At 38.0% G+C, this 288,358-nt stretch overlaps 3 protein-coding genes across 4 annotated transcripts in view; 1 reads left to right on the top strand and 2 right to left on the bottom strand.

Annotated features, from left to right (window-relative positions):
* spz6 (Spaetzle domain-containing protein 6) overlaps positions 1-861 on the bottom strand; it is a 3,135-nt gene extending 2,274 nt beyond the window's left edge. The window contains exon 1 of the mRNA XM_073955564.1: positions 808-861. Within this exon, the coding sequence (XP_073811665.1) occupies positions 808-861 (54 nt within the window). The remainder of the gene's footprint in view (positions 1-807) is intronic.
* Positions 862-42,695: 41,834 nt separating this feature from the next.
* Positions 42,696-78,895, top strand: Or49b (Odorant receptor 49b). Its single transcript, XM_073991938.1, has 7 exons — positions 42,696-43,119; positions 62,737-62,875; positions 62,935-63,205; positions 67,119-67,218; positions 67,281-67,382; positions 71,850-71,957; positions 78,682-78,895. The coding sequence occupies exons 1-7, from the start codon at positions 42,826-42,828 to the stop codon at positions 78,781-78,783; spliced, it is 1,116 nt and encodes a 371-aa protein (XP_073848039.1). The 5' UTR covers positions 42,696-42,825; the 3' UTR covers positions 78,784-78,895.
* A 7,846-nt stretch (positions 78,896-86,741) lies between these two features.
* Usp15-31 (Ubiquitin specific protease 15/31) lies at positions 86,742-277,591 on the bottom strand. 2 transcript variants are annotated; one of them, XM_073991935.1, is made up of 8 exons: positions 276,212-277,532; positions 144,469-144,540; positions 137,047-137,271; positions 124,921-125,055; positions 124,712-124,846; positions 105,942-107,823; positions 104,861-105,879; positions 86,742-86,950 (listed from the first exon to the last, which is right to left on the bottom strand). In XM_073991935.1, the coding sequence occupies exons 1-8, from the start codon at positions 277,100-277,102 to the stop codon at positions 86,900-86,902; spliced, it is 4,410 nt and encodes a 1,469-aa protein (XP_073848036.1). In that variant the 5' UTR covers positions 277,103-277,532; the 3' UTR covers positions 86,742-86,899. The 2 variants fall into 2 exon arrangements, with proteins under 2 accessions (XP_073848036.1, XP_073848037.1); XM_073991936.1 differs by lacking the exon at positions 144,469-144,540 and having other exon boundaries at positions 276,212-277,591.
* Positions 277,592-288,358: the final 10,767 nt, after the last annotated feature.

The raw sequence follows: 288,358 nt of genomic DNA, 5'->3' as shown, positions 1-288,358 counted from the left end.
AATCTATGGGCAAACTCGAAAATCGATCATCATCGATTATGCGGTTTTCCCTCCAGACAAAACTCGTCTACAATTTTTAGACTTGGCTTGCAAATGTCGATTAATTGAAGGTCGACTTACCTATCCCTACAGTACATATAGGTCTTGGGAGGATGACAATGCAGCATCAGTTAGCAAAAGCTCTCGCCCACGTAGCAGCAACGTTGGGCCCCTAGCATTCCGCTGATGGCATTGACATCCCAACGCAATGTCAGTTAGGAATTTACAAGGAAACTGCTAAGGTGGAAGGCGTACTTGGAAAGCACAGGAGAATTTAGCATGGATTTTGACGACAAACTCCTTGAGAGCTTTGAATATAAGACCGTGGTCCTGAAGACTGAATGCAAATACATTAAGTTGGTTGCTCTCAAAAGATGGGAAAGCTCAAACAATTGCAGAAAGTCTTCAGAATATCTTAGATCTGTTCAACCTGTGGAGATCAATTGCTAAATGACAGACGTTGTAGTTCGACTACAGGAATTGTTCGAAGCGAAAAGACACCGCAAACACAAGTTGAGCATTATGTGCTGGATCGCGTTCTACGCGTTGCCATGAACGATGAGCTCCATGAGTACTTTTTGTGCACGATTTGATGAAAAGCTATGCCTTCAGCAATGGTAAAACTGAGATCAAGGAACTAGGCCGCTGCAGAGACAACATTAGGTTTCTCCTCCTTCACTTTACTGAGAGATGTGAGATCGCTTTTGTAAAGATCCTAAACATCTGCAATGCACACTAGAACTCTCGTGACATTCTACCTCTTCTTACGTTTATTCTGATGCCTGAAACCCGGAACAGGTTGCGTAAAATCTGTTCCTTCATTTCTTTCTCATGGACTGATCATTGATTTAGTAGTCAATTGTTCCTCACTAAAGATTTTGCAGAACTATCTATAAATCTAAATGAGTACCCAAAAGCTCTCAAATGGTTAAAGGCCCACTGGAATACAGATGAATATCCCATCAGCATTGTCTGAAGCAACAACATTAAAATCTTCTCATAGAATCTCTTCAAGTTCTTTTCATAGAAGAGGGTCTTCTCTTAGAATACCCCAAGACCTTCTAAATAAATACCTCAAAGTCTTCTCATAGAATAAGGCCTTTCCTTAGAATACCTCAAGATCTTCTCATAGAAGACTACAAAGTCTTGTCATAGAAAATCTCAAGATCTTCACATAGAAGACATCAGGATATGCTTGTATAAGACCCCAATGTATTCTCAAGACCTCAGGATCTTCTCATTGAAGACTTCAAAGTATACTCTTAAAAGACCTCAAAGTCTACTCATGGAAGACCTCAAAGTCTTATCATAGAAGATCTCAGGATCTTCTCAAAGAAGACCTCAACATCTTCTAATAGAAGACCTCAAGATCTTCTCATTGAAGACTTCAAAGTCTTCTCATAGATGTCTTCAGGTTCTTCTAATAGAATATCGCAGGATCTTCTTATAGTAGACCTCCAGGTCTTCTCATAGACGACCACAAGATCTTTTCATAAAAGACCTCAAGGTCTTCTCATACAAAACCTCAAGGTCTTCTCATAAAAGACCTCAAGATCTTCTAATAGAAGACCTTAAAGTCCTCTCATAGATACGCTCAAGGTCTTCTCATAGACGACCTCAAGGTCTTCTCATAGATGTTCCAAAATACTTCTGTTAGAACGTTTCATACTCTTCTAACAGAAGACCTCAAGGTCTTCTCATAGAAGACCTCAAGATCTTCTAATGGAAGACCTTAAAACCGTCTCATAGAAAACCTCTAGGTCTTCCCATAGATAAGCTCAAGGTATTCTCCTAGATAAGCTCAAGGTCTTCTCATAAGAGACCCCAGTCTTCTCATAGAAGACCACAAGTCTTCTCATAGAAGACCACAAGGTGTTCCCATAGAAGACCACAAGGTGTAATGAAAGACCTCAAAGTCTCTTATGGAACACCTCGATAACATCCCAACTTCCCAGGATCTGCTGAAAAAATACCTCAGGATCTTCTTATTGAATACTTCAGGATCTTTATAAAGAAGACCTCAAGATCTTTTAATAGAAAACCTCAAGAATTGTTCATAGAAAATCTCATGGTCTTCTTATAGAAGACCTTAAGGTCTTTTCATAGAAGACCGCAAGGTCTTCTCACAGAAGACCTCAAAGTCTTCTCATAGTAGATGGCCTCAAAGGCTCTCATAGAAGACCTGAATATCTTCTCATAGAATACCTCAGGATCTGCTTACAGAATACCTCTGGATCTTCTTATAGAATATAAATCCTGAGGTATCTTCTTATAGAAGACCTCAAATCACCTCAATGGTCTTCTCACAGAATATCTCAAAGTCTTCTCATAGAAGACCTGACGGTCTTTCCATATAAGACCACAAGGTCTTCTCATAGATGACCACAAGGTCTCATGGAAGACTCAGAATACCTCAGCATCTTCTTATAGAACACCTCAGGATCTTCTTATAGAAGACCTAAGGAACTTCTTATAGAAGACCTCAGGATCTTCTTAAAGAAGACCTAAGATCTTCTCATAGAAAACTTCAAGATTTTTTCATAGAAAACCTCATGGTCTTCATGTAGGTATTTTCATAGAAGACCGCAAGGTCTTCTCACAGAAGACATCAAAGTCTTCTCATATAAGACCTGATGGTCTTCCAATAGGAGGCTTCAATGTCATCTTATAGATGACCTGAAGGTCTTCTCATGTAAGTCCTTAAAGCCTTCTCATAGAAGACCTGAAAATCTTCTCATGAAAGTCTTCAAAGTCATTTCATAGAAGTCCTCAAGGTCTTTTCATAGAAGACCTCAAAGTCTACTCATCGAACACCTCAATGTCTTGTGATCTTCTCATAGAAGACCTCAAGGTCCTCTCATAGAAGACCTCAAAGTCTTCTCATAGAAGACCTCAAGGTTTTCTCATAGAAGACCTCAAGGTTTTCTCATAGAAGACCTCAAGGTCTTCTCATAGAAGACCTCAAAGTCATCTCATAGAAGTCCTCAAGGTCTTTTCATAGAAGACCTTAGAGTCTACTCATCGAACACCTCAATGTTTTCTCATAGAAGATCATAAGGTCTTCTCATAGAAGATCACAAGGTCTTCTCATAGAAGATCACAAGGTCTTCTCATAGAATACCTCAAGGTCTTCTCATAGAAGTCCTCAAGGTCTTCTCATAGAAGACATCAAGGTCTCCTCATAGAAGACATCAAGGTCTTCTCATATAAGACCTCAAGGCCATCTTATAGAAGACCTCAAGACCATCTCATAGAAGACCTCAAAGTCTTCTCATAGAAGACCTCAAAGTCTTCTCATAGAAGACCTCATAGTCTTCTCATAGAAGACCTCAAAGTCTTCTCATGGAAGACCTCAAAGTCTTCTCATAGAAGACCTCAATGTCTTCTCATAGAAGACCTCAAGGTCTTCTCATAGAAGACCTCAAGGTCTTCTCATAGAAGACCTCAAGGTCTTCTCATAGAAGACCTCAAAGTCTTCTCATAGAAGACCTCAATGTCTTCTCATAGAATACCTCAAAGTCTTCTCATAGAAAACCTCAAAGTCTTCTCATAGAAGACCTCAATGTCTTCTCATAGAAGATCTCATAATCTTCTCATGAAAGACCTCAATGTCTTCTCATAGAAGACCTCAAGGTCTTCTCATATAATGCCGCAAGGTCTTTGCATAGAATGCAGCAAGGTTTTCTCATAGAATTCCGCAAGGTTTTCTCATAGTATTCTCATAGAAAACAAAAAGGCCTTCTCATATGATATCTCAAAATCTTCTCATCGAAGACCGCAATGTTTCTTATAGAAGAAAATGAAAGACCACAAAATCTTATCAGACCCCATTTAATTCTTCTCATTGAAGACCTCAAAGTTTATTGATTGAAGATTTCAAGGTCGGTCATCTCATAGAAGACCTGCTAGTCTTCTCATTGAAGACCACAAAGGGTTCTCATTGAAGACCGTAAAGCCTTTTCATGTGATACCTCAAATGCTTCTTATTGAAAAACTCAAAGTATTCAGAGAAAAGACTTCCATCCCATAGAAGAACTCAAAGTCTTCTCATAGAATATCGAAAAGTCGTCTTATTGAAAACCTTAATGTCTTCTCATAGAACAACTTTAATACTAGAAGACTTAAGGGTCTTCTCAAGGTCTTTTCTTTTCAGAGGATACCAACAAATTCTCTCATAACAGATTAGAGTAGGAAAATATCGTTATTGTTTGAATAGTAACATTACAACGATTACGTTGGCTAGGTCATGTTATGGTAATGACTGATGGTTTCTGCGCTTAAAAAGCATGTGATAAGGGGCCTAATACCATGGCATGACATGGCAGGCCTACCTTCGACGGCAAAAGCAAGTGAAAAATAACATCTCAAGATTGCAGAATCAGAGTAATATATCAACACGTTGGGAAATCAATCTTAAGTATTTACTATTGAAATAACTTTCTGTCTCGGATTACCTCATTGAGTGTTATGAAATACAATAACATTTGATATCAGCAAAAAGCTCTTACAAACATCTCCAATATAACAAAATACAAATTGTAACCTACTGTGTTGTTTTTGGACACACATCCCCCCCAGAGCAATCAAAACCGAACCACTTGAGAGGTCACTTTTAATTTCATTTCTGCAGCAGCAGCAGTGAAATAAAAATGAAATTGAAAAATCACTGAACCGTGATGAGCTGTTGGCTGACTGCTGCTGTGAAATTTCTCTTTTTGTTTGTTTGTTTCACCATCATCATTTACGACCTTTTGTTAACAGGGAAAAAAAGAAGAAGAAGAAGAAATCAAAATAAACAAAAAGAAAGGAGTTGCTGCCTGTGGCATACCTTTTGGGAAATCCATTGTATGTATATTTTGTGAAGAAAAGGCAAAACAAGACCTAACCCAACCAGTAAGACCAGTGGAAGAAATGGAAATTTATTAGTTAATTATGTGATTTATGCGGGCGGGGGGCGCAACTAACATTCTTTGATTTGATTCATTTATTCATTTTGTACCCCCACAAACAAACAGACATACACATATTCACCGCTCACTAAGCTTCTTATAGTACCCAGTATCTTCTTATGTTAATGTCTTAGTTAATAGAGGGCCAAAGAGAAAGCTTTCTTTCTTCTCCATTTCCAATCGATCGATTGGATCTTCCTCAGCCAGAAGACTTCAGAAAAAAACATCAACCAGTCAATATTGGAATTTTAGGTTTCCATACTCTTGATAATGATGTTGGGTATTTATAACAATGTGACGTTGTTGTTTTGCTTATTTACAATTTTTTTTTTTATTTTTTGGTAATTTTTTTTGCCATTTTAGCATTGGTTTAACAACTTTCGCCATTACATTACGGTGAAAATGTATATTAAAAAAATTAACAGTAGCAAATTTATTGTTATTATTGGCAATAATAAATGATTTGACAATTTTTCATCTTCTTTTTTGTTAGAAGAAAGTATTTCATAATGTTGTATGAAAACAATTCCAGTAGTTGTTATGTAGTTGAGTATTGAAAGGGGGAGATAGAGAAAAAAATAATTATTACCTACCACCTGACGTAATTGATAAGATGGTGGGTTACGGTTATTTATTTATTTGTATTTTACTTGTAACAGTACCGCACGTTTATGTTTTTGAGTCTTTTCTTTGCTATGATTGAAATAAAGTGTTTGTGTCTTAAGTCTTTTGTTTGTTCTTTTTTCAAATATGACACAACGACAGCTTCAGTTTGTCTTTTTTTGGACAAACCATGTTATTGTTCTATTATATCAATGGAATACACTTCAGATTTATACTACAAGAGATTTATTGACAAGTTTTACATGAGGTAATGGCTAGTAATTATAATTATTACAGGGGACATTTTTAGAGAAATAATTATGCAATTATTCATAACTAGGGTTTGAATATTTAAGCAAAAACAATTAAAAAGGAATGAGACAGCTTTGTCGACAGTTAAATAAATTCAGTATATGACTATATAAGAAACAATAATGTAATAATCTAACTTCCTTGAACATTAGGGATATGACTTTTCGATTTTTTTTTCGAAATGTTTTTCTTGTAGCAGCAATGAATGAACATTTCCTTATTAATGACTAAAAAACGTTTATTCCATTTAAATGTTGAAAAAAGTCATTCACAAGCCACTTTGAAATAAAATTTTTGTGAAAAAAATTTGAGTAATTTTGAGTCGAATATATCTCTTTAGAAAAAATGCAGACGATTTTTTATGATTCTCATACTTGAAGGAATTTAGTGAGAAACGGATAAGCCATTTTTGTGATTGTGGTAAGAAAGTAATAAACTACCCTAAATTTATCCTGAATTGCTCTTTGCGTTCTTTTATGATATATACTCCGTTCACATTCCATTTGAGGAGGAAGAGGAAAGTGATTTTTTTTCCGTTTGCTACCTGTTGATACCAATACAAACTCCAGCAGCGAACCCATTCAAGCGAAAAAGGACAATGGCTGCGACTGTGTCTACGCTTATCAGCTTAGCGATACCTGATTGTACCGAAAGTAGCACTGACTGGTCCAACAACAGTACATGTATTCCTTGGGAGGATGACTATGCAGCATCAATGCTGCAACAGACATTGCAAGACGCTTTAATATCAGCTTAAAACCGTCATCCCACAATGCAACAACGGTTTACCATCAGCTTTCCGCTGAGGGCATTGAAATCCCAACCCCCTATCAGTCAGAATCCACAAGACAATCTTCAAGGAAGCTGCTCGTATGAAGGAGTACTTGGTCACGCTTTATCACATTGAGGCCTTTAAATAGCAAATGGTGATCCTCAAGAATGTATCTATAGAAATTAAGTTCGCTGCGCTAAAAGATCAAAAAATCGAATAATTAGATGTGTGGAAATCAATTGTGATGATTGTTGCGGATACTTCTGTAAATGTTCAAAGAGAAAGGCCACCCGACACCCATGTTCAGCATCATATGTTGGATCACGTTCTTCGTGTTGTCAGGGAAAGTTAGCTCCATGGATCGACTACATCACAAGAGAAAGTTCACAATATTTCAGATACAATTTTGATACTTGTACCAAATGAAAATTAACCATATAAGATCACCGTATAGTTAACATACAAAAAGTTCCGCCCGGTTTTCGGTATTTTGAAATGTTTAACCATATATGTATGTTCACGGCTTGGTACATATATATGTATATCGCAAAAATTTTTAACCACATTCGCTCTTTTACTAGACATTTAATGTTCTAATTCCCGCAGATAGTTGTCATTGTATCGCTATAGCAAGATTTCGAAGATCTTAAGCTATTTTTTAAGAACATCCGCTATAATATGGATTTTGGGATTCCTTTCGGTTTGCAGAATCTCAATCCAACCCCATATAAATCCATTCGCGAATATGCCGAGTAGAGTTATATATATATATATATATAAAAGTTCGGGGTTTCTTCTTTAAAGTTCATATCTAGTTATCATTCTTTAACTTCTGTATCTTCTTTCAAAAAGTTTTTAATTGAACAAATCTTCGACATTTAACCATTCTTACCATCTTATAAACCTTTTAATGGTACAGTAATCCGACTTGCAATTTTATTAACTCAGTATTTTTCTTCCTACAAACTACTTTTATAATATCTATCTGAATAGACTTTCCATTTGGCCGGGACGATATGTGTTCAAGGAAAAACACCTTAGCTTTTCCGATTTCTGGGATTGTACTGAGCAAAAAAGTCCACTAGACCATATGTCTACCGTGAAAATCGAGCCTCCGGATTTTGCGGTTTTTTATACCCTCAGCCTTTAGGCTATGAAGGGTATATGAGGAAAAGTCAAAATTTTTTAGTTTCCATGAAGCCAAGGTTTGCACTATTATAATACGCGAACTATTGTAGTTTACCAGTAACTATGACTATTTCTGGATTATTTTAGATGTTTTTGTACAAAGCTCAAAAATTTAGCAAAAAAAAATAATTTACGTGGTAGTTACGACCGCGTAAAGGAAAAAACATAGGTAAAACACGTTGAAGCTAAACAGGTTTTTTACATTGCTATTCGATTTCTGATTAAACCATTCAAATGACGGACATCTGTCCAAAGTAAAAGTAGGAGAATACAAAATGAAGATAACACTTCTAATGTATCACTTTCCAAAATTTCCACTGCATCCACCTTTTATGGATGCTGACATTTTGAAGCCGGATTTCAGGTGTTTTTTGTATTTTTTATGTAACTGGGGCGCGCATTCGGATATTTCGAAAAACCAATTATAGGATTAAATAACTCGCGATTTCGCATAATCTGATATGTATATTGAGTATGTAGCCCACACAGCAGCAATGTAATCTACTGCCAAAGGCCAAAATTTAGTGTGCTATTTTTTCTAAAAAACCTATGTTTTGGGTACAGTATTTACAATATCGTTTTGAGTGTGCTGGTACCCCGCGATATTTTAGTTTTTCGACGATCCGGATCATATGAATCACAGATCATAAAAATCCATTCACTAGAACGGCGGAAATGGCTACTGCAAAAATTGAAAAATTTGAGAAAAATGTTTTTCAAAATATCGCTGACTAATTCGCGTTTTATGTGGATCGTTTCCATTTCAATGAAGAAAGTGAATCATCACCTGCGTTTGTGCGAAAACAGCGGTTTGAAAAATTTAGTGGCGTGGGAGCTGTATCCGATTTATCCAAAAAATACTGTGTGATGCTACATCCACGGTTCTTGATGGATTTTATTGAAATATGTTTAGATCGATGTATTTTTTCAGGGTTGATAGTGAAATAGGATGCGCATAAAAAGTGTATGCACTTTGTGCAAAATATAAGCGTTATACAGTTTGTTGCACTCTAAACTGCAGACGATGCTACATCTTAGCGGCCAAAGTAAATCCTGGCAAATGTGTACAAATTAAAAGAGAAGAATTCGCTGTATTGGTAAACCGCATGCGCATCAAGTGATTTTGAGGATTTCGCGATTTACACGCATTTCAAAATGAACATTACCCAATACAATTTTATTTCAAGAGTATACCCCATTTAAAGGAACCCAACATTTATTTGAAAGATATCCATATCTTCTGCTAGATGTTAGCGTTGTTTCGAGAAGTGATTAGAATAAAAAATGTGATTTATTGCGTGAAATTTAACTAAAATAGAAGAAAAACTCCGACCTATTTTTCTTACATTTTGTTCAACTAACTCACAAAATAAATTTTAATAAATATTTTCTCTTACAAAAATTTTATAAATTTCCTCAATATATTTTTTTGTTTTCGCTATAATATGAAAACCACTAAACGGATTTGTATAGTTTTGGTTTCATTTGAATCTTCGCGATGTATAGATTACGTACATATTTTTTATATATTTTTCAGAGGCATAAGCAGGTTGAATTTTATTAAAACAAGTTGCAAACTACCAATTGTTTGGAATTCTTTCCTAATTTCCGCGAAAATTCACAACTTTTTCACTAAAGTTATGGGACCTCAGTAAATATATAGTATGCAGGGAGCCCCTAATTAAGATAGTTTCTCAATATAATGATTAGAGTCTTTAAAAGATTTTTTTCTTTTTATCAGAATTGAAACCGCCATAACTTTTGCGCGCAACAACCAAAATTAGTATCACGAACAGATTTAAGAATGGCATTTTTTCCCAATCTATGTACCAAAAATCTTTCATGTAGCTTAAAAAAAAAATTTAATATTTTTGTTTATGGAAATCTAAAAAATTTTGTCTTTTCTTCATATACACTTTCATACGGGCAAAATGTGCCTCATCGAAATAATGGTTTTAGACCCCAAGTATGTTTGGACGAAATGTGTTTCAGACAATTTGGAGTCGATTGAGCAATGTCCGTCCGTCTGTCTGTCTGTCTGTCTGTCTGGCTGGCTGGAGCGCACGATAACTCTCGAACGGATGAACCGATTCGGTTCAAATTTTGGCTTTCGTAATATTTTGCCCAAACTTAGTTTAAGTTCGAAGATGAGCTATATCGGTCCACTCCTTCCGGTACCTCCCCCACAAAAATTCGAAAATGTTCGGAAAATTTGTGCGCACGATAACTCTTGAAGGGAGTAACCGATATGGTCCATACTTTGCCCATCGTGGAGCGTGTACCAGACTTAGATCAGGTTTTAATATGGACTCAATTGGTCCACTCCGTCGGGTACCTCCCACACAAAAATTTGGAAAAGTTCAGTTTAGGACCATCTCTCGAATCGCTTTGATTTTTGCTTTAGCAACTTGTATTCACTGCCCTCAATACGACGGTATAAGTTTCATCAGGGGCAAGTCCATACTTCCTGAGAAAATAGCCTGAAAGTTGCAAAAAACCCCTATGACACCGTGTGAGGAGGTTGGAGGGCAAAATAACTCTCGAACAGGTCTGCCGATTCGGTCCAAAGTTTGGTCTTAGTAATATTTTGTCCAAACATAGTTTAAGTTTGAAGATAAGCCATATCGGTCCACTCCTTCAGGTACCTCCCCCACAAAAGTTCAAAAATGTTCGGTAAAATTGTGCGTACGATAACTCTTGAAGAGAGTGGCCGAATTGGACCATACTTTACACATCTTAATATATCTACCAGATATAGATCAGGTTCAAATATGGACAATATTTGTCCACTCCATCCGGTACCTCCCACACAAAATTTGGGGTACATGTTCACTTTAAGACCTGCTTTCGAATCACTTTGATTTTTGTTGAAGCCACTTGCATGCGCTGCCTCAATTGCGATGGTAAAAGTTGTTTCAGGGGCAAGTCCATACTTCTTGAGCAAACATCCCTGAAGTTGTAAAAAACCCCTATGGTATCATATGTAGTGGCTGGAGATCCATTCTTTTTAGTATCTCCTCCGCAAAACTTTTGATCTCTAATCCTAATCAACATTTTTGTCAGTTCAAACGCCCAAAATTCCCTAAATACATGCGTTTTTTGGGAAAAAATTGTTTCAATATACACAGGCTGAGGGTATATCTCTGTCGGCCAAGCCGACTGATACTTTTTTACTTGTTATTCACGATTTTTGGATATTTTTGCATATAACAGCCAAACCATTGACCAGCCAAGACAATAACAAAGAACTTTCTAGTACATCGCAAAAGCATTGGTACGCCTTTTAGCCAGTTTTGGCCTTGAGAATTAAAAACTTCAAGTCAAAATCGGCAGACTCAATTTCCACCGTGGTCTAGTGATTTTTTTTTTGCCCCAACCTACTCTGCATGGTTTGATTAATTCACGAGTGCAACCTAAACGACTTCTTTGAATTAGGTACCTCCAAAAATGTGAATAATTCGAATCCGCGAATGCAGATTGGACTTGTATCGAATATTTCCAATTCAACTATTATGTCGATAAGATAAGAAAACGCCAAGGCATTGCTATTTTACCAGAATAGAAAAAAAAATAGAAATTTACATTAAGAAAGTAGGAAAGTGTTTGTGCACGGAGTCGGGATATACAGACTACGTTTCATAGACTCCTAATTCTACTCGTAGTACTGTTTGACTCCATGATTTTTGTTCAGACAGCATTCTCTACTTTTCGCATAATGTTACAGAAGAAAAGTTATTAATTTCGTAATTATACGACTTTTTGGACTCGGTGACATTAAAAGCTTTGATTGATTAAAACCTTTGACTGTGAAGTTTCCGAATAGACGATTACGTTAATATATTTGATTTGGATTAAATGGCAAAAGGGTTGCACTTTTGCGGAGGAGGTACCTGAAGGAATGGACAGACATATCCATTTAGGAAGTCTATCTTATTTTGAGATCCTTTCCTTTAGATAGTTATAACGCCATATAACCAGCCATTTTAGTTGGTGACCATTGTGTCAGGAAGCACTTGGAGTTGATCAAAATGTCCAAAGGTTTCTCGAACAGCCCTTAAGCTGCAGTTATGTTGAACTCTTGTGAGGGAGGTATTGGAATAATCTAAAAAAAAATTGTTGAACCTGAAGGAGTGAACTGGTATCACTTTAACCTAGTTTGGACAAAATATTACGAAATCCAAAATTTTGACAAAATCGGTTGATTCGTTCGAGAGTTATCATGCCCTCCAGGCGGATTGGGCTGAATGACACCAAATTGTCTGAAACGGATTTCTCCTACTGTTTAACAAAACATTTGTCTTAAATAAGATTACAACATTTTGAAACAAATTTCTAATTAGTTTTCGAGATATACTTTACGAAACCCGATATATGGTACATTTTGTTAAATATATATTACATTCCATGCACTTTCATTCATAAAATTCTGAATGAGTAACTTTTTTTGGATCAAAGATGAGTATAAAGCCTCGGGACCTCTATAAAGATCCAATATTCCGGGTTCCTTTATTATTTGAAAATGGAATAAAAATACATAAAAAGTAATTCAGATTTTACTGTGAGAAATTAAAAAAGCGCATTCAAGCAAAAAATTTGAGAATATTTCTTACAAAACGCTAATGTTAATGAAGTACATTTTCGGTGCAGAAACTTCACCCTTCACAATAACAAAATAAATTTAAACAATGCAGTAAGTGCCTAAAGAGGTTTCTCTTAGGAAAATTCAACCCTTTATTAATATAGTTATAGTTAGTTCGGATGCATAATATAGCTAAAACCTTGAATATGCTGAAAACCGGAGGCATCGTTCTATGGAGGCTATATCAAAACTTGGTCTTGTGTACGTACCCCCAACGAAGACTAAACTCCTAATTTAAACTATTTTGACTTTTCTTGGTCCCTCTTTCATCTCAACTGGACAATGATCTCTCCGTTCTATAACCTGGGGAACATGTGCTTTGATGTCTTCTATGAGAAGACCGTTAGGCCTTATAGGAGAAGATATAGAGATCTTCTTTTATTATAAGACTTTAAGATCTTTTGTGAGAATTGAGGTCTTTTATGAACAGATATTTAAGTCTTCGATGAGAAGACTTAATGGTCTTTTATGTTGTTTGTATTTTCATAGGCTGATGGTATACAGCTGCATGATTCATTTTACCTCTTTTATTATATGATTGAAATCCCCACAATAGAAACAGACATATTAGCAATACAAATGTTGATAATATTTGGACCTTAATCGAGGAGTAAGAGTTCACGCCATTAATCAGCATTCCTGGTATTTATCCTTAAAAGATTGTCTCTATCATAAGGGTTTTGAGTAACATTATTATACCCTACACCACTATGTGGAAAGGGTATTATAAGTTTGTTTTGGTAAAAATTCATGTAACACCGCGAAATTGTATACCGATTGTCACGAAATTTGGTAAGGAGGTCGGTTTCACATCAGAATAGATCGCTATTTTAATTGGTGATGATCGTGAAATATTTAGCGGGTGAAATGGACCAAAAACATAATTTTTATCCAATTTTGTAGCTGCTCTGTAGGTCGCAATAATAGTCCGATCGCCTCGAAATTTTAAATTAGGTAAGAGAATATGACAAAGAAGAAGCTTGCAATTTGAGATGGCGATCAGTTAATATTTAGAGGTTAAATGGAACTTTTGTGTGATAATTGTGAACATTTTTAATTTACAGCTTATATCTTTATTCCTGGAAGAGCCATTCCGGGCAAGTAAGCTATACTTGTAAGAGGAACGCTTGACCTTTCTATTGATGTCAATTGTGTTGGTGTACATATGTATAAGATAACAGAGTTATAGCCTAATATACCCTGTTATTTGTGTGTAGTGTATTGATAAACACGCTATAGGTCGCAATTATAGCTCAATAATCACGAAATTTTGCACGAGGTAAGACTTTAGGTCGAAGTAGATGCTTACACCAAAATCCACAAAGTTACTTCTTACAATAAGTTCATTTGTTCCATAAAGACATTTTGATATGTGGAAAGCTAATTCGTAGGGGTAAAGGTGTAGGGTATCACATGATCTGCCCCGTCCGTCTATAGCCTTTTCTTACTTGTTTTTCTTTAAATATTTAAATATTTATTTATATTATAAATAAATATTATACTATACTTTAAAAACTGTAGTGTAGCGTATAAATGTTGCCAAAACTTATACGACATGATGCACTTGCTTCATTTCTTTACTTTAAAACAGTTTTTTTGTCTTCTATTAGAAGAACTAATGGTCTGCTATGAGAATACTCCAGGTATTCTATGTGAAGACCTTCAAGTCCGCTAAAGTTGGAATTTCACTAAACTTTGGTACCTGAGGAAAAATAAAATTGAAACGGTTCTTAAAGACAACAACCTACCTAACAAAAAAAAGAACACAATATCTGTTATAGTTTCCGAGAAATAGCTATTTATTTCTCGCGAAATTTGTGAAAAAATGGCCGTCATTAGGAGCACGCCACACATACACCTTCCAATATTTTGACCTATTTTTTTTTGTTTCCTTAGTTTCAATATGTTTACTATCAAATCCCATATAGAAATTAACAATCGGTGTCGACAAAAAATTTGGGTTTTGACCAGGACAATCGATTCCTGATCCACTGTGTGCCGATAAGCATGTTTTTCGCACGTCTTTCATAATCTGCCCGATGTTTGTTGTAATTTCGGAAAAAATTGTTGTACAGTGTAATCGGCTGGTTTATTTTATTATCAAAGGGTGAGACTAAATATGTATCTCAGAAATACTATAATTTGTACTTATACTGGAATATTGCGGATTTGTTGTTCACGTCTATAAAAATGACGAATATTTCGAATAATTACAGTCATGAGTTCATTAATTTTATAAAACTTCTAGCTTTACCTACTTGTTCCTAATATTGTCATATGCAAAAAAGTTTTAGTATTAAGAAGTCCCAACTTAAAACAAGTAATTTCCCTATGCAAATGTTCTACCCCTAAAAATGTATTTTTATCATTTAAGCTTTCTTTTAAAACAAACAAAAAATTAATCACATTTTTTTTTGTTAATGACTGAGTGGGAGTCTGGACAACAACAATGAAAATGAAACCGAAAGCAAATAAATAATTTCAAAATTTCTCTTTCATCCGAAATAGATTTCGTTTTCTTTTGCCTATATAAATATGAAAATTAGCTGAAGGTGAAAAAAAACTTTCAAATATTAATTTTAAAAAATTTCTAATTTTTTAGAATTTATGAGAAACACAAATATTTGACCAATTTTTTCTTTGGTGGCATTCGGAATTTATTAGCCCGCTACTAACATTTTTTTCGAATGTGCGTGTTCTTCACCAACTTCCCAACTAATCCAACAGAAACAACAAATAAATGAATTCTTTCTTTCGAATTGGGTTGTTGTTCCATCATAGCCACCTTGTTTGCCGGATGACTAATGTGTTGCGGTGGATATTTTAAAGCTTTGCACGACAACGGTAGTAAACTTTTTTCTACAACCGTAAACATATTTTGTTGTTATACATATTGAAATGAATCTGTTGTTAGTTTACATGCTTCTTCTTGTTGTTGTTACTTTTTAGCAGCACTGAAGAATAAAAAATCTCACTTTATTAGTTGACGGAATAAATGCTGTCAGCTGCTGCCGTTGTTGTTGTCATCAAATGTAGGTCAAGAAATCAACAACATTCTTTCGGGTGAATGTCAATTAAATTAATTTATTATTTTAACCGTTAATAAAAAATCAGAAAAGAACGTGATTGAGTAAACGCAATTTGATGCGATGCAAAAATTGATGTGACGGGAACACTTTATAGAGAGAATCGCACAAAAATAGAAGATATAATTGAAGAGAAAATAGTCTTCATGTGTTAAAAGAAATTGCCTCCTTATGTCTTCTAAGGGAGACAAAATCCTCATCTTCTGGAACATCAAGGGGTCTTCTATTAGAATATCAAGTTGTCTTCTTATAGAATACCAAGTTGTCTTCCTATAGAAGACCAAGTTGTCTTCTTATAGAATACCAAGTTGTCTTCCTATAGAAGACGAAGTGGTCTTCTTATAGAAGACCGAGTTGTCTTCTAATAGAAGACCAGAAGTCCAAGCAGCCTTCTTATAGAAGACCAGTTGTCTTCTTATAGAAGACCAACTTGTCTTCTTATAGAAGACCAAGTTGTCTTCTTATAGAAGACCATGTTGTCTTCTTATAAAAGACCAAGTTTTCTTCTTATAGATGTTCAAGTTGTCTTCTTATAGGATAACAAATTGTCTTCTTTAAGAAGGCCAAGTTGTCTTCTTATGGGAGACAAAGTTACCTGCTTATAGGGACCAAGTTGTTTTCTTATAGGAGACCAAGTGGTCTTCTTATAGAGACCACGTTGTCTTCTTATAGAAGACCAAGTTGTCTTCTCATAGAAGACCAAGTGGTCCTCTTATAGAAGACCAAGTGGTCCTCTTATAGAAGACCAAGTTGTCTTCTTATAGAAGTTCAAGTTGTCTTCTTATAGAACACCAAATTGTCTTCTTATAAAAGACCAAGTTGTCTTCTTATACAAGACCAAGTTGTCTTCTTATAGAAGACCAAGTTGTCTTCTTATACAAGACCAAGTTGTCTTCTTATACAAGACCAAGTGGTGTTCTTATAGAAGACCAAGTTGTCTTGTTATAGAATACCAAGTTGTCTTCTTATAGAACACCAAATTGTCTTCTTATAAAAGACCAAGTTGTCTTCTTATACAAGACCAAGTTGTCTTCTTATAGAAGACCAAGTTGTCTTCTTATACAAGACCAAGTTGTCTTCTTATACAAGACCAAGTTGTCTTCTTATAGAAGTTCAAGTTGTCTTCTTATAGAAGACCAAGTTGTCTTCTTATAGAAGACCAAATTGTCTTCTTATAGAAGACCAACTTGTCTTCTTATAGAATATCAAGTTGTCTTCTTATAGAAGACCAAGTGGTGTTCTTATAGAAGACCAAGTTGTCTTGTTATAGAATACCAAGTTGTCTTCTTATAGAACACCAAATTGTCTTCTTATACAAGACCAAGTTATCTTCTTATAGAAAACCTAGTTGTCTTCTTATAAAAGACCAAGTTGTCTTCTTATACAAGACCAAGTTGTCTTCTTATAGAAGACCAAGTTGTCTTCTTATAGAAGACCAAGTTGTCTTCTTATAGAAGACTAAAGTGTCTTCTTATAGAAGACCAAGTTGTCTTTATATAGAAGACCAAGTTGTCTTCTTATAGAAGAATTCTCGTCGTGAGTGGACGTGTTTGTTTAAGCTCTACCAATTTCCGCTGTTTTTAAAGCAAAGCCGGTATTACAAGAAAAATATTAATAACCAAATAATTTGTTTTCTTGTAGAAGACCAAGTTGTCTTCTTATAGAAGACCAAGTTGTCTTCTTATAGAAGACGAAATTGTCTTCGTACAGAAGGCCAAGTTGTCTTCTTATAGAATACCAAATTGTCTTCTTATAAAAGACCAAGTTGTCTTCTTATAGAAGATCAAGTTGTCTTCTTATGGAAGACCAAGTTTTCTTCTCATATAACACAAAGTTGTCTTCTTATAGAAGACCAAATTGTCTTCTTTCAGAAGGCCAAGTTGTCTTCTTATAGAAGACCAAGTTGTCTTCTTATAAAAGACCAAGATGTCTTCTTTTAGAAGACCAAGTTGTCTTTTATAGAAGTCCAAGTTGTCTTTTGATAGAAGACCAAGTTGTCTTCTTATAGAACACCATGTTGTCGTCTTATAGAAGACCAAGTTGTCTTCTTATAGAAGACAAATTTGTCTTCTTACAGAAGACCAAGTTGTCGTCTTATAGAAGACCAAGTTGTCTTCTTATAAATGACAAAGTTGTCTTCTTATATAAGACCAAGTTGTTTTCTTATAAAAGACTAAGTTGTCTTCTTGTAGAAGACCAAGTTGTCTTATAGAATTACAAGTTGTCTCCTTATAGAAGACCAACTTGTCTTCTTATAGAAGACCAAGATGTCTTCTTATAGAATACCAAGTTGTCTTCTTATAGAAGACCAAATTGTCTTCTTATAGAGGACCAAGTTATCTTCTTAAAGAAGACCAAGTTTTCTTCTTAAAGAAATCCAAGTTTCCTTCTTATAGAAGTCTAAATTGTCTTCTTAAAGAATACCAAGTTGTGTTCTTAAAGAAGATCAAGTTGTCTTCTTTTAGAAGACCAAGTTGTCTTCTTATAGAAGACCAAGTGGTCTGTTTCAGAAGAAGCATAAAAGACCAAGTGATCTTGTGATAGAAGAATAAGGGGTCTTATTCCGACATGACATTCTAAAATCAAGTTTTCTCGTTAAAGTTTGTGTCTTAAGTCTTTTGTTTTTGTTCTATGAAAATATGCAATTTTTCTTAACGCATATTCCTTGTTATTCAACATTATTTCCTATGTCAATGTTACCTCAAACACATTTTTTCAAAAACCTGTCAATCGACATTAATTCTAATACTGCCACTGGTTTTTCTTCACAACACATCTTTTCTTTCTCTCTGCTGTCAGTTTTGAGGTCGTGGAAAGAAAATCATGTTTTGCTGTTATAAGTTTAATGTTATTGTTGCTTTCATTATGGCCATATTTATGAAATGTGTTTGCGTGTGTGTGTGTTTTATTAACATTTACAGCTATTTCATTGCCAGTTTCCTTTTATTGGCAGCAAGTGGCAAAAGCATTTGCTACAGCGATGATTTGAATTGGTCTGGTAAAAGCAATTTTCTTGCTTTGTGCTTTTCATGAAAAACATTCTGGAAAATACTCTGCTTAACTGTTTGTCTTCTGTTCAAAAGAGTGTTGTAAGCATGTTTTGTTTGTCTTTTGTTCGCGTTTTGTGCAGCACTCCATGCAACAGCAACAACATCAACCATTCTATGACGTTATAATAATGCAAACAACATTCCCGTTAAGTCAGAATATGAATGTGGAACTTTGTACAGAAAATTTAACACCATTTCAGAAAGAAGAAAGTCTTGTTACTCTCCGAACAAACAATGACCACCACATGTGGTCGTGCGGGCCATGATATTTTTTGCTTCGTGTTGCTAAAGCGTTACACTTAAATCTAGGGTAACTTGAAATATTTATAGGGGTTTAACCATTTAGTGAAATTATTTTTTTGAAATTACTTGAATGCAACAACAAAAGGTCTGATAACCAGCATGTGAAGCAATTTTAGGTAGTTTGAAATTAAAAATGCACTTTACAATAAAATGATTTCTCTTTTTTTGTCCATCCCATGCAAATACCATTTGTTCTTCCCTGCGCCTATAATAACATAATTTGTGTCGCAGATCTTACTAATGTCTCTCTAGAATAATAAAAAAAACCTGAAATTCTAAGCATTAATACAACCAATTGCTTAATGAAATCAATCACTTCTAGTTCTATTTGGTGATTCTTTGGCAAAATCTACATCCTCAGATAAAATATGAACCAAAATACTGCAATTTCAATCCAAAAATCGTCCTCGAAATATTTTGAGTTTTCTGAATTAAGTCAAAATCTGCACCCCGTTGCATATAAGGTATTGCTTGGGATATTGTGTGAACGACTCCCTGATAAACACTTGCTAATGGATGGTTCCGAAGCCGAAGCCTGTTTGAGAGAAAAATTCTTCGAATGAACTACGTGCCAGTAAGAGTTTACAGTAAATACCGACAACGAGCTGTATCGGCTGTAAAATGACAGCACTATAGTGAAAATTATCGATATAAAATGGCCGCACGTAGAACTGGAACGCCATGGCTTCGATGGAATAAACAAGTGGATGGAGTGGAGTGAGTCAACCTGTGTAAGTTGAAACGTTCATCTATGGATAGATCGAATACCGGCTACACAACAAAAATTCCTTTTCCCTAAAAATTATGTATTTAGAGGATTTCCAGAATTTACTGGGCCTTTTTGGGCGCATGAACTTGCCGACAAAGATATAGATTTGGATTAAAGCTTAAAAGTGTTGTAGCTGAAGGGAATTGACCGATGGATATGTCGCTCACTAGTCATTTCAGTTGGTCGCCATATAATTTAGAGCTTTTAGATCATTGTGTCAGGTAGTGTGGACTTGTCCACGACCAAAAGGATCCTCGAAAAGATCTTAAACTGCTCTCAAACACAAAAATGTTGAACTGTTGTGATGGGGGTATCCCTACGGAGCGTATCGATATGTCCATTTTTCTAACATAAACTACGTTTCAACAAAATATTACCAGATCCAAAGTTCAAACCAAATCTGTTTCTCCGTTCAAAAGATATCGCGTGTACCATTTTATCAATTTTTTTCAACTATTGTGGAAGAGGTACCTAAAGGAGTGGACCGAAAAAAAAACATTTTCGAATTTTATCTAAGATTACTATATCCAGTATCCAGTTCGAGAGTTGTCTTGCGCTCCAGCCACTACTCATGGTGGTCGTAAGGGTTTTCTACAACTTTAAGGCCTACAGTTGGTGTCTTAGGACACGCCGTTCGGATTCGGCGATACACTGTAGTTCCAATATCATTGAGCTAATATGAATCGGGGTGCATTCATTAATATGAGGTAAGTCTCCCTTGTCCCTTATGGCATGTTTGTGGACCAATTATTATTATTTTATAAGGTCATTTTCTTAGGAAGTGTGTACCTTTGCCCCTGAAATAATGTGACCTTCGTAATAGAGCCCTCGGGCCCAAACTGTTGTAATAAAACCAAAACGACTCGAGAGGAGGTCTTAAACTGCACTGAACTGAAATTTTGTGTGAGAGGTACCCTAACATAGTCTATATTCGAACGTGATCTATGTCTGGTAGAAATAGTATTATGTGCAAAGTATAGATGAAATCGGGTACACTCTTCGTGAGTTACTGTGCACACCATTTTAACCAAAAATGTTGAACTTTTGTGGGGGGAGGTACACGATGGAGTGGACCAATATGGTCCATCTTCGAACTATGTTTGGACAAAATACTGCGAAGGTCAAATTTTGGAACAAATCGGTTGATCCGTTTGAGAGTTATCGTGCGCCCAAGCCATGCAGACAGACGGACCGACATCGCTTAATCGGCTCCAAGTTGTCTGAAAAGGATTTCGTCCAAACATACTTAGTCCACAAATGATTATTTTCGATGAGGTGATATCTCCGGAACTGTTTAACCTCTACCTCTCATGTCTTTCGCTTCCTCCATACGGCATCGGGATCGTAACGTATGCGAATGATTGCACGATCCTGGTGTCCGGTACCTTCCCTGATGACATCTGTGAGAGACTGAACTCCTATTTAACCGATCTTACCACCTTTTTCCACGCGAACAATATGCAGATTTCCGCCACAAAATCGACAGCCACTCTGTTCACCACATGGACAGCGTAGTGTGGAAGAGAATTGAATGTCGTGGTCGACCGTAGCAGAATTACGATCACAAACTGCCCCAAAATTTTAGGGGTCACATTCGACATTACATTGAAGTCATGCGCACACGCCACAGCTATCTGCGACAAACTGAAAAGCAGAAACAAGGTCCTCAAGTCCCTAGCTGGTAGCACTTGGGGTGCAGATAAAGAAACCTTGTTAACCACATATAACGCGATAGGTCGGTCTGTGGTAAGCTATGCGGCGCCAATTTGGTCCCCGAGATAATGGGATACGAATTGGAAAAAGATTCAAACCTGTCAGAATGCCGCCCTGAGAACAGCAACAGGGTGCCTCCTCAAGTCTTCAGTGGACCATCTACATCAGGAGGCAAAGATTCTTCCAATAAAGCAACACAATGAGATGCTTTCGTTGCAGTACTTGCTTGGGTGTTACCGTGAGAGCCATCCCAATCACCATCTGCTGGCTAGGCCCGACAAATTCAGTCATATCAGGAAAGATATTCATGCTCTAGAGAGGGAGGTCCCACAATATGGGAGAGAACCCCTAGATCAACAGGCATATCTAGCAGGTTTAAATAGTATTCACACGGATGCAGTTGCTAAGGCCATAAGCAAATATAAGCTGTGTTCCTTTACTTACCTGAGATTACCATTTTAACCATTTGTTACCATTTTTAACCTGCAAAGCGTTCCTTAACACCGAAAAGTGGCAAAACTGGAAGCAATTTTTAAGAGAGTGAGAGGGGAGAGAGAGCGAAAATGGCTTTCTCTTCTACCACAGGCTACCAGCAAAGTTTCTGCATTTAAAAATGGCAGAACTGATTTTTCGACTTTTGTTTGACGATTATTTCACAAAATGGACGAAAAACCGAAGAAAAAGTCGAACACTGACAACACTAAATTAAAAACTGTGAAATAAAAGACGAAAATTGATTTTTTATGATTTTTCTGACATTGCTGCCGGATCTACCATTTTTCCGTTCTTTTACTTTTCAGGTAAAAATGTTCATGAGAGAGCAATTTTGAACAATTTTTACACTTTTCTCTTTTACCACTCTTACCATTAAAAAAGTAAAGGAACAAAGCTATAGTGTGAATAAAGTCCTCGAAATAAATCCCCCATCTATCGCAGCTGAGGAACGTCAGCTGCCACGACAAACCAGAGTAATTTTGGCTCAACTACGCTCGGGATATTGCAGTCGCCTAAATTCGTATTGGGCGGAAATCGATCGCGCCGTGCAAGACATATGTCCAGTATGCGGCATGGGCCCGCACGACTCAAAAAACCTTTTAAAACTGCCCAGCCAAACCTACTCATCTAACTCCAGTGGATCTGTGGTTACATCCCATCGAAGCAGCCACTTTCCTGGAACTGGAGATAGACCCAGAGCCAGATTGAATAGGAGAAAGAACATACAAACATAATAAACACTGTTACAACAACAACAACAAAATATTTTTGACAAAATCGCGCGAATTTTTACAAAAATATTTTCACAGTATTCGAAAATACAAAGTTTTTCTAAAAAATTGTAGATAATTATAACCTCAGCCTTTAGGCTAAAGAGGGTATTTACACTTTGATACGACCAAAAATGTGCCTCATCGAAATAATGGTTTTAGATCCCAAGTATGTTTGTACGATATCCGTTTCAGACAATTTTGAGTAGATCTAGCAATGTCCGTCCGTCTGTCTGTCTGGCTGGCTGGTGCGCACGATAACTCTCGAACGGATCAATCGATTCGGTTCAAATTTTGGGTATCGAAATATTTTGTCCAGATTCGATTTAAGATGGACCATATAGGTCCACTCCTTCAGGTACCTCCCCCACAAATGTTCAAAAATAGCCGCAAAATTTGTGCGCACGATAACTCTTGTAGGGAATAACCGATTTGGTCCATACTTTGCACATCGTGTAATTTCTACCAAACTTAGATGAGGTTCCAATATGGACTCAATCGGCCCACTCCTTCGGGTACCTCCCACACAAAATTTTGGAAAAGTTCAGTTTAGGACCCGGTCTCGAATCGCTTTGATTTTTGTTTACGCAAGTTGTATTCGCTGTCCGCTATACGGCGCTATAAGTTTCATTAGGTTCAAGTCCATACTTCCTGAGAAAATAGCCTGAAAGTTATAAAAAACCCTATTACACCGTGTGTAGTGGTTGGAGCGCAAGATAACTCTCGAGCGGAGCTGCCGATTCGGTCCAAAATTTGGCTTTCGTAATATTTTGTCCAAACGTAGTTCAAGTTCAAAGATGGATTATATCGGTCCACTCCTTCCGGTACCTCCCCCACAAAAGTTCAAAAATGTTCGGAAAATTTGTGCGTACGATAACTCTTGAAGGGAGTAACCGATTTGGTCCATACTTTGCACATTATGAAATTTCTACCAGACTTAGATGAGGTTCTATTATGGACTCAATCGGTTAACTCCTTCGAGTACCTCCCACACAAAATTTCCGAAAAGTTCAGCTTAGGACCTGCTCTCGAATCGCCTTGGTTTTTGTTGTAACATCTTGTATTCACTGTCCCCTATACGAAGGTACAAGTTTCCTCAGGGGCAAGTCCATACTTCCTGAAAAAATAGCCTGAACGCTGAAAAACAAGCCCTATGACACCATGTTTATGGGTGGAAGCGCAAGATAATTCTCGAACGGAAATGCCGATTCCGGCCAAAATTTCACCTTCGTAATATTGTTTCCAAACTTACTTTAAGTTCGTAGATAAGCCATATCGGTCCACTCCTTCATGTAAATACCCCACAAAAGTTCAAAAATATTCGGAAAAATTGTGCGCACGATAACTCTTTACACATTCTCATAATATCTACCAAATATAGATCAGGTTCGAATATGGACTATATTTGTCCACTCCATCCCGTACATCCCACACAAAATTTTGGATCAATGTTTGGTCAATGTCGATCCATTCCTTTTAGTATCTCCTCCGCAAAACTTTTGATCTTAAATCCTAATCAAAATTTTTGTCGGTTCAAACGTCCAAATTTTTTAAAACCCCCTAAATACATACGTATTCTGGGAAAAAATTGTTTCAATATACACAGGCTGAGGGTATATCTCTGTCGGCAAAGCCGACTGATACTTTTTTACCTGTTTTTTTTTATACCCTCCACCATAGGATGGGGGTATATTAAGTTTGTCACTACGTTTGTAACTACTCGAAATAATCATTGTAGACCCCACAAAGTATATATATTCTTGATCAACGTGCAATTCTACATCGATATAGCCATGTCCGTCCGTCTGTCCGTCTGTCTGTCTGTCCGTCTGTGGAAATCACTCTAGCGTCCGAACGGATTGACGTAGGTTGATGAAATTTTGGGAAAATATGTTATATTTACGTAAGACTTTTGGTATTGAAAGCGGGCTATGTAGGTCCACGCTTTCGTATAGCCCCCATACAAAATGACGCGTGACGCGTCGTCGTTTTAAGGAATTTTTTAGATATTTGGCCCATTTTACCACCGAATTGGTTGTAATTTGGTACTTTGTGTCTCCAGAGGCCAAAAAAAATTCTTACCAAAGTTGGGTTATATAGGTCCACGTTTTGGTATAGCCCCCATATAAGGCCCCATATAAAGTACGCGTCATTTTAATATATTTTGAATGTATTAGAACCATTTGACCACAGAATTGGTTGTAATTTGGTATTTTGTGTCTTCAAAGGCCAGAAAACATTCCTACCAAAGTTGGGTTATATAGGTCCACGCTTTGGTATAGTCCCCACATAAGACCCCTTATAAAGTACGCGTCATTTTAATATATTTTGAATGTATTAGACCCATTTGACCAAAGAATCGGTTGTAACTTTGTATTTTGTGTTTCCAGAGGCTAAGAAACATTTCTACCATAAAATTTTTATATAGGTCCACGTGTTGATATAGCCCCCATAAAACAATATCTCCCGATTTTCGATATTTTGAACGTTTTAGCCTCATTATCACACCGATATGGCTGAAATTTGGTATTTAGTCTTCTTTAGGCGTATAAAACTTTCCCCCAGGAATTTGTAGGTATAGGTCCACGCCATCATATAGCCCCCATAGAACGGTACCTGCCGAATTTCGGTATTTTGAAGGTTGTGGCCACATTAATCCACCGAAATGGCTGAAATTTGTGGTGGAGGGTAGAAAAAGTTCGGCCCGACCGAACTTAACGCTTTTCTTACTTGTTTTTTTTTTTTAAATTTAAATAATTAATATAGTCGTATATACGAAATGTCTTTGTCGAATACCGTAGTCTAGTAAAATTTCTCCGAACTGCTACTGACAAATTCAGATATAATTTCATATGAAATCTGGAAGATTTTGTGGAGATTCGCTATTGTTTGGCACTTAAGTCTTCACAAATGTACAATTCCGCTTATAAACTAACTTCTTCTCTAAAATTTATAACAAAAAAATAACTTTGAATTAAGAAAAAAATCGTTGGGAGTTATGTCCGCGTTTTTTTGTAGTTATGTCCTTTGCTTCATGGACATAACTCTCAACGAATTTTGGGAGTTATATTCGTGGGTGTTATGTTCGGGCACCGATATTTTTTGTTTTTTCTTAATAATATTTATGAAATTTGAAATTACACCCTAATTTTTTCGTTTTCTTCATAATAACTTTCGAAAATTAACTAAAATTTATTTTTTCGGGTAAACACTGGATTGCATTTGGGCCCTAAATATGTGCAAAAAGGCCTCAATGTTGTCATTGCAATTAGACCCCAATATTATTTAGACCTCAATTTGATTTTCTAATTTTCGATTTACTTCTTGTGAAGACAAATTGGCCCCAACAGCTGAATGAAAAAAGGTCCCAAAAAGACGAAAATACCACCTTTTGTTGTTGTTTTCCATATAGCTGTTTGGGAGCTATTTTTATTTTCAATTTGAAGTGTTATTTTATTTCTGTACGCCCAATATTTAGGATTAAACCGTTGCCCGTTTGGTCCACGCCTTATGCAATCTGAACCCTTTATTTGTTCCTTAAATTGGGGGGTGCTTTAGTTTTGTCCACTTATATTTGAGACTTAAAATGTTTTTTGAATTTTAACCTTTTTTTATTAAATTCAGAATTCCTTAAGTTTCCGTTTTTTTTTTTTTCAATAATAAAGATATATAAAAATAAAAAGAAAAATACAAACAAAAATTTGCAATCTTGTTTTCTTAAAAAATTATCATTTTGAAAAAAATGTACTGTGGGGGTGCTTTAGTTTTGGCCAACACTATACTTTATAGAATCGCAAATGGTTATATCAATGCTTTACAAATGGAAAAACTAACTTAAAATTCCCTCCATATGGTAGAGGATATAAAGAAATTACCAAAATATTTCTAAAGTAAAAACAAACGACTTAAGACACAAACTAAAACGCAAAGCATCCCCCACTTCTCAGCATTGCCATAAAAAATGCTGCAATAAAACTTTCAGTTATAATACGACCTATTTCACACATTCTCGTCTGTAATATTTACAATTTCAACTCTCTCCAAAGAAAAGGAACAAGAAAACAACCAAAAAAATAAATAAAACAATAAAAATAATTCACACATCGTTCTTTTTCACCTACCAAAAGTAAACGTTTATCCATTTTGTATTTGTTTTTTTTTTTTCTGTAGCTTTAATTGTTGTTTTTTAGTTAGCCAAGCACTTGAGAATATTTCCTTTTTGTTGTTGTCGTCGGAATTTTTTACATAAATTTTCTTATTATGTTTTTGTTTTTTAAATAATCGTATAATTAACCGTTTTACACTTGACTTTTTTGTTTCCGTTTTTTGTGTGGTTATTTGTTCTTTATTTGCTTTGTTCTATTTTTCTTTCCCACACAAGTAAGACACTCAAATAAAAATTTCACCGTCTTCTAGGTAATATCCGTTTACAATATTAATTTAGGTTTTTTCCTGTTTTCTGGAGCACAGCAGCAAAACTGTGGACACGAACGGATACTGTTCAAGTATTGGGTATTACCATACTGGTGTGTTGTTGCAAAAGAACTGATTGGTGTAAAGCCATTGCTCTTACCAAGATACCTATTATTGGTATGCAACAGCATTTCTCCAACAAATGGTTGGTTTGTTGGACAAAAGCAAAGCAGACACCAACAGCAACAACAACAAGAGTAATGAAATGTAAAAGACAAGAAATGAACCACCACTCCAGCAAATGAATGAAAATTCACTTTAACTTGAGAGTTTTTTTTCTCGTGTTGGTCATTCATTTCTCCATTACCTATTCCAATGCCATGGTCAGGAATAGTTTGTTGTTTGTGGAACTCGTTGACCATTGAAAAGAAAAAAACACTAATTTCTTTGGGTTAACTGTTACTCATCTCATTTGGTTGTTTAAGTTGAGTGAAGTGGTTTTGGAGAGCTTTTCGCTCTCTCTCTGTCTCCCATACTTTTGGTTTATTTAAATTCTTTTTTAATTAACTTTCTTTTTGACTTTTGAGTGAAGTGTTCCATTTGTTTGCTGTGTGGCCGTTTTAAAGTGAGCACAGCATATTACCATTTAATGTTGGATAGTCCACATAATTACCATAATAAAAGTGTTGTTGACATCCATTAAAATTCTTTGTCTAAAAATGATGGAACCAACTGCAAATAAAAGAATTAATACTGAAACAGTAATGGCTTTAAATGTTATGGGAATTAATCTCTAAATGACAGATAAAAAAGATATGCGGGAAGGCTATTAGAAGTTGTTTATTCCCGAAATATTTAGACTTACCTTGTTTATTGTATTAATTTAAATTCAAAACAACTAAGTTGAGTGTCCATGAGGAGATTAGACAATAATAATTTCATATTCTACAGCAAATGTAAGAATAGCCTTGGCAATATTTTGTCTAAACTTAGTTTAATTTCGAAAATGGGCCATAACGGTCCACTCCTTCGGGTACCTCCCCCACAAAAGATCAAAATTGTTCGCTAAAATGGTACCCACTATAACTCTCGAAGGCAATAACTGATTTGGTCCATATTTTACACATCGCAATATTTCTACCAGGCATAGATCCCGTTCGAATATAACCTTCATTATGGTACCTCCCACACAAAATTTCAATTCAGATTCGACCTCTCGAATCGTTTTAATTTGTTTTGCAACAGTTTGTGCTCGAGGCCTCTATTACGTTTTTTAGGGGCAAGTCCATACTTCCCGAGAAAATGACATTAAAGCTGTAAAAAAGTCTACTGTGCTCGAAAACATTCTGACTGGATACTGTAAATAGTAATTTTTCTACGATTCTTAGATAAATTTCGAAGGTGGTTTTTTCGGTACCTCTCCCACAAAATTTCAAAAATATCCGGTAAAATGGTACACGTTATATCTATGTTCAAAGGAGTAACCGATTTGGTCTAATCTTTGGACCATCTAATATTTTGACCAAATTTAGTTTAACTTCGAAAATGGTCCACATCGGTCTCCTCCATAAGGTACCTCCCCCACAAAAGTTCAACATTCTTGTTTATGTGTGGAAATTATACCGACGCTACTCTTTGGGGTCCTGTTTAGAGCGATATTTTTTTCGGTTACAATCTGAAATGACTGGTGGGCGCGATAGCTATCGGGCGGAAGGACTTCCAAAATAATATCCACTTCCAAAATAGACTAGGTTAATCCATTCTTTCAAGTACCTCCCCCGCAACATATTTGACACGGTGTGCCTTAACCAAATTTATATGGAAGGTGCTTACACCTGGGAAGTTTTTGCAGATTCTGAAACTATAATGCTCATAGATGAGAAATATCAAGAAACAAAAAAAAATCGCTGGAGGGATTTTCAAATAAATCGCGATTTAAGTTCACATTTTTAGGGGTTCTTTATGTTTTCACGATTTTGCTTGGAAACCGCGAGTCCTATGTAAATGAACATAAAGAAAATGTTGTAGCTGTGAAAATTCTCCACAAGATTGGCCTTTATAATATTTTCGTAGGTTTAACCGTTTTTGAGATATAGAAGTTCAAATTGAGACAATGCACTGACTGTATCCCCTCCTTATAAAACAATATAATGCTCAGTGCGCCTTAACTAACTTTTGATGAAAACCGCTTAAACATGGGAAGATTTCGCTGATTCTGAAACAGCAATGTTCATAGATAAGAAAAATAAAAAATCAGAAAAATCGCCTGAGGGATTTTTAAATAAATCGCGATCAAAATTCACAATTTTAGGGTTTTTTTAGGTTTTCACGATTTTGCTTGGAAACCGCAAGTCGTATCGAAATGAGTCTAAACAAAATGTTTTGGCTGTGAAAATTCTCTACAAGACTGACCTTTAGGGTTTTTTTTCGTAGGTTTTACCATTTTTGAGATATAGAGGTTCAGTTCGAAATTTTAGGTTTTTATCTTAAGTCTTCAAGATTTTGCTTGGAAACCGCAAGTCATATCAAAGTGGGACTAAAGAAAATATTGAAGCTCTGAAAATTCTCTACAAGACTGGATGATTTATTTTATTCCTAGGTTTTACCATTTTCAAGATATATAAGTTTAATTTGGGAAATTGCAGTAATGACATTGTTTTATAAGGAGGCGATACAGTCAGTGCATTTTATCAATTTGAACTTCTATATCTCTAAAACTATAAAACGTACGAAAATATTATAAATGCCATTCTTGTGGAGAATTTTCACAGCTACAAAATTTTCTTTAGGCCCATTTACATAGGACTCGCGGTTTCGAAGCAAAATGGTAAAAACTTAAAGAACCCCTAAAAATGTGAACTTAAATCGCGATTTATTTGAAAATCCCTCCGGCGATTTTTTTTGTTTCTTGATATTTCTCATCTATGAGCATTCTAGTTTCAGAATCTGCAAAAACTTCCCAGGTGTAAGCACCTTCCATTTAAAATTAGTTAAGTCAAATCCATATTTTTGTCGCAAGTTAAAATATCCAAAATGGGCCACAAACTTCTAAAAATCCATAATTTTTGGGTAAGAGGATTGTGGTTGTGTACCCGGTATTCGATATGTCCTTATATGTAAGTTTTCAATCAAGCTGAGAAAAAGCCAACTGATACTTTTTTAATTTTTAAAAATGAATATTGAATTGAAAATTGAAAACAAGGAGGAGAACAAGGAAACCTGGATAAAGAAGGTAGTCTAAGCACCATCAAGAATAGGGAAAACGTCGACGGAGTCTCACGTTCCTGAAACACACGTCAAATTTCAAATTCTTTCACCTACTGCCAAAGGACTTCAAAGGAGAGTGAGGGTCGATCTAATTGCTAAAAATGTGTGCAACTTTTGAAACAAATCGTTGATTCATTGAAGGAACTACTTGAAATCACCACGTTGAAAGACGAATGAACGTGCAAAGTGGAAAACAAGTTCTACTAACTACATATTGAGAGCAAAGGCCGCATTGGTTACTCTAGCAGCAAACCTTCTGGTGCCAATACCATCCACCCATTCAATCCCACGGCGGCGGGTTCTTCGATACCAAATTAACCAGGAACTACTAAACTACCGTCTTCCGGCCAGCGGATACCACCTCAATGTACACATGTTTGTATCGTTTTTCTGTGTGTTGGGAGCAGCATATTTTGGTCCTCGCGGCAATAGAGAAAAACCAAGGACCAATATGGATGTGCTCCGATTGTCACAACCGCATCCATCACACTCATGCAATAGAGATGCAATAGATAACGCAAGCTACGTAAACGCAGCCCCTATTGAGTCGTCATCATCAGAATACGCAACATCGCCGCAGCCGCAGACGCAGCGCATAACACCAGCCGTTGCTGTTTCAATCACGGAGAATGAATCCTTTTTGCAATTTAATTGCAATGAGGTAAAATCGTGGAAATTTTGGATTTCAAGAGTCGGAAGAATATTATGGTCGCTTCAGGGTAGGAAATAAAGCTCAACAACAACTTACAGTGTTGTGACAACGTGCTGAGGATCGCACCAGAAGTGAGGGTGGGGGATTAGCTTTCCTATTGCAGCACTCTATTCAATACAGACCTGCCTCGCTTGAGTCTGGCTCTAATAAGTCGTACAAGGAATATATGGGCTAGCAGTCAGATGTGGAAATGCCGCTTTTGGAAGGTCATAATTGTCTGGTCATGGTGGCTTTACCCTGCGTTTACACAAGACAGGACAGTTGAGTACATGTATTGATTGTCAAAAACCCAAAACATGACTGTGTGACGTAGGCGTCCAGACAACTGCAAAAACAGTTGTAAAATTATGAATGAAGATCGTCGATTTCTTTTTGTTTTCCGGTCACATATTTTGTTTTTGTTCATATTCTTTTATTTTCAACACATTTCAATTATCGTTTCATTTCTTTTTTACAACAACTTCAAAAATTTGTTAAGCCTACTGTCTCTGAAAAAATGATGGACAGCTGGGAGACAAACGACAAATGTATGTATGTGTTAGTAAATCAGAGTTGTATTTGCAGACAGTCTGTCTTGTGTAAACGCCTAGTTAATGCTCATGATGAGTTGTGGCATTCGATCCTCGGCAATGACCACAGGGGTATAGTGCTAGATGAGCAGATTAATAGCTCTACGTTTAGCACGGTCAATGAGGACGTCCCTACCGAAATTAGCGGAATTCGTCAGATATAACTATCGTATCACCAGATCATTTCTCTTGGGTCAGACCATCTCCTCATAATTGTCCCCATCAGCAGACTGGCCTAGTATAAAAATCACCGCTTCAGAGATCTACTCAACCCTTCTGATGTTCGAATAGCAGAAAAAAATATACCTGCAAATATCGGTTGGAATAGCAAATGTGCGTGATGAGTTTCGTCGAGACAGCCCTATTATGGAAATTGGATTAAAGAAGATTGACCTCAATGCACTGTGGTTTAGCTTGTATGGCAGAGAGCGACAAAAATATGTATTTCTAATCAAGATATCGATCTGATCTGAACTCTTAGTGACTAGAAAATAATTTTCCCCAAAAATCGTCAGGATTGGTCCACTTTTAGGTATAGACCCCCATAACGGCACTCCCAATTTTTTTTTATTAATTTGAAGATTTTGTCTATATTTTCAAAGTGAATTCGCTGTAATTTGACATTTTGTGTTATTTGGTGGTATCAAACATCTTGCGTAGGTCCATGGTCGATACAGGTCCATATTTTGGTATATCCCCCATATAGACGTACCTCCCGTTTTTTAAAATTTCACGATTTTGGTCATATTTTCCTACTGAATGTACTGACAACTTAGAGAAATCATACCCGCAACATCCACCTGAAGGTTTTCTATAATTTCTTGGAATACCGTCCGTCCCATGCTGGCATTGACAAAGTTTTTTGAAAACTCTATTTCAAAAGCATACAAATGTGAAAAGACACATTCGTACTGTAATCCTAAAAACATCATTTTTTATAAAATAAGATCGAAACAAAATGCAAAACAACAACACCGATTGCTTGAAAATCACCCAAAAATCCCATACTAAACATTCACAAAACTCCGAGTACACTCAGTATAATGGCAACTGAATACCGCTCGGCAACTTTTGGCAGACAAGATAATTTTTTTCTAATTCTAGACACTTTCACGAACATTTTAATAAAAATAACGTGAGGATCCGAGGTACTAACCCCCAGTTTTTGTAAAAATTTTTATTCTTCTCACACGAATTGTCCAATTTTGTATGTCGATTTACTCGCTTTAGCGCAAATGCAGAGCGCTGATTTTTAAATGAGGAATCCTTAACGATATATGGAACGGGTATACGAAAAATTAGATGTGTATGTCATCTGGGGACTAAGCTATGAATGCCTAAATTATTACGAATATAGACGAACGAACAAAAATAAGTTACAAAAACTGGGGGTAAAAGTCTATTTCATTTCACAATATAAAAAAAAAACACTCACAAAAATAAATTTCAAAACAGATTAATTTTACTACAAAATATCCTAAATACAATACAAGAAGTGGTCGATTTGATTTCTTGTATAATGTCCCGGTGATTCCCACGTATTACTCACTTAGTTGGCCCATTACAGAACATTTGTTCCATAGACCGAACTAAGAAAAGATCTCCATTCCTCGCTGTTTTTCGCTTGATTTTTTGGAATACCGCGCCTTTCCATTTCTTCATCTACTTGTATGCTCCATCGAAGCTTAGGCCTGCCGATTCTGCGTGCACCGCCATGTGGCATGTATTCATACGCCTTTTTAGCGGGTTCATCATCGCTCATTCTCATGATATGGCCTAGCCAACGCAATCGTTGCATCTCGATACGTTTAACTATATTCATGTCTTTGTATAGCTTATATAGCTCGTGGTTCATACGACGTCGATATTCACTGTCAACGCAAATCGGCCCCTAGATCTTTCGAAGAATTTTCCTCTCAAACACACCAAGCACTGCCTTATCTGCTTGCTCAAGTACCCATGCTTCGGAGCCATACATTAGCACGGGTAGTATCAGCGTTTTTTATAGTGTTATTTTTGTTTGACGAGATGTGGCTTTGTTTTTAAATTGCTTACTTAATTCATAGTAGCATCTGTTGGCCAATACAATTCTTCTTCTTATTTCACAACTGATTTTGCTTGTTCTGTTTATGGCAGTGCCGAGGTAGACGAAGTCTTTAACTACCTCAAAATTGTAGGTACCAACTTCCACAGTTGGTCCGAGCTCTATGGACGCTTTGCGCGTCGACACCATCAATTTGGTCTTTTCGCCGTTTACCGCCAGACCCACTTTCGCAGATTCAGCTTCGACCTTCCTAAAGGTATCAGTTACTTCCTTTACTGATCGTCCCATGATGTCTATGTCATCAGCATAGGCAAGTAACATGTGGCTATTGGTGTAAATTGTGCCATTTCTTTTGACATTTGCATCTCGTATTACCTTTTCCAGCAAAATGTTGAATAGGTCACACGAAAGGCTGTCTCCTTGTCTGAAACCTCTTTTGGTACAAAATTCTTCGGAGAGGTTCTTTCCAATTTTAACTGAGGACCTAGTATCAGTTAAAGTCTTCTTACAAAGCCGGATGAGCTTTGCGGGGATACCAAGTTCAGACATTGCATGGAATACCTTTGATCGGAGGAGACTGTCGAATGCTGCTTTATAATCGACAAAAAGGTGAAATGTGTCGATCTGCATCTCTTGGGTCTTCTCTAGGATTTGCCGCAGGGTAAATATCTGGACAATGGTGGACTTGCCAGGTCTAAAGCCACATTGGTATGGTCCAATTATTTCGTTGACCATTGGCTTTAGTCGTTCGCACAATATCCCTGACACTATCTTATAGGCAATAGGGAAAAGACTTATGCCCCTATAGTTGGAGCATACAGTCTTATCTCCTTTCTTGTGGACGGGACATAGGATGCTCAGGTTCCAATCGTCGGGCACGCGTTCTTCCTGCCAGATGGTGCTAACTAGCTGATGCATACACCTTATCGGCGCGTCGCCTCCGGTTTTAAACAGCTCGGCTGGTAAGCCATCGGCTCCTGCTGCTTTATTATTCTTCAGCCGGTTGATTGCTGTTTTTACCTCATCTTGGCCGGGTGGTATACATTCTGGGATTGGATCTGTGGTATCATCGTCTTCGCTACTATTGGATACCAGCAGATTGGAGAAATGTTCCCTCCATATCCTGAGCACTCTATCTGTATCTGTTACCAGATTACCTTGCTGGATGTGCCTGTACCAAAGCCATCTGTATGATGTTTCACTCTTTGGTAGAATTTTCGGACTTCATTCTGGCTCCTGTACATCTCTATTTTTTCACACTCCCGCTTTTCCATTTCTCTCTTTTTCTTGTGGAAAAGACGTTTCTCTTCTCTCCTTTTCTCCCGATGTCTCTCTCGTGCGCTACGCGTTGCTACTGATTGTAAAGTAGCTCTATATGCCGCATTTTTATCTTCGGTAGTGGCACGACACTCCTGGTCATACCATGAATTCCTTTGTGGAGGTCTCTGGAATCCAAGTGTGGATTTTGCGGCTGTTTGCATGGAGTGGTCTATATTTTGCCATTGTGTTGTTATGTTATCGGGACAAGGAGTGCTCGCGTTAAGCAATTGGGATAGTTGAGTGGAATATGCTGTGGCTATCTGTTGTGTTTGCAGCCTATCGATGTCCAACTTCCGCTTTGTGTCTGTTCGTGCTTTATTTGCAACGTATAGACGGGTACGTACCTTTGCTGCAACAAGGTAGTGGTCCGAATCAATGTTTGCGCCTTGGAACGATCCAACACGCTGGATGAATGTCTTCCATCTATCACAACATGATCAATTTGATTACTTGTTCTTTGATCTGGAGACAGCCAGGTGCCCTTATGAATATCGAGATGATTAAATCTGGTACTGCTAACTACCATGTTTTTTGCAGCTGCAAAGTCTATCAGCCTCATACCATTGTCAGATGTTTCACTGTGGAGACTGAATTTCCCAACTGTTGGGCCAAAGATATTCTCCTTTCCAATTTTGGCATTAAAATCGCCTAGAATGATTTTAATGTCATGGGCAGGGCAACGGTCATATGTTTCTTCTAAGCGCTCGTAAAATATATCTTTGGTCTGTTCGTCCTTTTCTTCAGTGGGAGCATGAGCGCAAATGAAGCTGATGTTGAAGAATTTAGCTTTTATTCGAATTGCAGCAAGTCTTTCATTCACTGGGGTGAAGCTGGATTACCAGATGTTTTAGTCTCCGACTAACTACGAATCCGCAACCAAACTCATGCTTTACGTCATGGCAGCTATAATACAGTGCGTCACCTTTAGGTGTTGTTGTGACGCCTTTCCCAATCCATCGTATACGTATATTTATGGATATTTTTGTGCGGGAATTTAGTCCCACCTATAAAGAGCCGATGGCGTGCGCAAAGTCTTGCTCCATTATTATTTCTAACGTCTCCAAGGCCATGTTTCCCCATGACCGATTGCAGATTCTTGTTATCCTTCGAATCACCCATGCAAATTTTTATATCATTATTGCATCGTGTTGGTTGTAAAAGTAATCTTTAATGTCGTCTTCATCCGGTTCAGCGGGGCGTAACACTATACGATGCAAATATGTGAACTTGAATCTTGCTGAATGATTGTGTTCAATCAGGGCACTCCGAGCTTTAGGGAAATAAATAATCCTACACCTCTTATTTTTTAGTTTAAGTTGTAAGAGTAAATAAATGATTATCCGTTCTGTAATTTTACTGGTTCTGCTGACATATGTCGATATTATACGGACTTGCTCAAGTCTTGCTGGTTCGGGGAGAGTTCTTACCTTCCAGGTGCCAATCATAAATCGTTCCTTAACGCCAAAAGTCGTCATCATAGCACTGTTGTTGTTTGCTCAAGTCTTCCTGGTTCGGAGAGAGTTTTTACCTTCCAGGTGCCAATCATAAATTGTTTCTTAAAGCCAAAAGTCGTCATCATAGCATTGTCGTTGTTTGATTTTGTTAATGTTTCTGTAATATGATTAAATTAAGACCTAGTGTTGGGGCTGCCAACGAACCCTCTAGGCCGGGTCGCCTTCTCACTCTAGCTATCAACAAACGGTTGTCTGTTTGATATTACCAGGGAATACTTAATATAAAATTAGAAGTAGTCAGCTGCTTGGAAAATTCGAAAATGAATCATATCTGGACACTCCCAAGAGAGTGACGATCAGAGACTTTCCGTACCGAAGTACACATCTGAGAAGATCCCCATTGTTAGTTGTTCGTTATTTATTTTATCTGCAATCTGTCTATTTAAAGGCAATAAGCAAATCAGAAAATTTATTTTACAAACTACAGAAGTTTAATGGGTCCAATGAACCATCGACAATGAATATAACAAAATTTTAGTTACATCTAACAAATTATTTTAAACGACACTTTGTCGAGCTACCCGGTTGTGACAGGGTGGAGAGAAGAATATGTAGTATGTCACATTAGATCTCTTCCTGCTGAGAAGGATCCAACACAATTGTCCAACTTTTTGTCGGACGTAGCAAAGATTCTTGAGGCTTTACTCCTCTCCAGCATCAGAAGAACAAGCCGTGTAATAGGACAGTGGTGGTACTGCTCGACTTATCAAAAGCCTTTGATAATGTCAAGCCCTCCACGCTGTTTGATGACGTCGAGCGGACTATCCTCCGGCCAAGTTTGAAACTTTGAATAATCAACTATTTTTATACCCTCAAGAAATGTCGCCAACATTACTGAGGGGTATTTCTTGATTCTTGATCAGGGTAAAATTCTAAGACTAAAGAGAGCACCCAGATCATCAAACCTATAAAGCATACTGGGAAGTGTCAGTTGCCACAACAAGCGAAACAGGACATTTGAAGTAATCGCGTCCATGCTTACCAGCTCAGCGGGACCTAATTGTTCACTTAGACCCAATATAATATAATATGGTCCAAAACATGGACCAATATTTACAATTTTCCGAATTGAGCGAAATACATAAAATTGGGCAAAACCGACTAGACCTAAACCTGGATATTCTGGATTTGGATAGTTAACAATATCGGGAGCGCCGTTCTATGGAGGCTGTATAAAACGTTAACCTGTACAGATAAATTTCTGGAAGAAAGTTTCCTAACTCCAGCGAGTACAAAATGCCAAATTTCATTTATTCCCATTGAATATTGTGGCTAAAACTTTCAAAATACCGAAAATTGGGAGGGATCTTTCTATGGGGGTATATAAAAACATGGAACAATACCGGAAATTTTTAGGTGGGAAGTTTTATACCACCAACGGAGATTAAATATTAAATTTCATCCGTTTCGATAGGATATTGATAAGACAACCTTAAAATACCGAAAATAGGAATGTACACTTCTACACTGCAATATTTTATACACCCATGGTAATTTAAATACTAAATTTCAGTCATATCGATGGTATATTGAGGCCACAATATTCAAAATACCGTAAATCGGAAGGAAGGGGGTATTTGAGGACGTCGACCTATTCCGGCACATTTCGGCTGGAATGTTTCATACCTCTATCAAAAACTTAATACCAAATATCAGCTATTTTGGTGGAGAACGAGCTATATGTAGAAAATCGGGGGTATCGTTCTATGGGGGCTATATGAAGACATGGACCTATACCGACAAACTTCAGGTGGAAAGTTTTATACCCTCAACGAAGACTAAGTATTATCTTGCATCCATTTCCGTGTTATAATGAGGTTAAAACCTTCAATATACCGAAAATTGGGATATACCGTTCTATGGGGGTACCCCCCAAAACATGCACGTACTCGCATACCGACAAATTTCTGAGGGAAATTTTTGTAGCCCGGAAAAAGACTAAATACCAAATTTCAGCCACTTCGGTGGAATAATGAGGCTAAAACCTTCAAAACACCGAAAATCGGGCGGTGCCGTACTATGGGAGCTATATGAAGACGTTGACCTATACCGACAGGTGGAAAGTTTTATACCCACAACGAAGACTATGTACCAAATTTTAGCCATTTCGTTGTTATAATGAGGCTAAACCCTTAAAAACTGTTAGTATAGTATAGCTAAAACTCTCAAAAATACCGAAAATTGGGAGATATCGTCCTATGGGGACTATATGAGGTCGTGTGACCTATACCGACAAATTTCATATGGAGGGTTTTATACCCCAAGTGAAGACTAACCACCAAATTTCAGCCATTTCGGTGGAATATTAAGGCCACAACCTTCAAAATACAGAAAATCTGGAGGGACCGTTCTATGGGGGCTATATTAAGGCGTAGACCTATACCGACAAATTTCATATGGAATGTTTTGTACCCCAAATGAAGACTTACCACCAAATTTCAGCCATTTCGGTGGAATATTGAGGCCACAACCTTCAAAATACCGAAAATAGGGAGGTACGGACCTATGGGGGCTATATGAAGGCGTGTACTTATACCTACAAATTTCCGGGGGAAAGTTTTATACACCCAACGAACACTAAATACCAAATTTCAGCCATTTCGCTGCAATAATGAGGCTAAAACCTTCAAAATACCGAAAATCGGGAGATATTGTCTATGGGGTCTATATCAAAACCTTGACCTATATACACATTTTATGGTAGAAATATTTCTTAGAATAGAAACTTACAACCGATTCTGTGGTCAATTGGGACTAATACATTCAAAATATCTTAAAGTGACGCGTACTATATATGGGACGTTACATGGGGGCTCTACCAAAACGTGGACTTATGTAAACATTTTATGGTAGATATGTTTCTTAGCCTCTTGAAACGCAAAATGCAAAGTTACAACCGATTCGGTAGTCAAATGGGACTAATACATTCAAAATTTCTTAAAATGACGCGTACTATATATGGGGCCTTATATGGGGGCTATACAAAAACGTGGACCTATATAAACAAAATTTGGTAGAAATATTTTCTAGCCTCTGGGGACACAAAATACCAAATTACAACCAATTCGATGGTCAAATGGGACAAATATCCTAAAATTTCCTTAAAACGACGACGCGTCACGCGCAGTGTTGCCGAATTTGCTGATTTATCGTCATTTTGACGAATTTTTGGCCCAACATTGAAAAATGACGATTTGACGATTTTATGGTCCAAAATGACGATTTTTCACGTAAGCCAGAAATGCATGAAATAAAAGACGATAACTACATTTTCACCAATGTTTCACGAAAGATTTTAAGGCAATCAATGTTCCAAACTCGATTTTTTAGCTTTTTTAATGTTTTATAGCAATTTCCAGACGGATTGGCTATATTTAGGCACATATCTGGCATATCTAGGCACATGTTTTCATAGTTTTTGCCCCACATCCAAATTACATGAGCTGAAAATTTTCGTTTAGTTTTGGTAATGGATGAAAATCTTCCTTAAAAAGTTTTCGAGATAAAATATTAATTATATATTTTGTTATAGAAAAATATGAGTCCAGCTTTATTAACTTCCTACAAATGCCCTCTTTAAGCTATTAGTTTTGAATGAAAATTTTTATCGATTTTCGACTGCCCAACAACCAAAATGTACTTGTACGGACAAACATGGACCGGCACACTGTCAAGCAAGCGATATTTGAGCTAAGCTACCATTTAAAATGACAATGTGTACCCAGCTTTACCATGCTGCATTACTTCAAACTCCATAACCATATGAAAACTATCATCTTCTGAAAGCTGTTTTTATAGCAGTATTTAAGTGATATTGGGTTAGATTTATTGCTGTGGGTTGTATATCTTATGTTGTCAGTCTCATGCACAAAAATATCAGCGAAAATCGCATTAAAAGGTAATCAAACCGAGTTTTGGACCATGTTGACGATTTTTCAAATATTGTTGACGATTTGACGATTTTTTTGACGATTTCCGATCAAAAACTGTCGACAACGCTGGTCACGCGTCACTTTGTATGGGGGCTATACGAAAACGTGGTCCTACATAGCCCACTTTCAATACCAAAAGTCCTACATATATATAATAGATTTTACCAAAATTTCATCCACGTACTTCAATCCGATCGGAAGCTAGAGTGATTTCCACAGACGGACGGACATGGCAATATCGATGAAGAATTGCTGTTCAAGAATATATATAGTTTGTGGGTCTACAATGATTATTTCGAGTAGTTACAAACGGAATGACAAACTTAATATACCCCCATCCTATGGTGGAGGGTATAAAAAACTGTTTTCTTCTGAGAGATTGAAAAAAAAACAATTTTGGCGAGTTGTTTTGTGTTTATTGACTAACGACCACCACACACAACACCATCAACCAAACCAGAGACAAATTTTGCTACTTTTTATTAATTCTTTTATTTTCTATTATTGTAACTTACCGTTCTTCTAATGATTTTCACTGTAATTGTTATCGTCCTGTGAGCATAGCAGAACAGTATGAACCATATGTACGCACATGTTGAGATATTAGATGTTGCCTATATATTAAAGAAATTACAAAATTGTAGATGCGAACTATTTCGTACAGCCAATTACGTTGTTTTTCGACACCAAACACACTGTAGTTGTTTGGTTTATTAGTTGTGGTGGTTGTGGTGGTAGTTAAACGTAAAGCGTTTATTTGTATTTCAGTCGGGTTGTTGTTTGTTGATATAGTCTCAATGTGTAGGTGAGACGATGGTGGAGGTTGTGTTGTGGTTTGTGGTTGATGTTGATAGTGTGCCAATGTGGTGGTAAGACGATGAGACCATTCAAAAGGAGGCGAGAACAAAGTTGAGAGCATTTACCAAACAAAAGAGGAAATATGAAAGCAACGTAGGGGAAAATAGTAAAGTGATTTTACATCTCATGGAAATCTTACATATTTTTTTAAAAAATAGTGGCTTTCGGAACTGCCCATGTATCTTATCTGAGGTACATGTACAACATGAAAACACTACATCACGAACGAAAATATGTAAAAATTCTTGAACAATTTTTTGTTCTGTGTAGCATCCGACAGCAGAGGATGACAATGCTGCAATGAGCAAAGGGAAACATAACACAACAGGCATTGCAAGAAACTTCAATATGCGCTCAAAGCTGTTGTCCTAATGTCAGACAGGAATGCACAAGGTTATCTACCCTAAGAGGCTGTTCGGGTGAAGTACTAATTGGTAAGCACACTTTATCTGGAGTGGAGCATACACTTTGACGACAAACGCCTTGAGAGCTTTGAATGCCAGACCATAGTCCTCAAGAATGAATCTATGGAAATTATGTTAGCTGCGCTCTATATGTGTTCAACCTATGGGGATCACTAGTTATTATTGTTGCCGATAAAATAAGCGTCAATACCTGCTAAATTAAAGGCATTGTAGTTCGATTGTTGCAGATATTCGAGAAAGAGAAAGGCTACCCCACACCCAAGTTCAGCATTATGTGCTAAATCGCGTTCTTTGGGTTGTGATGCAAGATGAGCTTCATGGGTCGATTAAATTTTGATAAACAATTACGCTCAATTAAAAGCAGCCTTCACTAATGGTAAAACTGTGATTAAAGAAAACAGCTGCAGAGACGACATGAAGTTTATATTCCGTCACTACACTGAAAGAAGCTGGACCCCTTTTGCAAAGTTTAAGCCAGGATCGGGCAAAGTGAGCATATAGCCTGACCCTGGTTTAAGCAGAAAAAGTCATCACACACCTTAATGGTCAACTTTTCTCGGTGTTAAAAACTTCATTACCAATTATACTGTTACTGCTGTGTCATTTATCCTTTTTTATTTCGGGTCGTTTCCTTGAGGTAAAACAATTTTCTGACTGTTGGAAAAAAGAATATTTGGCTTTGCAATTTGCTAGCGAACAAAATATGCAGCTACGTTCACCTGTTTTAATCATATTTTATGCAAGCGATACATATTAGAAGAACTTTTACCGTACTTAATTGAAATAACTGCAATTACGAAATAACATTTCAAAAAATATGCCTATTCATCTTTAAATCAATTACAATTGGAATCTAATTGGACTATTACAATACGTGTAATACATTTGTTATCAAGGACATTGGAGTGAAAAAAGAATCATTTAAAAAGGCCACACAAAACTCAGAAGGATAACAGTTTTACAAAAGAAATCACAAGTGAAAAGTTCCGCGGAAATAGTTCGTTTTTTAAGAATTTTAATAAAAAAAATAAAAGTGTTCTACAAACCAGCATCCAGTTCCAGTTCATTTACCAAAAAAAAAATATGTTTGAAGATATTCCATTGATTTATATGAATGTGAAAATTCTTAAATTCTGGTCATTGCTGTACGACCATAATTGGCGACGTTATGTCACTGTGATACCACCAACATTTCTCGTCTTTACTCAATTCTATTATATGTTTATGACCGAAGAGGGTATCGATGCTATAATACGAAATTCCTATATGTTGGTGTTGTGGTTCAACACAATTTTGAGAGCTTATATTTTAATTAAAGATCGTGTACAATATCAAAGTTTAATACATGATTTGGAAACGTATTTCTATGAATTGGATGTAAGTGATATAATTGTTTTTGGATAAGTTTAGGATACATTTCTTAATTACCTATAATGAAGCTGGTCCACAGTTATTCTACGATATGCACGGTGCTCTTGAAGCAACTTTAAATGAAAATTCACTACAAGATTGGCTTTCGTTGGAAAATGGTTGTACCATTTTCGAGATATATAAGTTTAATTTGGGGAATTGCAGTCATGAAATTGTTTTATAAGGAGGCGATACAGTCAATGCATTGTCATATAACATTTTCTTTAGTGCCGTTTCGATAAGACCTGCAGTTTCCAAGCAAAATCGTGAAAATCTAAAAAACCCCTAAAAAGGTCAACTTGAATCGCGATTTATTTAAAAAGCGCTCCGGCGATTGTAAGCACCTTCCATTTAAAGTTGCTTCAAGAGCACCGTGTATAATATGGCCCAAATCTAGATAACGAATTATTTAAAAATCCTTCCAGCGATTTTTTCTTGTTTCTGGATTTTTCTTATCTATGAACATTGCTGTTTCAGAATCCACAAAAACTTCCCAGGTGTAAGCGGGTTTCATTTAAAGTTTGTCAAGGTGCAACGTGCATGACATTGTTTTATAAGGAGGCGATATAGTCAGTGCATTGTTCCAATTTGAACTTCTATATTTCAAAAATGGTAAAACCTATTAAAATATCCAACAGGTCAGTCTTGCAGAGAATTTTCAATGCTACAATATTTTCTTTAGTTCTATTTCTATAGGATTTCCGTTTCTAAGCAAAATCGTGAAAACCTAAAAACCCTAAAAAATGTGAACTTTCATCGCTCCGGTGATTTTTTATACCCTCAGCATTTATGCTAACGAGGGTATATACACTTTCATACGGGCAAAATGGACTCAATTGGTCCACTCCTTCGGGTACCTCCCACACAAAATTTCGGATAAGTTCAGCTTAGGGCCTGCTCTCGAATCGCTTTGATTTTTGTTGTTGCAACTTAAATTCACTGCCCCCCATACGGTACAAGTTTCATCAAAGGCAAGTCCAAACTTCCTGAGAAAATAACCTGAAAGTTGCAAAAAATCCCTTTAACACCGTGTATAATGGTTGGAGCGCAAGATACCTCTCGACGGATCTGTCGATTCAGTCCAAAATATGGACTTCGTAATATTTTGTCCAAACTCAGTTTAGGTTAGAAGATAAGCCATATCTGGCCACTTATTCCGGTACCTTCCCCACAAACGTTCAAAAATGTTGGGAAAAATAAATGCACGATAACTCTGGAGGAGAGTATCCGATTTGGTCCGTACCTTGAACATCGTAATATTTCTACAAGACATATATCAGGTTCGAATATGGACTACATATGTCAAGTCGTTCGGGTACCTCCCACACAAAATTCACAAAAAATGCAGTTTACGGCCTTCCCTCGAATCACTTTGATCTTTGTTGCAAAAACTTTTATTCGCTGCCGCCAATACGACAGTGCAAGTTTTTTTAGGGTGCAAATCCATTCATCCTGAGAAAATAGTCCTAAAGTTATAAAAAACCCCTATGGAACTAAGTAAAGTGGCTGAACGAAGCGCACGATAACTCTCGATAGGATCAGCCGATTCGGTCCAAAATTTGGCTTCCGTAATATTTGTCCAAGCTTTGTTTAATTTCGACGGTGCGCAACTTCCGGTATGGAAGGAAAAAAGTGTTAGCGGGCGCCTGGAGTTTTTGATTCTTGGGATCGTACTGAGCAAAAAAATCAACTAGAAAAGTCAACTATGGTGATATTGGGGTTATCTTGACAAATAACAACCAAACCACTGAGATTTTCTATCCAACACAAAGACAAAAATTGTAGCCAAGACAGTAATTAAGAACTCTCTAGTACATCGCAAAAGCATTGGAACGCTCCTTCAGGTAGTTATGGCCTCGAGAAGGTGCACATTTTTCGGAAAATATCGATAAATTACACTGTGCTACAAAATGGGACTCAAAGTCAGTGGGTGGAAAATTCCTTGCGGTGATGAAAGCCCTTAGTGAGTGTACTAAGAACCCAAAAGGAAATTTTCACCATAGGTCAAGTTTCCGAGATATCGCGTGATTAATGGTTTAATGGCCAATCGAATGGTGAATCTTTTTGTAGAATAGTTCATCCCTCTAACTCAATTCCTTCCATGTCCTTTTCGTCCTTTATTTTTTGAATCGTAGTAAAAGTACCACAAGACGAGATTTTACAGCTTCCAAATATTCTGCAAAAATGTTGTTCAGAAGATTTTAGGTACGGTTCTCATTGATGACCAATCGATATTTCCCCGTTTTCATGGCCCTTTTTGACATTTACCCGGTTTTTGTTCAGAAAACTATGTTTTGTTTTTTTGTATATTCGTTATTGGTCTGTGGTGCTTCTGAAATACTTACCATAACAAGGTGGCGCAAAAGTAATCCTCCTATCAGAAAATGCTATAATTTTTGCGATTGGCCCCTAATGTCAGTTCTGTTTTGACATTTGTATAGTAAACACATGTAAAATACACGTTAATAAACAATGTTACGCTACACTGCTCCAGATCGCGGAATATTGGTGACTATTTATTTGACCAATAATCGGTCGGTGACTTTAGCACAACGTGAATTTCGTCGCAGACGTTTAGCCGCTCGCCTTGAAGAGACTGGCACAACACGTGATGCTGCCATGCATGGCAGACCCCGGAGTATCCGTTCTGCAGAGAATATTGCTGCTGTAGCCGAGGATGTCATGGAAGCGCCGTCAACATAGGCCAGACGACGTGCCACACAAATGGGTATCAGTTGACGGTCTTTACAGCGAATTTTAGTACAGGATTTGAAGATGTTTCCGTAAAAGTCCAGACGGTGCATCAGCTGTTAGATGCTGAACGCCAATCCCGTCTAACATACGATCAAGCCATCCTTAATCACCACCAAGGGGAAGATGATTTTTCATCAAAAATAATCATGAGTAATGAGGCGCTCCAGACTTCTTTTTGTGGGGCTTTTTGAAGTCGCGGGTTTATGTCAACAAGCCTCAGACTCTTTCAGCTCTTAAAGACAATATCCGCTAAGAATGTGAGGACCTATCGCCGGAAGTTTTGGCCAAAGTGATGGAAAATGCCATAAAAAGGGCTCAAAAGACAATAAACTGTGGCGGCGGCCATTTATCTGATATCATATTCTCGACTTGATGTAAAAAAATTAAAAGACCTAATAAAAATAATCCACAAAAAAAATCAAAGTTTTTCATTTTTTTTAATTACAGCCAAAAAACATCGGAAGGTTACTTTTGCGCCACCTTGTAGCTCTTGTAATGACGAACACGTTAATAACAAATTTTATTGGAGGATAGATCCGGTTATCTAAATTTTTGAACCGGATATTCTGATATTAAAACCGATTTTGGAACCGGTTTTAAGTAACCGGTTAACCGTATAAGTATATCGTTAGAAAGCTAATAAATGGTCAAACAAATGACAGCAAGTAGCTGATTACAACTTTGTTGGTTCCGATGCTAGAACAAGAAAACCGCTTTCTTAAACCTCAGTGAGGGTATATCTCTGTCGGCAAAGCCGACTGATACTTTTTTACTCGTTATGCCCTCCACCATAATATGGAGGGTATAATTAAATTTGTCATTCCGCTTGTAACACATCGAAATATTCATCGGAGACCCTATAAAGTATATATGAAGAAAAGACAAAATTTTTTAGTTTTCCATAAAAAAAAAATTAAAAATTTTTTTTTAAGCTACATGAATGATTTTTGGTACATACATTGGAAAAAAAATCCCATTCTTAAATCTGTTCGAGATATTAATTTTGGTTGTTGCGCGCAAAAGTTATGGCGGTTTCAATTCTGATAAAAAGAAAAAAATCTTTAAAAGACTCTAATCATTATATTGAGAAACTCTCTTAATTAGGGGCTCCCTACATACTATATGGTTACTGAGGTCCCATAACTTTAGTGAAAAAGTTGTAAATTTTCGCGGAAATTAGGAAAGCATTCAAAACAATTGGTAGTTTACAACTTGTTCTAATAAAATTCAAGCTGTTTATGCATCTGAAAAATATATAAAAAATATGTACGTAATCTAAACATCGCGAAGATTCAAATGAAACCAAAACTATACAAATCCGTTTAGCGGTTTGCATATTATAGCAAAAAACAAAAAATATATTGAGGAAATTTATAAAATTTTTGTAAGAGAAAATATTTATTAAAATTTATTTTGTGAGTTAGTTGAACAAAATGTAAGAAAAATAGGTCGGAGTTTTTCTTCTATTTTAGTTAAATTCCACGCAATAAATCACATTTTTTATTCTAATCACTTCTCGAAAACATGCTAACATCTAGCAGAAGATATGGATATCTTCCAAATAAATGTTGGGTTCCTTTAAATGGGGTATAATCTTGAAATAAAATTGTATCGGGTAATGTTCATTTTGAAATGCGTGTAAATGGCGAAATCCTCAAAATCACTTGATGCGCATGCGGTTTACCAATACAGCGAATTCTTCTCTTTTAATTTGTACACATTTGCCAGGATTTACTTTGGCCGCTAAGATGTAGCATCGTCTGCAGTTTAGCGTGCAACAAACTGTATAACGCTTATATTTTGCACAAAGTGCATACACTTTTTATGCGCATCCGATTTCAGTATCAACCGTGAAAAAATACATCGATCTAAACATATTTCAATAAAATCCATCAAGAACCGTGGATGTAGCATCACACAGTATTTTTTGGATAAATCGGATACAGCTCCCATGCCACTAAATTTTTCAAACCGCAGTTTTCGCACAAACGCGAGTGATGATTCACTTTCTTCATTGAAATGGAAACGATCCACATAAAACGCGAATTAGTCAGCGATATTTTGAAAAACATTTTTTGCAAATTTTTCAATTTTTGCAGTAGCCATTTCCGCCGTTCTAGTAGATGGATTTTTACGATCTGTGATTCATATGATCCAGATCGTCGAAAAACTAAAATATCGCGGGGTACCAGCACACTCAAAACGATATTGTAAATACTGTACCCAAAAAATAGGTTTTTTAGAAAAAATATCGCACTAAATTTTGGCCTTTGGCAGTAGATTACTCTGCTGCTGTGTGGGCTACATACTTAATATACATATCATATTATGCGAAATCGCGAGCTCTTTAGTCCTATAATTGGTTTTTCGAAATATCCGAATGCGCGTCCCAGTTACATAAAAAATACAAAAAACACCTGAAATCCGGCTTCAAAATGTCAGCATCCATAAAAGGTGGATGCAGTGGAAATTTTGGAAAGTGATACATTAGAAGTGTAATCTCCATTTTGTATTCTCCAACATTTACTTTGGACAGATGTCCGTCATTTGAATGGTTTAATCAGAAATCGAATAGCAATGTAAAAAACCTGTTTAGATTCAACGTGTTTTTACCTATGTTTTTTCCTTTACGCGGTCGTAACTACCACGTAAATTAAATTTTTTTGCTAAATTTTTGAGCTTTGTACAAAAACATCTAAATTAATCCAGCAATAGTCATAGTTACTGGCAAACTACAATAGTTCGCGTATTATAATAGTGCAAACCTTGGCTTCATGGAAACTAAAAAATTTTGACTTTTCCTCATATATTCTTGATCAGAGTAAAATTCTAAGACGATATAACCATGTCCGTCTGTCCGTCCCTCTGTCTGTTGAAATCAAGATACTGCTCGCAATTTTAAGATAGAGCTTTGTAATTTGGTATAGAAGTTTCTATTACTCCAAGGATGTTTGGTATTGCAAATGGGCTATATCGGTATAGCCCCCATATAACGGTACAACCCGATTTTCGGTATTTTTAGGGTTTTAGCTTCATTATCACACCGAAATGACTGAAATTGTCTTACATAGTGTTTGTTGGGGGTATACAACTTTCCCCCTGAGTTTTGTCGGTATAGGTCAACGCCATCATGTAGCCCCCATAGAACGGTACCTCCCGATTTTCGGTATTTTGACGGTTGTGGCCTCAATATTCCTCCGAAATGACTAAAATTTGGTATTTAGTGTTCGCTGGTGGTATACAAATTTCAAGCAGAAGTTTGTCGGTATAGGTTCACGCTCATATAGCCCCAATAGAACGGTACCTCCCGATTTTCGGTATTTTGAAGGTTGTATCCTCAATAGTCTTCCGAAATGGCTAAAATTTGGTATTTAGTATTCGCTGGGGTTATACAACTTTTCCCCAGAATTTTGTCGGTATAGGTTCACACCTACATATAGCCCCCATAGCACGATACCTCCCGATTTTCGGTATTTTGAAGGTTGTGGCATCAATATTCCTCCGAAATGGCTAAAATTTGGTATTTGGTATTCGCTGGGGGTATAAAATTTTCCACCCAAAAGTTTGTCGGTATAGGTCCACGCCTACATGTAGCCGCCATAGAACGGTACCTCCCGATTTTCGGTATTTTGAAGGTTGTGGCCTCAATAGTCCTCCGAAATGTCAAAAATTTGGTGTTTAGTCTTCATTTGGGGTATAAAACTTTCGATATGAAATTTGTCGGTATAGGTCCTTGCCTTTATATAGCCTCCACAGAACGGTAACTCCCGATTTTCATAATTCTAAAGGTTGTGACGTCAATATCCCACCGAAATGACTGATTTTTCTTATTTTGTCTTCCAGGAGGTTAGGGCTAACTAATCAAAATAATTACAGTCGTGCTATCGAAATCAAGGTATTGCCATAAATGTACGATTACTTTAAAGCTATATCTTATAGAAAACTCAAAGAACTGACACAAAAATATCGACACAATCCGTATCCCAAGCCTCCTATAAATTGAAACTTTCATTTATGGACAGATCGAATACCGGCTACACTTTTTGGCTGTATGAACTTGCCGATCAAAATATGGATTAGACATAAAACTGTTGCGGAGGAGGGACCTCAGGGAATGGACCGACATCGTCCATTTTGGAAGAGGATATTTTTCGGAGTCATTCCATTCGACAGATATCACGCCCTCCAGTCATTTCAGTGGCTCACCGTATAATTTAGAGCTTTTGGACTATTATGTCAGGAATCATGGACGTAACCATGAAAAATATAATATCGATGTAAATAGGACCACAAGGTGTAGCTTCGGTTTAAATTTCCAGACCTTAAACTGCTCTAAAACAACAATTTTGACCTTTTATTGACCTTTTGCCGATATGGGCACATTTAAAGTTTTGGCAAAATATTTCGATATCAAAAGTTTGTTGTAGCAATGTAAATATGTTTTGTCGTGTATTATTTCAGTTATCAGGTTCTGGTTTCTCTGTATCCAGACTCAACTTGGACTGTTTGCGTCCATAAAGAATAGGGAGACAGGTGAGTGAGGTTAGCTGGGCAGCTAAAAAATGCAGCGTATCGTGTTATCCCAATGCACATGCAGGGTATGTGTTGGGTATCGTGGCATCAATTCGGATTGGGTATCGACTGCATCAGTGTGAATGCTGCCAAGCCTGCCTGATAGGCTCATTGGTATAGAGGTTGTCGTTTGTACCTTTGAGAGGTAGAGATCATGGAGATCTCTCTTGATGTGCATGGGTGGGAGAAGCCTGTACATTAATTAAATCGTGACAGGGATGCTCACTGCAAGAACATCCAAGCAGGTACTGCATCGACAACATCCTGTTGTGTTGATGCACCGGTAAAACCTTCGTCATCTCATGAAAATGGTCCACTGGTGTCACGAAGAGGCACACTGTTGCAATCCTCAGGTCGGCATTCTGGTAGGTTTGAATATTCTTCCACTGTGTAGCACTAACATTGCATACCACGCTGGTGCCACCTAGCTTACCACAGAACGGCCTATTGCTTTGTAAGTGCTCAATATGGTTTCTTTGTCTGCACCCAAAGTTCTGTCGGCCAGCGACTTGAGAACCTTGTTCCTACTTCTGTTCTTATCGCAAATAGCTGTAGCTTGCGCAGACGATTTAAACATGCTATCGAATGTTACACCCACAATTTTGTGGTAGTTAGTGGTCGGAATCAGTGCACCATCGACCACTATGTTCAGTGGGAGACTCATTTCAGCTGTCCAAGTGGTGAACAGTGTGGCTGTGAATTTAGCGGCGGATATTTTCATATTGTTCAGAAGAAAGAACTACACTAGGTCAGCTATGTAGACATTAAATATAGAAGGTTGATAGGTAGAGGTTAAACAGTTCCGGAGATATCACCTCGCCTTGGGGAACTCCTGTTTCAAAGAGGGGTTTTGGACTTCTTGTTTCTAAATTCCACAAACGACTCGTGTCCGCACATATTTGTAGTTTATTATCCAACGTTTCAAACACGGCTGGAGAGTGGTATTCTCTATATCCTCGAACAGCATGGCACAGTTGACATTATCGAAGGCCTTCGATAGGTTAAGTGCCACCAGGACTGTTTGGTTACACCCTCTGTTCTGGTTCAGTCCTCTACTGATTTGTGTGGATATGGCATGTAATGATGTTGTAGTACTACATTTTGATGTTCGGCAACTGGAAGACTGCTTTCATCGTGGAGATCAGTAGTGCCTCTAGAATATTTCTTACTGACGACAGGAGGAAAATCGGCCTGTACGATTTACCTCTGCTGTCATCCTTGCCGGGACCTCTGCTGTCATCCTTGCTGTCAGTGGCGGGACCACCCTGCCAACTTTCCAGGCTTCTGGTATAATATGGGTGGCTAACGATAGGTTGAGGACGTTTGATAAATACTCATCCAGTTGCTTAAGCCGGGGTGCTCTATGAACTGCCGGTTAAAATAACACGCGCACCTCTATGGGTCAGTTACTGTCACGCCGTTGAAAGTAACAACCGTTCTATCATCCTTCTTTTCCGGATTCGAGAGTGATTTAACCGTTGTCCACAATTTATATAATACTATGGTAATGTTTCATTGCTTTAGGTGGTCTATCCACTTTTTCCGCTTATGTTTGCCTACTAGCTGTAAGTTTTCCAACTCTTGGGTCTTAAGGGATCGTTCGACGAAGCCCATCACGCTCATTCACTAGTCCCGTCCCTTGTGCTGGAAAATTTGGTTAGATCTCGGGTATTCTACCAGCAGGTATGTAGGGAACGGCTGCTGCAGTGACGATGTCCCGGATTGTTCTCTCAGCTACACGAGGATCTGAGGGAATGGACAGCTCTCTGAAGCGATGGTATTGGTAAATTCTCTGAAGCCTTGCCAATCAGCTTTCTCATGGTTCCGAAAAGTACGGCGTTCAGAGATTATGAAGTCTGGTGGGCTTTTTGAGGAGGCGGACAGGTTATTTATCAGACCTTGTGCCACAATGGTGATATCTGGCGAGCTGTGTCAATTTCCTCTTTTCCTCGTAGGAGAGTCTTCATTCTCTGTGCAAAACGTGGTCCTATCAATCTGAGCTGCACCCCTTTGGTCATTACCTAGAACGGTATACCAAAGCACATGATTGGCACTGAAGACCACTAACACCAGACGGTTGTTGCCCTCTATAAGCGAACTAAGATCGGGCATATAACGCAGGGCACAACTTTTCATCGGCCGTATGTCACATTAAGCAGCTCTACCCCGGCAGTACCACATTTTACTGCTACCCCCATACATTCCATGTATGAGACACTAGAGTCAAGCGGCGACCATGATGTTTTTCCGACTCATACAGTCCACAATTTCGCTGACCTTATTGCGAAGACCGTTGTAATTGAATTGCAGGAATGATGCATTTCCGGGCCGCTGAACAAGAACTTGTGGTGTTAGATCCTGCATTTGTTATTGTTGGGGAGACTGCGAAGACGTCTCGTCTTCCGACGACGACGAAGTTGTAGCCACTCTGGGAGATGTTCTGGCGCAGTAATCCTGGGTGTGACTAAGGCCAGAGCACCCTCGGAAGTGCACCCATTCCCTTCAACCATTATATCTCATTATTGTTGACATGTGGTGGATGCGGATCTGGTAAACGGAACAGATCCATACTGGTCCGGGATTCATCTCTATCCTGGCACGGACCAAAAGTGCACGGAGCAGACATTCCGGGATAAATTGCCGCCCCATGTTGAAAAAACTGCACGTACACAAACTGTTGAGGTGACGTCCCCTGGTCGAAGATTTCTCGGAGTCAATCCAGTGCGGTGCATAGAACCGGCAGCCGGGGGATTGTGTGGTCACATTTGGTAAACTTTGCTGACAAAATCTGTGAAATAAATTCAGTCGAAACACAACTTGGCGGAAATGTGTATATCAGGAATATTGTCAATTATTTCATATTCCATTTCAGAAAAAAAGGATAATTTTTGTTCGTGCTACATCAACGATTTTTGGTATGTAGGTTAAGAAAAAAATTGCCAGTACGAATCTGGTCGCGAGCCAATTTTTGGCTGTTGCGGACAAAAGTTATGGCGCTTTTATTTCGATTATTAAGAAAGAAAATATTATAAAAACGCTTATTATTTTAATGAGCACCATTGTTACAAAAAAGTTCTCTCGAAGTGACTTCAGCGAGTAGATTGCATAATACCTGCAAAATGTTACACAGAATTCGCGGAATGTACATAAAATTGATAAATTATTGAATAAAAGTCAACTTTTTTTCAAAATTAAGGCCAATTTATTGGTCATAAAATTACATAAAAATTTGTTGTGGATCTAAACTTCACGGCGAATCAAATGAGACTACAATCCTACAGATTGGTGTTATATTTTCGATGTTGCAGCCAAAATAAGCATATATTTTGGTAAAAAAAAAATAATTTTTTGTTTGAAAAAATATTTTTCACATGCATTATGTAGTAGAAAATATTGTAAAAATCTATAGGAATATTTCCTTCGTTTTGCTTAAATCTCCCAGTAAAATAGACAGATTTTACTTTATTGACATTCATATTAAAGCTTTCCTATTAGGCAAGGTAATTGGGTTGATGAGGATATATCTCAAAGCTTCTAAAATGGAAACAGAGGTCAATTAACCCATTTTACTTTATATGCATTTTAAAATACGTGTAAATCGCGTAATTATTAAAATCATTTTGTCCGCATGTGATTTTCATGTACAGCAAGACTATACATATCTTTTAATTTATATATATTTTTCGAAATTTACATTGGAGGCTAAGATGTAGCATCGGCTGCATCCTAGCATTAAAAAACCTATAAAATATATCTAATTTGCGCAAAGTGCATACAATTTTTGTCCGCATCCGATTTCAGTGTTCACCATGAAAATCTATATCGATATATATCTATTTCAGGGCGATCAATCAAAAACTGTGGATGTAGAATCACACACTATTTTTTGAGATAAAATTAATGTAGCTCCCTTATAAGTGAAGTTTTCAAATCTCTGTTTCCGCTAAAACGAAGATGCTGTACTAGTTGTTTCATTGCAGTTGAAACGAACCGCAGAAAACGCGATAAAATACGCGATATTTCCAAAAACAATTTTAGACGATTTTTCTACTTTGGAATTTCTTGTAACTCGCGTTTTAGCAGATGGATTTTCACGGGGAATGATTTATTGGATCAGGAACGTAAAACACTAAAATGTGCAATCAAGTACGAAGAAATCGAATAACAATTGTTAAAATTAGGCCCGAAAAATATGATTTTTAGAAAAATGTTCGCACAAAATTTTCGCATTTGGATGCAGATTTCTATGAAGCTGTAGAGATTACATTCACAATATTCCTATCAAATAACTCAGAATCGCAAGTACTACAATCCTATAAATAGTTTTTATAAAAACCTGTTTGCGGAATGAAATTAGAAGAAAATTTCAAAAAACACAGTAAATCTGGCTTAAAATTGTCAGCATCATTTACTGGTAGAAGCAGACGAAATTTTGAAAAGTAATACATTAGTGAGATGATCCATATTTAGTTTGCTTCTTCTTTTACTTTGACAGGAAACTCGAGAGAAGTGTGGTTTACTCACAAATAGAGAGATAACAAAAAAAAGACATGGTGGCTTCAACCCATTTTCACCAATTTTTAACATAAATATAGCCACAGCTTCCTCGCAAATTATCTTTTAAGGCCAATATTTTTTGCCACGTCCAAAAACATTTCATTTTATCCAAAAATATTTAATTTGTATAATATATAATCACAAGTCGCGTGTTCTAAAAGGGTAAACCTTGGCTTCAGCTATGTTAAATTTTCAAAAATATTGGTGATATACACTTTCATACGGGCAAAATGTGCCTCATCGAAATAATGTTTGGAAGAAATGTGTTTGGAGTCGATTTAGCAATGTCCTTCCGTCTGTCTGTCTGGCTGGCCTCCCCCCCCCCCCCCCCCCCAAAGTTAAAAAATGTCACTAAAAAGCTACGCGATATATCTGTTGAACGTAGCAACCGTCCAAACTTTGGATCTCGAATCGCTTTGATTTTTGTTGTTGCAACTTGAATTCACTGCCCCCCATACGATGGTACAAGTTTCATCAAGGGCAAGTCCATACTTCCTGAGAAAATAACATGAAAGTTGCAAAAAATCCTTTTGACGCCGCACAATGGTTTAGGAATCGATTTTCCTGGCCAAAAATCTAAATTAAAGATATTTAATTCTATATGGGATTCGATAGTAAACATATTGAAACTAAGGAAACCAAAAAATGAGGCCCAAATATTGGAAGGTGTGGGCGTGGCATGCCACTAAAGACGAGCATTTTCCCCATTTTTGGGAAATACGTAATTTTTGCAAATTTCTGGAGAAAGACGAAGCTATTTCTCTGAAACTGTAACAGTTATTGTGTTCATTGTTCTTTTGTAAGGTAGGTAGGATTGTGGCCTTTAAAAATCGTTTTAGTAAATTACCGTAGCGTTTACACAACATGATCTATTTTATTTTTCCTCGGGTACTAAAATTTATGAAATTCCAAATTTAGTGGACTAGAACTTTTGTGGAACAACATGGAACAAAGTTCTGTTTTCACAGAAAGATGCCCGAAAGTCTCCTCTTCGAGCCCATATATACTTTTGTACCCGTCCCGTTCCGTCCGTTTAACACTTTTTTCAATTTATTGAAATTACATGGGTAAAAATGTGTGTTTTTATACCCTACACCACTATGTGGGGAGGGTATTATAAGTTGATTTTGGCCAAAAAGTTTGTAACGCATCGAAATAATGGTCGTAGACCCATACTTATATATACCAAAATTAATGTCTCGACGAGCTGAGTCTATGTGTGTCCGTCCGTCAGTCCGTCCGTCCGTCTGTCCGTCTGTCGGTCTGTCCATCTAAACCTTGTAATCACGCAATTTTGATCGGATCGTCACGAAATTTTGGATGTTGATGGGGGTTCCGGAGGGGAAGAAGCCTATTGATTTTGGTGATGGTCGGATAATATTTAGGGGTCGGAATGGGCAAAAAACTTATGTGGATAAAAAGACAACGTTTTTTCTAAAGCGAATATCTCAGCTTCTATACGGGGTATACCAAAAGCAAAACCTGACAATAAAAGTAGAAAAAGTATCACCTTTCTAATGATGTAAAGTAGGTTCTCGTAGGTGATCAAACAACGAAGATATCACAATAGTCGCAAATAAAAACCAAATTTTTATTTTTGCGATTTTAATTATAATGACGAATATCACAGCTTTGGTTGGGGACTTTCCAAAAGCAAAGCCTGGCTATCAAAGTAGGTGATCCCATCTTTACAATGATGTAAACTAGGTCGGCGTAGGTGACCAAATAACGGAGATATCGCAATAGTCGGTAATACATCCCATTTTTCCACTTTTTTGGAAATCACGCTACAGGTCTCAATATTGATCGGATCGTCACGAAATTTTGAGGGTTAATGGGGGTCACAGATGAAGAAGCCTATTGATTTTGGTTATGGTCGGACAATATTTAGGGGTCGGAATTGGCAAAAAACTTATTTGGAGAAAAAGTCAATGTTTTTTTCCAAAGCGAATATCTCAGCTTCAATATGGGGTATACCAAAAGCAGAACCTGGCCATGAAAGTAGAGAATATCGCCTTTCTAATGATGTAAAGTGGGTTCTCGTAGGTGATCAAACAACGAATATATCGCAATAGCCGCTAATAGAACCCAACTTTTTACTTTTGCGATTTTAATAATAATGACGAATATCACAGCTTCGGTTGGGTATCTTCCAAAAACAAAGTCTGACTATGAAAGTAGAAAATCCTATCTTTACAGTGATGCAAAGCAGGTTGGCGTAGGTATCCAAATAACGGAGATATCGCAATAGTCGTTAATACATCCCATTTTTCCACTTTTTTGGAAATCACGCTACAGGTTTCAATTTTGATCGGATCGTCACGAAATTTTGAGGGTTAATGGGGGTCACAGATGAAGAAGCCTATTGGGGGTCCCACAGAGGAAAAAAACCTTTTGATTTTTGATAATGGTCGGATATTATTCAGGGGTCGGAATGTGACAAAAAAATATTTGGAAAAAAGACCAACGTTTTACTTCAAAGTTAATATCTCCCTTTTGTAGAAGGTATATCGAAAGCAAAACCTGGCAAGTAAAGTAGAAAATATCATCTTTACAACGATGTGAAGTAGGTTGTCATAGGTGGTCAAACAACAGAGATATCGCAATAGTCGGTAATGCATCCCTTTTTCCATTTTTATGCAATCACACTACGAAATTTTGATCGGATCCTCACGAAATTTTGGGGGTTGATGGGGGTCTGACAGAGAAAGATGTCTATTGATGGTTGGCATACATCCCACTTTTCCATTTTTTATTTGGGTTGTAATGTGGTTGCACTTAAATGCGTTTCGAAAAAATTGACCTGTGTTAATGAAGACATTCAGAGCAAAGGCGCTAAGCTATCCCAATTTTAATATTTTGAATTTTATTAGTCAAAAGCTTATGAACAGGGGTAGTGGTGTAGGGTATCACATAGTCGGCCCCGACCCGACTATAGCCTTGGCTCACTTGTTTTTTGTATATTTTAGGTTTTAGCCACATTATCTTATCGAAATATCGGAAATTTGGTAATTCGTCTTCTCCGAGTCTAAAAACTTTCCGCAGGGATTTGTCGGTATATATCGACGAAATTTGCTGATATTTGGTAATTAGTCTTCTTCATAAACGAAAGGAAACTAATTGTTCCATTTTACTTCAATATAACTCGTGGTGGACGGTATAACAATTTCGGCCCGGCCGAACTTAACGCGGTTCTTACAGGTGTAAGCACCCTCCATTTAAAATTGGTTCAGGCGTACCGTGTGTAAGCACATATACGAGGTTTTCCAAAAAAGGAGTCTTATTTTGAGTTATCCGGTATTACGGTAGCTGTCACTTTTGAAGGTTTTATACGTTGTCATTTCGCATTACTAAATCGTGGCTCACCGTATAATTAGAGCTTTTGGACTTGCCAACGAAAAACATAATATCGATGTAAACAGGACCACAAGGTGTAGCTTCGGTATCAATTTCCAGACCTTAAACTGCTCTAAAACAAAATTTTGACCTTTTATTGACCTTTTGCCGATATGGCACATTTTAAGTTTTGGCAAAATATTACGAGATCAAAAGTTTGTTGTGGTTGTTGTTGCAACGCAAATATGTTTGGTCGTGTATTATTTCAGTTATCAGGTTCTGGTTTCTCTGTATCCAGACTCAACTTGGGCTGGTTGCGTCCATAAAGAATCGGGAGACAGGTGAGTGGGGTTAGCGTATCGTGTTATCCTAATCCACATGCAGGGTATGTGTTGCATCGTCCAGATCTTAATACTTTGCCTTGGTAGATGGTGTTCTTGTGCTGCGATGGATGGGAGGTGGTCCTCAAGTACGGCATTTACACTGTATCTCTGTACTGCCTGCGCGACTACATCAGTGTGAATGTTATCCAAACCTGCCTGATAGGCTCATTGGTCTAGAGGTTGTCGAGAGGTAGAGATCATGAAGATCTCTCCTGACGTGCATTGGTGGGAGAAGCCTTTACATTAATTATATCGTGACAGGAATGCTCACTGCAATAACATCCAAGCAGGAACTGCATCGACAACATCCTGTTGTGTTGATGCACCGGTAAAACCTTCGTCATCTCATGAAAATGGTCCACTTGTGTCATGAAGAGGCACACTGTTGCAATCCTCAGGTCGGCATTCTGGTAGGTTTGAATATTTTTCCACTGCGTAGCACTAACATTGCATACCATGCTAGTGTCGCATTGTTTACGACAAACCGGCCTATTGCTTTGCAAGTGCACAACAAGGTTTCTTTGCCAGCACCCAAAGTTCTGTCGGCCAGCGCCTTGAGAACCTTGTTGCTACTTCTGTTCTTTTCGCAAATAGCTGTAGCTTGCGCAGACGACATAAACATGTTACACCCACAATATTCGGGTAGTTAGTGGTCGGAATCAGTGCACCATCGACCACTATGTTCAGTGGGAGACTCATTTCAGCCGTCCAAGCAGATATTCATAAGGGCACCTGGCTGTCGCCATATCAAAAAACAAGAAATCAAATTGATCACGTTGTGATAGATGGAAGACATGCATCAAGTGTGTTGGATGTACGATCGTTCCGAGGTGCAAACATAGACTCGGACCACTACCTTGTTGCGGCAAAGGTACGTACCAGATTAAACGTAGCAAACAAAGTGCGAACAGACACAACACGGAAGTTTGACATCGGTAAGCTGCAATCACAACAGATAGCCACAGCATATTCCACTCAACTGGCCCAACTGCTTAATCAAAGCACTCCTCGTCCCGATAACATATCAGGACAATGGCAAAACATTGCCCACTCCATGCAAACAGCCGCAAAATCAGTACTTGGATACCGGAGACCTTCACCAAGGAATCCATGGTATGACCAGGACTGTCGTGCTGCTACCGAAGAGAAAAATGTGGCATATACGACTACTTTACAATCAGTAGCAACGCGTAGCGCACGAAAGAGGTATCGGGAGAAAAGGAGAGAGGTGAAACGTCTTTTCCGCAGGAAAAAGAGAGAGATGGAAAAGCGGGAGTGTGAACAAATCGAGATGTACAGGAGAGAGAATGAAGTCCGAAAATTCTACCAAAGAGTGAAACATCAAACTGATGGCTTTGGAACTGGCATATCCTCCTGTAGAGACACCTACCACCTTTTTTCGATTATAAAGCAGCCTTCGACAGCCCGCTGCGTTCAAAGGTATTCCAAGCCATGTCTGAATTTGGTATCCCTGCAAAGCTCATTCGGCTTTGTAAAATGACTCTAACTGACACAAGATCTTCAGTTAAAATAGGAAAGTACCTCTCCGAGGAGTTTTGTACCAAAAGAGGTTTCAGGCAAGGAGACAGCCTTTCGTGTGACCTTTTCAACATCCTGCTAGAAAAGGTTATACGAGAGGCAAACGTCAAAAGAAGTGGCTCAATCTACACCAATAGCCACATGTTACTTGCTTATGCTGATGATATAGACATCATGGGACGATCAGTAAAAGAAGTAACCGATACCTTTATGATGGTCGAAGGAGAATCTGCTAAAGTGGGTCTGGCGGTAAACGGCGAGAAGACCAAGCTGATGGTGTCGACGCGCAATGCGTGCATTGAATTCGGACCAACTGTTGAAGTTGGTTTCTATAATTTTGAGGTAGTAAAAGACTTCGTATACCTCGGCACAGCCGTAAACACAACAAACGACATCAGTTGTGAAATAAAAAGAAGAATTGTATTGGCCAACCGATGCTACTTTGGCTTAAGTAAGCACTTTAAAAACAAAGCCACAGCTCGTCAAACAAAAATAACGCTTTACAAAACACTGATACTAAGGCAGTGCTTGGCGTGTTTGAGAGAAAAATTCTTCGAATGATCTACGGTCCGATCTGCGTTGACGGTGAATATCGACGTCGTATGAACCACGAGCTGTATCTGCTATACAAGGACATCAATATAGTTAAACGTATCGAGATGCAGCGATTGCGTTGGCTAGGCCATATAATAAGAATGAGCGATTATGAACCCGCTAAAAAGGCGTAAAAATTCGAGCCACATGGCCGTGCACGCAGAATTGGCAGGCCAAAGAATAGATGGCGCAAACAAGTGGATGATGAGATCACAAGGCGTGGTATTCCAAAAAGCGAAGCACGAAACAGAGAGAATTGGAGCTCTTTTCTTAGTTCGGTCTATGGAACAAATGTTCTGTAATGGGCCAGCTAAGTAAGTAAGTAGTGAACAGAGTGGTTGTGAATTTAGCGGCGAATATTTTCATATTCCCCAGATGAAAGAACTGCAATAGGTCAGCTATGTAGACATTTAACCTATCATATATGTCATCGACGATAGGATCGTACAATGATAGAGGGTAGGTAGGTAGAGGTTAAACAGTTCCGGAGATAACATCCCGCCTTGGGGAACCCCTGACTTATTGTTTCTGAATTCCGCAAACGACTGGCGTCCGCACATACATACATATGTATATGCAGTTGATTATCCAACGTTTCAAACGCGGCTGGAGAGTGGTCTTCTCTATATCCTCGAACAGCTTGGCTTAGTTGACGGCATCGACAGCCATGGTCGCACACTCTGTTGTGGTTCAGTCCTCTACTGATATGTGTGGATATTGCATGTAATGATGTTGTAGTACTACGCATTTTCCGGAATCCATTTTGATGTTGGCCAACGGGAAGAATGATTTCCATGGTGGAGAGGAGTAGTACCTCTAGAATCTTTGTTACTGACGACAGGAGGGAAATCGGCCTGTACGATTTACCTCTGCTGTCATCCTTGCCGGGCTTCAGTGGCGGGACCACCTTGCCAACTTCTGGTATAATATGGCAGGCTAAAGATAGGTTGAGGACACTTGTTAAATACTCCACTCCGAGTTCACACAGTTGCTTAAGCGTTGCCATTGATATTCCGTGTGGGCCGAACGCTTTGGATGATTTCGCGCTTCGGATGACATCGTCCACCGTAAATTGTGGTTTTACCTCCTCGACTGGGAGGGCTTTTCTTATACGGCGCAGTACACTCCTCTTCACCCTATTACTCTTGGGGTGCTCTATGAACTGCCGGTTAAAGTAACACGTGCACCTCTTTGGGTCAGTTACTGTCACGCCGTTGAAAGTAACAACCGTTCTATCATCCTTCTTTTCCGGATTCGAGAGTGATTTAACCGTTGCCCACAATTTACTTAATCCTGTGCCAATGTTGCATTGCTTCAGGTGGTCTATCTACTTTTTCCGCTTATATTCGCCTACTAACCTGTTGACTTCCAGAGTAAGTTCTTCAACCATTGGGTCTTCAGGGTTCGTTCGACGAAGCTCAGCACGCTCATTTGTTAAGGCCTCGACACATAAGAAGCATGGCATTCTTGCTTAAGTCATATCTGGTGAATGAATAAAGATCAAGTTCGACCTAATTCAAATGTGATTCTGAAATCTTTTTATTAGGTCGAACTTGGTCTTTAGTCTTTTATCAGATATGACTTCAGCAAGAATGCCATGCTTCTTATGTATCGAGGCCTTTAGTCCATCGCCTGTGCTGGGAAATTTGGTCACAATTTGTTCCCCACAAACGCTGAAAACTTCCAAAACTCTGTGTTCGCCTACGAAAATGCTTAAAAGGGACCGACGGAATTGGTCGCTATAACCGATATGTCGTTATAAATGATGACGTTATAAGCGATTTCGACTGTAATTTAGACAACAATCTGCTTCTTAAATATATCAAAAAGTTTAACATTTTATTTGCAGAAATCCAATGATGCCTACGTCAGATCTCTGTTGAGCCATGTCAATTCAAATGGCAAAGTTATGGCTCGTGGTAATTTATTTTTGGGCCTACTGACATGCATTGGTTTTGGTCTATATCCATTACTTGCTACGGGAAAGGGTAAATAACTACTTGAGAGAATTTTATTTTCAATTAATTTTTCTGAATTTTATTTATAGTTCTACCCTTTGGCAGCATTATACCGGGGGTCAATGAATATAAATCCCCCTTTTATGAGTGTTGGTATATCTTTCAGATGCTTATCACTCCCGTGGGCTGTTGCATGTACATTCCCTATACAAGTTTGATTGTTTCGTTCATTATGTTCGGCATTGTTATGTGTAAATATCTGCAACATCGTTTGGCCACCTTGAATCGTTTTAAGGGGAATGCCGAGTGGATTCATAATGAAGTCATTGAGTGCATAAAATATCAGAAGAAGATTATTGAGTGAGTATCTATACAAATTCAATAAAAACAAGTAAAAAAGTATGAGTCGGCTTTGCCAACAGAGATATACCCTCAGCCTTTGTGAATTGAAACATTCATCTAGGGACAGATTGGATGTCTTTTCAGAATTTGGTGGATCTTTTTGGGCATTTTCACTTGCCGATAAAAATGTGAATTAGTGTTAAAAAGTGTTGCGGAGGAGGTACTTAAAGGAATGGAACATAGTCCATTATGGAAGTGGATCTTATTTTAGAGTCATATCTTTTTGATAGATGTCGCGCCCACTAGTCATTTCAATGGGTCATCGTATAACTTTTGGACCAGTATGTCAGGAAGCATGGACTTGCCCACGGAAAACATAATATCGATGTAAGCAGGACCACAACAAACAGCATCGGTATACATTTCCAAAGGATCTTCGAACAGACCCTAAAATGCCATTAGACACAAATGTTGAACATTTGTGGGGGAGGTCCCCTCGGGAGAATATCGATATTGACATTTTAGAAGTTAAACTTAATTTGGACAAAATGTTAGGAGATCCAAAGTTCGGACCAAATTGGTTGCACCGTGCACCATTTTAGTGACATCTTCGAACTGAAACTAAGTTCGGACAAAACATGACGAAGTCAAATTTTGGACCAAGTCGGTTGATCAAGAGTTATAGTACTCTATAGCGACTACATATGGTGCCATAGGGTTTTTTACAACTTTCCGAAAAAAACTATTACCGTCGTAATTGAGGCAGCGAATGATAGTTGCTTAAGCGGAAATCAAAGTGATTTAAGAGCAGGTGTTAAAGTGAAATTACCCGAAATTTTGTGTGGCAGGTACCCGAAGGAGTGGACAAATATAGTCCATATTCAAACCTAACATACATCTGATAGATATATTAGGATGTGTAATGTATGGACCAAATCGGTCACTTTTGAACTTTTGTGGGGAGGTACCTGAAGAAGTTGACCGATATGTCATATTTTCGAACTTAAACTAAGTTTAGACAAAATATTACGAAGGTCAAATTTTGGACCGAATCGGCAGATCCGTTCAGGCTATTATCTCAGGAAGTATGGACTTGCCCCTAATGAAACTGGTACCGTAGTATGGGGGGCGGCGAACACAAGTTGTTACAACAAAAAACAAAGCGATTCGAGAGCAGGTCCTAAACTGTACTTTTCCGAAATTTTGTGTTGGAGATACCCGAAGGAGTGGACAGATTGAGTCCATATTGGAACCTCATCTAAGTCTGGTTGAAATTTCGCGATGTACAAAGTATGGGCCAAATCGGTTACTCCCTTCAAGAGTTATCGTGCTCACAAATTTTCCGAACATTTTCGAATTTTTGTGGAGAAGGTATCGGAAGGAGTGGGCAGATATAACCCATCTTCGAACTTAAGCTAAGTTTGGACAAAATATTACGAAAGCCACTGACAAAAAAACAACTCCAAACCAAACACAATAATCATGCCGTGTAAAACAATGTGAGGCACCGTTCTATATGGGCTATTTCAAAACGTCAATCTATACCGACAAATTTCTGCCGGAAATTTTTAGACTCAAAGAAGACTAAATACCAAATTTACTATATTTCGGTAAGGGAATGTGGCTAAAACTTAAAAAATACCGAAAATCAAGAAGTACGCTTCTATGGGGATATAGGAAGACGTGGACCTATACTGATCATACTCTTCTGGAATATTTTATAACCCTTGGACGACTAAATAACGAATTTCAGCCATTTCGGTGGGATATTGACGTCACAATCTTCAGTATTACGAAAATCGGGAGGTACCGTTCTAAGTGTGCTATATCGAAACGTGGACCTAGACCGACGAATTTTAGTCGGAAATGGGGCAATATGAAAGCGTGGACCTGTACAGACAAATTTCTGGCGAACAGTTTTATATTACATTGAAGACTTAATACCAAATTTCAGCCATTTTGGTGGAATATTGAAGTCACAACCTTCAAAATACGGAAAATTGGGGAGGTACCTTTCCATGGGGGCTATGTGAAGCCGTGGACCTATACCGAAAAATTTAAAGGGGAAGTTTGAGTACCTCCAACGAAGTCTAAATACCAAATTTCAGCCATTTCGGTGGAATATTGAGGCCACAACGTTCAAAATACCGAAAATCGGGAGGTACTGTTCTATGGGGGCTATATGAGGGCATGGACCGATACCGACAAAGTTCTGGGGGAAAGTTTTTTACCCCTAAGGAAGACTACGTACCAAATTTCAGCCATTTTGGTAGGATAATGAAGCTAAAGCCTTAAAAATACCGAAAATCGGGAGGTACCGTTCTATGGGGGCTATATCAAAACGTGGACCGATATATCCAATTTTCAATACCAACCATCCTGCATGTAATAAAAACTTCTGTGCCAAATATTGACTCTCTATCTTCAAAATTGCGAGCAGTATCTGGATTTCAACAGACAGACGGACGGACAGACGGACATGGTCAAATCGACATAGAATTTTATGCTGATCAGTAATATACATTATAGGGTCTCCGACGAATATTTCGATGTGTTACAAACGGAATGACAAATTTAATTATACCCTCCATATGGTGGAGGGTATAAAAATTCAAAACGATCCAAGCGGAGCACTTAAACTTCACTTTATCCGAATTTTGTATGAAAGTACCCGAAGAACTGGAGCATATTCCAATCTGATACATAACTGGATGAAATAATACGATGTGCAAAGTCTGAACCAATCAGAAAATACCTGCAAGAATTATCTTGCGGATTTGTCATTTTGGTCGGTGACGTCAGCGTTTCTTATAGCTTTTAGGCCAATATCTCAGGAAGTATGGACTTGCACAGTAAAAAAATTGTACCGAAGGTACCCGAAGGAGTGGACCGATATAGTCCATATTCCAACCTGATATATAACTGGATGAAATAATACGATGTGCAAAGTCTGCACCAATCAGAAACTCCCCGCGATAATTAGTAGTTGTTCCACAAACATCCCAAATGGGACAAGGGAGACTTCTCTCATATCAATGAGTGCACGCCGATTCATATTGGCTCAATGATATGGGGCCTACTTTTTATTGCCGAGTCCGAACGGCGTGTCTTACGACACCACTTGTAGAGAAGTTTTTCATGGCTTAAATACTCAGGAAATGTCGCCAGCATTACTGAGGGGGAATTTTGCCACCGTTGAAAATTTGATGTTGCTTGGCCTAGGATTCGAACCGCAGACCTTCTGAGTGCAAGGCGGACGTGCTAACCATTGCACCACGGTGACCCGCGATAATTATCTTGCGGATTTGCCATTTTGGTTTGGTTTTTAGAGCTCTTAGGCCATATAGTGCATGAATGTGCAAAGTTTGGACCAAATGGATTGCTCCCTTCAAAAGTTATCGTTCACACCATTTTACAAATAATTTTTGAACATTTGTGGTCGAGGTACCCGAAGGAGTGGGCAGATATGGCCCATCTAAGTTTGGACAAAATATTACGATACCCAAAATGGTTCGAATCGGTTAATCCGTTCGAGAGTTGTCGTGCGCACAAGACAGACAGACGGACGCACATGGCTAAATCGACTCAAAATTGTCTGAAGCGAATTTCGTCTTGAATTGGATCGTTGTTTTTTGAACGCAGAAGCTTGAAAGAGCATGTATTTTAGCTTTATGTATCAGATTACGTCATTTTCATGTCGGTTACGTCTTCGGGCATTTATGGTGACGATATACTCTTTTTATCCTAAAGGCTGAGGGTAAGTATAACAATTGTTTACTTAAAGAAGAAAATAATTTTTGAGAAATAAAGTCGAAAATTCGTCACCCTAATATGCATCCAAAAATTTATTATTGAAAGAATACCTACTTTATATAATTTAATTTATCATACGCTCTCAGGTCTATTGATATATCCTGACATTTTTTTACAGATATTGTAATACCGTAAATCGTTTAACCACCTTTATGTTTCTTTTGGAATTTGTGGCATTTGGAACTCTACTCTGTGCCTTGTTATTTCTCTTGATATTTGTAAGTTAAGGCAAATGGGGTCATAGTTTCATTATTAAATACTTTATGTTATGCTTTTCTAGGTGGACTCTGCTGCCCAGGCAATCATTGTGTGTGCCTATATAACAATGATATTTTGTCAAATTTTGGCTCTGTATTGGTATGCCAATGAACTAATGGAGCAGGTAAGATGATTTGGATGACATTCCTTAGAAACAAAACAATTTGAAAAATAATAATTTTCTCAAATTAAAATAATAATAATAATAATAATAATAATAATAATAATAATAATAATAATAATAATAATAATAATAATAATAATAATAATAATAATAATAATAATAATAATAATAATAATAATAATAATAATAATAATAATAATAATAATAATAATAATAATAATAATAATAATAATAATAATAATAATAATAATAATAATAATAATAATAATAATAATAATAATAATAATAATAATAATAATAATAATAATAATAATAATAATAATAATAATAATAATAATAATAATAATAATAATAATAATAACCCCGCATGGGGCATTCCACACAAGGAATGACGGGCCTAACGACCCCGCGGACCCCAAGTGAATCCTGAGAGCGCCTGTCTCGCAGCGAGCGGCTTTCGGGTCAGCGTCTGTTTTCCATGTCAGGAACGGCTGCCCACCATACGTCTTTCGGGTAGGCAGACGTCAACAAAAATACCCACAAAAACCCACAAAAACAAATAATGGAGTCACAAAACAATAATGATAACACGAACATAACAAATCTACAAATTAACATAACTGGAGAAAGGACAACCCACACCAGAAGTTCACCTATCACTCGCGCTTCGTCTGTCCCTCGTGAGCAGACGACCGCCGAGATAGGGCTGCCGCGGCGCAGAATCAAATGGACACATGACATGAACGTGTCAGTCCTAAAGGCTTATTTCAAAGCTACTCGCGCACAAAACCCAATTGGTTACAGACAGCAGATGTACACTATATTCCTATCCGAATACCCCGAATTATCGCACCTCACTCAGCAAAATATAGCGGATAGAAGAGCTGCGATAGTTAGGAACAACCTAATTCCTATAGCTATACAGGAAGAAATACGACGAAACGTCGAACACGAGCTACAGCAAAATACCAGCAATCCAATACTACAAAATATAACAGAAACCGTTATAACAGAAACCAGGCAAAGCACACTTAATAACATTCCAGAAACTCATGAACCCACAGGAGAAACCATACACATACCACACCCAGCACAGCCCACAGACCCAGTCACTGATATTCCCTCAGCAACCATAGCTGCATTCAATGAGGCAAAGATTAAATTCTCAGAAATCAGCCCCGAAAACAGACCATATATCCCGAAACCAACATCCTCAAAAATACTAACCAAAATCACTTCAATAGTAAACAATCATATCCTACCTCAAGAAATAGCTGGACAAGTTATCACTTACAATCAACTCATCGAATTAATGTACTGTAGCGCAAACACAATAACCACCCTGGCGAACCAAATACATAAGTCCAATATAACAAAACGAAATAGTCCGACAAATAGTCATAATAATGGAAACACAAGACAAGTTAGTAACACAACGTCAAAACAGCAAACCACCCAAAAACCCCGTTGGCAATCAAGAATAGAGGGAAAGATAGACGAATATAGACGAGACTTAGGCGTAATCACAAGCCACATCAATGGAAAAACTGGAAAAAGATGCAAGAACAAGCTAAACAACATAAAACGTAAATATACTATCCACACGCAATTCGACCCAATAAATAATTCAATAGAACAGATCCGCGACACCATTAAACAAAGGCTTCTGAAATATACAAACCGACTACGAACATACATGAAAAGCTACCAAAGATCTACGCAAAATAAACAGTTTCACACAAACCAAAAACGATTCTATAACTCCATAACTGCACCCTCCACATGTAATTCAACCACCCAAAACAGCATTGATATTGATGAAATAGAATACTTCTGGAAAGCAATATGGAGCCATGAGGTCAAACACAATACACAATCAACATGGATAAGCACCCTACTTGAGGATATCTCAACAAACCCCGGTATGACCAACCACTTAATAACAGAGCCCATGTTCAAGAAAATAACACGGAAACTCCATAACTGGAAACAACCAGGACCAGATAAAATACAAAATTTCTACTACAAATATCTCACCACACTACACCCAATAATTATTAACATATTTAACAATATGATAACACAACCAGAAACCATACCACCTAGTATGAGCGCTGGCATCACATACCTAAAGCCCAAAACGGACAGCCCAGAATCCCCGGCCCAATACCGACCAATAACATGCCTAAATACGGCATATAAAATACTCACGGCATGTATAAGCCAACAAATTTCCGAACACTGCGAGTCACAAGATATAATGGCCGAAGAACAAAAGGGTTGTAGGAAAGGAACAAAAGGATGCAAAGACCAACTTATCATTGACAGCACTATCACAAGACAAGCTATCAAGAATAAAAAACATGTACGCTGCCTTCATAGATTACCAAAAGGCCTTCGACTCTGTACCCCACTCCTGGATAATTGAAGTACTAACACTATACAAAATTAACCCTGTGCTAATAAAGTGTATAAGTCAACTAATGACGCACTGGAAAACTACTCTCCACATAGGAAATGGAAAGGACAGTGTCACATCAAACCCAATCAAAATACTAAGGGGTATATACCAGGGCGATTCCCTAAGCCCACTACTTTTCTGTTTATCTCTTAACCCGCTCTCCACACTCCTAAAAAATAGCCAATACGGGTATAAACTTAAAACATCCGACAACCTCAGGATCTCACATTGTTTTTATATGGACGATCTAAAAATATACGCAGGGACCAAGCCCAATCTAAGTCAATTACTCAAAATCGTCGAAGTATTTTCCAATGATATAAACATGGCATTTGGGATTGACAAATGTAAAACACATAACATAACGAAGGGCAAATACAATCCAGGAGAATTATTCTGTACGTCCGCAGGAGAGCAAATAACCCCACTCTTAAGAGAGGAGCAATACAAATATCTGGGTATCCGACAAAACATAACCATAGACCATACTGTGCATAAAGCAAAGATAAAACAAGAATTCATATATCGCGTCCAAAATATTGGTAAAAGCAAACTTAACGGAAAAAATCTAATCAAAGCAATAAACACATACTCAATACCCCTCCTAACATATACATTTGGCATAATATCATGGTCTCCCACAGACCTTACTGACCTGGATAGAACGGTCAGGAGAATACTAACCAAGTACAACCAACATCACCCCAAGTCATGTATGGAGAGACTATATATTCCAAGAAAACTTGGAGGTAGAGGACTACTCAACATCCAGACCCTACATGATAAACAAATAAAAACACTAACGGACTACTTCAAAGCAAAAGCAACAACCTCCACACTCTACAACGCGATTGTAAATTCAGACGATAACCTAACGCCACTAAACCTGAAAAATAATAGTCAAAGAATCCCAGAAACCACACAACTGCTACTGCAAAAATGGAAATCCAAACCATTACATGGAAAATATCCCAATCAAATAAATCAAACATACGTCGACATAGAAAACACAACTAACTGGCTCAAGTACAGCAACATATATGCCGAAACCGAAGGCTTCATAATGGCAATACAGGACGGTGTAATACAAACAAGAAATTACAGGAAATATATCATGCATGACAACACGATCGCCGATGACAGATGCAGAAGATGTGGAGGAGCCTCAGAAACTATAGCACACTTGCTAAATAGTTGTACCTCCCTGACCAACAACCACTACACAACAAGACACAACAATATAGGAAAAATAATATATATAAACATAATCAAATTACTGAAAATTAACGAAAACACATCATATTACTATAAATTCCACCCAAAACCCGTAATAGAGACAGAATACTACACAATATATTGGGATAGATCAATCCTGGTAAACAATCCACCAGATATAACTATACCAAATAGACCGGACATGGTCATAATAGACAAAAAAGCACATACTGCAAAAATCATAGACTTCGCTGTCCCATTGGATATCAATATAACGGAAACAATCAACACCAAAAAATCTAAAATACCAACCGCTAGCACAATACCTAAAAAACTCACTATCCTTGCAGAAAATAGAAGTACTACCGATTGTAATAAGCTCATTAGGAACAATACCCAAGGAAACCACAAAAAGCCTGGAACAGCTGAATCTAAGCCACAAAACTCTCACAGAAATGCAGAAAAGTATTTTAATTAAAGCAACTTCTATAATAAGAGAAACTATTGGATGAGGAAGAATAATGGATATATAATATCCCAACTGAGCGCAACCTTTGGTCATAGACCCGGTGCGTAAATTCCAGCTGTCGCTGAGAATGTCACAACTCAGAAATAATAATAATAATAATAATAATAATAATAATAATAATAATAATAATAATAATAATAATAATAATAATAATAATAATAATAATAATAATCTAACCCCATTTTCTATTGCCATTACTTACATTTGTATTAACTACTTTCCTCTCATTATTTTTGTATTTTTCCTAATTTTTCTCAATTAGAATCTCTCCATAGCTGCTGCTGCCTATGCAACTGAATGGTTCACCTATGAAATACATGTTCAAAAGTTAATTTTATTGATGATAATGAGAGCACAGAAACCATGCACGGTAAGTGTAAGTTTAAAGTGAGCCATCGATCGGCAATTAGTTTTGACAATAATCATTATGTTGAACTGACACAAATGTCAATTCTATTAAAAAGAAAAAAGAATCGGTCAATTGGTCTTTTTCTTGGTCACGTTCAAATTAGAGTTAAACGTTTCTTTAATGGGATCGTTTGGTACTAAAAATTACAATAAAGTATGCCGTGTGTACCGTCTTGTGCTATGTGTCATGTCAGTTCGATTAATTGTCATTTTAGAAGAAAAGTGCATCAATGTCGCCTAGTGACATTGTATATTAGGGTTATGACTTTTTGACATTTTTTCTCAAAAATGATTTCCTGTAGTGAGAAAAAATGAACTTTTCCCTATAAATGCCTAAAATAACATTCATTCCATTTTATTAGAAAAAAGTTTCCGCACAAAGCACCTTGTACTATGAAATGAAAAAAAATTATATCCTGTTGCACGAATGAATGACACTTTGCGTATAAAACTATAATACATTTTATTCCATTTAAATATTGAACAAGTAAGAAAAGCGTTAAGTTCGGCCGGGCCGAACTTTTTATACTCTCCACGACGAACTGTATTGAAGTGAATAGGAACAATTAGTTTTATTTCATTTATCAAAGTACTAACTCTTCCTTTTATTGCAGGAGTAGTACATATATCTCAACTGATAATACTCCCTTCAAAACAGTTAATATGGGGGCGACATTTTTGTTCTATCCAAAACATGGACCAATATTTACAATTTTCCGAATAGAGCGAAATACATAAAATTGGGCAAAACCGACTAGACCTAAACGTGGATATTCTTTATTTGGATAGTTAACAACATCGGGAGCGCCGTTCTATAGAGGCTGTATAAAACGTTAACCTGTACCGATAAATTTCTGGAGGAAAGTTTCGTAACTCCAGCGAAGACTAAATACCAAATTTCAGTTATGCCCATTGAATATTGTGGTTAAAACTTTCAAAATACCAAAAATTGGGACGGATATTTCTATGGGGGGTATTTAAAAACATGGAACAATACCGGAAATTTTCAGGTGGGAAGTTTTATACTACCAACGGAGATTAAATATTAAATTTCATCCGTTTCGATGGGATATTGATGACACAACCTTAAAATACCGAAAATCGGTATTCTCTTCTGCAATATTTTATACACCCACGGCAATTTAAATACTAAATTTCAGTCATATCGGTGGTATATTGAGGCCACAACTTTCAAAATACCGTAAATCGGAAGGTACGGTCCTATGGGGGTATTTGAGGACGTCGACCTATACCGGCACATTTCGGCTGGAATGTTTCATAACTCTTTAAAAAACTTAATACCAAATCTCAGCTATTTTGGTGAAGAACGAGCTATATGTATGTAGAAAATCGGGTTGTACCGTTCTATGGGGGCTATATGAAGACATGGAGCTATACCGACAAACTTCAGGTGCAAAGTTTTATACCCTCAACGAAGACTAAGTACCATCTTGCAGCCATTTCCGTGTTATAATGAGACTAAAACATTCAATATACCAAAAATTGGGATATACCGTTCTATGGGGGTACCCCCCAAAACATGCACGTATACCGACAAACTTCTGAGGGAAATTTTTGTAGCCCGGAAAAATACTAAATACCAAATTTCAGCCACTTCGGTGGAATAATGAGGCTAAAAACTTCAAAATACCTATATGAAGACGTTGACCTATACCGACTAATTTCATGTGGATAGTTTTACACACACAACGAAGACTATGTACCAAATTTCAGCCATTTCGGTGTTATAATGAGGCCCTTCAAAACTGGTAGTATAGTATAGCTAAAACCTTCAAAAATACCGAAAATTGGGAGATATCGTACTATGAGGCGTGGGACCTATACCGACAAATTGCATATGGAGGGTTTTATACCCCAAGTGAAGACTAACCACCAAATGTCAGCCATTTCGTTGGTATATTAAGGCCATATGGGTGACGTAGGGGATGAAAGATACTAAGCAACGGTTCTGACTGGTTTTAACATGGCAAAGCCCAGGATTTATCTTGGTCCCTCTTTCATCTCAAGTGGACACTGACCTCCCCGTGGTGTCACCTGGGGAACTGCCTTTAACACCCGTTAAAGGTAGTGAGCTAACATGTGCCGCGCGTTCACCCATAAGAACGTTAAAAACTTGGGTTTGGGCGTCGGGTTAGTAACCCTCCCCTAGAAAAAAAACAGCCTACTATGAAAAAACGAAAGAAAAGAAAAACAAACCCCTCTAAAGTTGACGAACCCCGCAAACGTTTTAAGGACCATGATCTGCGAATCTGCACCTGGAATGTTCGCACTCTTTATAGAGAAGGTTCACAAGACCGATATTACTGTCATACAGGAAATACGATGGATTGGGAAAGGCGTCACAACACAACCTAAAGGTGACGCACTGTATTATAGCTGCCATGACGTAAAGCATGAGTTTGGTTGTGGATTCGTAGTTAGTCGGAGACTAAAACATCTGGTATCCAGCTTCACCCCAGTGAATGAAAGACTTGCTGCAATTCGAATAAAAGCTAAATTCTTCAACAACAGCTTTATTTGCGCTCATGCTCCCATTGAAGAAAAGGACGAACAGACCAAAGATATATTTTACGAGCACTTAGAAGAAACATATGACCGCTGCCCTGCCCATGACATTAAAATCATTCTAGGCGATTTTAATGCCAAAATTGGAAAGGAGAATATCTTTGGCCCAACAGTCGGGAAATTCAGTCTCCACAGTGAAACATCTGACAATGGTATGAGGCTGATAGACTTTGCAGCTGCAAAAAACATGGTAGTTAGCAGTACCAGATTTAATCATCTCGATATTCATAGGGGCACCTGGCTGTCTCCAGATCAGAAAACAAGAAACCAAATTGATCATGTTGTGATAGATGGAAGACATTCATCGAGCGTGTTGGATTTACGATCGTTCCGAGGCGCAAACATTGATTCGGACCACTACCTAGTTGCAGAAAAGGTACGCACCCGCTTAAACGTAGCAAACAAAGTACGAACAGACACAACACGAAAGTTAGACATCGGTAAACTGCAATCACAACAGATAGCCACAGCATATTCCACTCAACTAGCCCAATTGCTTAATCAAAGCACTCCTCATCCCGATAACATATCAGCGCAATGGCAAAGCATTGCCCACTCCATGCAAACAGCCGCAAAATCCATACTTGGATACCAGAGACCTCCACCAAAGAATCCATGGTATGATGAGGAGTGTCGTGCTGCCACCGAAGAGAAAAATGCGGCATATATGGCTACTTTACAATCCGTAGCAACGCGTAGCGCACGAGAGAGATACAGGGAGAAAAGGAGAGAGGAGAAACGTCTTTTCCGCAGGAAAAATAGAGAGATGGAAAAGCGGGAGTGTGAAAAATCGAGATGTACAGGAGCCAGAATGAAGTCCGAAAATTCTACCAAAGAGTCAAGCATCAAACTGATGGCTTTGGTACAGGCACATCCTCCTGTAGAGACCAGCAAGGTAATTTGGTAACTGATACAGATAGTGTACTCAGGATATGGAAAGAACTTTTTTCAAATCTGTTGGTATCCAATAGCAGCGAAGACGACGAAGATACCACAGTCCCAATCCCAGAAGATGGTATTGAATGTATACCGCCCAGCCAAGATGAGGTAAAGACAGCAATAAATCGGCTGAAGAATAATAAGGCAGCAGGGGCCGATGGCTTACCAGCCGAGCTGTTCAAAACCGGAGGCAACACGCTGATAAGGTGTATTCATCAGCTAGTTAGCACCATCTGGCAGGAAGAACGAGTACCCGACGATTGGAACCTGAGTATCCTGTGCCCCGTCCACAAGAAGGGAGATAAGACTGTATGCTCTAACTATAGGGGCATAAGTCTACTCCCTATTGCCTACAAGATCGTGTCAGGGATATTGTGCGAACGACTAAAGCCAATGGTCAACGAGATAATTGGACCATACCAATGCGGCTTTAGACCTGGCAAGTCCACCATTGACCAGATATTTACCCTGCGGCAAATCCTCGAGAAGACCCAAGAGATGCAGATCGACACCTACCACCTTTTTGTCGATTATAAAGCAGCCTTCGACAGCCCGCTGCGTTCAAAGGTATTCCAAGCCATGTCTGAATTTGGTATTCCCGCAAAGCTCATCCGGCTGTGTAAAATGACTTTAACTGACACGAGGTCCTCAGTTAAAATAGGAAAGAACCTCTCCGAAGAGTTTGGTACCAAAAGAGGTTTCAGACAAGGAGACAGCCTTTCGTGTGACCTCTTCAACATCCTGCTAGAAAAGGTTATACGAGAGGCAAACGTCAAAAGAAGTGGCACAATCTACACCAATAGTCACATGTTACTTGCTTATGCTGATGATATAGACATCATGGGCCGATCAGTAAAAGAAGTAACTGATACCTTTATAAAGGTCGAAGGAGAATCTGCTAAAGTGGGTCTGGCGGTAAACGGTGAGAAGACCAAGTTGATGGTGTCGACGCGCAATGCGTCCATTGAGCTCGGACCGACTGTGGAAGTTGGTTCCTAAATATTGAGGTAGTAAAAGACTTCGTCTACCTCGGCACCTCCGTAAACACAACAAACGACATCAGTTGTGAAATAAAAAGAAGAATTTTATTGGCCAACAAATGCTACTTTGGTTTAAGTAAGCAGTTTAAAAACAAAGCCACATCTCGTCAAACAAAAATAACGCTCTAGGCCATATCATAAGAATGAGCGATGGTGAACCCGCTAAAAAGGCGTATGAATACATGCCACATGGCGGTGCACGCAGAATTGGCAGGCCAAGGAATAGATGGCGCAAACAAGTGGATGAAGAGATTAAAAGGCGCGGTATTCCAGAGTGCAAAGCAACAAATAGAGAGGAATGGAGATCTCTTCTTAGTTCGACCTATAGAACAAATGTTCTGTAATGGGCCAGCTAAGTAAGTAAGTAAGTATTAAGGCCACAACCTTCAAAATACCGAAAATCGGGGGGTACCGTTCTATGGGGGCTATATGAAGGCGTAGACCTATACCGACAAATTTTATATGGAATGTTTTGTACCCCAAATGAAGACTAACACCTATACCTACAAATTTCCGGGAGAAAGTTTTATACACCCAACGAAGACTAAATACCAAATTTCAGCCATTCCGCAGCGATAATGAGGCTAAAACCTTCAAAATATCGAAAATCGGGAGATATAGTCCTATGGGGTCTATATCAAAACCTTGACCTATATAAACATTTTATGGTAGAAGTATTTCTTAGCCTCTGGAAATACAAAATACAAACTAACAACCGATTCTGTGGTCAAATGGGACTTTTACATTCAAAATATCTTAAAGTGACGCCTACTATATGTATACATATGGGGCGTTATATGGGGGCGGTACCAAAACGTGGACCTATATAAACAAACTTTGGTAGAAATGTTTTTTAGCCTCCGGAGACACAAAATACCAAATTACCACCAATTCGGTGCTCAAATGGGACTAATACATTCAAAATATCTTAAAATGACGCGTACTATATGGGGCGTTACATGGGGGCTATACCAAAACCTTGACCTATATAAACATTTGAAACGCAAAATGCAAAGTTACAACCGACTCTGTGGTCAAATGGGACTAATACATTCAAAATATCTTAAAATGACGCATACTATATATGGGGCCTTATATGGGGGCTATACCAAAACGTGGACCTATATAAACAAAATTTGGTAGAAATATTTTTTAGCCTCTGGAGACAAAAAATACCAAATTACAACGAATTCGGTGGTCAAATGGGACAAATGTCCTAAAATTTCCTTAAAACGACGACGAGTCACGCGTCACTATGTATGGGGGCTATACGAAAACGTGGACCTACATAGCCTGCTTTCAATACCAAAAGTCCTACAAATATAATAGATTTTACCAAAATTTCATCCACCTGCTTCAATCCGTTCGGAAGCTAGAGTGATTTCCACAGACGGACAGACGGACGGATATGGCTATATCGATGTAATATTGCACGCTGATCAAGAATATATATAGTTTGTGGGGTCTACAATGATTATTTCGAGTAGCTACAAACGGAATGACAAACTTAATATACCCCCCATCCTATGGTGGAGGCTATAAAAAGTTCCCACACAAACCACTTTTAATTTTTATGATATATGAAATAATTAAACATATAGTAGATGATATATGTATATGTAATATAATAATACGATGATGAAATTAGTGAGAAACAAACGGTCATGTCATTTTGTTTATGCCGTGTGCCCCTTACCTTGTTTGTAGTTAAATATCTGCTTACAGTAACTTCTAAAAATTTTCAAAAGTTCTGAAAAATAAAAACTTTAAAACCTTTTTGTACGGAAGTTTTTTTATCTAATCACTATATAATTAAGATTTTATGTAATCATACAGAGATACGAGGTTGTAAAAAAGTCATAACCCTATTGTATATATCGAATGCACATGTATTGTACAGTGGAGCGCGGTAGTATGAAACACTTTGGGAATACATTTTTCACTAAAAATGTTTTTTTTTTTTGTGGCGGCTATAAGTTTCCATTTTTTTGTGATAAAATTTTTGATATTCAAAAAAAGCCCTGCTCCACTGTACATTGCAATTGTTAGAAACTCAACAGAAAATTCAAAATAATGTAAATGATTATATTTCTCTTTCGCTTTTCTCTTCTTCTCCCACAGATCAAAGTTGGTAACATCTATCCAATGACATTGGAATTATTTCAGGCCCTGCTAAATGCTTCATATTCGTATTTTACTCTATTGAAACGAGTTTATGGCTAAAAAAATATTTACATATTAAACCAGCAGTAATATATTATTTATTATAATGCACTCAAACACCTACACCTTTTAAACCAGACCTCGTAGGAAGCAATAAATATAGCAAAAGTAATCCGAATGTGAGGGCTTATAACGAATGACAAAACCTTTGACTTTGAAGCAAATGGTCGCCACAAGATGACTTTTTTCAGCTTCGAAATGTTCTGCAAAAATGTCGCTCAGAAAATGTTAGGTACGGCTCTCATCGACAACTAATCGATTTAGTCGCGTTTTCATGGCCATTTTTGACATTTACCCTATTTTGGCTCAGAGGGCTTTCATCCCCAAAAGGAATTATCTCTGCCCCAGATTTTTAGTTCCATTTTGTGTCACAGTGATATTAGGAGATCCAAAGTTTGGGCCAATTGGTTAGTGACATTTTTTAAATATCGGAGGAAGTACTGAACTGAAGCTAAGTTTGTATAAAATATGACGAAGGCCAAATTTTGGACCAAAATTCGGTTGATCAGTTCGAGAGTTATTGTGCTCTCCAGCCATAGGGGTTTTCACATCTTTCGAGTTGTTTTCTCAAGAAGTATGGACTTGCCCCTGAAAAAACTTTTACCGTTGTAATTGAGGAAGCGAATGCAAGTTGCTTTAACAAAAATAAAAGTAATTCGAGATCAGGGGCTGGGGCTCAGTTCTGTTTCTATGAAAATGTGAAATGAAAACTTTTATAAAGGAGAAAACTGTCAAATGAAAAAAATTAAAATACCAGCCATACACTAACTGCCAAACTGCACTGCCAAATGAACCCCTTGTATACGTGTGTGATTGAATAGTGTGCGGCATGGCTTCAATCCATTTTTCAGAAATGATGAATTTTCCTCCAAAAGCACGATTCTGAGTTCAAATTTTCAACAATTTTTAATTTCTTCACAAGCAATATTTGTTATTTTCAAAGACTGTCTGTCGATTGCTTGGAAAATAAACAAAATTCATCGGATTGAAAGAGGTTCATCTACAAAATCAAAACTATTTTGATTTCAATCCTGCTTAAAATACTCACACATACATTGACAAAAACTTCAAAATTTACTAATACTATTACAAATGCTGTCCTGCATGCCCACAGTGTATGGGCCGCATAAAGGATATATTTTTCATTTCAAATTTTCTTTATAAATTTTTTCATTGACAGTCTTTTCCTTTATGTAACTTTTCAAATTTTCATAGAAACAGAATTGAGCCCCAGGTCTAAAAGTAAACTTATCCTAAATATTGTGGGGAAGGTATCCGAAAGAATGGACAAATAAAGTCCATATTCGAAACTGACCTACATCTGGTAGAGTTATCGTGCATACAATTTTTCCGAACACTTTTGAACTTTTGTGGGGGAGGTACCTAAACGAGTGGACCGATATGGTATATCTTCGAAATTAAACTCCAAATTTTGGACCGAATCCTCAGATCCGTTAGAGAGTTATCTTGCGCTCCAACCTCTGCACACAGTGTCATTGGGGTTTTTGCACCTTTCAGGCTATTTTCTCAAGATGTATGGACTTGCCCCTGATGAATACACGTTGTTACAACAAAAATCAAAGCGATTCGAGAGCAGGTCCTAAACTGAACTTTTCCGAAATTTTGTGTGGGATGTACCCAAAGAAGTGGAGCGATTGAGTCCATATTGGATCCTCATCTATGCCTGGTAGAAACTTCACGATGTGCGAAGTATGGGCCACATCGGTTACTCCCTTCAAGAGTTATCGTGTGCACAAATTTTCCGAACATTTTCGAACCGGAAGGAGTGGACCTATATAACCCATCTTCGAACTTAAACTAAGTTTAGACAAAATATTGCGAAAGCCAAGTTTTGGACCGAATAGGCTGATCCATTCGAGAGTTATCGTGCGTCCAGCTAGCCAGCCAAAATTTGGCTTTCGTAATATTTTGTCTAAACTTAGTTTGGGTTTGAAGATGGGCCATATTGGTCCACTCATTCGGGTACTTTCCCCCCAAAAGTTCGCAAAAATTATGCACACGATAACTTTCGAAAAGACTAACCGATTCGGTCCATACTTTGCACATCGTAATATTTCTACCAGGCATAGATCATGTTTGAATATGGTGAAGTGCAGTTTAAGACCTGTTCGAAGATTCTTTGGAAATTTTTACCGAAGGTACTCCTAGTGTCCGTGTTTACAGCGATATGTTTTTCGTGGGCAAGTCCATATTTCCTGATGACCAACTGAAATGAATGGACCCAATTCGAAAATGGACTATGTTGGTGTGTAGGTACCTCCCCCGCTAAACTTTTGAGCTTTAATACAAATCCATATTTTTGTCGGCAAGTTCATACGCCCAAAATTCGAAAAACACCCTAAATACATAAGTTGTTTGGGAATTGCCGACTGCCCGAATACCAAGAGTAGGAACATTGAATCTCCATTCAATCGTATTAGGAAGCATAAAATTCCCGACCATGCCCGAACAACGAATCATCGAGTTCCCGATTATCTTTAAAATCGTCTACTACCGAACAGCGAATGATCACCGAGCATCTACATCCGAACCAAGCAAAGATTCGTTAAAAGTACGAAGCTTTCAACTATTAATGCTCAAGTCAAGTTGCCCCAAGCGTCAATTATCCGATCTAGCTTTTGTTATTTAAGCACATCTTTTCGTATTTGAACAACAGTAGATTATAAACTAGTTTTACATCAATAAATATCCGATTTAACCACCAGAAAGAGAGATTACTGGTCTTTTCATTCCGTAAGGTTTAGCGGGTCCTTATGGCGACCCGGACACGACTTAACCTATTTGGTCCAAACTTTGTACAGTCTAATATTTCTTTTAAACTTAGTTTAGGTTCGAAGATGGATCATAACGGTCAATCGATTTAAACGATTTTCCGATAATTCGGGTTTTCAAGTCATCTGTGGATAGGAAAGCACCTCTCAAAATATTGTTGTCATTGCTGCATAGTTTTTTGGCTCAATGAGCAAGGTTTCTGCGAACAGCTGAGCTTCCCACTAACATTGGTAAAACCAATGTTCCGGCCAGCGTCTGCCACCTCAGTGTGTACATGTTTGTATTTGTTTCGTTTTTCTGTATTGGGAGCAGCATATCCTGGAATGCCTGCTCCGAATTCTATTGGTCCGAGCCGGGACGGAGGAAAACCCAGGACCAATATATCTGTGCTCAGTTTGTCACATCCGCATCTTCACCCACATCCAACCTTCGGTGAGATGCAATAGATGTCAGGAGTGGGTGCATCTAAGGGGTTGCTCTGGACTCGTCCACGTGAGGGACTACGACAGGGACTATGTTGCTGCATGCTGCGTGAACACAGTCCCCAGTGAGTCGTCGTCGGATTACGAGACTCCCTCGTCGTCTGATTACGAAACTCCCCCGCAGTCCCCTCGACAACAACCGCACACGCATCCTTTAACACCAGCCGTTGTTGTCCCAATCCCCGAAAATGCAGCCTTTTTGCAATTGAATTGTAATGGACTCCGAGGTAAGATCGAGGAGATAGTAGATTTTATGAGTCGGAAGAACATCAAGGTCGCGGCGGTGCAGGAAACCAAGCTGAACAACAACCACAGCTTAGAGCATTGTGATGGTTACAATGTTCTGAGGAAAGATCGCACCAGAAGTGGAGGTGGGGGATTGGCTTTCCTATTGCACCAGTCTGTCCAATACAGACCTATCTCGCTTGAGCCTGTCTCTAATGACCCGTACATGGAATGTATGGGGGTAGCAGTCAGGTGTGGAGCTGCCGAGATAGAGTCGCTGAATATATACATCCCGCCGAGAAATAGCTGTATCCCTGATTATAGGCCTGACATTAGCCCGCTCTTGCAAGGTCATAATCGTCTGGTCCTGGGGGATTTTAATGCGCATCATGAGATGTGGCATTCGGCCCTCGGAAACGACCAGAGAGGTACAGCGCTGGCTGAGCAGATTGATAGCTCTACGTTTTGCACGGTCAATGAGGACGCCCCTACCAGAATTAGAGGAGAGTGTCTCAGTTCGCCTGACATAACCATCGTGTCACCTGGTCTGACAAATGACGTTACCTGGCAACCCGTCATTTCCCTTGGATCAGACCATCTCCCCATAATTGTCTCCATTAGCAGACCACCCGACTTCATCACCTCTGAACGCCGCACGTTCGTCAATCATAAAAAAAACTGATTGGCCGAGTTTCTGAGAGTTCACCAATCACCACTTCAGAGAATTGCCCAATCCTTCTGATGTTCTGGTAGCGGAAAGGACGTTCCGGGACATCATAACTGCTGCAGCCGCTCGCCATATCCCTGCTGGTCAAATACCTGAAGTAAGACCAAATTTCCCAGCAGAGGCGACGGGATTAGCAAATGAGCGTGATGAGCTTCGTCGTATCAACTCGAATGACCCCAGAGTCAGGGAGCTGACACTGGAAGTTAACAGGCTGGTCGGCGAGCATAAGCGGAACAAATGGTTAAATCATCTGAAGAGCTGCAACATTGGAGCCGGTATAGGTGAATTGTGGGCAACGGTTAAGTCACTCTCGAACCCTGGAAGAAGGGAAGATAGGACCTCAGTCACGTTTGGCGACGTTACGTCGACTGACCCGAAGAGGTGCGCAAGTAATTTCAATCGACAGTTTGTCGAGCATCCCAAGAGTGACAGGGCGAAGAGAAGAGTATTACGTCGCATCAGATCTATTCCTGCCCGGGATGAACCACCACAATTTACAATGGATGTAGTTGCCAATGCCATTAGGAACGCTAAATCATCCAAAGCGTTGGACCCTGAAGGAATCTCCATGGTAATGTTGAAGCATGGTAATGTTGGGTCTGCGGTTCGAATCCCAGGCCAAGCAACATCAAATTTTCAACGGTGGCAAAATTCCCCCTCAGTAATGCTGTCGACATTTCCTGAGTATTTAAGCCATGAAAAACTTCTCTACAAGTGGTGTCGTAAGATACGCCGTTCGGACTCGGCAATAAGAAGTAGGTCCCATATCATTGAGCCAATATGAATCGGCGTGCACTCATTGATATGAGAGAAGTCTCCCTTGTCCCATCTGGGATGTTTGTGGAACAATTATTATTATATTATTATTATAATGTTGAAGCAGCTGGATGAGCCGGGAGTCGAGTATCTCACCAAAGTCTTTAACTTATCGCTAGCCACCCTCGTTGTTCCCGAAGTCTGGAAAATGGGCAGGGTGGTGCCACTACGGAAGCCAGGCAAGGATGCCAGCAAAAGTGAATCGTACAGACCGATTTCGCTTTTGTCGCCCGTAGCAAAGACACTTGAGGCCTTGCTCCTCCCCAGTATCAGAAATAGCTATCAAGTTGCTGACACGACAACAGCGCTGCACGCCATTACCACATATATCTGTAAAGGACTCAACCAGAGACGGCCGTGCGACAGAACAGTGATGGTGGCGCTTGACTTATCAAAAGCCTTTGATACAGTCAGGCACTCCACGCTGTTTGAGGACATTGAGCAGACAACCCTGCGGCCAAGCTTGAAACGTTGGATAGTCAACTATATGTGTGGACGCCAGTCGTACGTGGAATTCAGGAATAAGAAGTCCAAACCCCGTAGAGTGAAACAGGGAGTTCCCCAAGGTGGGGTGATATCTCCGGAACTGTTTAATCTCTACCTCTCCTGTATTCCACCCCCTCCAGACGGCATTGAGATCGTGACGTATGCGGATGATTGCACGATCCTGGCGTCGGGTACCTATCCTGATGACATCTGTGAGAGACTGAACAACTATTTAACCGATCTTACCACCTTTTTCCATTCGAGGAATATGCAGATTTCCCCCACAAAATCTACAGCCACTCTGTTCACCACATGGACAGCGCAGTTTGGACGTGAGTTGAATGTCGTGGTCGACGGTAGCAGAATTCCGTCGCAGCCCTAGAATTTTAGGGGTCACATTCGACACTACATTCACGTCGTGCGCACACTCCACAGCTATCTGCGACAAGTTGAAAAGTAGGAACAAGGTCCTCAAGTCCCTGGCCGGCAGCACTTGGAGTGCAGATAAAGAAACCTTGTTGGCCACGTATAACGCGATAGGTCGGTCTGTGGTAAGCTATGCGGCTCCAGTCTGGTCCCCGAGATTGTGTGATTCGAACTGGAAAAAGATTCAAACTTGCCAGAATGCCGCCTGAGAACAGCGACAGGGTGCCTCCTCAAATCTTCAGTCGACCATCTACATGAGGAGGCAAAAATTCTTCCTGTAAAGCAACACAATGAGATGCTTTCGTTGCAGTACCTGCTTGGATGTTATCGTGTGAGCCATCCCAATCACCATCTTGTGGGTAGGCTCGGCCCATTCAGGGAGATCAGGAAGGATATCCATGCTCTAGGGGGAGAGGTCCAACGATACAGGAGAGAACCCCTAGATCAACAAGCATATCAAGCAGGATTGAATAGCATTCACACGGACGCAGTTGCCAAGGCCTTAAGCAATTATAGTGTGAATAAAGTACTCGGAGTACATCCTCCATCTATCGCAGCTAAGGAGCGTCAGCTGCCACGACAAACCAGAGTAGTTTTGGCTCAACTACGCTCGGGATATTGTGGTCGCCTAAATTCGTATTGGGCGGAAATCGATCGCGCCGTGCAAGACATATGCCCAGTATGCGGCATGGGCCCGCACGACACACAACACCTTTTTAACTGCCCCGCCAAACCTACCCATCTAACTCCAGTGGATCTGTGGCTACATCCCATCGAAGCAGCCACTTTTCTGGAACTGGAGATAGACCCAGAGCCAGATTGAACAGAGGAACGAACAAATAAACATAACAAAAACACTGTTACAACAACAACAGAACAGTGACAAAGTATTGCCTAGCAATGTTCCAAAATCCACAAAAAAAAAAGAAAAGATAAGAAATTGGTTATAAAAAATAATTTATTGTATTCCAAACAATTGTACAATTAATACTTTTATTTTCCACGTGACTCTTATTTGCGTTAATTTAATTAAAAATAAAATAAATAGTTTGATGTATTTGGATTGAATAAAAAAATAAATTTAGGTTTCAAATATTGTATATTTTAGAAATAACAAAAATCTAATATCATTTCACAAATGTTTTGGAGAATTAAAAGGAGAAAACCCAAGGTATAAAAAATTTGTTGTTGAATATTTTGTTTTTGTGTCTCAGAGATTAAACAATTTTAGACGAGTTTAATATCATATCTATGGTTCGTACGTATCATGCAATAACAATAGCCATTTTTCCATACTTAATAAATAACTATTTACTTTTTTATTTAATTTTATAATTTTTGTTTTTTATTTTTAATATAAATATTTAGGAAATAACATGAAAAAGTTACATTTTAACTTACAAATATTAATATTGGGGAATATATAAACAGTTTTTTTCTTTTTGTTATTAATAGTAAAATGTATTCATTTGTTGTTGTTTTTTGTTTATCTATAAATCGTATTTTTTGTTGTTACTGTTTTTGTATAAATCGTATAAATCTGTTTCAAAAAACATTTATTAAACATTTAATAAATATTTATTGACTTAATATTTACGGGCCATGTATTTATGCTGGTATACTATATTTTATATGTCTTGTCTATATAAATGGTTATATTTCAAATAAATATTTTTATATATTTATTATAAATATGTATACAATTTTTTCATTATGTATTTCTTTATAACTTTATTTTCTTATACGCAATACATAGTATTTATGTAGAAAAAATGTAACGTGGTATATGCATTTGCTTTGAATATATGTATGTCTGTATATATTTAATAAATATGTAAATATTTATTATATAAAGTAATAATTATAAAGTATTTCTCATAATGAGCCTGTCTATCTGTGTCTTGTTAAAGTGAGTAAAAATTAAAAACAAAAACAAACAAAAAACATTATTCTTAATATACTAATTTGTTAATTGATATATTAGATCATATTTGTTTTAACAATTTTTTTTTATATGAAATCTTCATGCTTTGCTTTTTGGTTATTTTCTATCTATTAAATTGTTTAAAACTTAATAATAATTACACATACATATATACGTACACAACAATTTAGGTCGCTGTTTTCTGTTCTTCTAAATATATTTTGTTTTTCTTTTTTTTTAATTTTTCGGCGATACTGTTATAAGTTTATGCGGGGTTACCGGTGATATCTGCAAAAGAAATGAAAATCGGTTAGAAAATAAATTAGGTTAGGTTGTTATGGTATAAAAACAAAGCAAAAGGCTATCCAATCCATGATCATCACAGCAAAATGTTTTCGATGCAGTAGCTGCATGTGTGTTACCGCCCTGAGCATCCCTGCCACAATCTATTGGACAGGCTTCCCCCACCCAATTACATCAGAAGAGATCTTTATGAGAGAGAGAGTGTGTTCAAAAAATAACGTGCACATTGATGTACTTTCGCAGGTAAAGGACAAAGACCACCCCATCCATCTCGGCAGAAGAACGCAAGGATAACACTAGTGGCATTAGCCAGTAAAGATACGGACGATTCTATTCACATTGGCGTGGCAACGAAAAAAACAAAAGAAATGGTACTTCTCTAGAGCCTTTCTGAAAGAAAGGCTGCTTCTTTAGACCCTTTCTGAAAGAAAGGGTGCTTCTTTAGACCCTGCTGAAAGAAAGGGTGCTTCTTTAGACCCTTTCTGAAAGAAAGGGTGCTTCTTTAGACCCTTTCTGAAAGAAAGGATGCTTCTTTAGACCCTTTCTGAAAGAAAGGGTGCTTCTTTAGACCCTTTCTGAAAGAAAGGTTGTTTCTTTAGATCCTTTCTAAAAGAAAGGATGCTTCTTTAGACCCTTTTTGAAAGAAAGGCTGCTTCTTTAGACCCTTTCTGAACGAAAGGGTGCTTCTTTAGACCCTCCTGAAAGAAAGGATGCTTCTTTAGACCCTTTCTGAAAGAAAGGATGCTTCTTTAGACCCTTTCTGAAAGAAAGGGTGCTTCTTTAGACCCTTTCTGAAAGAAAGGATGCTTCTTTAGACCCTTCTGAAAGAAAGGGTGCTTCTTTAGACCTTCCTGAAAGAAAGGATGCTTCTTTAGACCCTTTCTGAAAGAAAGGATGCTTCTTTAGACCCTTTCTGAAAGAAAGGATGCTTCTTTAGACCCTTTCTGAAAGAAAGGATGCTTCTTTAGACCCTTTCTGAAAGAAAGGGTGCTTCTTTAGACCCTGCTGAAAGAAAGGGTGCTTCTTTAGACCCTTTCTGAAAGAAAGGGTGCTTCTTTAGACCCTTTCTGAAAGAAAGGATGCTTCTTTAGACCCTTTCTGAAAGAAAGGGTGCTTCTTTAGACCCTCCTGAAAGAAAGGGTGCTTCTTTAGACCCTCCTGAAAGAAAGGGTGCTTCTTTAGACCCTCCTGAAAGAAAGGGTGCTTCTTTAGACCTTCCTGAAAGAAAGGATGCTTCTTTAGACCCTCCTGAAAGAAAGGGTGCTTCTTTAGACCCTCCTGAAAGAAAGGGTGCTTCTTTAGACCCTTTCTGAAAGAAAGGATGCTTCTTTAGACCCTTTCTGAAAGAAAGGGTGCTTCTTTAGACCCTCCTGAAAGAAAGGGTGCTTCTTTAGACCATCCTGAAAGAAAGGGTGCTTCTTTAGACCCTTTCTGAAAGAAAGGGTGTTTCTTTAGACCCTCCTGAAAGAAAGGGTGCTTCTTTTGACCCTCTTTGACAGAAAGGGTGCTTCTTTAGACCCTCCTGAAAGAAAGGGTGCTTCTTTAGACCCTTTCTGAAAGAAAGGGTGCTTCTTTAGACCCTTTCTGAAAGAAAGAGTGCTTCTTTAGACCCTTTCTGAAAGAAAGGGTGCTTCTTTAGACCCTTTCTAAAAGAAAGGGTGCTTCTTTAGACCCTTTCTGAAAGAAAGGGTGCTTCTTTAGACCCTTTCTGAAAGAAAGGGTGCTTCTTTAGACCCTTTCTGAAAGAAATGGTGCTTCTTTAGACCCTTTCTGAAAGAAAGGGTGCTTCTTTAGACCCTTTCTGAAAGAAAGGGTGCTTCTTTAGACCCTTTCTAAAAGAAAGGGTGCTTCTTTAGACCCTTTCTGAAAGAAAGGGTGCTTCTTTAGACCCTTTCTGAAAGAAAGGGTGCTTCTTTAGACCCTTTCTGAAAGAAAGGGTGCTTCTTTAGACCCTTTCTGAAAGAAAGGGTGCTTCTTTAGACCCTTTCTGAAAGAAAGGGTGCTTCTTTAGACCCTTTCTGAAAGAAAGGGTGCTTCTTTAGACCCTTTCTGAAAGAAAGGGTGCCTCTTTAGACCCTTTCTGAAAGAAAGGTTGCTTCTTTAGACCCTTTCTGAAAGAAAGGGTGCTTCTTTAGACCCTTTCTGAAAGAAAGGGTGCTTCTTTAGACCCTTTCTGAAAGAAAGGGTGCTTCTTTAGACCCTTTCTGAAAGAAAGGGTGCTTCTTTAGACCCTTTCTGAAAGAAAGGGTGCTTCTTTAGACCCTTTCTGAAAGAAAGGGTGCTTCTTTAGACCCTTTCTGAAAGAAAGGGTGCTTCTTTAGACCCTTTCTGAAAGAAAGGGTGCTTCTTTAGACCCTTTCTGAAAGAAAGGGTGCTTCTTTAGACCCTTTCTAAAAGAAAGGGTGCTTCTTTAGACCCTTTCTGAAAGAAAGGGTGCTTCTTTAGACCCTTTCTCAAAGAAAGGGTGCTTCTTTAGACCCTTTCTCAAAGAAAGGGTGCTTCTTTAGACCCTTTCTGAAAGAAAGGGTGCTTCTTTAGACCCTTTCTCAAAGAAAGGGTGCTTCTTTAGACCCTTTCTCAAAGAAAGGGTGCTTCTTTAGACCCTTTCTGAAAGAAAGGGTGCTTCTTTAGACCCTTTCTCAAAGAAAGGGTGCTTCTTTAGATCCTTTCTCAAAGAAAGGGTGCTTCTTTAGATCCTTTCTCAAAAAAAGGGTGCTTCTTTAGACCCTTTCTGAAAGAAAGGGTGCTTCTTTAGACACTTTCTGAAAGAAAGGGTGCTTCTTTAGACCCTTTCTGAAAAAAAGGGTGCTTCTTTAGACCCTTTCTGAAAGAAAGGGTGCTTCTTTAGACACTTTCTGAAAGAAAGGGTGCTTCTTTAGACCCTTTCTGAAAAAAAGGGTGCTTCTTTAGACACTTTCTGAAAGAAAGGGTGCTTCTTTAGACCCTTTCTGAAAAAAAGGGTGCTTCTTTAGACCCTTTCTGAAAGAAAGGTTGCTTCTGTATACCTTCCTGAAAGAAAGGTTGCTTCTGTATACCTTCCTGAAAGAAAGGGTGGTTCTTTAGACCCTCCTGAAAGAAAGGGTGGTTCTTTAGACCCTCCTGAAAGAAAGGGTGCTTCTTTAGACCATCCTGAAAGAAAGGGTGCTTCTTTAGACCCTCCTGAAAGAAAGGGTGCTTCTTTAGACCCTCCTGAAAGAAAGGGTGCTTCTTTAGACCCTCCTGAAAGAAAGGGTGCTTCTTTAGACCCTCCTGAAAGAAATGGTGCTTCTTTAGACCCTCCTGAAAGAAAGGGTGCTTCTTTAGACCCCCCTGAAAGAAAGGGTGCTTCTTTAGACCCCCCTGAAAGAAAGGGTGCTTCTTTAGACCCTTTCTCAAAGAAAGGGTGCTTCTTTAGACCGCCCTGAAAGAAAGGGTGCTTCTTTAGACCCTTTCTCAAAGAAAGGGTGCTTCTTTAGACCCTTTCTCAAAGAAAGGGTGCTTATTTATACCCTTTCTGAAAGAAAGGGTGCTTCTTTAGACCCTTTCTCAAAGAAAGGGTGCTTCTTTAGTCCCTTTCTCAAAGAAAGGGTGCTTCTTTAGACCCTTTCTCAAAGAAAGGGTGCTTCTTTAGACCCTTTCTCAAAGAAAGGGTGCTTCTTTAGACCCTTTCTCAAAGAAAGGGTGCTTCTTTAGACCCTTTCTCAAAGAAAGGGTGCTTCTTTAGACCCTTTCTCAAAGAAAGGGTGCTTCTTTAGTCCCTTTCTGAAAGAAAGGGTGCTTCTTTAGACCCTTTCTCAAAGAAAGGGTGCTTCTTTAGTCCCTTTCTGAAAGAAAGGGTGCTTCTTTAGACCGCCCTGAAAGAAAGGGTGCTTCTTTAGACCCTTTCTCAAAGAAAGGGTGCTTCTTTAGACCCTTTCTCAAAGAAAGGGTGCTTCTTTAGACCGCCCTGAAAGAAAGGGTGCTTCTTTAGACCCTTTCTCAAAGAAATGGTGCTTCTTTAGACCCTTTCTGAAAGAAAGGGTGCTTCTTTAGACCCTTTCTGAAAGAAAGGGTGCTTCTTTAGACCCTTTCTGAAAGAAAGGGTGCTTCTTTAGACCCTTTCTGAAAGAAAGGGTGCTTCTTTAGACCCTTTCTAAAAGAAAGGGTGCTTCTTTAGACCCTTTCTGAAAGAAAGGGTGCTTCTTTAGACCCTTTCTCAAAGAAAGGGTGCTTCTTTAGACCCTTTCTCAAAGAAAGGGTGCTTCTTTAGACCCTTTCTGAAAGAAAGGGTGCTTCTTTAGACCCTTTCTCAAAGAAAGGGTGCTTCTTTAGACCCTTTCTCAAAGAAAGGGTGCTTCTTTAGACCCTTTCTCAAAGAAAGGGTGCTTCTTTAGACCCTTTCTCAAAGAAAGGGTGCTTCTTTAGACCCTTTCTCAAAGAAAGGGTGCTTCTTTAGACCCTTTCTCAAAGAAAGGGTGCTTCTTTAGACCCTTTCTCAAAGAAAGGGTGCTTCTTTAGACCGCCCTGAAAGAAAGGGTGCTTCTTTAGACCCTTTCTCAAAGAAAGGGTGCTTCTTTAGACCCTTTCTGAAAGAAAGGGTGCTTCTTTAGACCCTTTCTGAAAGAAAGGGTGCTTCTTTAGACACTTTCTGAAAGAAAGGGTGCTTCTTTAGACCCTTTCTGAAAAAAAGGGTGCTTCTTTAGACACTTTCTGAAAGAAAGGGTGCTTCTTTAGACCCTTTCTGAAAAAAAGGGTGCTTCTTTAGACCCTTTCTGAAAGAAAGGTTGCTTCTGTATACCTTCCTGAAAGAAAGGTTGCTTCTGTATACCTTCCTGAAAGAAAGGGTGGTTCTTTAGACCCTCCTGAAAGAAAGGGTGGTTCTTTAGACCCTCCTGAAAGAAAGGGTGCTTCTTTAGACCATCCTGAAAGAAAGGGTGCTTCTTTAGACCCTCCTGAAAGAAAGGGTGCTTCTTTAGACCCTCCTGAAAGAAAGGGTGCTTCTTTAGACCCTCCTGAAAGAAAGGGTGCTTCTTTAGACCCTCCTGAAAGAAATGGTGCTTCTTTAGACCCTCCTGAAAGAAAGGGTGCTTCTTTAGACCCTCCTGAAAGAAAGGGTGCTTCTTTAGACCCCCCTGAAAGAAAGGGTGCTTCTTTAGACCCCCCTGAAAGAAAGGGTGCTTCTTTAGACCGCCCTGAAAGAAAGGGTGCTTCTTTAGACCCTTTCTCAAAGAAAGGGTGCTTATTTATACCCTTTCTCAAAGAAAGGGTGCTTATTTATACCCTTTCTGAAAGAAAGGGTGGTTCTTTAGACCCTCCTGAAAGAAAGGGTGCTTCTTTAGACCATCCTGAAAGAAAGGGTGCTTCTTTAGACCCTCCTGAAAGAAAGGGTGCTTCTTTAGACCCTCCTGAAAGAAAGGGTGCTTCTTTAGACCCTCCTGAAAGAAAGGGTGCTTCTTTAGACCCTCCTGAAAGAAAGGGTGCTTCTTTAGACCCTCCTGAAAGAAATGGTGCTTCTTTAGACCCTCCTGAAAGAAAGGGTGGTTCTTTAGACCCTCCTGAAAGAAAGGGTGCTTCTTTAGACCCTCCTGAAAGAAAGGGTGCTTCTTTAGACCCTTTCTCAAAGAAAGGGTGCTTCTTTAGACCGCCCTGAAAGAAAGGGTGCTTCTTTACACCCTTTCTGAAAGAAAGGGTGCTTCTTTAGACCCTTTCTGAAAGAAAGGGAGCTTCTTTAGACCCTTTCTGAAAGAAAGGGAGCTTCTTTAGACCCTTTCTGAAAGAAAGGGTGCTTCTTTAGACCCTTTCTGAAAGAAAGGGTGCTTCTTTAGATCCTTTCTGAAAGAAAGGGTGCTTCTTTATATCCTTTCTGAAAGAAAGGGTGCTTCTTTAGATCCTTTCTGAAAGAAAGGGTGCTTCTTTAGACCCTTTCTGAAAGAAAGGGTGCTTCTTTAGATCCTTTCTGAAAGAAAGGGTGCTTCTGTAGATCCTTTCTGAAAGAAAGGGTGCTTCTTTAGATCCTTTCTGAAAGAAAGGGTGCTTCTTTAGACCCTTTCTCAAAGAAAGGGTGCTTCTTTAGACCCTTTCTCAAAGAAAGGGTGCTTCTTTAGACCCTTTCTCAAAGAAAGGGTGCTTCTTTAGACCCTTTCTCAAAGAAAGGGTGCTTCTTTAGACCCTTTCTCAAAGAAAGGGTGCTTCTTTAGACCCTTTCTCAAAGAAAGGGTGCTTCTTTAGACCCTTTCTCAAAGAAAGGGTGCTTCTTTAGACCCTTTCTCAAAGAAAGGGTGCTTCTTTAGACCCTTTCTCAAAGAAAGGGTGCTTCTTTAGACCCTTTCTGAAAGAAAGGGTGCTTCTTTAGACACTTTCTGAAAGAAAGGGTGCTTCTTTAGACCCTTTCTGAAAGAAAGGTTGCTTCTGTATACCTTCCTGAAAGAAAGGTTGCTTCTGTATACCTTCCTGAAAGACAGGGTGGTTCTTTAGACCCTCCTGAAAGAAAGGGTGCTTCTTTAGACGCTCCTGAAAGAAATGGTGCTTCTTTAGACCCTCCTGAAAGAAAGGGTGCTTCTTTAGACCCTCCTGAAAGAAAGGGTGCTTCTTTAGACCCCCCTGAAAGAAAGGGTGCTTCTTTAGACCCCCCTGAAAGAAAGGGTGCTTCTTTAGACCCTTTCTCAAAGAAAGGGTGCTTCTTTAGACCCTTTCTCAAAGAAAGGGTGCTTCTTTAGACCCTTTCTCAAAGAAAGGGTGCTTCTTTAGACCCTTTCTCAAAGAAAGGGTGCTTCTTTAGACCCTTTCTCAAAGAAAGGGTGCTTCTTTAGACCCTTTCTCAAAGAAAGGGTGCTTCTTTAGACCCTTTCTCAAAGAAAGGGTGCTTCTTTAGACCCTTTCTCAAAGAAAGGGTGCTTCTTTAGACCCCCCTGAAAGAAAGGGTGCTTCTTTAGACCCTTTCTAAAAGAAAGGGTGCTTCTTTAGACCCTTTCTAAAAGAAAGGGTGCTTCTTTAGACCCTTTCTAAAAGAAAGGGTGCTTCTTTAGACCCTTTCTAAAAGAAAGGGTGCTTCTTTAGACCCTTTCTAAAAGAAAGGGTGCTTCTTTAGACCCTTTCTAAAAGAAAGGGTGCTTCTTTAGACCCTTTCTAAAAGAAAGGGTGCTTTATTTATTTATTATTATTATAAACTTATAGTAAATATAAGAGTATTATATACAGTAAAAAGCATTAGCTACTATGGCCATCAGCTATATATATATATATATATATATATATATATATACAATATAAATTCGAAAGAGTTGAACATTTTTTTTAAATAGTTATGTTATTCTGCTTTATGTACTGAAATATATTATCAATATTTAGGTTGTTTATGTTTTGAAGCATATTTAATCCTTGGTTTTGTAAGAAGCGTCGTTGTTGTTGAGATAATAATCTGCATGTTTGGAGTATATGTTTAACGGTAACCACATCACCGCACTTCGGACATTTGTTATCTGCGTTTTTGTTGATTAGATATTGATGAGTTGTAACAGTGTGCCCCATCCGTAAACGAGAAAAAATTCTAATTTTCTTTTTATCAATATTTGTGGGGTAAATTGCAATTTGATTATGTGGATTGACATCTGTGTAGTGATAATGTTGGAACTGAGCTATATTGACTATGTGTAGCTTAAATAAGTTTGCTGATATGTGTGCTTTTAGATCCAGTCTTTCAATGATAATATCCTCGATAAGTGGTGCGATGCAGGCATTCTTTGCAGCATTGTCAGCGAAAACATTACCTGGTATTCCGACGTGACCAGGAATCCACGCTAGCTTTATCTTACCCATATTAGATATGAGTAGATCCCTTATTTTATTAATACCTGACCATTTAGTGTTGGATATATTAGTAATGCTCCTTATTGCCGATAGACTATCAGATAAAATCAGTGTTTTCTTTTTGGTTTCCAAAGCAATATTGATGGCTTCTAAGATACATGCAACTTCACCAGTGAAGATTGAACTAAAGTTTGATAAAACTTTAGATGCTAATAGCTTTCCATCGCAATCAACTACAGCATATGCTGTAGCGGAATTATTTTTAGAAGCATCTGTGAAAAGTTGATACCAATCACCATGTTGCGACATAAACTCATTGAAATGTGTTAAATAGATTTCATGAGGTGTATTATCCTTTTTGTGCAGGGATAGTGACATATTGCAAGAATTCTCCGAGAACATCCATACAGGGTACCTTGTAATATAATTTGTTATTCTACCCTTAAAATTCACAATATTATTGTTTATACATTCATAAAATACAGATGGCACCTTGGGCTTCCTCTTTGAGGATAATATTTTTTTAACATCTTCATCTATAATCGATGAATTTATGGAAAGAATTTTAGGTAATAGTCGATTCAGGATCTCAATATACCTTTCCTCCAAAGGCGGCAGTCCAGATTCTATAAAAAGAATTTTAATCGGCGTTGTCCGATAAGCAAATAGACTAGATCTTATGCATCCATGGTAAATTGATTTTATATATTTCAATGTGGAATTTGGACTGTTTCCAAATATGTAGAAACCATAGTCGATTTTGCTTAAAATAAGCGTTTTTACCAGGTAGGTGAGTGTATTAATGTGGGTATAACATTTGCTGGATAAATATTTGATTATGTTAGCTCTAGGAATAAGATCTTTTTTTAGTTTTAAGATATGTTTTTTCCAGCGATAATTTTTTTCAAATGTTAATCCAAGAATTTTTAGTTCATTTACGTATGGAAAAGTTATATTGTTGACTGTAAAGTTTTGGGGATGGCAAATATGTTTTCTGCAGATGTGTAGAATAGATGATTTTGAAGATGATATTTTTGCTCCAGAAAATTTACACCAATACATTATTTCAGCGATTATTCTTGAAAAGGTATCATTTGTACTATTGTTGTCTCTTTCTTGGCTTAATATGTACACATCATCCGCGTAAAGACAATGGTAAATTTTATTGTATTTGTTAATTATGAGGCTTATTTGATTAAAAGCTATTTGAAAAAGGATTACTGAAAGAGGTGATCCTTGTGGTATTCCATTTTTTAAGGTGAATCTCTGCGAGAGATAATTATTTATTTTAACTCTAAATGTTCGACCTGTTAAAAATGATTTAATAAAGTTTAACATCTTAGATCCACAGCCCCATGATGTCAATGTATCAAGAATAACATGAATGCCCACACGATCGAAAGCCTTTTCAAAATCTATTGCAAGTATAGATGTATGGTTTTTGGTTGATAGAGCTTTTGTTGCAAAGAAATCAATATGGAGTAAAGCGTCATCACATCCTTGTTTTGCCTTCAAAGCCACTTGTTTAACTGTTATGAGTTTCCTGGTTTTTAAGAACCATGCCAGGCGATTTGAAATTACGCGTTCGAGTAGTTTTGAAATACATGGCAACAATGATATTGGCCTATAGCTGGAAAAGAGGTTTTTGTTTTTGTTGGGTTTTGGGATCGCGACAACTATTGCTGATTTCCATGAAAAAGGTATAACTCCTGTGTTAAACACGAGATTGTACAACGAAAGAAGTTTTTCCTTACTGTAACTGGAAAAATTTTGTAGCATAGAATATGTTATCCGATCATGCCCGGGTGTATTTCCTTTAGCTTTATTTAAAGCTATGGCTAACTCAGAGCTGGTTATGGAGTTCTCTATAATCACTGCTTGTCTGTTCCTTGCATTATTAGAGAAATTGTTAGGAATATCATTTTTTGACAGCCGGAAATCCGTACAGAAATTAGAATCAGCAGATTCGTTAGACCATTGTTCACCAAATAAATTGGCGATGTCAATGGGGTCGTTTAGAATGCCATTATTGGTTTCCATTGCTGTAAAGGTCTGTGATGTGTTTCGGTTGGATATTCTGTTTACTTTGTTCCATATGTTAGATAGAGGGGAATCTCTACTGATGGTGCTGGTAAAGCGCATAAAACAGATAGCCTTCGCTTTCTTGGATTCGGATCTAAACTTTGCTTTAGATTTCTTATAGAGAACTAGAAATTGATTGGTACCAAAAACCGACCGCGTCCGGTCGTATTATCAACTACCACTCCAAACACCCAAAACAAATAATAGTAAATACCGCACGTAACCTCATAAACAGAGTCCTTAATGTAAGTGATGTCAAATTTCACGGAAAAAACAAGAATAAAATAAGGAAAATATTAACCAAAAATTGTTTCCCTAAATATCTTATTGAGAATTTAATAAATAACTATAAAATACGTCAGACGGAAACAAATTTGGAAGAACATAAAAACGAAATGATATATAAAACAATGTTGTATGTACCGGAAATTTCAGAAAGGTTCCAAAACTCCAACCTTTTTGACAAGGATAAATTAAATATAGCACCAAAAACTGGCAACACTTTGAAACGACTGTTTAGTCAAACCAAAACCAGCGTCCCTAAACTTGACAAACACAACGTAATTTATAAAATTGAATGTGATGGTAACGAAGAGGAAAAATGTGGAAAAATGTATGTGGGTACGACTAAGAATAAGCTGAAAACAAGATTATCAGCACACAAATCTGATATTAAATTACGAAATCAGAATACGGTCCAAAAAACAGCGCTTGCGGACCACTGTAAGCTTAACAACCATATGCCAAACTTTGACAATGTACGTGTACTGCAAGTAGAAAATAACTATAACAGACGACTTACATTGGAGATGCTGCATATCAACAATATACCAACAAATACGAAGATAAATTATAAGAGCGATACAGACAACGCAGCCTACTGTTATAGATATTTGACAAAAAAGAGATCGTGCAATACGTAGTCATTCCAGTGCAATATTTACAAGGAACAGACGATGGTAGTGAATCCACGATAGTTCTTAAGAAATACTTGACTGTTAATATTTTTACGTATTGTAAGTAAATAATAATCTCTTTTTGTATGTTTGGAAAATATTTTAAAAATACTGTGATACTCAATAATATACATACAATTATAATGTCGTTGTAGATCATCCCCTGAAGATGCAATTTCAAAAAATTGCGAAATATTGGGAAACATAAAATGAAACAATAAACAAATAAACAACAGTGACCTCAAGCTCAAAGAAGATTTTCATTTCTAAAATAGAGAACTAAATTGTCGCGTGTTGGACTTTTCCGGAATATACGAAATTTTCTGACCTTGTCTTGACGGTAAGTATGTAGGTTTAGGTTCCACCAAGGGACATAGTGTTTGTTGTTGGTTTTTTTCATTGGTATGTTTAATGCTGCTGCTTTTCTTATAGCCTTGGTTATTGTACCATTGATTTTATTTGGGTTTTTCTCAAAACATTTGTTTTCCAATTCATTGTCGACAGTAGTTGAATATGTCCGCCAATTTGCCTTTTTAAAGTTATATTTTGGGGTAAGTTTTACAGACGACCAATTGGAGTTTGTTAGGACAGTGGTCACTATAGGAAAGTGATCACTGCTATACAGATTATCAATTGTTTCACTGGATGCAATCGGTAGAAGATTTGCAGAATAGCATGTTATGTCTATATTTGTGAAAGAATTAAAGGTAGATAAATGTGTAGGATTGCCATCGTTTAATATACACATATTATGCATGTTCAGGTCATGTTCGAGAATGACACCCCTGGTATTATTTTTTGCTGAACCCCATAATATATTCCAGCAATTAACATCACCCATGAGCAGAACAGGTGTTGTAACATTATCGAAAAGTGACGTAATGTCATTAATATCGAACGATTCATTCGGATGTATATAAACCGAAATTATGGTTATCTTTATATTTAACACCACTTCCATAACAATATTTAAGAGTTTTGAAGAATTGTAAATCCTCTTGTGTGGGATATTATTTTTAATAAAAACAGCTAATCCACTTTTTGCATTGATGTTCGATGGGTGGTTAGCGGAGTAGGTGGTGAATGAATTTGGGCCTATTGGATGGCATTGATAAGGAATGTGAGTTTCCTGTAGGGAGATAAAGTGAGGCCGTCGATCCTGTATCAATAATTGGAGATCTGTATAATTGTTGATTAATCCTTTTATGTTCCACTGTAAGATGTTAAAATTAATCATTAGAGAGAAAAAAAAAAAAATAAAATAGTGTAAAACACTATTATGTCATTGAGACATCATCAGCGTCGTCAACAGCTGATCGTCTTGCTGTTATTTTTGCCGATATGTATTTATTTGTATCTATATCTGATAAGTTTGATGTTGTATTGCTCATAGGTTTTGAGATACTACATTTGGTGTTGTTGTTTTTTAGCGTTTCAATTTTTGAGTGAAATTTATTTATTAGTTCTTGGTGTTCTGCATTTATTGCTTCTGTTGTGGTGGTTTGTTTGTTTTCTTTTGTTTTTGGGTTCTTTTCATTTGGTTGTGCTTGGTTTGAGTTAGTGCTGTTTTACATTTAAGCGATTTGTCTTACGATTTTTTGTCTCCTCTTTGTGGTGGTTATTCTTGTTAGGCAGAGTTGCAAAACATAGTAAGAGAAATTGAAACAAAATTTAGTTTTGCAATGAATTTTGTGCATAAAAAATCATTTAAAGCATAAAATGATTATTTGTTATAAGCATTTTAAAATTTGTATAACATATTTTTATAAAATACCTTCTTTTTACATTAAGTATTTTTAACAAAATGTACACTTGGTACCATGTTACAAAAAAATGCAACCCTGTGTGTGAAATTTACGAAGATGAGCAAAGAGGAGACAAAAAATCGTAAGACAAATCGCTTAAATCTAAAACAGCACTTAGATTTGTTGTTAAATGTTATTTTCTTTTTTCGCACTTCCATTGCCTCTGAGAGACTTTCTGTTGGTATATCGGTTGGTGTTATTTTTGGGGTATTATTGAGGGCTTCTTTAAAAGAGCATTTGTTTTGTATTTTGTGCTTGAGTACCGTTTTTCTTTGTAGGAATTCTGGGCAGTTTTTGTTGGTGGATCTATGCTGGTGATTGCAATTGATACATTGAACTTTAGTACAGGGTGTTGGATCGTGAACAGCTGATGCATATACTTCACATGTAATAGAGTTCTTGCAGAATTTCTTGGTGTGACCTAATTTGAAGCAATTTTTGCACTGTATCGGATTTGGGATATATTCTTTCACCATACAAGTAATTATTCCAATTTCCACAGTTTTAGGCACTTCGTATAAGTTGAAACTCAGTATGTGTGAAGGGGTATTTGATACCACACCATCATTAAACCTCGTAATTTTTTGGCAATCGACAACACCTTGTGACTTCAGACCATTAACAATTTCTTCTGGGGAAAGGTCAGTTAGCAAATCGCAGCGTAAAAATCCTTTAACAATATTTAGGGTTGGATGATAGATGCATTTAACAGGACATAAACCAGCAAGATTTGTTGTTTTTATAAAACGATTAGCTTGAGCCTCATTTTTCGTCAAAAAGAGGAGATTTCCGTCTCTTGTGAAAATCGTTTTTAATGTTGGTTCAGCCGAAATTCCTTGAATAGCTTTGGAGATTAGGAAGATGTTGAATGATTTCAGGGTTTTTTCTGGATGTTTACTTTTCATCAGCACATATTTGGGACAGGATTGATATTTGGATTTTTGTTGAACTAAACCCGGAAAATCCAAAGACTTTCCCAAGGCTACAGTTCCTGTTTTTTGTTTTTTCCTTCTTGGGGAGGTTCCCCCTCCAGGATCTAGGATCCCGTAAAAGTTTCCTCCAGAGGAGGATGCCATGTTGAAACACTAGCAGATATCACTTATGAGTTCTTTTGTATGCAAGAAAAAATTACGAAAAAATAATAACGTTGTTGTTGTTGAAAAAGTTTAGACCCTTTCTGAAAGAAAGGGTGCTTATTTATACCCTTTCTGAAAGAAAGGGTGCTTCTTTAGACCCTTTCTGAAAGAAAGGGTGCTTCTTTAGACCCTTTCTGAAAAGAGGGTGCTTCTTTAGACCCTTTCTGAAAAAAGGGTGCTTCTTTAGACCCTTTCTGAAAGAAAGGGTGCTTCTTTAGACCCTTTCTGAAAAAAGGGTGCTTCTTTAGACCCTTTCTGAAAGAAAGGGTGCTTATTTATACCCTTTCTGAAAGAAAGGGTGCTTATATATACCCTTTCTGAAAGAAAGGGTGCTTATATATACCCTTTCTGAAAGAAAGGGTGCTTATATATACCCTTTCTGAAAGAAAGGGTGCTTCTTTAGACCCTTTCTGAAAGAAAGGGTGCTTCTTTAGACCCTTTCTGAAAGAAAGGGTGCTTCTTTAGACCCTTTCTGAAAGAAAGGGTGCTTCTTTAGACCCTTTCTGAAAGAAAGGGTGCTTCTTTAGACCCTTTCTGAAAGAAAGGGTGCTTCTTTAGACCCTTTCTGAAAGAAAGGGTGCTTCTTTAGACCCTTTCTGAAAGAAAGGGTGCTTCTTTAGACCCTCCTGAAAGAAATGGTACTTCTCTAGACCCATTCTGAAAGAAATGGTACTTCTCTAGACCCATTCTGAAAGAAAGGCTGACCCTCTTTGAAAGAATGGGTGCTTCTTTAGACCCTCCTGAAAGAAATGGTACTTCTCTAGACCCATTCTGAAAGAAAGGCTGACCCTCTTGGAAAGAATGGGTGCTTCTTTAGACCCTCCTGAAAGAAATGGTACTTCTCTAGATCCATTCTGAAAGAAAGGCTGACCCTCTTTGAAAGAATGGGTGAAAGGGTGCTTCTTTAGACCCTTTCTTAAAGAAAGGGTGCTTCTTTAGACCCTTTCTTAAAGAAAGGGTGCTTCTTTAGACCCTTTCTCAAAGAAAGGATGCTTCTTTAGACCCTCCTGAAAGAAAGGGTGCTTCTATAGACCCTCCTGAAAGAAAGGGTGCTTCTTTAGACCCTCCTGAAAGAAAGGGTGTTTCTTTAGACCCTCCTGAAAGAAAGGGTGCTTCTTTAGACCCTTTCTGAAAGAAATGGTGCTTCTTTAGACCCTTTCTGAAAGAAAGGGTGCATCTTTAGACCCTCCTGAAAGAAAGGGTGCTTCTTTAAAAGCACTGGTAGCCATGGAATGTATAGGGGTCGCAGTGACGTGTGGAACTGCTGAGATAGAGTTGTTTAACGTATACATCCTACCGATAGCTGTACTCCAGGTTATAGGGCCAACATTAGCCCGATTTTAGAAGGTCATAACATACAGAGTGCTGGCTGAGCAGATTGATACATCTACGTTTGGCTGCGTCAATGAGGACGCCCCTACCAGAATTAGCGTAGAGTGTCACAGTTCGCCAGATATAACCATTGCGTCACCTGGTCCAACAAATTACGTCACGTGGCAAACCGTCGTTTCTTTGGGTCATACATCACCCTATAATTATCTCTATCCGTCACAATTTTATCACCTCTGAATGTTGCACTATCATTAATCATTGGAATGCTAATTGGCGAGATCTGTCCAACTCTTCTGACGTCTGGTAGCAGAGAGGACGTTTCGAGACATTATCACCTGCTGCAGCCTCTCGCCATATACCTGCTGATCGAATACCGGAAGTGAGACCAAATTTCACAGCAGTGTCGGCGGGATAAGCAAATGAGCCCTATAAGCTTCGTCGTGACAACCCCAGTGACCCAAGAGTCAGGGAGCTGACACTGGAAGTTAACAGGTTGGTCGGTGAGCATAAACGGAACAAGTAGTTAAGTCATGGTAAGAGTTGCAGCATTGAAACCGGAATAAGGGAATTGTGGGCAACGGTTAAGTCACTATCGAAGCCGGTAAAGAAGGAAGATAGAACTTCTGTCACGTTTTGCTGACTGATCCGAAGAGGTACGCAAGTTATTTCAATCGACATTTTGTCGAGCACCCCGGAAGTGACAAAGCGAAGAGGTGTGTACTACGTCGCATTACATCTCTTCCTGCCAAGGAGGAACCACCACAATTTACAATGGATGATGTTGCGAATGCCACCACCTGGAACGCTAAATCATCCAAAGACTTGGACCTGATGGATTCTCCAAGGTAATGGTGAAACAGCTGGATGAGCCGGGAGTCGAGTATTTCACTAAACTTCTCAACATGTAGCTATCCTCCCACATTGTTTCCAATGTCTGGACAATGGGCAGGGTGGTCCAGTAAAGGTGAATCGCGTTTGTCGCCCCTAGCAAAGACCCTTGAGGCTTTAGCCTCCCCATCGTCAGAAATAGCTATCAAGTTACCAATTATAAGCAAGGGTTTCGTAAGCAGCACAGCACGACAACAGCGCTGCACGCCATCTCTACGCATGTTAGCCGAGGAATCAACCAGAGCAAGCCGTGCGACGACTTTAATATTGTCAAGCACTCCACGAAATTTGAGAACATTGAGCAGACTAACCTCCGGCATCGTTTGAACGTTAGATAATCAAGCCACGTAGAGTGAAATTGGAAGTTCCCTACGGTGGGGGTCATATCTCCGAATCTTTACCTCTCTGGTGTTCCACCGACTCCAGATGGCATTGAGATCATTATGTATGCGGATGATTGTACGAACTTGGCGTCAGGTACCATCCCTGGGGTTATTTCTGGCAGGATGAACTCCTATTTCACTGATCTTACCATCTTTTTTCCACGCGGGGAATATGCAAATATCCGCCACTAAATCTGCGGCCACTCTGTTCACCACATCGACTGCAAAGGTGAGCACTAAGATGAGTGTCATGGTCGATGGTAGCAGAATTCCGACCACAAACTACCCAAGATTCTAGGGGTTACATTGGGACAGCATATTCACGTCGTCCGCTCCTGACACAGTTATCTGCTACAAGCTGGCAGCACTTAGGGATGCAGATAAAGAAACCGTAAACACGGTGCATCCTCATGTCTTCACATGAGGTTCCGGTACCAGAGCTCCGATTTACTCGCGAGTGAAAATTTGGGGGTGAGCTGGTAATTTTCTTTGGGTGCAATATTTTTGGTTGGTTTGGGGCAACTTTATTTGAGGGTGGGATAAGTTTTTGTTTGGCGCTGGGGAGGGGGCAAGTTGCCCCCCTCAACTTGCTCAAATTTGAGAAGAGTTTCACTCGCGAGTGGAATTCGAGCGAGTATTCGGAGCTCTGTCCGGTACAACAACACAATGACAAGCTCTAGTTGCAGTACTTACTCGGGTGTTACCTTTAGGGCCATACTAATCACCATATGGTGAATAGGACCGCCATAACTAGGGGGAGGCCCGGTGTGGCCCGTCCACCATTACCTGGCAATTTTTTATGCATGGATTGAATAGCATTCACACAGATACAGTCGCAGATTCCAACTTTTATAAAAAAAAAAAAACAATTAAATGTTCCATCGGCAACAAGACTACACCCAATACAAATTTTCCAAATGATCTAAGATTTAAACTGGAAATCAATGCAAATTTTGAAAGGTTTGTGAGGGAAGTATCAGAAAAAGTGGACCTTCTCTTTCCACTGACTTATATATATATATATATATATATATATATATATATATATATATATATATATATATATATATATAATTGTTCCACAAACATCCCATAAGGACAAGGGAGACTTCTCTCATATTATGATATTAGCTCAATGATATGGTACCTACAGTTTATCGCCGAGTCCGAACGGCGTGTCTAAGACACCACTTTTGTAGAGAAGTTTTCCATGGCTAAAATACTCAGGAAATGTCGTCAACATTACTGAGGGGTATTTTGCCACCGTTGAAAAGTGTTTTGTTGTTGCCTGGCCGGGGAATCGAACTCACGACCTTATGCGTGCAAGGCGGGTGTGCATACCATTGCACCACGGCGGCACCCTTTCCACTGACTTACGTTATTAAAAAAATGACCAATATTCGACAACGGGATTTTTTTTTATTTTTTATAAAAACGATAGTTTGGTTGGTGGCTGTTTTGGGGGCTATACCTCAATTGAAAATATCTAATCAGAACTGTCTTAATAAAAAATTAACACCACCAATTAATATTGCATTTCATAACTTACCCACAACGATCGACTGCCCATAAATGCCGAATCATCATCATCTTCCATTAAACTATGATGATTCCGATGATGGTGATGATGATGATGGTGGTGATGATGATGATTGTGATGTTGTTGTTGATCCAAAAACAATAGTGTATCTTTACTGCAAGTATTCACCGAGTTACGCAACACCGACGACAGGGTATCACTGCATTCACGTAGACGATAATTGGATGCTGTTGAAAAGGAATGACGCAAATGCAATGAAGGATGTGCCGCCGCTGAACTACTACTCATGCTGCTGCTGGGATATATGGCATTTTCTACAGCCGAAACACTTGAACGACTACCATGCCAGGGTTGACGACATGTAGGGAAATGTCCCGCCAAAGCGGAACTAATAATACTGCTGCTATTGCTTTTTAAACTTGTCGAAAGTAAATGCTCTTTATCGTTGGGTGCTGAATTGGCAACGGGATGTGATGTGAAGCCATTGATTTTGTTTTGTAAGCTATTTGTGGTGATGCCACCACCATCACTTAAGTTGGCCGTCGCCACAGCCATGGCCGTGTGTTGTTGTTGATGGGGTTTGGAGGACGATTGTGTTGACGACAAAGAAGAAGATGATGACGATTTGGAGGTTGTTGGAGTTTTAGAGTTGATTTTCTCAATGCCATTTGATTTTTTGGGAGACAGTGGAGATTTTGATTTGATTTCATTGGTACCATGATGCTGATGATGGCCATTGGTAAGTAAATGATTTGTTGTGTTGGCATTTTCTTGAGCGTTTTCTTTTGTATGGTTGCAGGGGTTTTCTTTGATATCCTCGTCCAATTTACAATCTTCATCCATGGTGAAAATTTCAGTATTTTCCTCTGGCGTTAGCTTGGGGTCATTGCTGTCTGTTTTGTCGCTTAGATCGTTGGTGTCATGTACCACCTCAGCATCAGCAAAATCCAATATTTTTTCTAAAGCATCCAAATTTGAGCCATTGCAAGTGATTTCGTTTTCTGCAGGGCCAATGTTTTCAGGTGATTCTAAAAAAGAAGGCAAATTAAATATTTACTTTTAAGTTTTTAATCACATTTTAAAGACTTACCCTTTTCTTCCTTTTCGCCAGCTACTGGTGGTTTATTGCTCTGTATCTCCGGGCTGAGATGTTTTTCTACAATTACCTCAATTTTCTCTTCCTTCGAACTTTCTGCTTGAACTGCAACCGTTTCTGTTTTAAGCGTCTCCTTGGATTTACTTAAAACTGTTTGGATAACATTGGAGCTTGATGACGACGGCGGCGGTGGTGCGATACGTGATACCCAATGATCACTGGAATTCGAACTTGATCCCGAACATTCAGCATTCTCAGATGTTCTACGCTGATAGAACAACATATAAGCCTCATTATTGATAATTTCTTCAGGCATTGATTCATTGGGAACTTTGGTAACTCTTTGATCATCAAATTTATACCATTGACGATCATAGGGATTCTTACAGGCGGCAGTGTAATGACCAGTCTCAAGTGTGTCACCCTGATGATAACAGACGGCATAGAGGTCATAACGAGTTTCTCGATTATCACGAGAACTCAACGTGGAAGAACGTGAATCACCCGGCTTTGATTTGCGCCATGGACTTGGACGGGTATGCTGTTGTTGTTGTGAGCTTGCAGATAGCGTTGCCATCGTTTCATTAGCCTCCTTGGCTAAATGCGGTGACATATCAAACGAATGCAATGGAAACTTCACCATCGTGGTTAGTTTGGCGGCATTCGTACTTTTGCCATGATGCTGGCGGAAGCGTTTAAAGTGTACAACTAAAATATCAGGTAATGACCATAAACCTAAAGTTTTCACAACCGGTAAATATTCCTGGCAATGGGGACAACGCCAGGCATCTTCAGCACTCAATGTTTCTGCTTTGGTATAATGTTCCAGACATTGTTCCAAAGTTAATGTGGCCGTATCATTCGATTTGTTGGCCAGCAAGCGGGGTACACTTTCATGTTCCACCACGTGATCGGAGAGATCATTAAAATAAGCCTCTGGATCAGGCCATTCCAGTAGTAATTTAATGTGTGGTGGTCCAGCTTCTGCCGACAACACTGACAAAGCCAAATCAATCATTTCTGTGAGCAGTGGATGTTCAACTTGTTCTATAAAGGTGTCAGGATCTGCAGAGGGATCCTGTAAACGTATTTGAAACATTTCCTTGAGCGGTGTAGAATAGGAAAATACTTCGGGCTTTAAAATGCCAGCCATTTCTTTGAGTAGTTTCTTTTGTAGCTCAGCATAAGAACAATCACGTGGAATTTGTAAACAAAATGGAGCACCAAAACGTTCCAAACTAATATCTTCCTTTGAGGTTTCTTCATTCTTCAGCTTGGTTTTCTTGACATTTGCCACCAGCACTAACAGATTTGCTGATTGTGGATTATTGGTTGTTGATGCAGTATTGAGTGTTGTACTGCCTCCATTATTTGGCGTCGTCGTTTCATTCCCTTTATTGGAGTTACTTGTGGTCGTCTCCTCCACCTTTTCCGATGGAACTTCTATGCAATAGATAGTCTCTATACCTTCTAAAGTATTCACAGGTTGGGAATCATAAAAGACACGCATGAAGCCTTCCTTTTGTAAATCAACCAATACCATTTGTTCCGTTCGTATACCCGTGTCTTTGTGTAACTGTTCCCTTAAGGCCACAATTGGTGAACCGGCAGTAACTGTTAGACCCATACGCATTTGTCTCGGTTGCTTTTGCAAATAGACAACGGTGGCAAAGATTGTCTGTTGTGTTAGCTGTGGCAGTTGTACCGATATACAATGGAATGGATCAAAGGTATTCGATTGTTTTTTACAACGTGGACAGGTTAGAGATGAACGAAATTGTGCTTGGAAAACAGCTTGAACAAAGGAATTGTTACAGCGTATGTGATTGGCTAAGGTTTCGGCGGCGATTACTTCATCTGGACGGCCATAGTTGTTCTGAAAAATAAAATTGAAGAAAAACATTATTAATGTTTTCAAGTGTTTATAAAGTGGCAGTGTCAAAAATTAAAGCATACTTTTAGGCGCAAATATTTATTTATTTATTTATTTACAAAATACTTTATAAAATAAATTTATAAAATATAGAAAAAAGGCGCCGGGTAACTAAGACCTTATGCGCACGAGTAATAATCAAGGGTTATGTTTAATTCAATGTGAGGAATACAAATTTATACAATTTATACAATGTGAGGTATACAAATTTCTATGATAAAAAGTATATTATATTATTTAATACAAAAAGGCTCTGAATTAGATATCACTAATATTATGAATATTAAGGGCAGAGCGGATTTGGGGTAGAAATATTTTAGTGGAACAATCAAGTATCTTATCGATGCCCAAGTTAATTGCAGAAGAATGGCATTCAACAAGAATGTGTGCGATTGATATAAAGTCTCCACAGAATGAACACCGGGGAGGCATGACATTTTCGAAGTAGTGCTTTGTATTAAACAAGCATTTTCCAACTCTCAGTCGGGCCAGAAAAATGCATTCAGATCTACTAAAATTAGGGTTGTAGCGAGTCCTTGGTATTGTTGGATTAACAAGTCTAAGAAATGTAGATGATGACTGCCACGCAATAGAGTTTTTAGAGTACTGTGTCTTTTTGTAAAAATGCATTAAGGTGAAATAAAAACAGGGCATTTCTCCAATTTGAGAAAGATTCAATGCTTCTTTTGCCTTCTTATCAGCAAAATCATTTCCTTTAATATGTGAATGTGAGGGTATCCATAACACGACAACTTTACAGTTGTATGGAATTTTCATCATGTCACTGAAGATTCCACCTTTATTGTTTTGAAGAGCTCTTGCGACACTCAGATTATCAACACAGATTAGTGTTTTTTTGTTTTGTTTGGCGTAGTCTATAGCAGATTTTACACCACTCAGTTCCGCCGAAAATATTCCTGTTCTGTTTGGCAATCTAGATTTGGAAATTGTTATGAAACTATTATTTGTCAATTGTTTGATAACTGCGAAAGACGTGGAATGGCCATTAAAAGAACCATCTGTATAAAGGATAGTTTCAGGGTTAAATGAAGAAATTCTTTCGAGTAGGAGTTGTTGATAGCAAACTTCACTGGTATGACCTTTTTGAAATGAAGATAAGCTTGTATCAATCGAAACGAAATTACTTCCGATTGTTAGGTTTGGGCTAGGCTTTGAAGGCAAGGGAATTTGAAAAGTCGAAAATAGAGTCAAGATATGTCCAATGGGTGTCGTATTTGATGTGTTGTTAGAGTTAGCGTATTTCCAAAATGTGTTGTGGAGTCCATGGGCACATATAGTAATAGCTTTGCTGCTTAGACTAAAAGAAAATTTCTCCAGTAGGGTTTGGAAGTCGCTGTAATTTCCCTCTATATAAAGAGACTCTAGAGGTGTAGAGCGGAGAAGACCCGTGGCGGTTCTAAAACATTTGTTTATGGCAACATTTAATTTTGAAATATTTGCTTTGGAGGTAAATCCATAAATTGTAATGCAGTGAGCAATTATGCCATACACTAATGATTTACATATCGTCACCATAAATGCCGGAAGACGTAACCGACATGAAAATCGAAATTCGTTTTATGGTGGAATTAGATACATAAAGCTAAAATACTTGCTCTGGGAAAATTTCAAGCATCTACATTTAAAAATCACGATCCTATACAAGAAATGCCAAAAGACGTAACAACATACTGTAATTTTCATAAAGCACAAAAGGCGTAACCCTCACTATTTCAAAATGAAACATCAGTAGTGTTCAATGTATTCTTTGATTTTTCCAGAATATATTATGCCAAAAGTAGGGTTTATTGCGCTGATTACGAAAATGTATAATTTTCATGTGGAGCGGATCCGCTTATCCGGTTATTTGACCCGAAAGTCTGGATTAAAAAACCGGGTTAGACCCGGTTCTACTGAACCGATTACTACAAAATGAATATCATATGAAAGCTTATGGAAATACCTATCACATGGTGGGCTACTTTAACAGTTTTGGCTCTTAATCGGCTTATTTCTCCATATGTTTAATTTGACTCTAAGGTGACGATATCTCAAAAATGGTGGCTACTTTTAAAAATCACAAACACCATTCTTGTAGCTAATTTTTAAATCAACAACTTTTAGTTTAGATGGTTTTCAATATGCCTTACTGAAAAAAATCCATAATTGAAACAATTGAAGAGGATGACAGAAGACCTGTGCCCTGATTTAAAAAAACATCTAAAACGGCATATATGGAAAACAATATGTTAAACGGCCAAAAGGAAGTGGTTATTGGGAAGGCAATGCAAGACAAATGATGCCCGGATGTACATCATAATTTTGTATAGGCAGGTCGCTTCGAAATTGCTCATTTTTTCAAGAGCAAGAACGAACGGAAATACTCAAAATTTCTGACAGCAAAACGTACGTAACGAGAATATTGAGACGTTTATACGAAAACGTGTACATGGTCAAAATTCACGTCGTTCCAATACAAAGAAATTTTCTGTATTGGTTTACTTAGACAAAAAGACAGGGGTTCCTACAGTCAATAAACTGAGAATTGGCTTATGATCCTAGTGGTATAACCTGTTTTAAAACTGATATCAAAAACGACTACCAGATTCTACCATAGAGAAGTTCCGCAAATTTTGAAGCAGTGCATCCTCCATCCTACTTTTATGACAAAGTTCTTATGAGAATTAAAAGTTTCATTTAAATTATTACAGATCACTTAATTTATATTAACTACATTTTGTCGATAAATTGACATAAATACAACAATAAATATAATATTCTAAATCTGATGATTTAAATATAGTCTAATACAATTGAACTTATAAATAATTATAGTGATGTTATACTTATAAATAATTATAGTGATGTTCACCTAATTGTGGCCCATTGAAATATCACCGTTAAGACTGGGAATTGAACCCAACACCGTCAGATTGCTAGTTTAAAGTTCACTTAGCCGCGTAGGCCAATAAACTAATTCTAATTTAATTATAATTTTTCATTTATACTACTTTCTTCAAATGTATACTCAATAAATTGTGGGTTATGTCGTTTGGCATTTCAGAAAAATACAATACCAAAAGACGTAACCCACACAGCTTCTAACATTCTGGAAAAAAGTTAAATTTTTTTCCAAAAATATATTTCTTCTCTGTCTTAAAACCCAATACTAAAAATTTTCGATATTTTATAACACCGTTTTCATTTTATAACGTTTTTTGCTTCTCCTGTAAAGTTTTATTTTTGTGGGTTACGTCTTCCGGCATTTATGGTGACGATATATCTATAGCTATATCAATATGGGGACCTTTTGATTTGGAGCAGATTAAACGAAGTAGATTGTTGATTTTGCCTAACTTTGTCTGTAACATTTTTATATGGTCATTCCACAATAAATTTCTGCTGAATACAAGTCCCAATATTCTCATTCGTTTATGAATGTTGATGGTATTTTGATCGAGGCGTATTGAATTACATTGACATTTTCTCTTACGACAAACATGAAGAAGTTCTATTTTATTAGAAGGGATAACAGCACCTACATCTCTAGCCCAGCATTAAATCTATTTAGATTTTCTTCTACAAATTGTGGATCGCCTGATGATATTGCAAATATGTTATCTGCGAATACTCCTACAAAATCAATTCCTGAAACATTTTCTAAAGCTCTGCATAACGAGTTTACATATATATTGTAAAGCATAACTGAGATAGGCGAGCCCTGTGGTACCCCATTGTCCATAGGCAAAGAGTGCGAAAAATAACCGTCGACTCGGACTGACATTCGTCGAAATGATAGAAATGATCGCATCAATGATAGAAATTGACCTTGTACTCCCCAGTTGTGAAGTTCAGTTAGTATACTGGTGTATACTACCCGATCAAAGGCTTTTTCTAAATCCTCTGAGATAACCACGCTATGTTTTCTACGGGTTATGTTTTCACGTAATGTACATTCCAGGTTGTGACATAGTGTGTGCACCCCGTGATGAGGGAGAAAAGCGTGTTGAATTCTGGAAAAACGGTTCTGACTGTAACGTAGTAAACGTTTAGCTAAAAGTTTTTCAAAAACCTTCGAAAGAACGGGTAATAAGGAGATCGGTCTATAGCCCTCCAAAGAATTTGGATTTTTACCTTGTTTTGGAATTGGGCATAACATAGCCAATTTCCAATCATGTGGGAAGACACCGTTATGTATTATCTTGTTGTATAACTTACATATACGTTTTTTTACTAAAGCTGGAGCATTGCGTATCATTGAATACGTTATCTTGTCCATAGAAGGGGTGGAACCTTTGAGGGTTTGGAGAGTGGCATCGAGTTCATGGAGGTCGATATGTTCTGTAAGAAAAATGTTGTTACTATTTACAACATTAGGATGGTTAATGGAAAACGAATGCTTTGCTGAGCGAACTGAGAGATCAAATGATGCATCAGAACTTATGGAGCTCCAAAAGGACGCGAAAGCGTCAGCTATGGCTTCGGGGTGGGTAAGATTGCCATTGTCAAATCGAATGCTTGAAAATCTATCAAATTTGGGATTTCTTAGTTTGTTTACCTTATTCCATAGACAACGAACATCCAAAGATGGGTCAAGAGAATTAAGAAATCTGCTCCATGTTAATCTTTTGGCTCTCTTGCATTCACGCTTAATTAAAGCACACATTTTTCTGTAATACATACAATTTTCTGTACTCCTAACTCTTCTGAATGTTCTCCATGCTCTTTGCCTAATACGTATTAACCTTGAGATTTCATTATTAAACCATATAGGCCTTATTTTGTTTTTTGGTTGACGGCTAACTGGAATCGACTCATTAGCCGATTTTCTTAAAAGTCTTTTTATTTGCGCTGCCTCTTTATTGATATTATCCGATTCAGCGAAATCGGAGTTGAAACTTAACAATTTGTTTTGAAAAAGGGTCCAGTTTGCTTTAGTCTCCTGCAAACGGGAAATGAATTTCTTCTTTGCGACGGGAATGTTGTTAGTTATGAGAATGGGGAAGTGATCTCCTACTTCTGGTATGGGTAATGTTTCCCAAGACAGTGTAGGGGCCAAGTAAGAGGTGCACATGGACACATCTATAGCTGTAAGTGTATTACGAGTACTTAAAAGGGTAGGGGAACCGTCGTTAAGGATGACTAAACCGTGCGATTCAGCAAACTCTTCCCATATGAGACCTCCGGTAGAGGACCCAGATGAGCCCCATAGGGTGTTCTGAGCGTTCAAATCACCTAATAAAAGAGTTTGATGGGAAGTTGGTATGTTGATGGAATTAACTAGATCTGAGGATATAGTTATGTCATATTCCTTATATACATTAATAATGTGTAGAGGAAATCCATAATCTAATGTTATAGACTGGAATAGTAGATTTCCAGAAGATATGGTACTATTAGTAACATTAATATTATTCTTGACAAAAATAGCTATCCCTGACTTGGAATAGTTATAGGTTTTGTTGTGATGATACACATTGTATCCTGGAAGATACAGTAAATGCCTATTCTGGTCCGTGACGTGTGTCTCTTGTAAAACCAAGACACTTGGTTTGTGCAAAGCAATTATCATTTCTAATGCAAATTTGTGGCATATAAAACCTTGAATGTTCCATTGCAAAATTGTAATGTTCGAATTCAGATCCATATTATTAGATTAAATTAAAGAGAAAAGATAAATAATTATTGTTAAGAAATTAAGAGATAGTTGTGATGTGTTTAGGATGACATTGATATGTCGTCGTTGTCTTCAATTTCAGGTCTCCTAGAGGTGATTTTGGCTGGTTTCATAGATGTTGTCGATGTACTTTCTGGTGACGAATCAGTTGATATCTGAGAAAATCTTGGCGAACTTTGAGTGTTTTCTTTTATTGCGTTGAGTTGTGTGTAAAACTTGTTCAGTAATGTTTCTTTTTCTGTCGAATAATTTGATGACTTGTTATTGTCTTGATTTGTAGTGTCAGAGTTTGAGTGAGATATTGATGGTGATGTTTGTATTAAATTTGAGTTTGGCGATGATTTGTTATTTCCTTGATTTGCGGTGTCAGAGTTTGAACGAGATATTGGTGATGATGTTTGTACTGAAGTTGCGTTTGTTGATATTTTATGTGTGTTTTGAGAGGACGACGGAATCTGATTTGAATCAGTTGTTGGTGATGGTAGAGTGTTTGTGTGAGAACCTGTAGACATTTGGTTATTTTTATCATTGCCCATTGCTTGTGAATATAGCTGCTTTTTAGCTGGGGGTTTGATTAGGTAGGCGTCCGGATCACTTTTGAATATTTTCCACGCATCGCGGTTTGTGCACCTTTGCTTAATTTTTATTTTGTTCACTGATTTGTGTGTCAGGAAAGAAACGCAATTTTTATCATACGAAGCGTGTGTGTCAACGTTGCAGTTTACACAGAATTTACGACTGCAGGTGTTATGTGGAGGTGGGAAAGCACATTCTTTGCACAATTCAATGGATTTGCAGTGGTTCTTGGTGTGTCCAAGTTTTTGACAGTTTTTACACTTCAGTGGGTTCGGAATATAGTCGCGGACAGGAACAGTGCTCCAGCCAATGTCGATGTGATTCGGAGGTCGTATGCGGTCAAATGTGATCACAGCTCCGCATGTAGCAACCAATGTATCTCCGTCCATTTTCATGAATTTCCTTACACCAATTACTTGATGTTCCGCTAAATCTTTGAGTAAGTCGTCTTCGGGTATTGTCTTGATTTTGTCTGAGAATATTAAGCCTTGCGAGTAGTTGAGTGAAGGATGTGACACTATTTTTACAGGAACAACATCTATATATTTTGCAGCTAAAAATTTTCTAAAAGCTCTGACATTGTTAGCCTTTATTAACAAATCACCACTGCGCAGCTCAGATATTTCAGAGTATTCCCGGCTGATGTGTTTTATACCTCGGCCTATCTGGAAAACATTGTAAGAGGCCAATGGCTTAACTTCACTTGAGGAGTCCAAAGATATTGCGGAAGCAACTAAAAATCTGGGGACATCATCGTAATTTGGATTTATTGTTGGAAGAGGAACAAAGTCAGCAGCATCTAGTCGTGATCTTTTTTGGGAACGAGGATTTTTTTGTTTATCCCGGTCTGGGTCCAGGACAGCGTACCTGTTGTGATTTGGGGGGTACACCCCATTCATTTTGATTTAGTTTTAAAGCCGGTCAATTAACAAAACTTTTTATTTAAAACTATTTACAAAAAATAGCGCAAAAAGAGAATCAAGTGACAAAAAGAAAATCAGAAAAAACGTGCTCTCGATTAAGATCAGCTGTTTGAAAACAAACGGTGTTTGCTCATCAACCGTCTGATGAGAACTGGGGCGCAAATAATATTATTGGCGAAATGAGAATTGCATTGATAGGAGAGAAAATACAAAATATAATTAAATATAACGAGTTTTAAAGAAATCTGAGGTCCTTCAACTCAACATATACGAGGGCTGTACGATAACTATCTGGCCTAACAATGAAAATGCGAATATTTATTATCAATAATAGTTTTATTGTTTTCTTTAGCAGTCTCCAGCATGATTTATACACTTTTTTATGCGCACAAACCAATTGCTCCGGTTGAGGCACCAACAAAACATGTTTTGTGAACGATTTTACAGCATCTTTTGGCGACAAAAATCGTTGACCACGCCTTTCTTTTCTTTATGTGCTGGAATCAAATGAAGTCATTGGATTCCCAGTCAGGGCTGTACGGCGGATGACCCATCAATTCCAAGTTTTGTCCGGTCAAACAGGCTCTGGTTTTATTCGATGTATGAGAGTTCGCATTGTCATGATGCTGAATGATTCGTGTTCTCCTGTTCGTTTTTTTTCGAATTTCTCAGGAGACTTGAGACAAACAAATTGTAGTGTACCACTCAGAATTAACCGTGTAAAATTTCTGAAGCCGTATATTCGCCACACGGTCAGTTTTGCCGAAGAAACAGGTGACCATTTGCTTCGAAGTGCTTCCTACATGAACAACTTTCGTTGGATTTGGCTCGCTCCTTAACTGTGGATTCCTGTTTTGTTTCGGGCTCCTAAGCATAGATCCAAGCTTCGTCGTCTGTGACGATCTTGTAAATATCGTTTAAAGCACCGCTATCATTTTTACTCACAACTTCTTTGCACAAATCCATAAGACCCAATTTTTGAGCGATTGTTCAATTTTGCCGTATCTGACGAGAAAAATCCATTTTTTCGGCCATGGATTCATGGCGTAAGGGGCGACCCTTACGACCTTCGTTTTTTTTTTGCGAGTGTCGACCACGATTGAATTCATAGTGCTACAGGATTACCCTTTATCGACATACATACAAAGATTTAATTTGATGTGAAAATGATCGGAAGAAAAAATGTGTCAAACTTTTCAAAAAAAATTCAAATGGCGCCTGGAAACACGCGGTGTTGCCTAGGCCTTTGGGGAAAATTGTTGACATAGCTCAGTAGTGCGATCCTCTAACTCATTTTTTCAGTTACTGACAATTGTCGTCGACACCATCAATTTGGTCTTTTCGCCGTTTACCGCTAGACCCACTTTCGAGAATTCTGCTTCGACATTCCTAAAGGTATCAATTACTTCCTTTACTGATCGTCCCATGATGTCTATGTCATCAGCATAAGCAAGTAACATGTGGCTATTGGTGTAAATTGTGACATTTCTTTTGACATTTGCATCTCGTATTACCTTTTCCAGCAAAATGTTGAATATGTCACACGAAAGGCTGTCTTCTTGTCTGAAACCTCTTTTGGTACAAACTTCTTCGGAGAGGTTCTTTCCAATTTTAACTGAGGACCTAGTATCAGTTAAAGTCATCTTACAAAGCCGGATGAGCTTTGCGGGGATACCAAATTCAGACATTGCGTGGAATACCTTTGATCGGAGGGGACTGTCGAATGCTGCTTTATAATCGACAAAAAGGTAGAATATGTCGATCTGCATCTCTTGGGTCTTCTCTAGGATTTGCCGCAGGGTAAATATCTGGTCAATGGTGGATTTTCCAGGTCTAAAGCCACATTGGTATGTTCCAATTATTTCGTTGACCATTGGCTTTAGTCGTTCGCACAATATCCCTGACACTATCTTATAGGCAATAGGGAGAAGACTTATGCCCCTATAGTTGGAGCATACAGTCTTATCTCCTTTCTTGTGGACGGGACATGGGATGCTCAGGTTCCAATCGTCGGGTACGCGTTCTTCCTGCCAGATGGTGCTAACTAGCTGATGCATACACCTTATCGCCTCCGGTTTTAAACAGCTCGGCTGGTAAGCCATCGGCTCCTGCTGCTTTATTATTCTTCAGCCGGTTGATTGCTGTTTTTACCTCATCTTGGCCGGGCGGTATACATTCTATACCATCTTCTGGGATTGGATCTGTGGCATCATCGTCTTCACTACTATTGGATACCAGCAGATTGGAGAAATGTTCCTTCCATATCCTGAGCACGCTATCTGTATTTGTTACCAGATTACCTTGCTGGTCTCTACCGGAGGATGTGCCTGTACCAAAGCTATCTGTTTGATGTTTCACTCTTTGGTAAAATTTTCGGACTTCATTCTGGCTCCTGTACATCTCGATTTTTCACACTCCCGCTTTTCCATTTCTCTCTTTTTCTTGCGGAAAAGACGTTTCTCTTCTCTCCTTTTCTCCCGATATCTCTCTCGTGCGCTACGCGTTGCTACTGATTGTAAAGTAGCTCTATATGCCGCATTTTTCTCTTCGGTAGCAGTACGACACTCCTGGTCATACCATACCAAGTATGGATTTTGCGGCTGTTTGGGCATGGAGTGGGCTATATTTTTCCATTGTGTTGTTATGTTATCGGGACAAGGAGTGCTCGCGTTAAGCAATTGGGCTAGTTGAGTGGAATATGCTGTGGCTATCTGTTGTGTTTGCAGCCTATCGATGTCCAACTTCCGCGTTGTGTATGTTCGTGCTTTATACGGGTACGTACCTTTGCTGCAACAAGGTAGTGGTCCGAATCAATGTTTGCTCCTCGGAACGATCGTACATCCAACACGCTGGATGAATGTCTTCCATCTATTACAACATGATCAATTTGATTATTTGTTCTTTGATCTGGAGACAGCCAGGTGCCCTTATGAATATCGAGATGATTAAATCTGGTACTGCTAACTACCATGTTTTTTGCAGCTGCAAAGATATTCTCCTTTCCAATTTTGGCATTAAAATCGCCTAGAATGATTTTAATGTCATGGGCAGGGCTACGGTCATATGTTTCTTCTAAGCGCTCGTAAAATATATCTTTGATCTGTTCGTCCTTTTCTTCAGTGGGAGCATGAGCGCAAATAAAGCTGATGTTGAAGAATTTAGTTTTTATTCGAATTGCAGCAAGTCTCTCATTCACTGGGGTGAAGCTGGATACCAGATGTTTTAGTCTCCGACTAACGACGAATCCGCAACCAAACTCATGCTTTACGTCATGACAGCTAAATACAGTGCGTCACCTTTAGGTGTTGTTGTGACGCCTTTCCCAATCCATCGTATTTCCTGTATGGCAGTAATATCGGCCTTGTACTTTTCAAGTACGTCTGCCAATGCGAAGACTGCACCTTCTCTATTTACCACTAACATCTACGGAAACGCAAAAGGGAGTCTTAGCCACAGTTATTTTGTAACACAAAAAACATATCACAAGTCCCCAAAGACCTTTATGTGAGTCAATAGATATTTCCCGTTAATAATTCACCTGAAGTTCGAGCTATTTATTTGTTTATCATTCTTCGTAACCTATCAGATTACATGATAATAATTGTCGCCCCCAAGAGTAGAATAATTCATACAATATTACGCAAAAACAAATTGAAAGAAAGTGTTTGTTGTAGTTTCTCAATTATTTGTAGAAAATGTGTCGCATGTAATGCCGCCAAGAGAAGTGTACTTAAATTTGGCGTCTTTTCTGTTATCTTATCTTTCATTTCAGTAAATGTAAAAGTTATTTCATATCACAAAATTTTACAAAAAGCGCAACAACAACAATAAAAATAAAATAATTTACGTAAGTTTTTATTGTGCGCAAAATAATAAAAATAAAATATTTTTGCGATAATTTTCAAGATAAAGAGACACTTGAGAGTCTAGATGGGGGCATGATGTTAAACATGATAGATAATTTTTCCAATATTTTAATGGAATAATGTTACCAGGTCAGAAAAATAGTCAAGGAAACTATTGAAAGCAATCCAAAGACACTGAGAAATGTTCTACACAGGGTCGCAATTCTTTGCTCAATAGACATTTAGACGACTTCGTAAGATTCACTAATGAATCTAATCTACTTCGTTTAGGGAGCTTACGTCCTTTCTCAGTAACTGTTTATTGCTTCAAAGACTGTATCCGTGTACATGATATTAATTTATGACTGAAAGGCTTGTGAATCTAGTTGTTCTCACTTGTAATTTGGTCCCTTCGTCTAGGATTATAGAGATTTCTTTTCACATACCTGCTATGTACTGCATTAAAAGTACATATATCACGTATCAGGCGACTTACAAATGCTGTAAAATCTACTGCCAATGACCTCAGCATTTAGTGGTATTCTCATATCCGCACTCCATGCGTTAAACAGTGGGGTCGTAAATGTAGTTATCAACCACGGTATGGTGACATCATTCTCATCATACGTAACGATGTTTATATGGAATGGACACGCTGTCGGAAATTTTTGAGTGCAAACTTTTGTAACTCTACATGATTTTTGAGATCCAGTATAGTTTATAAATTTGTATGTACCCCGTTCTTACGGCTCATATTAATGCTGACAGCTAAAAGTGGTTCAGAAAATAACTTGAACTACATTACGACATTATGTGGTCTTTGCAAATTATAGCCAGATCGTAATATCTGAGCAGCTGCAGCGGCTCGCCAAATATGTACCTGCTGGCCATATACCCGAAATTATACCAAATTTCCCAGCTAAGGGGACGGGAATCTGTTGTTGTTGTAAAAAAATTTGATATGTGTGTATGTTTGTCTCTCTGTTTAAATTGGCTCTGGCTATATCTCCAGTTCTAGGAAAGTGGCTGCTTCGGTGGGATATAACCACAGATCTACTGGAGTTAGTTGAGTAGGTTTGGCAGGGCAGTTGGGCCTGAGCCGCATGCTGGGCAAATGTTTTGAACGGTGTCATCGATCCCTGTCCTATAGGAATTTAGACGGCTGCACCATCCAAGCCAAAACTACTCTGGTTTGCCGTGGCTGCTTACGCTCCTCAGCTGCACAAGAAAGGACCCAGACAAAAGGTGAAGGAAGGGGTTCCATGCGATGACGTGATTTTATGGTATCTTTTGCGTTGGTTCAAACGAAGTCGTGAAAGATCCGATCTTTTCATTAGCATTTGAACCAATGCAAAGGAAGTCGTGAAAGATCCGATCTTTTCATCAGCATTTGAACCCATGCAAAGGAAGTCGTGAAAGATCCGATCTTTTCATCAGCATTTGAACCCATTCAATCGATCCAATAGAGATGAATTTTGTGTTTTTATTTATAAAATTTTTTCTAAATATATAAGATTAATTATTTACAATAGGCTTGATGTTGTCGGAGACTCGAAATCACAACCAACATTGTTAAAACTCTCGTCGTAATGATAATGTCATTGCAAAGGGTTGGTGGAAATGACATGCCAAAGCATTGGTGAAAATGACATGCCAAAACTTTGGTGAAAATGACATGCTTTGGATCCAAAAATGAATAGCATCTTTTGGGGTCCACGCTCATATAAAATTCATCGATGAAGATGCTAAAAAGATGACATGCCAGATCACATTCACCCATGATTGAATGGCATCTTTGGCATCGAACATTGGATGGATGTTCTCCGAGGACCGCATTCACATGATAATTGATTATGACCTCTGCGACTGCATCTGTGTGAATGCTATTTAGACCTGCTTGATAATAGGCTTGTTGATCTAGGGGTTCTCTGTTGTAACGTTGGACCTCTCTTTCTATATTATGAAGATGCCTCCTGACATACCAGGGTGGGGGAGTCCTATCCACCATATGGCAATTGGATGGTTCAGATCAAGTACTGCAACGAAAGCATGACATTATGTTGCTGTACTGGAAGAATCTTAGTCTCCTCATGTAGATGGTTCACTGAAGACATGAGGAGGCACCCTGTTGCCGTTCTCAGGGCTGCATTCTGACAGGTTTGGTTGTTTTTCCATCGCGTTGTACTTATATTCGCGGTCCACACTGTCGCCGCGTAGCTTACCACAGACCGACCTATCGCGTTATATATGGTCAACAAGATTTCTTTCCTGAATTCCACATACGACTGATTATCCAAAGTTTGAAACTTGGCAGGAAGGTGCTTGACAGTGTCAAATGCTTTTGACAATCACACGGTTAGATCTGGTTCAGTCTTCGACTAATATGTGTGGAGATGGCGTGCAACGCTGTTGTCGTGCTGTACTGCTTACGAAAACCATGCTGATGATCGGCAACTGGATAGCTAATTCGAACGCTGGGGAGGATTAAAGCATCAAGGGTCTTTGCTACGGGCGATAACAGCGATATCGATATGTATGTTTCACCTTTGCTGGCATCCTTTCCTGGCTTCAGTAGCGAGAACACCCTGCATATTTTCCAGATTTCGGAAATGATATGGGTGGCTAGCGACCCTGGAGATTTCATCAGTCCCAACGTTTTGCATGGTTTAATGTTCCTGGTGACATTCGCAACATCATCCATTGTAAATTGTGATAGTTCATTCTCGGCAGGAAGAGGCCCGGTGCGACGTAATAATCTTCTCTTCACCTTTTCACTCCCGGGGGTGCTTGACAAACTGCCGATTAAAGTAGCTTGCTCACTTCTTCGAATCAATCTGCGTAACGTCTGACGTAACTGAGGTCCTATGTTCCTTATTTCCAGGGTTGGAGAGTGACTAACCGTTGCCAACAATTCACTTATGTCGTCACCAATATGCAATATCCTCAGATGAATTAACCATTTATTCAGCATATGTTTACCGACCATCATGTTAACTTCCAGTGTCAGCTCACTGACTTTGTGGTCACTGGGTTTGGCACGACGAAGCTTATGACGCTTATTTGCTAATCCCGTAGCCTCTGCAGGGAAATTTGGTCTCACTTCGGATATTCGACCAGCAGGTATATGGCGAGCGGTTGCAGTTGTCTCGGAACGTCATTTATGCTACCTGAACATCAGCAGCGTTGGGCAGATCTCTGAAGCAGTGATTAGTGAACTCTATTGAAATTTAGCCAATTAGCTTTCCGATGATTGATGAAATTACGGCATTCTGAGGTAATGAAATCGGACGGTCTGCTGATGAAGACAATTATGGGCCGATGGTCTGACCCAAGAGAAGCGACAGGCTGCCAGCTAACGTCATTTGTCACACCAGGTGACACGACGGTTATGTCTAACCAACTGTGACACTCTCCACTAATTCTGGTAGGGGCGTCCTAATTGACCGTGCTCAGCTAGCACTATACCACTCTGGTCGTTTCCGAGGACCGAATGCCACAGCTCATGATTAAAGTCCCCATGACCAGACCTTTATGACCTTGTAGAAGTGGGCTATTGTTGGGTCTATAACCTGGAGAACAGCTATTTATCGGCGGGATATATACATTCAGCAAATCTACCTCGGCAGTTTCACACCTGACTGCAACCCTCATACATTCCATGTACGGGTCATTACAGCCAGGCTCAAGCGAGATAGGTCTCTATATTAAACAGAATGGTGCAATAGAAAAACTAATCCCCCACCCACCTCAACATCTGGTGCGATCCTCCCTTAGTACGTTGTATCCTTTATTACGCTGTAAGCTGCAGTTGTTGTTGAGCTTGGTTTCTCGCACCCCCGGCCCCCTACCATGATATTCCTCCAACTCATGAAATCCACTATTTCCTCGATCTTACCACGGAGTCCATTGAAGTTAGGGCTTGCCGAAAAATTTGTTATAATCAGAACCACTTGAAATATCTGCGGAAAATGATTCAAAACAATCCGCAAGCAGGCTGCAGTTAAGAGTAATTTTTGAGGTTATGTGGGGGAGGCATGGTGTAATCGATCTTCGATATTGATGTAACGCAATACTCCTTCGTTATGCTAAGTTTGAACCTAATCGGGTACTACTTTCTGCGGAAAATGATTCAAAACAATCCGCAAGCAGGCTGCAGTTAAGAGAAATTTTTGAGGTTATGTGGGGGAGGCAATATTCCTTCGTTATGCTAAGTTTGAACCTAATCGGGTACTACTTTCGAGTGTTGTCGTGCTCACTATTGGAAGAAATATTATGATGTACAAAATATGGATCAAATTAGTTGCTGCCTTCGCAAGTCATCGTCCGTTATCAGCTAATCGCAAAGAAGACGGACGAAAAGGAAAAATCATGTCACAGAGAATCTTAAGCCATTATTACAATGAGACACTTTTATGATAGTACTCGTATCAATGTGTATGTGCCCTATTTAGCAATAAGGCTGCGATTATTAATATTGCAAAACCTGTCGCAAAATATCGAGGAACCTTCGTCTTTGGTTAAGGTGAGAACTCAAACTCACTCAAAACCCCAATACCATCATCCTATCACTGAATTTTCCACACCCCTACACAATGGCCATGAAAATGTCCCATACTGTTATAGAGAGCTAATTTGTCTTATTTGATAAGAAACAAGTCTAGATGACATTTGTCTATATGAACAAAATATATGTAATTGTCAAGATAATATATAATTTAGACATAATTGCTAGACATGTGTGAAGGGGTATTGTTTTAAACACTTGAAAATTGTAATTTATTGCATAAACAAAGTGTGACAGAGATCTGTCTGCAGTTTATATGTAATAGCTAGCTTTTTATCAAATGGCCAATAATAATAATAATAACAATTATAAGGTACAGTAGCAACAACAATAATAGACAAGATAATAAAACTCGTGTTGCCATTAATCTCCAAACAGTTATGGCGTAATGCGTTCGACTAAAATAAAAGGTGCATGCATATTACTGGAGATTAGGACTCCTTATACTGGGCAATTCACAAGGGCACCCCAACAGAAACTCTCTCTCTCACTTTTTCAAAGTTGGAAAATAAAAGTTTTATATTAAAATAAAGACGTATTAGAAGATTATACGTATATCAACATACATATCGTCACCAGAAATGCCCGAAGACATAACCGACATGAAAATCAAAATTCGTTTTTTGATAGAATCTGATACATAAAACTAAAATGCATGCTCTGGCAAAATTTCAAGCTTCTATGGTGAAAAATAAAATAATGATCCTATTCAGGAAATGGCATTTCGAAAAATGGCATAAAATTTCAGATTTTTTTGTAATGGAGGATCCCAAAACTATACTTTTCAACGGGTTTTGATTTCATTACTTACTTCCATTCTTACATGATTGAAATGTCCAAAATATTCTCCCCCATAAGATTGATATTTTATAAAAACAGTTTTTATTTTCTAACGTTTTCGCTTCTCCTGTAAAATTATGTTTTTGAGGTTTACGTCTTCGGCCATTTTAGGTGACGTTATATACATGTGTGTCTAAGTCTTGTTCTCTCTAATCTGCTAGCTTATAATATGGGTGCTAATGAAAATGTTTAGTTATTTGTCATCATATAATTTCAATGGCGTTTTTTTTTCATTCCGACCTGACACTGATGTGGCAAATCTGTCACACTTAAATCAGGAAGAAACGAGACGAGTGCTGTATTTGTCTCTAATGGCTTTTTTATGTAAAGCCACAAGTTGTCACTTATCACTGTGCTGCCACCATGACACAGTTCATGTGGGGGATATGAGGACAATAAGTCTTACCTTGACACTTTTATAGCGTCGCTTTGTGGCGGTATTTAAATCTTCATGAACCTTATCTAATAGCCAAAATAGAAATTCTTGAGCATCATGTTGTGTTGAACTGCGAAATTGTGAACCATAACGATCGACAACAGCCTGTAAATAGAAAGTGGGAAAAAGTGAAAAGATAATTTAAAAGATTTTTTTTTAGTTTAACAATTGAGACTTACCTTAAAACTAGTACTGTGATCACTTTCATTTTTACACGTCCACAAGGCTTTCAAAACATTGGCCAGCTGTTCGGTTAGCTCACCTTTGGTTCCAAATTTACGTGAATTGATTTTATTGCGTCGCTTCAAATCAGCCTAGAAGTAAAAAAAATAAAAATGTTTTTGCTTTTGTGTGTATCTAAAATATTAATATTTGACCAGTTTTATCAGTTAAATCGGTTTCTACAGATATATTACGTAATTCAACGTCTATTCAAAGCGTAGTATATAATTAATTATTTATAATTTTAAATTAATTATTATACCAATTAGAATTGAGTATATTTCATTGTCAAAATAACAAATTATATACATATGTATGTATATGTACAATGTATATATTTTTAAGATTATGATTTTGATTATTCTGACTCAATTGTGCGGTCAACAGATTTAGGAGGATACAGAAAATTTCTCGTTCTGTTTAATTTTCTGGTCACTCTTATTGACCTGTTTATTGATACAGAGTCAGCGGTTAAGAGAACTGATGAGGAAGTTTGGCTGCTTCCGAAACTATAGTATTCTCTGCCTCCGCTCGTAGTAATCAATTTCAATACCCACTGTTAAACATTTTGTTTCTTCAAATTTTGAAGCAACAAAGTATGGACTTTAGCTGAAATAAATACACAACAAGTATTTTTAAGAACATTTATTATTTTTATATTTTTTTGTGGTCCCCCACATTTTGAACCCTAAATGTGCTCAGTTTGTCAAATCCGCATTCACCACAATAAAACTTCAATGAATTATAATAGATGCCGTGCATAGTTGTATCTAAAGGTGAGAACACAGTCAGCTTAATTTTCCTGCTTAGCGTAAAATTCATAATTATTTCAATATATCAAATATAATTCAATTTTTTAATATGAATTGTTCGTAAATAATTGGTCCGGATTGACCCGGAACAACACAAAACCAATGTTCCGGCCAGCCGCTGCCACCTAAGTGTGTACATGTTCGTATTTGTTTCGTTATTCTGTGTTGGGAGCAGCATATCCCGGAATGCCTGCTCCGAATTCTATTGGTCCGAGCCGGGACGGAGGAAAACCCAGGACCAATATATCTGTGCTCAGTTTGTCACATCCGCATCTTTACCCACATCCAACCTTCGGTGAGATGCAATAGATGTCAGGAGTGGGTGCATCTAAGGGGCTGCTCTGGACTCGTCCACGTGAGGGACTACGACAGGGACTATGTTGCTGCATGCTGTGTGAACACAGTCCCCAGTGAGTCGTCGTCGGATTACGAGACTCCCTCGTCGTCTGATTACGAAACTCCCCCACAGTCCCCTCGACAACAACCGCACACGCAGCCTTTAACACCAGCCGTTGTTGTCCCAATCCCCGAAAATGCAGCCTTTTTGCAATTGAATTGCAATGGACTCCGAGGTAAGATCGAGGAGATAGTAGATTTTATGAGTCGGAAGAACGTCAAGGTCGCGGCGGTGCAGGAAACCAAGCTGAACAACAACCACAGCTTAGAGCATTGTGATGGTTACAATGTTCTGAGGAAAGATCGCACCAGAAGTGGAGGTGGGGGATTGGCTTTCCTATTGCACCAGTCTGTCCAATACAGACCTATCTCGCTTGAGCCTGTCTCTAATGACCCGTACATGGAATGTATGGGGGTAGCAGTCAGGTGCGGAGCTGCCGAGATAGAGTTGCTGAATGTATACATCCCGCCGAGAAATAGCTGTATCCCTGATTATAGGCCTGACATTAGCCCGCTCTTGCAAGGTCATAATCGTCTGGTCCTGGGGGATTTTAATGCGCATCATGAGATGTGGCATTCGGCCCTCGGAAACGACCAGAGAGGTACAGCGCTGGCTGAGCAGATTGATAGCTCTACGTTTTGCACGGTCAATGAGGACGCCCCTACCAGAATTAGAGGAGAGTGTCACAGTTCGCCTGACATAACCATCGTGTCACCTGGTCTGACAAATGACGTTACCTGGCAACCCGCCATTTCGCTTGGATCAGACCATCTCCCCATAATTGTCTCCATTAGCAGACCACCCGACTTCATCACCTCTGAACGCCGCACGTTCGTCAATCATAAAAAACCTGATTGGCCGAGTTTCAGAGAGTTCACCAATCACCGCTTCAGAGAATTGCCCAATCCTTCTGATGTTCGGGTAGCGGAAAGGACGTTCCGGGACATCATCACTGCTGCAGCCGCTCGCCATATCCCTGCTGGTCGAATACCCGAAGTAAGACCAAATTTCCCAGCAGAGGCGACGGGATAAGCAAACGAGCGTGATGAGCTTCGTCGTATCAAACTCAATGACCCCAGAGTCAGGGAGCTGACAGTGGAAGTTAACAGGCTGGTCGGCGAGCATAAGCGGAACAAATGGTTAAATCATCTGAAGTGCTGCAACATTGGAGCCGGTATAGGTGAATTGTGGGTAACGGTTAAGTCACTCTCGAACCCTGGAAGAAGGGAAGATAGGACCTCAGTCACGTTTGGCGACGTTACGTTGACTGCGCACCTCAAGTAATTTCAATCGACAGTTTGTCGAGCATCCCTAGAGTGACAGGGCGAAGAGAAGAGTATTTCGTCGCATCAGATCTCTTCCTGCCGAGGATGAACCACCACAATTTACAATGGATGATGTTGCCAATGCCATCAGGAACGCTAAATCATTCAAAGCGTTGGGCCCTGATGGAATCTCCATGGTAATGTTGAAGCAGCTGGATGAGTCGGGAGTCGAGTATCTCACCAAAATCTTCAACTTGTCGCTAGCCACCCTCGTTGTTCCCGAAGTCTGGAAAATGGGCAGGGTGGTCCCACTACGGAAGCCAGGCAAGGATGCCAGCAAAAGTGAATCGTACAGACCGATTTCGCTTTTGTCGCCCGTAGCAAAGACACTTGAGGCCTTGATCCTCCCCAGTATCAGAAACAGCTATCAAGTTGCCGATCATCAACATGGATTCCGTAAGCAGCACAGCACGACAACAGCGCTGCACGCCATTACCACATGTATCTGTAAAGGACTCAACCAGAGACGGCCGTGCGATAGAACAGTGATGGTGGCTCTTGACTTATCAAAAGCCTTTGATACAGTCAGGCACTCCACGCTGTTTGAGGACATTGAGCAGACAACCCTCCGGCCAAGCTTGAAACGTTGGATAGTCAAATATATGTGTGGACGCCAGTCGTACGTGGAATTCAGGAATAAGAAGTTCAAACCCCGTAGAGTGAAACAGGGAGTTCCCCAAGGTGGGGTGATATCTCCGGAACTGTTTAACCTCTACCTCTCCTGTATTCCACCCCCTCCAGACGGCATTGAGATCGTGACGTATGCGGATGATTGCACGATCCTGGCGTCGGGTACCTATCCTGATGACATCTGTGAGAGACTGAACAACTATTTAACCGATCTTACCACCTTTTTCCATTCGAGGAATATGCAGATTTCACCCACAAAATCTACAGCCACTCTGTTCACCACATGGACAGCGCAGTTTGGACGTGAGTTGAATGTCGTGGTCGACGGTAGCAGAATTCCGACCACAAACTGCCCTAAAATTTTAGGGGTCACATTCGACACTACATTCACGTCGTGCGCACACGCCACAGCTATCTGCGACAAGTTGAAAAGTAGGAACAAGGTCCTCAAGTCCCTTGCCGGCAGCACTTGGGGTGCAGATAAAGAAACCTTGTTGGCCACGTATAACTCGATAGGTTGGTCTATGGTAAGCTATGCGGCTCCAGTCTGGTCCCCGAGATTGTGTGATACGAACTGGAAAAAGATTCAAACTCCTCAAATCTTCAGTGGACCATCTACATGAGGAGGCAAAAATTCTTCCTGTAAAGCAACACAATGAGATGCTTTCGTTGCAGTACCTGCTTGGATGTTATCGTATGAGCCATCCCAATTACCATCTTGTGTGTAGGCCCGACCCATTCAGGGAGATCAGGAAGGATATCCATGCTCTAGAGGGACAGGTCCAACGATACAGGAGAGAACCCCGAGATCAACAAGCATATCAAGCAGGATTGAATAGCATTCACACGGACGCAGTTGCCAAAGCCTTAAGCAATTATAGTGTGAATAAAGTACTCGGAGTACATCCTCCATCTATCGCAGCTGAGGAGCGTCAGCTGCCACGACAAACTAGAGTAGTTTTGGCTCAACTACGCTCGGGATATTGCAGTCGCCTAAATTCTTATTGGGCGGAAATCGATCGCGCCGTGCAAGACATCTGTCCAATATGCGGCATGGGCCCGCACGACACACAACACCTTTTTAACTGCCCCGCCAAACTTACCCATCTAACTCCAGTGGATCTGTGGCTACATCCCATCGAAGCAGTCACTTTTCTGGAACTGGAGATAGACCCAGAGCCAGATTGAACAAAAGAACGAACAAATAAACATAACAAAAACACTGTTACAACAACAACAACAAGTTAGTTCAATACAGATCTATCTCGCTTCAGCATGGCTCTAATGACCTATACATGGAATATATGGGGTTAGCAGTCAGGTGTGGACCTGCCGAGGTATAGTTGCTGAACTTATACATCCCGCCGATAAATAGCTGTACTCCAGGGTAGATTGAACAGAAGAACGAACAAATAAACATAACAAAAACACTGTTACAACAACAACAACAAGTTAGTTCAATACAGATCTATCTCGCTTCAGCATGGCTCTAATGACCTATACATGGAATATATGGGGTTAGCAGTCAGGTGTGGACCTGCCGAGGTATAGTTGCTGAACTTATACATCCCGCCGATAAATAGCTGTACTCCAGGGTAGAGACCCAACGTTAGCGCGTTTTTTGAAGGTCATAATCATCTGGTAATGGGGGACTTTAATGATCGTCATAAGTTGTGGTATTCGGTTCTCGGAAATGACCAGAGGGGTATAGCGCTGCCTGAACAGATTAATAGCTGTACGTTGTGCACGGTTAATGAGGACGCCTCTATCAGAATTAGCGGAGAGTTTCACAGTTCTCCAGACAAAAAAATCGTGTCAAATGGTCTGACAAATGACGTTACCTGACAATCCGTTGTTTCTCTTGGGTCAGACCCTATTCCCCTCCATCCACCGCCCAATTTCATCAACTCCGAACGCCGCACTTTCATCAATCATGGGAAAGCTAATTGGCCTATTTTCAGAGAATTCAATAATCACCGCTTCAAAGATCCGTCCAACGCTTCTGATGTCCTGGATAACAGAGAAGACATTCGGTGACATCATTGCTGCCACTCGCCATATACCTGCTCATCGAATACCCGAAGTAAGACTAAATTTTCCAGCAGAGACCACGGGTTTAGCAAATGAGCGTGATGAACGTCGAGCCACCCCCAGTAACTCCAGAGACAAGGAATTGACACTGGAAGTTAACAGATTAGTCGGCGAACATAAGCGGAACAAGTGGTTAAATCATCTGAATAGTTACAAAATTGGAGTCGGAATAAATGAATTGTGGGCAACGGTTAAGTCACTCTCGAAACCTGGAAAGAACGAATATAGGACCTCAGTCACGTTTGACGACAATACTCTGACTGGTTCGAAGAGATGCGCAATTTATTTCAATTGACAGTTTGTCGAGCACCCCGTAAGTGACAGGGTGAAGAGAAGAGTACTACGTCGCATTAGATTTCTTCCCGCCGATGAGAAAGCACCACAATTTACAATGGATGATGTTGTATATACCATCAGGAACGCTATATCATTTAAAGCGTTAAGCCCTGATACAATCTCCATGGTAATGCTGAAACAGCTGGATGAGCCGGCAGTCGAGTATCTCACCTGAGTTTTCAAACTGTTGCTAGCCACCTACATCGTTCCCAAAGTCTGGAAAATGGACAAGGATGTCCGTAGCAAAGACCCTTGAGGCTTTCATCCTTCCCAGCGTCAGAAATAGCTATCCAGAGCAAGCTTGCGTTCCGTACGCAGCACAGTTCGCTCTGGTCGTGTGACAGAACATTGATATTGTGGCGCTCGCCTTATCAAAAGCCATTGATACTGTCAATCATTCCACGGTGTTTAAAAACATAGAGCTGACTACCCTCCGGCCAATTTTGAAACGTTAGATAATCAATTATATGTGTGGACGCTAGTACTACGTGGAAATGAGGAAAAAGAAGTCTAAGCCCCGTAGAGTGAAACAGGGAGTTTCGCAAGTTGGGATGATATCTCCGAAACTGTTTAAGCTGTACCTCTTCTGTATGCCAACCCCTCCAGGTGGCATTGCGATCGTAACGTACGGTACGTTAGGTACCTTCCCTGATGATATATATGATAGGCTGAACTCTTATTTGACTGATCTTATCACCTTTTTTCATGCAAGGAATATGCAAATATCCGCCACTAAATAAACGGCCACTCTGTTCACCACTTGGGCGGCAGAGGTAAGAAAAGAGTTGAATGTCAAGGTCGATGATAGCAGAATTCCGACCACCAACTACCCAACGATTCTAGGGATCACATTCGACAGCATGATCATGTCGTCACAGCTATCTCCGACATGTTGAGATGTAGGAACAAGGTCCTCAAGTTCCTAGCCGGCAGCACATTTTTGAAGATGTATCAAGCGATAGCTCGGTCTGTGGTAAGCTATGCGGCGCCACCGTGTTCCGCAAATATAAGAGCAATGCGATGCAAAAATATTCAGACTGGTCAGAATGTCGCCCTGAGAACTGCAATTGGGTGCCTTCTCATGTCTTCGGTGGGACATCTATATGAGCAGACAAAGACGTAATGTCAGGAAGGATCTTCATGACTTAGAAAGAGAGGTCCAACGTTGCAAGTGAGAACTCGTAGATCAACAAGCTTATCATACAGGTTTAAATAACATTCACACAGATGCAGTCGCAGAGACCATAATCAGTTATCGTGTGAATGCGATACTCGCAGAATATCCCCCAACTATCGCAGCTGAGGAGCGTCTGCTGGCACGATAAACCAGACTAGTTTTGGCTCAACTACGCTCGGGATGGTGCAGCCATCTAAATTCCTATAGGGCAAAGATTGATGACACCCTGCAAAACATCTGCCCAGCATGCGACACAGGTCCGCACAACACACTGCACCTTTTTGAACTTTTGTTGGGAAGTTAACCGATATGGTCAATACTCAAAGTATATATTATTTTAGAGGAAATAATACGAATGTTATAGGCAGAGCTCCGCTTTACTCGCGAGTGGAAAATGAGGGTAGGTGGTAAGTTTTTTTGGTTGCAATTTTTTGTTGGTGGTGAGGAAAGTTTTTGTTTTGTTGCTAGAATTCGAGAAGAGTTTCACTCGCGAGTGGAATTCGAGCAAATTCAAACAAGTATTCGAATGTCTGGTTATAGGGTACATCTAATTGCTAAATCCACTCCAAACTGTTTGAAACGGATCATCTCTTAACTTACATATGTGCAATGAAGCTAATACACCACTCTCCTTATCCATAAAACTGAAGGTATATGAAAAAACCTCGTAATGTTATACACAAAGCGGAAAATATCGAAAAACATAGTATTCAAAATTAGAAAGGCGATAATATAAATGATTGAAGGGTCTGAAATCTATTTTTATTACGGCTTATGAAACAAATGTTCTTCTGTATAGTAATTAATAAAATATTAAGTAAGTATTAATAAATTAATGACATTGAAATGCACACAGCTTTAAAACAGTGTTCAGCACAGCAGATACCAGACCACAACAGATTTCAATATAATGCATGTTTTATATTTATTCTTTTTTTTTCTTTATATTTATAAGAAAAAAATTATAAAACCAAATATGAAATCATCAATTTATTGTTATAAGCACATGTACACTAGGGTGTCCCAAAAAAAAAGGAAAATGTTTTTTAATGCAACGCTCACCCTCCAAATATTTTTCATTTGATCCAGAAACCTTAAATATGAAATTTTGTGGCGATCGGTTAACGTTATCCCGTGCCCCCTGAGAGATCTTTATTTCAATAATAATTTGTATGGGACCAAAGGCGAATTATCACGAAATTGCCTAAAAGCCGCAATTATGGCCCAATCGATGAGAAAGTTGTACCAGGGGGTACAATCAAATCGATCAAATTTGAGTTCAGCATTTTACAAATACAATTAGGGTAGGTACCTTCCCTAATGTACGCCAAAATAGTGCAACCATGTCGTCTGGAGGCCTTGTGGAATACTGAGAACAGATTTAGAGTCAAACAGTTTCGGAGATATCACTCCACCTTGGAGGAGAACTCCCTGTTTACCTCCACTGGGCTTCGACTTCTTGTTTCTGAATTCCACGTACGACAGGCGTCCAAACATGCTGGTTGAGGACATCGAACAGACTACCCACCGGTCAAGATTGTAACATTGGATAATCAATTAATCCAATGTTACAATCTTGACCGGTGGGTAGTCGGTTCGATGTCCTCAACCAGCATGGAATGGTTAATAAAGACTTTTGAAAAACCAAAGCCAGCAACTCTGTCCATCGCATGGCTTGTTCTGCTTATGGAACCCATGTTGATGGTCGGCAACAGTATAGCAAAAGGCTTTGCTATTGGCGACAAAAGCAACATCGGTCTGTACGGCTCATCGTTGCTGGCATCCTTGTCTGGCTTCAGTACCGGGACAAGCCTGCCCATTTTCCAGATTTCAGGCACAATGCAGTGGGCTGGCGACAAATTGAGAACTTTGTTAAAATACTCAACTCCCGACTCATCTAGAGGTTTCAGCATTACCATGAAGATACCGTCAGGGCCCTAACGCTTTGTATGATTTAGCGTTCCTGAGGGCATTGGCCTTAGGGCATTCACATGGATAATCCATTGTAAATTGTGGTGATTTCTCCTCGGCAGGAATAGATTTGATGCGACGTAGTACTCTTCTCGTCGCCCTCTCACTCTTGGGGTTCTCAATCAATTGTCGATTAAATAACTTTGGTAGCTCTTGGGATCAGTCAGCATAATTTCGCCAAACATGATTGAGGTCTTATCTTTCTCTTTTAAAGGGTTCGAGAGTGCCTAACCGTTGCCCTCAATTCATTAATTCCGGCTCCAATGTTGCAACTCCTCAGATGATTGAGCCACCTGTTCCGTTTGTGCTCACCGAACCAACCTATTAATTTCCAGTTTCAGCTTCCTGACTCTGAGGCCACAAGAGTTGGCCCGACAAAGCTCATCACGCTCATTTGCTAATTTCGCCGCTTCTGCTAGGACATTTGGTCTTACTTTGATGACGAGCGGCTTCAACTGTGTTGATGTTAAGAAAAAATCCTTTTTGCAAACCGAACATCAGAAGGGTTGGGGAGTTCTCTGAAGTGGTGATTGATGAACTCTGTGAAACTAAGCTTTCGAATGATTGAAGAAAGTGTGGCGTTCAGAGGTGTCGAAATCGGGCGGTCTGCTGATGCAGACGATTACCGGAGGATAGTCTGAATAAGATTAACGACTGGTTGCCAGGTGACGCCATTGGTCAGGCCAGATGGCACAATGATTATGCCTGGCCAACTGTGACATTCTCTTTGGCCTTTGCACGGAGATATGATAATCTGCCTAACCACCGCTACCCTCTGGTTATTAAGTAGGACCGAATGCAACAACTCATGATGAGCATTTGGTTATATCCTTTCAAAAGCGATCTATCAATCGGCGGGATGTACATGTTCAGCAACTCTATCTCAGCATTTCCAACCCTGACTGCTATCCCCATAAGCTCTCCATGTATGGGTCAATAATGCCAGGCTCAAGCAGGTAGGTAGGTCTATAATGAAAGGACTGCTGCAAGAGGAAATCTAGTCCACCATCTCCACTTCTAGTGGTAATCTTCCTCAGTACATTGTAACCATCACAACCCTCTAAGCTGGAGTTGTTATTGAGGTTGGTCTTCTCCACCACCGCGATCGTGATTCCTTGCACTCATAAAGACCACTATTTCCCCAAACTTCCGAGGTAAGTTGCTTTGCAATTTAAATGCAAAAATTATGCATTTTCAGGGATTGGAAAAGAACCGATCGGTATTCATTGTTGGGTGTTCGTTTGATGTTTAGTGGACTGTAGGGCGAAGTCTCGAATTCTGATGACGAAGTCCCTTACATGGACGAGTCTAGAGCAACGCTTGAGATGCACCAGCTCTCAACATCTTTCCGTGTTATGGATACGAATGTACCAACCGAACACATACAAATTGGTTCCGGCACGGAGCAAAAGTATCCGGAGCAGGCATTCTGCCCCCAAAATACATTGAGGCAGTACCGAATGTCGGATCTCCGACGAACAATTTCGGAACCATCCTCCGAAAAAATCGTTCCAATATTTATTAGAATTTTTAAAGGGAAATATATGAAATAAATTTCCCTTCGGAATTTCGCAAAATTTTCTTTCCGATTTCGTTTCGAATCCTGCCGAATTCGATCCGATGTCACTCCAACATTTCTTTCCCATATTATATCAACCATTCTTCAACGTTCGTTATGATCGTAGCATCAGAAATTCGTGCCGATTCCACATTGACTGATTTTCCGGGAGTCGCTGGCCAGAACGCTGATGTAGTCAGATCCTGAGTGAATGCGGAGAACCAACAGCAGGATTGTAAATTAGTTGTAAATAGATACTTAGGATCCCATTAGGGTCGAAAAATTCTCCTCCAATATTTGTGGGAATAGGTCTAGGTTTTGTTTTTGGTACCGGCGATTTCGTGTATTTTAAAAATTGTGTACCCTCAGCGTAACGAGGGTTGTACACTTTTACACGGGCAAAATGTACCCCAAGTATATTTAGACGAAATCGGTTTCAGACAATTTGGAGTCCATTCAGCCATGTCCGTTCGTCTATATAGCTGGTGCGCACGATAACTCTCGAATGGATCAAGCGATTTGGTTCAAAATTTGGCTCTTGTAATATTTTGCCTAAACTTATATGAAGTTCGAAGATAGACCATATCGGTCCACTTCTCCGGGCACCTCCCCCCACAAAAGTTCAAATTTTTCCATCATAACTCTCGAAGGGACTAACCGATTTGGTCCATGCTTTTCACATCGTAATATTTGTACCAAACATAGATCAGGTTCGAATATGGCCTATATCAGGTCCACTCCTTCGGATACCCCCCACACCAAATTTCGGAAAAGTGCAGTTCTAGACCTTCTCTTGAAACGTTCTGATTTTTTTTTTTTTTTTTGAAACAGGTTGTTCTCGTGGTTCCAGTTATTTCAGGGGCAAGTCTATACTTCCTGAGAAAATGGCACGAAAGCTGTAAGTACCCCCTTCTACGGCCACCCTGTGTAGTGGCTGGTGCGTAGAACAACATTTGGTCCAAACTTGTATATTTTAATATTTCTGCGAATCTCAGATAACATTCGAAAATGGTTTTTATCGGTCCACTCCTTCTTCCGCTACCTCCCTCACAAAAGTTCAAACAAATGTTGCTAAAATGGTATATCCGATATCTCTTTAACGGACCAATCTATTTGGTTCAAACTTGGGATCTAAAAATAATTTGTCCATACATAGTTTAAGTTCGATATGACCCGGTCCATTTCTTAGGGTATCTCCCACACTAAACTTCGTCATTCTTCTTTAAGTGCAGTTTAATGTCTGTTCGAGTATTCTGTGGAAATTTTTACCGAAGGTACTATTTGTGGTCCTATTGACAGCGATATTATGTTTTTCGTGAGCAGAGAAATAACGACCAATTAAAATGACTGCAGGACGCGATATAATAATTGTTCCACAAACATCCCAAGCGGGACAAGGGTGACTTCTCTCATATCAATGAGTGCACCCCGATTCATATTAGCTCAATGATGTGGGACCTACAGTTTATCGCCGAGTCCGAACGGCGTGTCCTAAGACAAAACAGTAGATCCCATATCATTGAGCTAATATGAATCGGGGTGCACTTATTGATATGTGAGAAGTCTCTCTTGTCCCTTCTGGGATGTTTGAGGAACATTTGTATATTCTAAATTCTATAAAGTTCATGTAAGGATCCCTCTGTAAATTGTTGCTTTAATAAATTTTCTAATATAGTTTTTTTTTTCGTTTTGATTATATCGTTTAACATTTTTTCTGCCTTCTCAGTTTTACTTCTTGTCAATAATAACATCATTATCAAGTCATTATAAGAGTATTATTACATACCTTGTATTGATCCAAAACAAAATATTCAGCCAATATATCCGTATGGCTAAGGCATTGTAAGACGGCATTCATAAAACAGGTATTGCCATGATTTTTTAGACCCATAACACCAGGTGTTTGATCCGTTGGCCATTGATAGCCACCAATGGGCGGTACTCGATCACCGCTTGATGATATTATATGATTGCCTCCATTGGCAGTTGTTGTTGTTTGTGGTTTATTCGACTAGAAAAGAAAAAAATAAATAAAATGAAAGAGATTATTTTATATAAAACAAAAAAAAAACAAGAAGTGAGTCAAAACATTGCCGCGGCTAACAATAATTATAGAGCAGAAGCGATATTTATTAGAAAACAACAAAAAAAGTAAAATATCTTATTTTTTAATCATCTACAACAACCACACAACGACGTAACGAAAACAAAAATTAAGGCTGAAATAATGCAATCAAAAACAAAATTATTTCATAGCTTTTTTTTGAAAACAAAAACAAGAAACACTAATAGCCGGAAAATAACAATTTCTTATTGTTGTAATGTTGAGTCAAAGAGGAAAAAATACAAAAACAACAAAACAAAAGTGTATGAATTGATTTTCATTCAGCCTGACATTTAAGTGTCCAAAAGTGAACAACAAAGCCAAGAAACCGAAAATCCCATTGAAAATCGCAATGAAAAATCGTTAGTCGGTCGAATCAATATTCCATCATTTGGAAAATTGCAACAAATTATGCTTGAGGTTAGAAAATGCCGAAAAACTTGTGAACATACTCGTATATATGAATATGTAGATAAAATGCAAAAAGAATTAACGACCGTGTTGTACAAAATCGAAACAGCAAAGTGGTATACATGTTAAATGATGTGGGATACTGTCGAGTGCAAAAATGCTAAATCGAAATTATAATACAAACATGAGCGGATTATCGATAAACAGATCTGACTACCCAGCAAACCATTTAGCGCATATTTTGGATTTGGATTATTTAAGGAATATTTTTTCAAGGACCACCAAAGTGTGGATTATTTAAATAATATTTTTTCAAGGGTCACCAAAGCGTGGATTAGTTAAAGAATATTTTTCCCAAGGCCACCAATGCCTGGATTATTTAAAGAAAAATTTTTTCCAAGGGCCACCAAAGCGTGGATTATTTAAAGAATATTTTTTCCAAGGGCCATCAAAGCGTGGATTATTTAAAGAATATTTTTTCCAAGGGCAACCAATGCCTGGATTATTTAAAGAATATTTTTTCCAAGGGCCATCAAAGCGTGGATTATTTAAAGAATATTTTTTCAAGGGCCACCAAAGCTTGGATTATTTAAAGAATATTTTTTCAAGGGCCACCAAAGCGTGGATTATTTAAAGAATATTTTTTCAAGGGCCACCAAAGCGTGGATTATTTAAAGAATATTTTTTCCAAGGGCCACCAAAGCGTGGATTATTTAAAGAATATTTTTTCCAAGGGCCACCAAAGCGTGGATTATTTAAAGAATATTTTTTCCAAGGGCCACCAAAGCGTGGATTATTTAAAGAATATTTTTTCCAAGGGCCACCAAAGCGTGGATTATTTAAAGAATATTTTTTCCAAGGGCCACCAAAGCGTGGATTATTTAAAGAATATTTTTTCCAAGGGCCACCAAAGCGTGGATTATTTAAAGAATATTTTTTCCAAGGGCCACCAAAGCGTGGATTATTTAAAGAATATTTTTTCCAAGGGCCACCAAAGCGTGGATTATTTAAAGAATATTTTTTCCAAGGGCCACCAAAGCGTGGATTATTTAAAGAATATTTTTTCCAAGGGCCACCAAAGCGTGGATTATTTAAAGAATATTTTTGCCAAGGGCCACCAAAGCGTGGATTATTTAAAGAATATTTTTTCCAAGGGCCACCAAAGCGTGGATTATTTAAAGAATATTTTTTCCAAGGGCCACCAAAGCGTGGATTATTTAAAGAATATTTTTTCCAAGGGCCACCAAAGCGTGGATTATTTAAAGAATATTTTTTCCAAGGGCCACCAAAGCGTGGATTATTTAAAGAATATTTTTTCCAAGGGCCACCAAAGCGTGGATTATTTAAAGAATATTTTTTCCAAGGGCCACCAAAGCGTGGATTATTTAAAGAATATTTTTTCCAAGGGCCACCAAAGCGTGGATTATTTAAAGAATATTTTTTCCAAGGGCCACCAAAGCGTGGATTATTTAAAGAATATTTTTTCCAAGGGCCACCAAAGCGTGGATTATTTAAAGAATATTTTTTCCAAGGGCCACCAAAGCGTGGATTATTTAAAGAATATTTTTTCCAAGGGCCACCAAAGCGTGGATTATTTAAAGAATATTTTTTCCAAGGGCCACCAAAGCGTGGATTATTTAAAGAATATTTTTTCCAAGGGCCACCAAAGCGTGGATTATTTAAAGAATATTTTTTCCAAGGGCCACCAAAGCGTGGATTATTTAAAGAATATTTTTTCCAAGGGCCACCAAAGCGTGGATTATTTAAAGAATATTTTTTCCAAGGGCCACCAAAGCGTGGATTATTTAAAGAATATTTTTTCCAAGGGCCACCAAAGCGTGGATTATTTAAAGAATATTTTTTCGAAGGGCCACCAAAGCGTGGATTATTTAAAGAATATTTTTTCCAATGGCAACCAAAACGTGGATTATTTAAAAAATATTTTTTCAAGGGCCACCAAAGCGTGGATTATTTAAAGAATATTTTTTCGAAGGGCCACCAAAGCGTGGATTATTTAAAAAACATTTTGTTCAAGGGCCACTAAAAAATAAACTATTTTCTTAAAAAATCGCAAACGAGCGGGCGAGATTGCTGTTAAACTCAATGATATGAAAAATACTTTGTACAACCGAGTCGTCAGACATGTCTGCACAAAGTCTGATGTTTTTCCACATGCCTGACAGATTGTAGTCCAAATTAGTTTGATTTAACTGAGATAATTTTAATCGCTCAGCAAGTAGAAATCAAATAAATGTGCTAATTATATTGTTTTGCAATTAACCTCACCACATTGTATGTATGTATGTATGTATGTATATCTGAACAGCATTAACCAGGCATTAGGTCAATTGTAAAAAAACACATGTAATTTAACAAAACCAAAGCAATAGTTTTGTTATTCTAATACTACTTTTCAAGACTTATTGACAACAAAATATTTCTAACAAAAAAGCCGACACTTTGTAATTTGTAATAGATACACAAGTATTATGGAGGAGCGTTTTTATATCATCCACCATATTAAGCAGGGCATATTAAATTTGCCATTTCCTTTGTAACTCGTGGAAATAATTATTTAAGAAAAAAGTCTGAAGTTACTTTTGTGTATAGAAAAAATTCTCAGTTGTGTGAGCAGAACGTTTCTATACAAAAAAATTTTACGGAAAAAAGTTCCTCAGTTGTCGGAGTAGATTTTTTTCTATTGACAAAAATCCTCAGTTGCCTAACGAGACATTTTTTTCTATAGAAAAAATGCCACAGTTTTCTGAGCAGACATTAAGAAAAAATCCCCAACTGAATTTTCCCTATAGAAAAAATCCTCAGTTGCCTGGAGGAGGACACCTTTTCTATAGAAAAATTACCATAGTTATCTGGAGATACTTTTTCTGTAACAAAATGCATGCCCTCAGTTGCCTGAGGATATTTTTTCTATAGAAAAAAATGTTCCTAAGTTGTCTGAGGAGACTTTTTTATAAAAAAAATGCTCCTCAGTTGTATTAGGAGACTTTTTTTATAGAAAATGTTCCTCAGTTATATGGGGAGACTTTTTTCTATTAAAAAAAGGTTTCTCAGTTGTCTGACGAGACTTTTTCCTAAAGAAAAAAATTTTCCTTAGTGTTTTGAGGAGACTTTTTGCTATAGAAAAAATGGTCCTCATTTCTCATAGAAAAAATATTGCTCAGTTATCTAAGGATACTTCTTCCGCAGAAAAAATTAGGAGACCTTTTTGTATAGAAAAAAATCCTCAGTAGTATGAGGATTCCTCAGTAGTCTGAGGACATAGAAAAATTCCTCAGTAGTCTGAGGACACTTTTTTCTATAGAAAAAAATTCCTCAGTAGTCTGAGGACACTTTTTTCTATAGAAAAAAATGCCTCAGTTGGCTGAGGACACTTTTTTTCTATAGAAAAAAAATCCTCAGTAAACTGAGGACACTTTTTTCTATAGAAAAAAAAATTCCTCAGTAAACTGAGGACACTTTTTTCTATAGAAAAAAAATTTCTCAGTAGTCTGAGGACACTTTTTTCTATAGAAAAAAATTCCTCAGTAGTCTGAGGAGACTTTTTTCTATAGAAAAAAATCCTCATTAGTCTGAGGACACTTTTTTCTATAGAAAAAAATCCTCATTAGTCTGAGGACACTTTTTTCTATAGAAAAAAATCCTCAGTAGTCTGAGGACACTTTTTTCTATAAAAAAAAATCATCAGTAGTCTGAGGACAGTTTTTTCTATAGAAAAAAATTCCTCAGTAGTCTGAGGACAGTTTTTTCTATAGAAAAAAATTCCTCAGTAGTCTGAGGACAGTTTTTTCTATAGAAAAAAATTCCTCAGTAGTCTGAGGACAGTTTTTTCTATAGAAAAAAATTCCTCAGTAGTCTGAGGACACTTTTTTCTATAGAAAAAAATCCACAGTAGTCTGAGGACACTTTTTCTATAGAAAAAAATTCCTCAGTAGTCTGAGGACACTTTTTTCTATAGAAGAAAATTCCTCAGTAATCTGATGACACTTTTTTCTATAGAAGAAAATTCCTCAGTAATCTGATGACACTTTTTTCTATAGAAAAAAATTCCTCAGTAGTCTGAGAACACTTTTTTCTATAGAAAACAATTCCTCAGTAGTCTGAGGACACTTTTTTCTATAGAAAAAAATTCCTCAGTAGTCTGAGGACACTTTTTTCTATAGAAAAAATTCCTCAGTAGTCTGAGGACACTTGGTTCTATAGAAAAAAATTCTTCAGTAGTATGAGGACACTTTTTTTCTATAGAAAAAAATTCCTCAATAGTATGAGGACACTTTTTTTTATAGAAAAAAATCCTCAGTAGTCTGAGAACACTTTTTTCTATAGAAAAAAATTCTCAGTAGTCCGACGACACTTTTTTCTATAGGAAAAATTTCTCAGTAGTCTGAGGACACTTTTTTCTATAGAAAAAATTCCTCAGTAGTCTGAGGACATTTTTTTCTATAGAAAAAAATTCCTCAGTAGTCTGAGGACACTTTTTCTATAGAAAAAAATTCCTCAGTAGTCTGAGGACACTTTTTTCTGTAGAAAAAAAATTCCTCAGTAGTCTGAGGACACTTTTTTCTATAGAAAAAAATTTCTCAGTAGTCTGAGGACACTTTTTTCTATAGAAAAAAAATCCTCAGAAGTATGAGGACACTTTTTTCTATAGAAAAAAATCCTCAGTAGTCTGACGACACTTTTTTCTATAAAAAAAAATTCCTCAGTAGCCTAAAGACACTTTTTTCTATAGAAAAAAATTCGTCAGTAGTCTGAGAACACTTTTTTCTATAGAAAAAAATTCCTCAGTAGTCTGAGGACACTTTTTTCTATAGAAAAAAATTCCTCAGTAATCTGAGGACACTTTTTTCTATAGAAAAAAATTCCTCAGTAGTCTGAGGACACTTTTTGCTATAGAAAAAAATTCCTCAGAAGTATGAGGACACTTTTTTCTATAGAAAAAAATTCCACAGTAGTCTGAGGACACTTTTTTCCATAGAAAAAAATTCCTCAGTAGTCTGAGGACACTTTTTTCTATAGAAAAAAAATCCTCAGTAGTCTGAGGACACTTTTTTCTATAGAAAAAAATTCCTCAGTAGTCTGAGGACACTTTTTCTACAGAAAAAAATTCCTCAGTAGTCTGAGGACACTTTTTTCTATAGAAAAAAAAATACCTCAGTAGTCTGAGTACACTTTTTTCTATAGAAAAAAATTCCACAGTAGTCTGAGGACACTTTTTTCTATAGAAAAAAGTCCTCAGTAGCCTGAGGACATTTTTTTCTATAGAAAGAAATTCCTCAGTAGTCTGAGGACACTTTTTCTATAGAAAAAAATCCACAGTAGTCTGAGGACACTTTTTTCCCTAGAAAAAATTCCTCTGTAGTCTGAGGACACTTTTTTCTATAGAAAAAAATTTCTCAGTAGTCTGAGGACAGTTTTTTCTATAGAAAAAATTCCTCAGTAGTCTGAGAACACTTTTTTCTATAGAAAAAATTCCCCAGTAGTCTGAGAACACTTTTTTCTATAGAAAAAAATTCCTCAGTAGTCTGAGGACACTTTTTTCTATAGAAAAAAATTCCTCAGTAGTCTGAGGACACTTTTTTCTATAGAAAAAAATTCCTCAGTAGTCTGAGGACACTTTTTTCTATAGAAAAAAATTCCTCGGTAGTCTGAGGACACTTTTTTCTATAGAAAAAAATTCCTCAGTAGTCTGAGGACACTTTTTTTTATAGAAAAAAAATCCTCAGTAGTCTGAGGACAATTTTGTTCTAAAGAAAAAAATTCCTCAGTAGTCTGAGGACACTTTTTTCTATAGAAAAGAATTCCTCAGTAGTCTGAGGACACTTTTTTCTATAGAAAAAAATTCCTCAGAAGTCTGAGGACAATTTTTTCTCTAGAAAAAATTTTCGGCTGTCAAAGGAGAGTTTACTTAAATTGTCCTCATATAAATACCTCCATTTACTTTTGGCAAACTTATTTAATAGGTTCCTAATTTACATTATTTGTAATTTAAAACCAATGCAGCAAATAAATCCTCGATAAAGTTTATCCAAATCGCATATTTACCCAAAAAGACACTCCTCTTTTCCGGCTTTCATTCATGATTTGAAATTGAATATAGAAAAAACAAACAAAAATACACCCAAAAGTGGCTAGCAAAGATAGAAGCAAAAATGTATGTACGTGTGTGTCATTTAAAGTCATTTGATGACCCGGCAAAAATTGCCAGAGTGTGGGTAGGCGCTTAAGCCTACCACAAAAAAAAAAAAAATAAAGGAGAAATGATAATAACGCCAAACATTGTGGGAGGGATGTGAAATTTAATTCCAAAAGAACAGAGAAACAACCAAACTTTTACAAAATGCTTGTTAGGGTGCAAAGTTGTGAGATAAACATTAGGATGGATCGAAAGAAAAAAATAAAAAATACTAAAAGAATACTGAGGAAAGTGAAATGAATATTGGATTGTATTGTACATACATATCTACCCTGATATCTTTAAATAAGCGTTAAATTAATACATATTGTTTAGCTTAGCACGTTTGTGTGTAATAAAGCCAAAAAGGTAGCAACAACATAGCGGGGTATAAAAATTGCAAAGATTAAGAAAAGTATTCAAATATTTATAGAGCATCATCTACATTGTTGTTTAACATATTTGTTACATTAATTAATTAATAACTGTGATGACTGTACCTTTTTTCTACGCCAGCATCCGGTATAGAAAGGCACTATTTCAATTAAATTGGCCTTCTCTGGCATGGAAGACTTTTAGAAGTGGGTTGGGCATGCATGCATTGTTATCAAAATTGGAAGAGAGAGAAGAAAACAAAAAGACAAGAGAATTTTATTTTTTTATTTTTATTATTTTTCTTCAATTAATAACATTGTCGTCATCATCATCAGATATAACAATTGAAATGTTTTCTTGAGATGCTGTAGATAAAAGTTGTGTTTATTTTCTCGAATTGTTTTTATTTTGAGATATTGACACGATCAATTTCTAAATTGATTTGAACTAATCAATAATTAAATGAATGAATGACTAAGGAGAAAAGCTGAATAATGTTTTGAAATGGATTGTCACAAAAGGAATGAAGTGTTTCAGTATTGTCACAACAAGAAATAACAAGTAAAAAGTCGTTAAGTTCGGCCGGGCCGAACTTTTTATACCCTCCACCATAAAATAGTCTTAATTAAAATGGAACAATTAGGGCTTTTCACAATTTTAGGTGGAACAACTTTTCGACAATGGATAGACTCCTACTGGCTCCCACTATTGCTTAAATTACACTGTGAACACAAATGTTGGGGCAGAGATAATTCCTTTTGGAGATGAAAGCCCTTGGTGTGTGTATATTAAAAACCCCGAAGGACAGATGCGCCGTAAGTCGAACTTCCGCGTTATGGCGTGATGAAGTTGTCCTTCGGGGTACATAATATACTCACCAAGGCCTTTCTTCCCCAAGAGGAATTTTCCGTGCCCCAGACTTTCACCTCCATTTTGTTGCACAGTGTTATCTAATCTAATCTAAAAAATGTGTTCAGCTAGGTGAAAGGTACCACCTAAGGGGCTATATCAAAGAGTCAACCTATCTTTAAATTTTTTGGCGGAAAAGTTTTATAGCTGCAGGGAACTTCAAGAGTCAAATTGAGGGTAGTTTCATCAAAACAATGTAGACCCTCAAAAATGGACCCATGTTGACTAATTTTAATGAAGAAATTTCGTGACCACTGAAAATTCCCGAAAATCGGGAGGTACAATTATATGGGGGGATATACCAAAACATGGACCTATATTGACGATTATTTTTGAATAGACAAAATTGTAACTAAAATTCTCAAAATACCGATCATTACAGCTAGTTCGGTTAAAAATTGCAGCCAAATTTCTCAAAATACCGAAAAGCAGGAGATACCGTTATATGGGGGCTATACCAAAACATGGACCTATGTTGACGATGTTTCGTTGGAGATGTTTTATGACCACTGATACCTTCAAATGTCAAATTACAGCTATTTCGGTTAAAAACTGTAGGTAAAATTCTCAAAATACCGAAAATCGGGAGGTACCGTTAAATGGGGGCTATATCAAAACATGGACCTATGTTGACGATGTTTGGTGGAGATGTTTCATGACAACTGGGAACCTCAAATGTCAAATTGCAGATAGTTCGGTTACAAATTGTGGCTAAAATTCTCAAAATACCGAAAATCGGGAGGTACCGTTAAATGGGGGCTATACCAAAACATGGACCTATGTTGACAATGTTTGGTGGAGTTATTTCAAGACGACTGAGAACCTCAAATGGCAATTTACAGTTAGTTCGGTTAAAAATTGTAGCTAAAATTCTCAAAATTCCGAAAATCGGGAGGTACCGTTAAATGGGGGCTATACCAAAACATGGACCTATGTTGACAATGTTTGGTGGAGATATTTCAAGACGACTGAGAACCTCAAATGGCAATTTACAGCTAGTTCGGTTAAAAATTGTAGCTAAAATTCTCAAAATATCGAAAATCGGGAGGTACCGATATATGGGGGCTATACAAAAAAAAGAAAAAAATGTACCTATATTGACGATGTTTCGTGGAGATGTTTCATGACCACTGAGAACCTCAAATGTCAAATTGCAGATAGTTCGGTTACAAATTGTGGCTAAAATTCTCAAAATACCGAAAATCGGGAGGTACCGTTAAATGGGGGCCATACCAAAACATGGACCTATGTTGACGATGTTTGGTGGAGATGTTTCATGACAACTGGGAACCTCAAATGTCAAATTGCAGATAATTCGGTTACAAATTGTGGCTAAAATTCTCAAAATACCGAAAATCGGGAGGTACCGTTAAATGGGGGCTATACCAAAACATTGACCTATGTTGACGATGTTTGGTGGAGATATTTCAAGACGACTGAGAACCTCAAATGGCAAATTACAGCTAGTTCGGTTAAAAATTGTAGATAAAATTATCAAAATACCGAAAATCGGGAGGTACCGATATATGGGGGCTATACCTAAACATGGACCTATGTTGACGATGTTTCGTAGAGATGTTTCATGACCGCTGGGAACCTCAAATGTCAAATTGCAGATAGTTCGGTTAAAAATTGTGGCTAAAATTCTCAAAATACCGAAAATCGGGAGGTACCGTTATATGGGGACTATACCTAAACATGGATCTATGTTGACGATGTTTGGTGGAGATGTTTCATGACAACTGGGAACCTCAAATGTTGCAGATAGTTCGGTTACAAATTGTGGCTAAAATTCTCAAAATACCGTAAATATCCTTTGGGATATAAGTTTTCTGATCACTAGGAACCCTAGGTGCCAAATTATAGCTATTATTATTCGGTCTGCAAATGTGGCGAAGAACGTCAAAATACCTCAAATCCGGAGGTACCGTTATATGGGGGCTATACCAAAGAGTGGACCATCTTCGAACTTGACCTGCCTATAGAAAAAAGACCCTCGGGTGCAAAATTTCAGCACTCTATCTCAATTATTGTGGACGCTAGAGTGATTACAACAGACGGACAGACGGACATGTCTAGATCGTCTTAGAATTTTATCCTGATCAAGAATATATATACTTTATAGGGTCGCAAATGATTAGTTCGATGTGTTACAAACGGAATGACAAACTTAATATACCCTCCATACTATGGTGGAGGGTATAAAAAGATACATTTTGAAAGAGTGATAATAATTAGAAACTTATTGCATAAAATCTCTGAACTTGTTTGTTTCCACAATAAAATACATATTTTATAGTAAAGTCCCAGTTTTTCCTATCCTTCCTATTATACACAAAACTCAAACAAACAGTAATCGAAATATAAAGACATATTTTGACATTTGGTCTGATTTTGAGCAACTAGTGGAACTACCTTATTATTGCACCCTGTTCTACAAAAAAGAAAAAAAAACATTTACCCTTCTATGGAATTCATAGTTCCTGTCATTGCTGTTGTACAATATTGCCTATTGTCAATTAATTAAATCATTACATCGGAGGGTAATGTTTTTTTTTTTCTTCGATAAGTTTATTGACTCAATTCTTATCGAGTACTTTAACCCTTAAATCGTATCAACAACAAGAATACAATGTCTAACACAACAATAAGGGTCCAAATGTATTTACATATGAATCAGAATCAGAATGTGAGTGTGTTTTGTGTTAGGGGGTTGTGTTTGCAGAAGTGTTTACTGGTGATTGCCCTTCCCTCCCCTCCTACCGCCTTTTCTAAATTTCTAATTGTTTATTAATAACTTGTTGCACCAAAAGTGTTGAGGAGGACGAGAGCAGTAGCAATAGCGAGGCAATTGAATTGTTATTGTTTATTATTTGATAAAAAAATATACATTGTTGCTGTAGAATATTTAGACGAAAAAAATGAAATTCGACGAGGGACGTATTATCAAGAAAGGATAACTTATTGTTTGTAAATTAATTCAGCTTAATTTATATTTTGTTGTCTTAAATTAAAAAATACCATAGATTCGAATATCGCCACATAGAAACCTGATTAATTTTTTCTACAGACAAAACCTGCCAAGTGACCTGAGATTTTTTTAATAGAAAAACGTTTTGCCCTTGACATCAGTATTTTTTTTTTTCTATAGAAAAAAATATCCTCAAGGACCTGAGTAATTTTTTTCTCTATAAAAAAGTTCCTCTGGGATCCCTGAGGAGACGTTTGTCTATTGAAAAAGCTCCTCTGGGATCTGATGGCCTTTTTCTATAGAAAAAAGGGTCCTCAAGGGCATCAGGAATTCCTATAGAAAAAGTATCCTCGGAGACTTGTGGAATTTTTTAGAAAAAAGTATCCTCAGGGACCGGAGTATTTTTTCTATACAAAAGTCTGTTCAGAGAAAAGGTAGAAAAGGCTGGTAAGTGACCTGAGGATTTTTTCTATAGAAAACAGTCTCCTCAGCAACCTGAGGAATTTTTTTCTATATTTTTTTCTATACCAAAGTCTCCTCAGGAATATTTTTCTATAGAAAAAGTCTTCTTATTGACCTGAGGAGTTTTTCTATAGATAATTGTTCTGAGGGAACTAAAGATTTTTTTCTATAGAAAAAAAGTCTTCTCACGGACCTGAGAATTTTTTCTATAGAAAAAGGTCTTCCTCAGGTTTCTTAGGAGACTTATTTTAAAGAAAAAAGTCTCCTCAGGGACCCGAAGAATTTTTTCTATCGAAAAAGGCCTCCTCAATGATCAGAGGATTTTTTCCTATCGAAAAAGGTCCCTTTGTTTCATGGATAAAAGTATTTTTCTATAGAAAAAAATTTCCTCAGAGACCTGATGATTTTTTTCTATAGAAAAAGGTCTCCTCAATAACCTGAGGATTTTTTTCTGTAGAAAAATTCTCCTCAATAACCCGAGGATTTTTTCTGTAGAAAAAATTCTCCTCAGTAACCTGAGGAATTTCTTATATAGAAAAGTCTACTCAGGGACCTGAGGATTTTTTTTCTATAACAAAAGTTTCCTCAGGGTCCTGAGAATTTTTTTTTTTTATAGAAAAAGGCCTCCTCAATAACCTGAGGATTTTTTTTTCTATAGAAAAAATTCTCCTCAATAACTTGAGGATTCTACTCAGTAACCTGAGGATTTTTTTCTATAGAAAAATTCTCCTCAGTAACCTGAGGAATTTTTACTATGGAAAAGTCTACTCAGGGACCTGAGGATTTTGTTCTATAGAAAAAAGTCTCCTGAGGGACCTGAGGACTTTTTTCTCTCCTCTCCTCAGAGACCTGATGAATTTTTTTCTATAGAAAAAGGTCTCCTCAATAACCTGAGGATTTTTTTCTGTAGAAAAAATTCTCCTCAGTAACCTGAGGAATTTTTTTCTATAGAAAAATTCTCGTCAGTAACCTGAGGAATTTTTTCTATAGAAAAAAGTCTCTTCAGGGTCCTGAGGAATTTTTCTATAGAAAAAAGTCTCCTCAGAGACCTGAGGATTTTTTTTTTCTATAGAAAAAATTCTCCTCAATAACATGAGGATTTTTTTCTATAGAAAAAATTCTACTCAGTAGCCTGAGGATTTTTTTCTATAGAAAAATTCTCCTCAGTAACCTGAGGAATTTTTACTATGGAAAAGTCTACTCAGGGACCTGAGGATTTTGTTCTATAGAAAAAAGTCTCCTGAGGGACCTGAGGATTTTTTCTCTCCTCTCCTCAGAGACCTGATGAATTTTTTCTATAGAAAAAGGTCTCCTCAATAACATGAGGATTTTTTCAATAGAAAAATTCTCCTCAATAACCTGAGGATTTTTTCTGTAGAAAAAATTCTCCTCAGTAATCTGAGGAATTTTTTTCTATAGAAAAATTCTCGTCAGTAACCTGAGGATTTTTTACTATAGAAAAGTCTACTCAGGGACCTGAGGAATTTTTCTATAGAAAAAAGTCTCCTCAGAGACCTGAGGATTTTTTTCTATAGAAAAAATGTCACTTTATGGACCTGAGGAATTTTTTCTATAGAAAAAAGTGTCCTCAGGGACTTGAGGAATTTTTTTATATAGAAAAAGACTCCTCAGAGACCTGAGGAATTATTTTCTATAGAAAAGTCTCTTTCGGGACCTGAGGAATTTTTCCTTTCCTTTTCCTTTATATAGAAAATAGTCTCCTTAGTGAACCGAGCATTTTCTTCAATTAAAAAAGTCTCCCCAGGGACTTGATGATTCTTTTCTGTACAAAAAAGTCTCCTCAGAGCCCGGTGGAATTTTATCCATAAAAAGTCTCCTCAGGACTTCTTCCATAGAATAAAGTTTCCTCAAAGACCTAAGAATTTTTTATCGAAAAAGTCTTCTCAGGGACCTGAAGAATTTGTTCTATAGAAAAAGTCTTCCCATTGACCTGAGGCATTTTTCTATTGAAAAGTGTTCTCAGGGACCTGAAAATTTTTTGTATAGAAAAAGTCTTCTCAGGTCTCTGAGGATTTTATCTATAGAAAAGTCTTCCTCAGGTCCCTTAGGAGACTTATTTTATAGAAAAACGTCTCCTCAGGGACCCGAGGAATTTTCTATAGAAAAGTCTCCTCAATGGTCTGAGGATTTTTTCCTATCGAAAAAGTTCCCTTTTTTCATGGAAAAAAAGTGTTTTTCTATAGAATAAGTCTCGTCAGAGACCCGAGAAATTTTTTCTATAGAAGAAGGTTTCCACAGACACCTGAGGATTTTTTCTATAGAAATAGGCCTTCTCAGATGTTTTTTTATAGAAAAATGGACTCCTCAGTCTATTTCTATAAAAAAGGCTGCTCGGTGACCTGAGAATTTTATTCTATAAAAAGTCTGCTCAGTAACTTGAGGAGTTTTTCCTATAGAAAAAGGTCTCCTAAGGGAGCTGGAGATTTTTTTATAGAAAAAGTCTCTTCTTTTTCTTAAGAAAAAGTCTCCTCGGTGGCCTGAGGATTTTTTCAATAAAAAGTCTTCTCAGTGACCTGAGGATTTTTTTATATAGAAAAAAGTCTCCTCAGGGACCTGAGAAATCTGCGTAAAGAAAAGAGTGCCCCATGATTTTTTCTATAGAAAAAAGTCTCTCAATGACCTGAGAATTTTCTTCTATATAAAAAGTCTCCTCAATGACCTGAGGATTTTGAACCGAGCATTTCCTTCAATTAAAAAAGTCTCCCCAGGGACTTTATGATTCTTTTCTGTACAAAAAAGTCTCCTCAGAGCCCGGTGGAATTTTATCCATAAAAAGTCTCCTCAGTAACCCGAGGACTTCTTCCATAGAATAAAGTTTCCTCAAGGACCTAAGAATTTTTTATGGAAAAAGTCTTCTCAGGGACGTGAGGAATTTGACCTGAGACATTTTTCTATTAAAAAGTGTTCTCAGGGACCTGAAGATTTTTTGTATAGATAAAGTCTTCTCAGAGACCTGAGGATTTTATCTATAGAAAAGTCTTCCTCAGGTCCCTTAGGAGACTTATTTTGTACAAAAACGTCTCCTCAGGGACCCGAGGAATTTTCTATAGAAAAAAGTCTCTTCAGGGTCCTGAGGAATTTTTCTATAGAAAAAAGTCTCCTCAGAGACCTGAGGATTTTTTTTCTATAGAAAAAATTCTCCTCAATAACATGAGGATTTTTTTCTATAGAAAAAATTCTACTCAGTAGCCTGAGGATTTTTTTCTATAGAAAAATTCTCCTCAGTAACCTGAGGAATTTTTACTATGGAAAAGTCTACTCAGGGACCTGAGGATTTTGTTCTATAGAAAAAAGTCTCCTGAGGGACCTGAGGATTTTTTCTCTCCTCTCCTCAGAGACCTGATGATTTTTTTCTATAGAAAAAGGTCTCCTCAATAACATGAGGATTTTTTCAATAGAAAAATTCTCCTCAATAACCTGAGGATTTTTTCTGTAGAAAAAATTCTCCTCAGTAATCTGAGGAATTTTTTTCTATAGAAAAATTCTCGTCAGTAACCTGAGGATTTTTTACTATAGAAAAGTCTACTCAGGGACCTGAGGAATTTTTCTATAGAAAAAAGTCTCCTCAGAGACCTGAGGATTTTTTTCTATAGAAAAAATGTCACTTTATGGACCTGAGGAATTTTTTCTATAGAAAAAAGTGTCCTCAGGGACTTGAGGAATTTTTTTATATAGAAAAAGACTCCTCAGAGACCTGAGGAATTATTTTCTATAGAAAAGTCTCTTTCGGGACCTGAGGAATTTTTCCTTTCCTTTTCCTTTATATAGAAAATAGTCTCCTTAGTGAACCGAGCATTTTCTTCAATTAAAAAAGTCTCCCCAGGGACTTGATGATTCTTTTCTGTACAAAAAAGTCTCCTCAGAGCCCGGTGGAATTTTATCCATAAAAAGTCTCCTCAGGACTTCTTCCATAGAATAAAGTTTCCTCAAAGACCTAAGAATTTTTTATCGAAAAAGTCTTCTCAGGGACCTGAAGAATTTGTTCTATAGAAAAAGTCTTCCCATTGACCTGAGGCATTTTTCTATTGAAAAGTGTTCTCAGGGACCTGAAAATTTTTTGTAAAGAAAAAGTCTTCTCAGGTCTCTGAGGATTTTATCTATAGAAAAGTCTTCCTCAGGTCCCTTAGGAGACTTATTTTATAGAAAAACGTCTCCTCAGGGACCCGAGGAATTTTCTATAGAAAAGTCTCCTCAATGGTCTGAGGATTTTTTCCTATCGAAAAAGTCCCCTTTTTTCATGGAAAAAAAGTATTTTTCTATAGAATAAGTCTCCTCAGAGACCCGAGAAATTTTTTCTATAGAAGAAGGTTTCCACAGACACCTGAGGATTTTTTCTATAGAAATAGGCCTTCTCAGATGTTTTTTTATAGAAAAATGGACTCCTCTGTCTATTTCTATAAAAAAGGCTGCTCGGTGACCTGAGAATTTTATTCTATAAAAAGTCTGCTCAGTAACTTGAGGAGTTTTTCCTATAGAAAAAGGTCTCCTAAGGGAGCTGGAGATTTTTTAATAAAAAAGGTCTCTTCTTTTTCTTAAGAAAAAGTCTCCTCGGTGGCCTGAGGATTTTTTCAATAAAAAGTCTTCTCAGTGACCTGAGGATTTTTTATATAGAAAAAAGTCTCCTCAGGGACCTGAGAAATCTGCGTAAAGAAAAGAGTGCCCCATGATTTTTTCTATAGAAAAAAGTCTCTCAATGACCTGAGAATTTTCTTCTATATAAAAAGTCTCCTCAATGACCTGAGGATTTTGAACCGAGCATTTCCTTCAATTAAAAAAGTCTCCCCAGGGACTTTATGATTCTTTTCTGTACAAAAAAGTCTCCTCAGAGCCCGGTGGAATTTTATCCATAAAAAGTCTCCTCAGTAACCCGAGGACTTCTTCCATAGAATAAAGTTTCCTCAAGGACCTAAGAATTTTTTATGGAAAAAGTCTTCTCAGGGACCTGAGGAATTTGACCTGAGACATTTTTCTATTAAAAAGTGTTCTCAGGGACCTGAAGATTTTTTGTATAGATAAAGTCTTCTCGGAGACCTGAGGATTTTATCTATAGAAAAGTCTTCCTCAGGTCCCTTAGGAGACTTATTTTGTACAAAAACGTCTCCTCAGGGACCCGAGGAATTTTCTATAGAAAAAAGTCTCCTCAATGATCTGAGGATTTTTTCCTATCGAAAAAGTCCCCTTTTTTCATGGAAAATAGTATTTTTCTATAGAAAAAGTCTCCTCAGAGACCTGAGGAATTTTTTTCTATAGAAAAAGGTTTCCAGACACCTCAGGATTTTTTTCTATAGAAAAAGGCCTTCTCAGATGTTTTTTTTTATAGAAAAATGGACTCCTCAGTAAACTGAGCAATTTTTTTTCTGTAGAAAAAAGTCTGCTCAGTGACCTGAGGAATTTTTTTCTAAAGAAAAAAGTCTCCTCTGTAACCTATGAATTTTTTTCTTTAGAAAAAGTCTTCTCAGTGACCTGAGGACTTTTTTCTATAGAAAAAGTCTCCTCAGTGATCTAGGATTTTTTTCCTTTAGAAAAAAGTCTTCTCGGTGGACTGAGGATTTTTTTATAAAAAAGGCTGCTCGGTGACCTGAGAATTTTATTCTATAAAAAGTCTTCTCAGTAACTTGAGGAGTTTTTCCTATAGAAAAAAGTCTCCTCAGGGAGCTGGGGATTTTTTTCTTATAGAAAAAGGTCTCCTCAGGAAGCTGGCGATTTTTTATAGAAAAAGTCTCTTCTTTTTCTTAAGAAAAAGTCTCCTCGGTGGGCTGAGGATTTTTTCAATAAAAAGTCTTCTCAGTGACCTGAGGATTTTTTATATAGACAATTTTTCTACTGAAAAAAGTCTCCTCAATGACCTGAGAATTTTCTTCTATATAAAAAGTATCCTCAATGACTTGAGGATTTTTTCTATAGAAACAAACTTGTTCCTCAGTTTACTCAAGAATTTTTTATGGATAAATAGTGACCCGATAATTTTTTATAGAAAAAGTCTCCCCAGGGTCCTGAGGATTTTTTCTATGGCAAAAAGTCTCAGGTACCTGAGATATTTTTTCTTTAGATAAAAGTCTTTTCTGTTACCTGAGGATTTTTTTCTTTAGAAAAAAGTCTACTCAGTTACCTGAGGATTTTTTATAGGACGAAGTCGGTTCGCCGACCTGAAGATTTTTTAATACATAAAAGTCTCCTCAGGCACGTGAGGAATTTTTTCTGTAGAAAAATTCTTTAGGTCTCTGAAGAGACTTTTTTCTATAAAAAACGAATTCTCAGGTCACTGAGAAGTTTTTTTCTATGAAGACTCCACAATGACGTAAGCAATTTTTTCGATAGAAAAGTCTCCACAGTGACCTGAAGATTGTTTCTATAGAAAAATTCCCTTATGTGGTCTGAGGGGTTTTTCTAAAGAAAAAAAATACTCCTCTTTGGCCTAAGGATTTTTTCTATAGAAATAGATGTTAATTTTGCGTGAGGAATTTCTTCGGCAAAACTAGTGAATTTTGTAATTGCTAACGGAAAATGTTTCTATAGAAAAAGATGTCCTCAAAACCCAAGGAATTTTTATATAGAAAAGTGTCCACTGGAGCAAAGTGGAAAGAGAACCCCTTGTGGAAACTATTTCCCATAATTATTACACCATCCACCTGTTTTCCCTCTACTAACCCTGACTGATATCATATCAATAAATGTTTTGTAGTGTTTTTCAATGTTCAGTGCACCACGTGCCATTGTTGTTGTAAATGATGATGGTAATACACCATCCATTTGGCATTTGTCCCCTACATGTTAGCCCTTGAGCCCCGCATTAAATCAACATCACTATCATCATTAGCGTTAAACATTGTTCAATTACAATACGGAAAAAGAAGGGAAAACACATTTTGTTGTAAATGAAACTAACAGAGATATAAATGTGATTTGAGATTTTCAGGTCATAGGCCGAAGAACCCACATTTTATGGAGCGGATAAAGAATGTATGTATGTTTGAGTCAATGGTACATACTATTTACAAATTGATAACTGGACAAGTGTTTTGAACTTGAAAACAAAGGACAGCAACAAATGTGTGACATATATTGTTATTTGTTTATTTTTCTAACAATGAAGGAAAAAACATGGTATTTGAATGGTTTTATTGTACATGCTGATAATTACATTATTGTAGACAATTTTGGTCAATCGAATCAATAGGTTTGAAGCTAGTCGAGTTATAAAACCGACTAATGATATTATGGAGATAACAATTTGATTCGGAGCGGCTTTTGGAATAAAATCACTTCTTATGGAGCCTTCTAGATGAAAAATAAAATACACGAAATCTTCTTCTTTTTAAAAATTATGATATATTATACTTATTAGCCAATACAGTTCAATATTTTATTAATTTCCCACAGTGGTTATTTCCAATTTTATATTATTGACATTCTAGTCACAACAACATCTCAATATGAGTGATGCGACCTATACAAATTCCTCAATTCATCACATAATAACAATGGCAGCAGCAGCAACAACAACAATAACATCACAATGAATGAACTGTCATGTATAACAAACATTTTTAAAATATTTGCCTTAATTGAAGAATAATTTATAATAATTTTTTTTTGTTTAATACTTGTTACACATACATTGTTACACTGCTCGGCTTCGGATAGAAAAATGCCGTACACAGTTCAAGTGTGCACCTACCACCGCCGACAGACCGACAATACTTGGGCAGTTAGGTTCAATTAAAAGCGAAGAATTTGTTTACTAGAACTGAATCATGACACAGTACTGTGAGAATTTATCACGTTCCCCAATAGAAGAAGAACAGCAACAACAACAAGTTAAGTTCGGCCGGGCCGAACTTTTTATACCCTCCACCATAAAATAGTCTTAATTAAAATGGAATAATTAGGGTCCTTTCACAATCTTAGGTGGAACAACTTTTCGACAATGGATAGACTCCTACTGCCTACCAATATTGCTTAAAGTACACTGTGAACACAAATGTTGGGACAGAGATAAAAAACCCGAAGGACAGATGCACCGTGAGTCGAACTTCCGCGTTATGGCGTGATGAAGTTTTTGCAAGAGACCCTGTAAGCCATCATGAATTAGCAGTATATATTTATTAGTTGTTTTAGTAGAGCACTTAAGCAACAGTGAAAAAAGATATAACGCTAATTCCTGATGGCCCACAGGGTCGCTAACAAAAATTTCATCACGCAATAACGCGGAAGTTCGACTCACGGCGCATCTGTCCTTCGGGGTTCATAATATACTCACCAAGGCCTTTCTTCCCCAAGAGGAATTTTCCGTGCCCCAGACTTTCAACTCAATTTTGTTGCACAGTGTTATCTAATCTAATCTAAAAAAATGGGTTCAGGTAGGTGAAAGGTACCACCTATGGGGCTATATCAAAGAGTCAAGCGATCTTTAAATTTTTTGGCGGAAAAGTTTTATAGCTGCAGGGAACTTCAAGAGTCAAATTGAGGGTAGTTTCATCAAAACTATGTAGACCCCCAAAAATTGATCCAGGAATTTTAGTGAAGAAATTTCGTGACCACTGAAATTTCCCGAAAATCGGGAGGTACAGTTAGTTATATGGGGGGATATACCAAAACATGGACCTATGTATATTGACGATTATTTTTGAATAGACAAAATTGTAGCTAAAATTCTCAAAATACCGATCATTACAGCTAGTTCGGTTAAAAATTGCAGCTAAAATTCTCAAAATACCGAAAATCGGGAGATACCGTTATATGGGGGCTATACCAAAACATGGACCTATATTGACGATGTTTCGTTGGAGATGTTTTATGACCACTGAGAACTTCAAATGTCAAATTACAGCTATTTCGGTTAAAAACTGTAGCTAAAATTTTCAAAATACCGAAAATCGGGATGTACCGCTATATGGGGGCTATACCAAAACATGGACCTATGTTGACGATGTTTCGTGGAGATGTTTCATGACCACTGAGAACCACAAATGTCAAATTACAGCTAGTTCGGTTAAAAATTGTAACTAAAATGCTCAAAATACCGAAAATCGAGAGGTACGGTTATAAGGGGGCCATACCAAAATATGGACCTATGTTGACGATGTTTGGTAGAGATGTTTCATGACCACTGAGAACCTCAAATGTCAACTTGCAGATAGTTCGGTTACAAATTGTGGCTATAATTCTCAAAATACCGAAAATCGGGAGGTACCGTTATATGGGGGCTATACCAAAACCTGGACCTATGTTGACGATGTTTGGTGGAGATATTTCATGACCACTGAGAACCTCAAATGGCAAATTACAGCTAGCTCGGTTAAAAATTGTAGCTAAAGTTCTCAAAATACCGAAAATCGGGAGGTACCGATATATGGGCGCTATACCAAAACATGGACCTATGCCCATATCCTTTGGGATATAAGTTTGTTGATCACTATGAACGCTAAGTGCCAAATTATAGCTAGTTCGGTCTGCAAATGTGGCGAATAACGTTAAAATACCTCAAATCCGGAGGTACCGTTATATGGGAGCTATACCAAAGAGTGGACCGATATAGCCCATCTTCGAACTTGACCTGCCTATGGAAAAAAGACCCTCGCGTGCAAAATTTCAGCACTCTATCTCAATTATTGCGGACGCTAGAGTGATTACAACACACGGACAGACGGACGGACAGACGGACAAGGCTAGATCGTCTTAGAATTTTATCCTGATCAAGAATATATATACTTTATAGGGTCTCCGACGAATATTTCGATGTGTTACAAACGGAATGACAAATTTAATTATACCCTCCATACGGTGGAGGGTATAAAAATTGATGCAGACCAGAGATCTGCAAGAGCTGATTCACACTTACAGCATATTCACATATTCATTGCTTTGTGGTACTTGCGCTATGGCTATGATAAGCAACAGTATTTAAAACCTAGGGTTGGGTAGCCTGGTTGTCTGAAAAATCGATGTTGAGTGGACCTTTCCTCTAAAGGAATTAGTCATTAGCCCTCCTATTAGCGAGAAAGTCCCTTTGGCGGCATGTAATGTATTCCAAGTGACATCTCAAGTGGACACTGACCTCCCCGTGGTGTCACCTGGGGTACTGCCTTTAACACCCGTTAAAGGTAGTGAGCTAACATGTGCCGAGCGTTCACCCACAAGAACGTTAAAAACTTGGGTTTGGGCGTCGGGTTAGTAACCCTCCTTTAGAAAAAACATCCCACTATGAAAAAACGTAAGAAAAGAAAAACTAACCCCTCTAAAGTTGACGAATCCCGCAAACGTTTTAAGGACCATGATCTGCGAATCTGCACCTGGAATGTTCGCACTCTTTATAGAGAAGGTGCAGTCTTCGCATTGGCAGACGTACTTGAAAAGTACAAGGCCGATATTACTGCCATACAGGAAATACGATGGATTGGGAAAGGCGTCACAACAACACCTAAAGGAGACGCACTGTATTATAGCTGTTGCGGATTTGTAGTTAGTCGGAGACTAAAACATCTGGTATCCAGCTTCACCCCAGTGAATGAAAGACTTGCTGCAATTCGAATAAAAGCTAAATTCTTCAACATCAGCTTTATTTGTGCTCATGCTCCCACTGAAGAAAAGGACGAACAGACCAAAGATATATTTTACGAGCGCTTAGAAGAAACATATGACCGTTGCCTTGCCCATGACATTAAAATTATTCTAGGCGATTTTAATGCCAAAATTGGAAAGGAGAATATCTTTGGCCCAACAGTCGGGAATTTCAGTCTCCACAGTGAAACATCTGACAATGGTATGAGACTGATTGACTTTGCAGCTGCAAAAAACATGGTAGTTAGCAGTACCAGATTTAATCATCTCGATATTCATAAGGGCATCTGGCTGTCTCCAGATCAGAAAACAAGAAACCAAATTGATCATGTTGTGATAGATGGAAGACATTCATAGAGCGTGTTGGATTTACGATCGTTCCGAGGCGCAAACATTGATTCGGACCACCTTGTTGCCTACAAAGTACGAACAGACACAACACGAAAGTTAGACATCGGTAAGCTGCAATCACAGCAGATAGCCACAGCATATTCCACTCAACTAGCCCAATTGCTTAATCAAAGCACTCCTCATCCCGATAACATATCAGCGCAATGGCAAAGTATTGCCCACTCCATGCAAACAGCCGCAAAATCCATACTTGGATACCAAAGACCTCCACCAAGGAATCCATGGTATAATCAGGAGTGTCATGCTGCTACCGAAGAGAAAAATGCGGCATATAGGGCTGCTTTACAATCCGTAGCAACGCATAGCGCACGAGAGAGATATCGGGAGAAAAGAAGAGGGGAGAAACGTCTTTGCCGCATGAAAAAAGAAAGAGATGGAAAAGCGAGAGTGTCGAAATCGAGATGTACAGGAACCAGAATGAAGTCCGAAAATTCTACCAAAGAGTCAAGCATCAAACTGATGGCTTTGGTACAGGCACATCCTCCTGTAGAGACCAGCAAGGTAATTTGGTAACTGAAACAGATAGGGTACTCAGGATATGGAAAGAACATATTTCAAAACTGTTGGTATCCAATAGCAGCGAAGACGACGAAGATACCACAGACCCAATCCCAGAAGATGGTATTGAATATACCGCTCAGCCAAGATGAGGTAAAGACAGCAATAAATCGTCTAAAGAATAAAAAGGCAGCAGGAGCCGATGGCTTAACAGCCGAGCTGTTTAAAACCGGAGGCGACGCGCTGATAAGGTGTATTCATCAGCTAGTTAGCACCATCTGGCAGGAAGAACGCGTACCCGACGATTGGAACCTGAGCATCCTGTGTCCCGTCCACAAGAAAGGACATAAGACTGTATGCTCCAACTATAGGGGCATACGTCTTCTCCCTATTGCCTATAAGATAGTGTCAGGGATATTGTGCGAACGACTAAAGCCAATGGTCAACGAAATAATTGGACCATACCAATGTGGCTTCAGACCTGGAAAGTCCACCATTGACCAGATATTTACCCTGCGGCAAATCCTGGAGAAGACCCAAGAGATGCAGATCGACACCTACCACCTTTTTGTCGATTATAAAGCAGCATTCGACAGTCCCCTCTGATCAAAGGTATTCCATGCAATGTCTGAATTTGGTATCCCCCCAAAGCTCATCCGGCTTTGTAAGATGACTTTAACTGATACTAGGTCCTCAGTTAAAATTGGAAAGAACCTCTCCGAACAGTTCAGAACCAAAAGAGGTTTCAGACAAGGAGACAGCCTTTCGTGTGACATATTCAACATTTTGCTGGAAAAGGTAATACGAGATGCAAATGTCAAAAGAAATGGCACAATTTACACCAATAGCCACATGTTACTTGCTTATGCTGATGACATAGACATCATGGGACGATCAGTAAAGGAAGTAACTGATACCTTTAGGAAGGTCGAATCAGAATCTGCGAAAGTGGGTCTAGCGGTAAACGGCGAAAAGTTCAAATTGATGGTGTCGACGCGCAATGCGTCCATTGAGCTCGGACCGACTGTGGAAGTTGGTTCCTATAATATTGAGGTAGTAAAAGACTTCGTCTACCTCGGCACCTCCGTCAACACAACAAACGACATCAGTTGTGAAATAAAAAGAAGAATTGTATTGGCCAACAGATGCTACTTTGGATTAAGTAAGCAATTTAAAAACAAAGCCACATCTCGTCAAACAAAAATAACGCTCTACAAAACACTGATACTACCCGTGCTAATGTATGGCTCCGAAGCATGGGTACTTGCGCAAGCAGATAAGGTAGTGCTTGGTGAGTTTGAGAGGAAAAATCTTCGAAAGATCTACGGGCCGATTTGCGTTGACGGTGAATATTGACGTCGTATGAACCACGAGCTATATCAGCTATACAAAGACATGCATATAGTTAAACGTATCGAGATGCAACGATTGCGTTGGCTAGAGCGACGATGAACCCGCTAAAAAGGCGTATGAATGCATGCCACATGGCGGTGCACGTAGAATCGGCAGGCTTAGCTTCGATGGAGCATACAAGTGGATGAAGAAATGAAAAGGCGCGATATTCCAGGAAGCTAAGCGAAAAACAGAGAGAATTGGAGATCTTTTCTTAGTTCGGTCTATGGAACAAATGTTCTGTAATGTGCCAGCTAAGTAAAGTAAGTAAGTAAGATATTCTTAGGGAGTAGAGTCATACGATTCCTTGCATTCGCGTATGTTGTGAATACTTGCCAAAATGCAACGAATCATTTTCTAAATTGAGAAACATCTTTACATAACTCATTTGTATTTTTTTTTCATTCGTTTTTTAGGAGAAAACACGCATGTACCTTTTTTGTCATTCTTACAGAACTCTGATAGATACATAGATGATAGCTTACCACAATTTGTTATTTTCAAATTAATTTGCATTTTTTTTTCAGTTAACTTACCTGAAAAGAGAGAAAAGGAAATAAACATTGATTTAAAAATCTTTTGAAATTGTTGTTCATATATTCTTGAAAAGAAATATATAAATAATAGACAAAATTGTATACCTAACGGATTCATAGGACTAATGGGAATAATTTTACATAGACTTCTAAAAATGTTTGAAAAAATCCATTCTCTTCAGCCTGAGAATAATAGATTACGGAAAAATACATCAACAAGAAGAATGTCAAAGCTGTCACAATGCCGCTCTGAGAACTGCAACAGGGTGTATCCTCATCTCTTCAGTGGAACATATACATGAGGAGACAACGATTAATCAGTATAACAACACAATCGTATGCTTTCCTTTAAGTACTTGCTCGGGTGTTAAAGTGAGAGCTATTTCAATAACCATGTGGTGGATAGTACTCCCCCACCCAGGCATGTCAGGAGAAATCTTCATGATCTGGAAAGAGAGGTCCAATGTTAAAAGAGATCCCCAATCTATCACAGCTGAGGGCGTCAGCTGCTACGACAAACCAGAGTAGTTTTGGCTCAACTACCCTCGGAATGTAGCATCAGTCTAAATTCCTATAGGGCGATGATCGATGACACCATGCAAAACATCTGGCCAACATGCAGCACACTCTGCAGCGTTGTTTGTTAAAAAATCCAGTTTTATTGTGGTCTTCGGTTGTTCCTAAAAATCTGATAACTAGAATATTTTCATAGTCCAGGGGCACAAAAGTAGGCATTGTATTCTGGCACACGGTGCTCTTGAAATAATTTTAAATGGAAGGTGCTTACACCTTGGAAGTTTTTGCGGATTCTGAAACTACAATGTTTATAGATGAGAAAAATCAAAAAACAAAAAAAATCGCCGGAGCGCTTTTCCAATAAATCGCGATTTAATTTGAAATTTTTAGGGGTTGTTTAGGCTTTCACGATTTTGATTAGAAACCGCAAGTCCTATCGAAATGGGACTAAGGAAAATGTTGTAGCTATAAACATTCTCTACAAGATTGACCTTTATTTTAATCTCGCCGATTTTACTGTTTTTGAGATATAGAAGTTCAAATTGGGACAATTCAAATTCAATTAAATTCTGTATCGCCCCCTTATAAAACAATGTCATGACTGCAATTTCCCAACAAACTTATATTTATAAAAAAAATGGTACAACTTAGGATAAGTTACCTAAGGCAGTCTTGTAGAGAATTTTCACAGCTTTAAGATTTTCTCAGGTCCCATATCGATAAGACTTACCGTATTCAAGCAAAATCGCGAAACCCTAACAAAAAACCGAAAAATGTAAACTGAGCTTCTTTATCTCAAAAATGGTACAGGCTAGGAACAAATGATAAAGGTCAATCCTCTAGATAATTTTCACAGCTACAACATTTTCTTTACCTCCATTTCGATTGGACTTGCGGTTTCCAAGCAAAATCGTGAAAACCTAAAAAACACTTAAAAATGTGAATTTTGACCGCGATTTATTTAAAAATCCCTACAGCGATTTTTTTTGTTTTTGGATTTTTCTCACCTATGAACATTGCTGTTTCAGAATTCACAAAAACTTCCCATGTGTAAGCGGTTTTCATCAAAAGTTATTTAAGGCGCACCCTTCATGGCATTGTTTTATAAGGGGCGATACAGTCCATGCATTGTCCCAATTAGAACTTCTATATCTCAAAAATGGGAAAACCTACGAAAATATCATAAAGGTCGGTCTTGTAGAGAATTTTCTTAGCTACAACATTTTCTTTAGTCCCATTTTGATGGAACTTGCGGTTTCTAAGCAAAATCGTGAAAACCTAAACAACCCCTAAAAATGTCAACTTAAATCGCGATTTATTTAAAAAGCGCTCCGGCGATTTTTTGTTTTTTGATTTTTCTCATCTATAAACATTGTAGTTTCAGAATCCGCCAAAAATTTCGAGGTGTAAGCACCTTCCATTTAAAATTATTTCAAGAGCACCGTGGGCAAAGAGTATGTCCAACCCAATTCAAATGAATTTCTGGCAGTTCTTTATTTTTACCAGAAATGACTTAAGCAAAAAATGACATTCTTACTTACTTAGCTGGCCCATTACAGAACATTTGTTCTATAGGCCGAACTAAGAAGAGATCTCCATTCCTCTCTATTTGTTGCTTCGCACTCTGGAATACCGCGCCTTTTCAACTCATCATCCACTTGTTTGCGCCATCTATTCCTTGGCCTGCCAATTCTGCGTGCAGCGCCAAGCGGTCCGTATTTATACGCCATTTTAGCGGGTTCATCATCGCTCATTCTTATGATATGGCCTAGCCAACGCAATCGCTGCATCTCGATACGTTTAACAATATTGATGTCGTTGTATAGCAGATACAGCTCGTGGTTCATGCGACTTCCATATTCACTGTCAACGTAGATTGGTCCGTAGATCTTTCGAAACATGTGACTATTGGTGTAGATTGTGCCACTTCTTTTGACGTTTGCCTCTCGTATAACCTTTTCTAGCAGGATGTTGAAGAGGTCACACGAAAGGCTGTCTCCTTGTCTGAAACCTCTTTTGGTACCAAACTCTTCGGAGAGGTTCTTTCCTATTTTAACTGAGCCGGATGAGCTTTGTGGGGATACCAAATTCAGACATGGCTTGGAATACCTTTGAACGCAGCGGGCTGTCGAAGGCTGCTTGGCTGGGCGGTATACATTCAATACCATCTTCTGGGATTGGGACTGTGGTATCTTCGTCGACTTCGCTGCTATTGGATACCAACATATTTGAAAAATGTTCTTTCCATATCCTGAGTACACTATCTGTATCAGTTACCAAATTACCTTGCTGGTCTCTACAGGAGGATGTGTCTGTACCAAACCCATCAGTTTGATGCTTGACTCTTCGTAGAATTTTCGGACTTCATTCTGGCTCCTGTACATCTCGATTTTTTCACACTCCCGCTTTTCCATCTCTCTCTTTTTCCTGCGGAAAAGACGTTTCTCCTCTCTCCTTTTCTCCCTGTATCTCTCTCGTGCGCTACGCGTTGCTACGGATTGTAAAGTAGCCCTATATGCCGCATTTTTCTCTTCGGTGGCAGCACGACACTCCTGATCATACCATGGATTCCTTGGTGGAGGTCTCTGGTATCCTAGTAAGGATTTTGCGGCTGTTTGCATGGAGTGGGCAATGTTTTGCCATTGCGCTGATATGTTATCGGGATGAGGAGTGCTCGCGATAAGCAATTGGGCTAGTTGAGTGGAATATGCTGTGGCTATCTGTTGTGATTGCAGCTTACCGATGTCTAACTTTCGTGTTGTGTCTGTTCGTACTTTGTGTGCTACGTTTAAACGGGTGCGTACCTTTGCTGCAACAAGGTAGTGGTCCGAATCAATGTTTGCGCCTCTGAACGATCGTACATCCAACACGCTCGATGAATATCTTCCATCTATCACAACATGATCAATTTGGTTTCTTGTTTTCTGATCTGGAGACAGCCAGGTGCCCTTATGAATATCGAGATGATTAAATCTGGTACTGCTGACTACCATGTTTTTTGCAGCTGCAAAGTCTATCAGCCTCATACCATTGTCAGATGTTTCACTGTGGAGACTGAATTTCCCGACTGTTGGGCCAAAGATATTCTCCTTTCCAATTTTGGCATTAAAATCGCCTAGAATGATTTTAATGTCATGGGCAGGGCAACGGTCATAAGTTTCTTCTAAGCGCTCGTAAAATATATCTTTGGACTGTTCGTCCTTTTCTTCAGTGGGAGCATAAGCGCAAATAAAGCTGATGTTGAAGAATTTAGCTTTTATTCGAATTGCAGCAAGTCTTTCATTCACTGTGGTGAAGCTGGATACCAGATGTTTTAGTCTCCGGCTAACTACGACACCGCAACCAAACTCATGCTTTACGTCATGGCAGCTATAATACAGTGCGTCACCTTTAGGTGTTGTTGTGACGCCTTTCCCAATCCATCGTATTTCCTGTATGGCAGTAATATCGGTCTTGTACTTTTCAAGTACGTCTGCCAATGCGAAGACTGCACCTTCCCTATATTAGGAGTGCGAACATTCCAGGTGCAGATTCGCAGATCATGGTCCTTAAAACGTTTGCGGGGTTCGTCAACTTTAGAGGGGTTTGTTTTTCTTTTCTTTCGTTTTTTCATAGTAGGCTGTTTTTTTTCTAGGGGAGGGTTACTAACCCGGGTGTTAAAGGCAGTTCCCCAGGTGACACCACGGGGAGGTCTATGTCCACTTGGGATGAAAGAGGGACCAAGATAAATCCTGGGCTTTGCCATGTAAAAACCGGTCAGGACCGTTGCTTGGTATCTTCCATCCCCTACGTCACCCAAAATGACATTCTGGTTATGATTATTCGTGTTAGGAATCATTTCCAAATACATACATTAGAGTACAGGTCTCAAACAAAAAAAAATCTTCCATGGAATCTCCCATATCGATTTGTCACATTTGCGTACGTATGTACGTACGTCTATTTGCAGAAAGTGCACAAGTAAATGTGGCGATTCATTGTAAACGAAATACTTGTAGTAAATATTTAAATAAAATAACAACCAGAATGACAACAACAAGAACAACAAAATAGTACGTTAAAGTAGCTTTATTAGCATCATTGTGTGGATTATCTTTGAGGGCAAAATTTGTATTTAAGTAATGATCTACAAAAAACGACAAGCTACAACATATACCAACATACATTGTATATCCATCATCCTCAGCCTCATCGTCCAGTTGAATTAAGTAAGCACATTCAATGTAAAGATTACGCCTTAACAAATTGGCATGACGGGGCAGGCAGTCCGAAGAGAGTTGGTAGGTAATGTTGCTGCGGCTATGGAAATGAACGAACGAATGGATGAATGAATGAAAGATTAGATGTTAGAACAATGTCTTTGTCTCAAATTACTAATAGTTATGGTCATCATGTAGCTGTGGGTAGAAGCATTAGTAGCTTTGACTTTTCAGACTCTCGTAATTTTATTCTCTGAAGTAGGTAATGGGAAGAATGTTAGGTATCCAAATGTATGGCGGCATAGGCCACCCATTGTTTTCTTTTTAATAAATCATTGACCATTTAATGATTAATTTTGATGAACTTCTATTTGGTATGGTGAGCAGAAGATGTTCTTTTGTACATAAATATTTAATACTATTATGATGATGTAGTTAATGTTATAAATCTCTCAGTGTGTGTGTGTGTTTGTATACACAACAGATATTGTAAAACCCAAAAAGTGAGGTTAAATCTTATTAAAATTTATAATAAATTTGAATGTCTACTTAGAAATTCTATCGCCACATGAAATGTAAGATTATACGGTTATTTGCTTGTTAAACTTGGGTTGTTAATTTAATGAGAAATGCTTGAAGTTTTCAAAAAAGTTTGATTAGAAACAATAGAAGGGTTACTAACATTATTTGGCAGTATTTGGAAAACTAAGGCCAATACAAAGGATAATTTACAAATTAATAATGCACATTCTAAACAAGGAAACAAGCTTTACTTATTTTTGGTATAGCTGCCATGGAAATATGTACCTCACAACATCATAGGGAGATTCATTCCTTGACATAGAAGAGTAACACCTGCCAAACACTAGTATATTTTGCATATATACCTCAGCAGCATATTAAGATGAAATCTTTCTATACCCTCAGCATTTATGCTAACGAGGGTATATACATCGGTTCACTCCTTCGGGTAACTCCCACACAAAATTTCGGAAAAGTAGAGTTTAAGAACTGCTCTCGAATCCTTTCGATTTTTGTTGTAACAACTTGTATTCGCTGCCCCCATTACGACGGTGCAAGTTTTTTCAGTAGCAAGTACATATTTACTGAGAAATTTGCTGTAAAAACCCGCTAAGGTTGTGGTTGGAGTGCGCGGTAATTCTCGAACGGATAAACCGATTCGATGCAAAATTTGGCAATCGCAATATATTACCCAAAGTAAAATCAAGTTCTAAAATGGGCCTTATTGGTCCACTCCTTTGGGTACCACCCCCACACAAGTTCAAAACTTTTCGCTAAAATGGTCCACGGCAGCGGGTTCTTCGTACCGGATTGACCCGGAACAACACAAAACCAATGTTCCGGCCAGCGGCTGCCACCTCAGTGCGTACATGGTCGTATTTGTTTCGTTTTTCTGTATTGGGAGCAGCATATCCCGGAATGCCTGCTCCGAATTCTATTGGTCCGAGCCGGGACGGAGGAAAACCCAGGACCAATATATCTGTGCTCAGTTTGTCACATCTGCATCTTCACCCACATCCAACCTTCGGTGAGATGCAATAGATGTCAGGAGTGGGTGCATCTAAGGGGTTGCTCTAGACTATGTTGCTGCATGCTGTGTGAACACAGTCCCCCGTGAGTCGTCGTCGGATTACGAGACTCCCTCGTCGTCTGATTACGAAACTCCCCCGCAGTCCCCTCGACAAACAACCGCACACGCAGCCTTTAACACCAGCCGTTGTTGTCCCAATCCCCGAAAATGCAGCCTTTTTGCAATTGAATTGCAATGGACTCCGAGGTAAGATCGAGGAGATAGTAGATTTTTATTAGTCGGAAGAACATCAAGGTCGCGGCGGTACAGGAAACCAAGCTGAACAACAACCACAGCTTAGAGCATTGTGATGGTTACAATGTTCTGAGGAAAGGTCGCACCAGAAGTGGAGGTGGGGGATTGGCTTTCCTATTGCACCAGTCTGTCCAATACAGACCTATCTCGCTTGAGCCTGTCTCTAATGACCCGTACATGGAATGTATGGGGGTAGCAGTCAGGTATGGAGCTGCCGAGATAGAGTTGCTGAATGTATACATCCCGCCGAGAAATAGCTGTATCCCTGATTATAGGCCTGACATTAGCCAGCTCTTGCAAGGTCAGACTATTGGTCCTGGGGGATTTTAATGCGCATCATGAGATGTGGCATTCGGCCCTCGGAAACGACAGCGCTGGCTAAGCAGATTGATAGCTCTACGTTTTGCACGGTCAATGAGGACGCCCCTGCCAGAATTAGAGGAGAGTGTCACAGTTCGCCTGACATAACCATTGTGTCACCTGGTCTGACAAATGACGTTACCTGGCAACCCGTCATTTCCCTTGGATCAGACCATCTCCCCATAATTGTCTCCATTAGCAGACCACCCGACTTCATCACTTCTGAACGCCGAACGTTCGTCAATCATAAAAAAGCTGATTGGCCGAGTTTCCGAGAGTTCACCAATCACCGCTTCAGAGAATTGCCCAATCCTTCTGATGTTCGGGTAGCGGAAAGGACGTTCCGGGACATCATCACTGCTGCAGCCGCTCGCCATATCCCTGCTGGTCGAATACCCGAAGTAAGACCAAATTTCCCAGCAGAGGCGACGGGATTAGCAAATGAGCGTGATGAGCTTCGTCGTATCAACCCCAATGACCCCAGAGTCAGGGAGCTGACACTGGAAGTTAACAGGCTGGTCGGCGAGCATAAGCGGAACAAATGGTTAAATCATCTGAAGAGCTGCAACATTGGAGCCGGTATAGGTGAATTGTGGGCAACGGTTAAGTCACTCTCGAACCCTGGAAGAAGGGAAGATAGGACCTCAGTCACGTTTTGCGACGTTACGTTGACTGACCAATGTTGCCAATGCCATCAGGAACGCTAAATCATCCAAAGCGTTGGGCCCTGATGGAATCTCCATGGTAATGTTGAAGCAGCTGGATGAGCCGGGAGTCGAGTATCTCACCAAAGTCTTCAACTTGTCGCTAGCCACCCTCGTTGTTCCCGATGTCTGGAAAATGGGCAGGATGGTCCCACTACGGAAGCCAGGCAAGGATGCCAGCAAAAGTGAATCGTACAGACCGATTTCGCTTTTGTCGCCCGTAGCAAAAACACTTGAGGCCTTGATCCTCCCCAGTATCAGAAATAGCTATCAAGTTGCCGATCATCAACATGGATTCCGTAAGCAGCACAGCACGACAACAGCGCTGCACGCCATTACCACATATATCTGTAAAGGACTCAACCAGAGACGGCCGTGCGATAGAACAGTGATGGTGGCGCTTGACTTATCAAAAACCTTTGATACAGTCAGGCACTCCACGCTGTTTGAGGACATTGAGCAGACAACCCTCCGGCCAAGCTTGAAACGTTGGATAGACAACTACATTTGTGGACGCCAGTCGTACGTGGAATGCAGGAACAAAAAGTCCAAACCCCGTAGAGTGAAACAGGGAGTTCCCCAAGGTGGGGTGATATCTCCGGAACTGTTTAACCTCTACGTCTCCTATATTCCACCCCCTCCAGACGGCATTGAGATCGTGACGTATGCGGATGATTGCACGATCCTGGCGTCGGGTACCTATCCTGATGACATCTGTGAGAGACTGAACAACTATTTAACCGATCTTACCACCTTTTTCCATTCGAGGAATATGCAGATTTCCCCCACAAAATCTACAGCCACTCTGTTCACCACATGGACAGCGCAGTTTGGACGTGAGTTGAATGTCGTGGTCGACGGTAGCAGAATTCCGACCACAAACTGCCCTAAAATTTTAGGGGTCACATTTGACACTACAGTCATGCGCACACGCCACAGCTATCTGCGACAAGTTGAAAAACAGGAACAAGGTCCTCAAGTCCCTGGCCGGCAGCACTTGGGGTGCAGATAAAGAAACCTTGTTGGCCACGTATAACGCGATAGGTCGGTCAGTGGTAAGTTATGCGGCTCCAGTCTGGTCCCCGAGATTGTGTGATTCGAACTGGAAAAAGATTCAAACTTGCCAGAATGCCGCCCTGAGAACAGCGACAGAGTGCCTCTTCAAATCTTCAGTGGACCATCTACATGAGGAGGCAAAAATTCTTCCTGTAAAGCAACACAATGAGATGCTTTCGTTGCAGTACCTGCTTGGATGTTATCGTGTGAGCCATCCCAATCACCATCTTGTGGGTAGGCCCGGCCCATTCAGGGAGATCAGGAAGGATATCCATGCTCTAGAGGGAGAGGTCCAACGATACAGGAGAGAACCCCTAGATCAACAAGCATATCAAGCAGGATTGAATAGCATTCACGCGGACGCAGTTGCCAAGGCCTTAAGCAATTGTGAATGTGTGAATAAAGTATTCGGAGTTCATCTTCCATCTATCGCAGCTGATTAGCGTCAGCTGCCACGACAAACCAGAGTAGTTTTGGCTTAACTACGCTCCGGATATTGCAGTCGCCTAAATTCGTATTGGGCGGAAATCGATCGCGCCGTGCAAGACATATGCCCAGTATGCGGCATGGGCCCGCACGACACACAACACCTTTTTAACTGCCCCGCCAAACCTACCCATCTAACTCCAGTGGATCTGTGGCTACATCCCATCGAAGCAACCACTTTTCTGGAACTAGAGATAGACCCAGAGCCAGATTGAACAGAGGAACGGACAAATAAACATAACAAAAACACTGTTACAACAACAACACGATAACTCAACTTTTACTTTAGCCGATTTCTGATAGGCCTTACCGTTTTTGAGAAAAATCAAAAAACCTAAATAAGGCCTCCAAAAAATGACCTTTGACCCTGAATAACTTTGTTTGCACACATGTGATCGATGGGGACTTTTAGGACGTTACATCTAATGACAAACCCCTGGGTTTCCAACAAAATTCAGTTTTGTGAAAATTTTTGCTATTTACCCTTTATACGCATGTGTATTTTGACTGGACTATACTACTCAACTAACGCAAGTAGATTTGTGGTAATAACCTATCAAAGCAGTCACATTCCTAGAACTGGAGATAAAACTTTCAATAATATTGAGAAATATTTCTAAATATTAGTATCGCAGTACCGGCAAATATAAATTTTAAATTTTGATTTTTTTTTTTTTTAATTTTCACATTGACAGAACTTTGGTCAACATAAACAGTTCCTAACGAAAATATGCTTGGTATCTGATTCTCTAAAGCCTACAACAAGCATACAAAAAAATAATAACAGGCTTCAGAGTTCCACAGAATTGTTGATACGGAAAATATTCAAAAATAATATGCCTCTGAAACCACTGTTCGTCATTCCTCTATAATTTGCCATACTATAGATTGCAGCGGCATTTTGACACACTAAAAATTGCAAAATTTCCATTTTTTTATGTTTATTATGAATGCATGAATGTTTTACAGAACAACAACGACAACGACAACAACAACAAACAAACAATAGTAGTTGTATTTGTAATGCCAAAATGCAAAGTGAAAATACTGCAAAAAAACAATGTTAAGCTTTAAAAAATGTGTATGACAAAAATGTACCGCATTTTTTTGCTGTTTACAAAATTGTAGTTAATTCAGAGTCTCAGTCAGCAGGTTGATTTCATGATGATGATGACGACGAAATACAAAAATATGTATAGCCTAGCTTTATATTTGAGTGCATGTATAAATGAATTATAGCGCTCCATACCTCCAACACTGCAGTGTACAATGTGTGCAATTATAAATTATTCAATTATCACTCGTGTGTTACATCCGCTGTTTTTTGTTGTTGTTGTTTTTTTACGAAAAAGGTGAGTGAGCAGTAAGTATTCTTAACAAAAATGGTCATAACAGTTCATGTTTTACAATAGTCCCGTCGCCGGCAAATAATGGTAGGCCCATCCAAAAAGAAATTAAAACCCAAAAGTGGTTTTTAATGCCCATTGGTAAGAAGGGTGGTGGTGGAATTTTTCAATAGAAGCATAAAACTCATAGACCATGCCGACACTTTTTTGCCGGTGGTGCAATGTTCGGGATTATGGCCAATAATTGTTGCTGCAAGTGTGAGGAAATTTCAGGAAAATTTTAAGTTAATGGTCATTTAAAAGGTAATAACATTTTCTGCAGCGGAAATAGAGTGTGGTTTATGGCTACATCCATATCATCCTCACCTCTGGCCAAAAAACAAAAAACAAATGTAGAGTAATGTGGTGCAATCAGATTAAAACTTGTTCAAAACTAACCATTAAATATTATATATTTTTTACGCATTTATTTGTGATTCTATAACGGATTTGCACCATGTAAAGAAGTAACACCCCTAATACTGCACTTCTAATAATTGGTTGGATGCGACCATAATTCACTATTCCTTAGGTTATTATACTAAAGATTCTATAAAGAATATTTCTAAGGTTACTGAGGAGACATTTTTCTATAAAACAAATTTTTTTTATAGAAAAATCTTCCTCAGTTCACTAAGACAACATTTTTTTATACAAAACTATTCATAAGACAACTGAGGAGATTTTTTCTATAGAAAAATATTAATCCAATTACGGAGGAGATATTTTTCAAGAGAAAAATATTCCTCAGTTTACTGAGAAGACATTTTTCTATAAAAAAAAACATTGTTTCACAACATCCCATACGGGACAAGGGAGACTTCTCTCATATCAATGAGTGCACCCCGATTCATATTTAGCTCAATGATATGGGACCTACAGTCCGAACGGCGTGTCTTAAGACACCACTTGTGGAGAAGTTTTTCAAGACTGAAATACTCAGGAAATGTCGCCAACATTACTGAGGGGTATTTTGCCACCGTTGAAAAATGTTTGATGTTGCTTGGCCGGGGAATCGAACCCCCGACCTTCTGCGTGCAAGGCGGGCGTGCATACCATTGCACCACGGTGGCAGCGGTGACATTTTTCTATAGAAACAAATTTACATCAGATTACTGGTGAGACATCTTTCTATAGAAAAACTCCTCAGTAGCCTGAGGAATATTTTTCTATAGAAAAATGTCTCCTCAGCAAACTAAGGAATATTTTTCTCTTGACAAATATCTCCTCAGTAATCGTATTAATATTTTTCTATAGAAAAATATCTCCTTAGTTACCTTATGAATATTTTCCCATCTGAGGAACAGTTTTCTAACAAAAATTTCTCTTCAGACGCCTGAGGAATATTTTTCTATAGAAAATGTCTCCTCAGTAATCTGCGAAACATATTTCTGTAGAAATATGTCTCCTATGCAAACTGAGGAATACTTTTCTATAAAAGAACGTCTCCTCAGAATACATTTCTATAAAACAATGTCTCCTCAGTAGTCTGTGGAATATTTTTCTATAGAAAAATGTCTCCTCAGTAGTCTGAGGAATATTTTTCTATAGAAAAATGTCTCCTCAGTAGTCTGAGGAATATTTTTCTATAGAAAAATGTCTCCTCAGTAGTCTGAGGAATATTTTTCTATAGAAAAATGTCTCCTCAGTAGTCTGAGGAATATTTTTCTATAGAAAAATGTCTCCTCTGTAGTCTGAGGAATATTTTTCTATAGAAAAATGTCTCCTCAGTAGTCTGAGGAATATTTTTCTATAGAAAAATGTCTCCTCAGTAGTCTGAGGAATATTTTTCTATAGAAAAATGTCTCCTCAGTAGTCTGAGGAATATTTTTCTAAAGAAAAATGTCTCCTCAGTAGTCTGAGGAATATTTTTCTATAGAAAAATGTCTCCTCAGTAAACTGAGTTATATTTCTCTATAGAAAAATGTCTCCTCAGTAGTCTGAGGAATATTTTTCTATAGAAAAATGTCTCCTCAGTAGTCTGAGGAATATTTTTCTATAGAAAAATGTCTCCTCAGTAGTCTGAGGAATATTTTTCTATAGAAAAATGTCTCCTCAGTAGTCTGAGGAATATTTTTCTATAGAAAAATGTCTCCTCAGTAGTCTGAGGAATATTTTTCTATAGAAAAATGTCTCCTCAGTAGTCTGAGGAATATTTTTCTATAGAAAAATGTCTCCTCAGTATAGAAAAATGTCTCCTCAGTAGTCTGAGGAATATTTTTCTATAGAAAAATGTCTCCTCAGTAAACTGAGTTATATTTCTCTATAGAAAAATGTCTCCTCAGTATTCTGAGGAATATTTTTCTATAGAAAAATGTCTCCTCAGTATTCTGAGGAATATTTTTCTATAGAAAAATGTCTCCTCAGTATTCTGAGGAATATTTTTCTATAGAAAAATGTCTCCTCAGTAGTCTGAGGAATATTTTTCTATAGAAAAATGTCTCCTCAGTAGTCTGAGGAATATTTTTCTATAGAAAAATGTCTCCTCAGTAAACTGAGGAATATTTTTCTATAAAAAAATGTCTCCTCAGTAAACTGAGGAATATTTTTCTATAGAAAAATGTCTCCTCAGTAGTCTGAGGAATATTTTTCTATAGAAAAATGTCTCCTCAGCAGTCTGAGGAATATTTTTCCATAGAAAAATGTCTCCTCAGTAGTCTGAGGAATATTTTTCTATAGAAAAATGTCTCCTCAGTGGTCTGAGGAATATTTTTCTATAGAAAAATGTCTCCTCAGTAGTTTGAGGAATATTTTTCTATAGAAAAATGTCTCCTCAGTAGTCTGAGGAATATTTTTCTATAGAAAAATGTCTCCTCAGTGGTCTGAGGAATATTTTTCTATAGAAAAATGTCTCCTCAGTGGTCTGAGGAATATTTTTCTATAGAAAAATGTCTCCTCAGTGGTCTGAGGAATATTTTTCTATAGAAAAATGTCTCCTCAGTGGTCTGAGGAATATTTTTCTATAGAAAAATGTCTCCTCAGTAGTCTGAGGAATATTTTTCTATAGAAAAATGTCTCCTCAGTAGTCTGAGGAATATTTTTCTATAGAAAAATGTCTCCTCAGTAGTCTGAGGAATATTTTTCTATAGAAAAATGTCTCCTCAGTAGTCTGAGGAATATTTTTCTATAGAAAAATGTCTCCTCAGTAGTCTGAGGAATATTTTTCTATAGAAAAATGTCTCCTCAGTAGTCTGAGGAATATTTTTCTATAGAAAAATGTCTCCTCAGTAGTCTGAGGAATATTTTTCTATAGAAAAATGTCTCCTCAGTAGTCTTAGGAATATTTTTCCATAGAAAAATGTCTCCTCAGTAGTCTGAGGAATATTTTTCTATAGAAAAATGTCTCCTCAGTAGTCTGAGGAATATTTTTCTATAGAAAAATGTCTCCTCAGTAGTCTGAGGAATATTTTTCTATAGAAAAATGTCTCCTCAGTAGTCTGAGGAATATTTTTCTATAGAAAAATGTCTCCTCAGAATAGAAAAATGTCTCCTCAGTAGTCTGAGGAATATTTTTCTATAGAAAAATGTCTCCTCAGTAAACTGAGTTATATTTCTCTATAGAAAAATGTCTCCTCAGTATTCTGAGGAATATTTTTCTATAGAAAAATGTCTCCTCAGTAGTCTGAGGAATATTTTTCTATAGAAAAATGTCTCCTCAGCAGTCTGAGGAATATTTTTCCATAGAAAAATGTCTCCTCAGTAGTCTGAGGAATATTTTTCTATAGAAAAATGTCTCCTCAGTGGTCTGAGGAATATTTTTCTATAGAAAAATGTCTCCTCAGTAGTTTGAGGAATATTTTTCTATAGAAAAATGTCTCCTCAGTAGTCTGAGGAATATTTTTCTATAGAAAAATGTCTCCTCAGTGGTCTGAGGAATATTTTTCTATAGAAAAATGTCTCCTCAGTGGTCTGAGGAATATTTTTCTATAGAAAAATGTCTCCTCAGTGGTCTGAGGAATATTTTTCTATAGAAAAATGTCTCCTCAGTGGTCTGAGGAATATTTTTCTATAGAAAAATGTCTCCTCAGTGGTCTGAGGAATATTTTTCTATAGAAAAATGTCTCCTCAGTAGTCTGAGGAATATTTTTCTATAGAAAAATGTCTCCTCAGTAGTCTGAGGAATATTTTTCTATAGAAAAATGTCTCCTCAGTAGTCTGAGGAATATTTTTCTATAGAAAAATGTCTCCTCAGTAGTCTTAGGAATATTTTTCCATAGAAAAATGTCTCCTCAGTAGTCTGAGGAATATTTTTCTATAGAAAAATGTCTCCTCAGTAGTCTGAGGAATATTTTTCTATAGAAAAATGTCTCCTCAGTAGTCTTAGGAATATTTTTCCATAGAAAAATGTCTCCTCAGTAGTCTGAGGAATATTTTTCTATAGAAAAATGTCTCCTCAGTAGTCTGAGGAATATTTTTCTATAGAAAAATGTCTCCTCAGTAGTCTGAGGAATATTTTTCTATAGAAAAATGTCTCCTCAGTAGTTTGAGGAATATTTTTCTATAGAAAAATGTCTCCTCAGTAGTCTGAGGAATATTTTTCTATAGAAAAATGTCTCCTCAGTAGTCTGAGGAATATTTTTCTATAGAAAAATGTCTCCTCAGTAGTCTGAGGAATATTTTTCTATAGAAAAATGTCTCCTCAGTAGTCTGAGGAATATTTTTCTATAGAAAAATGTCTCCTCAGTAAACTGAGGAATATTTTTCTATAAAAAAATGTCTCCTCAGTAAACTGAGGAATATTTTTCTATAGAAAAATGTCTCCTCAGTAAACTGAGGAATATTTTTCTATAGAAAAATGTCTCCTCAGTAGTCTGAGGAATATTTTTCTATAGAAAAATGTCTCCTCAGTAAACTGAGTTATATTTCTCTATAGAAAAATGTCTCCTCAGTATTCTGAGGAATATTTTTCTATAGAAAAATGTCTCCTCAGTATTCTGAGGAATATTTTTCTATAGAAAAATGTCTCCTCAGTAGTCTGAGGAATATTTTTCTATAGAAAAATGTCTCCTCAGTAGTCTGAGGAATATTTTTCTATAGAAAAATGTCTCCTCAGTAAACTGAGGAATATTTTTCTATAAAAAAATGTCTCCTCAGTAGTCTGAGGAATATTTTTCTATAGAAAAATGTCTCCTCAGCAGTCTGAGGAATATTTTTCCATAGAAAATGGTCTGAGGAATATTTTTCTATAGAAAAATGTCTCCTCAGTGGTCTGAGGAATATTTTTCTATAGAAAAATGTCTCCTCAGTGGTCTGAGGAATATTTTTCTATAGAAAAATGTCTCCTCAGTAGTCTGAGGAATATTTTTCTATAGAAAAATGTCTCCTCAGTAGTCTGAGGAATATTTTTCTATAGAAAAATGTCTCCTCAGTAGTCTGAGGAATATTTTTCTATAGAAAAATGTCTCCTCAGTAGTCTTAGGAATATTTTTCCATAGAAAAATGTCTCCTCAGTAGTCTTAGGAATATTTTTCCATAGAAAAATGTCTCCTCAGTAGTCTGAGGAATATTTTTCTATAGAAAAATGTCTCCTCAGTAGTCTGAGGAATATTTTTCTATAGAAAAATGTCTCCTCAGTAGTCTGAGGAATATTTTTCTATAGAAAAATGTCTCCTCAGTAGTCTTAGGAATATTTTTCCATAGAAAAATGTCTCCTCAGTAGTCTTAGGAATATTTTTCCATAGAAAAATGTCTCCTCAGTAGTCTGAGGAATATTTTTCTATAGAAAAATGTCTCCTCAGTAGTCTGAGGAATATTTTTCTATAGAAAAATGTCTCCTCAGTAGTCTGAGGAATATTTTTCTATAGAAAAATGTCTCCTCAGTAGTCTGAGGAATATTTTTCTAAAGAAAAATGTCTCCTCAGTAGTCTGAGGAATATTTTTCTATAGAAAAATGTCTCCTCAGTAGTCAGAGGAATATTTTTCTATAGAAAAATGTCTCCTCAGTAGTCTGAGGAATATTTTTCTATAGAAAAATGTCTCCTCAGTAGTCTGAGGAATATTTTTCTATAGAAAAATGTCTCCTCAGTGGTCTGAGGAATATTTTTCTATAGAAAAATGTCTCCTCAGTAGTCTGAGGAATATTTTTCTATAGAAAAATGTCTCCTTAGTAGTCTGAGGAATATTTTTCTATAGAAAAATGTCTCCTCAGTAGTCTGAGGAATATTTTTCTATAGAAAAATGTCTCCTCAGTAGTCTGAGGAATATTTTTCTATAGAAAAATGTCTCCTCAGTAGTCTGAGGAATATTTTTCTATAGAAAAATATTCCTCAGACTATTTGACTATTTTTCTATAGAAAAATATTCCTCAGACTATTTGAGGAGACATTTTTCTATAGAAAAATATTCCTAAGACTACTGAGGAGACATTTTTCTATAGAAAAATATTCCTCAGACTACTGAGGAGACATTTTTCTATAGAAAAATATTCCTCAGACTATTTGACTATTTTTCTATAGAAAAATATTCCTCAGACTATTTGAGGAGACATTTTTCTATAGAAAAATAGTCAAATAGTCTGAGGAATATTTTTCTATAGAAAAATGTCTCCTCAGTAGTCTGAGGAATATTTTTCTATAGAAAAATGTCTCCTCAGTAGTCTTAGGAATATTTTTCTATAGAAAAATGTCTCCTCAAATAGTCTGAGGAATATTTTTCTATAGAAAAATAGTCAAATAGTCTGAGGAATATTTTTCTATAGAAAAATATTCCTCAGACTACTGAGGAGACATTTTTCTATAGAAAAATATTCCTCAGACTACTGAGGAGACATTTTTCTATAGAAAAATATTCCTCAGACTACTGAGGAGACATTTTTCTATAGAAAAATATTCCTCAGACTACTAAGGAGACATTTTTCTATAGAAAAATATTCCTCAGACTACTGAGGAGACATTTTTCTATAGAAAAATATTCCTCAGACTACTGAGGAGACATTTTTCTATAGAAAAATATTCCTCAGACTACTGAGTAGACATTTTTCTATAGAAAAATATTCCTCAGACTACTGAGGAGACATTTTTCTATAGAAAAATATTCCTCAGACTACTGAGGAGACATTTTTCTATAGAAAAATATTCCTCAGACTACTGAGGAGACATTTTTCTATAGAAAAATATTCCTCAGACTACTGAGGAGACATTTTTCTATAGAAAAATATTCCTCAGGCTACTGAGGAGACATTTTTCTATAGAAAAATATTCCTCAGTTCACTGGGGATACATTTTTCTATAGAAAAATATTCCTCAGTTCACTGGGTATACATTTTTCTATAGAAAAATAATCCTCAGTTCACTGGGGATACATTTTTCTATAGAAAAATAATCCTCAGTTCACTGAGGATACATTTTTCTATAGACAAATATTCTTCAGTTCAGTGAGAAGACATTTTTCTATAGACAAATATTCTTCAGTTGACTGAGGAGACATTTTTTTATAAACAAACATTCTTCAGTTTACTGAGGAGACATTTTTCTATAGAAAAATATTCCTCAGTATACTGCGGAGAAATTTTTCTATAGAAAAATATTCCTCATTTTACTGAGGAGACAATTTTCTATAGAAAAATATTCCTCAGTTTACTGAGGAGGCGTGACGTAGGGGATGGAAGATACCAAGCAACGGTCCTGACCGGTTTTAACATGGCAAAGCCCAGGATTTATCTTGGTCCCTCTATCATCTCAAGTGGACACTGACCTCCCCGTGGTGTCACCTGGGGTACTGCCTTTAACACCCGTTAAAGGTAGTGAGCTAACATGTGCCGCGCGTTCCTCCCCTAGAAAAAAACAGCCTACTATGAAAAAACAAAAGAAAAGAAGAACAAATCCCTCTAAAGTTGACGAATCCCGCAAACGTTTTAAGGACCATGATCTGCGAATCTGCACCTGGAATGTTCGCACTCTTTATAGAGAAGGTGCAGTCTTCGCATTGGCAGACGTACTTGAAAAGTACAAGGCCGATATTACTGCCATACAGGAAATACGATGGATTGGGAAAGGCGTCACAACAACACCTAAAGGTGACGCACTGTATTATAGCTGCCATGACGTAAAGCATGAGTTTGGTTGCGGATTTGTAGATAGTCGGAGACTAAAACATCTGGTATCCAGCTTCACTCCAGTGAATGAAAGACTTGCTGCAATTCGAATAAAAGCTAAATTCTTCAACATCAGCTTTATTTGCGCTCATGCTCCCACTGAAGAAGAGGACGAACAGACCGAAGATATATTTTACGAGCGCCTAGAAGAAACATATGACAGTCGCCCTGCCCATGACATTAAAATCATTCTAGGCGATTTTAATGCCAAAATTGGAAAGGAGAATATCTTTGGCCCAACAGTCGGGAAATTCAGTCTCCACAGTGAAACATCTGACAATGGTATGAGGCTGATAGACTTTGCAGCTGCAAAAAACATGGTAGTTAGCAGTACCAGATTTAATCATCTCGATAGATTTAATCATCTCGATATTCAGGGCACCTGGCTGTCTCCAGATCAGAAAACAAGAAATCAAATTGATCATGTTGTGATAAATGGAAGACATTCATCGAGCGTGTTGGATGTACGATCGTTCCGAGGCGCAAACATTGATTCGGACCACTACCTTGTTGCAGCAAAGGTACGCACCCGCTTAAACTTGGCAAACAAAGTGCGAACAGACACAACACGAAAGTTAGACATCGGTAAGCTGCAATCACAACAGATAACCACAGCATATTCCACTCAACTAGCCCAATTGCTTAATCAAAGCACTCCTCATCCCGATAACATATCAGCGCAATGGCAAAACATTGCCCACTCCATGCAAACAGCCGCAAAATCCATACATGGATACCAGAGACCTCCACCAAGGAATCCATGGTATGATCAGGAGTGTCGTGCTGCCACCGAAGAGAAAAATGCGGCATATAGGGCTACTTTACAATCCGTAGCAACGCGTAGCGCACGAGAGAGATACAGGGAGAAAAGGAGAGAGGAGAAACGTCTTTTCCGCAGGAAAAAGAGAGAGATGGAAAAGCGGGAGTGTGAAAAAATCGAGATGTACAGGAGCCAGAATGAAGTCCGAAAATTCTTCCAAAGAGTCAAGCATCAAACTGTTGGCTTTGGTACAGGCACATCCTCCTGTAGAGACCAGCAAGGTAATTTGGTAACTGATACAGATAGTGTACTCAGGATATGGAAAGAACATTTTTCAAAACTGTAGGTATCCAATAGCAGCGAAGACGACGAAGATACCACATTCCCAATCCCAGAAGATGGTATTGAATGCATACCGCCCAGCCAAGATGAGGTAAAGACAGCAATAAATCGGCTGAAGAATAATAAGGCAGCAGGAGCCGATGGCTTACCAGCCGAGCTGTTCAAAACCGGAGGCGACACGCTGATAAGGTGTATTCATCAGCTAGTTAGCACCATCTGGCAGGAAGAACGAGAACCCGACGATTGGAACCTGAGTATCCTGTGCCCCGTCCACAAGAAGGGAGATAAGACTGTATGCTCTAACTACAGGGGCATAAGTCTACTCCCTATTGCCAACAAGATCGTGTCAGGGATATTGTGCGAACGACTAAAGCCTATGGTCAACGAGATAATTGGACCATACCAATGCGGCTTTAGACCTGGCAAGTCCACCATTGACCAGATATTTACCCTGCGGCAAATCCTGGAGAAGACCCAAGAGATGCAGATCAACACCTACCATCTTTTTGTCGATTATAAAGCAGTCTTCGACAGCCCGCTGCGTTCAAAGGTATTGAATTTGGTATCCCCGCAAAGCTCATCCGGCTTTGTAAAATGACTTTAACTGACACGAGGTCCTCAGTTAAAATAGGAAAGAACCTCTCCGAAGAGTTTGGTACCAAAAGAGGTTTCAGACAAGGAGACAGCCTTTCGTGTGACCTCTTCAACATCCTGCTAGAAAAGGTTATACGAGAGGCAAACGTCAAAAGAAGTGGCACAATCTACACCAATAGTCACATGTTACTTGCTTATGCTGATGATATAGTCATCATGGGCCGATCAGTAAAAGAAGGAGAATCTGCTAAAGTGGGTTTGGCGGTAAACGGTTAGAAGACCAAGTTGATGGTGTCGACGCGCGTCCATTGAGCTCGGACCGACTGTGGAAGTTGGTTCCTATAATATTGAGGTAGTAAAAGACTTCGTCTACCTCGGCACCTCCGTAAACACAACAAACGACATCAGTTGTGAAATAAAAAGAAGAATTGTATTGGCCAACAGATGCTACTGTGGTTTAAGTAAGCAGTTTAAAAACAAAGACACATCTCGTCAAACAAAAATAACGCTCTACAAAACACTGATACTACCCGTGCTGATGTATGGCTCCGAAGCCTGGGTACTTGCGCAAGCAGACATGGCAGTGCTTGGTGTGTTTGAGAGAAAAATTCTTCGAAAGATCTACGGACCAATCTGCGTTGACGGTGAATATCGACGTCGCATGAACCACGAGCTGTATCTGCTGTACAACAACATCAATATTGTTAGGCTAGGCCATATCATAAGAATGAGCGATGATGACCCCGCTAAAAAGGTGTATAAACACGGACCGCTTGGCGGTGCACGCAGAATTGGCAGGCCAAGGAATAGATGGCGCAAACAAGTGGATGATGAGATGAAAAGGCGCGGTATTCCAGAAAGCGAAGCAACAAATAGAGAGAATTGGAGATCTTTTCTTAGTTCGGCCTATAGAACAAATGTTCTGTAATGGGCCAGCTAAGTAAGTAAGTAAGTTTACTGAGGAGACATTTTTCTATAGAAAAATATGCCTCAGTTTACTGAGAAGACATTTTTCTATTGAAAAATATTCCTCAGTTCACTGGGGATACATTTTTCTATAGAAAAATATTCCTCGTTCAATGGGGATACATTTTTCTATAGAAAAATATTCCTCAGTTCACTGAGGATACATTTTTCTATAGAAAAATATTCCTCTGTTCACTGAGGAGACATTTTTCTATAGAGCTTGCTGAGGAGAAATTTTTTATAGAAAAATATTCCTCAGATTACGGAGGAGACATTTTCCTACAGAAAAATATTCCTGTGTACTGAACAGACTTTTTTCTATAGAAAAATATTCCTCAGTTTGCTGACATTTTTGTATAATAAAATATTCCTCAGGTTACTGAGGAGTTGTTTTTCTTTAGAAAAATATACCTCAGTTTACTGAGGAGTTGTTTTTCTATAGAAAAATATACCTCAGTTTACTGAGGAGGCATTTTTCCATAGAAAAATATTACTCAGTTTACTGAGGAGACATTTTTCCATAGAAAAATATTCCTCAGTTTACTGAGGACACATTTTTCCATAGAAAAATATTGCTCAGTTTACTGAGGAGACATTTCGCTACAGAAAAATATTCCTCAGTTTACTGAAGAGACATTTTTCTATAGAAAAAAATTTCTCAGCTCCACGAGGAATCTCTTCATTCACACATCCCTAAAAAATTGCCTTTCTTTTTAATATTCTTTGTTTAAATTTCCTTCACATCTGTCACATATTATTTTATTATTATTTATTATTTTTTTGTGTTCAATTAGATTTTTTATGGTTTTACAAGCAATTGTTTCACCTCAATTGGATCCGCCTACAAACAATCATGTGAATTGCTTGCTGGTCACACAATACGCCGCCTATCAATCATTTGTTGGTTCACTTGTATATCGTGTTGAATTTTTAACGGTTGTTTATTCAGTCGTGTAATCAGTCAAGCGTTTTATTGGACTTTAAAATAAAGTTCAATGCCAATTTTAGGTTTGTCATTTTCCAAAAAACAAAAAAAAATCATTTAATTATGTGATCATCTTTTATTCTTAGATGTCTGTTTTAAATGCGACGGTTTAAAAGTTAAATTTTATTTTATTTTTTTTGAAAAATATAGAGCACGTAATGAGTTTGAGATGGGATCAAGGTCAATAAAATATTTTTGTGGTTAATTTATTTTAATATTACGGTTTAATGTTGACTCAACGTCGTTTTGCAATGACGAAGTTATTTTTTGTCTACTGACTTTTTATTCTAATTAAAGTTGTTATTAAAATATATTGAATAATATTCCAATGCGAATATAAATCTACACCGCGCCACTCGTATATTGTGGTACAAAAAGTTTATAAGCCCTAAAAGGCACCCATGGTATAGTGGGGCTTATAGTAACATGCTGCATTGGCATAGATACATGTTGCAGTGACATAGCAACATGTTGCAGTGACATAGCAACATGTTGCAGTGACATAGCAACATATTGAAATGTTGATTCAACATTGTAGTCTACTATTTCCTCCAATATAGTTTAATATTCTCATACACACATCATGGTTAGCCCTGAAACATTATTTTTACCCATGGGAATTTTAATAGTTTGATGTCACACCAACATGTTGCAATGACGAAGCAACATGTTTTCTGTTTTCGTGTTAAAGGACCTAGGATAGTCCTTTATGGTTTTCCAGTTTGTGATGTGGCTATTTGAAGATGACAGTGGATAATTAATTTATTTTATAGTTTGAAAATTAAGACAATATTGATTTAATGTTATCTCAACATGTTGCAATTATAAAGCAACATGTTTCAACTTTTGTGTTTATTAAAGATTTCCCTCGAAATGCGTAATATAATATTCTCATTTTGAATGTGGATCCACACCACGCCACTCCTAAGGAATAGTACGTTAATCTATATACCAATATAATCATATATTGGTTAGATGATATTGAATAGACATGTTGCGGTGGCGAAGCAACATATTTCAATGTTGATCCAAGATTCCAATATACGGTATCCCTTGAATAATATTCTCAATGTGATACCATTCAATACCACAACAATTCTTTAAAAATAGAGTGACGAACCGGCCCATATACCGATTTTAAAAAATTTGTTAAAACTATTCTGCACTATGTGTCCCATGAGCCAAGTACAATTTTTTTCATTCTGGAACGGCTGCTTAAGTAGGGATCCAACTATGTACTATGGTAATCCTACTACAATTTTGTGATTGATTCACTTATTTTCATATTAAAGTGGATATTCTTTTCTTTTTTATTCATTAACAGCTCGAACTTTGTTCTATTTAAAGTGGATATTCTTTTCTTTGTTTTTTCATTAACATCTCGAACTTTGTACTATTATTTCGACAGCCTTATCCGACGAAGAACGTTTACAAAACACTTACTCATCTATGGTATGACGTGTCTTGAAAATTTTATTTGCATTATTTATTTTTGCCAAATCAATGCAAATCAATTATACTGTCCCTGACCTTTAAGTGTTGGCAGTTTTCAACATTTTCAAATCAAATCAAATATATTCATCAAATATATTTTTTGTTGTGGCTTTTTTTCTAAAAATAATGAAAGTGAATTGAAAATTAATGCAAATAGCCAAAACAAAATGCAAAAATTGTACAGACAAATGAATGGAAAAATAAATAAAAATTAATTTCATTTTCATTATTACGAGGGTAATTCTAAAAAGAACATCATAAGCTATAATCATTATGATATTCCTATGTGTGCCTCGATTGTCGTTACTTACAGATTGAATTCAATCTTGTCGATGGATCGCAGAGAAGGAATAAAGTTGGAGCAAACATATTTTGAAAAAAAAAATATGATATTGTAAATATGTAAAATTTAATATTGTACGGGTTAACACGTATTATGTTGTCTAACACATTGTATATGGTTGAAGCAACAATTTATAATTTTACAAATTTACCATAGCGCATTTTGGTCTCAAAATCAGCTTTTTCTGGCCATATTGATCGAGAGCATTGGAAAGAATTCAGTTTTGTCAGAACTACACTCCTTGCTTCTATGGAAATTAAATATAAAGTAGACATTCTTACTTACTCTTATATATAAAGAGTCAACCTTAGATAATGCTGAGGACTTACCTAAAAATACACAACAAAAAAATAAATTGAGATTAGTTAATATTTCATTTCAAGTATAAGTATTGTATTGTATCTATAATACATGTAGAGCTAAATTGTGATTTGAATAATATTATTTTCGTGAACACCAAGACATGTTTGTGGAGATCATTACATGTTTCGGGCGGTCATGCAAGTTATAAATTTGATCATATTTTGCTTCATTTTATAATCGTGGATTTTTAAACAATTTTTTGAGAAAATTTCAGAGCCATAATCGTAGATTTTTAAAGAATATTTTTGAGAAAACATCACAGCAACTATCGTATATTTTTTGAGAAAATTTCAAAGCCATAATCATGAAATTTTTAAAGAATATTTTTTGAGTAAATATCAGTGCCATAATCGTGGTTTTTCTAAAGAATATTTTTTGAGGAAATATCACAGCCATAATCGCGGATTTTTAAAGAATATTTTTTTGAGAAAATATCAAAGCCATAATCGTGGATTTTTAAAATAAATTTTTGGGAAAATATCTGAGCCATAATCGTGGATTTTTAAAAAATTTATTTTTTTTAATATCACTGCCATAATTTTTAAAGAATATTTTTTGAGAAAATATCAAAGCCATAATCGTGGATTATTTAAAGAATATTTTTTGATGCCCAGCCATCATCGTGGAATTTTGAAAGAATATTTTTTGATGCCCAGCCATCATCGTGGAATTTTGAAAGAATATTTTTTGATGCCCAGCCATCATCGTGGAATTTTGAAAGAATATTTTTTGAGAAAATGCCATAATCGTGGATTTGTTAAAGAATGTGTCTTTAAAAAATATCACAGCCATAATCGTGATAAAATATCAAAGCAATAATCTTGGATATTTAAAGAATATTTTTTGAGAAAATATCAAAGCCATAATCGTGGATTTTTTAAAAATCCGGTGAACTTTTGTATTGGAAAAGTCATCTCCGGTGAACTTTTGTATTGGGAAAGTCATCTCCGGTGAACTTTTGTATTGGGAAAGTCATCTCCGGTGAACTTTTGTATTGGGAAAGTCATCTCCGGTGAACTTTTGTATGGGAAAAGTCATCTCCGGTGAACTTTAGTATGGGAAAAGTCATCTCCGGTGAACTTTTGTATGGGAAAAGTCATCTCCGGTGAACTTTTGTATTGGGAAAGTCATCTCCGGTGAACTTTTGTATTGGGAAAGTCATCTCCGGTGAACTTTTGTATTGGGAAAGTCATCTCCGGTGAACTTTTGTATTGGGAAAGTCATCTCCGGTGAACTTTTGTATTGGGAAAGTCATCTCCGGTGAACTTTTGTATGGGAAAAGTCATCTCCGGTGAACTTTTGTATGGGAAAAGTCATCTCCGGTGAACTTTTGTATTGGGAAAGTCATCTCCGGTGAACTTTTGTATTGGGAAAGTCATCTCCGGTGAACTTTTGTATGGGAAAAGTCATCTCCGGTGAACTTTTGTATTGGGAAAGTCATCTCCGGTGAACTTTTGTATTGGGAAAGTCATGCCCGGTGAACTTTTGTATTGGAAAAGTCATCTCCGGTGAACTTTTGTATTGGGAAAGTCATGCCCGGTGAACTTTTGTATTGGGAAAGTCATCTCCGGTGAACTTTTGTATTGGGAAAGTCATCTCCGGTGAACTTTTGTATGGGAAAAGTCATCTCCGGTGAACTTTTGTATGGGAAAAGTCATCTCCGGTGAACTTTTGTATTGGGAAAGTCATCTCCGGTGAACTTTTGTATGGGAAAAGTCATCTCCGGTGAACTTTTGTATGGGAAAAGTCATCTCCGGTGAACTTTTGTATTGGGAAAGTCATCTCCGGTGAACTTTTGTATGGGAAAAGTCATCTCCGGTGAACTTTTGTATGGGAAAAGTCATCTCCGGTGAACTTTTGTATTGGGAAAGTCATCTCCGGGGAACTTTTGTATTGGGAACGTCATGCCCGGTGAACTTTTGTATTGGGAAAAGTCATCTCCGGTGAACTTTTGTATTGGGAAAGTCATCTCCGGTGAACTTTTGTATTGGGAAAGTCATATCCGGTGAACTTTTGTATTGGGAAAGTCATGCCCGGTGAACTTTTGTATTGGGAAGTCATCTCCGGTGAACTTGTGTAGTGGGATAGTCATCTCCGGTGAACTTTTGTATTGGGAAAGTCATCTCCGGTGAACTTTTGTATTGGGAAAGTCATCTCCGGTGAACTTTTGTATTGGGAAGTCATCTCCGGTGAACTTTTGTATTGGGATAGTCATCTCCGGTGAACTTTTGTATTGGGAAAGCCATGTCCAGTGAACTTTTGTATTGGGAAAGTCATCTCCGGTGAACTTTTGTATTGGGAAAGTCATGCCCGGTGAACTTTTGTATGAGAAAAGTCATCTCCGGTGAACTTTTGTATGGGAAAAGTCATCTCCGGTGAACTTTTGTATTGGGAAAGTCATCTCCGGTGAACTTTTGTATGGAAAAAGTCATCTCCGGTGAACTTTTGTATGGGAAAAGTCATCTCCGGTGAACTTTTGTATAAGAAAAGTCATCTCCGGTGAACTTTTGTATTGGGAAAGTCATCTCCGGTGAACTTTTGTATTGGGAAAGTCATCTCCGGTGGACTTTTGTATGGGAAAAGGCATCTCCGGTGAACTTTAGTATTGGGAAAGCCATCTCCAGTGAACTTTTGTATTGGGAAAGCCATGTCCAGTGAACTTTTGTATTGGGAAAGTCATCTCCGGTGAACTTTTGTATTGGGAAAGTCATGCCCGGTGAACTTTTGTATGAGAAAAGTCATCTCCGGTGAACTTTTGTATGGGAAAAGTCATCTCCGGTGAACTTTTGTATGGGAAAAGTCATCTCCGGTGAACTTTTGTATGGGAAAAGTCATCTCCGTTGAACTTTTGTATGGGAAAAGTCATGCCCGGTGAACTTTTGTATTGGGAAAGTCATCTCCGGTGAACTTTTGTATGGGAAAAGTCATGCCCGGTGAACTTTTGTATTGGGAAAGTCATCTCCGGTGAACTTTTGTATTGGGAAAGTCATCTCCGGTGAACTTTTGTATTGGGAAAGTCATCTCCGGTGAACTTTTGCATTGGGAAAGTCATCTCCGGTGAACTTTTGTATTGGGAAAGTCATCTCCGGTGAAGTTTTGTATTGGGAAAGTCATCTCCGGTGAACTTTTGTATTGGGAAAGTCATGCCCGGTGAACTTTTGTATTGGGAAAGTCATGCCCGGTGAACTTTTGTATTGGGAAAGTCATCTCCGGTGAACTTTTGTATTGGGAAAGTCATGCCCGGTGAACTCTTGTATTGGGAAAGTCATCTCCGGTGAACTTTTGTATAGGGAAAGTCATCTCCAATGAACTTTTTATTGGGAAGTCATGCCCGGTGAACTTTTGTATTGGGAAAGTCATCTCTGGTGAACTTTTGTATTGGAAAAGTCATGCCCGGTGAACTTTTGTATTGGAAAAGTCATCTCCGGTGAACTTTTGTATTGGGAAAGTCATATCAACGCCGTAATCGTGGACTTTTTAATATTATTTGAGCAAATAAATAGCCACAATCGTAGATTTTTAAAGAAAATTTTTGAAAAAATATCGAAGCCGTAATCATGGATTTTTTAAGAATATTTTTTGAGAAAATATCAAAGCCATAATCGGGGACTTTTTAAAGAATATTTTTTGAGAAAATATTAAAGCCATAATCGTTGATTTTTTAAAGAATATTTTTTGAGAAAATATTAGGGACATAATCGTAGATTTTTAAAGAACATTTTTGAAAAAATATCGAAGCCATAATCATGGATTTTTTAAGAATATTTTTGAGAAAATATCAAAGCCATAATCGTGGACTTTTTAAAGAATTTTTTTTGAGAAAATATCAAAGCCATGATCGTGGATTTTTTTAAGGGTTTTTTTTAAGAAATTTCACAGCCATATTCATGGATTTTTTAAAAAATATTTCTTGAGAAAATATCAGAGACATAATCGTGGATTTTTTAAAGAATATATAACCGTGGATTTTTTAAAGAATATTTTTTGAGAAAATATCAGAGACATAATCGTGGATTTTTTAAAGAATATATAACCGTGGATTTTTTAAAGAATATGTTTGGGTAAATATTTGGGCCATAGTCGTGGGTTTTTAACGAATGTTTTTTGAGAAAAATGTATTTTTAAATATCGCCATTTTACCTATTTTTTTATAAAATCCTTGAGGTGGATTGCCTCCACCCTAACTTGTTTCAATTTGACTTTATACTTGTATCCAACAAATTCTAACTAATTTATGTCAGTCCGCATTGTTGACTAAATCCAAAACACCATTGTTAATTGAATTCTCAAAATATTTGCTACGAGTCAACGAACCAAGGCAACACACGAGTTGGACGGCCAGCTTATTGGTCTCCAGTTGGCTTTTATGAAAATTATTTTGCCTAAATGTTGTTTTCTGTGTCATGACACCCATCATCAAATGTCAAAATACTGGTGAGAGGAGGGGGGTCATATCATAGGCATTTAGTGTGACTTTGTGTTTATATGACACTTAATTGTCGGTGGCTTAGACACCCGTGTATGATATGATAGGATATGACAAGCGAAAAATGCCTATTTACCTGTTGTTATTATTGTTGTAGACATTACATTTTTATTGTTGTTCTTTTTTAACATTGCATTTATTTTAATATTTAATTACAATTAGACTATCCCCTTAGCACACATACACACACAGCCGCTTTTACGAAGCTTCTTTATTCAAACTCATCATCATTACCATCGCCCATGTGTCTATGAATTTGTTTTGTTTTTCTTGTTGTTGTTGTTGTTCTATTATTATTGTTTTAATAGGTATTTAATTTTGTTCATGTGCCGGTGTTAATGTTTTATTAGTTTATAGAATGTTGTTTTTTTGCTACAATTTTTCGTTTGCTGGTACCTCCACCGCTTTTTTGTATGGTGCGAATAAACAAATCTAGAAAACAAAAAACACGACCCACATCATGCCACCATAATGACTTGCAAATGAACTCATCATCACCATAGTCGAGTCGTCGTCACAGCTCCCGCAACATCGTCGTCGTCATCATCATCAACGTGCTACCTATTTTTATTTAAATAGCAGCAGGTGACGCTAGAGGGGGCCGAGTGGTGAGGGGAAAAGTGGTATTCTTTAAAAATTTGCCAAATATACAATATAAAAAAGCAATATTTCCGTCATTTTGGCAAACATTTGCAAGAATGAATATACTCTTTACAAAATAACACACACATCAAGTTGATAATGCAAAATAAACATTCAATATTTCACCTTGCAGCGAGATATTCCAAAGATAAGTACATTTATTTTATTGGAATATTATCTTGAAATAATCAAATAAAATTCCATATGGTCGATGATCTATTTGGAAGAGGTTTTGCGAGCCATCCATAATCGTGGATTTTTTAAAGCATATTTTTTGAGAAAATATCGAGCCATAATTGTGGAATTCTAATTAATATTTTTTGGGAAATATCAAAGACATCATCTTGGATTTTTAAAATAAAAATTTATGAGAAAATATCAGAGAGATAATCGTGGATTTTTTAAAGAATATTTTGATTTTTTAAAGAAAATTTTGAGAATATAACGGAGCCACAATGGTGGATTTTTTTAAATACTTTTCGAGAAATTTTGGAGACATAATTGTCGATTTTTTAAAAAATGTCAGAGACATAATCGTGGACTAAAAAAAATAAAAAATATCAGATCGTCGATTTTTGTAAAGAATATTTTCTGAGAAAATATCAGAGACATAATCGTGGATTTTTTAAAGTATATTTTTAGAAAAAATCACAGAAAATATCACAGAAATAATCGTAAATTTTTTAAAGAAAATTTTTTGAGAAAATATCGGGGACATAATCGTGGATTTTTAAAGAATATTTTTTGGGATAATCGTGGATATTTTTAAAAAATATTGTTTGAGATAATCGTGGATATTTTTAAAGAATATTTTTCTGAGAAAATATGAAAGCCTTAATCGTGGATTTTTTAAAGGATATTTTTTATGAAAATATCATAGACATCGTGGATTTTTAAAGAATATTTTTGAGAAAATATCACAGTCATTATCGTGGATTTTAAAAGAATATTTTTGAGAAAATATCACAGCCATAATCGTGGATTTTTTAAAGAATATTTTTTACGAAAATATCATATTTACGAAAATATCATGGATTTTTTAAAGAATTTTTTTTTGAGAAAAAAATCAGAGACATAATCGTGGATTTTTTAAAGAATATTTTTTGACAAAATATCAGAGACATAATCGTGGATTTTTTAAAGAATATTTTTTGACAAAATATCAGAGACATAATCGTGGATTTTTTAAAGAATATTTTTTGACAAAATATCAGAGACATAATTGTGGATTTTTTAAAGAATATCGTGGATTTTTTAAAGAATATTTTTTGAGAAAATATCAGAGCTATAAGCGTGGATTTTTTAAAGAATATTTTTTGAGAAAATATCAGAGCTATAAGCGTGGATTTTTTAAAGAATATTTTTTGAGAAAATATCAGAGCTATAAGCGTGGATTTTTTAAAGAATATTTTTTGACAAAATATCAGAGCTATAAGCGTGGATTTTTTAAAGAATATTTTTTGACAAAATATCAGAGCTATAAGCGTGGATTTTTTAAAGAATATTTTTTGACAAAATATCAGAGCTATAAGCGTGGATTTTTTAAAGAATATTTTTTGACAAAATATCAGAGCTATAAGCGTGGATTTTTTAAAGAATATTTTTTGACAAAATATCAGAGCTATAAGCGTGGATTTTTTAAAGAATATTTTTTGACAAAATATCAGAGCTATAAGCGTGGATTTTTTAAAGAATATTTTTTGACAAAATATCAGAGCTATAAGCGTGGATTTTTTAAAGAATATTTTTTGACAAAATATCAGAGCTATAAGCGTGGATTTTTTAAAGAATATTTTTTGACAAAATATCAGAGCTATAAGCGTGGATTTTTTAAAGAATATTTTTTGACAAAATATCAGAGCTATAAGCGTGGATTTTTTAAAGAATATTTTTTGACAAAATATCAGAGCTATAAGCGTGGATTTTTTAAAGAATATTTTTTGACAAAATATCAGAGCTATAAGCGTGGATTTTTTAAAGAATATTTTTTGACAAAATATCAGAGCTATAAGCGTGGATTTTTTAAAGAATATTTTTTGACAAAATATCAGAGCTATAAGCGTGGATTTTTTAAAGAATATTTTTTGACAAAATATCAGAGCTATAAGCGTGGATTTTTTAAAGAATATTTTTTGACAAAATATCAGAGCTATAAGCGTGGATTTTTTAAAGAATATTTTTTGACAAAATATCAGAGCTATAAGCGTGGATTTTTTAAAGAATATTTTTTGACAAAATATCAGAGCTATAAGCGTGGATTTTTTAAAGAATATTTTTTGACAAAATATCAGAGCTATAAGCGTGGATTTTTTAAAGAATATTTTTTGAGAAAATATCAGAGCTATAAGCGTGGATTTTTTAAAGAATATTTTTTGAGAAAATATCAGAGCTATAAGCGTGGATTTTTTAAAGAATATTTTTTGAGAAAATATCAGAGCTATAAGCGTGGATTTTTTAAAGAATATTTTTTGAGAAAATATCAGAGCTATAAGCGTGGATTTTTTAAAGAATATTTTTTGAGAAAATATCAGAGCTATAAGCGTGGATTTTTTAAAGAATATTTTTTGAGAAAATATCAGAGCTATAAGCGTGGATTTTTTAAAGAATATTTTTTGAGAAAATATCAGAGCTATAAGCGTGGATTTTTTAAAGAATATTTTTTGAGAAAATATCAGAGCTATAAGCGTGGATTTTTTAAAGAATATTTTTTGAGAAAATATCAGAGCTATAAGCGTAGATTTTTTAAAGAATATTTTTTGAGAAAATATCAGAGCTATAAGCGTGGATTTTTTAAAGAATATTTTTTGAGAAAATATCAGAGCTATAAGCGTAGATTTTTTAAAGAATATTTTTTGAGAAAATATCAGAGCTATAAGCGTGGATTTTTTAAAGAATATTTTTTGAGAAAATATCAGAGCTATAAGCGTGGATTTTTATACCCTACACCACTATGTGGAGAGGGTATTATAAGTTGGTTTTGGCCAAAAAGTTTGTAACGCATCGAAATAATGGTCGCAGACCCATACTTATATATACCAAAATGAATGTCTCGACGAGCTGTGTCGATCTGGCTATGTGTGTCCGTCCGTCAGTCCGTCCGTCCGTCCGTCTGTCCGTCTGTCCGTCTGTCCATCTAAACCTTGTAATCACGCTACAGGTCGCAATTTTGATCGGATCGTCACGAAATTTTGCATGTTGATAGGGGTCCCGGAGGGGAAGAAGCCTATTGATTTTGGTGATGGTCGGATAATATTTAGGGGTCGGAAAGGGCAAAAAACTTAGGTGGATAAAATGACAACGTTTTTTTCCAAAGCGAATATCTCAGCTTCTATATGGGGTATACCAAAAGCAAAACCCGACAATGAAAGTAGAAAATATCACCTTTCTAATGATGTAAAGCAGGTGCTCGTAGGTGATCAAACAACGAAGATATTACAATAGTAGCAAATAAAACCCCAATTTTCATTTTTGCGATTTTAATTATATTGACGAATATCACAGCTTTGGTTGGGGACTTTCCAAAAGCAAAGTCTGACTCTGAAAGTAGAAGATCCCGTCTTTACAATGATGTAAACTAGGTCGGCGTAGGTAACCAAATAACGGAGATATCGCAATAGTCGGTAATACATCCCATTTTTCTATTTTTTTGGAAATCACGCTACAGGTCGCAATTTTGATCGGATCGTCACGAAAATTTGAGGGTTAATGGGGGTCTCATAGATGAAGAAGCCTATTGATTTTGGTGATGGTCGGATAATTATTAGGGGTCGGACTGGGAAAACACTTATTTGGAGAAAAGTCAACATTTTATTTTAAAGCCAATATTTCTGTTTCTTTAAGAGGTACATCAAAAGCAAGACCTGGTAAGGAAAGTAGAAAATATCACCTTTACAACGATGTAAATGTAGGTTGTCGTAGGTGGTCAAATAGCAGAGATATAGCAATAGTCGATAATGCATCCCATTTTCCGATTTTTTTGTAATCACGCTACAGGTCGCAATTTTGATCGGATCGTCACGAAATTTTGGGGGTTAATGGGGGTCCCAAAGAGAAAGAAGCCTGTTGATTTTGATGATGGTCGGATAATATTCAGGGGTCTGAATGGGCAAACACTTATTTGGGGAAAGGTCAACGTTTTATTTCAAAGCCAATATCTCTGTTTCTTTAAGAGGTATATCTAAAGCAAAACCTGACAAAGAAAGTAGAAAATATCATCTTTACAAGGATGTAAAGCAGGTTGTCGTAGGTGGTCAAATAGCAGAGATATGGCAATAGTAGATAATGCATCCCATTTTCCGATTTTTTTATAATCACGCTACAGGTCGCAATTTTGATCGGATCGTCACGAATTTTTTGAGAGTTGATGCGGGTCCCACAGAGGAAGAAGCCTATTTAGTTTGGTGATGGTCGGATAATATTCAGGAGTCGGACTAAGCGAAAAGCTTATGTAGAGAAAAGTCAACGTTTTTTTATGCGAATATCTCCGCTTCTGGTTGGAGTATTCCAAAAGGAATACCCGTCAATGGAAGAAGAAAATATCTCGTTTATATTGATGCAAAGTATGTTGGCGTAAGTGAGCAAACCGAGATATTGCAAAATTCAGTAATATACAAAATATTTCCATTTTTTGTAATCACGCTACAAGTTGGAATTTTGATCGGATAGTGACGAAATTTTTGGCGGTAGATGGGGGCCCCACAGAGGAAGAAGCCTATAGATTTTGGTGATAGTCGGATAATATGTAGGGGTCGGAATGGGAGACAAATTCAAAGTTTTATTCTTTGTGAATATATCGGCTTCTAGTAGGGGTATTCCAACGGCAAAGCCTGTCAATGGAAGAAGAAAATATTACCTTTACATTGGTGTAAAGCCGGTTGGCGAAGGTGGTCAAACAAGGGAGATACCACAATAGTCGGTAATGCATCCAATTCTTCCATTTTTTGCAATCAAGCTACAGGTCGTAATTTTAATCGAATGGTCACGAAATTTTGGTTGCTTATGGGGGTCTCAGAGAGAAAGAGACATATTATTTTTGGTGGTAGTCGGATTATATTCCCTAAAAGAAATGTTTACCAGTGAAAAGTTTATGCACAGGGGTAGTGGTGTAGGGTATCACATGGTCGGCCCCGTCCCGACTATAGCCTTTGCTCACTTGTTTAAAGAATATTTTTTGAGAAAATATCAGAGCTATAAGCGTGGATTTTTTAAAGAATATTTTTTGAGAAAATATCAGAGCTATAAGCGTGGATTTTTTAAAGAATATTTTTTGAGAAAATATCAGAGACTTAATCGTGGATAATTTTAAAGAATATTTTTGAGAGAATATCACTGCCATAAACGTGGATTTTAAAGAATATTTTTGAGAGAATATCACAGCCATAAATGTGGATTATTTTAAAGAATATTTTTGAGAGAATATCACAGCAATAAACGTGGATTATTTTAAAGAATATTTTTGAGAGAATATTACAGCCATAAACGTGGATTATTTTAAAGAATATTTTTGAGAGAATATCACAGCCATAAACGTGGATTATTTTAAAGAATATTTTTGAGAGAATATCACAGCAATAAACGTGGATTATTTTAAAGAATATTTTTTGAGAGAATATCACAGCAATAAACGTGGATTATTTTAAAGAATATTTTTGAGAGAATATTACAGCCATAAACGTGGATTATTTTAAAGAATATTTTTGAGAGAATATCACAGCCATAAACGTGGATTATTTTAAAGAATATTTTTGAGAGAATATCACAGCAATAAACGTGGATTATTTTAAAGAATATTTTTGAGAGAATATCACAGCCATAAACGTGGATTATTTTAAAGAATATTTTTGAGAGAATATCACAGCCATAAACGTGGATTATTTTAAAGAATATTTTTGAGAGAATATCACAGCCATAAACGTGGATTATTTTAAAGAATATTTTTGAGAGAATATCACAGCAATAAACGTGGATTATTTTAAAGAATATTTTTGAGAGAATATCACAGCAATAAACGTGGATTATTTTAAAGAATATTTTTGAGAGAATATCACAGCCATAAACGTGGATTATTTTAAAGAATATTTTTGAGAGAATATCACAGCCATAAACGTGGATTATTTTAAAGAATATTTTTGAGAGAATATCACAGCCATAAACGTGGATTATTTTAAAGAATATTTTTGAGAGAATATCACAGCCATAAACGTGGATTATTTTAAAGAATATTTTTGAGAGAATATCACAGCCATAAACGTGGATTATTTTAAAGAATATTTTTGAGAGAATATCACAGCCATAAACGTGGATTATTTTAAAGAATATTTTTGTGAGAATATCACAGCCATAAACGTGGATTATTTTAAAGAATATTTTTGAGAGAATATCACAGCCATAAACGTGGATTATTTTAAAGAATATTTTTTGAGAGAATATCACAGCCATAAACGTGGATTATTTTAAAGAATATTTTTGAGAGAATATCACAGCCATAAACGTGGATTATTTTAAAGAATATTTTTTGAGAGAATATCACAGCCATAAACGTGGATTATTTTAAAAAATATTTTTGAGAGAAAAAATCGAAGACAATATCTTAGATTTTTTGAGAAAATATCACAGCCATAATTGTGGATTTTTTAAAGAATATTTTTTGTAGAAAATGTCAGAGCCATAGTCGTGGAATTTTTTAAAGAATATTTTTTGAGAAAATATCATAGAAATAATCGTGGATTTTCTAAAGAACATTTTTTGAGAAAAAATCAGAGACAAAATCGTAGATTTTTTGAGAAAATATCACAGCAATAATTGTGGATTTTTAAAGAATATTTTTTGAAGAAAATATCAGAGCCGTAATCGTGGATTTTTTAAAGAATATTTTTTGACAAAATATCAGAGACATAATCATGGTTTTTTGAGAGAATATTTATTGAAAATATCACAGCCATAATTGTGGATTTTTTAAAGAATATTTTTAGGAAAAATTTTACGTCCATAAACGTGCATTTTTGAAAGAATATATTTTGACAAAATATCACAGACATACTTGTGGATTTTTTAGGAAAATTAGGATGATTTTTCGTGGATTTTTTTTTAAAGAATATTTTTGAAAAAATATCACAGCCATAATTGTGAATTTTTTAAAGTATATTTTTAGAAAAAAAAATGTGAGAGCCATAATCGTGGATTTTTTTAAGAATATTTTTTTAAAAAGAGAAAAAAAAACGCCACAATGTTTCGAATATTTTTTGGCAAAATATCAGAGCCATAATCGTGGATTTTTTAAAGAATATTTTTGAGAAAATATCAGAGACATATTCGTGGATTTATTAAGAATATTTTTTGAGAAAATATCAACACCATAATTGTGATTTTTTAAAGAATATTTTTAGGAAAGATATCACGCCCATAAACATGGATTTTTGAAAGAATATATTTTGACAAAATATCATAGCCATAATCATGAATTTTTAAAGAATTTATTAGGAAACTTACGATGATTTTTTGAAGAATATTTTTTTCTTGAGAAAATATCAGAGCCATAACCGTGGATTTTTTGCAGAATATTTTTTGAGAAAGTCGTAGATGTTTTAAAGAATATTTTTTGGGGGAAATATCAAAGCCAGAATAATGGAGTTTTTAAAAAAATATTGTAGAATAAAAAAGTTCATTTCTTTATCTTCAACGGTATAGCTTATTCGTTGTGCTGTAAGCTTTATTCATTGCCATATTATATTTGAAACTTATTTATGTTTTATTTCTAACCTCCCATTAAATAATCACAAAATTTTAATTAACACAAATGTGGTTCATAATAAAATCATTCGCACCCCAATAACAAAACAACGGAAAATCAACCAAAACGAAGTTACAACACCAAAAAAAAAAAAAACGAAAAGGAAGTTAGAATAAAATTATTGTTCTTGTAGTTAAAAGGAAATTTTAGTAATTAAAAGAACTGTATTTTCAACAACGACACATGCCAAATCGACGACCATATAACCATGTTGTCATGTGGAAGGTACCACCACACATCAGAATGACTCCAACAGCAACAACAAGAGCATGACGAGGTTGAATGATAAAAATATTTGTGTGGTTCTCTTTTGCCGGAAAGATATATGAATGACCTACCGGCGACCATCGGATGTATGGCAAAATTCAATTTAAAGCATTGAAATGTTTCAATCCCCAAATTAGACAGTCAAATAAATTATTTATTTTCAAAGGTTTGTGGTTTAGCTATATTATGTTTGTGTGCAGTAAGTGGCAAAACAATTGGAAACTAAATTATACAAAGTTGTTGTTGTACCAATATTTTTTTTTATATTTTGGTAAGTTCGTCTTTCTGCTTAATTTGGGTCTATCTCCAGTAAAAGGAATGTGGCTGTTTTTATGGGTTCTAGCTACAAAGCTACTGGAGTCAATTGAGTACGTTTCGCAGGGCTGTTGAAAAGGTACAGTGGGTCCTACGGGCCTGTGCCGCATGCTGGGCAGATGTTTTGCACGGTGTCAGCGATTCTTGTCCTATAGGTATTTAGACGGCTGGCCCATCTCGAGCGTAATTAAACCAAAACAACTCTCGTTTGTCATTGCAGCTGACGATCTCCAGTTGCGATACATGGGGGATGTTCACACGATAGTTGTTTATCGCATCTACGACTGCATCTCTCCGAATGCTATCCAAACCTGTTTGATAGGCTTGGGTTCTCTCCCACTCTCTAGTAAAGTTCTCTCACGTTAACACCCGAGTTGAAACGGTGGCAAGACAAAACTCACGGGGAATTTTCGTTCAGAATAACCCCCAAAAGTATGGAACTGTCCACTAAAAAAGATCAAAACGATCCGAGACATGTCCATATAACGCTAAAGATTTTTTCAATTATTAAAAAAAAAAACAAGTAAAAAAGTATCAGTCGGCTTTGCCGACAGAGATATACCCTCAGTCTGTGTATATTGAAACAATTTTTTCCCAAAATACGTATGTATTTAGGGGGTTTTAAAACTTTTGGGCGTTTGAACCGACAAAAATGTTGATTAGGATTAAAGATCAAAAGTTTTGCGGAGGAGATACTAAAAGGAATGAATCGACATTGACCGTTATGGAAGTGGATCTCCAGCCTCAACATATGGTGCCATAGGGGGTTTTTACACTCTTCGGGCTGTTTGCTCAAGAAGTATGGACTTGCCCCTAAAAAAACTTTTACCATCGTAATTGAATGCAAGTTGCTTCAACAAAAATCAAAGTGATTTGATATTAGGTCTTATAGTGAACTTATCCGGAATTTTGTGTGGGAGGTACCGGATGGAGTGGACAAATATAGTCCATATTTGAACCTGATCTATATCTGGTAGATATATTAGGATGTGTAAAGTATAGACCAATTCGGCCACTCCTTTCAAGAGTTACCGCACGAACAAATTTTCCGAACATTTTTGAACTTTTTTGGGGAGGTACTTGAAGGAGTGGACCGATATGGCTTATCTTCAAAGTTAAACTATGTTTGGACAAAATATTACTAAGGCCATATTTTGGACGGAATCGGCGTTGGAGAGTTACCTTGCGCTCCAACCACCTCACACGGTGCCCTATGACACCGTTTTTTGCAACTTTCATGCTGTTTTCTCAGGAAGTATGGACTTGCCCCTGATGAAACTTGTACCGTCGTATGGACGGCAGTGAATACAAGTTGCTAAAAGAAAAATCAATGCGATTCGAGAGATGGTCCTAAACTGAACTTTTCCGAAATTTTGTGTGGGAGGTACCCGAAGGAGTGGACCTACTGAGACCATATTGGAAACTCATATTACTCTGGTAGAAAGTTTACGCTGTACAAAGTATGGACCAAATCGGTCACTCCCTACAAGAGTTATCGTGCGCACAAACTTTCCGAACATTTTCGAACTTTTGTGGGGTAGGTACCGGAAGGAGTGGACCGATGTAGCTCATCTTCGAACTTAAACTAAGTTTGGGCAAAATATTACGAAATCCAAAATTTGAACCGAATCGGTTTATCCGTTCGAGAGTTATCGTGCGCTCGCTCAAGCCAGCAGGACAGACAGACGGACGGACATGGCTAGATCGACTCCAAATTGTCTGAAACACATTTCGTCCAAACCTACTTGGGGTCTAAAACCATTATTTCGATGAGGCACATTTTCATCGTGTCAAAGTGTATATACCCTCCTTAGCCTAAAGGCTGAGGGTATAAAAAAACAGAAATCACAAGTACGATTTTTTTTGTCATTTTCATCATAATAAATGTTATGAGTTTTAGTCACTGCTGTTGTTGTTGTTGTTACTGTTCTACGCTAATTCGTTTCGGCATTTTTTCATTTAGTCACTGATTTGAACCTCAAATAAAGTTGAAACGAAAAATGTAGAAGGGAGAGACAGACAGATGGAGAGACAGAGAAAGAAAAAAGTACCGCCAGTTTTGTATTGTGTTGGACAGTTTTTCAATTCTTTTCAATTAGTTTCATTTCAATTGATTTTACCTTGAAAATGAATTTGAATCTAACCATAACAACAACAACAGAACACACAAATTGCGGCAAAAATTCACAAAATGAACAAAACAGATAAGCGAACGAATGAACAATAACAACAATAGATACAACAAATGAATGTTAACCAATCGCAATAAGATGCGGAGATTATAGCTTGTGTTGGGAGGAACAAAAAAAAGGGAAGCGTTGAAGCAAAGCTGGGCGAAAATTGCGAAAACTCAAACACTTAGAAGTAGTGAAAAATTCAGCTTAGCAAAAATTTGTGATCCACATAAGCCGAATAACGCATTACACATCTCAACCCAATGGCCAAACATATCTTCCAGCAAAGCTTAGCCTATTCATGTTCGTATGTACATGAATCCTCTATGAAAAAACTGTCATGACCTACCTTTGATTTTATCTATTACATTCCATTCCACTTCTTTTTGTTATAAGAAATTAATTTTTCCCATCAAATCTTAGCTGCAATTCCAGTTTACAATATCTAATCTAACCAACCTAATTATCGAACTAACCTCTTTTTCATCTGCAGTTCTAGTGCCAGTTAGGCATCCAAACAGGCTGCACAGAGAATAACAAAGAAGAAAGCACTGATCAAAAAAAAATGATAAAAGGAAAATCAGTACAAAAAGTGACTAAATGAATACGCTGCAACAACCTGATATCAATGGCAAGTAAAAAGACGTTCGTAAAAGTTGGAAATTGCAATAGCTTTCTTTGGAAGGAAATAGGAAAATAGAACTCAACAAGTGTGTTCAGATGAGCCACAAATGCGGTTTATTCAATTAAAAAAAAAAAAAAAAAAAAAAAACAAATAAAAAGTCGTTAAGTTCGGCCGGGCCGAACTTTTTATACCCTCCACCATAAAATAGTCTTAATTAGAATGGAATAGTTAGGGTCCTTTCACAATTTTAGGTGGAACAACTTTTCGACAATGGATAGACACCTACTGCCTCCCACTATTGCTTAAATTACACTGTGAACACAAATGTTGGGGCAGAGATAATTCCTTTTGGAGATGAAAGCCCTTGGTGTGTGTATATTAAAAACCCCGAAGGACAGATGCGCCGTGAGTCGAACTTCCGCGTTATGGAGTGATGAAGTTTTTGCAAGAGACCCTATAAGCCATCATGAATTAGCATTATATCTTTGTTTGTTGTTTTTGTAGAGCAATTAAGCAACAGTGAACAAAGATATAACGCTAATTCCGGATGGCCCACAGGGTCTTTAACAAAAATTTCATAACGCCATAACGCGGAAGTTCGACTCACGGCGGATCTGTCCTTCGGGGTTCATAATACACTCACCAAGGCCTTTCTTCCCCAAGAGGAATTTTCCGTGCCCCAGACTTTCACCTCCATTTTGTTGCACAGTGTTATCTAATCTAATCTAAAAAAATGTGTTCAGCTAGGTGAAAGGTACCACCTGCGGTGCTATATCAAAGAGTCAACTTATCTTTAAATTTTTTGGCGGAAAAGTTTTATATCTGCTGTGAACTTCAAGAGTCAAATTGAGGGTAGTTTCATCAAAACAATGTAGACCCCCAAAAAATGGACCCATGTTAAATAATTTTAGTGAAAAAATTTCGTGACCACTAAAAATTCCTGAAAATCGGGATGTACAGTTATATGGCGCTATACCAAAACATGGACCTATGTTGACGATGTTTCGTTGGAGATGTTTTATGACCACTGAGAACTTCAAATGTCAAATTACAGCTATTTCGGTTACAAATTGTGGCTAAAATTCTCAAAATACCGAAAATCGGGAGATACCGTTATATGGGGGCTATACCAAAACATGGACCTATGTTGACGATGTTTCGTTGGAGATGTTTTATGACCACTGAGAACTTCAAATGTCAAATTACAGCTATTTCGGTTACAAATTGTGGCTAAAATTCTCAAAATACCGAAAATCGGGAGATACCGTTATATGGGGGCTATACCAAAACATGGACCTATGTTGACGATGTTTCGTTGGAGATGTTTTATGACCACTGAGAACTTCAAATGTCAAATTACAGCTATTTCGGTTACAAATTGTGGCTAAAATTCTAAAAATACAGAAAATCGGGAGATACCTTTATATGGGGGCTATACCAAAACATGGACCTATGTTGACGATGTTTCGTTGGAGATGTTTTATGACCACTGAGAACTTCAAATGTCAAATTACAGCTATTTCGGTTACAAATTGTGGCTAAAATTCTCAAAATACCGAAAATCGGGAGATACCGTTATAAGGGGGCTGTACCAAAACATGGACCTATGTTGACGATGTTTCGTGGAGATGTTTCATGACCACTGAGAACCTCAAATGTCAAATTGCAGATAGTTCGGTTAAAAATTGTGGCTAAAATTCTCAAAACACCGAAAATCGGGAAGTACCGTTATATGGGGACTATACCAAAACATGGACCTATGCCCATATCCTTTGGGATATACGTTTGTTGATCACTAGGAACCCTAAGTGCCAAATTATAGCTAATTTGGTCTGCAAATGTGGCGAAGAACGTCAAAATACCTCAAATCCGGAGGTACCGTCATATGGGGGCTATACCAAAGAGTGGATCGATATAGCCCATCTTCGAACTTGACCTGCCTATGGAAAAAAGACCCTCGGGTGCAAAATTTCAGCACTCTATCTCATTTATTGCGGACGCTAGAGTGATTACAACAGACGGACAGACGGACATGGCTAGATCGTCTTAGAATTTTATCCTGATCAAGAATATATATACTTTATAGGGTCGCAAATGATTAGTTCGATGTGTTACAAACGGAATGACAAACTTAATATACCCTCCATACTATGGTGGAGGGTATAAAAAATAACAGCAGAAAGAGATAAAGATGCAGGTGAATATAAGCAAGGAGCACAGGAGCTCATATACCTTTAAGATTTTAAGAGCAAGGCTTATCCATTAGAACTTCGATTGATTGATTATGATTATATTGATTATGCACGGGTCTGATGTACCAATTCGGATTGTTTGTAGTCCATAGAAAACGAAAATACCTTTGATAAACTCTTACAGGGGGTGAAAAGAGATAAAAATGTTTTTAATCAGGCTCTGCCAATTCTGCGTGCACCGCCAAGCGGTCCGTGTTTATACGCCTTTTTAGCGGGGTCATCATCGCTCATTCTTATGATATGACCTAGCCAACGCAATCGCTGCATCTCGATACGTTTAACAATATTCATGTCTTTGTACAGCAGATACAGCTCGTGGTTCATGCGACGTCAATATTCACCGTCAACGCAGATTGGTCCGTAGATCTTTCGAAGAATTTTTCTCTCAAACACACCAAGCACTGCCATGTCTGCTTGCGCAAGTACCCAGGCTTCGGAGCCATACATCAGCACGGGTAGTATCAGTGTTTTGTAGAGCGTTATTTTTGTTTGGCGAGATGTGGCTTTGTTTTTGTTCGTTCGGTCCCACGCCACTCTTTCCCGCCCCACCCGACCGAGGGGGCCACCTCCCTATATCGTAGGGAACGCGTACACCCCATAGACCGGACTATGGAGGGTTAGTAGAATGATGGGATGACCGGCTACATATTAAATCAGCCGGCATACAGTAAAAGTAAACAAGTATTAATACACTAAAACTAATTTTAATAAGGTTGGATGAAGAAGTACTAAATCACAAATCATGCATACGTGTCTGGCACTCACTACATACGCATAATAGCATTTTTTATCAAGTTTAAAGGGTCAGTAAACGATATACTATTATATATATTATTAAAGGATTCACATAAAGCTCTCATGGGATTATTAGCTTCATAATTGGTTCTAACGAGGGGCAAATTTATTGGGATAAAATTACGAGTTAAACGAGACGGGAAATTAAAATTTATTTCACCTAATAAAAATGGAGAATCAATTAATCCACGAGTCAGTTTTATAATAAACATTGATTTCAACATGAAACGTCTTCTCTCGAGTGTAGGCAGGTCAATTAACATAAGACGACTTTCATAAGGGGGGAGCGGTACAGATGTATTCCAATTTAAGCCGCGGAGAGCAAACAAAAGGAATTGACTTTGAACAGATTCAATTTTATCTGAATAACACTTATAAGAAGGACTCCATATAATACAGCCGTATTCTAAGACCGGACGAACCAAGCTAACGAATAGACGTTTGGTGACGTAAGGATCCTGAAATTCTTTGGACCATCGCTTAATAAATCCCAATAATGACTTGGCTTTATTAACACAGGAATCAATATGAAGATGAAATCGTAGTTTATTATCCAATATTACACCAAGATCAACGAATGACAAAACATTTTCTAATTTGTATGAACCAACATGGTATTCAGTGCAGATATGTTGAGTCCTAAATAGTGAAAGCTTTTTACATTTTTTAAGATTTAAGGACATTCCATTGACGCCACACCAGTTAGCTAAAGAATGTAAATCAAATTGTAATTGAAGTGAATGGCTTGAAGTTTTTATTTGATGGAACAATTTAACGTCGTCAGCGTACATCAACATTTTAGAAAAACGTATAACAGAAGGGAGATCATTAAGGTATAGTACGAACAGAAGAGGTCCTAAGTGACTACCTTGTGGAACACCAGACGAGACAGTAACATTTTTCGATAAGCAACTATTAAATAACACATTCTGTGTACGACCTTCTAAGTAAGTGGATATCCAGTTTAAGAAAACGCAAGGAAACCCCATTACGTTAAGTTTGTAAAGCAACAGTTTATGTACAACCGTATCGAAGGCTTTACTAAAGTCAGTATAAATAACATCAATTTGATTCTTATTACTAAATGCCTTATGCACATGCGTAACCAATTCTAAGAGATTTGTGGTTGTTGATCTTCCTTGAATAAAACCATGTTGAAGAGGTGAAATTATTGATTTCATGAAATGTTTTAATCTGCGAGATATTAATAGTTCCAATAATTTAGGAATGGCGCTTAATTTTGCTATGCATCTATAATTATCAACCAAAGATCTATTTCCAGACTTATGAAGTGGAATAATATAGCTAGACCGCCACTGGAGTGGAAAATATCCTTGGCGTAAAGATTCGTTAAAAATCCTAGTAAGTGGTAAATAAAATTCATTCGCACAAGATTTAAGAATTGATGTGGGAACCCCATCCGGTCCAGGTTTATTTGAAATACGTAATGTATTTAAAGCCGCTAAAACCTCTTTCTCAGTTAAAGTGATACAGGGAAAATTATTAAATGTTTCAATAGAAAAGTTATATTGACCATTAAATCCTATAGAGGAATAAGATGATTCAAAGAAATCAGCAAACATATTTGAGATGTCTACACTATCAGAAGATTCTCTACAACCATATCTCATACAACTGGGAAACGTTTGAACTTTACGTTTAGAGTTCACAAATTTATAAAAACTTTTAGGATTCTTTTCTAAATCATATTTGATTTTGGTGAGATAAATCGAATACGATTTTGAGTTTTCAATATTATATTCATTTCTAGCAATTAAGTATTTTGAGTAATTGATTGAGCTGTTGCATTTCTTAAACTTCTTGAAGAGTCTGTGCCGAGGTAGACGAAGTCTTTGACTACCTCAATATTATAGAAACCAACTTCCACAGTCGGTCCGAGCTCAATGGACGCATTGCGCGTCGACACCATCAACTTGGTCTTCTCACCGTTTTCCGCCAGACCCACTTTAGCAGATTCTCCTTCGACCTTTATAAAGGTATCAGTTACTTCTTTTACTGATCGGCCCATGATGTCTATATCATCAGCATAAGCAAGTAACATGTGACTATTGGTGTAGATTGTGCCACTTCTTTTGACGTTTGCCTCTCGTATAACCTTTTCTAGCAGGATGTTGAAGAGGTCACACGAAAGGCTGTCTCCTTGTCTGAAACCTCTTTTGGTACCAAACTCTTCGGAGAGGTTCTTTCCTATTTTAACTGAGGACCTCGTGTCAGTTAAAGTCATTTTGCAAAGACGGATGAGCTTTGCGGGGATACCAAATTCAGACATGGCTTGGAATACCTTTGAACGCAGCGGGCTGTCGAAGGCTGCTTTATAATCGACAAAAAGGTGGTAGGTGTCGATCTGCATCTCTTGGGTCTTCTCCAGGATTTGCCGCAGGGTAAATATCCGGTCAATGGTGGACTTGCCATATCTAAAGCCGCATTGGTATGGTCCAATTATTTCGTTGACCATAGGCTTTAGCCGTTCGCACAATATCCCTGACACGATCTTGTAGGCATTAGGGAGTAGACTCATGCCGCTATAGTTAGAGCATATAGTCTTATCTCCCTTCTTGTGGACGGGGCACAGGATACTCAGGTTCCAATCGTCGGGTACTCGTTCTTCCTGCCAGATGGTGCTAACTAGCTGATGAATACACCTTATCAGCGTGTCGCCTCCGGTTTTGAACAGCTCGGCTGGTAAGCCATCGGCTCCTGCTGCCTTATTATTCTTCAGCCGATTTATTGCTGTCTTTACCTCATCTTGGCTGGGCGGTATACATTCAATACCATCTTCTGGGATTGGGGCTGTGGTATCTTCGTCGTCTTCGCTGCTATTGGATACCAACAGTTTTGAAAAATGTTCTTTCCATATCCTGAGTACACTATCTGTATCAGTTACCAAATTACCTTGGTGGTCTCTACAGGAGGATGTGCCTGTACCAAAGCCATCAGTTTAATGCTTGACTCTTTGGTAGAATTTTCGGACTTCATTCTGGCTCCTGTACATCTCGATTTTTTCAGCCTCCCGCTTTTCCATCTTTCTCTTTTTCCTGCGGAAAAGACGTTTCTCCTCTCTCCTTTTCTCCCTGTATCTCTCTCGTGCGCTACGGATTGTAAAGTAGCCCTATATGCCGCATTTTTCTCTTCGGTGGCAGCACGAGACTCCTGATCATACCATGGATTCCTTGGTGGAGGCCTCTGGTATCCAAGTATGGATTTTGCGGCTGTTTGCATGGAGTGGGCAATGCTTTGCCATTGCGCTGATATGTTGTCGGGATGAGGAGTGCTTTGATTAAGCAATTGGGCTAGTTGAGTGGAATATGCTGTGGCTATCTGTTGTGATTGCAGCTTACCGATGTCTAACTTTCGTGTTGTGTCTGTTCGTACTTTGTTTGCTACGTTTAAGCGGGTGCGTACCTTTGCTGCAACAAGGTAGTGGTCCGAATCAATGTTTGCGCCTCGGAACGATCGTACATCCAAAACGCTCGATGAATGTCTTCCATCTATCACAACATGATCAATTTGAATTCTTGTTTTCTGATCTGGAGACAGCCAGTAGCCCTTATGAATATCGAGATGATTAAATCTGGTACTGCTAACTACCATGTTTTTTGCAGCTGCAAAGTCTATCAGCCTCATACCATTGTCAGATGTTTCATTGTGGAGACTGAATTTCCCGACTGTTGGGCCAAAGATATTCTCCTTTCCAATTTTGGCATTAAAATCGCCTAGAATGATTTTAATGTCATGGGCAGGGCAACTGTCATATGTTTCTTCTAAGCGCTCGTAAAATATATCTTTGGTCTGTTCGTCCTTTTCTTCAGTGGGAGAATGAGCGCAAATAAAGCTGGTGTTGAAGAATTTAGCTTTTATTCGAATTGCAGCAAGTCTTTCATTCACTGGGGTGAAGCTGGATACCAGATGTTTTAGTCTCCGACTAACCACGAATCCACAACCAAACTCATGCTTTACGTCATGGCAGCTATAATACAGTGCGTCACCTTTAGGTGTAGTTGTGACGCCTTTCCCAATCCATCGTATTTCCTGTATGGCAGTAATATCGGTCTTGTACTTTTCAAGTACGTCTGCCAATGCGAAGACTGCACCTTCTCTATAAAGAGTGCGAACATTCCAGGTGCAGATTCGCAGATCATTGTCCTTAAAACGTTTGCGGGGTTCGTCAACTTTAGAGGGGTTTGTTTTTATTTTCTTTCGTTTTTTCATAGTAGGCTGTTTTTTCTAGGGGAGGGTTACTAACCCGACGCCCAAACCCAAGTTTTTAACGTTCTTATGGGAGAACGCGCGGCACATGTTAGCTCACTACCTTTAACGGGTGTTAAAGGCAGTTCCCCAGGTGACACCACGGGGAGGTCAGTGTCCACTTGAGATGAAAGAGGGACCAAGATAAATCCTGGGCTTTGCCATGTTAAAACCGGTCAGGACCGTTGCTTGGTATCTTCCATCCCCTACGTCACCCGGTATGAAACTTTACACCCGAAATTTGTTCGCATGGGTCCACGTCTTCATATAGCCCCCTCCCGATTTCCGATATTTTGAAGGTTGTGGCCTAAACATCGCACTTAAATGGCTGAAATTTGGTATTAAGTCTTCCTTGGGGGTATAAAACTTTCCACCTGCAATTTGTGGGTATAGGTCCACGTCTTCATATAGCCGCTTGAGTACGGTACCTCCCGATTTCCTGTATTTTTAAGGTTGTGGCCTCAATATCCCGCCAAAATGGCTGAAATTTGGTATTAAGTCTTCCTTGGGGGTATAAAACTTTCCACCTGCAATTTGTCGGTATAGGTCCACGTCTTCATATAGCCCCCATAGGACGGTGTTTAGAAGGTTGTGGCCTCCATATCCCTCCGAAATGGGTGAAATTTGGTGTAAAGTCTTCCTTGGGGGTATAAAACTTTCCACATGAAAGTTGTTGGTATAGGTCCACGTCTTTATATAGCCCCCATTGTACGGTACCTTGCGATTTCCGGTATTTTGAAGGTTGGGGCTGTGGTTATGCATTTTTCTATTTTATTGACTTGTCTGAAAAGCTTTCCTGTTGCAAGTGTCTCTTTAATACATACCTATCTCGCTTGAGCCTGGTACTAATGACCCGTATATGGAATGTATTGCGGTACACTGTGGTTCCGCCCGTGGACAAAAATCAAAAAATTTATGTCGACAAATTTGATTGCGATTGAAATAAATATTCTCTAAACACATTAAATTTTTATTATCTAGAATTATTTTTGCCAATTTACAGCGGTAATATGCCAAGTTAAGTCGAAGAAGTTGAAATTTGTATGTTGTACTTAAAAACGAAAAAAAGATCCGCAAAGCATTCGTAGCTTATGAGTGAAGTTATACAAAAATAAGAGGTAAATGCACAATTTCCAAAATTAAGTTATAGTTGATGGCATTGACAATATTCTTACGAAAAAACAAATTCAAAATTCGTTTTCTAAGTTCCTTAAAAATAAATTTTTTGTAAATGACTTTTTGTGCTATTTTTAATATCATTGCTATAAATTTATGTTGAGTTTTACTAATGTTGGCCCCGTAAGGGCAAGTTCATTTTTTTTAAATACAGAGGCAAGTCTCTAGTTTACGATAAAAAGAAATCCAGCTGCCACCATCTGCCACCCTGTAAGTTATTCCCCTTATGCCACGCCTGTAAAATCGCCAAAATTCCGAAAATTGGGAGGTACGTTTATATGGGAGCTATACCGAAACGTGGACCTATATTGAACATTTTTTGCAAGGAGGTATGGTGTTCCCTCAGAACTTAAATTGCAAAATTACAGCCGAATCGGTTGGAAAATTTGGCTAAAATCGTCAAAATACCGAATATGGGGAGGTACGTTTATATGGGAGCTATACCTAAACGTGGACCTATATTGAACATTTCTTGCAAGGTGGTATGTTGTTCCCTCAGAACAGAAAATGCAAAATTACAGCCAAATCGACTGGAAAATTTGGCTAAAATCGTCAAAATATAAAAAATCGGGGGTACCTTTATATGGGGGCTACAACCAAATGTGGATCTACATCCATTAAATTTGTTTTTCTCACTTTTGGGCTCGTTACAAAACTATGTTTAAAATTTCGAGGCGTTAACTCGATTAGAACTATTTTTGGCACTCGTTTCCATACAAGTGGGACCACTGTGCGGTAGCAGACAGGTAGAGTTGCTTAACGTATACATACCTCCGAAGAATAGATGTACCCCAGGTACTCATAACAGACTGGTCTTGGGTGATTGTAATGCTCGTCATGAGTTGTGGATTCAGTCCCCGGAAATAACCAGAGGGTATAGTGCCGGAGGAGCAGATTGATAACTCTTTGCATGGCCAATGAGGACTGTTCTACCAGAATTTTCGCCAGATATAACCATCGTCTCAAATAATTTTCTCTTGGGTCAGACCATCTCCCAAAATTGTCTACCTCAGCAGAATTAGTCTAAATTCGGAAAAGAGCTCACTAATCACACCACTTCAAAGATCTGCCCAACACTTCTAATGTACGGGATATAGTGCTGGCTGAGCAGATTATTTGCATGGTCGATGCAATAAGGATGCTCCTATTAGAACAAGCGGAGAGTGCCACAATTCGCCAGATATAACCACCGAGTCACCTGATCTGACAAATTACGTTACCTGGTAATCCGTCGTTTCACTAAGGTCACATCATCTCCCCACAATTTCATCCCCTCTGAACGCTGCACTTTCATCGATCATGGAAAAGCTAATTGCCCTAGTTTCAGACAGTTCACTAATCATCGTCCAACCCTTCTAATGTTCGGGTAGCAGAGAGGACGTTCCGGCACATCATCACTGCTGCAGCCACTCCCACCTGGAAACCCGTTGTTCGCTTGGATCAGATCATCTCCCCATAAATGTCTCCACAAGGAGACCGGGTAGTAGAGTGGACGTTCCGATATACAATTACTGCTGCATCCGCTCGCCATATACCAGAAGGTCGAATACCCGAAGTGGGGCGAAATTTACGAGCAGAGGCAACGGGATTAGCTTAATAAACTTTGTCGAGCCAACCCCAGAGTCACGGAGCTGAAACTGGAAATGGAGCGTAAGCGGAACAAGTTGCCAAATCATCTGAAAAGTTGCACCATTGGAGGCGGAATGAGTGAATTTTGGACAACGGTTAAGTTACTCTCGAAATTTATGCCGCGTACCTACAGATTGCGAGTACAGCTAATTAGGCCATTGGGTCCACTATAAGAAAATAATAATTTGATTACAGGTTGATTGTATAAATTTTGAAATATCGACATTTTATGAAAAACCTTCATACCACCTAGCCACTCACCTCGTACCCGAAGTGGAAATAGGAAAATGAGTGATCCCGCTACTGAAGCATGCCAGCAAAGGTGTATTGTGTAAATCGAATTCGCTTTTGTTGCCAGTAGCAAAGACTCTTGAGGCTTTACTCCTCCCGAGCGTCAGAAAGATCATCAGCATGGGTTCCGTAACAGCAGGCCGTGCGACAGGACAGTGTTGGTGGAACTTGACTTATAAAAAGCCTTTCACACTGCCAAGCACTCCACGCTGTTTGGGGACATTGAGCAGACTACCCTCCGGCTTTGAAATGTTGCAATTCAGGAACAAGAAATTCAAGCCCACGTAGAATGAAACAGGGAGTTGCCCAAGGTAGGGTGAAATTTTTGGAACTGTTTAATCTCTACCTCTCCTGAATTCCACCAATTCCAGACGGCATTGAGATCGTAACATAAGCAGAAGATTGTACAATCTTGGCGTCAGGTACCTTCCCTGATGCCATTTGTGAATGGCTAAACGCCTGTTTATCTGAGCACTGTCATGTGAAATGTCATGGTCGATGGTAGTAGAATTTCGACCATAAACTACCCCAAGATTCTAGGGGCAACATTCGAGAGCATATTCACGTCGTCCGCGCATACCACAGCTATATGCGACAAGCATTGATGTAGGAACAAGGTCCTCAAGTCCCCAGCCGGAACCACTTGGGGTGCCTATAAAGAAACCTTAAGGTCGGTCTGTGGTAAGCTATGTGGCGCCAGTTTGGTCCGCGAATATTAGTGCAAGATTCTTCTAGCAGAGCAACACAAGCATGCTCTGGTTGCAGTACTTGCTCGGATGTTACCGTGAGATCCAGCCTAATCAACATATGGTGGTGAGAAGTAAAAGCTGCCACGACAAACCAGTTTAATTTTAGCTAAATCCACTCCCACATTGTTCACCCACTGAACATAGTTGTCGATGGTGCACATACTCCGAACATGTTTAAGTCGTCCGCCAAACCACAGCTATTTGCGATAAGATCTGAAGTAGGCAGCACTTGGGGTGCTGACAAAGGAAGCTTGTGGACCTCTTACAAAGCAATAGGCCGGTCTGTGGTAAGATACGCGGCACCAGCGTGGTATGCAAATGTTAGCGCTACGCAGTGGAAGAATATTCAAATCTGCAAGAATGCCGCCCTGGGACTGCAACAAGGTGCCTCCACATGACACCAGTGAACCATCTTCATGTGGAGACGAATGTTTTACCGGTGCATCAACACACCAGGATGTTGTATATGCAGGGTGTTATCGCAGTGAGCTACCCACTCATGGACAGGCTTCGCCTCTCAGGATCGTCAGGAAACCTCTTCGTGATCTAGAGAGATGACCAAAGCTATAAACGGGAACCTCTAGACCAACGAGCATATCAGGCATGCTTGGATAGCATTTACACTAATGCAGTCGCGCAGGCAGTTCAGAGGTACAGTGTGAATGCCGTACTTGAAGACCAACCCGCATCGATCTCAGCAGAAGAGCGCCTGCATACATTTGTTTAGCTTCCCAGCTTATCCCACTCACCTGCTTCCTGTTTCTTTATGGACGCAACCGGTCCAAGTTCCATAATTTTTGTGTCTGAATACAGATGATCCAGAACCTGATAACAGAAGTAATACACTATCGAACATATTTGCGTTGTTACGAAAACAACAACTGATGAGAACGATGGCTGGCTTGCGAATTGAGTATCCGATTTGGCCAAAGCATCGCATATCGTAAAAGAAGGTCTGTTTTGGGTCATGCTTTCGGGTAACACTTTCGCAAAAGTTTTTGAATTGGCGCCCAACGTGGGGCCTTAAAAGTTTAAACCAATCCCTTTCTAATCAACTGCTTAAAACCAGTTTAAATGAGGGTGGAAGAGCACAAATCCGCGAATTTATCTTAAGCTTCAAAAAAAAAAATATGTAATATCCCCCACTGTTTTAAAGTTACACTAAAAAAGTAGTTTGTTTACATTTCAAGCAAAAAAAAAAGAACACACATACAAGCCACACTTACAAATGTACAACAACATTTGAAGAACAATTTGTAGTTTAAACCAAATATGTTGTAGTGACTGACTGACTGACCGTTGTTGTGTCGTTGTCACGCAGCAGTCAGTCAGGAATCATATCAAAACCGTAATGAATGTACCGAGAATAGTAGTTGTCGGGTCGGTACAATATGAATGGTACAAATTTTATTCGTGCTTTCACATGCGATACGTCTGTGTCTGAAATTTGTTAGAGTGTTTGTGTGTGTGTGTCATGCGGCCACAGGAGATTTGTAGTGTCACTGTCAATTACAAGCACTTTTGGGGGGAAAAAAGAATGAATAAAAGGGGAAAGAACACTTGAAATACTTGTTAGACAGGAAACCTAGTTTCGCTCTCTCTTGTGGCTTGTTTTGCAACTTTGGCTGTTTTGTTAGTGATTTTCTCTTGGCTTTATTTGCAGCCACTATTGTTGATGCTATGGTGTGGCAGACACACATCACTTTGGCTTATATCCCAAACAACCAAGCAAGTCACCAGGTGATGACGGCCTCATAATAATACCAATGATGGTGATGATGATGTCAATGTGTTTGTGTGTGTGTTGGCCATTCATGACGACGACTATGGCAAACTGATGACGTTTTTTGTTTAGAAACAAAAAGGTAGTTTTTTTTCTTCTTCATAGTAGAAACGTGTGTTATTATTGTCGGTTGTTAGTATTTTCATTTGTATTTATAATGTTTTACTTGTGTTGTTGTGATTGCTTCCATTGTTGTTGTTGTTCATTTATTATTTTGTGTGAGTGGTTTTTTTCTTCATTATTATTTATTATTATGGCAATGACTTCCGCAGCTTTAGAAAAATAAACGTATGCCACCAAGCAGCAGCAAACATGGGCGGCAAGGTAGCGGATAGTTTTTCCCCTCTTTTTAAATTAACATCCGATATAGACACGCTTGATTATTGAAATGTGTAACACATTTAAAACGTGTGTATTTCTGATCAACAATTATGAAAAATATTAATACTACTAAATGTGATGAGATGTTTTCTGATGATTTTTTTTAATCTTATAATTAGCGCCAAGCGGCAAGCTTTGTGTTTTGCCCTAAGGCATTCTTTTACCTACAGTATGTAAAAAAGTAATTAGAAAAATGGATATTAGCTACAAAATTATTTTATTTAATTAATTTTAATTATTTAATTAAACTATTTTATTAAGTTCAATTTTTAATTGGCGCCCAACGTGGGGCAATGTGTTTTATACGAAGATGTTACCCATATGCCTATCTGTGTACTCGATAATTTGTAATAATAATTACAAATATTTTGTTTTTCAAAATAGTCCGGCTTAAACCCATAGTCGTTGTTTTAATATTTTATTAAAACAACATTAATTTATTAGTGGGAAAAAATTGGCAATGTTTACCAAGGGGTAAGGCAGGGAAGACTATAGTTTCAGAACTCGCCACAAATCTTCATCAGTTCCCTTGTTTCTTGTTTTTCAACAAGAAACTTTTTATATCCAAGTGTCAATTGCTCGCTCAAATAGATACGTGTGCAAAGAAACACTCTGATCGACACTACCTTGCCAAAGAAATTCTCGATCAAAGTGTTTCTTTGCACACGTATCGATTTGAGCGAGCAATTGAAACTGTAGTCTTCCCTGCCTTACCCCTTGGTAAACATCGCCAATTTTTTCCCGCAAATAAATTAAAGTTGTTTTAATAACATACTAAAACAACGACTATGGGATTAAGCCGGACTATTTTGAAAAACAAAATAGAAGTCGTCATCCCAAATAAAAAACGCCAACCCTCCTAATTATTACAAATGTTTCTAAAACTGACAGTTGTATAAAGAAAAAGTTGCTGAAAAATGTGTTTCAGCAACATTTACTAAGTACGAGGAGAAACCCAATATAAGCTATTAAAAATTAGAAAGACAAATGTGTACAAAACACTGCTATTAAAGCGATTTGCGGTGTCGGCTCTAGCTCGAAACCAATCTAATCTTCAAATATACGTACAAATTAGACTTGCTAGTGCTACAAAAATGTTGAGATTTGAGGCACAAATCAGGTTGCTTGAAAAATATTCAGCGTCAAGGGTCACCAATTTCTCGGCGGAGGAGAATTAAAACACAACCGATAATTTCTAAAACTGAATAATGAGTTTAATTTAAGATTCACAATACTTATATTATTTTCAATGTAAACTATGTTATTTATGTATATATATAAAGAGTAAAGTACGTTTGGCTAAAGTATACTCCTTCAGCTCCAATATGAATATTTGGCTGATTTAAGTTTTTCCGGGACCTATATATCTATGGCCGATTTATGACCAAAATTTTTTCATTAAAATCTAAATATTTATCCTGATTTTCCTTTATTTTATATAAAATTGATTATTTTAAATTAACTTGTTAGCGCTCTATTCGTTTTCGTAGGCGTCCATTTGTCACAAGCGATGAAATATTTTTCAAAGAAAAAAAACCCAAGCGAAAACAAATCAAGAAGTGTCCTTTCAGATAAAAAAAAGCCTATAAAAACCGATTGTTTTCTTGAAAAAATTATGAAAATGCATGTTTTGGACTTGGCAACTAGGGGTAACTCCTTATTTTTTTAATTGGCGCCCAACGTGGGTCTTCGTGTATTATGCAAAGACGTTAATAAATTTATTTAAATTTAAAGCTGTAATAATTTTCATTTTAAACAAAGATACTTTCTTAACATTATAATTGGCGCCCGAGGTGGGGTTTTGTGGTCCTTTAATACTTACTTAGCTGACCCTCTACAGAACATTTTTCCTATAAGCCGAACTAAGAAAAGATTCCATTCCTTTCTATTTGGTTTTCCAATTTGGAGTAACATTGGCATTGGCGTTTCAGTCCTGCGTTTACCGCCATGCGGCACGTATTTATACGCCTTTTTAGCGGGTTCATCATTGCTCATTCTTATGACATGGCCTAACCAACGCACTTGTTGTATCTCGATGCGTTTTACCATACTGATGCCGTTGTATAGCCGATGCAGCTTGAGGTCCTTACGACGTTGATCATTCGAAGATTATTTTCTTTCAAACACACCAAGCACCGCCTTATTTGCTAGCGCAAGTACCCAGGGTTCGGAACCATGCATTAGCAGGGGTAAAATCACTGTTTTGTAAAGTATTAGTTTTGTGTGACGAGATGTGCCTTTTTTATACTGTTTACTTAAGCCAGCACTATTCTTTTTGTCACTACTATTATTCTTCTTATTTCACAACATATGTTTTTTGTTGTGTTTAATACGGTGCCGAGGTAGACGAAGCCTTTAACTAACTCAAAATTATGGGCACCAACTTCCACAGTTGGTTCTACTTCTGTGGATGCATTTTGCGTCGATATCATCCGCTTGATCTTGTCGCCGTTTTCTGCCTTGGCAGCTGGCGTTCTTCTGCTGCAATAGATGGGGGTGGTCCCCAAGTACGACATTCACACTGTATCTCTGTACTGCCTGCGCAACCGTCTCAGTGTGAATGCCATCCAAGCCTGCCAGATTGGCGCGTTGATCTTTAGATCACGAAGATCTCTCCTGACGTGTCTGGTTGGAGGAAGCCTTACACATTAAATCGTGACAGGGATGCTAACGGCTATAAAACCCAAGCATGTACTGCATCGACATTATGTTGTGCTGATGCACCGGTAAAACCTTCGTCTCCTCATGAAAATGGTCCAGAGCGGCATTCTGACAGATTTGAATATTATTCCACTGCGTAGCGCTAACATTTACATACCACGCTAGCGCCGCATAGCTTGCCACAGACCGATCTATTGCTTTGAAAGAGGCCAACAAGGTTCCTTTGTCAACACTCCAAGTGCTGCCGGCCAGCGACTTGAGGACCTCGTACCTACTTCTGATCTTATCGCAAATAGCTGTGGCTTGCGCGGATGACATAAACATGCTATCGAACGCCCAATATTTTGGGGTAGTTAGTGGTCGGAATTAGTACAACATCGACCAATATGTTCAGTGGGAGCCTCATTTCAGCCTTCCAAGTGGTGAACAGTGTGGAAGTTGATTTAGCGGCGTATATTTTCATATTCACCTCTACAGTCATCCTTGCCAGGCGCTTCAGTAGCGGCACCACCAACTTTCCAGGTATTTATGACACTTGTTCAATACTCAACTCCATGTTCATCCAGTTGCTTAAGCATTACCATCCATATTCTGTATGGAGCAAACGCTTTGAATGATTTCGTGTTTCGGATGACATCTGCAACATCGCCCATCGTAACTTGTGGTGGTACCTTCTCGGCTGCGAGGGCTTTTCTTATACGGCGTAGCAAACTCCTCTTCGCCCTATCACTCACATGGTGCTCTATGAACTGCCGGTTAAAATAACACGCGTACCTCTTTGGGTCAGTTACTGTCACGCCGTTGAAAGTAACAGCCGTTCTGGCATTTCCCGTATTCGAGAGTGCTTTAACCGTTGCCCACAATTTCCGCATATGTTCGCCTACTAGCCTGTTGACTTCAAGAGTAAGCTCTCTATTTCTTGGGTTCGTACGACGAAGCTCATCACACTCATTTGCTAGTGCCGTCGCCTCTGCAGGGAAATTTTATTTCGTGTATTGGACCAGCAGGCGTATAGTGAGCGCGGCTGCTGCAGTAATGCTGTGCCGGAAAGTTCTCTCAGCTACCCGAGGATCTGAGGTGATGGGCAGCTCCCTAAAACGGCAATTGATAAAATTTCTGAACCCTTGCCAATCAGCTTTCCCATTGTTCAGGAAAGTACGGCGTTCAGAGACTATGAAGTCGGATTGTCTATTTACGGAGACGATGATAGTCCCAATTTACATTAGGCGAGTTTACTTGCGGCAATTGTCAGTTTGATGAAGAGAGGGGTGAGGAATATGGTAACCCTTTGCCTCTAAACACCCTCTCTCACCGACAAACTGACAATTGCCGCAAGTAAACTCTCCTAATGTAAATTGGGACATAGGAAGGCTGTCTGAGCAAAGGGAAATGACAGGTTGACAGGATGCGTCATTTATCAGACCTGGTGCCACAATGGTGATATCCGGCTGTGGCAATCTCCTCTAATCCTCGTAGGAGCGTCCTCATTTAACGTGCAAAACGTGGAACTATAAATTTGCTCGGCCAGAGTTGTGTTTGTGTTCGTGGCTATCTGTTCTGATTGTAGCTTACCGATGTCCAACTTCAGTGTTGTGTCTATTCGTACTTTATATGCTACGTTTAATCGTGTGCGTACTTTTGCTGCAACAAGATGGTGGTCGGAGTCTGTGTTTGCTCCTCGGAGCAATCGTACATCCAACACGCTCGATGAAGGAATGTCTTCCATCTAACACAACGTGATCAATTTGATTTCTTGTTTTTTTGGTCCTGAGACAACCAGGTGACCTTACGAATGCCTAAATCAATACCACATTTTTGCCGCTGCGAAGTCTATCAGCCTCATTCCATTATCAAATGTGTCACTGTGGAGCCTTAATTTCCCGACTGCTGGGCCAAAGATATTCTCCTTTTTTGTTTTGACATTTAAATCGTCTAGAATAATCTTAATGACATGGGCAGGATATGTTTCTTTTAGGTGCTGGTAAAATATATCTCTAGTCTCTCTGTTCTGGTCTTCAGTGTGGGCGCAAATAAAGCTGATGTTGAAAAATGTGGCTTTTATCCGTATTGTATCAAGTCTTTCATTTCCGACCAACTACAAATCCGCAACCAAATTCATGCTTTATGTCGAAATCAAGTATAGAACTTTTTGAAAATAAAATACCTTCCGCTATTCAAATTTCTAAACGGTCCAAAAAGTGGCCTTAAACTGGATATAAACACAAAAGTGATGAACTTTTTTGGGGAGGAATTGACCGACATAGTTCATTTTGAAACATGATCTAATTTCGATGAAAATTTAATATTTTTTTGGCGCCGAAAGTGGGGATTGCAGTAAATTTTCATTGAAAACTATGTATCGAAACATTATATCCTTTCCCAATTTAATGTTGATTTCAGCTTTTAAAGAACTTTATTTCTGATACGTATGAAGAACAATTTTCGAGTTCAATAGAAATTTATTATTGGCGCCCAATGTGGGGATGACAATAAATTGCCATTAACATATTAGAAATTCGACAAAATGTTAATCCAAACAGTTTTTTTCCTTCTTCTCCTATAGAATATTTTTCACTTCACTGTCCTCAGCTCATTTGCCAATCATATAAACATATACTCAATGAACTACACTGATTGGCAGCAACTGTCTAAACAATATGTACGAGTATGTAGTATAAGGCCAATAATTGTGCACAAGTGAATAGAAATAGAATTGGCTAACGGATAGCTAGCCAGTCAGCTAGCTAGTAACGAGACGGCAATTGACAAACAATATAAGTATGACGACAATTTGACAAGATGATATTTTAGGAAGGTTGTCCAACAATCATATCATGTGAATGCAATTGGGCCACCACCGCCGCCAATACCTTCACCTCCAACGTTGCCGCCACCGCCATCAGCGTCAAAATATCTTGTTATTGTTAGACTATTTGGCAATGACAGTGGCAAATACAACATCTAGACATATGTATGTTCAAGTGACACCAAGGCAGCAGACAAACAAACCGCAACAAAAATGACAAGAAAAATAATAACACAAAGCCAGCTACATGGCTGGCCATAAAGCAACAAAATATACACTTGCTATATATGGCGGCTATAAAATTTTTACAGCTTTGAGGATAACAATAAAATAGACTAGAAAACTATGTCAGTAGAGGCAAGGTCGTAAGAGAAGATAAAAACGGGAATATATATCACATGTTTGGTATTAAGTTTATTAATTCACCAGCAATTTAATAGTTCCTCAACTTATGTTGTAATTGGTGGCCAACGCTAGGTTGGGCAAAAACATAATCCTTTCCTTCTTCTTTATTTATTTCTTAGCTGGCCCATTACAGAACATTTGTTCTATAGGCCGAACTAAGAAGAGATCTCCATTCCTCTTTATTTGTTGCTTTGCACTCTGGAATACCGCGCGATATTCACCGTCAACGCAGATTGGTCCGTAGATCTTTCGAAGAATTTTTCTCTCAAACACACCAAGCACTGCCATGTCTGCTTGCGCAAGTACCCAGGCTTCGGAGCCATACATCAGCACGGGTAGTATCAGTGTTTTGTAGAGCGTTATTTTTGTTTGACGAGATGTGGCTTTGTTTTTAAACTGCTTACTTAAACCAAAGTAGCATCTGTTGGCCAATACAATTCTTCTTTTTATTTCACAACTGATGTCGTTTGTTGTGTTTACGGAGGTGCCGAGGTAGACGAAGTCTTTTACTACCTCAATATTATAGGAACCAACTTCCACAGTCGGTCCGAGCTCAATGGACGCATTGCGCGTCGACACCATCACTTGGTCTTCTCACCGTTTACCGCCAGACCCACTTTAGCAGATTCTCCTTCGACCTTTAGAAAGGTATCAGTTACATCTTTTACTGATCGGCCATGATGTCTATATCATCAGCATAAGCAAGTAACATGTGACTATTGGTGTAGATTGTGCCACTTCTTTTGACGTTTGCCTCTCGTATAACCTTTTCTAGCAGGATGTTGAAGAGGTCACACGAAAGACTGTCTCCTTGTCTGAAACCTCTTTTGGTACCAAACTCTTCGGAGAGGTTCTTTCCTATTTTAACTGAGGACCTCGTGTCAGTTAAAGTCATTTTACAAAGCCGGATGAGCTTTGCGGGAATACCAAATTCAGACATGGCTTGGAATACCTTTGAACGCAGCGGGCTGTCGAAGGCAGCTTTATAATCGACAAAAAGGTGGTAGGTGTCGATCTGCATCTCTTGGGTCTTCTCCAGGATTTGCCGCAGGGTAAATATCTGGTCAATGGTGGGCTTGCCAGGTCTAAAGCCGTATTGGTATGGTCCAATTATCTCGTTGACCATTGGCTTTAGTCGTTCGCACAATATCCCTGACACGATCTTGTAGGCAATAGGGAGTAGACTTATGCCCCTATAGTTAGAGCATACAGTCTTATCTCCCTTCTTGTGGACGGGGCACAGGATACTCAGGTTCCAATCGTCGGGTACTCGTTCTTCCTGCCAGATGGTGCTAACTAGCTGATGAATACACCTTATCAGCGTGTCGCCTCCGGTTTTGAACAGCTCGGCTGGTAAGCCATCGGCCCCTGCTGCCTTATTATTCTTCAGCCGATTTATTGCTGTCTTTACCTCTTCTTGGCTGGGCGGTATACATTCAATACCATCTTCTGGGATTGGGACTGTGGTATCTTCGTCGTCTTCGCTGCTATTGGATACCAACAGATTTGAAAAATGTTCTTTCCATATCCTGAGCACACTATCTGTATCAGTTACCAAATTACCTTGCTGGTCTCTACAGGAGGATTTGCCTGTACCAAAGCCATCAGTTTGATGCTTGACTCTTTGGTAGAATTTTCGGACTTCATTCTGGCTCCTGTACATCTCGATTTTTTCACACTCCCGCTTTTCCATCTCTCTCTTTTTCCTGCGGAAAAGACGTTTCTCCTCTCTCCTTTTCTCCCTGTATCTCTCTCGTGCGCTACGCGTTGCTACGGATTGTAAAGTAGCCTTATATGCCGCATTTTTCTCTTCGGTTGCAGCACGACACTCATCATACCATGGATTCCTTGGTGGGGGTCTCTGGTATCCAAGTATGGATTTTGCGGCAGTTTGCATGGAGTGGGCAATGTTTTGCCATTGTCCTGATATGTTATCGGGACGAGGAGTGCTTTGATTAAGCAGTTGGGCCAGTTGAGTGGAATATGCTGTGGCTATCTGCTGTGATTGCAGCTTACCGATGTCTAACTTTCGTGTTGTGTCTGTTCGTACTTTGTTTGCTATGTTTAAACGGGTGCGTACCTTTGCCGCAACAAGGTAGTGGTCCGAGTCTATGTTTGCACCTCGGAACGATCGTACATCCAACACACTTGATGCATGTCTTCCATCTATCACAACGTGATCAATTTGATTACTTGTTCTTTGATCTGGAGACAGCCAGGTGCCCTTATGAATATCGAGATGATTAAATCTGGTACTGCTAACTACCATGTTTTTTGCAGCTGCAAAGTCTATCAGCCTCATACCATTGTCAGATGTTTCACTGTGGAGACTGAATTTCCCGACTGTTGGGCCAAAGATATTCTCCTTTCCAATTTTGGCATTAAAATCGCCTAGAATGATTTTAATGTCATGGGCAGGGCAACGGTCATATGTTTCTTCTAAGCGCTCATAAAAAATATCTTTGGTCTGTTCGTCCTTGTCTTCAGTGGGAGCATGAGCACAAATAAAGCTGATGTTGAAGAATTTTGCCTTTAATCGAATTGCAGCGAGTCTTTCATTCACGGGGGTGAAGCTGGAGACCAGATGTTTTAACCTCCGACCAACTACAAATCCGCAACCAAACTCATGCTTTGTATCATGGCAGCTATAATACAATGCGTCACCTTTAGGTGTTGTTGTGACGCCTTTCCCATTACATCGTATTTCCTGTATGGCAGTAATATCGGCCTTGTACTTTTCAAGTACGTCTGCCAATGCGAAGACTGCATCTTCTCTATAAAGAGTGCGAACATTCCAGGTGCAGATTCGCAGATCATGGTTCTTAAAACGTTTGCGGGGTTCGTCAACTTTAGAGGGGTTTGTTTTTCTTTTCTTTCGTTTTTTCATAATAGGCTGTTTTTTCTAGGGGAGGGTTACTAACCCGACGCCCAAACCCAAGTTTTTAACGTTCTTATGGGTGAACGCGCGGCACATGTTAGCTCACTACCTTAAACGGGTGTTAAAGGCAGTTCCCCAGGTGACACCATGGGGAGGTCAGTGTCCACTTGAGATGAAAGAGGAACCAAGATAAATCCTGGGCTTTGCCATGTTAAAGCCGGTCAGGACCGTTGCTTCGTATCATCCATCCCCTACGTCACCCGGGACTTTGTACTACAAATAGACAATTCTAATGCTTCTATTATAATTCATTTTCTAAACGCTCAAAATACCGTCTTTGCAAAGAAGAGCTTGCCTGGTTTTGACGGATACATACATTTACTGCAACAAGGTAGTGATACGAGTCGATGTTTGCTCCTCGGAACGATCGTACATCCAAATATAACCTAACTAAAGGGAAACTCATGTGATTAATGATTTTGGGAAGTTTACCAAAATTTCATTTGAAAACGACATAAAACTTTTTTTGGGAATTTTTCAAGAGTTTGTTGCACTTGGCGCCCAACACGGGACTCCGTACTCAAAATATAATAAATTAAAAGGAAACTTACGTGACAATGATTTTGGGGCATTTATCAAAACGTCATTTAAAAGCAACCTACCTACAGATTGATATTTTGGGGCTTCTTCATCAAGACTATATTGGTTTTGGCGCCCAACATGGGACGCAGTTCAACATATTTTATTGAAAGAATTTCACAAAACAATGACTTTATTGATTTTACCAAAAATTTGTTTAAAAGTAATCTAATCTTAGCTATAGATTGATTTTTTTACTTTTTTAAGAGTTTATTGCAATTGGCGCCCACCATGGGACTCTGTACATCAAATATAATTACTTGAAAAGAAACTTACGTGACAATGATGTTGTGTAATTTACTAAAACCTTATTTGAAAGCAAACAAATCCTACCTGCAGATAGATATTTTTGGTACTTGCTCGTCAGGAGTCTTTTGCACTTGGCGCCTAACATGGGACTCTGTATTAGACACATATCTAATTGAAAGCAAACTCGCGCGACTTGAATTTGGGGAATTAAAATTTTATTTAAAAGGAATTTAACCCAACATACTGATTGATTTTTGGGGGCGTGTTCTTCAAAAGTTTATTGCACTTGGCGCCCAACATGGGACTCTATACTGCAAATATAATTAATTGAAAAGAAACTCACATGACAATGTTCCATGATTTTTTAGGAATTTTAAGTTTTTTTTTCAAGATTTGTAGATCTAAATGACGACCAACTTGGCTCCAAAACTATTTTTTTTATTATAATTTATTTTCTGCTTTTCTCACGTGTCTTCTTTTTTGTCATGCTTACATTGAATCTACCACATTCATTTAAAAAGGTATTGGTGCAGCTTGCGTTTCTGCGACCTTCACAGCAATTGTGTGTAAAAATAACGATTGTTTAATAATTTATGATAATTTCAATTGCATTGCGAATGTGATTATGTGTAGGTGTTTAGTAGGTAGATGCGACGATGATGGTAGTGGTGTAGGATGTTCGGCGACGTGACTAACTAATTTCGAATGCCAAAAAGGTAGAAGGATATAAGGAAAACAATAGTCCGTAAATATGTAATCATCATATGCAATCTTGAATTTTACACTGGGCAGCAAACATTTTTTCAAAGTAATAAGAAAAATGGGGGAGGAGTGGAGAAATTGTTTGGCAATATTCGGAAAACACAAGGAGGAACTTTTTTGCGGAAAACTTTAATCTTCTAGCGTCTGACTTATGTGGAAACTATTTTCTATATTTCATTAGAAAAAAGTCTCCGCATAAGTCAGACGCTAGAAGATTAAAGTTTTCCCCAAACAAAATTTCCTCCATGTGTTTTCAGTAATATTGCCAAAAAAAATTCTCGACTCCTTCATTATCTCCTCGATTTTTGTTATTACTTTAAAAAAAAATAACTTTATCTTATTCGGATGCTTATAGTAAAAGCAACCTAATACTACCCTTACAGTTTTAATTTTTGGAGGCATGTTATTCAAACGTTTCTTGCACTTGGCGCCCAACATGGGGCTCGGAACTACAAATATATCTGATTTAAAGGAAACTCATGTGACAATAATTTTGGGGAATTGATCAAAATTTCATTTAAAAGCAACTGATTAATTTTTTTCGGACTTCTTCCAGACTTCATTGCACTTGGCGCCCAACATGGGGAATTAATTAAAATTTCATTTAAAGGCAACATAATCCGCCTTGCACGCTAAAAGACCGGGATTCGATTCCTAGAACAGACAACATCTCTTTTTCAACGGTAACAAACTTCTCCAAAAGTGGTGTCTTGAGACACGCCATTCGGACTGGGCAATAAAAAGTAAGTCCCATAGGGTATCTTCCCTGACATATGGAAGGTACAAAAACTGGTCCTAATAAGCAAGGGAAAGGATAATCCTTCATCAGCTGGATCATATAGGTCATTATGCATGTTGGATACAGCCGGTAAAATGTTTGAAAGGCTAATAAAACCAAGAATCGGAGACGCAATAAACGCAGCATGTGGGCTCTCCAGAAGGCAGTATGGCTTTCGTCCCGGAAAGTCTACTATTGGTGCCCTGAATGAAGTCATAAGTACTGTAGAAAGCACAGAACAAGGAAATCACTATTCAAGACCGATTATCTTGCTAGCAACGTTAGATGTCAAGAATGCTTTTAACAGCTTGCGATGGGTGGACGTGTTAGAAACGCTGAGCAAAAACTTCAAAGTTCCGAAGTACCTCATGAATATTATGCGAGACTACCTCAGGAACCGCATATTAATTTATGAAACCAATCAAGGCACGAAAAATGTGCAAATTGGGATATTGGGACCTGATCTGTGGAATGCGACATATGACGAAATTCTAAAAATAGAGATGCCAGACGACACCTTCCTCAACTGCCCAACTCAGTAGATTGATGGCAAATATTGGTGGCCCCCTTGCCTAGCAGGAGAAAAATATTAATGGATGTGATCAACAGTATACACATGTACCTCTCCTGTATTCCACCCACTCCAGACGGCATTCAGATCGTGACGTATGCGGATGATTGCACGATCCTGGCGTCGGGTACCTATCCTGATGACATCTGTGAGAGACTGAACAACTATTTAACCGATCTTACCATCTTTTTCCATTCGAGGAATATGCAGATTTCCCCCAAAAAATCTACATCCACTCTGTTTACCACATGGACAGCGCAGTTTGGACGTGAGTTGAATGTCGTGGTCGACGGTAGCAGAATTCCGACCACAAACTGCCCTAAAATTTTAGGGGTCACATTCGACACTACATTCACGTCGTGCGCACACGCCACAGCTATCTGCGACAAGTTGAAAAGTAGGAACAAGGTCCTCAAGTCCCTGGCCGGCAGCACTTGGGGTGCATATAAAGAAACCATGTTGGCCACGTATAACGCGATAGGTCGGTCTGTGGTAAGCTATGCGGCTCCAGTCTGGTCCCCGAGATTTTGTTATTCGAACTGGAAAAAGATTCAAACTTGCCAGAATGCCGCCCTGAGAACAGCGACAGGGTGCCTCCTCAAATCTTCAGTGGACCATCTACATGAGGAGGCAAAAATTCTTCCTGTAAAGCAACACAATGAGATGCTTTCGTTGCAGTACCTGCTTGGATGTTATCGTGTGAGCCGTCCCAATCACCATCTTGTGGGTAGGCCCGGCCCATTCAGGGAGATCAGGAAGGATATCCATGCTCTAGAGGGAGAGGTCCAACGATACAGGAGAGAACCCTAGATCAACAAGCATATCAAGCAGGATTGAATAGCATTCACACGGACGCAGTTGCCAAGGCCTTAAGCAATTATAGTGTGAATAAAGTACTCGGAGTACATCCTCCATCTATCGCAGCTGAGGAGCGTCAGCTGCCACGACAAACCAGAGTAGTTTTGGCTCAACTACGCTCGGGATATTGTGGTCGCCTAAATTCGTATTGGGCGGAAATCGATCGCGCCGTGCAAGACATATGCCCAGTATGCGGCATGGGCCCGCACGACACACAACACCTTTTTAACTGCCCCGCCAAACCTACCCATCTAACTCCAGTGGATCTGTGGCTACATCCCATCGAAGCAGCCACTTTTCTGGAACTGGAGATAGACCCAGAGCCAGATTGAACAGAGAAACGAACATATAAACATAACAAAAACACTGTTACAACAACAACAACAACAGTATACTTCTGTATGGCTCAGAAATCTGGGCAGCAACATTACAGAAGCAGACTCGAGCAAAAAAAAACAATGTCCGTCCAAAGAACAGCAGCGCTCTGAGTGACGTCGGCGTATCGTAAAGTTTCCTCAGAAGCAATTCTAGTAATAGCAGGTATGATTCCTATAGACTTACACTGGAACGAAGACTGGAACGAAGGAAGGCTTTCATGACCAGATCGCAGAGTCCAGTCTACTCCGAGCCGATGTCACCGATAAGAGGGGAAACAATGGAGACTTGGCAACGCCGGCGATCAAAGGAAACAAAAGGCAGATGGCCGCATAAACTTATTCCAGAAGTCCAAAAATGGCACAACAGGAAGCAAGGAGATGCTATGTGGACACGGCTACTTCCGAAAATACTTGTACCACATGGGGAAATGCAGTTCGCCGTATTGCATCTATGAAGAAGAAGAAGTTCTTGATAATGCTGAACATACTTTTTCCACTGTGCACGCTGGGAAAATAGACGGAATACTCTAGAAGCTGAGATTGGTTCACTTACTTGTGCAAATGTCGCTGAAAAGATGATACAAAACGAAAGAAACTGGGAGCTGATAAGAGCATTTGCTGAAAACGTACACCCTGAAAAGAAGAAAGACCTTGACGCGAGTGCATAAAAGTAAAGCGGGGCCTGGACACAGGCAGTAATCGTAGCAGTTTTGGTTGAAACAAACACCGATTAGGGGATCCACCTCGAAGTAATGCGAAAGTGGTTCCTTGGTGGTTTCATATCCCCGGAGTGAAAGGAGGTCGGTTTTAGCCGGTATGAAGATCTAGTACGACATAAGGCGACTGTGACGACTTCGTGAAATGCGTAAGGCAATGTCCCATCTCAAACCGCAAAAAAATATTATTATTTTTATTATTCATATTTAATCCTACCTTCAGATTGATTTTTTTGAGACTTGTTCTTGTTCTTTCTCCCCAATTTTTCTTGTAATAATTTGTTTGCGTTGCACAGTGTTGTTTGTGACGTAGGGTACATGGAAAGCGTGGGATAGAACAAAAAGATAATGACAAAAGCACAACATAAAGGCCAAGTTATATTGAAATATAATTCAAAATTTTCCAATGAAGAAATCATTGAAATATTTTTAATGCTTTATAATATTTGCAATATTTTATGGTTTCTTCTTTTTCATTGATTATGACGCCAATGACATTTTCATAAAAATAGAACAACAAATAAAACCCAATATTCTATTGATTTTGAAAAACAAACAGCATTTTATTGCCTTTGAATATGAATACGAATGCAATTAAATACTAAAGTAATAAAACAAAAACAAAAAAACACTCAAGACAATTGTTAAAATTGTTTCATTTTTTGGGGGGTTTTATAATTAAGCTGTCAAACAATATGATATTTAATGATGCCATTGTCGACATTTTTAATAAAATAATTAAATTCAATTTAATTTGCTACGTATCATCTTCTGATCTCCCAATATGATGCTATATAAAATTACATGATTTTGGTGGAAATTTAGTTGAAAAAATTTAAGGGACATTTAACATATTTATTTATAAAAAATAATTGGGTGATGTAGGGGATGGATGATACCAAGCAACGGCCCTGATAGGCTTTAACATGGCAAAGCCCAGAACTTATCTCGGTGCCTCTTTCATCACAAGTGGAAACTGACCTCCCGTGGTGTCACCTGGGGAGTTGCTTTTAACACTCCTTAAAGTTAGTGAGCTAACATGTACCGCTTTCGCCCATAAGAAGGTTAAAAATCTTGGGTTGGACGCTGGGCTAGTAACCCATACCTCCAAACAATAATATACTGTAAAAAAGAAACAAAGAAAAACAAAAACCTCTCTAAAGTTGACGACCCACGCAAACGTTTGAAGGTTCATGATCTGCGAATCTGCACCTGGAATATTCCAACTCTTTATAGAGAAGGTGCAGTTTACGCATTGGGTGTACTGAAGAGTGCAAGCCCGACATTACTGCCATAGATACGGCAACCCACCGTACTCTATTATAGAGTACAGTACTCTATTTTAGGTATCCGTGCTCGATTTTTTTAATTACTCTATTTGTCCTCTATTTTCATTGGGCGTACTCTATGACACCTATTTTTGTGAATATACCTAGTTAATCCAATGAAATGAAGAAACCCTAGGCAGAAACAGGTGTTCCTGTGTCTTTAGAAGATCTCCAAAAGTCTTCTGTTGTCCATATAAGACCTCGAGAAGTTTCTATGTTGTTTTTAGAAGATTTCCAGAAGTTTCCTGATGTTTTTAGAATACCTTCAGAGGTTTTCTATTGGCTTTAGAAGACAACAAAAGTATTCTGTTGTCTTTAGGAGACCTCCAAAAGACTTCATCTGGCTTTAGAAGAACTCCAAAGATCTTCGCTGTAGAAGAACGCCAAAGGTCTTCAGTTGCCTTTAGAAAACCTCCAAAGGTCTTCTTCTGTTGGCTTTAGAAGACCTCCAAAGGTCTTCAGTTGCATTTAGAAAAACTCCAAAGGTTTTCTGTTGGCTTTAGAAGACCTCCAAAGGTCTTCAGTTGCCTTTAGAAAACCTACAAAGGTCTTCTGTTGTCCCTATAAGACCTCTAGAAGTTTTTCTGTTGTTTTTAGAAGACCTCCAGAGGTTTTCCGATGACTTTAGAATTCTTCCGAGGTCTTAGGTTGTATATAGAAGACCATCGGAGGTCTTCTGTTGCCATTAGGAGACCTCGAAAAGTCTTGTTTTGACTTTAGGAGACCTCCAAAGGTCTTCTATTGTCTATAAAAGACCTCCAAAGGTCTTCTGTTGTCCGTATAAGACCTCCAGAAGTTTTTCTGTTGTTTTTAGAAAACCTCCAGAGGTTTTCCGATGTCTTTGGAATATTTCCGAGGTCTTAGGTTGTATATATAAGACCATCGGAGGTTTTCTGTTGCCATTAGGAGACCTCGAAAAGGCCTCTAGAAGTTTTTCTGTTTTTCTGATGTCGTTAGAATACTTTCAGAGGTTTTCTGTTGTCTTTAGAAGACCTCCAAAGGTCTTATGTTGTATATAGAAGACAACCAGAGGTCTTCTGCTGGCTGAAGAAGACCTCCAAAGGTCTTCAGTTGCATTTAGAAAAACTCCAAAGGTCTTCTGTTGGCTTTAGAAGACCTCCAAAGGTCTTCAGTTGCCTTTAGAAAACCTACAAAGGTCTTCTGTTGTCCCTATAAGACCTCTAGAAGTTTTTCTGTTGTTTTTAGAAGACCTCCAGAGGTTTTCCGATGACTTTAGAATTCTTCCGAGGTCTTAGGTTGTATATAGAAGACCATCGGAGGTCTTCTGTTGCCATTAGGAGACCTCGAAAAGTCTTGTTTTGACTTTAGGAGACCTCCAAAGGTCTTCTATTGTCTATAAAAGACCTCCAAAGGTCTTCTGTTGTCCGTATAAGACCTCCAGAAGTTTTTCTGTTGTTTTTAGAAAACCTCCAGAGGTTTTCCGATGTCTTTGGAATATTCCCGAGGTCTTAGGTTGTATATATAAGACCATCGGAGGTTTTCTGTTGCCATTAGGAGACCTCGAAAAGTCTTGTTTTGACTTTAGGAGACTTCCAAAGATCTTCTGTTGGCTTTAGAAGACCTCCAAAGGTCTTCTGTTGGCTTTAGAAGACCTCCAAAGGTCTTCTGTTGGCTTTAGAAGACCTCAAAAAGTCTTCTATTGTCTATAGAAGACCTCCAAAGGTCTTCTGTTGTCCCTATAAGACCTCTAAAAGTTTTTCTGTTGTTTTTAGAAGACCTCCAGAGGGTTTCCGATGTCTTTAGAATTCTTCCGAGGTCTTAGGTTGTATATAAAAGACCATCGGAAGTCTTCTATTGCCATTAGGAGACCTCGAAAAGTCTTGTTTTGACTTTAGAAGACCTCCAAAGGTCTTCTATTGTCTATAAAAGACCTCCAAAGGTCTTCTGTTGTCCGTATAAGACCTCCAGAAGTTTTTCTGTTGTTTTTAGAAGACCTCCAGAGGTTTTCCGATGTCTTTGGAATATTTCCGAGGTCTTAGGCTGTATATACAAGACCATCGGAGGTTTTCTGTTGCCATTAGGAGACCTCGAAAAGTCTTGTTTTGACTTTAGGTGACTTCCAAAGATCTTCTGTTGGCTTTAGAAGACCTCCAAAGGTCTTCAGTTGCCTTTAGAAAACCTCCAAAGGTCTTCTGTTGCCTTTAGACCTCCAAAAGTCTTCTATTGTCTATAGAAGACCTCCAAAGGTCTTCTGTTGTCCCTATAAGACCTCTAGAAGTATTTCTGTTGTTTTTAGAAGACCTCCAGAGGTTTTCCGATGTCTTTAGAATTCTTCCGAGGTCGTAGGTTGTATATAGAAGACCATCGGAGGTCTTCTGTTGCCATTAGGAGACCTCGAAAAGTCTTGTTTTGACTTTAGGAGACCTCCAAAGGTCTTCTATTGTCTATAAAAGACCTCTAAAGGTCTTCTGTTGTCCGTATAAGACCTCCAGAAGTTTTTCTGTTGTTTTTAGAAGACCTCCAGAGGTTTTCCGATGTCTTTGGAATATTTCCGAGGTCTTAGGTTGTATATAGAAGACCATCGGAGGTTTTCTGTTGCCATTAGTAGACCTCGAAAAGTCTTGTTTTGACTTTAGGAGACTTCCAAAGATCTTCTGTTGGCTTTAGAAGACCTCCAAAGGTCTTATGTTGTCCCTATAAGACCTCTAGAAGTTTTTCTGTTGTTTTTAGAAGACCTCCAGAGGGTTTCCGATGTCTTTAGAATTCTTCCGAGGTCTTAGGTTGTATATAAAAGACCATCGGAGGTCTTCTATTGCCATTAGGAGACCTCGAAAAGTCTTGTTTTGACTTTAGGAGACTTCCAAAGATCTTCTGTTGGCTTTAGAAGACCTCCAAAGGTCTTCAGTTACCTTTAGAAACCCTCCAAAGGTCTTCTGTTTGGCTGTATAACACCTCCAAAAGACTTCTATTGTTTATAGAAGACCTCCAAAGGTCTTCTGTTGTCCGTATAAGACCTCCAGAAGTTTTTCTGTTGTTTTTAGAAGACCTCCAGAGGTTTTCCGATGTCTTTGGAATATTTCCGAGGTCTTAGGTTGTATATAGAAGACCATCGGAGGTTTTCTGTTGCCATTAGGAGACCTCGAAAAGTCTTGTTTTGACTTTAGGAGAATTCCAAAGATCTTCTGTTGGCTTTAGAAGCCCTCCAAAGGTCTTCTGTTGCCTTTAGACCTCCAAAAGTCTTCTATTGTCTATAGAAGACCTCCAAAGGTCTTCTGTTGTCCGTATGAGATCCCTAGAAGTTTTTCTGTTGTTTTTTAGAAGATCTCCAGAGATTTCTGATGTCGTTAGAATACCTTCAGAGGTTTTCTGTTGTCTTTAGAGGACCTCCAAAGGTCTTCTGTTGACTTTAGAAGACCACCAAAGGTCTTCTGTTATCTTTAGAAGACCATCGAAGTATCAAAGTTCTCTCAGTTTTCTTTAAAAAACCTCCAAAGGTCTTCTGTTGGCTTTAGAAGATCTTCAAAGGTCGTCAGTTGCCTTTAAAATACCTCCAAAAGCCATCTGTTGGTTTTAGAAGACTTCCAAAGGTTTTCTGTCCTCTTTTTTGGCAGAGAACAGAGATGAGAAACGTCTTTTCCGCAGGAAAATGAGAAAAATGGAAAAGCGGGAGTGTGAAAAAATCCAGTTATACAGGAACCAGAATGAAGTCCCAAATCATCAAGCTGATGGCCTGCAGAGGACAACAAAGTACAAATAGTGTGCTCAGAATGTTGAGGTATAATTTTTCCAAACTGTTACCTCCAATACTAGCGAAAACGACGAAGATACCACAGATACAATCTCAGAAGATGATATTGTAATTATATGATGAGGTAAAGACAACAATAAACTGGCTGACGAATAACAACGCAACATGAGGCGATGACCTACCAGCCGAGCTGTTAAAAACCAGAGACTACACGCTGATGGGGTGTGTGCATCAGCTAGTTAGCACCATCTGCCAGGAAGAACCCTTACCCGACGTTTGGAACCTGATCATCCTGTGTCATCCTGTGCTCTATTTATAGGGTCGTAATTCTGCTCCCTATTGAATAAGATAGTGAGCAAGTTATAATGCGAACGGCCAAAGCCTATGATCAACGAAAGCATTTGGCAATACCAATGCGATTTTGGGCCTCGTAAATCCACCATTGACCATATCGCAAATCCTGGAAAAGATCCAAGAGATGAAGATCGCCACTTAAAATTTTTTGGTCGATTATAAAGCAGCTATTGGCAGCCCCCGTTCAAAGGTATTCCAAGCCATATCAGAATTTGGTATCCCCGAAAAGTTAATTTGACTTTGTAAATTGACTTTAACGGATATTCGATCCTCAGTTAAAATCGGAAAGAACCTCTTCGAACAGTACACTACCAAAAGAGGTTTCAGACAAGATGACAACCTTTCTATGATCTCTTCAACATCCTGTTAGAAAAGGTTATACGAGATACAAACGTCCAAAGAAATGGTACAATTTACACCAATAGCCACATGTGACTTGCTTATGCTGACGATATTGATATCATGGGTCGCCGCAAAGCCTCATCTCGTCAAACAAAAATAACACTTTCGAAAGCACTGATACTACCCGTGCTAATGTATGGTTCCGAAGCCTGGGTACTTGCGCAAGCAGATAGGGCTGTGCTTGCTGTGTTTGAGATAAAAATTCTTCGAAAGTTCTACGGGCCAAAATGCCTTGACGGTGAATATCGACGTCATGTCCATGGTTCGAGATACAACGATTGCGTTGGCTAGACATGGCGTTACACACAGAACTGAAACGTCAAGGCTTCGATGGCGTAAACAAGTGGAAGACGAGATCCAAATTGGAGAAATAAAGCAACAAATAGAGAGGAATGGAAATCATTTCTTAGTTCGGCTTATAGGACAAATGTTTTGTAGAATGCCAACTAAGTAAGTGAGATCGCTTCAGATTTATATTTCTAAAACTATCTAAATATAAAATCTACCCACAAAGAACAATGACAATTTCTTGAACATTTTTTTATTTTCCAAAATATTTTCGAGGTTCATTCTAAATTCAAATTTTTTATTTTATAATTTTTTATTGTTCTACTTTCTTTTTTCCCCATCCCTTTGTTTATTTGGCATTTTCTTGTAAAATGAACTTGTCAATAACCTGATTAGCATTTATTTGTTTTTGTTTGATTTTGCGACATGAACTTGTTTGACAAAATACAGATAGCCAGCCATTCATGTATGACCAGCGAAACTATTTGTAGAATCTATTTTAAGCTGAAAACTGCTGTCATAGTTTGCTCCATTTAGATGTGATTGTTGTTCTGGGTAATGTTTTGTGTTGCTGACCGACCAATGACTATTTGCCAGTTATTTAACATTCCAATTAACATTTGCTAACAAACAATGTTTGTTGTTTTGTATGTGGTGGGAAAGACAGGTAGGAAGAGTATGGGGAATAATAGTTTATCCGATATGTTGTTGAATGTGTGAAAAAGTTCAACCTTGTATGGTGTCAAAGTGTATTATAGTTAAATTGTTTATAAGAAGCTAGCAAGAGCCCGCAATTTGTTAGCAGGAAGTGTTTGTTTGAAAAGAAAATTTCGGTATTACAATATACTAAAAGGAACCATGTCGTACCCAAAATTGAACGTTGTCATAATATAAAATAAAATAATTTTGTTCGGACTGTGGATGTCGTCTTTACAGAGAAGGCATCCAAAGTAATCTCAATTATTTTGGTATAGAAATGTTTCAATTACAGATATCATAGTTGACGACTAACAGGGGCCCAATATTAGATATCGGTTTACTAGTGTGATTTGTGAAAGACGAAAAATTTCTTTAAAATTAAAGTTGGGCCAATCTGGTTCAATGGACTCCGGTAGTTTGTATGACAAAACTACGTATACTTAATTTCAAACGTTGGTTTGTATGATGTTACTCATACGTTTTTTAACGAGGACAGTGAACGAAGAATGGGATTGCCCAGCTCTACTTAAAATTAATATGTAGGCAGGGTTACAGATTGACTTTTTTACTTGTTCAAGGTTTTGTTGCACTTGGCGCCCAACATGGGACTCTGTAGTACAAAACTTTTCTAAACGGTATTTCTTACATACTAGTTGAGGCTATAAAGTACATCCACCACGTAAACTAAGTACAAAAGTAATGGGGGTTATCATGAACGGCAATTCCCCGTGATTTTTTTTACTTTCTCCCTTAAGTTGCAACGGCGGAAAGACGAAACTCACGCGGAAATTTCATTCATGATAACACCCAATAAATTGAAAGGTAACTCACGTGACAATGTTTCCATGATTTTGGGGAATTTATTACAATTTCATTTAATAGCAACCTAACCCTACCAACATATTGATTTTTCTGAGACTTCTCCAGAGTTTAATGCATTTGGCGCCCAACATGGGACTCTGAAACAACATTAATTACAAGACGTAGATGATTTTGAAGAATTTACAGAATCTTAACTGAAGAGCAACCTAACCCTACTCACATATTGATGTTTGGGAACCTTATTTGCACTTGGCGCCCAACGTGGGGCACTACACTTTTACAAATATAACTAATAGGAAAATCACATGACAATATTTTCTTGTTTTTGGGAATTAAAAATTTTTAAGCAAGAGCTTGGAATAAAAATGACACTAAACGCGGATCCAAAACAATATTTTTATTAAAATAGAGAGGTTAGGTTAGTTTGAAAAGAGGGGTGATTCAATATCACCACATGTCCTTAAAAAGAAAGGGCATACACTGAAGCCAGAAGAGGCCTGTTGTGCGCTCTAATTTTATGTGTCCTGGAAGTTGTTGTTAGTTTAGGAGTTCCTTCCCATTGACGTAGTCCCTCAAGTTTTTGAACCCGATGTCCTTGATATGGTCGAGTCCTGTAATTATGTCGTTTCCCATTAGTTGAGATCTCAAGTTTGTGAAAGCCTGTCAGTGGCAGAGATAGTGTTCCAACGTTTCGTTGTCCTCGCCACATGCCCTGCATTCACTATTCTCTGCACAGCCTATCCTGTGCAGATGCGCTTGTAGTCCTAGATGCCCTGTGAGGACACCGATCAGTCTACTGATATCCTTTTTACTCATCACTAGGAGGTCACTTGTTTTGTCCTGGTCTGGGTTTCCCCATAGGATTTTTGTAGTTTTCCCTTTTCCTTGTTATTCCATAGGGATACATGAGCATTCTTTGCCCAAGCTTTTAGTTCTATACGCACCGCCTTTAAAGGTTTGGCATTGTCTAGACTTACTGTAGGTAGCTCCCTGGCTAGTTTTGCTAAGGAGTTTGATACTTCGTTTCCCGTAATCCCTATGTGTCCTGGTACCCATATAATGTTTACCGAGCCATAATGGGAATAGTCGTTAATTGCATTTTTACACTCTAAGACAGTTTTCGATATTGTTGCCTTACTTGTTATAGCTCTAATCGCTGCTTTACTATCCGTAAGGATGTTAACTGTGAGTGGCCTTGTATTTGTTTTAAACCAGTTCAGACATTCTGTGATCGCTCGGATTTCGGCCTGGAGGATCGTGTTATGATCCGGCAGACGAAGGGAGATCCTCGTTTCCGCGTCTACGATATAAAGACCCAGTCCCGTTCTCCCCTCTAACACAGCCCCGTCCGTAAACCCGCAGCTTCCAGCGGGAATCTGTGCAAGGGTTCCATCGATCCACATATCTCTGTCCGGTATTAGAACTTCACACAGAGCTACTTCACTTGATTCTGGTATCCGGTCCGATACTATTTGATTTATAGATTCACCTGTTGTGAACCGTAATATGCATTGGTGGTATGTTTGGTGGTCTCTTTCGATCCACTCGCTCATCGCTTTCAGTCTTATAGCCGCGATGGCTGCTTCATACCTTATCTGTATTTCTATCGGGTGGACAAATAGAATTGTCTCTAAAGCCCTAGTTGGTGAAGTCCTCATCGCCCCGCTAATGCCTAGGCAACACATTCTTTGGACTTTTTGCAATGTTTCCACATTGTACTTTTTGTCCATAGCTGTCCACCATACAACAGATGCGTAAGTAAGAATCGGTCTTATTACGCTTCTGTATAGCCAGTGTATCATTCTAGGATTAAAATTTTGATTTGATTTTTGAGCCAAGTTGACCAACATCTGTGTGCTTTGGCAGCCATTTCCTGAATATGGTTTTTCCATTTGAGTTTCCTATCTAGGATTACCCCCAGATATTTAACTGTTGGAGATATAGTTAATGTCTTATTCAGGAAAACTGGTTCCTCGACGGAGCCCAATTTCGTTTTCATAGTGAAAAGTCATAACTCTGTTTTTTCCGGGTTAACATTAAGACCTCTTGGTCTAGCCCAGTTGTAAGCTATATTTAGAGCCTCTTCGGCTCTCCTGCAAATTGGATTTGGATTCTTTCCCCTTAGAAGTATTATAACGTCGTCTGCATAACAGACTGGTTCAAATCCTTCCTTGGTTAAGGACCTTAGTAGACTATTTATGGTAGTGACCCACAGAAGCGGCGATAAAATCCCCCACCTGTGGCGTTCCCTGCCCTACTTTGTCTCTTCTTGTTATGTCATGTAGCGCGCAGCTTATCCATCTGTTCCTTAGCATGTCGTCTATCCAGTTCCTCAGCGTTCTGTCTACACGAAATTCGTCTAAGGAGTGGATCAGCGTTTTCGAGAGTAGTTATTATATAGATGTTTTTGGAAGTGCTCTTGGTCCTATGGGCTGGGTTATTGTAATTGTAATGAATACAAAAATAAAACTTAGCTTTTATGCTTTTCTCACGTGTCATCTTTTGTTAACCCTACTTATAGATTGAATTTGGCGCCCAACTTGGGACTCTATACTAACATATAAATAATTAAAAGCACACTCACTTGAGAATACGAGGGCTGAACGAACGATAACTATCTGGCCTAACAATGAAAACGCGAATATTTACTGATTGAGACACCTCCAAAACATGGGTTTAGAACGCTTTTATAACATCTTCATGACCACGCCTTTTTTCTTGATGTGCAGGAATCAAAGGAAGTCATTTGGATCCCCAGTCAGGGCTGTACGACGGATGACCAATCAATTCCACATTTTGTCCGGTCAAACAGGCGCTGGTTTGAATCGATTTGTGAGAGCCCACATTGTCATGATGCAGAATGATTTGTCTTCTCTTGTTCGTTTTTTCGAAAATCTCAGGAGACTTCAGATAAAAAAAATTATAGTGTATCACTAAGAATTAACCGTCCTATATTTCTCAAGCCGTATAGTCGCCACACGGTCAGTTTTTCTGAAGAAACAGGCAACCTTTTGCTTCGAAGTGCTTCTTACATGAACAACATTCGTTTGATTTGGCACGCTTTCGAAGAACCAAACGGCCGATTCCTGTTTTGTTTCAAGCCCCTAAGTATAGATCCTAGAATCGTCGTCTGTGATCATCTTATAAATGTCGTTTGAAGCACTGCGATCGATTTAATGCTCAATTTCTTTGAACCAATTCACAGGAGCCTTTTTTTTTGAGCGATTGTCCTTTTACTGGATCTAACGAGAAAAATCCATTTTTGCGGCTAGGTATTTATGCTATATCAAATGTTAGTTGGTGAAAGAAATGTCCAAGGATGCCTCTATCTCACGGTATTTAACGTGGCGATCTCGCATTATCCGTTCACGCACGGCATATTTTTTTCTGGCACAACGACCGATTATTGGCGACCCTCACGATCTTCGTTTTTTGGCTAGTGCCGACCACGGTTGAATTCATTAAACCAGTTTTTCATAGTCCTATAGGATGGTCCTTTATCGACATTCAAAGATTTAATTTGATCGATACATTCTTGCGGTGATTATCTACGTCAAAAGTTGTGAAAAATTCTAGGACGAAAATGTTCACAGGCAAATTCCATTTTTTGCCAAGTGATTTTTTCAAGTCACTGTAAACAACACATAACATGCTCGTACGCCAAACTTACTTGGGTAAGTCAAGGCTAAAAAAGGTCAAACTATCCAAAAAAATTTCAAATGGCGCCTGGCAATACGCGGTGTTACCTAAGCCAAAATATGAACATTTTATTTAACAGATTGATTTTTTAAAAATTTCAAGAGTTTATCACACTTGGCGCCCAACATGAGACTCTGAACTTCAAATGAAGTTAATTAAAAAGAAATTCGCCTGACAATGTTTCGATAATAATAATAATTTGGGGATTTTAAGGAAGCTTTATTTAAAAGCAATCTAATCCTATCCGCATATTGATCTTTGAGACTATTTCCTGGGTTTATTGCACTTGGCGCCCAATATGGGACTCTGTACTCCAAATATAATTAATTAAACAGAAACTCAGCGGACAATATTTCCATGATATTGGAGAATTGATCAAAAAGCATTTTAAATGGAATATAACCCCAGATACAGATTGATTTTCTGAAACTTTTCAAGAATTTATTGAACTTGGCGCCCAACATGGGGCTTTCAACTCTAAACAACATTAATGATTTTGATGATTTTGAAAATTTAAAAAAAAAACTCAATTTTAAAGCAACCTAACCCTACCTACATATTATTTTTTATATATTTTTTCTACTCTTTCCCGGGTTTATTGTACTTGGCGCCCAACATGGAAAAAGAAAATCACTTGACGACATTTTGGTGATTTTTGGGAATTTAAAATTATTCCAAGAGCTTCAAATATAAATGACACCCAACGTGGGTTCAAAACTATATTTTTATTATAATTTGTTAGCCAGTTCTATTCTTCTTCTTATTTCACAACAGGCATTTTTTGTTGTGTTTATGGCGGTGCCGATGTAGACAAAGTCTTTAACTTCCTCAAAATTACAGCAACCATCTTCCACAGTTAGTCCGAGTTCTATGAACGATTTGCGCGTCGACACCATCAATTTGGTCTTTTCGCCGTTTACCGCTAGACCCACTATCGCAGATTCTGCTTCGACCTTCCTAAAGGTATCAGTTATTTCCTTTACTGATCGTCCCATGATGTCTATGTCATCAGCATAAGCAAGTAACATGTGGCTATTGGTGTAAATTGTGCCATTTCTTTTGACATTTGCATCTCGTATTAGCTTTTCCTGCAAAATGTTGAATATGTCACACGAAAGGCTGCCCCTTGTCTGAGATCTCTTTTGGTAGTGAACTGTTCGGAGAAGTTGTTTCCTATTTTAACTGAGGATCGAGTGTCAGTTAAAGTCATTTCACAAAGCCGAATTAGCTTTGCGGGGATACCAAATTCAGACATGGCTTGGAATACCTATGAACGTAGGGGCCTGTAGAAGGCTGCTTGGTAATCGACGAACAGGTTTTAGGTGTCGATCTGCATATATTGGGTCTTGTGCATGATTTGCCGCAGGATAAATATCTGGTCAATGGTGGATTTGCCATGTCTAAAGCCACATTGGTATGACTCAATTAATATGTATTACTATTATTTATTACCATATATGCTTTAGTCGTTCGCACAATATCCCTGACTATCTTGTAGGGAATATGCCCCTATAGAAATGTATATGTTTGCTATTTCATAATCTTCCAGGACGGATTATAATGTAGCACCTGTTCAGCAAAATTTGCAAATTTGTTACTGGAATATTTAAATTACCGACCCAACGTGAGGCCTAACATCAAAAAACTTGGCAACTCCACATCAAAAGTGATGCTTATGAACAATTTCAAGAATCTATCCAAACTAAACTATTTTTCACTATATTTGGTACGGGAATGTTTGAATTGTCAACATTTTAGTTGGCGCCCAACGTGAGGTCCAATATCAAAACTCTTAAGATTTTTATAATTTTTTTATTAATTGGCGCCCGACGTGGGGTCCAGCATCAAAACCCTTAAGATTTTTATCATTTTTCTATTAGTTGGCGCCCAACGTGGGGTCCAATACCAAAACTCTTGAGATTTTTATCACTTTTTTATTAGTTGGCGCCCAACATGAGGTCCAACACCAAAACTCTTAAGATTTTTATAATTTTTTTATTAGTTGGCGCCCAACGTGAGATCCAATAACAAAACTCTTAAGATTTTTATAATTTCAGGTATATTTGGCCATTTTGCACACTTCCATGATGAATTTCCAATATTCTACAATTGTACAAATTCGTAATCCTTTCACAATGATTTCAACGCTCATTATTTCTTCTTTATCCAGCTTTACTTTGAAACGAATATTAATAATTGCATTATAACCTCCACCATAGATTATATTTATATGTAAACCTTTATAAATTCACTCGACTGTAATTTTCTTGGAAATATTAAAAAAATAGATTTTCACAATAATCATGACTTGGACATTGTATTGTATTTCCTGCAAATTGCAATTAAATTAGTTTGCTAATAAACTCACAAAGTTAGTGCATTATAATCTACATTTATTGTTGACATCTACTTTATAAACTTAGCGCATTCATCATACGGACATTTATAAATATTTATCCAGCAGTGTAATTCCATTGTTTTTGTTATAAAAATAGAAAAGAAACCAAGAAGGAGAAGTAGAAGAAGAGTAATAGTAAATAAACTATTGACGTTTATAATTTCATTTTATTCACATGCTAAGATAATAGTTTTGTAATGTAGATGATGATGACGTTGATGAATCATGCGAAAAACACTTGCGATTTTACATAATAATGATTATAGAGAGTAATACGATATGGCATATGGTGTTGTTTTGCTAAATCATTTTAGGCTCAAAGAAAAATATTTATCTTTTCGCTAATCCAGGGATTTTTTTTGGTTTCGAAAATAATAAAAAATATATAATATACACAATTTAAAAAAAAAATTACTTTATCAACAGGATATGCTAATCTTTTTTTTAACAATGTCTTCAATCAAGTTTTGGAAAATAGTGAAAATTAATTGTACCATATCTATTCCTTACCATTTCCGAAGTTAAATATAAAAAGAGGTTTCCCTACTTACTCTTATATACAAAGACTGAACCTTCCAAAAAATGCAGAGGACTTACCTAGAAATAAAAAAACATATTGATATTAATTAGCTTTTAAACTAAAGATAAATAGAAATGAAGAGAAAATATTTCTCATTTGGTTGTGGGAATAATATTAGCATCATAATATGTTTGTTTCACCATATAACCGGTAGATAACCATATTATTTTTGCAATGTAAAAATACCACAGTAAGAGAATTGGAATTGATGATTGGAACTAGGCATAGGTAATGGACAGGAATAATCGATTTTTCGATTAAAAATGCGATTTTTCGATCTGGTAATTATTTCAGTTGTCTTAAAACTCGACTTTCGACTTTATCATAACGGCAGAAAATCGATTATAATCGACTATTCTTCAATTTTCGAGTTTTTTTTTTTTTGAAAGTGTAAAATCGCCAAGTCAACAATCTATGGGCAAACTAGAAAATCGATTACGCGATATTCCCTCCAGGCAAAAGTAGACTACGATTTTTAGACTTTTGACTGCAAAAAGTCGATTAGTCGACTTACCTATCCCTAATTGAAACCGAAGTATTATATGTTCAAAGCATAACACACAAGACAAGACAATGTATTTCAATTGTAGAGGAAAAAGTCTTCTTCCTTGTACAACACTTTTTTCTTCGAGTGTATATTGTGGGTATCGCATTAACGTGCGTATTGAATAAATATTTTATTTGTAACAACAAACTAATGTAAAAACCAAAACAACTCAATTAAAAACTCTTCAATCAAAATAGATAAATATCTACATATATCGCGCCTACAAAATCAGGCAAGGCAAATTTGCCTCGCCCATAAATACAGGATACCTTCCTATAAGGCTTCCCATAGAGGACCAGAGGACTTCTATTAAGAGATCAACCTTCTGGTCTAAAAGTAAAATAAAAAATGTGATATAAACAAGTAAAAAAGTATCAGTCGGCTTTGCCGACAGAGATATACCCTCAGCCTGTATATATTGAAACAATGTTTCCAAAAAAAAATGTTGGGAATTTGAACCGACAAAAATGTTTATTAGGATTAGAGATCAAAAGTTTTGCTAAGGAGATACTAAAAGGAATGGATCTACATTGACCATTATGAAAGTGGATCTCCAGTCACTACATATGGTGCCCTAGGAGGTTTTTACACCCTTCGGGATGCTTGCCCCTGAAAAAACGTTTACCATCGCAATTGAGGCAGCGAATGCAAGTTACTTCAACAAAAATCAAAGTGATTCGGTAGCAGGTCTTAATGTGAACTTATCCGAAATTTTGTGTGGGAGGTACCGGATGGAGTGGACAAATATAGTCCATATTTGAACCTGATCTATATCTAGTAGATATATTAGGATGTGTAAAGTATGGACCAATTCGGCCACTCCCTTCAAGAGTTACCGCATGAACAAATTGTCCGAACATTTTTGAACTTTTGTGGGGAAGGTACCTGAAGGAGTGGACCGATATTTTATTTATTTATTTATTCAATTCATGATATGGCTTATCTTCAAACTTAAACTATGTTTCGACAAAATATTACTAAGACCAAATTTTGGACCGAATCGGCAGATCCGTTCTAGAGTTATCTTGCGCTCCAACCACCTCACACGGTGTCATAGGGGTTTTTTCAGGCTATTTTCTCAGGAAGTATGGACTTGCCCCTAATGAAACTTGTATCGTCGTATGAAGGGCAGTGAATACAAGTTGCTAAAACAAAAATCAGAGCGATTCCCGAGGTGGTACTAAACTGAACTTTTCCGAAATTTTGTGTGGGAGGTACCCAAAGGAGTGGGCCGATTAAGTCTATATTGAAACATTATCTAAGTTTGGTACACATTTTACGATGGGCAAAGTATGGACCAAATCGGTTACGCCCTGCAAGATTTATCGTGCACACAAATGTTCCGAACATTTTCGAACTTTTGTGGGGGAGGTACCGGAGAGAGTGGACCGATATAGCCCATCTTCGAACTTAAACTAAGTTTGGGCAAAATATTACGAAAGCCGTTCGAGAGTTATCGTGCGCTCCAGCCAGCCAGACAGACAGACGGACGGACATTGCTCAATCGACTCCAAATTGTCAGAAACACATTTCGTCCAAACTTACTTGGGGTCTAAAACCATTATTTCGATGACGCACATTTTGCCCGTGTGAAAGTGTGTATACCCTCGTTAGCATAAATGCTCAGGGTATAAAAAAATAAAATAGAACAGGTAAAAAAGCATCAGTCGGCTTTGCCGACAGAGATATACCCTCAGCCTGTGTAAATTTAAACACTTTTTCCCAAAAAAAAACTTATGTATTTAGGGAGTTTCAAAATTTTGGGCGTATGAACCGACAAAAATGTTGATTAGGATTGAAGTACCCGACGATGTTTACCGATTAAGTCCATATTGGAACCTCATCTATGTCTGGTAGAAATTCCACGATGTGCAAAGTATGGACAAAATCGGTTACTCCCTTCAAGAGTTATCGTGCGCACAAATTTTCCGAACATTTTCGAACTTTTGTGGGGGAGGTACCTGAAGGAGTGGACCGATTTGGATTATCTTCGAACTTTAACTAAGTTTGGAAACAATATTACGAAGGCCAAATTTTGGACGGAATCGGCAGATGCGTTCGAGAATTATCTTGCGCTCCAACCACTACACACGGTGTCGTAGGGTTTTTTGTACCTTTCAGGCTATTTTCTCAGGAAGTATGGACTTGCTCCTGATGAAACTTGTACCTTCGTATGGGGGACAGTGAATACAAGTTGCTACAACAAAAATCAAAGCGATTCGAGAGCAGGTCTTAAACTGAACTTTTCCGAAATTTTGTGTGGGAGGTACCCGAAGGTGTTGACCGATTGAGTCCATATTGAAACCTCATCTAAGTCTGGTAGAAATTTCATAATGTGCAAAGTATGGACCAAATTGGTTACTTCCTTCAAGAGTTATCGTACGCACAAATTTTCCGAACATTTTCGAACTTTTGTGGGGGAGGTACCGGAAGGAGTGGACCGATATAATCCATCTTCGAACTTGAACTAAGTTTAGACAAAATATTACGAAAGCCAAATTTTGGACCCAATCGGCAGATCCGTTCGACAGTTATCTTGCGCTCCAACCACTACACACGGTGTCATAGGGTTTTTTTTTGTACCTTTCAGGCTATTTTCTCAGGAAGTATGGACTTGCCCCTGATGAAACTTACAGCGTCGTATGGGGGCAGTGAATATAAGTTGCTACAACAAAAATCAAAGCGATTCGGGAGCAGGCCCTAAACTGAACTTTTCCGAAATTTTGTGTGGGAGGTACCCGAAGTTGTTGACCGATTGAGTCCATATTGAAACCTCATCTAAGTCTGGTAGAAACTTCACGATGTGCAAAGTATGGACCAAATCAATTACTTTACAGACAGACGGACGGACATGGCTAAATCAACTCCAAATTGTCTGAAACACATTTTGTCCAAACATACTTGGGGTCTGAAACCATTATTTCGATGAGGCACATTTTGCCCGCATGAAAGTGTATATACCCTCGTTAGCATAAATGCTGAGGGTATAAAAATAAAATATAAAATCTAAAATATAAAATCTAAAATCTAAAATCTAAAAAATAAAATATGAAATATATAATTTAAAATATTAATGGCCTGTTTCACTAAGACGATTCGAATACAAACTCGCTCGAACTACTACTAAACTTCTGTTTTTTTGAAAAATATCTGAATTGTTTTTATTTCCTACAACAACAGGATTTTGGTAGTAATTCTAACGGATTTCAATTCGAATCGTCTTAGAGAAACAGACTATAAATATAAAATATAAAATGTAAAACAAAAATGTGAAATATAAAATAGAAAAATAAAATATAAAACATAAAATATAAAATTTAAAATATGAAATATAGGATATAAAATGTAAAATATAAAACATAAAATATTAAATATAAAATAAAATATATGATATAAATTATAAAATATATAAACATAACATATAATTTTTATTTTATATGTTATAAAAAATATAAAATATAAAAAATACAAAATATAAAATGTAAAATATCAAATATACAATATAAAATATAAATTATAAAATTTAAGAAATAAAATATAAAATAAAAAATATTATATATAAAGTATAAAACATAAAATAAAAATAGTAAATATACAATATAAAATAAATTATAAGATATAAATTATAAAATATAAAACATAACATATAATTTTTATTTTATGTGGTATAAAAAATATAAAAAATACATAATATAAAATATCAAATATACAATATGAAATATAAAATATAAATTATTAAAATCTATATATATAAAAGAGCTTAGTGAGTGAGTGAGTGAGTTACTGAGTGACTGAGTGAGTGACTGACATATCATCGCCCAGACGAAACCGCTGAAGCTAGAAAGCTGAAATTTTGACTGTGGGTTGCTGTCGGTGTGTGGGGGTGAGATAAGGCTGGGTTTTTGGAAATTCGACCTAGAAGGGTACGAAAAGTACTAAAAGGTACTAAATATGGTACCCTTTGTATTAGGCAAACGGGAAGAGCTAGAATTCTGAAATTTGGAACGAGGGTCACTTATGGAGAGTTCGAGAGATATACCAAAGGGTTTTTGGAAATTCGACCTATAAGTGTACGAAAAGTTACTAAATTTGGTACCAATTGTATATTTTTAGCGGATATAGCTACAATCTTCATATTTGGTATGGGAATCAAGGTTGGGAAGTGGTGTTGATTTAAGGAAATGATTTTGCAAGATCGTACTTATGTGTACGAGAAGTACTAAATGGTACTAAATTTGGTACAATTTGGATTTAGATAGACATGGAAACCTGAAATTTGGAATTAAGATTACTGATGGAGTGAAGGATTGAGATAGTTTTGGAAATTCTTACTTATGGGTACGAAAAGTAGTAAACGGTACTAAATTTGGTACAAAATTGGATTTGGGTGAACGGAAAGCTGGAATCCTGAAATTTGGAATTTAATTACTTTTGCAGTGTAGGATTAAGTTAGTCTGGGAAATTCATACTTATGGGTACGGAAAGTACTAAATGGTACTAAATTTGGTACAATTTAAATTTAGTTGAACGGATAGAGTTGGAATCCTGAAATTTCGAATTAAGGTTACTGATAGAGTGTAGGATTGAGGTAGTTTTGGAAATTCATACTTATGGGAACGGAAAGTACTAAATGTTCTAAATTTGGTACAATTTATATTTGGGTGAACGGATAGAGCTGGAATCCTGAAATTTGGAATTTAATTACTTTTGCAGTGTAGGATTAAGTTAGTCTGGGAAATTCATACTTATGGGTACGGAAAGTGCTAAATGGTACTAAATTTGGTACAATTTAAATTTAGTTGAACGGATAGAGCTGGAATCCTGAAATTTCGAATTAAGGTTACTGATAGAGTGTAGGATTGAGGTAGTTTTGGAAATTCATACTTATGGGAACGGAAAGTACTAAATGTTCTAAATTTGGTACAATTTATATTTGGGTGAACGGATAGAGTTGGAATCCTGAAATTTGGAATTAAGATTACTGATGGAGTGTAGGATTGAGGTAGTTTTGGAAATTCATACTTATGGGAACGGAAAGTACTAAATGTACTAAATTTGGTACAATTTATATTTGGGTGAACGGATAGAGTTGGAATCCTGAAATTTCGAATTAAGGTTACTGTTGGAGTGTAAGATTGAGGAAGTTTTGGAAATTCGTACTTATGGGTACGAAAAGTACTAAATTTGGTACAATTTGGATTTGGGGGAACGAATAGAGCTGGGATCCTGACATATGGAATTAAGATTACTGTTGGACTGTAGGATTGACTTAGGCTTAGAAATTCGTACTTATGGGTACGGAAAGTACTAAATGGTACTAAGTTTGGTACATTTTGGATTTGGGTGAACAGATAGAGCTGGAATCCTGAAATTTATAATGAAGATTACTTATGGAGTGTAGGATTGAGGTAGCTTTGGAAATTCGTACTTATGGGTACGGAAAGTACTAAATGGTACTAAATTTGGTACAATTTAAATTGAGTTGAACGGACAGAGTTGGAATCCTAAAATTTCGAATTAAGGTTACTGATGGAGTGTAGGATTGAGGAAGTTTTGGAAATTCGTACTTATGAGTACGGAAAGTACTAAATGGTACTAAATTTGGTACAATTTGGATTTGGGTGAACGGGTAGAGCTGGAATCCTGAAATTTGGGATTAAGATTACTGTTGGACTGTAGGATTGAGTTAGCCTTGTAAATTCGTACTTATGTGTACGGAAAGTTTGGGTGAACGGATAGAGCTGGAATCCTGAAATTTGGAATTAAGATTACTTATGGAGTGCAGGATTGAGGAAGTTTTGGAAATTCGTACTTATGTGTACGGAAAGTACTAAATGGTGCTAAGTTTGGCACTGTTTGAATTTAGGTGAACAGATAGAGCTGGAATCCTGAAATTTATAATTAAGATTACTTATGAAGTGAAGGATTGAGGTAGTTTTGGAAATTCGTACTTATGGGTACGAAAAGTACTAAATAGTGCTATATTTGGTTCAATTTGGATTTAGGAGATCCTAATATTTGAAATTAAGATTACTGTTGGAGTGTAGGTTTGAGGTGGCTTTGGAAATTCGTACCTATGTGTGCGAAAAGTTCTAAATGGTACTAAATATGGTATAATTTGGATTTAGGTGAACGGATACAGCTGGAATCCTGAAATTTGGAAGTTAGATTACTGTTGGAGTGTGGGACTGGAATAGTTTTGGTAGTTCGTACTTGTGGTTACGAAAAATACGAAATGGTACTAAATTTCGTAAAATTTAGATTTGGGTAACGGATAGAGGTGGAATCCTTAAAAATTCGGAATTACTGTTGTAGATAGTAATTGAAATTCGTGCTTTCATGCGAAAAGTATTAATGGTATTATGAATAGAGATGGAATTCGGAAATTTGGTATTGTAGCCGCTGGTGGTGTGTATGGTTGAGATACGAATGTAGTTGTGGATATACGTACAATAAGTGTACGAAACTTATGAATTAAATGAAACTGACACAGAATTTGGTTCAAATTGTTATTGTGTAAAGGGGTAGATCTGACATTGTGAAATTCGGTATTAGTATAGCAGTTGGCGTTTTAGTGGAGATAGAGAGGAAGTTTTGGAAGTTATGTATACGGAAAATATTAAATCGCGGTTTGGATATAGTTTTGAATATGAGGAAGTAATTTTTTAAAACTTGTACATAGTATAAGTACTAAATTTGGTACCAGTTTGGTGTTGCATGAAGGGATATAAATGGAATTTCGAATTGATATATGAGGGTTTGTGTTGGAGTTTAGATAAGGATTTTTTGAAATGCATACAAATCCTGAAACGAGGCTGAAGGCTGGCAGATTTATTGAGAAATAGGAAATGTACTAAATGGTATTAAATTTGACGTTGGGTGTAGCATTGAAGCTGGAATTATAAAATTAATGTGTGAAAAGTACAAATTGTAATAAGTTAGGTATTGGGCTAAGGAATAGAAGTGGAGTTCCGATTTATTATTTATTTGTCAGGTTCATTATTGGAGGTGGTCGTACAATAAGTGTACTAGAAGTATTTAATAATACTAAATATTGAAGCACTGTTATTGGGTGAATCGATAAATGAAATTTGTTATGAGAATCACTGTTGAGATCGGAGGAGCAGGATCAGAATGTTTATTAAAATCCACCTTTAAATGTATGAAAGGTTCCTACATGTAATACCACTAGCATTTGGCGAACAAGTAGAGTTAAAACTGAACAAGTAGAGCTAAAACAAGTAGAGTTAAATTGTTGCCTGTTCTGAACGTTATAGTAAGTTCATTTGAAAAAGGAAAATCTATGGGGCTAATGTTTTACAAGAAGGTTCTTACACCCTGAGAACAAAAAGGCCTAAAATAAAATGTCTCAAAAATTAACTGTGATATATAGGGTAACATATTTTGAATAAAGGTTTTCTACATTTTGATATCACAAATTCCAAAATTCGGTTGGAATATGTGGATAAAATTTTCCAAATACCCATACCGTTCTATAAAACATGGACTGGAATTTAAAATCTAGGCCGCTGTTGAAGTGTAGAGGTCTTTGTTGAAATTCGAGCAAAACGCGTACGAACAGTACTTAAATAAAATTAAATATCAATTCAAACACGTATTAGTACATCAAAATTTTCACTGTTCAACATATTATATATTATTTATTGGTATATTATTCCTTTTCCGCATACGAAGTAGCGGGTATTTTGCTAGTATAAAATAAAATAAAATAAAATAAAATAAAATAAAATAAAATAAAATAAAATAAAATAAAATAAAATATATAATATATAAAGTATAAAATACAAAATAGAAAATGGAAAATGTAAAATAAAATATAGAAAATAAAAACTATAAAATACTAAATGTAAAATGGAAAATAGAAAATAAAAAATTAGAAGCATTGTGGCGTTTTTTATTGGGATAGCGTTTGCAATTTTGTTTTTTCAAAATAGTCTGGCTTAATCCCATTGTTGTTGTTTTAATATTTTAAAACAACTATTTTATTAGTGGAAAAGATTTGGCATTGTTCGCCAAGGGATAAGGCAGGGAATACTATAGTTTCGATCCACGCCACTGGATCTCATCAGTTCTCTTGTTTCTTGTTTGTGGATATTCTCCACCGAAGTTATTTTTCACTAACTTCTTCAACAAGAAACTTTTTATACCCAAACATCAATCGTCAGCTCGAAGTATAAAGGTAAGCAAAGAAAAAAGTTCAATGAGAAGTTTTTCCTTGGCAACCTCACACAACTCCGACGAAAGTGTCTGCGAAAACAATTCAAACCTCTTCCACTAGTATGTGTCGTCGAAATTCGACGAATGCACACACCAAAATTTGGTTGGTCTGCTTTACAGCAAAAACAACACACGTCGTGCCAGTGTCTTCAATTGTTTTCGCAGACACTTTCGTCGGAGTTGTGTGAGGTTGCCAAGGAAAAACTTCTCATTGAACTTTTTTCTTTGCTTACCTTTATACTTCGAGCTGACGATTGATGTTTGGGTATAAAAAGTTTCTTGTTGAAGAAGTTAGTGAAAAATAACTTCGGTGGAGAATATCCACAAACAAGAAACAAGAGAACTGATGAGATCCAGTGGCGTGGATCGAAACTATAGTGTTCCCTGCCTTACCCCTTGGCGAACAATGCCAAATCTTTTCCACTAATAAAATAGTTGTTTTAAAATATTAAAACAACAACAATGGGATTAAGCCAAACTATTTTGAAAAGACAAAATTGAAAATAAAAAATATAAAATATAAATTATAAAATAAAAAATATGAAGTTTAAAATATAAAACAAAAAATATAAATTATAAAATAAAAAATATAAAGTATAAAATATAAAATATTTTTTCATGTTTTATATTTATTATTTTAAATGTTATACTTTATCTATATATATAAAAATGGTGTAAAAAATGTATAGTAATTCATAAAATGAGAACGGCTAGGCCGATTTCTGTAAAATTTTTTGTCAGTTATTCGTATTTTCGAGGAGAAGGTCTTTACGGAAGAAAATTTTGGAAAATCTCTCTGGAAAAGTCGGAAAATTGGAAAAATCGAAAATTGAGTTTTTGTATGAAATTTTATTCCTTAATAGCGAGACGAAGTTCGCCGGGTCCGCTAGTAAGTATATAAAATTAAGTATTTAATGCATGTTGAGGTGATTAACAGTCATTTGTTGTACTTCTTATTAGAAAACTATTTAAGACAACAAAATTAGTAAGAAACTAATAATAACAAAAACAAAGACAAGTGGAAATATTCAAACAATTTTGTTGTAATTGTACAACAAAGGATGTAAACAAAGAAATGGAACAAAAGAAAAACTTTTTATGAGTAACCCAACAAAAAGGAAAACAACAAGAAAATGTTGATGAGAGAAAACAACGATGACAAGAAAAGTAGAAAAAGAGTTCAAATTGTTATGAATGAAGTCTACTAGCAAGACGACACGTTTTTTTTCTTCAAAAGAAACTTTGTGCAAAAATCACACAGAGACAGTTGTAAGTGGCAGAAAAAGATTGCATCAAACATCCATCAAGAACACAAGGATTCATAAGTTTCTAAACAGGGATGGAACATTTTTGTCACATATTTATGTATGTTTGTCCAGTTTTTTAAAGACCTCTGATAACCATCCCTAAAATGGTGTTATAATAGCTTTCTTCATTTACGTGCAAGAATCTTTAATTTTTACCACTTTTTACTCAAAAAGCGTTCCTACACTTCAGACACCAATAATTCATATGGGATCAGTTTACAACTTTTACTACTTTTGCTTTTGGTTTTACCATTTTCAATAGTAAAGGAACAGACCAAATAATCTTTTAAAGCAGTTGTGAAATCCCAGTAATTTCCTGACATTCGTGGCTTAAGCACTGCAAATAGTATCTGAAGAAATTACATCACATTTCCCATCTCTGGTTTTGTATCTCGAACCCAAAACATTTTTTGGGGGTGGTTGGGAGAGAGCCACGGCAAGAAACCCGTGCGCGTGAGTGTTCGCTGCACTTTGTTCTCCTCGTCAATTTCTTTTTATTCAAATATTATTGTTGTTTTTGTTGCTCTTTGCATTGTTGTGAGCAAAGTTCTGTCATTGTTGGTTGAAGTTGTAAAATGTGATTTAATACTCATACTACAACTACTGCTGCTGCAACTGCTAGTTGTTGTTGTACTATGTCTTGCATTGTCGTCTTATTTTCTTTAGTTTTTCTTTTAAAACTTTATTGTTGTTGTTATTGTTTGTCTTCTTCTTCTTCTGCTTCTTTGTCATTGTTTTCTTCTAGACTTGTTCCACATGTTCATTTTTTTTTATTTTATACATTTTGTTTTCATTTGTAATCTCTTACAATTGTTTTGTTTATGTCAACGGACAAAAACAAAGAAGAGAGACAAGAATCAAAGAATGGCAACAAAATAATAATAACAACAACAAAGGGGGAAAAGGGGTGCAGCAGACAGCCGACCAGTAGTAAGAACATAGTAGTAGTCGTCGTTGTTGTAGTCATCGTCAGACATTTATCGCGTGATGTGTTTTATTTTAATGTGCCAACCAAAAACCATGCACTCCCCTCCATTCACGCTAAAAAGAAAACATAAAGTTTAAGTGACAAGCAATGTTCGCGTAGTTGCCCTAATCACCGCATAAATGCATTCCCCCCATTCATGGTAAAGAGGGCAAAAAGGGTGAAGTCATGAAAGTATCTTTGAGATACATTTTGAAATAAAAGGGGAATGACACCATTTGAAGAAATCTTGTTATGAAAACTATTAATTCGGTAGAAGAGTTTAAAACCACTTGAAAACATTTTACAGATTTGCCCCCGTCTTAGCGCCTATTTTCTATTTAAACATTAAAATAACAATGAGTTGATTCATAAAGGGAGAATTGGGGGAATTAGAAAAACCAGGGTGTGACCATAAGGATATGTACAAAACACAAAGTCCGAAAATTTTACCAATGATGATTTTATTGAAGAAACATCCGTCAGCAGATGCAGACAGGAAAATCTTAGAAGTTGACATTGAATAACATTAAAGCGACAGTAAGAGCACAGACGACATCCTGAACTATGGACGCAATCCCAAACGAACGTAATATTTTAGTGCACAATCCGGAATGGAATGTTACTGTTGTTGTAATCTGGCTCCGGGTTGTAACCAAAAAGCTACTAGAGTTAGATGAGTAGATGAAAAGGTGCAGTGTGTCGGGCGTGTCTTAGCCGCATGCTGGCCAAATGCTGAACAGGGTGTCATCATTCCTTGCCCTATATGAATTTAGACAGCTGCACCATCCCGAGGGTCGCTTAGCCAGAACTACTCTGGTTTGTCGTGCCAACTGACACTCTTCTGTTATCCGAACATTGGACAGTTTCCATGATTGATAAAAATGCGGCGTTCAGAGATGATGGAATCAGGCGGTCTGCTGATTGAGACAATTATGGAGATGTTCTGACTCAAGAGAAACGACGAGTTGCCAGATGAGGTCATTTGTCAGCGGGCTAATGTTGGGCCTCTAACCTGGAGTACAGCTATTTATCGGCGGAATGTATACTTTAAGCTACTCTACCCCATCAGTTTCACACGTGTCTGTTCCCACATACATTCCAAAGCTAATGCCCTAAATCCACTACTGCACCATCCCGAGGGTCGCAATCCCACGGCAGCGGGTTCTTTCGTACCGGATTGACCCGGAACAACACAAAACCAATGTTCCGGCCAGCGGCTGCCACCTCAGTGTGTACATGTTTGTATTTGTTTCGTTTTTCTGTATTGGGAGCAGCATATCCCGGAATGCCTGCTCCGAATTCTATTGGTCCGAGCCGGGACGGAGGAAAACCCAGGACCAATATATCTGTGCTCAGTTTGTCACATCCGAATCTTCACCCACATCCAACCTTCGGTGAGATGCAATAGATGTCAGGAGTGGGTGCATCTAAGGGGTTGCTCTGGACTCGTCCATGTGAAGGACTACGACAGGGACTATGTTGCTGCATGCTGTGTGAACACAGTCCCCAGTGAGTCGTCGTCGGATTACGAGACTCCCTCGTCGTCTGATTACGAAACTCCCCCGCAGTCCCCTCGACAACAACCGCACACGCAGCCTTTAACACCAGCCGTTGTTGTCCCAATCCCCGAAAATGCAGCCTTTTTGCAATTGAATTGCAATGGACTCCGAGGTAAGATCGAGGAGATAGTAGATTTTATGAGTCGGAAGAACATCAAGGTCGCGGCGGTGCAGGAAACCAAGCTGAACAACAACCACAGCTTAGAACATTGTGATGGTTACAACGTTCTGAGGAAAGATCGCACCAGAAGTGGAGGTGGGGGATTGGCTTTCCTATTGCACCAGTCTGTCCAATACAGACCTATCTCGCTTGAGCCTATCTCTAATGACCCGTACATAGAATGTATGGGGGTATCAGTCAGGTGTGGAGCTGCTGAGATAGAGTTGCTGAATGTATACATCCCGCCGAGAAATAGCTGTATCCCTGATTATAGGCCTGACATTAGCCCGCTTGTGCAAGGTCATAATCTTCTGGTCCTGGGGGATTTTAATACGCATCATGCGATGTGGCATTCGGCCCTCGGAAACGACCAGAGAGGCACAGCGCTGGCTGTGCAGATTGATAGCTCTACGTTTTGCACGGTCAATGAGAACGCCCCTACCAGAATTAGAGGAGAGTGTCACAGTTTGCCTGACATAACCATCGTATCACCTGGTCTGACAAATTACGTTACCTGGCTACCCGTCATTTCCCTTTGATCAGACCATCTCCCCATAATTGTCTCCATTAGCAGACCACCCGACTTCATCACCTCTGAACGCCGCACGTTCGTCAATCATAAAAAATGTGATTGGTCGAGTTTCAGAGAGTTCACCAATCACCGCTTCAGAGAATTGCCCAATCCTTCTGATGTTCGGGTAGCGGAAAGGACGTTCCGGGACATCATTACTGCTGCAGCCGCTCGCCATATCCCTGCTGGTCGAATACCCGAAGTGAGACCAAATTTCCCAGCAGAGGCGACGGGATTAGCAAATGAGCGTGATGAGCTTCGTCGTATAAACCCCAATGACCCCAGAGTCAGGAAACTGACACTGGAAGTTAACAGGCTGGTCGTCGAGCATAAGCGGAACAAATGGTTAAATCATCTGAAGAGCTGCAACATTGGAGCCGGTATAGGTGAATTGTGGGTAACGGTTAAGTCACTCTCGAACCCTGGAAGAAGGGAAGATAGGACCTCAGTCACGTTTGGCGACGTTACGTTGACTGACCCGAAGAGGTGCGCAAGTAATTTCAATCGACAGTTTGTCGAGCATCCCGAGAGTGACAGGGCGAAGAGAAGAGTATTACGTCGCATCAGATCTCTTCCTGCCGAGGATGAACCACCACAATTTACAATGGATGATGTTGCCAATGCCATCAGGAACGCTAAATCATCCAAAGCGTTGGGCCCTGATGGAATCTCCATGGTAATGTTGAAGCAGCTGGATGAGCCGGGAGTCGAGTATCTCACCAAAGTCTTCAACTTGTCGCTAGCCACCCTCGTTGTTCCCTAAGTCTGGAAAATGGGCAGGGTGGTCCCACTACGGAAGCTAGGCAAGGATGCCAGCAAAAGTGAATCGTACAGACCGATTTCGCTTTTGTCGCCCGTAGCAAAGATACTTGAGGCCTTGCTCCTCCCCAGTATCAGAAATGGCTATCAAGTTGCCGATCATCAACATGGATTCCGTAAGCAGCACAGCACGACAACAGCGCTGCACGCCATTACCACATATATCTGTAAAGGACTCAACCAGAGACGGCCGTGCGATAGAACAGTGATGGTGGGGCTTGACTTATCAAAAGCCTTTGATACAGTCAGGCACTCCACGCTGTTTGAGGACATTGAGCAGACAACCCTCCGGCCAAGCTTGAAACGTTGGATAGTCAACTATATGTGTGGACGCCAGTCGTACGTGGAATTCAGGAATAAGAAGTCCAAACCCCGTAGAGTGAAACAGGGAGTTCCTCAATGTGGGGTGATATCTCCGGAACTGTTTAACCTCTACCTCTCCTGTATTCCACCCCCTCCAGACGGCATTGAGATCGTGACGTATGCGGATGATTGCACGATCCTGGCGTCGGGTACCTATCCTGATGACATCTGTGAGAGACTGAACAACTATTTAACCGATCTTACCACCTTTTTCCATTCGAGGAATATGCAGATTTCCCCCACAAAATCTACAGCCATTCTGTTCCCCACATGGACAGCGCAGTTTGGACGTGAGTTGAATGTCGTGGTCGACGGTAGAAGAATTCCGACAACACACAGCCCTAAAATTTTAGGGGTCACATTCGACACTACATTCACGTCGTGCGCACACGCCACAGCTATCTGCGACAAGTTGAAAAGTAGGAACAAGGTCCTCAAGTCCCTGGCCGGCAGCACTTGGGGTGCAGATAAAGAAACCTTGTTGGCCACGTATAACGCGATAGGTCGGTCTGTGGTAAGCTATGCGGCTCCAGTCTGGTCCCCGAGATTGTGTGATTCGAACTGGAAAAAGATTCAAACTTGCCAGAATGCCGCCCTGAGAACAGCGACAGGGTGCCTCCTCAAATCTTCAGTGGACCATCTACATGAGGAGGCAAAAATTCTTCCTGTAAAGCAACACAATGAGATGCTTTCGTTGCAGTACCTGCTTGGATGTTATCGTGTGAGCCATCCCAATCACCATCTTGTGGGTAGGCCCGGCCCATTCAGGGAGATCAGGAAGGATATCCATGCTCTAGAGGGAGAGGTCCAACGATACAGGAGAGAACCCCTAGATCAACAAGCATATCAAGCAGGATTGAATAGCATTCACACGGACGCAGTTGCCAAGGCCTTAAGCAATTATAGTGTGAATAAAGTACTCGGAGTACATCCTCCATCTATCGCAGCTGAGGAGCGTCAGCTGCCACGACAAACCAGAGTAGTTTTGGCTCAACTACACTCGGGATATTGCAGTCGCCTAAATTCGTATTGGGCGGAAATAGATCGCGCCGTGCAAGACATATGCCCAGTATGCGGCATGGGCCCGCACGACACACAACACCTTTTTAACTGCCCCGCCAAACCTACCCATCTAACTCCAGTGGATCTGTGGCTACATCCCATCGAAGCAGCCACTTTTCTGGAACTGGAGATAGACCCAGAGCCAGATTGAACAGAGGAACGGACAAATAAACATAACAAAAACACTGTTACAACAACAACAACAAATCCACTACTGGTTGGTGTTGGGTTTGGTTCTCTGCACCGCCGCGACCATAATATTCTTCCGACTCATAATATTCTCCTCGATCTTTCCTCAGAGTCCATTGCAATTGAATTGCAAAAATATGCTTTTTGGGGATTGTAACAGCTACGGCTGGTATGCGTCTGATGAAGACTACCCAACCTAATGTCCCATACATATCTCAAATCTAAATAATAAAATAAAGGTTATTGATTTCATATATTAAATTCACTGACATGCAAACTGAGTTCAATACTCCCAACACTTTCACATTGTTTATTGTTTGTGTATTGTCCAGTTTATCCAGGTATCACATTTGACACATTCAAACATGATATCTTGTCACATTTTATATAGTGGAAAGGTTTCAATTAAACAACACTCTACAATGGTGTAGAAAATATTTTCTTCTGAAATTTCATATAAACATAAAATATTTTGAATAAAATAAAACATTCCATATGCAATTTGTGGTGAATAGAATGAAGTATCAAAAATCACAACTATTTGTTGTTGTGTTAATATTGGTATATCCCTCTACTTTTTAAAATGGTAACAAGTTAAAAAGTGCTTTACATCATCCACCATGAAATATTCTGAACTTATGTGGAATACGTTTTTTCTGTTACGAAAGTACCAATTTTACCCGCAATTTAAGGCGAGGAAGTTTTTTGACCACTGGGAAGCCCGAACAAGTAAGTTTAGCTAATTCGGTCAGTTAAAAACTTGAAAATACCTGAAATTGGGCGGTACCGCTATACTACATTGTGGGCCTATGTCCACAGTATGTACCCACTGACTACCATAAATGTCAAAGGACATCCAATCTTGCCCGAAAATGTAGATAAAAACTAAAAAAAAATATCCTGAAATCGGCGGTTGACAATTTTTGTTGGAGTAGTCAAATGTCAAATTTAGTAGCCTCAAATGTAAAATTTAAAGGTGCTTCGGTCAAAAAATGTAGCAAAAATCGTCAAAATACAATAATATGGGGGCCATACCAAAACATGGACCTATGTTGACAATTTTTGGTGGAACATTTTTGTGTGCCAATGATCATTTCTTTGCGTTTCCCTCCATACCGCCCGATATAATTACCTCTGAACGCACCCTTTCATCAATTATGGGAAACCTAATTGGCTGAGTTAAAGAGAGTTCGCTAATCACCGCTTAAGGATCAGCCAAACTTTTCGGGCAGCAGAGATAACGTTCTAAGAATACCCAAAGTGAGACCAAATTTCCCAACGAAACCGGCGGAAATGGCAAATGAAAAGCTCACCACGCTTCCTCGAGTCAACAACAGTAACCTCAGAGTCAGGGAGTTGACACTGAAAATTAACAGGTTAGTCGGTGAGCATAAGCGGAACAAGTGCTAAATCATCTGAACGGTTGCAACATTGGAACCGAAATAAGTGGATTTTGGCAAGGGTTAGCACTCTCGAACCCTGGGATAGCACCTATCACATCATTTCGTTGAGTTTCTCTCCATACCGCCCGATATCATTACATCTGAACGCACCCTTTCATCAATTATGGGAAACCTAATTGGCTGAGTTAAAGAGAGTTCGCTAATCACCGCTTAACGATCTGCCAAACTTTTCGGGCAGCAGAGATAACGTTCTATGAATACCCAAAGTGAGGCCAAATTTCCCTGCGAAACCGGCGGGAATGGCAAATGAAAATTTCACCACGCTTCCTCGAGCCAACAACAGTAACCTCAGAGTCAGGGAGCTGACACTGAAAATTAACAGGTTGCTCGGTGAGCATAAGCGGAACAAATGCTAAATCATCTGAACGGTTGCAACATTGGAACCGAAATAAGTGGATTTTGGCAAGGGTTAGTCACTCTCGAACCCTGGGATAGGACCTAAATCACGGCGATGTTACCCTGACTGATCCGAACCACTGATTGTGCATGTGCATGTTATTTTAATAGACAGTTTGTCGAGCACCCCGGGGGTGACAGTGCGAAGAGAAGTGTACTACGTAGCATCAGATGTCTTTCTGTCGAGGATGAACCACTAAAGTTTACAGTGGATGATGTTGCGAATGCGATCCGGAATGCTAAATCATCCAAAGCGTTGGTCCATAAAGGAATCTCCACGGTAATGCTGAAACAGCTGGATGAGCCGTGAGTTGTGGATCGCACCTAAGTCTTCAACCTGTTTCCAGCCACCCACGTCGTGTCCGAAGGTTTCAAAATTGGCAAGGTGGTGCCGTTTCTGAAGCCAGGCAAGAATGCCAGCAAAGGTGAATCGTACAGGCCAATTTCGCTTTTGTCGTCCGTAGCAAAGACGCTTGAGGCGTTTAGCATCAGAAATAGCTATGCAGTTACCGATCATCAGCATAGGTTCCGTAACAAGCACAGCTACAACAATAGTGCTGTACACATATTAGTGGAGGACTCAACCAGAACAAGCCAGAACAGGCCTCAACCAGAACAGGCAGATAGTGCCGGTGGCGCTAGTGTTATCAAAAGCCTTTAATTGTGTCAAACACTGCACTCTGTTTGAGGACATCCAGAGGACTACCCTCCGGTCAAGTTGGAAAAATTAGATAATCAATTATATGTATGGACGCCAGTCGTGCACGGAATTCAAAAAAAGTCGAAGACCCGTAAAGTGAAACGGAGAGTTCCCCAAGGTGTGGTGATATCTCCGGAACTGTTTAACCTCTACAAGTCATGTGGTAGATATGCGGATGATTGTAAGATCTTGTCAGGCACCCCCCCCCCCCCCTGATTTCATTTGTGAAAGGCTGAACTCCTATTTGATCGATCTTTCCACTTTTTTCCGAGCGAGGAATATGAAAATATCCGCAACTAAGTCTACGCCCATTCTTTTCACCACAAGACTGTGGAGGCTGAATGTCATGGCCGATCACTAACTACCCCAAGATTCTAGAGTTCACATTCGACAGTCGTATTCAAGTCGTCCGCGCAATCCTCTGCTATTTGCGACAGGCTAAGCAGTAGGAAGAAGGTCCTAAAGTCCCTATCCGGCAGAATTTGTGGTGAAGACAAAGAAACCTTGTTGATCACATATAATGCGATAGGTCGGCCTACGGTAAGCTATGCGGTGCCTGTGTGGTCGAATATAAGGGCAACGCGATGGAAAAATATCCCAACCTGTCAGAATGCCGCCCTGAGAACTGCAACAGTTTGCCTTCGATTTGACTGATCTTACCACCTCCACTCTGTTCACCACATGGACTGCGGATGTAAGCTCTTAGAGCTAAATGTTTTGGTCGATGTCAGCAGAATTCCCACCACAAACTACCACAAGAGTCTTGGTGTAGCATTCGAAAGTATGTTTAAAAGTCTTTCACGCATGTCACAGCTATATGCGACAAGCAGAGACGTCGAAACAAGGTCCTCAAGACCCTGACCGGCAGCACTTGTGATGCAGACAAAGAAATCTTGTTGATCACATATAACGCGATAGTTCGCTCTGTGGTAAGTTATGCAGCACCAGTACTCAAGTCTGTCAGAACGCCGCCTTGAGAACAGGAAAAGGGTGCATTATCATGACTTCAGTCAACCATTTACACGAGGAGACGAAGATTCTTCCAATACAGCAACACAATGGCAAGCTCTCGTTGCAGTACTTTCTGGGATGTTACTGTGGGAACTATCCTAATCACCCAGCCATGCCAAGAGGGATATTTATGATCTAGAAAGAGAGGTCCAAGGTTACAAGAGGAAGAGAGAGAGAACAGATGTATCCAACAGGCTGATGAGCGTACAACCAAGGGGAAGCAATCGAGTACAGAGAAGGCATCTACCTCCTCTGGAATAGTTAACCCCAAGGCGCGCGGTCAAGGACGCAAGAAGCCATACAGTAGACCAGTTACAGTGGCAGATGATAAAGATCTTCATTTGGGAATCATCGACAGATCTGACCCGAACGGTAGAATCAGCGACAGTCACTGGTTGCTTTTTGAAATTGGTCTTCGTTCTGCCATAGTTTCTGGACCGGAAGATCAGGAAGACCGACAATTTGGCAGCGCCTTCTTACGAAAGGCTGTCAAAGTTATTAACTGTCTGAACAAGAAGTCACGAGACTTTTTTGTTCGGACAGTTGAGGGCTTTGGCGCTCTGTGGAAAGGAGCTGATCTTGCGGCGGTCCCCCTAACTGATATTCCATCCAGGAATGTTCTTTTAGCGTGGATTCCCCCACCTACTGTGGATAAGGAGCTCCTGCTGAAGATGCTTAGATTGCAAAATCCCAACCTCACTACATCGGGCTGGACTGTAATAAGTCTAGCACCCTGTAACGAGGATGGTGGTTTGGTTGCAAGAGTGGCGGTAGACCCCCCTGGTTAACAGAAATAAGATTAAATGGGCTGTCAACACTTTCAAGCCATATAAGTCACCTGGACCGGATGGTATAACGCCGGCGATGCTTCAATTTGCAGCGCCGCTTTTATATCAAATCCTGGAGGAGATCTATAGGGCGTGTTTGACTCTCTCATATGTACCGGATCTGTGGAAAGAGGTAAAAGTTACTTACATTCCCAAAGCGGGAAAACCTAGTCACTCTGCACCAAAGGACTACAGACCCATTAGTTTATCATCCTTTCTCCTTAAGACTCTCGAGAGACTGATCGATCTGGAGATAAGGAGCCATGTAGACACCGCCTCTATAAGCAGCTCACAACACGCCTATATTAAAGGCAAATCTGCGAAGTCTGCCTTGCATGAGGTGGTTGGCTTCATGGAGAGGAATATGGAAAACTCAAACTTTACCTTGGCTGCCTTTCTGGACATAGAAGGAGCCTTTAACAACGTAGAACTTGAGTCCATAAAACTCTCACTTAAGAAAGTTAACACACCTGAACCTCTAACTTGCTGGCTAAATAATATGCTAGAAAGCAGAATTATATACTCCAGCATTGGGGAGACAAAAATTAAGAAAACAGTAACTAGAGGTACCCCCCATGGAGGGGTGCTCTCACCGCTACTGTGGCTACTTTTTATAAACAATATTTTGACGGACCTGGACAATCAAGGTATAAAAGTTGTCGCCTATGCGGACGATGTTGTACTACTGATTTCCGGTAAGTTTCCGTCAACCATTTCGGAGCTTATGCAAGGAGCATTATCGACGCTGTCGGCCTGGGCTAAGGCCAATGGCCTTGGAGTAAACCCAACCAGAACTGGTAATGTTCACGAGAAAGCGTAAGCTCGGCGTATTTGTACCACCAACACTGGATGGAGTGCAGCTTCAGCTCTCGCCCGAGGCAAAGTACCTCGGCACTATCCTGGACTGTCAATTGCGATGGAACAGGAATGCTGAGGAAAGGGCGAAGAAAGGATTGACTGCACTTTATTCATGTAAGAATTCCATTGGGAAAAGTTGGGGCCTAAGACCATCGATTATACACTGGTTGTATAACACCGTGGTTAGACCCATTTTATCCTATGGTTCTCTTGTTTGGTGGCACTCACTACGGCAAAAATCGACATCCGGTAGGCTCGACAAGGTACAAAGAGCAGCCTCGATCCTCATAACTGGAGCCACAAGGAGCACACCACAGGCTGCTCTGAACGCAATGCTGAACTTAAAACCGCTGAGTCTCAGCATTAAGTGTCAGGCAACTCGCAGTGCCCTACGGCTGTATGAACAGGATCTCTGGCGCAGTTGTGCCTATGGGCATGGTTGTATCCTGAATGAATCAGGCATAAATGTGAACCAACGCGGAAAACTGAGCGAGATTTGACGATATAGACGTCGTTATACCTAGTAGAGATGACTGGAACCGCAGTAACCCCCCTCTGGACGGTCTGGCTTTCTATACAGACGGCTCCAAGATGGTAGAAGGTACCGGGGCTGGCGTCTACTGTGAAAGGCTATCTCTTGAGTACACCTACAGGCTAGACAGCAACTGTAGTGTCTTCCAGGCTGAAATCTTCGCGATTTGGAAGGCAGCGGAATTGATAAAAAGTTTGGATGCAGAAAACTTTGAACCGGTGACTATCTTTGTGGATAGCCAAGCGGCTCTTAAAGCCATCAAATCCTGCAACATCAAATCCGATGTCGTCCTTAAGTGTAGATCAGCCTTGGGAACGCTAACTAACGGCTTCCGCCTATGCTGGGTACCAGGACACCGCGACTATCTGGGTAATGAAAGAGCAAACGAATTAGCTAGGCGAGGATCGCAGTCCACAGACATAGCTATCGCTGACTCTATCAAACCACCCATTTGTCATTTCTTTTAAAATATTAAAACGTTCTCTGACGAAAGAGCCAGTGCATTGTGGCAAGATCCATATGGCCGTCTCTGTTAGTCAAAGAACGAACTCTCTGCTGATCCTGAGTAAAGCTGAAGTTAGAGTAACGACGGGAGTCATTACTGGACACTGCTACATCAGGGCCCATACCAACAAATGGGATGAGGATGTTACTGACTACTGCAGACTCTGTGAGGACGAGGAGGAGTTAGAGACGATTGAGCACATCCTCTGTCGTTGTCCAGCAATAACTGGTAGACGGCATAGGTTAGTAGGTGCTCACTTTCCACCGTGTGTAACTTTCTACTCAACTGTGGAACCTGCTGTGATCTACAACATCATCAAAAATCTGAAGTGGCTGGGACAGCGCAACCTGAACGCGTAAATAAATTCAACTATTCTGCGCTAACAACTTTCTCTTTTTATTTTTTCCCCTATCCTCCCTTTTTCCACCTCCTCTTTTCCTGCAGCTCTTATCTACTGGATGATCACAATGGACCGGAAGGTCTCCGAGTGACGCAGTCACAATTAGTGGCTGCACATCCCCTAACCTAACCTTGGATAGCATTCACACAGACGCGGTCGCAGATGCCAGTAACAACTGTTATGTGAATGCGGTCCTTGTAGAACATCCCCCATTTATCGCAGCTGAGGAGCGTCAGTTGCCACAAGAAGCCAAAGTAGTTTTGTCACAACTAAGATCGGGATGGTGCAGCCGCCAATATTCCTATAGGATAAGAATTGATGACAGGGAGCAAAACATCTGGCCAGCATTCGGTTCGGGCCCGTGACGCACGATGCACTGCCACCTTTCCAACTTCCCTGACAAACCTTCTCAACTAACTCCTGTAGTTTTGTGCTTTACGACCAATTGAAGCAGAGTTGGATTAATTCGAGGAGGCACATTTTTTATCGTCTCAAAGCGTATATATACGGGCGACACAAAAAAGTACTTTTTTTTTTTTGAAGCGCCTTTGTGATTTTGAAATCCCGATCCGATTTTCACAAATGTTTGTAGAGATCGTTTTGAAGCCACAATAATGAAATGGTAAAGCTTTTTCATCGATTGGGCTATAATTGCGCACTTTAGAGAATTTTCGTAAAAATGCACCTTTGGCTCCATACAAATTACTGAGAAAACAAAGGTCGCCCTGGTGGCACGGGTTAAAGTTAACCGATCGCCATAAAATTGCATATAAAAGTTTTTGGGATTAAATTTAATTTTTTGGCCGCCCTAGTATATCGTCACCATAAATGCCCGAAGACGTAACCCACAAAACCAAAACTTTACAGGAGAAGCAAAAAACATTATAAAATTAAAAACTGTTTTATGGAATATTAATCTTATGAAGGCGAGTATATGGGATATTATCGATCATATACGAAGGGGAATTAGTAGTGAAACCAAAACCGCTGAAGTGCTTCGTTTTGAGATCGTCCATTACAACAAAATCTGCAATATTATCCCATTTTTCGAAATGTCATTTCTTGAATAGCATCGTTGGTTTTGAAAGTAGAAGCTTGAAATTTTGCCAGAGCATGTATTTTAGCTTTATGTATCAGACAACGTCAAAAAACGAATTTCGATTTTCATGTCGGTTACGTCTTCGGGCATTTATGGTGACGATATATACCCTCCTTAGCCCAATGACTCAGGGTATAATTAAGATTGTAAATTCAATTAAAATGTGAAGCTTTCGACTTCAAAAAGTTTCAAAATATTTTTAATTTAATATTTTTCGAAATAACGATGAGAGAGAGAGAGATTCTGTGGAGAAGACTTTTCCGCTAGCGATGAAGTCAGCTGCAACCATCGGCCTGGTGTTGTTAACAAATTGGCCAGCTTTTTTTAAAGATTGGAAAATCGCCTTCATAGCTGCGATTAAGAATTTTCTGGTCAAGGTACTACAAAATTCTGTCCAAATCTCTTACTACTTGTACCGCCCATTTGGTGGCACATTTCCTTCCACATTATCTAAACTATGAACAATTCAGATAAACAATTCACAATAAATCAAAAAGGGGACAAGAATACTCAAGGATATCACTTTTGATTTCAAGGATTTAGTCATTCGAATGATGGTCATTTAAGTATAGAATGCTATATAAAATGTCCGTCATACGAACCTTTGCCCTTCTGTTATCTCTCCAACCATACTCCGCATGTTTATTCTAAACAACAAACAAAACAAAGAAACTAAGAATGGAGTCACAAATGGAAAAGACCCCAAACAAAAGTAAGTAAACAAAAACACAACAACAACTCAACACAACACAACTAAGAAAAGTAAGTATGGCCTGGCCACAAATGAGGCGCAACTCGAACGAGAAACGAAAGTGAAATAGAGTAACAATTCTTACTCGAACATCTGACTGGAAAAAAGAAGAAATTATTATTATTTGCTCAATCAGCCACAACGAGACAACGAATAGGAAGCAAATGGAAGACACTATGGCGACACTTTAATAGAAAAATAATTGGAAGCTGTTAGCATGATAATCATCATCATCGTTGTTGTTACTTTTTTGTGGCCACATTTCCATTCCATGGAGCCCAGAGACACAAACTAGTCAAGCCGAAACTCAATTGAGATCAAGTCAAATCATATGCATTTTTTCTGATTTGAATAAGACATAATAAATAATAAATTCAACGACATTTCCACTTTTTTCTTTCTTCTTTGCTGAGTCCAATTAGTTTAACAATTGGCGATTGGTACCGGACAATCTTTATAGGAAAAAAGAAAGAGGTAGACAATTTTTCGCAATTTGCAAAATGTGAAATATTCTCTTTTGTGTTAAAAAAAAAACAACAAGCTTCCAATAGTTAGCTCATGTAGTCCAGTAGCCTGTCTAGCGCTACTAGCGAAATATCATCTAGAGCCTAGTATTTATTTAAAATTGTTATTAACATTATAATTAATTATGATAATAAACTGACAAGTCATATGAAATTGCATTTGCAAATTTGCTAAACAAATAAAACAGGTCGAAGAGGAAGAAGTCTCCTCCTCTACACAAGTCGCTCGCTCGGGTTGGATGGTTGGTATCTGATTGACGTCAGCCGCAAACTATTAAACTTGAAAGATAAGATGTTAAAAGAACCCCTTTTTGTTGAAGATTAGAATAGAAACGAAGACCATAAAAAGTAGTATTCCTGCAGTACTCGTATGCAGGTAAAATATCAAATAAATTTAATTGCCTCAAAATGAGACATTCTGGTTTTTGTTTTAGAATTTATGGCAACCACTTCTAAACTTCAAATTATACAGTCTGGATTGGTTATTTATATTCGTTTTCATAAAAGCGGTAGAGTTTATCGAAGCAAGTTTAATGGGTCAGAAAATATGCTATTCTGCAAAACTACTTTCCTATTCAATTTTTCAAATTTTATACACTTTGAAGAATATGTTAAGTTAAAAATACATTTCAGACAATTTGGAGTCGATTTAGGAATGTTTGATTGGCTGAAGCGCATCATAACTCTCGATCGGTGTAAGCGACTTTATACAAACTTTGTACAGCCTAGTATTTCTTCCAAACGTAGACGAAATTCGAAGATAACAATTGTTATTATATTGTTAAGTAAAAAGGTATCAGTCGGCTTTGACGAAAGAGATATACCCTCAGCCTATGTAAATTAAAACTTTCATCTACGGACAGATCGACACAATTGTTGAACTTTTGTGGGGGAGGTAACATAAAGAGAAGATGGATTATCGGTAATTTTAGAAGTTAATCTAAATTTGGTCAAAATATTAGGAGATCCAACGTTTGGAAAAATTTGGTTGTCCGTTCAAGAGATATCGTGCATAACATTTTAGTGACATTTTTTAAATATTGGAGGGAAGTACAGGAAGTTGTTGCTAATCTTCAAACTGGAACTAAGTTTGGACACCGTTTCGACTGTTTTTTCAAGAAGTCTGGACTTGCCCCTGAAAAACCAATTACCGTCGTAATTGAGGCAGCGAATGCAAGTTGCAGAAATCAAAGTGATTCGAGAGCAGGTCTTAAAGTGAATTTACCCAAAATTTTAGGGGCCACCGTGGTGCAATGGTTAGCACGTCCGCCTTGCACTCAGAAGGTCTGCGGTTCGAATCCCCGGCCAAGCAACATCAAATTTTCAACGGTGGCAAAATTCCCCCTCAGTAATGCTTGGCGACATTTCCTGAGTATTTAAGCCATGAAAAACTTCTCTACAAGTGGTGTCGTAAGACACGCCGTTCGGACTCGGCAATAAAAAGTAGGTCCCATATCATTGAGCCAATATGAATCGGCGTACACTCATTGATATGAGAGAAGTCTCCCTTGTCCCATCTGGGATGTTTGTGGAACAATTATATTACCCAAAATTTTATGTGGGAGGTACCCGAATGAGTAGACAAATATAGTCCATATTCAAACCTGATATACATATGGCAGATGTATTAGCACGTGTAAAGTATGGACCAAATCGGTCACTCCCTTCAAGAGTTATCGTGCGCACAATTTTTCCGAACATTTTTTAACTTTTGTGGGAAAGGTACCTGAAGGTGTGGACCGATATGGCTTATCTTCGAACTAATACTAAGTTTGGACAAAATATTACGAAGGCCAAATTTTGAACCGAGTCTGCAGATCCGTCCGATCAAGACTTATCTTGAGCTCCAACCACTAAAAACGGTGTCATAGGGTTTGCACTTTTCATGCTATTTGCTCAGGAAGTATGGACTTGCCCAAGATGAAACTTGTACCGTTTGTTACAACAACAAGTAAAAAAAAGTATCAGTCCGCTTGGTCGACAGAGATATACCCTCAGCCTGTGTATATTGAAACAATTTTTTCCCAAAAAATGCAGTTAGAGTTGATTAGATTAAAGAGCAGAAGTTTTGCGGAGGAAATACTTAAAGGAATCGACATTGACCATTATGGAAGTCGATCTCCAGCCACTACATATGGTGCCACTAGGGGGGTTTTACTCCCTTCGGGCTGTTTGCTTAAGAAGTGTGGATTTGCCCCTGAAAAAAACTTTTACCATCATAATTTAGGAAGCAAATGCAAGTTGCTTCTACAAAAATCAAAGTGATTCGATAGCAGGTCTTAAAGTGAACTTATCCGATATTTTGTTTGGGAGGTACTGGATGAAGTGGACAAATATAGTCCATATTTGAACCTGATCTACATCTGGTAGATATATTGAGATGTGTAAAGTATGGACCAATTCGGCCACTCCCTTCAAGAGTTACGGTACGAACAATTTTTCCGAACATTTTTGAAATTTTGTGGGTGAGGTACCTGAAGGAGTGGACCGATATGGCTTATCTTCGAACTTAAACTATGTTTGGACAAAATATTACAAAGGCCAAATTTTGGACCAAATCGTCAGATCCGTTCAAGAGTTATCTTGCGCTCCAACCATCTCACACGGTGTCATAAGTGTTTTTTTGCAACTTTCATGCTATTTTCTCAGGAAGTATGGACTTGCCCCTGATGAAACTTTTACCGTCGTGTAGGGGGCGGTGAATAGAAGTTTCTAAAACAAAAATCAAAGCGATTCGAGAGCAGGTCCTAAACTGAACTTATCTAAAATTTTGTGTGGGAGGTACCAGAAGGAGTAGACCGATTGAGTCCATATTGGAACCACATCTAAGTCTGGTACATATTTCACGATGGGCAAAGTATGAATCAAATCGGTTACCCCCTTCAAGAGTTATCTTTCGCACAAATTTTCCGAACATTTTCGAACTTTTGTGAGGGAGGTACCAGAAGGAATGGACCGATATAACCCATCTTCGAACTTAAACTAAGTTTAGGCAAAATATTACGAAAGCCACAATTTGAACCGAATCGGTTCATCCGTTCGAGAGTTATCGTGCGCTCCAGCCAGCAGGACAGACAGACAGACAGACGGACGGACATGGCTAGATCGACTCTAAATTGTCTGAAACACATTTCGTCCAAACATACTTGGGGTCTAAAACCATTATTTCGATGAGGCACATTTTCATCGTATCAAAGTGTATATATATATAAAGGCTGAGGGTATAAAAATCAAAGCGATTCGAGAGCACGTCCTACACTGAACTTTTCCGAACTTTTGTGTGGGAGGTACCCGAAGAAGTGGAACGATTGAGTCCATATTGGAACCTCGTCTAAGTTTGGCAGAATTTTCACGATATGCAAAGTATGGGCCAAATCGGTTACTCTCTTCCAGAGTTATCGTGCACACAAACATTTTCGAACTTTTCTGGGGGAGGTACCGGAAGGAGTAGACCGATGTAACCCATCTCTAAGTTTGGACAAATATTACGAAAGCCAAATTTTTTACCGAATCGGTTGATCCGTTCGAGAGTTATCGTGCGCTCCAGTCAGACAGACGGACGGACATGCCTAAATCAACTCCAAATTGTCTGAAACACATTTCGTCCAAACATACTTGGGGTCTAAAAACATTATTTCGATGAGGCACATTTGCCCGTGTGAAAGTGTGTATACCCTCGTTAGCATAAATGCTGAGGGTATCAAAACTATGTAAATTGATTTCTTGTGGACACTTCCCTCACAAAATTTCAAGCATTTTAGCTTGAATGCGGTTAAAAAAAATATTTACCTCGGTAGTACTTGTGGTCGTATTTACAACGATATAATAGCTTTGATGTGAAAGTCCGTATTTGTCGAGATAATGGCCCTAAAGCATTTAAAAGCTCTACAGCCACCATTTTATTGGGTAGCTCACTCACTATCGGAACTCGTGCAAGGAGCTGTAGTCAAACTATCGAGATGGGCGCACAGCAATGGTCTTGGAGTGAACCCATCCAAGATAGAGCTGGTTCTGTTTACGAACAAGAGAAAAGTCAAACAATTCACCCTACCAACGGTTGATGGAGTCAGGCTAGAGCTCATTTTAGAAGCCAAGTACCTCGGTATCGTCCTGGGCCGCCAATTAACGTGAAAAGTAATGGCGAATAACGTGCAAAGACAAGTAAAATAGCCTTTAATTTATTTATGCAAGAATTCCATTAGTAAAAGTTAGGGACTGAAACCACAGATCGGTCATCCATTCGATCTTCACGACCATAGTACGCCCAATTCTTAGTTATAGCTCTCTGTTGCCGATCAGCACGGGTTCCGTAAGAAGCACAGCAGGATAACAGCGACGCACATTATCTCCACACACACATATTAGTCGAGGACTCAGCCAGAGCAAGCCGTGTTATAGAACAGTGATGGTGGCTTTTGACTTGTCAAAAGCATAGAGCAGACTACCCTTCGGTCAAGTTTGAAATGTTGGATAATATATTATATGTGTGGAATTTAGGAACTAGAAGTCCAGACCCCGTAGAGTGAAACAGGGAGTTCCCCAAGGTGGGGCGATATATCCGAAACAGTTTAACCTCTACCTCTCCTGTATTCCGCCCCCTCCAGACAGCATTGAGATCGTAACGTATACTAATGATTGTACAATCTTAACGATAGGAACGTTCCCTGATAACATTTGTGAAAGGCTGAACTCTGAATTCGAACGATTTCACCTTTTTTCCACTAGGAAAATGCAAATATTTGCCACTAAATCTACGGTCACCCCGTTCACCACATGGACGGCAGAGTGGAGAACAGAGTTGAATGTCAACAAACGACTCCAAAATTCTAGGACAAAGATTTGTTGCGGTACAGCAACACAATGACATGCTTTCGTTGCAGTATTTGCTCGGGTGTTATCGCGAGAGCCATCCTAATCACCATATGGTGGATAGGACCCCAGGCATGTCTGGAGGATCTTCATGATCTAGAACAAGAGGTTCAACGTTACAGGAGAGAACCTCTAGATCAAGCAGGTTTAAATAGCATTCACACGGATGCAGTCGCTGATGCCATAAACAACAAATGCGGTCTTCGGAGAAAATACCGCACGGATTTTCTTCGCATAAGAAGTGGATGTGGGGGATTAGCTTTCCTATTGCACCAGTCTGTTCAAAACAGACCTATCACGCTTGAGCCTAGCTTTAATGACCCGTACATGGAATCCATGAGAGTAGCAGTCAGGCGTGGTAGAATTGTTGAACATATACATCCCGCCAATAAATAGCGGTACTGCTGGTTATAGACCCAACATTAGCTCGCTTTTGGTAGGTCATTACCATCTGGTCTTTAGGGGACTTTAATGCTCATCATGGGTTGTGGCAGTCGGTTCTGGGAAAACTGCTGTTTGAGCAGATTCACAGCTCTACGTTTTGCATGGTCAATGATGGGGCCCCTGCAAGAATTGAAGGAAAGTGTCACAGTTCGCCAGACATAACCATCGTGTCACCTGGTTTGATAAATGACGTCACCTGGCAACCCGTTGTTTCTCTTGGATTAGAACATATTCCCATAATTGTCTCCATCAGAAGGCCGCCTGATTTCATCACCTCTGAACGCCGCACATTCGTCAATCATGGGAAAGATATTTGGCCGAGTTTCAAAGAGTTCACAAATAACCGCTTTAGAGATCTGCCCAACCCATTCTGATTTAAGGGTAGCAGAAATTACGTTCCGAGACATCGTCACTTCGGCTGTATAACTGCTGGTCGAATACCCGAAGTGAGTCAAAACTTCCCAGCGGAGGCTTGATGAGCTTCGTTATGGCATCCCCAGAGTCAGCCGATACTCAAGTTAACAGATTGTTCGATGAACATAAGCGGACCAAGTGGTTAAATCATCTGTTCAACGGTTAAGTCACTCTCGAGCCAGTCATATTTGGCGAAGTTAAGGCCTGGGTACATAAGCAGCCTCGCCTCTCATAGTCTTGTGCATAGACTTACAAAATTTACGTCATATATCAGTGGTTCTTGGATTATTGGTCTGAAGTCATCAGATTACCCTTGGAAATCTAAGCAGGACTCGACTTTTTCTAGGAGAAAAGAGGTTTCTAAGTTTGAGAAAACGTCTCTGAAGATTCTTTCCAAACTTGGTTGGCAGGTACACGAAAGAGTGGTCCGATGCACTCAATATTCGGGCATAATTCAAGTCCCTAAAAAATAATACGATATAGAACGTTTGGACAAAATCGGTTTGGTTATCTTACGTACTACCCTGCCGGCAGATTTTTTTGCAGCTGTTGGTCCATTATCTTAGGACCGGCATGTTGAACTTTTTGAAAAAAAAAACCGAACGGTCCGAGAAGAGCTGCTATACTGTACTTCTTACAAATGTTGTGTTATACTTTGTAAAGGAAGGTACCACAAGGAATGGACCGATATTGCCTATCTTCAAACTTTATATAAATTTGGACAAGAACGAAAACCAAATGTTGGACCAGATCGGTTGATCCGTTTTAAAGTTATCATGCGCACCACCCAGTCGACAGAGGGACAAACCAACGGACATTGTAAAATCGACTCGAAACGAATTTTGTGCGTTTGGGTCTTAAAACCACTATTTCTATGAGACACATTTTTAAAGTATCACAATGTATGTATATGGAACAAGTGGACCTGGCACACTACGCGAATAAAACTTTCTTTAATTTTTTTTAGAAATTTTTGTAGAAATTGTTAGCCACAATAATGAACTGGTAAGGTTTTTTTTGGGTCAACCTAATATACAACCGCTGGCCGAAACAACCGAAACACTACGGGGTCAATCCGGTACGAAAGAACACGCTGCCGTGGGATTGAAAGGCTGAGAGTGTGAACAAGTACCTAAAATAGGTATGTCTTTCTACAAAAGGTAATGCTAATGGAAAGATAAGTCTTCTAATTAAATTTCCTTAACTATAAATATTTATAAAAATTCTAAATGTGACAACCTCTACTTCCAAACTCAGTGTTATTATAAGACATCATCACCTTCATCTAACACTAAACAACTTATTTATAATCAATTTATAGGAAGTTTATGTACCTTAATATCTTCCTAATGTTACAACCAATAATTTTTTATAACTTCCCAATAAACCCCCACTATAAACTATAATTTAATTTTAATTAAAAGCTACGCTACTACAACTTACCGTGGTTGTCATATGCTGAGCAATGCGATTTATAAATTTCCTAAACGATGAACGTCTAAATAAACGATTATTGTTGTTGCTGCTGTTGTTGGTGTTATTGTTGGCAGCTGTAGCAGAATTTTGCAAACTTGTCACACCATTTAAAGTGTTTGCCTTGATTTTTGGCTTTTTGGGATTAGCAGTGTTTGATTGCTTTGAATCTGACGCCGCCGCCGCCTGATCCGTAGACATAGTAGTGGTGGCCCCATCATCTTCATTCAACGATACAAAACTATCAGACCTATTGCGATTGCCACCAACACATGATGATAGAGTATAAGATTTGCCCAAGGATAAGACACCACCTCCTCCTCCACCACCGCCACCTGAATCTTGTGCTCTTCCGGTCTTGCGTTCACCAATAATGAGGTTATCGGCCCCCGTTGTTTTCAATTTGTTAGACCAACGAAAAGGATTTCGTGGCATGGAAAAAGCACGTCTTATCTTTTTGGCTGTTGTTGCAGTTGCTGCTGTTGTTGTATTGTTGTTTGGTGCAGCAGAATCCGGAATTATAATGATTTGCGGAGGTGGCGATGCTTTGGGCAACAATTTGACATTTTGCTCTGTTAATTCACTGATTTTACCATCATCACCGTTAACGCTGTCTCTACTGTCTCCACCAGCGTTTGTTGTGCCATTATCGCCTGAAATTGAGTGGGTGGCAGTTGCCATTGCCGCCGTTGCCTTTGTTGTTGCTGTATTGTTTGTTTGGCTAAGGGGATCGAGATCTTCCTCCACTACTTTAACAGGGTCAATACTGGTTTTGGCTGCACTCGCAGACAATGTTTGCAGTGTTTCTGCTGTTGTTGGAGATGGGCTCTCCACGGTTTGATTTCCATTTAACGTAACCATAATTTACACTTTGCTCTTAATTTAACACTGTTATTTATGATATTTTGCATAAATAATGGCAATATTTTGCTTTTTCTGGGGGAAATTTAAATTTCTTTTTTCTTAATTTCTTTACAAAAACAACATTAATACACACACCCAGACACAGTGCACTTCTTATTACTTCCCCTTCTTTCTTTTTTCGTGGGCTTTTATATTTTCCTTTAATGGATTAGATATATGTATAAACAAATAATATGCACAATCTTTTTTCACTTCTTCTAAACAATTATTAAAAAAACTGTAATCCTCCTTTGATTAGTTTGATGTGGTTTGCAAATTAATCACCGTGTTTCTTTGACAGCAAATTTATTTCTTGTTTATCGCTTTTTTCGCTCGCTTCGTATTGTATTTATTGTATTCTTTTAGACTTTTAGACTTGAAGTAAAATAATGAAATTTTTGTGCCAGAAAACGTCAGTTAGTTGGTTTTTTTGATTCCTCATTCGCAAGAGAGAGTGGAATCGGTGGGAGAGTGAGAGTAAAAAAATGGAATCGGTGGGAGAGTAAATGGAATCGGTGGGAGAGTAAATTGACAATGAAGTAGTGTTGCCGTTTTGGGCATTTCGGCCCAAATTTGGGCCGAATAAAAAATAATTTTTAATTTTGGGCCGATGGGCGGCCCAAATCCATTTTGGGCCGTTTTCATGCTAATAATTTTAAACAATATTTTATAAAATATCAAATAAATTGGGCTATTATTACATGCTTACTATTACTATTAGATGGATTTGAAAACGTAAAATAAAGCCATTTGGTAGCATTAAAAATATAATTTTCACATTAGTTTAATGGTCACTTTTAACTTTTAGTTACCCGGGTTGTGAAATATATTTTTCATGATACTTAAGTATTTGGTAAAGATTCATGCATGGTGTTCATAAATAAAAAAAGTTCATAATAATTTGGTGGCAACGGAATCATACCAAGCTAGAGTTTTTTTTCTATTTTTGGCATATATTTTACCTATAATTAACAACCTTAAGAATGAATTTCAAGCAGATAGTTCAGGTTTATCCTATTTATATCCGAGTGTCAACTCAAATTGTCTTTTTTTTTAAAAAAATAAAATAAAAAACATAGCCGGACGGAGCCGACCATGGGATACCCTATACCACTATCCCTGGACAATCGCTCTCCACGGAACTTCTTTTCAATGATTGTGAAAATTTAATTATCAAATATCAGAGATGTAATGTATAATACTTATGACCAAAACCAAAAAGTTATCTAGCATGACAAAGACATTTCTGTAGCAGGAGAGGAAAATTTAGTTCACACAAACTAAAATGTAATGAAACCCACTTATGTAGTGCTATTACTTCCGTTGTTTAACCGCTTCGTTATTGAAATTTTTACCAATTTCACACAAAAGTTTCAGTCCATTTAACCCGTTGGTTTGTACGCTTCTTCTTCATCGTAAAACCCAAACATTGTTTAAAATTTTGCGGGTTATTATTTTGACCTATAGAGCCGCTACAAAATTGGTTAAAATTTTGTTTTTCGTCCATTTCATCCCCTGAACATTTCACGATCATCACCAAAAACTAATCATTTCTATTCTGGCCCGAACCCAACCTCCTTAAAAAATTCGTTACAATCGGTCCATAAGTGCGGCCTTAAGCTTGTTTACAATTTTTAATGGACGGACACACATCGCTAAATCGCTTTATCTCGTCGAGATATGAATTTTGGCATACCAAATAAGGGGTCTAGGACGAATATTTCGTGGTGTTACATAAACTTTTGGAGAGACAATATGTAGCATGGGATAAAAATGTGGTTCTCTACACAGAACCCATTATATATTAGGCAGTAGGCCCGTTATCTAGCAAACACATTATTGCAATTTACATCAGAGGAAAGGTCAGTAGTTTTTTTCCATATGTAGGCTACTTTGCGAAATATATATGTCCTCAAAATTTCGTGACGATCGGTCCATAGCTGCGGCCTGGAACGTGTTTACAATTTATAATGGACAGACGGACGGACGGACGCACATCTCAAAATCGCTTTATCTCGCCGAGATATGAAGATTGGTATACCACATTGGGGGTCTCCGAAGAATATTTCACGGTGTTACATGAATTTTTACCAAAACAAACTTATAATACCCTTTTCCACATTGTGGTATAGGGTATAAAAATAAAAAATAGCATCAATATATTGACATTGACTAAAAAAATAAATCGTACCAGCTCGAAACTTCATAAATATTTGTAGGCACAAAAGCAGATAATTACATTTATGTACTCTTACTTAACAGAAAATGAACAGTTTGAAGTTAAATTTGCTGTTTTGGTGTTTTATTTTAAATTACTAGATCAAAATAATAAGAGAATACACTATAAAAGTGACCCAAATAACCCCCTTTATTACAACTCTTCTTTTGTTATAGTTTGGATTTTGTGTACAGATTTATAGCGTTTCGGCTAACTTAAAGTTGAAAGTAATGATTAAACTTGAATGATTAAATAAAGAAGGTCTTGTATTAACGTTTAGTGTGAAAATTACACTTTTAATGCATCCAAATTGTTTTTTTTTTGCGTTTTCAAATCCATCCAATAGTAAAAGAAACGATGTAATAATGACCCTTAAACTACTAAATACAATAACTCCATATAAGGTAACCTCAAACGAAGTTTTGCCTATTATGAACCAGGTATTACATTTTCCCAGACTTGTAGAATGTGATCCCGATTTAATAGTAACAGATTGGAATTTGCTAAGACTCGGTGAAACTATACTTTCTTTCATCTCAAAGCACACATTTTATAATACCTTTGGAATTTTTGTTGTTGAAAAATAGTGCATATTCTTGAGGTAAATGGCTATCTGCGAAACTATCTTTTTGTAAAAGCGTTTTGCGGTGCCAACGATAGTTCGAAAATGGATGGGCCGATCATAGTATATTTTTGTAAGCGTTTTAGGAACCTAATAAAACAGAAATTAAAAAATTATTTTTAAAAAAATTTTGAAGAACGAAAAAAAATTGACTGTTTTTGCAAAAAATTGGGCAAAATAATTGTTTTAATCTGTCTCCCTTAAAGGCAAGCGTTTTGTGTATTTAATAAGCTCACATGGATAATATAATAAGGTCATATGAAGATCGGTCAATTTCTTTTAGGGCTATCGTTGGCATCTACTTCAAAAACGCCGTTTCGAGAAACACGCACTTAAAGTTTATATGCTACATTCAAATCACAATAAATTGTTGCCTTCCAATCATATTTCAGACAATTTTTTGCGACATACTACCTTTACGTAAAAATAGACAATATTTTTTTCGATTTTTCTTAAAGTAATAAAAAGTATCTATGAGGAATATATTGCTCTGTTCCAGAACCTGCAAGAAGCTACTATTTTTTACTACGATAACAATTTTTCCTTTATGTTATCGACAAAAATAGTAAAAATTAGTAGATTCTTGCCGTACTGGAACAGAGCATATATTTTTGTTTTAATTTTTAATGTTGGGCCGTTTTGGGCCGTTTTTAGGAAAATTTTGGGCTGAACAAATTTTTCGAACGGCAACACTGCAATGAAGAAAAATTGTCATTTTTACTCTCTGGGTTATTCTTCCTCTCTCACCGATTACTGAGTTAGTTTTACTCTCTCTTCAACCGATTCCGACTTTCGATTAATCGATTATTGTTTTGAAAAGTCGATTACGGCTATTGGTTATGGAGAAAATCGTAAAGTCGACTTTTATGCCATGTTCATACCACCATTTTAATCACGTTGTACACGAATTAATCCGTTCAAACGACATGGTACACAATTCATATTTTCATACTTTTTATTTACTGAATTTAAAGAAAGTTTCAGCCAAAAGACGAAAAATTAATTGATATGAACTGAAAAAATATTTGTCCTCTTTCAGATATCTATTTAATATTAAATTATATTATTTTCATTCATGTTTTCTATTTTTTCTCACAATTTTGGTGTTTTAAGAACATTTTTTTTTTAATTTTCCTGTTTTAAAAATTAACGAGAGAGAGAAACCTGCCAAAATATCTTTTTGGTATACAGACTTTCAGGCAGGCATTTGATTTTTGTTTCTAAATTTCAACGCGAATTTGAAACGATGGACAAGAAATGCAACTGCAATGAAAGGGAAGACAAAATTTGTATTGATTTGAATCTATACTAGTCTTTAAACCGTTTACATTTCATTAATGTTTTGCAGTTTTTCTAGAAATGTTTGGGTTTTTAATATTTTTTAAATTTTGTATAAACAAGGCATTAGTGGTTGGTTTTTGGCGACCCAGCAAAAAGTGTACGGTACATTTGCCGTTTGAGTACATCTTTTCCTGTGAATTCACTTCTGAATTTTACAAGAAAGCGCGCAGCTAGGATGCACTCAATTTTTCTTCCACAGCACACAGCTAGGATGCACTCCATTTTCGATCCAAATCACACTTATGATGCAGTGCTTTGGATTGAATTTATATGCATTCTTTGGACTTCATTTTTAGTCAGTCTAAGGGGTAGTTTACACTATATGTAAATGCCATATGACATGAAATTTTCCATCGTTATATATTCGCTAATATGTGTAATATTGGAGATTTTCCTTATGCCATTTACTCTGTGCGTCCACACCAGCAAAAATGTAAAAAAACTACGTCTCCACATTGCCTCCGTGGGTAAATATGGAATGTTTTTATTTCGTGTCATATGACATTGATAGATAGTGTAAACTACCTCTAAAGATGCAATTAAAATGCAAGCCATTGCGAAATATTCCAAAATAAAATGCATTTATTATTTGTATAAAACGAGAACACAAAGAACTTTATTATATAAACACAAATTAAAAAAAATTTCCATTAAATTCAATCACATTTGAGCTTACTTCCAACGCTCTCGATTTAATCCAAGCGCATCTGATTTTCTTTCATCATCCTAAAGTTGTTTTATGTTGCCTTCCCATCACTAGTTCAGCTTTCGACATGGACTCCAACTCCACTCCATTAAAAATTTCCGTCTCGTGAATTACCGCAAAATTTTCGCAATTTAAGTTGTTATTTCTTTATTTTATAACAAATTCTTCGAAATGTATACACTCTTGTTTATCTTTTGAAGAAATGTGTAGGGATAAACCAACTGTTTTTTTCTGTAGGAAAAATTTTTTGCTGAGGAGTTATAATAGGGTTCTAATAGTCGAATAGTAAACAAGTAAGAAAAGCGTTAAGTTCGGTCGGGCCGAACTTTTTATACCCTCCACCACAAATTTCAGTCATTTCGGTGGATTAATGTGGCCACAACCTTCAAAATACCGAAATTCGGAAGGTACCGTTCTATGGGGGCTATATGATGGCGTGGACCTATACCTACAAATTTGTGAGGGAAAGTTTTATACGCCTAAAGAAGACTAAATACCAAATTTCAGCCATATCGGTGTGATAATGAGGCTAAAACATTCAAAATATCGAAAATCGGTAGATATTGTATTATGGGAGCTATATCAACACGTGCCCCTATATAAAGTCGTTCGTTCTCTATTCGTCGTTCGACCCATAACTACGAATAAACTACTTATTTCCCCACACAAAATTCTATGAACGAACGATGATTTTTCTACGTTGTTCGATTAGAAATACTCTCTGAACGACGAATAAGTATGTCCCATCCCTAACAAATGAGAGAATTTATCGAAAAAATTAATTATGACATGTCTAAAATCAAAATTGAAAAATTTGTTTAATACACAGAATTTTTTAGAAAAATGGAAAAGGATGAATGAAAATTAATGAACTAAACATTTTATATAGATGCAGAAGGAAGACGGTTGTGTTCCCTTCTTAATTCCACACACATTTCTTGTCCATTAGTTCAAAATCGCGAAAGAAATCAGAAACAAAAATGAAACAAATAACTAAAAGTCTGTATACACAAACATTGTTTTGACATGTCTCTCTCTCTCTCTCTCTCTCTCTCTCTCTCTCTTTAATTTTGAAAATAGAAACATATAAAAATATATTGATAATACAAAATTATTCAGAATTTATGAAAAAATTAATGAAGTGTGTGTAGTTAAATATAGAAGATACATTTGAAGGAAAGTCTATTGCACTTCCTATTCATTTAATGTATATTTTATGTGTTTTCGGTTCAGATTTTCTTGAAAACAAGGAAACAAAAATGAAGGAAATTTTGTTAATGTTTCTGTTAATTAAGAATGGTGTCGTGGAAACGGGTTAATTGGTGTACGTCGTTCGACAGGCAAACAACGTAATTGAAACGCTCGTGTAAACAAGACATTAGCCTCTGGAAACACAAAATACAAAGTTACAATCGATTCTTTGGTCAAATGGGTCTAATACATTCAAAATATATTAAAATGACGCGTACTTTATAAGGGGTCTTATGTGGGGACTATACCAAAACGTGGACCTATATAACCCAACTTTGGTAGGAATGTTTTCTGGCCTCTGAAGACACAAAATACCAAATTACAACCAATTCTGTGGTCAAATGGGTCTAATACATTCAAAATATATTAAAATGACGCGTACTTTATATGGGGCCTTATATGGGGGCTATACCAAAACGTGGACCTATATAACCCAACTTTAGTAGGAATATTTTTTGGCCTCTGGAGACACAAAGTACCAAATTACAACCAAATCGGTGGTAAAATGGGCCAAATATCTTAAAAATTCCTTAAAATGACGACGCGTCACGCGTAATTTTGTATGGGGGCTATACGAAAGCGTGGACCTACATAGCCCGCTTTCAATACCAAAAGTCCTACGTAAATATAACATATTTTCCCAAAATTTCATCAACCTACGTCAATCCGTTCGGACGCTAGAGTTATTTCCACAGACGGACAGAAGGACAGACAGACGGACGGACATGGCTATATCGATGTAGAATTGCACGCTGATCAAGAATATATATACTTTGTGGGGTCTACAATGATTATTTCGAGTAGTTACAAACGTAGTGACAAACTTAATATACCCCCATCCTATGGTGGAGGGTATAAAAATTACCCAGCAAAATTTGCATCCGTGGATGCAGTTTAATCGGTACAAGTGTACAGTACATTTGCCGTTGGAGTACATACCCAGCAAAAAGTTTGCATCCGCGGATGCAGTTGAATCACTACAAGTGTACAGCACTGCCGACCAAGAAGAGGGCACACAAAATTCTGAATATTTGCAACTTTTGACAGTGTGTTAGAAAGGTTGTATGCACGCATACTGCAAATAGGGATACGTAGTGAATTGCAATAATCGGTTTTCGATTATTCGGTTTTCGTGAAAAACTTAAAACTCGATTTTCAGTTAGTCGATTATTTGAGAGTGTTCTAAAAGTCGACTATCGATTAATCGTTAACCGCCGAAAACCGATTATAATCGAATATAACACTATGCAACACTGAAAATGCAAACAACTTCTATTATTAATTTTTTGAAAGTACATATTTAGACTACAAAAACCCTAGTTGGGTTTTGTCCTATCAGATCCAGTTCGGATTTTATGGCCTCATCTAAACCGGGCTAAATCTACACTTTTTTGCATTTATCAGGCCTTTATCTCAGAAACGAATAGGAATTTGGCCTTGCTGTCTTTAGCAATATTGTAGCCATAAACTAGTAGAACTTATCTTTTGAAGAAACCACATAAGAAAAATTCCATCTAGGGCATCAAAATCTATAAAATATAGAAAATTTTACATAATTGCTGAAATTCTGGTCAGTATCGGCTAAACTATTGGGAGTTGAACCAAGTAACCTTTTGCAAAAATCTTCCAAATAAAGTTCTCAACAATTCTTTAGAACATTCTGAAACTCTAAAATGCTTACTTCATGTTGTTTCAGCGGTATTTTGCATCATATCTTTTACAACAAGTATTTTAAACACAGTTCACACCAACAGTTTATTCTCGCATTTCGGATTTCACAACATTTGGCCTGTTCCCGTACTTTATAAAGTGGTAAAAGTCGTAAAAGTTGTAAAAGTCGTAAACGATTTTCATATAAATTTTGTGTACGGGAACGCAAAATGTGTAAAAGTGGTAAAAATTGTAAAAACTTTTTAGTTCTGGAACAGAGCTATTATTGACATTTTTATTAAATCGTCGTTGATAAATGTACTGACAGAGGCATTTTACAACAATGACATGTTCTGAAGAGTTGTGTATTACATTCCAGGGAATATTTTTCCAAAAGAAAATATTCAGAAAAAGTTAACGGTTTTGGAGATACGGTGCGAAATGTATAAAAATTTTGGTATTTTTGCATATATTTTGAAATTTGAGGCAATAAATGTAGTTTTTCGAGTTCATTATTTCTCCAAATATTGTTTTCTTGTCCTTATCTACAAATTTGCGGTCAGAAGAAGATTCGCATTGGTTTCAGAGATATAGCCCCGAATTTCTTTAAAAACTCAATATTTAACCATGTTTAGATGGGGCCATAAAATCCGAGCTGGATCTGACACAACAAAACCCAACTAGGGTTTCTTGGCGTTTGGGTCTGTACTTTCAAAAAATCTTCAGTTCGAATTGTTTGCACAAGATCACCTTAAAAATGTTGCACAGTGTAATCGACCATTTTCGTTGATGCGATCCGTGATGGTTATATGTATAAAAAAGGACCGTCAATTATGCGGTTTTAGCACACCCATAGTCTACTACGACTAATAGTCGACCACGATTAATAGCCGACTACGAATAATAATAGACTACGACTAATGGTTGACTACGAATAATAGTTGACTCCGTCTTCCGAAAGTCGACTAAGAATAATCGATTATTCGGTTTTCGCACAGTCAATAGTCGACTACGACTTTTGGAAATTTTACGGTCAATAATCGATTAATCGATTAACCGAAATCGATTTTACGTATCCCTAACTGCAAAACAAAAACAAATCAAAACATTTGCTTTTTTGTGTTCTCTTTATACCCTAGACAGACGGCAGAGTTAATTTGAATTAGGAACTGCATTTATTTTTACCCTGACAGACGACAAATTCTGCATTTAAGAAAACAGCTGATTGCTGGTTAACATGTATTTTGTTGTTGTTTGAACTGCAAAATTTTGGTTGCACTGCATTATCTGTTTTTGCACGGCAATATCGGCCTTCGTTCTCTGTGCAAATCAATAGATTTTCCTACAGTATTGCCATATTAAAATTTAGTAAATGCAGATTAAATACTGTTCTATCTTCTGCATTAAGAATGTGGATAATGCACGAATTGATGTGCATTAAGGGAGTTAATGCAAATTAACGCTGCCGTCTGTCTAGGGTATTAGTTGTGTTCGGGTCGTGCATGCCCAGCAAACCAATCGTACCGACATCTTAACGAAATCGGAACAAAATTCGGACGATACGTCCGATGTCTGATCCGAAATCGTAACGATATCTTAACGAAAGTTGTATGAAGTGGTTGACATAATTTCGGAACGAAATGTCGGAGCGATATCGCATCGATTTCGATCCGATTTCGTAACGAAATCTGAAGAAAATCCTTGGGAAATTCGGAAAGGAAATTTCTTTCGGACATTCGCTCCGAAATCGGAACGAAATCGGTACAAAATCTGAACTATTTCCGCTCCGAAAAATCGTTTAGAAATCGGAACGAAATCTGAACGACGTTGCTTCCGAAATTGTTCAGACATGTCGGACATCCGACATTTGGTTTGCTGGGTGGTTTAATAATAAAGGTTAGCTAAAGCTTCCTGTCAATTTAAATTTTTTTTCTTTCGACTGTTCCTAAAACTTCAAAACAATATACACAATCTTTGTATGTGTGTGTGATGTTTGAATAATATGCCAACAATTTTAAAAACAATCGAATTCAATGATTTTCAAAATTGTTTTTAGAGCATTTGTATGGAAGAAATCCTTCAGCTTATTACTGAAACAAACATTTTATCATATCCACAACTCGATTATGTGGAGAAACCTTATGCCATGTTCATACCAGCATTTGAATCACGTTGTTCGCTCTCATAATTACGTACACGAATTAACCCGTTCATACGACAGGGTACACAATTCATAGCAACATGATTCATATTTTCATACTTTTTATTTACTGATTTTAAAGAAAGTTTCGTCCAAAAGACGAGCAAAATAAATTGATGTGAACTGAAAAACTATTTGCCCTTCTTTCAGATATCTATTTAATATTTAATTATATTATTTTCATTCATATTTTCTATTTTTTCTCACAATTTTGGTGTTTTCAGTACATTTTTTAAATTTTTATATTTTCAAAATTAATGAGAGAGAGACCTGCCAAAATAACTTTTTGGTATACAGACTTTCTGGCAGGAATTTGTTTTTTGTTTCTAAATTTATACTCGACTTTGAAACGATGGACAAGAAGGGCAACTGCATTGAAAGAGAAGACAAAATTTGTTATGATTTGAATGTATACTAGTCGTTAAACCGTTTGCTTTTCATTCATATTTCTTAGTTTTTCTAAAAATGTTTGGGTTTTTAATAAATTTTTAAATTTTATATTTTTCCTGTCATAATTAATTTATTTCGATAAATTCTCTCATTCGTTAGAGATGGGACATATTTTATCGTCGTTCTGAGAGTAATTTAAATTGAACAATGTACAAAAATCGTTGTTCGTTCTCAAAATTTTGTATGGGAAATGAAGTAATTATATCGTAATTTGGGTTCGAACAACGAATAGAGAACGAATTAGCCTTAGTATGAACAAGACATTAGCCCTTCATACATTTTTCGCGTTTTTTATATAATGCTCAAAATTGGTATTTTGTAAACAAACCCACTTGTTGCCTTTTTGTTTACTAATTTTGAAGTTTTATGAATTCAGGAATAACTAGGGTCCTATAGATTTTTTTCATTTAAATCTACCTTTTTACTTATACCATGGGGTCGTGTATGTGTGAATTGCCGAAAAACTTCGTCACTTTAAAGCTTGGTACACATTGTCAGTTTTGAATGACAGCTTTGTTGTTGCTTGCTAGTGTGGCCGTTCATTTTTGTCATTCATCATGCAACCACCAAATATTAGGTGTGTACGATAACTTTCCCAGCAATAATTACTCAGTCAGTTCCAGCAACCTCTCTCAGTGAATTTTACTCTCTCAAGCAAGAAAAATTGCAGAAAGTTATCGAACAGCATTTTGCAAAAACTTGCAAGAAAATCAGCTGTTTCCGAAAATGTATGAAATTTGTTTTTGTTTCTTTTGATATTTTAAACCAAACGGAAC

This window comes from Musca autumnalis, unplaced genomic scaffold, assembly GCF_047663935.1.
Source record: "Musca autumnalis isolate F117 unplaced genomic scaffold, ASM4766393v1 scaffold_5, whole genome shotgun sequence".
Lineage (NCBI taxonomy): Eukaryota > Metazoa > Arthropoda > Insecta > Diptera > Muscidae > Musca > Musca autumnalis.
This window is presented reverse-complemented; position numbering and strand designations above follow the sequence as displayed.

Bases quoted from the DNA above. Each gene is read 5' to 3' on its own strand.
- Usp15-31 (XM_073991935.1), bottom strand. From the start codon at position 277,102: ATGGTTACGTTAAATGGAAATCAAACCGTGGAGAGCCCATCTCCAACA. The intron at 144,541-276,211 runs GTAAGTTGTAGT...CACTTCTAAAAG, and splicing joins CTCAGCATATGACAACCACG to TCTTCCATGCCAGAGAAGGC. The intron at 107,824-124,711 runs GTAAGACTTATT...TTTATTTTTCAG, and splicing joins GACGCTATAAAAGTGTCAAG to AACAACTATGGCCGTCCAGA.
- Or49b (XM_073991938.1), top strand. From the start codon at position 42,826: ATGTTTGAAGATATTCCATTGATTTATATGAATGTGAAAATTCTTAAA. The intron at 43,120-62,736 runs GTAAGTGATATA...TTTTATTTGCAG, and splicing joins CGTATTTCTATGAATTGGAT to AAATCCAATGATGCCTACGT. The intron at 67,383-71,849 runs GTAAGATGATTT...TTTCTCAATTAG, and splicing joins CCAATGAACTAATGGAGCAG to AATCTCTCCATAGCTGCTGC.